Source organism: Anas platyrhynchos, chromosome Z (genome assembly GCF_047663525.1).
Source record: "Anas platyrhynchos isolate ZD024472 breed Pekin duck chromosome Z, IASCAAS_PekinDuck_T2T, whole genome shotgun sequence".
Taxonomy (NCBI): Eukaryota; Metazoa; Chordata; class Aves; order Anseriformes; family Anatidae; genus Anas; species Anas platyrhynchos.
Genome location: NC_092621.1, coordinates 76,119,629 through 76,362,831, shown reverse-complemented (window position 1 = coordinate 76,362,831; position 243,203 = coordinate 76,119,629). Strand labels below are relative to the sequence as shown.

Below are 243,203 nucleotides of genomic sequence, written 5' to 3'. Positions count from 1 at the left end.
ATACTACTTTTTTTTTTTTTCACTCCCACTTTTAAGCTTTCAAAAACACTTGCAAATGAAAAGCTCTACACGGACTACTTAATGCTGATAGCAGCAATACCCAGACCAATTAGCCCCATTAAGAGGAGCTCATACTCTACTCCCTGATCAGTCTTTGGCCTCTGCTTTTGGGCAGCAAGCGCGGCTGCTTCTTTCAATAGCCAGTTACCCAGAAAAGAGTGGATTAAGACATAAAACAGGAATGTGGGGCCAGGTGGATGTGACACCTGCACATCAAAGAGGTCTGAAACACCCAGGAGGTCCCTTCTTTCCCTGCACCTAAAAAACTGCATGACCTAGATCAAGTCACTCAATTTGCATTTGTTGCCTTCCCTTACCCTCCCTCACTCACTCGTTTAGATAACCAGCTTCTGAAGAGCCTTCTATCTGTACCTTCCAACCTCTGACTTCACTTGGTTAGAACAAATGAACACTATTTTTTTCATTATTACGAGGCAAACACTAGGAAAGAAATATTCCAAGCCAATTTTATTGGTAGGTTTATCGAGTTTGTTACTTCCGTATCTCTACATGTGTTATGAGTCCAAGGAAAGCTGATCAATATTAGCTTTAAAAGATGTGAAATTAAAAATCCTAACAAAATCTTAACTGTGCATGTTCTGGTTCAAAGCCCAATCCAAACATCCAATCTTTCAACAAACCACTCTTTAAAGACAGAAGCGCAAATGAAATGTCAGCCACCTAATAATTGATGGTAAACAAAAATCTGTGTTTCTACTGGGTGCCTTACAGGCTACTCACATGTCAAATGCAAAACGGGGACTGCTCTGAATTACCACAGTATTAACCAGAGGCCTTTTGGTTGAGGGTTGAAGTTTTTGCCCAGCAGAGACAGGTCTTGCCAAAAGGCAGCACTGAGTAAGGATGTTCCTTTAAACAAAAGCATTCTGTAACACTATCACAATGGTTTCAAATAGTCACGCAGCCACGAAACAAATCTGAAGGCTACCTCAGTTTAAGGTAATCTGAACTTAATTGCTAAAGGTGCACAGACTTGGGGATGTAGAGGAGGTCAGTTGGTCACACATCTGACCAGCTGTTTGGTCCTTAGATTCCTCAATTCTGTACCAAGACTAGTACCCAGAAAACAAAGAAAAACAAGGATTTTTCAATCAGTCCTGCTTTTCCATAGCAATGTTATTTTATTGTCTCTCATCTGAGAGAGAAGAACCCAGCCTGATCCCACAGGGAACAATGTTTGCCATGGCTTTCAGGATGTCTGCCCATCATAGGATGAGGAATATTGCACACAAACCAATGCCTGCAGGCTACATGGAGAGGTGGGGAATGGCTACATCAAGAGTCTGTACATGGTTCTGTCTTGTGCCTTAAGTTTTACTCCTCCCTCCTCAGACTGAGGGAGGAACTTGACCGCCTCAAGGATTTCATCCTGTCTGGATTCCACAAAGCCGTACACATATTTACAAAGGCCACAGAAGAGAAAGCAGAAGTAGATTACAGCCAATGGACTGGAAACACAGAGCTATCCTTAGGACTAACTTGATGTTATAGAAGAGCCAGGCAGATTTATAGGACAGCAGTTGGTTCAAACACTTTCTGAGCTTCAATTATCACAAGCAGAGTAACGTCAACAGATTTGAAGAATGGATGGCATCTGGATAGAGCAAGAACACAGATGATGGTTTTCCTGCTTGACACAGGGTCACATCACAGTGACCTGTGATGTGTCCTGACATTTTTACATTCTGTGTAAGGTTGGTGGAAGGAAGGAAAATCAAAGAAAATTTCCAGACTTTGCAGCTGTACTTCTTTCTGACCCCATCTATTTTGGATGGGATTTTTTGTTTTTAAATTGTAATACTTTCAGTTCATCATTCTATGCTGATTTATTTTGCCCATGATACACAACTGTCACCTTTATAGCCACCTTCTTGACGGCAATGCTCCTCAGAAACCATATCAAGAGCTCTTGCAAACTCTTTACACTCTCCCAAATCCACTCCACTCACACACACATCACCCTTTCCCACCTTGTTAATGCTAGAGAGGCTTTTTCTTTATTTACATTTGATTACTCTGGTTCAGTTACTGAATGTGGACAGACCTTATCTAAAGAATATTTGTACTCCTTTTTCAACAGAATTATTTTTAGCCTTGATGCACTTTTAAACCATTTTCACTCACTCAGGCAAGCCAAAACAGACCAAAACATTCACTGTTTCTCAGTGTTTAAACTATAAGCACAGAAAGATGTTTAATAGCGTCCACAATGATCTTCAAGGTCTTACTCAGCTTAAACTAAAATATTATTTTATACTAAGATATTTTTATGTTGGGAAAGAAAGGGAAAACGAGTGTCTCCAAACGCCATCTGTGAAACAAATCCAGAGTGCTTCAAATGTTTGTTTGCTACTGTGACCAGAGTAAGCCCAACACTGACAGTATATGCACAGAAGTTTCCAGCTTGACTTGAAGTAGAAATGCAGAGTGACTTCGTGACTTTAGGACTTTGTACACCTATAAAGGCTGTATAATTCAGGTTTTTCATAGCTGCAAAAAAGTGTGCTGTTACAGTAAAGCTGTTCAAAGATCCAGGCAATGTTTGCTGGTGACCCAAGTCCTGCTTCTGATGAGCAGGCATTTGTACCACGAAATCTCCTGTAAGTATTATTATTCCTAACACATCCTCTCCTTTCTCTGACATGAAGTCACGAACTGTAATCCAAACAGCAACTTCTAATGAAAGTGAAGGTTCTGCTTTCATTCCTTCTGAACACACTAAGACAGCATATAAGCCATAACACAAACTCTCAACACTCCAGCTTCCCCTTGCAAAGTCAGGGATGTGTTCCTTCTTAATTTTGAGGATTCACAGTAATTTACATGGTTCAGAGGGTTTAATTCATATTTTTGACTTTTTTGGACAGCTAAAGATAGCAATGCATACTACAAGATAGTGTGTGATTAATTACTTTCACTTCGCTATTGTTTTTGTTTGTTTTGGTATAAGCAAATACAAGAAGATTACTCAGATTTTATGATTCAGTGAAGGTGCATGGATGAGACAAACCTCTGGCAGTTCCAAGAGGAACTTCCAAGAAAATTAAGTTCACAGGAAAAACACCATATCTTATGAAAGAATGTCATAAATAAGTTACTTACCTTTCATTTTCAGCAGCAGATTTCAAACATAACCTTACAATACAGGGAGTAAAGAGATTACAATGTATGTTGTGTCTTTTCACGAGACTTCTAGCAACAATGACAGAACAGATGCATCCAGCATTTTGGTACTTCTGTTGTGTTAGGAATAAAGCTGTGAATGTATAGCCAAAAGGACAAAGGTTATTCCAGATAACTATTTTTGAAGAGAGAAGAAACTCACCACTCTGCTTTACAAGCTGAAGGCTTTGGACAATATGTTTCCAATAACCACGCAAAAGACAGAAGCATATCTAGATACTACCAAGTCAAGAAAAACATAGAAATAATCCAGACCACAACTTTTATTATAGCGTGTGCATTACAAGATTAATCTTTGTGGCAAAACTGCACCAAAAGTATACCCCTACAAAGTATTTTCTGGAACCTAAGGACAATGACAGCAATGTCTCAGCCTAGGAGAAGATGTTCACATCAAACAGGGTCATCAGCGGAATGCTATTTTCAAAGACTTACCAACAGCTTCTTTCTCCCCTTGTGAATATAAAGATGTGCATATGCTTTTGGGGACGGAGGACGTTTACTAATGCACCAGTCTTCACAGATTCTTGGCCTGACTCAGGAAGATACATGCCTAAAGAGTCACTCCACTGAGCTCTACAAACGTACCAGTTCATTGCTTGTTTGGCCTTTCATTGGGAATAGCTTCCTATTCACACCCAGTAATGCTCCCATACTTCTATGGGATTTAATACTTTGACAACCAGAGCAAATTCCTGAAATAAAGGAGGGCAGACTGAGTTGTACAGAGCACTAGTTGGCAGAGACCATTGGGAGGCAGTTCTGAAGGGCAGAGGAGTCCAGGAAGGCTGGGCACTCCTCAAGAAGGAAATCTTAATGGCTCGGGAGCTGTCTGTCCCCACGTGCCCAAAGACGAGCTGGCGTGGAAGACCAGCCTGGCTGAGAGAGTTGGGGGTAGAGCTTAGGGGGTGTATGATCTTTGGAAAAGAGAGCAGGCCACTCGGGAGGATTGTCAGGATGTTGTAAGGATGCGTAGGGACAAAATTAGAAAGGCCAAAGCTCATCTTGAGCTCAATCTGGCTACTGCTGTTAAAGACAACAGAAAATGTTTTTATAAATACATTAACACAAAAAAGAATACTAAAGAGAGTCTCCACACTTTACTGGATGCAGGGGGAAACTTTGTGAGGAGAGATGAGGAAAAGGCTGAGGTGCTTAATGCCTTCTTTTCCTCAGTCTTTAGTGGCAAAACCAGTTGCTCTCTGGATACCCAGCACCCTGAGCCAGTGGAAGGGGATGGGGAGCAGGACGTGGCCCTTGCTACCCATGAGGAAATGGTTGGCGACCTGCTGCAGCACTTGGATGTGCGCAAATCGATGGGGCCAGATGGGATCCGAGGATATTGAGAACCGGCAGAGGAGCTGTCCAAGCCGCTTTCCATCATTTATCAACAGTCCTGGCTATCGGGGGAGGTCCCAGTTGACTGGCGGCTAGCAAACGTGATGCCCATCTACAAGAAGGGCCGGAGGGCAGACCTGGGGAACTACAGGCCTGTCAGTTTGACCTCAGTACCAGGGAAGCTCATGGAGCAGATTCTCTTGAGAGTCATCATGCAGCACTTGCAGGGCAAGCAGGTGATCAGGCCCAGTCAAGATGGGTTTATGAAAGGCAGGTCCTGCTTGACGAACCTGATCTCCTTCTATGACAAAGTGACACGCTGGGTGGATGAGGGAAAGGCTGTGGATGTGGTCTGCCTTGATTTAAGCAAGGCTTTCGACACCGTCTCCCACAGCATTCTCCTCAAGAAACTGGCTGCTCTTGGCTTGGACTGGCGCACGCTTCATTGGGTTAGAAACTGGCTGGATAGCCAGGCCCAAAGAGTCGTGGTAAATGGAGTCAAATCCAGTTGGAGGCTGGTCACTAGTGGCGTTCCCCAGGGCTCGGTGCTGGGGCCGGTTCTCTTTAATATCTTCATCAATGATCTGGATGTGCCGGGTCCTGCACCTGGGCTGCAACAACCTCAAGCAGAGCTACAGGCCAGCAGAGGAGTGGTTGGAAAGCTGCCAGGCAGAGAAGGACCTGGGAGTGATGGTGGACAGTCGGCTGAATATGAGCCAGCAGTGTGCTCAGGTGGCCAAGAAGGCCAACGGCATCCTGGCTTGTATCAGAAACAGTGTGACCAGCAGGGCTAGGGAAGTGATCGCCCCCTGTACTCGGCTCTGGTGAGGCCGCACCTCAAGTACTGTGTTCAGTTTTGGGCCCCTCGCTACAAGAAGGACATGGAGGTGCTTGAGCAAGTCCAGAGAAGGGCGACGAAGCTGGTGAGGGGCCTGGAGAACAAGTCCTACGAGGAGCGGCTGAGGGAGCTGGGCTTGTTCAGCCTGGAGAAGAGGAGGCTCAGGGGCAACCTTATTGCTCTCTACAGATACCTTAAAGGAGGCTGCAGCGAGGTGGGGGTTGGTCTGTTCTCCCACGTGCCTGGTGACAGGACGAGGGGGAATGGGCTAAAGTTGCGCCAGGGGAGTTTTAGGTTGGATGTCAGGAAGAATTTCTTTACCGAAACGGTTGTTAGACATGGGAACAGGCTGCCCAGGGAAGTGGTGGAGTCACCATCCCTGGAGGTCTTTAAAAGACGTTTAGATGTAGAGCTCAGGGATATGGTTAGTGGAGGACTTGTCAGCATTGGGTCTGGACTGGGTGATCTTGGAGGTCTCTTCCAACCTAGAAATTCTGTGATTCTGTAAAGGCCTCATTTCTGTCTGTAGGAACACAGACAGCTCTCATTCCACCAACCCAGGACTTCACTTAGAAATTTTCCAACTTGACAGTGTGCAACTGATACATGGAAAACATCCTCTGGGGCAACAAAAACAAAAAAACACAAATAATGAAGACGAGAATAAAAGAATATCGACAAGAAAGGAACCAAAATCCGCAATCTATTTCTTTCCATTCCCTAATCACGCTGCCCAGAAGAGCCTGTAGATGAACAGACAGAAGCACCGACTGCCCCACAGGTAACAGTAAGAGAAAGTGAGGGAGGCTGGGTGGTCACCACAAACAGCAATGTCCTGCAACTCCAGTGGGAAGAATCAACCGATGTAGATCCTGTGGAAGTCATTGGCTCCGAAGGCGGCGTTGCACTTGGGGCACTTACGCTGCCGGGTGTCATAGCGTGTTTTCACACACTCAAAGCAGAAGACGTGAAAACACTTCGTGAGGACAGCATCCTTTTTGCGCATGTTACAGCACGGGCAGGTCAAGCGGGCCTGCAAGACAGGATCATTATAGAGAGGGCTCATTGCATTGCACTAGATACATTAAAATGTGACTAAAGATGAGGGTCTTTCCACTCCTCATATGGAAAGGGTGCTTTATTCTATGCAAAGTAGGTCTACAGTGCCAGAGTCTAAACAAATAATGTCATATACTGAAAGCATGACTACACAGCCTTTTGGTTAAAGCAGAGTTAAGAGGGAAGAGGGAGACAGCTACGCACCTTGTAATCCTTGATTTCTTCCATCAGTATCTCATCACAGTTGGGAACCATGTCAGGCTTCTTAGTGGTCTCCAGCTTCCTGCGTAACCTAGAAATGTCTTCCTGTATGAAAACAAGACGGTAAATAAGTGAGCAGTGTCTTCTGTCACAACTAATCCAAGGAAGAAACAGAGGTAGCACCTGCCCAACAGCACACCTAGGTAAGCCACTCTACCTGTACTTTTATTGCTGATAGACCAGAAGACTTACGAAAGATGACATCATCAGCTGGTGCCACTCGTATTGTCAATAATATCAAAACCTAAACAGCCAAGAGGCTATTTCAATAGATCAAGCTGAAATCCAAGTGAATGGACAACAACAAAAAAGTTTTAGCTAGGAAACAGTAAGGAAACTCACGTAGTTGTAATCTGCTCTGAGTTCAATGCAAAAGGAGACAGACACCAAAGGAGACAGATATGGAAGGATTGTGCACAAACTGTATACCTCAGCCCTTTTGAAGTTGAACATCTCTTTCTCTCTAGTTACTCTGTTTTCCACTATCTCATCCTGGAAGTCATGCAGCTTCTTCTGAGCCACCTCTAGCTGGGTTTTCAGGTCATCTGCAAGCTGGGCTGCATCCATGGCCTGAAAAAGTAAACCATTATAGAAGTAACAGACACGGAAAAAGTTCTAGTGACTTCTAGTCCCTCCACCTGACAATTCAAGACTGCCCACAGAATACTTCCAGGGCTGTGGGAAATTTACTTTTTTCAATCTGATTATGGTATTTTCAAATGGAAGAACTAAATTTATTCCCTAAACTTTACAAGAACAACAAATTATCTTATTGTCAACAAGCTCTAATCATTTAATTTGAACGCTCCTCTTTGTTAAAGATAAGCCCTATTACACTGTAATGCAACTCTATTAGAAAAGCATTAATGCTCCCACAATCCTGTTCTCACTCAAGTGTTTTCAGCCCTCAACTCCTACACTTTCTCAACTAAATTTATAGGCAGGCCTAAAGCTAAACTAGAGAGAACTGCAAGATGAATTCTGTTGCATTTTTGTTTGTTTTTAAACTGTTTTCTCTCTTCACCAGTTTCTTAGTGTTCTCTAACTGTCCCTGCACTAGTAAATCTATTAGCCAAGTTCTCTTAGTACTTCAGAACATGGTATTATGCACAAGCGTTTGCATGGAATTCCCCCATCTCCTCTTCAAAGTGCTGTTCCTGCCTTCCTTTCTGTCTGTCATTCCTGTATTTCTACTAAGGACTCAATAACAATGGCAGGATCAGCCATGACACTCAGTTTTATTCCACTCTACAGGCCTACTTTGTTTTATGAGCTTACACATTTAACAGATGTCTTAACGTTCCCCAACCATAATTTTCTTTCATTTTTCTCATATTTCCTATGAAAACTTTACACAATGCCAGTTAATCTGGCTGTTCTCTCTTTCACGATAACCTGAGCTAAGGTGCTTTTTACAGGAAACCTATCACAGAAACAACTACACCTTGCTCATCTTTACCAAAGGAAACATCAGCCTACCACACAATTAGAACTCTTTTTAGAGCTCCTCAGCATTCTGGTATACTAGCCCAAAAGGAGGGAATATCAGGTACCATAATACCAACGAAAGACAGGAGCTTTCTATGCTTCCCTCAAGACCACTCCATCTTATAATCTGAGAGGAAATCAAGCAACTGCTCACCTTGCGTTTGTTCATTTCCAGGGCTTGTGTTCGGAGACCTAGCTCTTTCTCCCCTGTTCCAATACTGCTTTGCAGTAAGTGTTCCTTCTCCTCCAGTTTACGTACAACTTGCAGCTGGGCATCAACCTTAGGAAGAGAGAGAGAAGATACAAAAGGGCTGAAATGCATGCTCTGCAGGTCTTCAGAGATGGAAGAATTTATATGTAGAACTGTTAACATAGGAAAATAACTACTGTGTTCAGCTCTGGGGCCCCCAGCACAAGAAGGACATGGACATATTAGAGTGAGTCCAGGGGGCCCTGAGGATGATCAGAGGGCTGGAGCACCTCTCCTGTGAAGACCAGCTGAGGGAGCTGGGGTTGTTCAGCCTGGAGGAGAGAAGGCTACAGGGAAGATGGGAAGGGACTCCTTGTCAGGCAGTATAGTGATAGGACAAGGGGTAATGGCTTTAAATCAAAAGATGGTAGATTTAGATTAGGTAGTGATTTCCAACCCAAACTGTTCTATGATTCTGTGATCCCGTTTTCTCCTTCATCTTGCTGTTCATAGCAATGAACCTGTATGAGTTTATACTCATACAGCAGTTCCTTACTAGGACAGACCCCTTCAAAGTCTGATATGGTGTATCTAGGATGATTAGGGGAAACATTCCTTCCTGTACTTGTTTTGGCTGAGATAGAGTTAATTGTTTCTATAGCAAGTTGCATGACACTATGTCTCAAATTTGTGACCAAAGCAGCATTGACAACACACTTCTGTTTTAGTTGCTGCTGAACAGTGCTGAAACAGCATCAAGACTTCTGTTGCTCACCAGCGTGTAGGCTGGGGTTGCACAAGAATTTGGGAAGGGACACAACTGGGACAACTGACCTGAGCTGGGTAAAGAGGTATTCCATAATACATCACATCTTGCTCAGCCATAAAAGCTGGGGAAAGAAGGAGGACCAGGGGCGTATGTTCAGAGTTATGGTGTTTGTCTTCCTAGGCAACCATTATGCGTGACCAATAGGAAGTAGTGAATGAATTCTTTATTTTGCTTCACTTTTACACGCAGGTTTTGTTTTACTTGGTAAACTGTCTTCATCCCAACCCATGGGACTTCTCACTTTTACCCTTCTCTCTCTCATGCCACAGGGGGTTGGTGGGGTAAGCAGTTGTGTGTGGCTTGGCTGTCTACCATGGCTAACAAACAACACCTCCACCTTCCTGTGAGTTTGTGTGTCCTCTCTACTTCTCCCAGGTTACCTGTGTCTTCAGTGTTAAAACTTGGTCTGCCAGCTCCTCTTTCTCCTCTTTCAGCAGCTTGTGGATCTGGTTGGACTTGATGCGCTCTGACATGAGCTTGAAGTTGGCATCATCCTTCTCCCGCAGCTGCTGCATCAGGCGGATATTCTGCTCCTGCATGTCTTCAAAGGCTTGGCCTGTGACATCCATTTCTGACAGCAGAGCCTCCTCCTCCTGCAAGAAGATTACAGGCTCTGGCAGAACTGTTTCCTGTACCCCAATGGTTACCCTGAAAATTGTACTCAGAGACACCAAAACTAGCACAGACCAAAGAAGACTGATGGTATCTTCCCAGCAACCAGACAAAAGTACACCCTAGAAGTCTGCATCACAGCAGAGATGCCCTGAACTAGAAGGCATACAAAAAACAAACAAACAACAAAAAAACAACAACTCATCTTGACAGGAATTCACAAACTCTAGCTTGTATCTGCTGGGGAAGAAAAAAAAAAAAAAATCAGACGTGGCACAGGCCACCTCTTAGCTTCTGGTAGCTAGCTAAATAGCTGCCATATAAACTAGGCCAATAAAACTATATATGGACAACTCAACAGTTTCCAGATAAAATGCTGACAAGGCCTTTATACTCAACTTAGGCTGCTTCAACATAAATGGAGTGAATGACAAGACAGTACAATTCTGTACAATAAGAAAAAAATAAATTCTAGAAGAGTACACATCAAATCATTGGCTTGCCTCTCCCCTGCTCAATGGGTCTCACCCTGTTAACATTATATTAAGCCTTTTTTTGTGGACGACAACTTAAAGGGAAGGTATGTCACAGCATCATGCACTTGCATTAATTGTATGAACTGTGCCAATAAAAATACTTCTAAAAAGAAATTACAACTTCCTCCTGCAGAGGGTGACCCAGACACTTCACCTAAGCCACATGGACAGCTAAGTTTCCCTACCACACCTGACATGAGCTTTGTGACAGCTGGTGTTGGGATTTTTTGTTTCTTTTTCACTTCAATAAACAGGGACAGAACTTGCACATCACTGGAATGAATACACAGAAACAGAAATTCATTCCCTCAGGTAATCTTCCTGTCTGTAAACTGAAGGCACCTACTTCCAATACAATCAAACTGTGACAGAACTCATCGGAAATTTCTCACCTGTTTAGCCATGGCGAGTTTCTTCTGTAAATACTCAATCTGTTCCTCTACTGCTCGGATCTTCCGGAGGGCATCCTCATCAGCCATCTTTTTACTCTCCTTTTTCTCCTTGTCTTCCAATTCTTTTACCCTTTGTCTTAGTTCTTCCAGCTAGAAGACAGACAAGACAGAAACGACACTGAACACAAGAATGTGGCCTGAACATTGTTAAGAGCTGGTTTTCCCCACAATTATTCAAAGCTGCTGAAAAACTGAAATCTTAATTACAAAACTTTTGAAAATTCCATAGCACCTCTTATCAGAGTACATCAGTTATCTCTTGCAGTTGTATATACAAGGCTAAGCAGAAGAATACCTGCTCCTTCAAGGCATCTGGTCAGGCATTGGTTTCAGTGCAAAAAAGGGATAATTAAAAAGGAAGAAGCCATACACAAAACATACAAAGACATAACCTGACTGACAAAACATAGGAGGCAGCAATAGTGTGACTGACCAGGTGTGGTTCCTTACTGATGTGAGAATGTAAGTGTGTTTATCCCAGGAAGGTTATCTGGCTGAGGATCTTGTCAACTAAGGCACCAAGGAGGGAGAAAAAAAAAAAAAAGTAGGGGAGAAACCAGAAACAAAACATGCAGAGGTGCAGACCTGACAAAACAGACATGGAGACAATAACAAGAAACAAACTGTCAGTCACACTAACTGTTGGGCTGTAAACAAACTACAGGTGTCACTTCCAGGAAGATCAACCTGGGCTTTGCAAACGAACAGACTAAACCAGAGGGGACTCCAAAATAGGAGGGATTAAAGAAATCAGTAGAGTTCTGCAAACCCATGAAAGGATGTGCACTGGGAAGGGGGAGCAAGGATCAACCAAGAGGTTTACAGACAGAAAGAGGGTACAAAAGGATCTGGTTGCAGGTGAAATACAGCTGGTCAGTATGGTCATCTGCCTTATCATGGCAGTCTGGCTTCTCTACTTAAACTTTCCTTGCAAATATTTTCTTAACCACCTCCGTGTAACCTCACACACATATACGTGTGCTGTGGGGACCAGGTGTCAGCTACTGATAAACTGGTTTGTGAGTTGGGTATGGGCCCCAGGACACAGTCAGAGGTACTGGGTGGTTTTGAGGGATCTGCAAATCTGTACACACTTGTGAAGGCATGCATGCACACATCCAGGTTCAATAGTGAACTTTCATCTCTACCAGTGGAAGAAGAGGAGACAGACTCAGCTATTCGTGTCTGGTTTTTTTATTTGAGTCCTATGTGTAGGTGCTGTTGAAGGCAATGGCTTCTCAGTGACAATCTGTCCGATAGGCTGTGTCAGTGTCCTGTATCCTCTGCATACATCTCTGGGATATGTGCTCAGCGTCACTACTGTTGAACCCACAAAAAAAGAAAGTAGCAGCCACACCCCCCAGCCTGGGCAGAGATCCTGAGTCCCAGGATGAGCTCCAGTGACTGGACAGGAGGAAGTCCTGAACCAGAGGGGCTGGAGAAGGCAGCCATGCTCATAACATCACTTAATATCACAGCGTAACTCTTCAGTGAATCTTCTGCACATTCACTCAGATGCAACATTTTAAAATTTTAATTCTCAAATCATTATTCAAGCCTCGTTTTAAATACATCAGGTGATGGTTCTTTACCACATCCACTGAGAAATCTGAGACCACACTGTCAAGATATTCCTAAAAGCATAGTTCAGTTTTTGTCTAATTGGCTGCCTATCCCTCCTTGTCTCCAGGTCTTTCTAAATCTTGTTAATGATGTAAAGCTAACAACCTACATGTTACAGCAATAGAGAGCTAAACACAGCTTTCAAAGAACCACTACCTTTAATACTGATGATGAAAATATTATCCCACAAAAGGGCATCCTGTAATCTCTCTTTTCATCTCCAGACTATTCCAATCTCTCTTGTAAGTAACAAACGCAGGAATAGAAACCACCTCCAGCCTGAAGACAAAAGCACCATAGCGCAGATGCAGAGTGCTTGGAATTTTAAGTAGTATGCAAACATAGAAGAGGGAAGAGAAGTGAAGTTTACCTCAGCTTTTGCTTTCTTCTCAGCTGCCATCAGCTGCACTTTGTCTCTCTGTTCTTTGGGGGCAGAGCGGTACATATCTAACAACAGCTTCATCTCCTTCTGGCTCTCCTGGGCCTTCCTGGAAACATAGAAAGACAACTGTGAGTACTTGGCAGAAAAGCTACGTTGCTGTATAACTAGCATGAGAGTCAGACCAGCATTTGCTCCACCTCCCACACTGCACATATACAGAGTTCTCTCTGGCTCTTCTCACTCTGGTAAAAGCAAAATAGTCAAGGAGTACAAGACGGAGACTGAGAAGAAACAGGTTCAGGCACATATGGGTTGAAAAACTTAGGGAAGGCAGAGGGTGACAGAAGTACGTACCCAATGGAACACAGATAGCAACAGCTACCCATCTCTGCTTTGGTACTATCTAAGACAGGGAAGACCACTGTGCCCTTCACTAATAATCTGCTGCTGTAAAGCTTTACACAGTTGTAATGACAGCAGCAAAGATTACCTGACCCACATTAAGAAGTACCCGATCTGGTATTCATGGTTTAGGCTATTGTAGAAGTGTTACTATGTTGTCCAAACCATTATCAGACAGAGAGGGTGCTAGAAACCTCTCATGTCAGTAGTCAATCTCTTAAGAGATGCAAGTTGTCTCATGCAATCACTCAAGCTAGCTCAACTCACACATGAAAGAAAGGATCAGCAACTCTTACTTGAGCTCTGCCTTCAGCTGCTTGATCACTTCAGCCTCCTTCTTTCTTCCATCTTCATGTTTCCCTTTCTCCTTCTCTTTGGACTCTCTTTCCTTCTCAGATTCCTTCTGCTTCTGTTTTTCCCGCTCCCGCTCCTTTTCCTTTTCTTTCTCTTTCTCTCGCTCCCTCTCTTTCTCCTTTTCCTTCTCTCGTTCCCTCTCCCTCTCACGTCTTTCCCGCTCCCGTTCCTCTTCATCTCGCCTGGCCTTAACTTCACTAGCATCTTCAGAAGCAGCCTTGGGCACAGGTACTTGGGCAGAAGGATCATCTGGCTCCTGTTTGATCTCTGGAGGCTCCTCCTTTGTGTCTTCAGTGCTGGACTGGGACTGTAAGATAGTACTGCCACTGCGAGAGCGGATCTGTCATGCAACAGAACAAGATAAGACACAGAAGGAAATTAACCATTAAGTATTTAGCCAGAAACCTGTATCACAGTTATCACCAAATCACAGAATATCTAAGTTAGAAGAGACCCACGAGGATTATCGAGTCAATCTCCTGCAACCCCCAAAGAACAGCCCAAAAATCAGACCCTGTGTCTGAGTGATGTCAAAATGCTTCTTGAACTCCGGCGTGCCTGGTGCCGTGACCACTGCCCTGGGGATCCTGCTCCAGTGCCCGACCACCCTCTCAGTGAAGAACCTGTTCCTGAAGGAACCTTATCCCTCTCCCCTCATTTTCCCAGATATCAGCTTGTGTGCTTTTTCTGAAATTGCTAATACTTTTCACAGAGCACTATATAACTACAAAAGGAGGACAATTAATTTGTCTAAGTGGAAAGCAGGAGACTGTGGATCTCCATCAGAAATTACACTACACACATACTGCATGCTGTAATAGAAAGGCTGATATTAAAAGCAAGAATGTGATATTACAAGTAAGGAAGTGATTAGTGACAGCCAACATGGCTTCACAAAGGACAGATTGTGCTAAACAAATCTGGTGGGTTTACAGGACTGGTAGATAGGGGAAGAGCAATGGACATCATCTACCTGGACTTGTGCAAAGCATTTGACACTGTCCCCCACGATATCCTTGTCTCTAAATTGGAGAGACATGGGTTTGGTGGATGGACCACTTGGAGGGTAAGGAGCTGGCTGGCTGGTTGCACTCAGAACGTTGCAGTCAGCGTTGTCCAAGTGTCCATTGCTCAACACTGAAGTGGAGATCAGGGACCAGTGGTGCTCCTCTGAGGTCAGTATTGGGATTGGTGCTGTTTAGTATCTTTCTGGGTGACATGGAACGTGGAATGGAGTGCACTGTGCATCAGCAAGTTTGCCAGTGACACCAAGCCATGTGGTGTGGTCGACACGCTGGAGGGAAGGGATGCCATCCAGAGGGATCTGACAGGCCTGAGAGGCGGGCCTGTGTGAATCTCATGAGGTTCAACACGGCCATGTGAAAGGTCCTGCATCTGGGCTGGGACAATCCCAAGCACACATACAGGCTGGGTAGAGAATGGATTGAGAGCAGCCCTGAGAAGAAGGCCCTGGGGTTGCTGGTGGATGAGAAGCTCAACATGAGCCAACAATGTGTGCTTGCAGCCCAGAAAGCCAACCACGTCCTGGGCTGCACCAAAAGTAGCGTGGACAGCAAGCAGGTCAAGGAAGGTTATTCTCCCCTTCTGCTCTGCTCTCGTGAGACCCCACCTGAAGTGCTGCATTCAGCTCTGGGGCCCCCAGCACCAGAACAACATGGAAGTATTAGAACAAGTCCAGAGGAGCACCCTTCCAGTACCTAAAGGGGGCCTACAAAAAAGCTAGGGAGGGACACTGTGTCAGGGTGTGCAGTGATAGGACAAGGAGTCATGGCTTTAAACCAAAAGATGGTAGATTTGGATTAGATCTAAGCACGACATTCTTAACTCAGAGGGTGGTGAGGCACTGGAACAGGTTGCCCAGAGAAACTGTGGATGCCCCATCCCTGGAAGTGTTCAACACCAGGTTGGATGGGGCTCTGGGCAATCTGGTCTGGTGGGTGGCATCCCTGCCCACAGCAGGGGGATTGGAACTAGATGATCTTTAAGGTCCCTTCCAACCCAAAATACTCTGTTATTCTACAGAGGACTGACAGTATTCACCATTCCACTAAGCATTCCCTGCTCCCCTCTGCCACTTCCCACTCCAGTACCTTGCTCAAGTCAGACTGGGCCTCTCTCAGTTTGCGCTTGTATCTCAACACCTCTCCCTTCAGCTGGTGGTTGTGATTTTGGAGGCTGCTGATGAGATGACGCATCTCTCGATTAATTGGACCTATGAAATCAGAGACACACAACTGTAACAACACACTTTTGCTGATCTTCTGTTAAGACTTTCATAGAGATGGAGAACAAGCTTAATGATGGTGACAAGGGATCAAAATAAGGTAATAATAATTATACCACACAACAGAGCATTTAGAGGAAAAAAAAAAATCAGACTAGCTTTACAAGCTACCATAAGTCCTTGCAAATTCCCAGCCCTGGTTTTCCTTTAATATTATTCTTCCCTTATGGAATGTGGGGGAAAAAATATAATTGTACTGGGTCTGACTGGGATGGAGCTAGTTTTCTTCATAGCAGCTCACTTGCTTCTGTTTTTAGATTTAGGACCAAAACAATGCTGGTAACACACTGATGTTTTGGTTATTGCTCAATAGTGCTTGCTGCGTCAAGGTCTTCTCTGTTTCTCACTCTGCCTCCACAGTGAGCAGAAAAGAGGTGCCCAAGAAGGTGAGAGGGGGCACAACCAAGGAGACCAAACAAACCAAAGAGATACTCTAAGCTATGTAACATCAGGCTTAGCAATGAACAAGTGAAAAAGAAGGAGACTGCCATCTTCTGCTTGGGAACTGGCTGAATATTAACTCACAGCAGTCATGCTATAAGAAATCTCTGTAATTTAAAGGCTACTTGAAGAACAGCTTATTTCTTTCTTTTGGATAGAATTTGAGCATTACCAGTGTTCTGGCTAGGCTGTTATCCCAGATTTGCAAATTAATCCTCCCCAAAATAATTTTTTAACAATGCAAAATGCTCTGTCATAACCTGAATTATTAGCAAAATGCAGTATTTTGCAACACCTCCAAGGAAGTGGCCTGCCCTGAAACATGAAAAGAGATTTGTTTTTGAAACCTGACAGAACAAGTATTTAATAGTGGAAAAGGAATGACATTGAAGTGTTGTGCTGCAACGCAGCCTTCTAATTTTTTTTTTTTTAAGGTAGCAGAAAAGTTCCATACCTGCTTGTTCATTGGCAGCAAGTGTCTGTTCAAACTCAATCCTCAACATCTCATACTCTTTGCGGACTTGTGCTAGAGTGTCCTCTAGCTGAATCACTTCTGTGCGCAGCTTCTTGTGAAGGCTGACCTCATCCCTCTGTGGAATAAGAAATGGACAGAACTTGGTGCAGTGACCCTGGAGTATCTCTCAACTCATCAGTAGAAGGTACAAGAACTGATAAATCATCACCAGTAAGAAATTTCCCAAACATCTTCAGAGCCACCAAAATCAGCAGTGATAGCTGATGGGCTCATAATGTTCCCCAGTCTGACAGAGCACAGGTGTTACCTCAATTAGTTCCACCTGGCGCTGGTGTGTGGTGCGGGTGCCATGAAGCAGAGTGCGGGCCTCATCAAGATGTGCCTTCAGCTGGAGACTCTCATTATACAAAACAGAAAATTGGGACTGCATGCAGCGGTATTCTGGAGTCTCCTTCACCGCCTCCTCCACTGCTCGTCGCAGCTCAACCTGGTCAGGACACAAGAAGATGCCAGAGAAAATGACATCACCTCCCTGTCTTCGGCATCCATTTTGCAAGGTAGAATAACAATGAATTAAGCTGCCACAAGCAACTTGACAGTGGCAACAGCGCAAGTATCTTAAAAAGCAGAACTTTAACAGCATTGCTGTGAAGCAGATCCATATGCTTAAGTATCAGCTAAAAAAAAAAAAGGTCTGTATTTGCTCTCTACTCATATATGCTACACTGTTTCTCTTACATATTTTTTCCTTTTTAGGTTTTGCAACAGTTTACCTCAAAGATTAAAATTTGGGAAATGCAAGTAAACTTTTAAACTGATTTTAAACTGTTTTACTATAAAACCATAATCACCTAAACCAATCAACACAGAAACACCAAGAAGTATAGCTGGGCACTCGAGAAACTAGGTGCAAATAGGCGTTGTTAACTTTCTAAGAAAAAGAGATATAATGACAGAAAGCCAAGGGAAGAAAGCATAGCATATGAATTTTACTATAGAAAAATTAGCAAATGAGTGATACAAAAGAGTTGTATACCAAATGGTCTCAAAGCAAACTCATGTGAATAAATATGATTTATGTGTGCCTCAAGACAGCTTTTGCAAACTCATCTCTGAAACCTGACTAATTAGCTCTGGTGATCGTTGCAACAAGCTATGTCAAGTATATGATATGTAGAATTAAGTGAATTTTATCTACTACAGATTCACCACTTTTTGTGTCACTACCACTAAGATAAGAAATTCATACGCTATTTCCTCTCTAACCACTCTAACATGTGGAAAAGATTTAAGTTCATCTATTCTTCTAAGAGTCTAGACTCTCCTATACAAGTTCCCTAGTTCTACTCACGTGGGGTGGAAGGAAAGTGAAAGGGGTCAATCCAGAGATGTGGAATTAAATAACCAGACGTCATTAAACTATACCAAAGAAATGCATCAGAATGAAGAATGGAAATAAGAAACTAGTATAATTTCCACTGATGACCACATGGTGTCACCAATGCATTGAAATGTAAGCTTAAGTCGCACAAATGTGCACAAGTCCAGCACACAACCCACCTAAATCACAGAATAGTTTGGGTTGGAAAGAACCCTTAAAGATCATTTAGTTCAATATCACTGCCATAGAAAAAACTTTCTTTCACTAGATCAGGCTCCTGAAAGCCCTGCCCTATGTGACTTTAAACACTTCCAGCGATGGGACATTTACAATTTATCTGGGCAACCTGTTCCAGTCATAAAAAATTCTTCCTTACATACAATCTAAATTTGCCCTCTTTCAGTTTAAATCCACTTCCCCTTGTCCTGTTACTACTAGTAAGAAGTATTTCTCCACCTTTTTTGTAAGCTCCTTTTGGGTACTGAAATGCTGCAATATCAACTCCCCTTGTCCTTATGGGGGATCTCAACTTGACAGACATCAGCTGGGATCACCACACTGCTGACACGATTCTGACACGATTCGTGGGGGACAAGGCAGTCATTGGTACCAGCCAACATGGGTTTATAAGGGATAGGTCCTGCCTAACTAGCATGATTTCCTTTTATAAGATCACCCACCTAGTCGACCAAGGGAAACCACCTGATGTGATCTTTTTGGACTTCAGCAAGGCTTTTGACACTGTTTCCCATAGGATCCTACTGGACAAAATGTCCAGCACACAGCTAAACAAAAACATCACACGATGGGTGAGCAATTGGCTAATGGGCAGGGCTCAAAGGGTTGTGGTAAATGGGGCCACATCTGGTTGGCAGATAGTCACTAGTGGGGTCCCTCAAGGCTCCATTTTAGAGCCAGTCCTCTTCAGTGTTTTTATAAATGATTTGGATGTAGGACTAGAAGGTGATTTGAGCAAATTTGCTGATGACACCAAACTTGGAGGAGTTGTGGACTCAGATGAGGGTGGAAAGGCCTTGCAGAGAGACCTGGGCAGATTGGAGAGCTGGGCAATCACCAACTGCATGAAGTTTAACAACAGCAAGTGCCGGGTCCTGCACCTGGGATGGGGCATCCCTGGCTATACGTACAGACTGGGCGACAAGATGCTGGAGAGCAGCCCCGCAGAGAGGGATCTGGAGGTTGTGGTTGACAGCAAGCTGAATATGAGCCAGCAGTGTGTCCTAGCCAGGAGGGCCAACCGTACCCTGGGATGCATCAAGCACGGCATTGCTGTCAAGGGAGGTGACTGTCCTGCTCTACTCTGCACTGGTCTGGCCTCACCTCGAATATCGTGTGCAGTTCTGGGCACCACAGTACAAGAAGGACATTAAACTGTTGGAGAGTGTCCAGATGAGGGCGATGAAGATGGTGAAGGGCCTACAGGAGAAGACACATGAGGAGCGGCTGAGGGCACTGGGCCTGTTCAGCCTAGAGAAGAGGAGGCTGAGGGGGAACCTCATTGTAGTCTACAACTTCCTCGCGAGGGGGAGTGGAGAGGCAGGTGATCTATTCTCTGTAATCACCAGTGATAGGACCCGTGGGAACGGTGTTCAGCTGAGGCAGGGGAAGTTTAGGCTGGACATTAGGAAGAGGTTCTTCACCAAGAGGGTGGTTGCACACCCGAACAGGCTCCCCAGGGACGCAGTCACTGCACCAAGCCTGTCTGAATTTAAGAAGTGATTGGACTGTGCGCTTAGTCACATGGTCTAAACTTTTGGGTAAACCTGTGTGGTGCCAGGAGTTGAAATTGAAGATCCTTAAGGGTCCCTTCAAACTTGGGATATTCTATGATAGTAATATGGTCTACTCAAAAACTTCTCTTCTCCAGCCCTAAACAACCCCAGCCACCTCAGCATTTTTTTATAGGAGAGGTATTCTAGCACTCTGGTCATTTTCTTGGCCCTCCTCTGGACCCACTCTTACAGGTTCCTTCCTGCCTTTCAGATGCTGGGGGCCCCAGAGCTGGATGTAGTTCTCCAAATGGTGATCACAATAGTGGAGTAGAGGCACAGAATCCCTCAACATGTTTTTCACGCATCCCAGGATGTGAAAAGGAAGCACAGAATAGAAGACTACAAATAAGGATTCCCAGAGACATGGTACAGCACAACAGACAGGACCTGACCACAGAGAACACCTCCAACATTACACAGGTACAGATATCACACCTTAAGTTTTTCATTCTGTGTTGTTACTTCTGCAAGATCCTGGCGCAGTTCCTCCAACTCATTGAGGCGGTTCCCAGCAAGCTCTTTATTCTCTTCCAGTTCTGCATTCATCTCCTCAAACTGTTGGGGATAAAATGCTTTTAAGTTCTGCCATTAATATATTTACTGATGGTACTAATTAAGTGACAATCAAAAATTAATCAAAAGTAATGGGCTGATAACACCAACTGAGACAGAGTCTATTTCCCTCAGGTCTGTTTCACAGCAGGAAACTTAGATACAAACAAAATGGTTTCCCAAGGTCACCCAGGAGATTTGTATTAAAGAAGGTGTTTAAATTCTGTTCCAACCTAAGATCCTATATACAATCTGTTCATGACTTTATCCTTCCCTCTGTACATGACCAAGTCCTTGAGATTACCTTGCGGGCATTAATGGTGATTGTGCCCCCGTAGAGACTACTCCCAGCTCCATACACCTTGTAGCCTTTGGAATTTACCTGCAAAAAAGGCAACAGGTTTCATATACACTCCATTAAACCCCAAGAATACGCTGCTACAGCATATTCAGAATCAAAGATGGTATAGTACAGATTCTAATTTCTCATAGCAAGGTACCCTTGGAAGATGATGTGCAGCTCAAAACCACACCCATTTATCTAGATTCCTGGTAAAGACGATAGTGCTTACCCGTTCAAGAACATCTGCTAAGTGCCGGTTAAGACGCTGCTCTCTCTTACGGATCTTGTCAATATTCCATTGAAGGTCATCAATCATAGTCTCCAGAACAGACACACGAGACTCTGCTGTCTCCACTCTCTCTTGCAGCTTGGAGAACTGCAATCAAAAGAGTAATTTGGATAGCAATATTAAATAGAATCAACAGTTTTTCAGAGTGCTAAATACTTATTTTTCTTCTGTTTTGATGTATGAATATATCATAGCCTGAATTCATGTCCTTTGCACCTTTTGCTATTGCCTTTTGCTACTGAGACAGATTAGTCTCAGTATCCAAATTTTGAACTATCCAAATTTTACACTGGCTAAAAACAGTAATAATAAAAAAAAAGACAAAAAAACAGTACCTAAAACAGTAATGAAAATAAGACAAAACTGATAATGGAAAAAGGGCAAGAAGTTGGGTATATCTGGCAGAGTGTATAAGCAGCCACTCACTTTATTCAAAGGCACTGTTTTTTTTTTAAATCTTTTAAATCCTTACGGTCAGCTACTCTACAAACCACTAAAGTGCCTTTGGATAAACACTGAACAAGGCCATGGTTAACAAAAAATGGATATTAAAGGAACTGATGCCTCTGAAGCAAATACTGCCAATAATCTGAATCCCTTAACTAATCCCTTAATTAATGACTGTGTTGATCTTGTAATTAAGGCTTTTACACTTTCATACATGACCCAAAGAAACCAACAAGATGAAAATGACAGGGAAATCCAGTCAAGTGTCTCATCTCAGATATTTACGCAGTCATCTTAACATCACCTTGCTATTTCCTCTGCTTTGCTTTCCAAAGTCACAACCACTCAATTCACTGATCCAGTTATTCTCGTTCCTTCAGCAGTGTAAAAAGCAAATGAATCTGAATCACAGAAAAACGTACATACAGCAACCTATTCCGTAACCTTTGTTCAGAACTTGTCTTTCAAATTCCATTACTCCTGCCCCTCTCCAGAGCAATAACCTGTCTTCCAAATAATTTTTACCACAAATTATTCTAAGTAGGAAATAATCAAGCACAGAACCCAAAACAAATTTTCTCTCTCCTTTTTATACCTCCTGAGACATGATTCGATGTTTTTCCTGAAGAAGATCAGCCAGCTCTTGCAGTCGTCCATTTTCATGTGACAGGTAGGAATTAAGCTCCAGGACTGCTTCTTCCATCAGCGTAATATCTGAGGGAGGCACAAGAAAAGGAAATGAACAGAAATCAATGAAGGCTGTTTTTAATTCTTAAACAGTAGAGAAAGGGGAAAAAAAAAAGTTTCTACTGTTAACTTGAGCTTACTGCATCCTTCCAGCAGGTGGTTCCTGAAGTCTGATCTCCATCCACACAGAGCACTCACTAAGCAAAAGGTTTTGCAGTTTAACGTACCACACATTCCCGACTGTCAGTTACTATCTCCTAATGCCAGAAATCATTCCAATCGTGTCAGCATCAGCAATACAGAACATGTCCTTGTATCCCACTGACACCTTACTGCAGCTCAAATTCATGTGCAAACCTCCTTCAACAGGTGGTTTAAGCTAATATACCAAATGACAAATTATAACAACTGAGTCCAGGCTCACATGATAGCACTGGCACTACTGCAACAGTGTCTGAGACTGCCAACTGCGGATAGTAATACTCTAGCACACCAATGCTAGATTTGCAGAGCTCTTTAATCAGACCATTTAAACACTCCAGAAACTAGGGAAAACAAAGATGACTTGGTACTTCCATGTAAATTTGCATTCACATCTCTAAAAGACTAGAATTCTAACCTTAAGCCAAGTTTTTCAAATATTCATCTGAGTGTAAAGTGAATCTTCTACACTAGTTTTCAGATGCTAGTCATTTAGGTTTCCTCTGCAAATCTCTGCTTTGTGTCCAAAAGACATTGGATGGGTACCATTTGGCTCAAAACCCAGAGGAAACAGAGTCAGTTATTCCTAAGCCTTTTACTCAGCTGCAAGCTCAGCATGAGTTTGAAATACTTGTTTGAATTCCTTACTTGAAACCTTTAACTTGGTGGCCAGGAATAACTGGGTGATAAGGTTCAATGGCAATCCGTAACCTCTCATGGTACAGAAGCACACTGCAGCCAGTAACAAACCTCTCCTTAGCCCAACACTGGGCAGAGCTCTCAGCATTCAAAGTTAGAGGCAATTATCATACGCTTCTAACATGCAGAACTTGGAGGTTTTGATTATTAGGAGTTTGGAAAGCTAGGCAAGCTTATTTTGGAAACTAAACGAGATTACAACCTAGTCATTCTTAACGCTTACAATGCAGTATCATGCCCATGCTGGAGGCAAATGATACTCCTTGAGTATCAGCCCCCTGGGTCATACCTCCACTATTCAGCTTGTGGGACAGCACATCCACTTTTTCCTGCAGCTTGTCATACATTGTGACAATTTGGGCAACAGCACGCCGGGAGGACTCTACACGCTCCTGCAGCTGAGTCTCTATCTCCTCACTAGTGCTGCTGGCTAGGGTGGCTAGGAAGGAGAATGCTGGCTCCAGTCCTTCACCTAGGAACAGAAAGAGATGCAAAAAGTAAATGCTCTGGCAGAATAATAATGCTAGTCTTCATAATCAGAAAGCCAGTGACAGCCTTTAGAAAGGGAAACCAACATTGTCCACAGCTGAAAAACATTTTTTCCACTGTTTCCAGCCAGGTGCCTCACCTCGCTCTCTCTCATCTTTACGCTCCTGATTACTGTCTGAGTCTGGTTCAGGTTCTGGTACCACCAGTGCTTTTCTTTCAGACAGGAGATCTCCAAGACCTTGGTCCAGGTCAAAGCGTTTTAGGATGATGCGGATGTTTTCATCAAACTGAATAAAACAGGCAAGACACGACAAAGTACGGATGTGAATTAATGGAGAACAGGGGAATAGAATAAAGTGCAAGAAAGCAGTATTAACCAAGCATGTTGCTAACCTGATTCCAGTAGCGATTGATGATCAGCAGAGAGGCATCATCAGTGGCCTGCCGACGCTCCAGCTTCTCTATGTGCTCCCGCAGCTCATCCTCAATGGCCTGCCGCTGGTCAAGCATCTCTGCTAGTTTCCGATTCTTGGTCTGCAGGGTCCGAATATCCATCTCCTCCTGTGCAGAAGTGCAAGTCAGTGGCACATTCCACAAAAGCCAGATCACTAGACCAGGCTCATCAGCAAGGAAGAGAGATGTTTTTGTTCCCAGATCAAAAAAAAAAAACCAAAACAATCAAACAAACAAAAATAAACAACAAGAGGTTGAGTGGCAACATACAAGAAAGACATACCGTTGAAGAAACACCTCCGAGTTTGATGGTCTCCACTGTGGTTCCCGAGTCTTCAACCCCAGCCTTCTTTTCTGGAGGTGCAGAAGGGCCAGGGTCCCCAGCTGCCCTTTTATTGCCAATTCCAGACATGGTGACTCAGATATACAAGGTCCCCTCTTCTCCAAATTCTGCCTGTTATAGAACACCATTAAAAAACAGCCAACACACCGACATAACCAGCACCATTTAGGGGTTTCTATGTACCGACCCATCATGGTTAACAAGATGCCCAACACAGTACATATTGTGTAACTCAGAAGGTTTGGGCAAATACTGATCAAAAATCTTAAAAGACACCACTGGGGTTAGCACAGTGAACAGCAATATGATGGAAAGAAATATCCATCATTATTACCACTGATCTATGATGTTCCAGCAGAGGCACTTTATTTTATCATGCTCTTCAGAAAGAAAACTTAATGCAGATTCAGTCTCTTTTTCTCTTGCTCTTTTATTAAAAGCAATTTGGGTTAGGATTCAGCAGGCTGCCATGTATGTCTGAGACTTCCTAAGACTGTGCGTACATGGCATCTGTTCACTTCACACCAACCAAACTGTTGTTACATCAACATTCATTCCATTAGAGTCCACAGCAGCAACACCTCAAAGATGATGAGCCCTAAGTTTGCAAAATGATCCTACGAATACTACTGAACTGAGCAGCAATTCCAAGTAAAGACTTGCAAAGACCCATTTGGAGAGTTTTCCTACATTTTAGCAGAGAGACAGGCACATCTGGAGTGGAGTTATGACCAAATTAATGCAATTTTAAAAGTTCAGAACTGCTGGTTAGAAAATCAGAGTAGCCGAGACTGTAAGGCACTTCTGGAGATCATCTGTTCAGTGGTCTTGAATAAATCAGGGTCAGCTACAGCAGGCTGCCAAGGGCCTTGTCCGGTTCAGTTTCTGGTATCTCCAGATTCTACAGTCACCCTGTGCAACCTGATCCAGTACTTGACAACCCACACTGTTAAAGCATTTTCTTCCCTCATATTTAAACGGTATTTCTTGCATTTTCCTAAGATGTTATTTAGCAATGAAACAATTGTTTCCTTGAAGGGTTTCCAAACAAATAATAGTGGTTAATGCTGGAAAACAAAACTTTTATTAGAGTCTTCATTAGACATAAGCAGCATTCTTTCCAACATTCACAGGCCTTGTGCCCTTTTAATCCACAGATCTCCCTACCTCTAAACTAAATGAAACCCAGAAGTAAATGAACTGCACAACGTGCAGATCTGCATTGTTCCATGTTATTCTATAGTAGCATTTACAGAACAACTATTTTTTTTTTGTAGAACAAACTAAACCAGCCAGTTCTCATGTACTTGCTTTCCTTGAGAAGTTCTACTAAAAGTAACAAGGTTATTGTATTTTTAAGATAAAGCTGGTATGCTGACTGCTTTGTCATAGCTTATTGTTCAACAAACATTTTAGCATGACAAACAGCTTCCACCATATCCAGAATGGGGGCTGTGTTCTAAACGAGCTGCTGAAATGTCACATATCTCATACAGCATTCCTGTGACCTGTCTCGAAACATAAACACGAAATGCATCTCAAGATTAAGAAATGAACAAAAATAACTTCCATTTAACTGTTTTTAGCAGTCACCTGCCGAAACCAACCCTCCCCACCCCGCCTAACGCTCAGCTCGGCCCGACCCCATCACGCCCATCCCCTCACAACTTCTCCTCGACCCCCGAAGTTAATTCGAGCACCCTCCATAACCTTTTTGTTTCTGTCACCACCCCCGGGGCCGCCCTCCCCCCCCCCCCCCCCCCCCCCCCCCCCCCCCCCCACCGACCCGCCGCCGCCCTCCCGCTCCCCCTCACCGCTCCTGTCCCGGATCTCCCTCACACAGCCCGGCCCCGAGGCCCGGCCCCGGCCCCCAAAGGCCTCCTCCACCTCCCTCCGGCCCGCAGGAAGCCGCCACCGCGACCCCAGGCGGGGCCGAGCAGCCGCCCCCCCTCCTTCCCCTTCCTTTCCTTTCCCTTCCCTTCCGGCGGCCATTTCGCCCTCACCCGTCATGGACGCTGCGCGGGAAGCCGCTTGCCCGCGCCTAAGATGGCCGCCGTTGCCATGGTGCTGCCGCCGCGCCTGAAGCCGGCGCCCGTGCCCTGAAGCAAAATGGCGTCCGCCGGCCCGCCCGCTGGTGGCGAGGGGGGGCGCTGGTCACCTTTTTTTTTTTTTCCACCCAAATGCTTCAAAGCTTGAAGTACTACCTTAAGCATGCTAAAATTAAGAGTTGGGGGTTAAAACGACGTCTTCGTGTCCGCTCGTTTTTGTAGGATGTGAAAAGCATGAGATGGAAGCCCCCTATAAATACCATCAGGCTGACAGCGTTCCTCTTTCAGGCAGCTTAAGGGTGTTATAAATGAAGATACAACTCAGTCTGAATTTAGTATTATTTATAAAAAGCAACTAAATTGCGCTGGGTGTGCAGGGAGTCTATGCTCTACCAACACGCACACACTAACATCGAACTTTCTAAATATACAGAGCACTCACTGCTTTTACATATTAAACCCGAGTACACCTATACATGTGTACAATCAGAAAAGGTATCAATTGAAACATAAACATGGCAAAGTTTTCCGAATTCTGGCAAGCGTTTAACAAACAATGCTTTAAGTCTATTACTATTAATATCCATGACTGGGGGAGCGTAGTTGGAGTTGGTAATCCTGGTTGAAGTGCTCCCATATCTTCCATGACTTCATTATTTTTTCTGAGAGCATATAACAATCTCCGTTTTCCATTCCTTTTCTTGATTACACACAGCTGGGAATTCCAGGGCTAGTCATGGGAACAATGTCTCACTTTAAGTTGTTAAGCAACTCGTTCTTCGGGCCTTATGTATCCTATTCTTCCCGGATCAAAGGAAAACATTTCCATCTCCTTTTCAAGGCCAATAGGCCCTGGGTCAAAAGGCACGCCCAGGTTACCAGGGGGAGTAACAGCAAAGGCCTGCGATGGCTGTAGCAGCAGAGGGGCCGATGGTGTAGTAGTCGGATCTGTAAACGAGCCTGCAGCTTCCTTGCTGTCTGGCAAACCACACATTTCTGACTGTGGTCCCACAAGGCTCTTTAAGGCCTCAGAGATTGCTCACCAGGTGCAGAACAATCCCACTACAACCTTGTCATTTTTAGTTGAAGAGTCCCACACCTTGACCTCAGTTTGGTCCCATGTTACAGGATCATAAACTGTCTGATTGTTAATAAGAAGAATAAGCTGTAAGGTTACCAGGACAGTCTTTGTTCCTAAGGATGTACGATTCCCCATAACTCGCAACTGCTGACCACCAAGGGGCAATTGTGTGCGCGGCTCCACTTCTTTCAGCTTGAGCTTCTTCCCAGCGACTTTCTGTACAACCTTCTTTGAGCAGTTTGCTGAGTTTGGCCAAACCTATCTTCATGAGGCAATCAGTGTCCCTGTTTCTGTCCTGGTCCCCATTCTGCTAGCCCGTCCTATTCATTCCTTCTTCCTACTTCTTTATTGGTGACATAACTTTGTTGTATCCTGTTGCCTTTCCATCTTGAGGACAGGTTCCCCTCTTATATACCCTTCACCCCACAGTAGTCCTTTTCAAACAACTTGTCATTGGTCAAACAATTTTGACCAGCAACAGCAACCCCCCAGCAACTTCCATGCCTTAATGGCTGGAGAACAAGCAACCTGAGACTGCATGGTGTCTCCTGAATCACCCTTCTTGGTTCCCTCTAAACTCTTTACACTCCTGATGGCCTCATCGTTAAGAGTCTGATGTTATCACCAACCATGGGGCTTGTCGACCCCCACGGCCACACTCCCATGTCTCCCCTTCTTTATTAATATCAACCATCTTCTTGACACAAATTATTACTCCATATATCACAAGGGTGATTTATATCTTCCAGAAATTTGGTTCTTTCATATTTTAACTGTTTCTACTGTGGGGTTCCTTGCTTGAAATACTGAAGATGAGATGATCACCACATTACAAAATATAATTGGCTGCTGTGCCCCCCTGACCCACAGGGGAGAAGACTTCAGCCACCATGGAATTCTGAGTGCCCGAATGAATTAAAGAATTTTTTGTTTGTTTGTTTGTTTGTTTGTTCATTTGTTTGTTTGTTTGTTTGTTTTTTAAACTTGCTTGCCAGCAACCAGCTTGGTGAGCACATTAGCTGTAGTGTTTTCCTGAGCAAATGCGAGACCAGCTGGGATAGGATGGACAGTATGCTACTTTAGTTGGAGTCTGTATTTAGATAGTACGGTGGCAGAAAATAAATGCCATGTAACAGAAATAGGAAGGTGAGTACCTACCTCAGGGAGTATTTTTAAAAATTGCATTCAAACCTCTTCTAATGTTAATAAATAAATAAATTTGCTGATGCATTTTCCTCTCACAGCATTTCCTTCCAACTGGAGGCCCTGCTGCAAATAAGAAAAGGTAGGGAATTCATTGATTCTCAGTGTAGCCAGTCCTTGACCAAGATGTAAAATGTTTGAAACAAAAAGGACCTTTTTTTTTTTTTTTTTTTGAATTATATGTACTTCAGATGTGGTCTTCAAGTCAGCATAGCTTTCAGTCTTTGTGTTTTCCTAGTCTTTGCTTTATGCTTTTTTTTTTTCTCTGTTTTTCCTCAACTGTGGACGAGAAAAAAACAGTAGTTTATATCATTTCAGCAAAACTGAAAAAAAAAAAAAAAAAAATCACAAACTTTTTTTTTTCTTTCATTTTGTCTCTCTCTTTTATCCATGTGTACTTTTGCATTTACTCCATAGGAAAAGAAAAACCAATTTCCTGCAAAGCAGCTTTTCACTCAGTACACTCCCTTCTGTGTTTCTGTTAATTATCATGTTTTAGATAGGCACTCAAACTGTTCTTTTAGCTGTTCTTTCATACAGCTCATTACCAGATACAATTTGGGGCGTGCCCTAAAATGGGATTTAAATGGGAAAATTATTTTAGCCAGCCATATTATTGTGCTAATAAGGGGATGCTGTCCTTCAAGATAGATGTATAATTTTGCACACAGCCTGCAAATTAGACAAAGATAGCCCTCCTCCCTTGTCCTCTTCCCCTCCATTTTCACTCTGATCTTAAACAACTCTTGAAAACTACATAACTTTCATCTGGGCACTCAGATACTTACCTCCTTTAGAAGAAATGTGCTATTTTCCTTAGTGGCATTTATAGATTAACTGTCACATCCTTGTGAATTGTTATGCGCAGACAGTACAGCAGATGTGGGTGAGAATGCAAGCTTAAGTACTGGTGCTAAGGAAAGAGGAAGAGAGGGTGACTTAATAAGTGAGAAACTTTTGTGAAGAAACTGGGAGAACTGAGCAATCCATTGTCAGTGAAGAGGAACAGCAGAGAGTGTTCTGCAGCAATTTGTAATTTTCAGTCTGTTAGAAAAGTTGGAGGTAGAGTTGCTCCTTCCTGGAACTGGCAAGTTCAGCCACTGTCCTACATTTGCAATTTCTGTAAGAGGGTTAAGCACATAATTCACTCAAAACTACAGCTGTGTAACAACTGGAGTGGCAGAGAGTTTCTTGGAAAGGGTGTGCTCTTGTGTTTATATGAGCAGAGGGGGAGACTGATATGAAGAAACATGCCAGAAACCCAGAGATTAACTGAATAAATAACACTGTGTAAGGAACAGCCTGCAGAGGGCAATTCTGAGCTCCTAGCGCCAGTGTGCTAAGGCTGTGACCACAAAAGAACTCCCAGAGTGACTGATTATCCCTGCATAAGCAAGAGCTGGAGTCCTGTGCCCAGGGTTATGCTGAGGATTCTCAAACCTGATGCCAGTTAATCTCTGTTCCAAATCAAAAGGACCCACAAAAGTCCCAATGTTGTCTCCCCCTCAAATTGCAATAGGAGTAGTGTATACCAAAACTTGGTATGAAAGTCTTAGAAATTAACTTAAAATACTTCTGCTTCAACCAGCCAAGATGCTGAGACAAAGTGTTGTGAATTATTCTAACATTACCCAGATGTGTCTAGACAGGCAGTAGATAGATAGGTAAAATAATAAGCCAGAAAGATGACATTTTAAGCAACTACTGTGAAAGAGATTAACTGCCCTAAAAGAGCTAACCAGAGGCTAAAACTAAATCAAGCAACGCCCATGGCATAAACCATTATGTGGAAAAAGTTTCTTTTTGTGCCAGCACACATCAGCTTTTCATCTGCTAGGTTGTAAACTGGAAGGACAGCAGTTACTTCATAACAACCCAGAGACGGTTACTGCTGAATAGAGGGTACGAAGCACAACACTTAGTGTGTCCTGTGGTGGTTTGTATGTGTGCTCAGAGCCTAACAGCTTGGGTCATACCACGTGCTCCAGAAAAGTAAGGGAAATCTCAAAAAGGAAAAGAAAAAAAGAAGAAAAAAAAAAAAAAAAGAGGAAGATGAACAGCAGTGGGACATACTTTCAAACAGAAGAGCCAGATCCTGTCTTATGTATGTGCAGATCTTAGGTTTCAAATGAAATGTAGTTCTTTTCTTGGAAAAAAAATGCAATCAATAAATAAATGGGATGCAGGGCTGATCTCATGGGATGTGGGGCAGACCTCACCAACAGCTGCTCATTTCCTCATACACTGATTATGCTCCAAGATTATTCCATTTTATTCAGCTATTTTGATCATTAGATTTTGAAGCAGAAATAGAAACATCAGCATATTAAAAGACATCCATTTCTGATTGGCTGATTTGTGTATCAGCTACTTTCATGCTACCAAAGTGTGATAAACAATAAGAAAATCACCGTCTTATGTTTTAAATATGACATTTAAAGCACAAAGTTTCGGTCAGTACTTGCTCAAAATTGTTCCAGCATCCTATCTTGTTGCATCTCTGTAAGGATGTGCTTTAAAAATAGGACATTTTTTTGTTTTTCTCTCACAAATGTTGCCAAGCAACTAACATTGTTGCTGTGGGCATGAAATGAAATGAAAAGGTAATGATGCAGTGTGCATACATGGGTATACAATTTTAGGGACAGCAGAAGTGTATTTAATAACATCATGGGTACTGTACCTGATATCCATCCAATGCAGAATGTGAATCAGATCACACAAAAATGTACCACTGTACAGCATCCTTGATATATGCAACAATTACTGTTTATATCATTTAAGATGCTACAATTTTTTTAGAAAAGCTGAACAGAGAAAGTTAACACAACTGCAACATGGTAGCCAATGCACTTGGACCTACTAAGTGGGTTCTTGCTTTACTGTAATAAGAATTTTTACTTAAAAATAAAAATAGTTACAATTTATCTAAGTCAATACTACAGCATACAGCTCTAACACTAGAATACTTATGATGTATCTGGGAAGGGATATACAAATGATATTTTACCTTGATTAAGGAATAAAATTCCATTTTCAGCTAACTAGAACTGATTTGGAGAGAAATGTAATTATACTCCACACAGAATTTCTTACTTTTGTCTTACAGACATTTTACTTCCCTAATCGTCTCCCTCCTGTTGAGAAGCACTTGGTGCTACAAGCTAAGTGGAGAATACAGGTATGAATACAGGAGGTGATTTGGTGGTTGTACTTGTGAAATACTGAGGTCTGTGAAACACGCCTTACTTACTTCCTGCTCCTGTTTAGTTACTCACAAGGATGGCCCTCTGTGTATTTTCCAGGCATGAGTTCTCCATACAATCTAACTATATAGTTACAGCAGTAGCTTCTACACCTCTCAGTAAGTCATAAATACAATCACCAATAGTAACACACACACTGGTTGCTCACACCACTCACTGGCAGTACCTGAAGTCCCGGACAACCCTGGAGCTACAAGGAGATAAATGCTGGAATCAGATCAATTAAAAGTCGGAAGAGAAGTGCACGTTGCTCTCCCTCTCCACCCAAAGCATCCTGGCAGGCGATCTGAAGAAATAAGTAATGACAAACTTCAGTCAGTAGCGTAGACTGAGCGGACTTGACAGAGATTACTAGCTATTGCCTTGCTGTCTCACTGCCTGGTTGCAGTAATGATAGTGAGAGAGAAATAAAAGGCCCAGCAAATGGACCAGGAGTGTGTTTTCTTTCTATTCTTGTTGCAGGCCAGCATACCCCACTTAATTTGCTGTCTGTGTGTGAAAGGATCCTATGTGAATATGATTTGGGAAACAGTGAACAGTTTCCTTAAAATAAACTTAGGTGTACTATCCATACTAACAGATGTGCTTAAATTTTAAAGAGCTGCTATTCAGAAATTGATTTGTAGCTTGATGAGTTCTATACCGTTGCCTTGTGAAATTGGGAAAAGAAAATAAGATTTATCTGAAAATACTGATCAGCAGAGAAATTTGCAGAATAAGCTCTAGAAAAATCAGTCATAGCTTTATACAAGCAGATGGAGCTCTGGTTAACGTGTTATCCTTCTTGGTCTACATGAGATGTTCATGTGTCATTCGTGGACTTTTATGTCCCTCTTCAAGCATGGCCAGTGCCCTAGTTGGGTTCCCAGGACTTGTCTAAACTTAAACATTCAAGAAAATCAATCTGGATTAATTAAAAATATGAGATAAATTTGAACCTTTTACTCTCTGTGCTTCATCCTGTACAGACACTATCATTTAGAATGGAAAAAGCATAAATTTTACTTTGCTGCTTTCACTTCTAAAAACCTTTCAGCTAAACTGAAATAAAACTGCTTACATTTCAGATAATGCTCTCTCTTAGAGATTTGACTCAGCTTAAAAGTAGCCATATTTCAATACAATTTGCCTCAGAGTCCTTACGTAGTTAAATCTGTGTGTCAGTGTTACCCAAATTTTCCAGCTACCCATGCAGTTTATCTCCCCCCGTAGCAGACCTTTGGTTCTAGAAATGCAAACCTAAACATTTGCCATGAATATATATATATATATATATATACTTGTGCTCAGTGCTTTCTCACACAGGCATAGAATTTGTTAGTGAAATATGCCCAGCGACCATTCAAAAAACAAACAAACAAAACAAAAACAAAACAAACACACACACACACACACACACACACACACAAATTGACTCCAGTTTGCAAGGGGAAATTAAAATCTTTCCAGAAGTCTGTGTGAGATAATTCCCATCTGATCTTCAGTTTGGAAATCTTGTGTCTTGCCACTTCACCCCATTCTTTCTGTATTGCATTCTGTATTTCTGTATTTCTTACTGTATTGCAAACAGTAACAATGTTCCAGACTGTTCTCCTGTGTTACAATGCAGGGCAAGTCAATGAAAGGCAGTGTGTTCTGACAGACAGCTTGGAGAGCTGCGTGGTTCCAATTCCAAGTTAAAAACCTCTGTCCCTGTCTTTTGAAATACTCAGTTTGTGGACTGCAAGAGGCAGAATGTTGGAGCAAGACAGCTAGGAAGTTGGATCACTAGAGCATTACACTTAAGCTGATAAGATCCATATCTCTAAGTGTAATCACACCTGTAGTCCTTCTGAAATTCTGCCATGTCATTACTTTTTTTTTTTTTTTTTTTTTTTTCTATAAGCAGCCCCGCCTAATGATTTGATCAAAGAAGCAAAGGAAGCATAGAAAAACTCTGTGTGTGTGTGTGTGATATGCAATAGCCTCTAAAAAGAAATGGGTTACGTTTAGCAATAATTGTGTTTCTGTCGTCTTCAGATGTGTACAGTGCAGGTACAAGAGCTTACAGTAATGGTATATTATATTATATCTTCAAGATGAGTTAGGTATAGAAATAAGCCTGAAAAGTCTGAAATGCACTTATGTATAAAAGGCTGAACAGAGTGAAGTCTTGGGAAGTGCTTGAAGTGTGCTTAGTCCTAAATAGATAACTGCATGTACAGTCCATGGTGAAAAGAAGATCAGAAGATTCCAGTCCTTTCAGAGAACATTAATGTTTCCTAGACAGCTAAGCCAGCATGAATTCATCCACATTGGAGCTGTATTTCATCTCACTACTGTTGTCTAAAGGCAAACACAATAGCCCAGACAATGTGAGCTCGCTGCCTCCAGTATCCAACAAAGGACTTTGAATTCTTTTTGTCCCCAGTCATCAATACTGGGTCTAAAAGGAAAACAGAGAAAGCCACTGTATGTAATTTGGTTTTCATCAATATTGCATTTCTATTGAAAACAGCGATCAAAAATGTTTGCTGCTTCCTGCGAAGCAGAATGTAAGTAGGAAATATTTATTGATTTACTTTGTGATTTTTTTTTTTTTTTTAAGTAAGAGTCAAAAGAAGAAAAAGATTTAAAAAGTTAGCTTGGGAAGCTAGCAGCAGATATGTACAAGAAGATACCTATTGTGAAGGTACAGGAATAGCTGGATAATTATTATCATCTGCAAACTAAATGTAAATGAATAACACAGTCACCACACTGCAGAAGCTCACAACGTTTACAGCTGACCAAGTTATACACATACTGGTACAACATGTAGTGCTAAACATACCATTCATTCCTTCTTTGGATGTTTTCCTGAGGACATTAGGCTTACAAAATCTCTCTCTCTCTCTCTCTCTCTCTTTCCTTTCCTTCCCACTTCCTTTCCTCCCTCCTTCCTTCCCTCCTTTTCTCCCTCCTTCCTGTCCTTCCTCTCTCTCTGTCCATCTGGTCCATCTCTCTTTTTCTTGTATTTTCACAGCTATCTCCCTGACCATAATAAATTTTGAATACATTTCTCGAATTTCGTTGCAGCTGGCTGAAGGAGGTTAGTTTCATGTGTAAGTTTGCTACTTTATACCTCACACAGTCCTGTGCAGAGCAGACTCACATCTCTGTCTTGCTGAACAAAAGCCTTCATCATACCCAGAAGAGGCGCCTGCAAGGATAATCAGCACATGAAGCTCAAAATCAACTGGAGCTAAGTGTGCACATACGTGCACACACGCCGTTGCCTATAGCAGAAACATGAACAAGCAGGGCTTGCTGTGTGGGAGGAAAGCTAAAGAATGCATGCTCAGGGGGGACAAGGAACATGAGACAGGAGCTAAGGGCATTGCTGAAAGTGACGCACAGAGCACAAATGACACATCCATCATAAACCAGGGCTCTCAATTCAACTGCCCCCCAAGGCCATGAATTTCTGCCCTTTTTCTGCACAATTATCAGTGAGACAATTCTCACTGCAGGCCTTTTTGCCAATTAAAACTTGAAGGCCTGTCCTGTTGCTGTAGCAGATGAGTGGTTTCAGAAGTAACTACTTGTGCACGTTTCAGGTTGCATTCAGGTTACTACTGTGGGAGCGTTCACGTCCCCAGAGGTTCATTTCTGCTCTCCAGGCCCCTCCCTGTTATGCTGACATAGTCATTTGGCAGGGTGGGCTGACAAGAAAAAGATACAGGTAAGAAATAATCCACCAGAACAAAAGGTGGATTTTATTATTTATTTTTCGGCCAGACCAGTCTCCCTTATGCTAGCAGGCAGCAGGGGACAGACAGCACTATGATAAGGATGAGCAGTCAGAGATGACAGACTTCATTAGAACATGCTACTGCCCCAAAATTAGTGGTGACTTTTATCCTTCAGTCTTTCAGATCTAACAGGAGCTGTTTTACAGGAATAAGCCTAAAGGGTGAATTTTTTTATTTTTATTTTTCCAAAAAGCAGGCAACTGAGCAAGCTAGCAGCAGAGAAGACTGTAAAGAAAGGCTCCATACACAAATACAATTACCTAAACATTTATCCATGAAGAAAAGGCCTTGTGGCCCATTCCTGTTAATTTGCTACTGCCAAATCATTCTGCCATCTGAAATGTAATGCTGGGTGCAATGTGACATGTGTTTCTGCTGATGTCACTCAATAGCTCTCCCACACACATGCTGTCACAGGAGGGAATAAATATTTTTTTGTTTCTCACAAATTCTGCAATTCTCATCCTGCTAAGAGCACATTAATGGCCTTCCCAGGGATGTAGAACTCTCTGTCTCACCCCCCTACTCTCGCGTGCCCTTTTGCCTCTGTTCTGTGCCAGGATCAGTCATGTTTGCAGTGCACCAACTGCAAACTGGCCTGATGACATTGAAGTGGAAGGTGAAGTATGAATCACTGTCATTGAAGAGTCACAGGCAAAGAAAGAGATGGGGATAAAAGAAGGATTTGGGAAAACAAATAATCTGAAAAATGTCTTCTATTGACCCTCCTTGCTATTTCATGTGTTAACATGCATCTGGGCAAGTGCCTCACATTTTGCTGGCAGAGCAAGTCACTACAGCAACCAAAGCCTGATGCTACAATGCTCGTAGTACGAGTGTTACTGCACCTTTGGCTTTTTGCCCCTTCACCCACATGGTCTGCACAATAAAAAGCCTTTCAGCTTTTGCCAGCAAATATAAAGTGAGGCACATAGGCACCCCTAACCAAACTGCTCATTAGGGGGAACGATAATAAGCTGATTAATTAAATAAAACTAACAAAAAAGTACATCGCGCTAGAAGCATCTGACCAGAGGACTGAGCTCCAGCAAAATGCAAGCTGTGCTTAACTGGGGAGCCAATATTACAGTGAAGGACAGAAAACTTCCTCAGTGGCACGTCTGAGGTGTCTGCAGCTATATCCAGCGTCACGGGCAGTGTAAAGGCTGTGCACAACGGGACTGCGAGGAGAAGCGGGGCACGATGCCGTGCTGCCTCCTCTCCCATCCATTTTTTAATTCTATTTTATTTTTTCTCCTTTTTTCTCCTCTCTCCCTCGAAGCCCGGCAGCCTGACTCTGCCAAAAGCCTGGGCGAGGGGCTCGAAGAACGAGGAGGAACCGAGATGGGGAGCGGGGCTGCGCCGCACGGGCGGCGGCCGTGCCGCAGAGGCGGGGTCCGAGCTCCGCACCCGGCTCCCCGGGGCAGGGCTCCGGGCAGGGTTTGGGCAGCCGCAGAGGACGACGCAGCTCCGGCAGCGGCCAGGGTAACATTTATTTCCCTTCTCCTTGCGAGAGCAGCAGGAGGAGGGGACCCCCGCCGCGGGGCAGCTCCCTCCCCCCCCCCCCGGCACTTCGGCTTTCCGTTCACACGCCTTGCCGCGCCGCTTCGCTTCGCCCCCCTGCCGTCCTTCCCCTCTTTCCGAGCATCTCTGTGCCGGCGCAGTCACATGTTTGGGCTCAGATGCCTTTAATCCCACCCTCACTTGCCCGAGAGGGAGGAGAAGAGGCAGGAAGGAATAAAAAAAAAAAAGAAAGAAAGAAAGAAATTGCGGGAGCGAAGTGAGCAACAAGCGGAGCGGCGGGGAGCGGGGCCGGACGGCTGCCCCAGGCGGGGGCAGGGTAATTAATGAATTAATTAATTGGTCGGTCCTCGTCACGATGCCTTTTGCTGCTGGAGAGCGGGTGGGGGGGGGGTGTCGCGGAGGTGTCGCCCCGCGCAAGTGCCGCGCATCCCGGGGGCAGCGCGCAGGGGGGTGCGCGGCCGGCGGGGAGGGCTCGGGGTGGCCGGAGACCCCCTGAAAAGTGTCCTTCCCCCCCCCCAGGGAAAGAGTGGGGGGTGGGAGGCACCAAAAACCGGCACCGTGTTACGGAAACAACAAGAAAAACAAAAAAAATAGCCAGCTTCCTTCCTGTGGTGGGTGTCAGCTAAAGGAGCCCTCGGCATTAAATTTATTTTGGGGCAAAAATTAGGGCGAGGGGGGGGGTCTGGACGGGGCGCGCTGGGATGCCGTCGGTGCGTTTTGGTGCTGAGGGCAGGGAGCTGAGGGGGACTCAGCTCCGCTTATCCAACGCCCCCTCCGTTGTGACCATCCCAGTAAGGTAACTGCGGTAATCCCAGTGCTTTGCGGGTGACCTTGTGCTGCTACCTGGCAGCTCTCCTTACAGGGAAGGGGGGCAGCTAGGAAAACTTAAGGGCTGAAGCCATGGGCACCTAAAAGCACAGGTTTTGGAAGAAATGTGCAGCCGAGCCGGCGGTGCTGCAAAACGTGAAGTCACACCGGTGTGAGCTGCAGGTTCACAGGCTTGCTTGATCTCATGCAGCTGCTGAGAAAACCGCTTCATGTACACCCAATGGCTGCCATAAAGACACACCAGGTTCAGCAAGCACAAAAACCAGAACTACCCTGCTGCCCATGTGAAATGTGCTGCTTTCTGGCCAGCCCAACAAGAGCACTGCTAATTATATAACAGAATGTTTTCCAACTTCTGTATTTAGCCCATTTTCTTCCTGTGGGGATCAGAAACAGCGCTTTTCCAGAACCGGGACATCACCCTTAGCGTGCCTTTCAGGAAAAGCAGTCTGGTTTATACATGGGGAGAGGAGGGGGATAATGCCAAATCCCTCGGTGTCAAGTGAATACAGAAGAAAAGGCTGTAGTATTTTTAACATTAGTAGATCGTGTCTTCCTGAAAAGAGAAGTGATGTTTATCAGAATGACTAAACAGTTTTGCTTTCAAACACCAGTCAGAATCAAAATGTCGTGGTAGTCACCTGGTACAGTTTTACATTTTCATTGTTACACAGACCTGTCCCAACAGGAAACCTACAGCCTTATCAGCAAAGGCCTTTGCACGCAAACGTAGTCTCACATTTCCTTATTACCGGGTTTTTATTCTTTGCAGTCATAAATGAGGAACAGCAAAGCTGCAGCGTTCTCTGAGTGGTGCAGCCACCGCCACATCCATTTGCTTTCCCCCCCCCCCCCCCCCCCCCCCCGTCTGTGTCCATACACCCACATCCCCAGCCCTGCCCAAATCCCAGGTATCAGGGATCTGTCTATCCATCTAACCGGCTCTTCCAGGCACTGTGAAATGTGGCTGGTTTCCTAGCAAGCCCCAGGGGCGCAACTGTGCATAGAAATTGCACAGAAAATCTGTGGGGGATGAGCTATTCCCCAGTGGTTGCGGTGGGGTATCTCATTCCTGCTCCTTCTGGACAGACTTCTCCAGGACTGAGAATTCTCCTTGCTGATCTGTTCAGGTTGTTTTCATTTGCAAGGAGTTGCTGTTACTTCAGAATGCCATATTTAGTGGCTGCTTTTTTAATAGTTATCTTAGATAGTTTACCTGTGTGGGTTACCAACGTGATTAAAATATAAAATACCATTTGTGCGCAACAACAAAACCAGACTGATCTCTTACATTTCTGGTAAAAACAGATTCCCTCCTGCCTTTTATATGTGTAGGCTGAGGATCCACTATGGTAGAAATTGCCTCTTGTTGTATTTGTGTTCAGTATCTTGCGTGCAGAGGCCCTCGTCTCATTTTAATAAAAGACTGCGACATACAACGAGTTAAAAATAAAAATACCTGTAGCACCTCTGGTGACTCAAATAATATTTAGCTTTGAGATTCCAAGAACTGATAGCAAAAGGTAATAGCTGGTGTCGTTATTAGCAGCAGCTTTGATACCATTTCTTTTTTAACAAGTAAGAATGTAAATTTTCTGATAAAGCACAAGTGGGCTGAAACCAAAAGCCATTTCTCAGATTTTGGAGGGCACCAGGCAGATCTCAAAATGCAACAGTTTTTATGCAGATTATCAAATCCTTTAACAATGTGGGGGTTTTTTTTGTTTGTTTTGTTTCATTTTGTTTTACCTCTGTCACAGAAGAAAATGTAAATTTAGATGGATATAGATTGCATAATTAATTTTAAAGCCACAGGAAAGTTTGGTGCCATCTTCTAAAATACAGTTCCTCACAAAACCCCTTGCCTTAAGCCTCTGTGTGAAGCTATTATTTTGCAGAACTCACTTCTCCAGGCTGCTTTTCACTCCCACTTGCTCTCAGTATTGACTGATGTTGCTGCTTAATAGCAACCGGGGAATACATTGCTTTCCAGTGACTTTGCACAGCACCAAGGTGGCCAGCTGAAAGTCAGCAGGTGTTGAAAATGGGCACTCTTCAGATTTGCGTGGCAAAGGAAAATTAATGTAACTAAGAAGGAAGAGAAGAGCTGGGGAAACAGTTAATTAAAATACATTCAGTTCATAGCCTGGTTCACTGATGTTCCACAGTTTTACTATCTTAATGCAAGGAATATGGAGAAAGTGTTTTCCAGCTGCCACACCCACGTACCTTGTCTTGTAGCTCAGTTGCTTCTAAACTGAAGTCCCTGGATTTCCAGGGATTTCTGAACAACTTGTGAAGTTAACTACAATTAGTAGAGAAGAGCTAGCCAGCTGATCAGCAAACATACCTTCAAGACAGAATTCCAGAGTTTTTGAGGTTTACCAACAGCATAGAGTTACAAACCACTGCCTGTAGATCAGTATATATATATATTTAATAATTTATAATAATAATACAATATAATAATAGATTATTCAATAATAATTTATATACGTAATAATTCCAGCTTTTTGGACCAAACAAGTTTTACTGTTCTTTGGCAGGCTGTGGGGAATGGCAGGTCAGAAAAGACTGCTGTGTCCTTGATTTCTACCTCTCATGCCATATAACTCCTGCATGGATTAAAACAAACAAACAAAAAGTTTTCAGAGAGAACAGAGAAGTCACGAGTAAGCATGCTCTTTGCCATAGCAAGGAACATTTTAGATGAAAGCTTAATGGAACAGCCTGGCTTATTTGACAACCATTGTGTTAAAGAAGAAACACAAGCAGAACCTTTAATGACTTCCACAGCAAACGGCTGCTTCATTATAAATTTGTGTTTTTTTTACTGGCTATTAGCCATTCTGGCCAACTGTTGGCACTAGCACGCTCTACGTTTGTCTACAAACAACATAATGGCAACTGCCTTAAGCAGTGCTTGATAGAAGACATAAGAGATATATTTGGTACCTGCCAATAAATACTAAGAACAACTGCTGAGCTCCTTGCATTAGCATTCTGCTCATGTTTTTAGTAGCACAGCTCTGGCCAAGTTAGATTGTAATTTCTAGGGAGCCCAGCTCCCAGTTTTGTATTTAAATACAATGGTCAGATCTGCAAACACTTGGCTTCTACTTGACACTGCTGTTTTCAATGCAAGCCTGAACACATTGAAGAAACATTATCTGGCAACTGACTTACTGAAAACTGTCAGAAAACAGGGAAAGAACTGTTGCATGATGAATTGCAGATGAGAAAAGCTGGCCATCTGGTCCAGCAATACTGATCAGCTGGTGGTAGGGACCTTGCTTTTCAGAAGATGCGGGTATCCATACAGCATTGTGAGCTGACAGCATAAATGTATGAAGCAGAAGAAAATTTCTGTGGCTCTTTATGGCTTTGCAGAGCTTGAATCAGCTTCCCTCAGATTCAAGTGGGACTGTTTGCTCATGCACTAACAATGCCATCCTCAAGACAAAGCTCTTGTCTCTCTGCCAGAGGAAGTCAATTGATAGAGTCTTGGTCATGAGGGTGTAGGGAGTCTGGGGAGTAGAGGCGTTTTTTTGCTCAAAGGTTTCATCTGGGAATGCCTCCATGGGAAGAACATAAAAACCAAAGCTACAGCTTTGTATGGACACTGCTCCTACTACCACAGTGGCCAAGGTGGGGACTTGAACCACGAACAACGTTACTGTCCCTGTTTCACACAGCAAGGACGCCGTGGCATCTGACAGCGTGATTTCTTTACAGCTGCTCCTTATGTTAGAAAAGCCCTGGCTTTTTCCATTGACAATGATCAGAACTTCAGTTAGGCAAAGGATCATTTAAGACGTAATCATGCGGGAGTAATTATGGCCTTATCTCACAGAGGAGGCAGCAGAGGACAGAGATGCCCTCTCTTGCCTCAGCAATCCAGGAGCCTCCTAGAATTTCTCAGCTCTGAGACACGTGGGAGGCTTTGTTCCAGGAATACCTGCCCTCAGGACACCTTGAAGAGGAGTTTGGAGTAGGCAGAAAATCAGCTTTCTCTTTTAAATCACCAGAACACATGACAGTATTCTGCGTCCCAAAGAGGAAATTGAGCATTTTTCTACTCTACCTCAGTGTATGCAAAGGTAGCATTTCCCTGAGCAGTACAATTCAGACAAGTAATTAGGAGGCTAATGAAGATGGGGATGTAGATTTTTGACCTGAATCAGGTGTTGCTGGAGGGAATCTGCATCATCAGGATCTAAATAAGAAAAAAACAAAAAACAAAAAACAAAGCTTTGTATCACCACAGCTGTATGTTTAAGTGATGGCTCAGTTCTACACAGAGCAGGTATAAAAATGTCTTCCCCTGCAAGCATTCACATGGCTGTGAAGTAACTATTCGTGAGTCATGCAGTTTGTTTTTAAAACACTGTGAAACCCCATTCCAATTTCTTTCTTTTCATCTCACACCTCATTTTGCTGTCTGAAATGCCACTTGAAAAAGAACAAGCCCTGTAAAATGGTGAAAAGAAAGGAAGTGACAGTACTGACAGCTTCCTGAAAACAGAATAGCTTTGGTAAACCTGGAACCATCCTAGTGGTTATAAAACAGCCTGATGAGAAACTCTGGTCTCAAGTCCTGCATGTAAGATCAAATGTTATCTCTGTGAAAGCAAGAGTTTGTTTTCTCAATCTGGAGCTCCTGGTTCCCAGTGTTACAGCCAAGAAGTGGAAAGGAGGCCAATGCAGTGTCCCCCTTCTTTTCTAAATCTTTCATCACATTTTTTTTTTGCATGAACTAGAGTACTTGGCCTGTCTTAATGTGATCTTGACCATCGTTAGGCTCCTTGGCCATTCTGCTACCTAGTGAAAGCACCCTTTTCCTCTTGAGGTCAGCTGCCATTTGGCATGGCAGCCGGTGTGCATGCTAACAGCCTAGGCGGCAGAGGAAGTTTGGAGGAGAGGCACAAGTGCTGTTAGATGGTTGCTTTCCTTGAGTTGCAAAACCAGTGCAAGTCCTTTAGCAAGATCATGAATTTTGTTGCTGTGGAGGCAAAGCAAAGCCAGGTTCAGTTGGGAAGGCCAGTGAATAGGGACAACCCAGCAAGGTACCTGGCTGCTTCACCTTGTGTCGGGAGCCCGGAGCTGGGCCGGGGGAGTCCCAGGGCTGGGGGACGACCAGCTGGAGCAGCAGACTTGGGGAGCCCTCCGGCACCTGGCCAGCACCATCCTGTGCTGCCACTGATCCTGCCCCTGGGGCAGCTGTGGAGGAGCAGGACCCCAGGCAAGTTGCTCTGTGGTTCATAGGAGAGGCTGAAGCCTGTGGAGCTCAGCCAGCTGCCAGGCAGCTGCTCCCAGTGCTGCAGTGAGGATGCAAGATCCTTTTTTCTGTGTGAGAAAAAAATAAAAATAATAATAATAAAATAATAAAAAAAGAGGGCTCCTGCTTGGGTGAGGGTTATTAATGGACGAATGTATATCCCAGAACCCACAGAGCTCACTGCAGGCTCACAGCTCCCATAGCGCAGATCGCCAGCAGAGCTGGCAGATGAAAAGTCAGTTTCTTTACCACCTGGGAACCAAACTATCTTTTAGCTCTTCTTCATCTCCTTTGTTATTTTCCCACTGTGGTCCTCACTTTCACATTTGGAGCCTGACTTAGTCACAGTGCCAACATTACTGCTTACATCGCGAGGAGGCTTAAAAGTGTGCCAGTGTGAGTTGGGACTTGTAGTTGTGTGTTCCCTTAGCATTTGCTATTGGTTAGCAGAAAAAGAGAACAGGAACAGCCCTGGGTTTTGGATGAATTAGTGAATTTAAATGTGAGATTTTACATCTGATGGATTTCAGGTTTGCATACTGTGGATCACGATGGCTTGGATCTGGTGGCTGAAATGCAACCATTACCTTTAAGGTGATGGCCTTTACAAGGTCCACTGGTGCGATACAATACACTGTGTATGAAACAGGATTGTGTAATCAGGAAGTAAAAAAAAACAAACCCTATGGGAACACAACTGTAGTTTCCCATGCATTGATGTGCAGATTTCTTATTTGGTATCTTTACTTACACGAATCTTTGAAATCTTGTGTTTTCATGACTCATGAGATAGCACAACACTGATGTCACAATCTATCCATTGACTATTTAAAGTGTCACAGTATGAAGGAGCTGGTCTCTGACAAAGATTTAGAGTAAATCTCATATATTATCCATTAATCTTTGTAAAAGGCCTTTGATATAAGATCACCAGATTGCCATAGAGCAATACGAAGTAGTTCTCTTAATAGTGAACGTGCCAAATCTGTGACTTCAGTAATGAAAGCAGTTCTGAAGTAGTCCCAGATTCAGACACCACGTACTGTTCTGAGTCATTCCTTCCTTAAGAAGCATTTGAACTATGCACCTAGTCATATGGCTTGAATTTTTGGGTAGACCTTTGTGGTGCCAGGAGTTGGACTCAATGATCCTTATGGGTCCCTTCCAACTCGGGATATTCTATGATTCTGTGATTCTATGTGGTGGCCCTTTTTTCTGAGATAGAGTAGAAATGTCATGGCACTGATTTCTATCCATCCACACATCATTCCTCAGGATGCTTCAGAAAACAGGATAGAAGGAAAATGGGTAACATTTTGGTCTGGGAGCACCATTTAATGGTTAGAACTTCATGAAGGCAGAAGGTTAAAAATGGGAGAAACTCTCCACTGAATGGGGGATGGAGTCAGTCAGCTGGGGAGCATGAATAACTCATTTCATAAGGGGAGGGAGTGGAAAGTAAAAAGGAAAGTCAAACGGCAGATTAAAAAGGGAAATTACTGGATAATTTATATGAACAGCCTAAATGCCATAGTTTTGTGTAAGCCTGGCAGTTAGTTGTCCATAGCAGCCCAAGGAAGCAGAACAGAAAAGCCGAAATGGCAAAATCTCATTTCTGTGAAGGTGGGTGCTTGCTTGAAGTGTGTGCGCATATGTGCATATAAACATATACAAATGCTGCAGATTCAAATGAAAGGCATAAGGTTTTAAGTTATAAATATGAGTAAATGGCTCAATTGCAAGTTGTTAATCCTGCTACCATGTATTTCACAGGGTCTAGGCAGGAGGAGACATCTGAGACACATTACACCTAGTGTACACATGCCTGTAGTGAAGTGAATTGGTATGTTTGTTATCTAACTTCACACTCTGTGGAGTACAGTATAAACACATGCACGCTTTTGGAAGGGTGTGAGCGACAGAAGGGAAGCATGTGTCACTCCACAGAGGTAAAAGTTTGTCTTTCAAATGTGTGCTAGGCAGAGATACCAGAGATCTGGCTTTGGTTATTGGCTGCGACCCAAATTTTACTGTGTCACTGTGACCAAAGAAGGGTATCTCTGCTTTTAACATGAAGTTCTCTGTCTTTAACAGAAAAGGATTTCCTTGTCCAAACCTCCTGCATCCCCGTTGCCTGTTTGTTATACATTTCAAGCACAGTAACAAACACAGCAAAGTCCTATCTCAGCTAACTCAGGCTGGAGCTCCTATGTGCTGAAAAGGCTGTGGGGCACATTGCAGGTAACCAAGTTTGGCCCATATTTCCTCAGCCTTCTGCAACATTTTTGTGATGCCCCCAGCGCAAAGGACTCCTCAGCAGTCTTTTCTTTTGGCCTACTTGGTGACTAGCCTCAGCTTTCCATTCTCTTGACTCGTGGTCTTCCCACTCTGACTGTTCCTATTTCACTAACCACCTTTTTTTTTTCCTCTGTAGGAAGAAAAACTTTGGCAGCCACTGCTGCAGTGATGTCTTGCAATCCAGAGAAGAGGCAGTGGAGGTGAAGGAGAGAGGGCATGAATAGACCAGGAGTGCCCCCCTTCTGCAGCAGCGATGTTACACCATGCCTGGCAGCTCTATGGGAGGTGGTGCCGCTGGTCCAGCCCTTTCGTCCACCTCCTCACGCTGACTGTAGTGACATTCGGTGTGCTGGCTCCTTTGATTTGCCACCGGCTCCTCCACTCGTATTTTTATTTGCGGCGCTGGCACCTGAATCCCATGAGCCAGGAGTTCCTGAAGCAGAACCAGCAGGAGGGCCAGGCTGCCCTCCATTACTTTGAGAAGCTGCAGATACCAAACATCTCCAAGACCTCTGCCAGCGAGCCCTTCCGGCCCTTGTTGCTGGTCACCATTATCACTGTGCAGAGGAGGAATGATTTCCACTATGTCTTGCAGGTGGCCTCCCGCTTCCACCACCTCCTCCAGCAATGTGGTGCACGCTGCCAGCGCCACCATGTCCTCCTCTGTAACGTGGAGTCAGACCCCAGCCGCCACCAGGACGTCAGGCTGCTGAGCAGCTTCTTTCCAATGGTCAGTCGTGACAGAACTGGGGAGGACCCTGATCCTGCACTGAACCAGTTTGAGAAGGAGAAGCAGGACTACGTCTTCTGCCTTGAGCAGTCGCTCTTGGCGTATAACCCAGAATACGTCCTGGTAGTGGAAGATGACGCTGTGCCAGAGGACGAGATATTCCCAGTCTTGCAGCACCTCTTGTTGGCCCGATTCTCCAAACCGTACCTCAGAGATGCACTCTACTTCAAGCTCTACCATCCTGAGAGGCTTCAGCACTATGTCAACCCCGAGCCCATGCGAATCCTCGAGTGGCTGGGCCTGGGCATGTTTCTGGGGCCTGTGCTGAACTGTGGGTACTCCTGGGCAACTGGTCGCCCAGGCCTGAGCTGGCCCATCGTCTTGTTCTTTGCTTTGTACAGCATGGCTTTGTCAGAGCTGGTGGGACGGCACTACTTGCTGGAGCTGCGTCGGCTGGCCCCCACGCTGTATAACGTCGTGCCCGTCACTGAGTGCTGCACGCCTGCCATGCTCTTCTCTGCTCCTTCTGCCCAACGTGCCTTAGGTTACCTGAAGGGGCTGCACTGCCGACAGGGTTTTGCGAAGGACATCGCCCTCTACTCGCTGCTGCGCACGAAGGGGGAGAATGCCTACGTGGTGGAACCCAACCTGGTCCGGCACGTGGGAATGTATTCCAGCCTTCGGCTAAATGACAACCCCAAACTGCTGTGATGGGTTCATGCCTGTTGTGACACAAAGCCCTGAGAGCCTTGCCTCTGGGCTGAGAGGTGCTGTGCAAGCTCAGATGCTGTGCCACTCACGACAAACATCAAGTGTCTCCAAGTGGCCAAAGAACACCTCTATTGCACAAAAAAAAAAAAAAAAAAATCATGTACACGGGGACCTTATTTAATATATAATTTGAACTAATCACCGTACACCTTGGGGAAGGAAGTAGAGGCTTTCAGCTGAGGGTGTGGATTATCTGCTCTCCATCATTCTTAGCAAAAAGCTCTCACAACAGTATAAACAACTATACTGCATACTCTCCACTGGTGACAGAAATCTTCAACTTAGGGCAGCAGCAATGTTGGACAAAGTGAATGTTTCAAATTCAACCTGGTGAGGAGGAAGAGCCTTTATTTGTCCATCCTCACTAAGGACTGACGTGTGACCTTTCTGCTTCAAAGCTGGGTTTTTGAGCAGACCTTTCAGAGGTAGTGTGGTTATAATGAGAACTTTCCCTGAAATTTCACGTAGATTCCAGAAGTTTTACTAAGCCTCTATTTCTTACTGTCTTACCCTACAGATTCTGTCCGTACCTCCACCATTCCTACTCCTTTTTCTTGGAACAGAGGCTCCTGAAAGTTTAAGTCTCTGCTTCTTTGTTAAAGGTCAACTCTGACGGTAGGAATAGGAAAACGTAATGATAGCCATTAGTCACAAATGCACACTCTCATGGTTACATTTCCAGATGTTATAAATAATACAGGGTGACTGACATGTTGCTTGGTATCACCGCTAGCTGTAGTGGATCCAGGTCATTAAAAGAGGCCTTATCAGTTGCTGATTGGACTTAGACATTCAACATGAATTTACCTTGACTTCCTATCAGCACAAAGTCAAAGGGGAGATTACATCAGCTGCCACGGTGCAGGATCCTTTATTTCATTTTGGAGCTATAATTCCCAGCTCTGCTCAAATCGTTCGTTCACTGTTCCTGCCAACAAACAAAATGTCCATAAGCAGCAAAGCTGGCTGCTCCTAAAACCAAGCAACAGTACCACAATGGATCAGGGTGCCACTCTGACACCAACCCACTAACTTACTGTGATTGTTGGGCATTCAGGATGGGTATTTTGTACCCCAGCTGTGAGCACAGTTAAATATAAAACTGTGGGGGTGGCAGAAATCTCATAAAAGATCAAAACTGTCACTTTAATGTTTCTGTCTGAAAATAACACACCTGGACTTCAGTGAGCTTTGAATCAAATTCACTTACTGGTGGAGTTCAGTTGAACTATATTTGAAACCATCTTCCTAGATTCAGAAGGAGGTACAATATTTTCACGGAGTTTTGATGGGATTATTTGTGTTAAGTATTGTTTGTTTCTTTATTTTTGGTGAAGGAAGAGCTCTACTTTGAATTTTACTTCCCCCAGTGTCTCTTGGGTGAGTTAAGCCTTTAGCTTTTAACAAGTCTCGTTGAAGGTTGGAAAGGCATACAGCTCCTGAAAGATGAAACTAAAGAAAATATTTGCAGACCTCCAGCCGTCAGTCCACGACGGGTGCTGAGCACACAAAACACGTGCATAATGCAAGCTAGCCAGTGAGGAACGGCCTCACCGCCCTGAGCAGTGCGTGCTCAGGCACGTGAACTTTGCTGTCTCAGTAGATCAGCTGGGACACTTTGATGACATCTTTGGAAATCAGACGGGAGTAAGGGTTGCTTGTGGATTTCATGTCATTCCAATGGCAAAACATTTCTTCTGTCAGAAGGCGAAGGAAAAATTGCACAGGCAGAACTAAGCCATTAATCTTTACGCACTGAAAACCCCAAAGATATCAAAGCGGTCACACAGAACCACCAGCGGCAGGTGGGCAAACCTGTTCTCAGGCTTCTCGATAACATGGCAGGATTTGATGGCAGGATTTGAGTGTCACTGTCTATTTATTCCACTAAGTGCCTGCACCTGCAAATACAAGTTGTTTGCTTATGCTCCTTCAGCTGTGAATGTTTCAGTGTGCTGTGCTTTGTCTTCACTCTTTTTTTATCTTTGTACTGTACAAATCCAGAACAATGCCCTGTTTTTTTTGTGAGGGCCCACTTGTTATCACAATGAAAATCTCACAGTAAGGTACAGTAAGTGGGATAGGGAAAGGAAAAAGAAGGGAAGGAAAAGGAAGAAAGGAACATTAGAACAGAAACCAAGTGACTATATGGAGTTAATAAATGTTTTGATGTGGGAAATGATTAATCTGTTTGTCTTCATGTTATTATTTTTTTATTTTTTTTTTCCAGTAATACATAATCTGTCCTCCAGAAGTCAATAACTTCACCGAGCCTCAAATCTGAAAATTGAGAACATGAACTTGAGGAATCCCTTCTAAATTAGGAAACAATTTTCAGGGCAAAAGAGCCATGGGAAGTTGGCTAGGAAAAACATTTGCAAACAACATTTAGAGGGGCTACAGCTTTACCTTGCCAATGAGAGAGTTCCTGATAAGCCTATCATCAGGAAAGAGACCCCTTCTGCAAGGAATGGGCTAACAGACTTTTCTGGTCTTTCTGAAGTTATTACCTTAAGTACTCAATTCACCTTTAAAACAGAGGTGGGTCTTCTCACTGAGCCAGATGGGAGCTTCTTCCGAGTCATTCAGGTACTTAGTGCCCACCATGATATGGTGACAGCTTGGACAAACATGCTCTCTGCTGCTTCTGAGCTCTGCAAAGTGTATATATAGTTTTTTTGTTAATGTTTTCTTTGCTACACGTTTTATTAAAAATGACAAGCCAGAGAATTATCCTTTGCCCTTGGAACAAAAATGGGTGGTTAGTTATTAATGTGGTTTTGTTCCATGGTTTGGGCTACAAATTCAATTTTGGCTACACATGCAGTTTCAAACACACAAATCTTTTACCTCTCTTTAGCATTAAGAGAGTGGAGCTGAGCTACCATATCTCACGCTATGTTAAGTTCAAGGGTTCATGGCTAGCATAAACTCCTTGAAACACAGCCTTGAGATTGTTCTTACATTCAAAAAAAAATCAGGCTGACAATTCTGAGACTATTTTTCAATGCAGCAGCTATTGTTTGCACAAGAGGATTCTTGCTTGACAGGACAGACAGCAGTACTCAAAACGCAGGGAAAATTATTCAATTAAACAAAAAAACTACCTCTGTTTCCAAAGCATATCCAACATAAGCATGATTCCAGGCAGAACATAAAGCATAAATTGGTAGGTCTTTCTTACACTAGAAGCACAAGCAGATTTTCTAACTATAACAGATATCAAAATGTTACTGAGAAGGCACTAAATTGAAGAGAGAAGGAAAAATACTTCCTCTCAGTTGTGAGGAATTGTGAATAGCCAGACTGGATATTTCAAGAACAGTATATCTGGATGCAGGGTGTTTTTGTTTAAAATCTAGGGTTTTTTTCTAAAGATATTTGCAAGCAAACTTTCTACAAAATAAACAATGTTTCTCTTAAAACTCCATTGTCTCTTCTTTCTCTATGTCATTGTTGGTTTTCCTGACTGGCAGGTCCATCTCCTTTCTTACTATATTTGATGGAAGAAAGATACTTCTCTGTTTGACCACTTCATGCATATGCACAGACATGAATAACTTGTCCCTGAATCCTAGGATAATTCAGGTTGAAAAGGACCTCTGAAGGTCTCTGATCCAACTCCCTACTCAAGAGATCTTGATCTACACCAGGTTGCTCATGCCCTTCTCCAATCAAGTACTGGGTGAATCTGAAATAAAATCTAAGGACCTGAGATAAAACCAAACTTGAAGTGTTGGTATTTAACTTTTGGTATAATTTTGTATAGTAAGGCTACATATTTCACAAAATAAAAAAGGGAATTTTGTGTGGGAGCAACTGTAGTTACAAATGCACTGGCAGTTTCTCCTGAGCAGTTGAATTTCTTTTCATGTATTTCCACACCAGCTTTATAGATGTTGTATCCAAATTCAGCAGATGCTAGGGTGCAGCATATGGTTCTGAATAATTTTCAGTATGACATACATCTGCCAAAACTGCATATGGAGTTAGGCACTCTGTTGTCTGTGCTTCTTTGCTTCATGTGTCTCTCCATTTCCCCAAACCGCCTCCTGTCCTGACAGCTCATGCTTTCAGTTCTCCCCACCAGTCAGTTTATTTGTGCATCTCCAGGCAAAGAGACAGGAAGGTCCATTTCCAAGGCTTTGTCCTGCAGGGAAAGCTATGAAAGCCACATTCCCAGCTGTGTAGCTACTCATGATTTTTAAGTGCGGATGAAGAAAAATAGTGTCGTATTTTCTTGCACTGTTACTGAGCCTCTGGCCAGCTATGCATTTTTCAGGGCCCATTTTCTCGTTTAATTTCAGTCATGGTGCGCAATGTGCCTCCTGCACTGTAGAAACCACAGTTAATTCTAATGGGCTTTTCAGCATATAAGTCCACTTCAGACATCTGGTGTACTTGCTGTGTTTTGCAAAATTTGTATCAACATGATCAAGCAGCACATTTAAGTGTGCTTTTTGGGGACTATGTGCCACTTAGATGAACTGTTAATAAACAGGTAAGTGTCCCACTCTAGCAGCCAGTTATTTACCTACTTTCTTTTAAAAAACAAAATGTCAGCAGAAAGGCACAGAGACCAGTGTCATTACTACATTTTTCTTCACATCCTGTGCTTTACAAGTGGAAGAAGACCTGCAACAGCTATTTTGCACAGTCCAGAAATGTCAGCGCTGACAGCCTGATTTGAAGTTGTATCCTCCTTTGCTGTCAGCAGCACTGGAATCGTTACAAACATTTGTGTTTTGATAATGATCACCATACGTGCTTGCCTGTATTTCACTCCGAGTCATGGTGTTTGCTGCAGCCCGGTTTTAAGCCAGAAGACCAAAGAGCGAGCAGACCCTCCCTGTGCAATCTTCTCAGTGCACATGTGGGTTCACGCCAGTCCTGCCCAGCACCCATGCACACGTGTCTGCAGACACGGCTGAATACTGCAGAGCTAGAAATACAGGTGGTTTCTCTCAGCGGGGCTAAAGGCCAGGCTCTCTGCATCGGGGGTTAGGAGGAGAGGTGAATGAGGAAAACAAACCACTTAATAAACAATACCTCTGATTAGATAGGGATGAACAAGCTGGACTTTGAGACAGTTAAGCAAGACTGCAGAGTACAGAAAACAGGAAACATCCAGCACGGTGCAGAGAGGTGAAGAGGAGGCAGAATCCACTCTGCCCAAGTCTGTCCTGATTAGACTTTAACCCCATCACGCAGGCAGCACTCACTTGGGGCGCACAGAGGCAGGTGTTTTTCATGTGGATGAATATCATGCTCAGACATTCTTCCAACTTTTTTCTACCCGTTGGTTTTTTCCATCTCATTTCAAATCTTTTCACAGGCCTGATCATGCACACAAGTTTTGATAAGATTAATACCACGTAATTTATTGAAGTGCAGAGGAAAGCTTTAACTTTGTTATGTTTTTGATTTTTCACTTGACGGTCAATTATGTAATCTCTGAAATTGCTTCATCCATTTCTTTCTTCTGTGTCTTTCTCAGGGGTACTAAAATTTGTCTTTCTTCTCTCTTCACATGTACTTTTTATTTCCATTTTGAAAGCATGTTAATATGAGGGCAAAATCAGTATCAGAATGATGCTGGTAGAAACACATTAGTAACCTGAAGAACTGTATGCAATTCTAATTTTTAATACCTGATGTCTTTAAACCAGGCTTTCCATTAAACCAGTCTTTCCCAGGACTTTAAAGTACTTCATCTATCAACATGCTTCACTTAAAACATCGATGCCGAACTGACAGATCCTTTGACAGCAAGGATAATACAGGCATATCACAAGGACATCTATTAAATTACCTTCTGCTACAAAAATCCAATACTTGCAGACAACATATCGGGCATAGTCAAACTCAAGAAAGCAAAATCACAAATTAAAACCCATGTAATAACCCAAGCCACCTGTAAAGATGGATTTTGATGGTCTTTAAAATTCTTTAATGTACTGAATAGTTCTGTAAACTTTTGCATTGGTAATTTCAGACTGAAAAATCAACATTAGCAAAACCTTCAAGCCATTCAAATATAAAATTCACTTATGTTATGCTGCATTTGAAAGGAAATGCTAGACACTTGTGTTTTAACATCATCCGTGGAGGCTGACAACACAACTGACAAACGATGCTAGAAAAGGGCACCTGTTTCAGTCCATTACCTAGCCACCTTGTCACAAAGTTGTTATCTGTACCCTCTTAACACTCACCTGCATGTCTGTCTTTGCCTCCTGCCTCCAGTTTTCCTGAAGCCCTCAGATCTTCCCAACCTATGTCCTTATGAAGACATTATGAAGACATCTCCCACCGGGGCTTCAGTTCTCCTCCCAGTCCCCATCCACCACTGGTCTCCCAGCCTTACTGTATTGCAATGAAAGTTTTGAAAGTCTTGCTGTCCATGGCCACAAATCCAATCTCTTTCGAAGCAGCTGTAGGCACCTCTACCATAGGTGTTCATGCCAGCAGACATCCATCTTGCTAGCCACAGTCCTATGGCAGCATTATGTTACTCTGAACAAAGCTAGAGCAAACAAACAAACAGAAATCCCAAACAAGTTAGGTGACTAGAAAGCTGAAAGAGATGGCAATACTATGAGTTCAAAAAAACAACTTAATGAAACACATTTACATCTTGGCTAATGCACTAATTTTGCTGTAGAAGCATTAGTGCAGGCAATAATATTGTTTATGGGGAAGGTTAGTTTCTGGTTTGAATGTAAGTATGCTGCATTCCCCTCACCATGCAAGCCTATTCCTCTTACTATCTATGGAGATACGATACCACTATAACTTAATCTTTGGTGTATCCCCAAACTATGATTACAGAGCTCTGATGATGACAGAACCTACTCTTTTCCAGTAAGTGTCTTTTAAATGTCATCCCACTATTAATTTCTGCAGACGGTTTCATGGTTCTGCATGTTAACAGTACTGAGTCTTACTTACAGGGACACTACCTAGAGTGATCACTCATTCCACATGAAAAGGCTCCCGTTCCTAAAATAAGGGAAGAAGTCAGCCATAATGTTCTCTCACTTCTTTCCCCCCTCAGTGCTCAAAATCTCTGCTAGGACCCGTGGTCCGAGTGCTACAAGGGCTGGATTTTCTCTCAGAAGAAATGGAAAGCCACAAACTGGTCACTTCCCATATGGAAATATATATACATATATATAGTTCTAAAAGAATTAAGAATGCAAAGTGAGTTGCATGGGATTACCTAAAGTGTTTTCCAAATATCAGAAAGTTTTTTTTTTTTTTTTTTTTTTTTTTTTTTTTTTTTTTTTTTTTTTTTTTTTTTCATGAAGACTTTACCCTAGCTTTTCTCTAAAAGACAGCCAGTTCATATCACAGACAGCACTGGGAAAGAAACACTTCCAAGCACTTTCCTACCTATGACAGTTTCTAACCAAACCAGAGATGGCAGGATTCATATTTGAATTTTCATTGGGGACCTGAAGAAGACGATCATTATAACACCTTCTTAGTCCCAAAAGGGTCTTAGGTAATATATTTCCATAAAAACACTTTTAATCCATACAAGACACCTCTATGTTTGTGATGGCGAAACTTTAATATGCCATTGGGTTTCCCTTTCTGCTAGGGTGGGAGAAATGGAATATAAAGCAAACACTATAAAGCAGCAACAGCTTTCTATCCGTGTCGTGTGCCGTGGCATCCTTCAGCAAAAAGGGATGATGGATGAGGGAGAAGAAAATTAAGGGAAACAAAACATTACGAGCACAAGGCCCTCAGAAGCAGTCAGGCTGTCCCTCAGCTTTCTGAGAGGCTTCTCTACTGACTGTCATGGAGGGCTAACCCTGGCAGTGTGTTCGCTGTTGAGATGTCCTGCAGGCACTGACCTTGGCATGCAGCTCTAGAACAGACGGGCTCAGGGAGGAAGAGACCCAGTGAAGATAGTGCTGCTCAGTGAGAGGAGAAATCAGTCATCTCACCGGGTCCGTGTAAAGGCTAAAGGTGTCACCACTCGAGCCAAACAAATGGAGAAACTACGTCATTCTTCGGGCAAACACTGGGTCTTCGGGGTAAAGACATACTAATGTCCAAGGTCACAAAGTGTACTCTTGCTGAGGGTATGATGTTTGCCTAAAAGTCCTCATGTTGTACTTCTCTCCAGGAATACACACCTGTGCTATGAACGAAACAACATGAAAAAAAGTAAAAAAGAGGTCTATGTACTTGGATTTGGTGAATAGCCGTGGTGTGATTTGATATAAAATGGAATGCTGATGTACCATATATAGAGCTTTTGTATTTTTCAAAGAAAAGCGGCACTAAGCAACTGAAAAGTCTGCATGTCATAGTAGCAAGGGAAGAAGGTGTTTCAATGGGATTTCGATGGAGAATTTGTCTTGCACTTGTGCATCTCTAAGTGGGCATATTTCTTCTGATAACCATCTTTCTCACACATACAGTATATGAATCACACACATTTAAGCAAATCAGAACTTGCTATTTCATTAACTCTGCTACCATAGGATTGCATTTACTCAATGTGTATACTAATTAGGAAGTGAAATATGTTGCTGTGCTAAATTTTCAACTCAATAAAATCAGTTTAATACCTATGAAGCTACAGGAATGATAGTAAGGATCAGTCAAGGATCTGCCCCAGAGGTTCGGCATTTGGTTTCCTACTCTTCCTTCCTAAGCAGTGAAGTTTCCTGAGTATAAGCTTCCAGAAGATCTAAACCTAAACTGAAAGCATTATCCCAGATCCCTGTAACCGATTGCCATGGTTTATCTTGTAAATATTTGCAGTATGTTTTAGAAAGAGGAATAATTTGAAAAAAAAAATTGGAAAAGTCTCAGTTTCACAGCATCATAAACGGTGCTATATATACGGGGGAGGAGAAGTGGGCGGAAAAGCAGGGAGAGCGAATAGGTGCAATAATTGGTGGTGTGTGTGTTGTCTGGCAGCCAATCAATGATCCTGTGCAGTGACATTCCCCAACCAGCCTGAGGAGGAGGGAGAAAAAAAGGAGTGAAAAAAAAGAAAAAAGAAAAAAAAAAAAAAACACCTGTCAAGAGTTTTATAAAAGTTAGCGACTGGAAGGACTGGGTCTCTTTGCCTGCAGCCACCTCACCAGAAGCTTGGAGCAGCGGAGGCACTGCCCACAAGCAAGTAAGTACAACCATTTCCTTTCTAACTTGTAAAGGTGGTAATGCAAATCAGCAGCTGTGACACAATGTGTTTATCTACAGAGGGTGGGGGGAGGGTTGTTTTTGTTTTTATTTTTATTTTATTTTCCAGGAAGAGTTTGCAAGGAATAAGCACGCAGCCATTCTGCAGTGATCTGCCAATGTGACCCATTTGCTGCTAACACTGGTTTCTAACTTAGTTTAGTAATTCAAAACTCATGGAGTAAGTGAATCCTTAGCCTACAAGAATAGAGCAGTAACATACCTGCATTGCTTTCTACCGCTTCATTTTCTTATCTGTTTATTTATGCTTGTGGAGTACATAAATTTTTGTTTTGCAAGGAGAAGAAAGAATCACTGGAGAATGCAGTTGGTCCTGACAAGTGCCAGTGCTGGCAAAAGTGTAATTATCTGTGTGCACTGTGTAGTTCTTCTGAAGCATTAGTGCTGATAAGATTCTTCAGCAGGGTATGTAAGATATAGTCTGCAACGTAGAAAACTAATAAATGGGGAAAGAGAGGCTTGGAAATATAATTTTTATGCCCTTGCAGCAGGCTGTAACCTTTCTAGATGTGAACAGCTGGCTTCAGGAAATTGCCTGTCAAGTAATTTAGATCACAGAGCCTGTGATCCTCCATCGCTTTCTCAACTATCCCATGTGCCTAGCACCCAAAACTAGGTAGCCTACCTGAAAATGTCACCTCCACTTCCCTCAACCTCCCCTGCTGCCAGGCAAGTTTTTCTCAGACAAGTATGACAGCAAGTTTTTACCTTCTCTAAGAAGAGCCCAGCCCTGAGAGATAAGAACCTTCACCCTAATCACCATGCTTACTTCCAACTAATCCGTGTCTGTGGCCACCTCATCTCTAGCCATCATGAGCTCTCCAGGAGTGCTCTACACCAAAAGCAGAGGCCAGGTCCCTGAAAACATATCTTCCTTTCTCAGTTGCTAGAGAGGGGAAACTGGGGGTACATTCACTCAGGTTCTCAACCTCTTAAGAGTCAGCAAAAATCTGCCAAGCAATTTGCCTTTATATATGCCCCCAAAGACCTGTCAAAATGGTGAAATCTGTTTGTTTTTTTTTTTTTTTCAGTTTTCCTAATATTTAATATGACAATCAAAAGCATCTGCTGTTTTTTCTAGGTGAAATAGGTCTGAGTATCTTTTTGTCCCATGCTCTTGTCTCACTTCTTAGCACCCAGAAGTGAAACATTTTGCTGTATTAAAACCTTCACTCCCACCACAGACACGAGGGGAGAAACATCCCATTCTTCCCTCACAGCTCCTTCACCATACATACAGAAGTAAACGCTTTCATTTCAGCTTCCAAAAACAAGTACTCCATGTGGAGTCTCAGGATAATTCAGTCTGAAAGGGACATTAGGAGGTCTGTAACCCAACCTCCTGCTCAAAGCAGGGTAAGACAAAAAGTCAGACCTGTCTGCTCATGATTTCAGTCAGGTCTTGACAACCTCCAAGGACGAAGACAGCACAGCCCCTCTGCCAACCTGCTCCACTGCTTGGTTGTCCCAGTAGGGAAGAAAATTCTTAAAATCCATTCTGAACCTCTCTACTTTCAGCTTATGCCTGCTGTCTCACCCTCCTGCCAGGCACTGCTGTGAAGAGCCTGGCTTTGTCTGCACATCACCTCTGTAGGTGCCAGTAGCTGGTGCAAGGTGCCCCTGAAGCTATCTCGAGGCTGGCCTAGTCCCAGCCTTGAGGCCTTCTTCTCTCAGGGCAAGTGCTCCAGCCACCAACCTTCTTGGTGGCACCTGCTGAACTCACTCCAGTTTGTTGGTGCCTTTCCTGTACCACAGGGGCACAAAAGTAGATGCAGTTGGACATGGTATAACCAGTCCTGGGCAGAGGGGGACAATCCCTGTCCGCCCATGGCTCCCCAGCCATAGCCCTGCTTGCACAGGATGCTGCTGGGCCTTGTTGCTGGTCCCTGCTCAACTCACTGCCTGATGGGCTCAGTCTGCCAGGAGCTGTTCCCCAGCCTCAGTGGCCCTGGTGGGATCGCTGCTGTCCCAGGACATGGCTGGGCATCTGTTCTGGCTGAACTTCACGGTGTTCCTGCTGGCACCCTCACGCCCTGACCTGGCTGCCCTGAATGGTCACACTGCAATGGAGTATATCAGCTGCTGCTGCCAGCTGGGTGTCTGCGGCAGGCTAGGTAGGAATGTGCTCCGTCAGCAAGACGGTGCCAGGGCTGTCCAACCATTTGTACCCCTGTTTTGCCCAGCGGCCATGGAACCAAACATACTTAGGCAAAGGTTTTTAACAGAGCTGCACAGGGGAGTGAGGCCAATAGATCTGCTGGCTGTACAGAGCGTATCAGGTGTGCACCACATCATGGGACTGACCCTCCCATGAATTCATACATCTATGAATGAGGAGCAAACCCAGTCAGGTTTACACTGTGCCCAAAGTGTCACAGCCTAAATTTTTGAACACATTTCATTCTCCCTGTCAACACCATGCATTTATCTGTACGTGCAACTTCTGCTTCTGCGAACCCTGTAACGTGCACTGGCCTGAAGCAGAATCTCCTGCATGCACAGCACAGTGATATGCACATGTGCTTTGTTTTGCTGACTGTCAGGGGTGATGTTGAAGGGCTGTGTTTCAGGATCAGTAGGGCTGTGTTTAAGGGCAGTAGCTGAGCAGCCAAAGCTACATGCGTTGGACACAAACAATATTTTGAGAGTTTGGTCCAGCACATTTGGAAACAGTTTTATAAAAGAAGGCAATGAAGAGACCCAAGAGAAAACAGATGCTGATCTGATCCCTTCCCACCTGCTAACCAAGACTCAGGTGAGATTTTCTGTAAGATTAGAAAATGCCAGTCACTTCAGGTGTCTGGAAATAAAAGAAGCTGAAGAATATTAATTTTTACAAGATGATCTGATGTGTAATTTAACAGTTTGTTCCTTCTGCTGTACAACTTGCCTCTGCCCTTTGGTTCTCACTATTAATATTAACAGGACACAGTGTTTGTGCTGATATCCATGAAGATATTTCCCCTGCAGTCCTCTGTTACAGTGGCTGAGAAAAACTTGAGACTTCAGCAACATGATATTTACTTTTACAACTGTGCCATTCTCTTTCTCCCCACTCCTGTCCCCTGCTGGTCACAGGTTGGGGACTGAACAAAGAACTTGATTTGTTTAAGTTGCTGAAGCCTGACAAAAACTCCAAGTAGACATTAAGCTGTTGTTACGTATTCTGTGCAGTCCCATTTCTTTGTTTGTTCTTCCACTTTTTAAAAATACATTACAGGAGTGGTTAATAAAAAGGGAATAATTGCTGTCCTATACTTACACAAATTAATGTGAAATGACTTGAGTTTATGATACTTAGGACACTAGTCCACAGCCTAAAATGGGTAAATAAAAATAAATCTTCTTGAAAATATTGGTGGGACATCTTCTAGATACTGTTACTCAGAACAAAGTTCCTTCCAGCTTTTCCCTGCTTGAAAAAGTGGAAAAATTAAATAAAGCAGAGGGATAGGGCAAAGAGTCTTCATTCATGGAAGAATGAAGTGAGCTGCCTGCCTGGCTGCAACTGTTTTTCCTCAGGACACGTGTGGTGACACATCCAGAGAGACTGCCTCTGTAAGAGTCATTAACGTTTCAGTGGATGTGCTGGGAGCTTAATCTTTAAAAGGCAGCTGTAAGAAGTGTTACTGAATTGTAAGTGTTCTCCAGCCCCCTCAATATGCCCCGAGCCGTACCTTACAGCAGGGTCACCCACTCCAGAATCCAGCAGGGAAGATCCTTAGTGATTATATTCCTCATGAGAGACTCACAGGAAAGTAAAAAACCCTAAACAAAGGGTCCTTGAAGATCTTGGACCTTGAGCTATCACTCCCCTGACAAGTGCTCTTTTGCACTCATTTATTCACCATTTCAGTTAGACACACTGTGTGTTTTATTGCTCCTTGTAGCTCGGCAGAGCAGCTGGGAACCACTCACCACAGCCTTACAGATCACAGGCTTTGGGGAGCCTTTTGTCAAGTCTCCATCTACTTCTTCACATTCTATGGGATACTTGCATGAAAACTGGAACAAACTTACTGTCTTCCAATTCATCTCTGACTTGTGGAACTACACTTTATTGTTTCAGTCTCCCTGAGCACACACTTGGACCAGTATTACCCACTAAAATCTCGTATTTCCATGTTTCAGCAATTTGCTTTGCAGGCTGGTTTTGGGTGATAACTGTCTCTGTTTCTCTTTCTGCAAGCACGAGGAACATGCAAAATACAAAAGACATTAGTATCATTGTTTAATGCACTACTGGAGAGAATGCATACCCGTAATAATGTAACTAGAGTGACTGATGATCTTGTAACTCAGCTAGATGGATTAAAGATTATCTGGATACACCTGCTTATGCTGTAACACACCTCCAAACTGCAGCTCTGAAATCCCCTTACTGGTTTAGCGATTCATTAATTCGACCTTGGACTAGGTCACATTCTCTAAAAATTTGGCAGTCTTTTCACTGAGACTGTGAACTACTAGAGCTGTTCCTTATCATTTTGCATAGCAATTTACAGGTTTGGCTGAAGTGCTTACAACATTAACTATTACAGTAATCACAGTAAAAAGGCAGTTACCTTTTTCTGTGAGTTCTGCAGGAGACATATCAGACACAGAAAGCAGGTGGTGAGGAAGGTTAGAGATCTGCTTTATAGCTATGTAGCATAAACCATAGTTGAAGTTTTTTTAGGTGGGCTAAACAGGATAAAAACCAGGAGTAATGAAGTTGCAGCCACCACTGTAGAAGGATGCTTCCCAAAGCTCTGGCCACAGAAAGTTCAGCAAAAGCTGCTTTGCAAGACCACAGCAATGCACTTCAGCACTTGGGAGAGGAAGAAACCCCCTTCATTTAATGGACTCTTCATCACTCTCTAGAAATTCTTCTAAACCTAGAATAACTCAGTGCTGCTAAGTCACATAGGATAAATTCTAGCCCCCAAAAAATCACAAAAAGATAAAAACAAAACATCTGGATACTGACCAGCCTCTACTGACAGACAATACCATTTAAACCTTGCACAGTAACAGTACAAACACCTTCAACTTTAAATGAGAGACACCAGAGCAGTCAGAGCAGTGTGATAGTATTGTTGCTAGAAAATTTGGGCAGCACTTTGCATGGCATGGTGCACAGAACTCCACCGATGTCGGCATCTACCACACCATTAGTAGCAGCCAGACCCCTGTTACTGTCTACTATGCCCTTCAATGGGGAAGGCTACACAGGGAGCCTGGCGATGTAGTGGCAGTGGGCAGGGAGAGAGGATGGAGGGCTTGGCTGCATGTATGCTTGTACATGTCCCCTGCCCCTGTAGGGCTGAATTAGGGAAACAGAAGGTGCAGATGCTACCCAGAGGCCTGTTCCTCTGGAATAAAACTTGTTAGTGGAGATATTTGGTCTTGTTTTTAATGATTCATCTCATGGATGTACCACTTGCTGATACTTTCACTGGTGGTCCTCTAGGTATAGAAGATGATGAACAGACAACAGAGAGCCTTCACGGCTCAAACTCACAGGTGCTTACCTGTAGTGAATTACTGTGGACTATTCAGATGATAGATTATATTTTAATCCAATTTAATGAGAACTTTAATAATACCAAACATTTTGTCAAAACAAGACAGAACCTGGATTTCAGGTGCAGGATATGTGCAGCTGGTAAACCTCTGCCAGAGGTGAGAAGACAGAAATGGATGGTAAATCCTTCTCAACTCCCACATCTTGTCCAGAGCAAGCAACATGGTACAGTTCTGAGAACAGCCATGTGGGAGGAGAGAACTACAGAGCAAGGCAGGACAGCAGAGGCGAAAAGGCAAGCAGACAAAGCAGCAAGTACTGCCAACACAGGGCAGGGAATGGGAGAAGGAGCACCGTTAGGAAGAGTGCAAAAGCAAGCTATGTGATAATTGGCAGTCTTCTGATTAGGACCAACAGGTCCGAAGTGCTTTGCAAAGAAGTTTGCAGTACCCACAATTAGCATACTTGTTAGTTTGGCACTTTTTTTTTTTTTTGACTCACTGACCTTCCTTTAGTCTCTGAGCAAATCCATGCGAAACGCAGTCTTTCCCACTTCTGCAGTAGAAGGATGTGTTGGGATGTGGCTCCTGCATTTCCCTCTTCTAGTTTTGCCAGACATACCAAACCAAGAACTCACACTGGATTTCTGGGCATGTGTCATGACAATGTGGACTGGACAAGCACCGAGAGGCCTCCAATAAGAATACTGATGCCTGGTGCCTCAGGCTCGTGGTTCGTGCATACAGTCTCCCTTCAGCTTGTAACTGTAATTGTCTCCCACAGATAAGTCACCATGACTCACCAGTTCCCAGCGCTGTCTCCAGAGCAGAAGAAAGCTCTTTCAGACATTGCTCAGCGGATTGTGGCTTCAGGAAAAGGGATCCTAGCTGCAGATGAATCAGTGGGTGAGTTCTGGATAGCAATCAATTAGCAATACCAAAACTTTTGTCCCCATTTTGCTTCATCTTTGAATTCAGTAGAGTAAAAAAAAAAAAAAAAAAAGTTAAGGTCCATTGATTGAGCAGGCACATCTCAGCCAACAGGGCTGCAAATGCTGACAAATTATGTGCTGCTGCACTGAAGCCCCAGTTCTTTCTAATTACTGTATTCTTGGACCAGGGCAGCAAGGCCTAACACATTTCTGTCTGGCCTTTGGCCACCTTTCTAGGTACCATGGGGAACAGGCTGCAGAGGATCAACGTGGAGAACACAGAGGAGAATCGCCGTGCTTTTCGAGAGATACTCTTCTCTTCTGATACTTCCATCAACCAGAGCATTGGGGGAGTGATACTTTTCCACGAGACTCTCTATCAGAAAGACAGCAGTGGAAAACCGTTTCCAGCTATCATCAAAGAAAAAGGCATTGTGGTGGGAATAAAAGTGAGTATCTGTACATGTGTGGGGTCTATACTCACTCCCAACAACAACTTTTGTTTGTTTTTTTTCGGTTTTGAAATCCCTAGAATGTCTCTGCTACCATTCTCTGCATTGCTTTTGTACAACTAAACAGTGAAACATTTGCAACCGATGCAGCACCCTTTTGTCCAACAGCACCCATATATTTACCATTCACTGCAGTTACATCCTTCCATGCAATAACCTAATTAAATCCTTTCTGCAGCTGACAGAGCTGTTGATCTACTCCCCACAGCCACCTGCATGTTGCCCCCATGACCCAATTCTCTCCTGTTCCTCCCCTTTACTGGAGCCCTTCCCTTCCTTCCACTAGCAGTCTGTTCAGCCCTATACTTTACTCACAGTTAATCTGCAAAGGTAGACTAGCTCTGGGGTGCAAGGCTCAGGCTGACCTCCCTCACTCTGTAACTCTTTCTGTTTCTGCTGTCTCTTCAGCTGGATAAAGGCACATCGCCCCTAGCAGGAACAAATGGAGAAACCACCATCGAAGGTAAGGAGAGATCTAAGAAGCCTTAGCTATGACTAGTGAAAGTCATGGGGTGACTCAACAGGAGTTGCAGCCTTGGCTGGTGTCATGGTACTTTTCAGAGTTATTTCTGAAAGAGCTGTTCTCACTGAAGCTCTGTTCTTTCACATGCAGGACTGGATGGACTGTCTGAGCGCTGCGCCCAGTACAAGAAAGATGGTGTTGACTTTGGCAAGTGGCGTGCAGTGTTGAAGATCACCAGCACAACACCCTCTCAACTTGCCATCCAAGAGAATGCCAACACACTGGCACGCTATGCCAGCATCTGCCAGCAGGTATCTACCCTTCTGCAGCCTTCCTTGAGATGTTTTCGTCCCTTTTTCACTGTTCCCTCTGATAATAGACTAGGTATTGTGAACAGTGGATCTCTGTGAGGGTCTTGGGAAATGTGGAGAAAGGGCAGTGCAGCAAGAAGGCATGTCACCAGAGACAATACAGACAGCCAGGACAGTTTTTCTTTCCCACCTCCAAAAACTTCCTTGTTTTTCCTTCCTTAGAATGGCTTGGTGCCCATTGTGGAGCCAGAAGTCTTACCTGATGGAGACCACGATCTCCAGCGCTGCCAGTATGTCACAGAAAAGGTAAGATTCTTGATCTCTGCACCCTCACAAATCAGTAGTTAATCTTATGCAGGGTTTGCATTGACAGATTTCAATGAGTTTTGACCAAAAAGGTCCTTCATAACTGTATCACAGAAATGGGTCACTCATAGTCAAATAATTAGCTAGTAGCAAATGTGAGAGCAGAATCCCTGTTTTTGGATTTCCAGTCAAACTGTCAATATAAGCATTCCTGAGCTGAAAAGGATACATTGGTTATAAAGGCATTTATTCCTTGTTCAGTATGTCAGTTTGTAAGGACAAATCCAATAAAAAAGGAAAATGTCCTAGTCATCACAAAAGCATCGGTGCCTCCAGGGCTGCAACCCCTGTGACAAATTTCAAGAAATTTAGTTTGATCTTCTCCCACTTCCAAGGAATGAGCTGTCTCTCCACAGTAGGCTGAGGTAAAGCATTGAGCACAGATGTGTATTCAATCCTCCTATTCGCTCCCCCAGGTTCTGGCTGCTGTCTACAAGGCCTTGAACGATCATCATGTCTACCTGGAGGGGACATTGCTGAAACCCAACATGGTGACAGCCGGGCATGCCTGCACCAAAAAATACACCCCTCAGGATGTAGCTGCAGCAACCGTCACTACTCTCCTCCGCACTGTTCCTGCTGCTGTTCCTGGTGATTCTTGATTTGTTCCCATATATCCCTTCACACTGTCACTCCTACTGGCCTTGCTCCTCCATCTGACATGCTCATTTCTCTGGCACACAGAGGTCAGAGATGGTGGCTTGGCAGCTGGAGCGCCCCAGTTTCTAAGTCCTGAGGTCTCTTTCTTTCAGGAATCTGCTTCCTGTCTGGAGGTCAAAGTGAAGAGGAGGCTTCTCTCAACCTGAATGCTATGAATCAGTCCTCTCTGCCTAAACCTTGGAAACTGACCTTTTCCTACGGAAGGGCTCTGCAGGCCTCTGCCCTGGCAGCATGGCTGGGCAAATCAGAGAACAAGAAGGCTGCACAGGAGGCTTTCCGTAAGCGGGCGCAGGTACGAGGCCTTCCCCTTGATGCCAAGAGGAGCTGCTCCCTCCTTTCTGTGTCAGAGAGGAGTCATACGTCTCTGTGTTATTTTGGAGACATATTGTCACGTTCCTAATGTTCCTCTTATTCCTGCCCTTTTTGGTGCTTCCTGTACACTAAGGATATTATTCTAGTTGGCGTGACAGAAATCTAATGCAAGAAACAGCAGAGGTTGTTGCTAGTCACAGCTGGATAATTTTCTTTTGTAATGTAGACTTACATCCGCGGAGTGTTTGTCTGAAGAAAAATGCTCCCCTTACTGTCAACCAGCTAGCGACCATCAAACAGTGTCACAAAACTAAGCTAGCTTATAAATATAATAAGTGAATTCAGCAGCTGACTCCTTTTTCCACAATTTTGCACTTTGTTCACTGCTAGTGTCTTTCTACAGTTGTCTTTCTTACTCCAAGCTAATCTGATCTCCTCCTTTTTTGTTTCTTTTTCAGATTAATAGTTTAGCTTGCAGAGGACAGTATGTTGTGTCTGGGAAGACTGATGCAGCTGCCACGCAGTCACTTTTCACTGCCAGCTACACCTATTGAAAGCACAGGAATCTGCCTTTGTCCTGTCCTGCTTCATGTGGTGAAAGGTGCTCAGAAAGGAAAGAAAAACAAAGAAACCTAATTTTCCTTACTCTGAACAAAACTGGAAATGGATTAGCTTACTCTTCTAGCCTTGACTTTCACAATTTACAGAGGGGATATTCTTTTTTCATCTACACATTCTAAAAATGAAGAATTATTTCCATATAATAAACAATAACTAACACTGAATCACGAATCCACTCTCCCTTTGGTTTAAACTTAGTCCCTAGAGTAGTAGGCATATTAAGTAGGTACCACTAGTCACCCTTGCCCCTTACCACATTTTTGCAGCCAAATTCTTAAAACCTGTCTTAATTGTGCAAATAAAACAGTAATTCAAAACCAGTCTCCGTCTCACAAATGTTTATTCTGTATAAACTTTTCAGTCTCTTTCACACCTCTGTGGTTCTCAGTCGCCTTTGCAAAAATTAAGTTGAAGTTCTATTGTTGGTGATCTTGGGAAATTCTGAGCAGATCTAAGTGAAATAATCCAACAGTGATAAAACTGGAGATGTTAATTCTGATAACTCAAGACAAAAACTGAGGAAAGTTCGGAGATGTATGTGACAAGCATTGCACTGGACTCCACACAGATCAGCAACATTACCACAAAAAACCTTTTGAGCCTCTGCAGAATCATGCACTTGGTTCAGCTCAGCAAGGTTGCCATACACTGACTTAGGGTTGCACAGGCTGAGTTAGTGCTGTCCGAAGCCTATTTATCTTGGTGCTTTTATTGTAGCATTTTCATGGTAATCAACATTAAACGTGCAGGGAAGGATCTTGGCCTATCCAATTGTCATAACTTGAATAATTAGGCTGATGCCAAATGCCCACAGTTTGACCTTTGATATGTTGCCAAGTAGTTGTTAGTGATGCTAAGCTCTGTTAAATAAAGCACTGCCAGACGGTTGTTATGAAAAAATGCAGCTCTGCCCTTTGCCATAAATGGCAGAAACAGCAGAACTAAAGTCATACCAGGATATCCACCAGCTGACACGCTACACCCATCACGTGGTAATGCCTTGGAGCAGCCCACCAAACAGTAAAGAGCATACAATCCAGAAAATGATATGATCTCTCTCTCAGAAACCTCATACGCCTCACCTGGAAGAGAGGCATATGACAACCTCGAGAGTCACCTGCACATGGAGGCCCTCTAGGGCCACCGAGGACTGTGCTTGTGCAGCCACAGCCACCAAGCTCAGCACTCAACTCCTTGCAGCCACTTATACCCACTGCTCTTGCCAGCAAGGAAATGGAAAGCAGAGAGAATAGGTTTCCCATAACTTTGTTGTTGTTGATTCTGTGTGTGTGTTAGTAACCATTGTGTTATACAGGCAATACGTAACAAAACTCTTTCACAAAGGTCCAGTCATTGAGTAATTAGTGTGTGTATTTAGTCTGTCCTGATGAAAACCGTGAAGGAAGATCAAGTGACTTGCCAAAAAGCACCCCAGGAGCTCACAGCAGAGTCGTGAACACCTTTTTTTTTTTTTTTTTTTTGTCTTGTTATTGTCCTGTAGGTCTCCATACACCTAAGTTCAAATAAACCTCTGCTCCCGCCAGGTATCTCATTGCTGTGCCATGTATCAGTGCAATGCTTCTCTGAAACGTGGAAAAGAGTTTTCCCCGAACCTCTCACTTTAGCAAGAGAAAGCTGTGCCTTGGCTAAAGCTTTCCTGCTCCTTCTCAGGACACCTGTCACCAACACTATGCTAGATGCGACTGGAGGCTGTGCCTGGCCCCAACATGTATTTTTCTTCTGTGGCCAGGGCAAAGTAGATGTGCACTAAACCAGAATCAAAGCACGGGTGTATCCTTCGGCTGAGCTTCGTGGCATCACCTCTCACTCTTTAAAACGAAATTACTTAAAATAAATACAAAAAAAAAAAAAAAAAAAAAAAAAAAAAAAAAAGGAAAACAGGTCTTATACTCTCGTGCCCAGCTTTTATTGTCAGCACTACAACTCCCGTCAGGCAGGGCGGGAGCGGGCAGAAGTGGCGTCATGGCGGGCTGCCGGGAGGCAAAGGGAAGGGGAAGGGGAGGGAGGAGGAGGAGAAAGGGAAGGGGAAGGGGAAGGGGAAGGACTTCCCGAAATGGCTGCCGCCGCTGTGGGGCTGATGGCGGCGGCGGGGCAGCGGCTGGGCTGCGGCTGGGGCCGGGGCCTCGTGTCGGCGCCGCGGCGGCTCCTCTGGGGAGCCCGCAGGTATCGGCTGGGGGAGGCGCCGGCCGCCGGGGGCTGCAGGGCCCGCGGGTGTGTCGTGGGCAATAGTTGGGGTTAGGCTTTATTTTCTGGTTGAAACCGATTTGGTTGCTTATTTCCTTCTTTATTTATAACCTGGTTAGGATTTTTGCTTGTATTAATAAAATAAAGGAGCCAGGTGATTTCTGTTTACAGAAGACCCACCTGCCAAGCAGCATCTGGGGCAAAATCAATAGTTTAGTTTAGGCAGTTTTGTTACAGAATCACAGAATTGTAGGGGTTGGAAGGGAACTTGGGCTCATCGGGTCCGACCTTTGTGGCACTTTGTTCATAGCGGACCTGCCGTGTCTGTAGGATGTGTAAACTCTTCTCAGACTGTCATTTTAAGTGACTAGGAATAGAAACATGCTCTGATTTCAGCTTAAGTAGCCAAGAGACTGAAAATACGTTTGTCTGATGTCAACAGGAAGGAGGAGAAAGAAGTAAAAGCAGGAGCAAACACAGTCATTGAAGAGAAGACTGAACCCACTGAACCCAGCGTGATCTGTCCTCCACCATGCAGCAGGAATTATGTTCCTCCGGAGGATATACAGAGCTTACTTGAGGCTCATGTCAGGAAGATTTTCGGACCTTCACTTCCTGATCAGTGGCAGCAGACGTCCCTAAAAGAAAACAAGCTAAAGTTTCGGCTCCTAGATCAGCTGGCATCAGAACTTGGTCATGCTGTCCCCAATTCACAGCTCCACCTGATGTGCAGTGCCCAGGATGTCTTGACTTTCTATAGCACTCCTGTGAAGGAGGGGTCAAAGTTTGATGAACTGTGTGCCTCAGAGCTACCCCCAAACCTGAAGATTTGTTGGGAACAGTGAGTGGTGCTGTGAAGCATCCCTTTGTTTTGGTTGTGCTTTTAAGGTAGAACTGCAGAGCTGAAACAGAGCCCTCTAACTGTGATATCAACCGAGTGTATGAGTATCACTAATAAAAGTTTCTCTAGTTGTCTTGAGATTTCATTGTTTCTATTTGTTATATACTGAAAAAAGAGCGGAAGTTCTTTATGAAACATTGACACAGTGTGGTCAGTAAAGGTAAAAATGCCTGCTTTATGGCCTCTGCCCTGCTGCCTAACAGCTACAGAGCCTACTGGGCATACATGGAGAGGACCAGCTCCTGCATTTCTTCTCTGCGCCTCATAAACGTCTTGCCTTTGGCTCTGAACTGAGTAATGGGTTTTTACAAAGTGTGTATTGCTGTGTTTTGCTGTGGTGTTCAACCCAGCCACCAAGTCTGGCAGACTGGTAGGGAAGGTGTGGGGAGGTATGCTAGCATTTTTCCCCCCTTTTGAAACTCAGAATCATGTCAGAAATGTTTCTAAAACCCATCACAGACATAGTCAAATAAAACTCCACATTTTCTACTCCAAATTACTACACAGCCATAGTGAGTACCAAGCAGAACTCTGAAATCTATGAGCTCATTAATGGTGAACTCTTTAACAGTCCTAGTAAGGTGGCTGCTATCAAGGCAGCTTGTAGCATTCTCTGGCTGCATTTTCATATTTTTAGGTTCTGTTGATCCTTGCAATAACTATTACTTCATGTTAGTTTTAATTCCTTTGGTTCTGATGGTGCAGGCTTGTAATCAGAGAAGACAGCAGTGAAATTAGGAGAAGTGTGCTGGATTATACTGTTCACTTCTCTGAACCCCAACTCCTTAGAAGCTGCAGCTTTTGTCTTACGGTGCTCAGTTTCTTTATTCAGCAAAGTTCTTGCACTGCTTCTTGCAGCTCTGAAGAAATTTAAGATAACCTGTTCTTGTGTCCTTTTGAGTCCAGTGGAATTGCAGAATGGTTTCAGTATGCTAAATGCTTGATGGCATGGTGAAAAGGGACAGGGTGTTTCCATTGGCACTGCAGAATGCTCTCTGTTAACTCCCTTCCTGTACCTTGTGGAAAAACACATATGAATAGATAAATCTGTGTGCAGAGAGGTAGTTCAGCACCAGTTGTGCCATAAAATCTGTGGCATGTATACCCTACACAAGGATGTTTTCTAATAAATTTAAGTATGCGTATGGCCCATGTTAGGAGAGAAGGGACCTCTTGAGAGAAAGATTATAAGGTGGGTGTGTATAACATCTCTAAATGTTTTTTAAGTACCACATAATTAAAATGAAGCAGGTGAGCAGCACAAAACTGGAAATTAGCTGTGGGCTTAGATGGACACACCAAAAGCAAATACGGGCTAAGAATCATGGCCTGTGCCATAAAATTGTCCATGGTCTGAGTTTTGGTTCTTGTAGAGTTTGGTTCTTGTAGATCCATTTGAGATAAAACTGAGGGGTTCAGCTGGTAAGGAAGTTTAAGATATTTGTGAGCTGAAGCATATTGCACTGCTATCTCTGGGCAGAGGGACACTTCTGCATGCCGTTTTATTTTTTTCCACCTTGATGGGTTTGGATGTGATAAGGTATGTAACACGCATCTGCTTCACGGGCTTGCTGGGAGCAATGCACTGGAAATTATAGTGAAATTATGTCTTTCCATCAAAGGAAATATACTGATGTCTCCTTATACATGCTTATCCTCTGAGGTCTAAGTCTCATGCTTCTATCAGCACACGTGTGGAATAAGCTGCAAGGACTAATAATACAAGAAGAAAAATGATTGGATGCGGGTATTTGAATTGAATACTTTAAGGGAGGATCTGGAAATAAGCCCATTTTGAAACAAACGAGCAAACAAACAAAACAAAAAACTATGTTCACTGGGGAAGAAGAGCCAGAAAATGAAAACATACAGCTGCCTTTTTGTGCCAAGCCATTGTAAACTAGTTACTGGCTTTATAGTAGTAGTTTTGTATTTTACAGGAAGGCTGAAACAACAAACATTTATAAAACATCAGGAAACTGAGGCAGACAACATGGTAAAAAATGAGGTACCAGAAGTTTCTTTCTGAAAGTATGCTTTAGGTCCAAATGTTGCTTGGCTGAGCTAATCCAAGCTGATGCTTTTAGCAAAAGTTGACTAACATATTTCAGACACCGAAGGTGTTTCACAATAACTGTGTACAGTTATTAGTACAAATAATTGTACTATTTGCCATCTCCCGCGGAGATAATGATTTTTTTTTTGTTCTAAAAAGCTTCAGTCACTGAATTGCCCAACTACTGCTATATTTCATGGTAAGAAGTCATTTTTTGTAAAACTAGTGTTAGTTCTGCTTAATGCATTCACAATAAACTCCCATTATTAAACACAACATACATCAGTATCTCGTCTTCCTTTTGGCAGCAGAGTCCTCTTCCATCGCTGAAACAAACTTGAACTTTTTTTTTTAAACCATGAATAATTCACATAAACTGTAGTTGATTTCACAATTTATTTAACTGTTCTGTATTTTGGAAGATCCTAAGCCCTTTCAAGCCTTTATTCAGTATTGCCTTCTTAATTCCTGCTGCGAAGTCTGAGCAAAACATAGAGTTGTCCTATGGAAATGCTCCCCATCCTGCACAGCTTCACTCAGCTGCTGCAATCTCTCTGTAGTACTGTGGTATGTTAGTAAATAGGCTGGCTACCTGATTCTATGAGGCTCTTTTATTCTGTTATTTTATTTTTATTATTTTTAATACAGGTTTTACTCCGTTCTATTTAAGCATTTCCTGTTACTCTTGTCCCTTTCTGCACTCTGTTTCACCTGACACAAAGTGTATTTCTGCAGTGGTCATGCTTGCATTCATCCCTAAATCTCTCTTCCTCACAGCTCTGTGACTGGTGGAGAAGGGATACTGAGTCCGTGCCTTCTGTAAGTACAGTGCTGCTGCCGCTGAGGAGCATGTGGAACCGGCTGCTGCCCTGAGGGGATGGAAATAAAAGGCTACACTGCTATGCAGGGAGTGTGCTTGTTCCATACCCTGAAACCAAGCTTTCGCCCTTAGAAAATAGCTGGCCTTACAGTAGCAGCATAAAGACAAGCTGACAGAATCCTACAGAAGAGAAACTACTCCACTGGCTGATAAAACAGGATGTGACTGTGAGTGCCTTGCACATCCATCTGGACTTGACTCTGCCACTTGCTCACTACACACCATTAGCCTGCGGCCACCCAAATCACAGAGAGGTAATAGGCAGCTCTGAAAACACAGGTTGGCGTAACCTGCTCCAGGGGCCCTCTGCTCACCTGTGAAAGTAGCATCAACGGGATGTCAAACATACTGACACCACGTCAAATGCAGTGACATGTTAAATACAGTGCCAGTGACTGACTTGAGTAAGTAGTGTCAATCCTTCATCCTCCTCCCAGGAAACATTTCCTTGCAAATGAAAACCTTTCCCTGTAACCCAGCTGGCAGTCAGTTCCTAAAGTTCCTAAATTAAAGCAGATCAACTGTTACGAGTTATGAGCGCATCGTGTAACTAGTGGTAGCTGATTCACATACACAACATGTAGAGCCTATTTTCCAAAACAGTGGAACCATCACTATCCAGAGGAAGAGTCTTTTCATGATTCTTCAGTGACAACATTAAAAGCCATTACATCAGGTGAATTAAATCTGAGGACTTCCTTCCTTAGGAATATTCAAATATGAATTTACTTTATTTAATAGTTAGAATATTATCTTATGCACAATTGGTACAAGCTCTTGAGGTCCAGCCCTTGCCCTAGAGTATTAAAGTTTGCATTTCTAGCTTCTGTAACAGTTTTGTGTTTTGTAGGTTGGTAGTAGATGGAGGAAAACAAATGGGACCTGATTGGATGGTAATGATTGCAGTCCATCACTGCATAGCACGTATCATTGATCTTCAAAGCTTTCATGTGATTATTCTCTTTGCTTTGGCTCAACATTCTGGGATCTGTCCTAAGCCTTGGGTTTGTGTCTCAAGTGAGCTTGGAAGAAATAATGAATTATGAATAATGAAGTGTTTACCAAGAAATGCAAGGTTGCAAACGAGATGGGGCTTGTTTGGATCCATGTGAAATATGGTCTGAGGTGTCTGTAGCATAAGATGCTGACCAGCACCTGAGGCTTTTGAATGAGGGCAGTTTTGTTGGACATGCCCATTCAAGACTGGGGGAGGACAAACACTTTATTTATACTGGTTTTGATGAAATGTACCAATTTCCCCTTCATACAGGTACTCAACCAAATCAGAGGAAGGTTGTTACTGATATCAGGTCATGATCCAGAGCCTTTGCCCTGCATGAGACACAACTTACATGCCAGGAGGAGCCTGAACAGTTGTGGGTACAGGAGAAGAGCTGCCTGGGGGACAGAGAACTCTCCAGAAAGGTCACTTCTGCCCAAACAGACAGTTCAGGCATTGCTGCCAGTATTTATTTTAGGTAATATGTCTTTACAGTAGACTGCAGAAGCCACTGTTGAGTCCCTGTATGGAAGCTGCATAAACTTCATGGCACACTGAGATAAGTCTGCATCAGAACAGGAACTGAAAAAAAAAAATAAATCCAAAGGCTTTTTAGAGTCTGATTTTTCACAGGGTCACAGATTCCAGGAGGTGGATACATTGTTCCTGAAGGGAGAAATAAAATGCACTGTTAGGTTTCAGCTGCCCATACAGGGGGGCATCTGTCAACTGGAAAAGGCTGAAGGCACTGTAAATCTGATGTAAGACAGGCCCAGCTTCATCTCTTCAGTCATCCAGAACATAGCTATAAGCATGCGTGTGCCTATGAATCTGCATCTACCTGCAGATTTCTCTAGGAGGAGGCATCTCTACGCATCAGGGCTCGTTTGTTTCACCGTGGAGAGAAGGGACCTTCTTACCACACTGCACGTTAACCGTAAGGATAAAGCACTCCTTCTGGAAGAGGAAAATCCTGATTCAAATACTTCTTCATCCTTGAGAATGGGGAGGAAACTCAAAAACATATTTTCCACCTTCAGGAAGACTGTCCATCCCATCGTGCTAAAGGCTAAACAGTGGGGAATAACGTCACTACCAATTTTGTTGATGCATTAACCAAGAATGCAAGATGCATGCTATGCTAACAGCACACTCAGGAGACCCATACTGCTGGGCACTACAGCTGTGAAAAGTACGCTAAAGAGTATAAGAGACTATGGAACAGAAAGAGTAGGCTACAGAATATAAAGAATATAAAAGATATAGTATATTCTTTATTTTAGAGTTTAATCCCACTGGTAGCCTCTTGCAGTATGAACGGACTAGGTGCTGCTGCTTGGACATATTAAACAGAGTGTTCATTGCTGATGAGCTTTCATAATGTCATTATCTTCCTAAAGCAGCAGGACAAGGACCAGCTCCAAGGCCAAGTTTATTCAGCAGCAGTCTTCCCCCAGTTTCAGTGGAATTTGGATCAAGGTTGTAGTGGGTGACCCAGCACACAATCAGTGATTCCTCATGGTTGCAGAAAGCCTGCATGGCCCAGGTCTGATCTTTATATTCCTAAGACTGAACCAGACATCAGTAGAGTTACAATACCAACCTAGAAGAATCACTGCATGTCAAGACACAGACATCCCACATTTTCTTTGTGTCACAGGCAAATAACTGAGACGAGGCTACACTTTTTTTTTTTTTTTGATTTTTTTTTTCATCTGTTTTGGAAAAAATATACAAAAAAAGCCAAGAAGAACCAAAATGGAAATGTGAGGTAAACATTCCAGTAAAAGTACAGACAGAAGCTCCATTCTTTAAAGGAGACACACAGCAGTTATCACCATGCTAGAAGAATGAGATGCAGGAAAAGCCTAGAAACAGTGAAAAGTCATGTAATGAAGCCTTTGCCCCAGTACAAGCCATGGCATATGGGCTCTTTTTTTTTTTTTTTTTTTTTTTCTCCTCTCCATGTGCCCTCCCACCCCCCATTATCTTTTTATTCCTTGAACAACATTTCTGAATTTTAAAATAGCAGTATTGATATAAATTCTGTATGGCAGGATTTACAAAATATGCAGACTGCTATTACAGACTGTGTCAGTTTTAGTATTTTTTGTTTGTTTGTTTTTATTTTTGATTTGCCAAAGCCCCTTGGTGAAAACTACAATGTTGGGGCAAAATTGGCTTCTTGGTTATGCCAATCTGACTGCCCGGTTATGCCACTTCGGCGAAGAAGTGGTGTCACTTTTCCTTTGCACCAGTGTTACCAGTTACCCCACAAATCTATGATGAAGTTATGAAACACTTAAAGCGCAGCCTCTGCTCCACAGTGATGGCTGTATATCCCCATAGTCAATTCCTGAAGCCAGGTTTCACTGGGAGCTTTAGCTGGGCCTCAGGGAGGAACAGAGATCTAGTGACATGATATAGTCAGCTCACATGCTATCAGCTACTACTATAAATTTTCACGTCCAGTCTGTCTATATTGCAGACTGAGTACGTCATTTTAGTTATTCTTCAATAACTAGCACAATCACCCACACCAGAACAATCAGGCTCTGATTCAGTAAGATGCTTAAGGATACACTTCCAATTCTGCCAATTAGTCTGGAAACTGCACGGCTAACAGAAGTTCATAATGCTAAGGGATGCTTAAGCAGCTCACTGAATCAAGGCTCGATGCTTATTACTTGTTGATAGTATCATTTTCATTTGGGTTAGATTCCTGATCACCATTATTTTCATCTGAATTAAATATACGCAATAACTTCAGATCTATGCTGAGCTTACTAAGATCAGAATCTGACCCACTTGTAGAAGCACTTTTTATGGTAAGAAAAGGTAAAAGTGATTTTTTTTTTTTCCTCAAGATATATAAATTCAAAAATGAAAAAAATCTGTGTACAAATATCACATAACAACACCAACAATTCCATAGATGTAGTTCCTCAGTGCACACTTGAAACAAGAAAAGTTTTTTTTTTTTTTTCTTTTTCTATTTTGCTTTTAAATTCTGGCATAATAATATTAAAGCTGACAAAAAATCAGGGCAAGCTACATCACTTCCTCATACAAAAAATGTACAAAACATTAGCCTCTAACTAGACATAACATAATACTGGTCATCACAGTTTGACATTTAGTAACTGTGTGTCTTGAAGTATTGTACTGGAGGGTAATAAAAAATAGCTTCTGTTGCCAGTTGTCCATCTCAGGTTACTTCAGTCATAGAGGCAGAGTGGTTCTGCAAAGAGGAAAATGTAAACACATGAACATTTGTACACATTTTGTCACTTACATATACTAGTGTGTGAAATGGATGCAAAAACCCTTTGCTAAATGCAAAGGTGTAAATCTGCTGCCCAACTAACAAAGCACCTTAAAAGCAAGAAATGACTGCAAATGTGATGTCTATTCTGAGCTCATGGTAGGAAAGGCTGAAGTTGAGCCCTGCTTCTGGGCTATGAACCCTCACTACCAGGCTTGAAAAAGGAGGTGCCACTTTTTCACTAGGGATTTTCACACCAGATTGGATTCTGTCCAGAGAAATGTGCCACTATAGGTTCAAAATACTACATAGTCACACAACTGACGCCATCTAGTGTGTGTCCTCAGTCACCAAGAGTCTAAAAATACCATGATGTAGCTTCACATAGTTCAGCTTCATGTGATGTGTGCATGTAGTTTGTAGTTCCTATGTTCCATGCCTACTAGGCAACATACAGAGCTTAAACTCATACATGGGTGGGGTGGGGAAGTATGCCAAAACACAGGCAGACACAGATATATTGCAACACAGAAGTCCTCTTTGGATGGAAACTGTGTTGATTCTTGGAAGCCAAAGGCGAAGACTTCAGTGGCAGCTCAGGGTCATCCCTGGATCATGCTGCACCTGCAGCGTGTGTGTGTACAAGGTAAAACAAGAGTGGGAACAGATGGATAAATCTGCACAAGAAGGACAGTGCATCCCCTATATCTGAAGAAACGCTAATTAGCAGCCACTCTGAAGGACTTTTTTATAATAACTTATTTATAACAGTAGGATCACTCTTTTCCTGATCTACTCCTGCATGTATGGCCATTTAGAAACCGATACCCTGAATCAGACAAAATCATCTTCTTGATTATAGAGGACATCAACAGTTAAGGCCTAGTCCCCACCTGTACCTCACAGTCCAGAAGCTATAAATAGCTGACGAGACAAAAAAATTCTCAGGGTGTAAATATTTGTATCTCTTCAGCTCTTTTGTCATACACAGTGCAATGTGAATGCATAAGTAGGACTTAGTTTCTGGACTGTAAGTCCACCTGCGATGTTAATGTTATGTTAAGAACTGTTAGTGTGCACAGTTAAGCAGGATCATTTAAAAATCTTCCAGTAAATCTTTGGTGAAAGTCAATCAAAACTGACTCTTCAATTAAGCATGGTATTTCCAGGTGTTAGAAACAGCATCTTCTCCATGTTTTTTTAAATGCCTATTTTCAGTTAACTTGCCAAAGGGTGTGACAAAAGTTTTAGTATTAACCCTGCCACACATCCAGTACATTGCAATGAAATGCCACCCAACACAGGAAGTATAACTTAAAGGAAAAACAAATTACACCAAGGCATTTCAGACAATTCCTCCTGGTTTCCAGAAATTCTTGGCAGGTGGCATTTGCTTAGGGTACAGTTCAGTTGTGCCAACACAAACCATTCAAAATTAGTAGTTTAACAGAAACATGATCAACGATGATGCCCATGGTAGCTTACTTTTTTGCAGACTTCAGAGAATGTTATTAGCATCTTCTCTGATGGCTTAGAGAGTAGTTAGTTATATGATTTCTTCTTATAGAACAATTACTGAACAGTAATAAGAATAAAAAACTAATTACTATTATTTTTTTGGGCGGCATAGTTTATCCTCAGGGTAACAAATGTTTCAGACCTCCTCAAAGCATTCTTAAGTGTAATTACAAAGAATTATCTTCACTTTTTTTCTCAATTATCTATTCTCCTAAGCAAAAATTTGTTATTGCACAGGACACCTGAAATTCCTTAGCTTTGGAAGTGCAGAGGGGCATGAGATCTACAGAATTTGTTGGTTTAAAAAGATAAATTAAAAAAAAAAATCTTCCCTTTGTATCACTTCTGTTCAATGGGTTTAATGTTGGGAATGAAACAAGCTCTCCATGTAATTACGTATACAACTAGTTTTTAGTTTTTAGCCTGTCATAACAGAAAATGTATTTTGGTGATGGCATGGGTGAGTGAATTTACAGCACCTGTGCACTCAGTGTCTCCAGCGGACTTTCCACCCTTGGAAAAGCCATGAGTGGCATTCCGCGTGGGTCTTCAGGCTTCGGTTTAGAAGGAGCTCCATGAGTGCCTTTAAAGTTATGGACAACACATATCCCCTGTGTAATGCAGAAGAAAAAAAAAAAATGAGGTCAGCATGTTCTGTCCACAGGAGTAACTCAAAGGAATTCCCACCAGGGTCTCTCAGCTGCCAATTTTTGCAAAGAACTTCAGCTGGGGTTTTGGTTAAAGGCATCACCTGTCTCAGCCTTGGGCAACAGGGCATTTAATGATACAGCTGGGTATGCCAGACCATCTCAGTAAAACGGCTCATCTTTCCTGGCTGAACCATCCCCAGCCTTCTTATGTTTTATACAGCACAGCATCCTACGCTGCTTGCTTTTGCATGCCAGAAACATGGACCATCCTTTTGCGCATGTTCTCAGCCAAATATCCCCTTGAGACTCTGACTAACATTTCCAAACAATGAAAAGAGCTCATTTGATGGCTTAATCTACCTCACATCTGGATGCCACCAAGATCCTTCAGCATCATTCCTTCATGTTACCAGCACAACTCTTGCAGAGTTTATCCCACAAGGCCTTTCCTCGTGCATGACCAGACTCACTGCACCCACCTGGTGATGCTGGCATGACCATATGCTGCACATACCTTCTTGGAGGCTGGGTACAAAGCGAAGACAAGGCATGCAGGAGCTCACACATCAGCCGTTAGAGCAATTCCTGCAGCCAGTTCCTCACTGGCTTTTCCTCTTTGTTGCTCTTCACACCTGAGCAAGGAGCAGGCTGCAGCCTGGGTGAGTTTTGTGCTGAGAGCAGGCATCTCACAGCAGTCCTCTCCTCTGTGCTCTGGGGAGACCCCTTCCTCTGCTTGGCCGTGGAGCCTTTGCCACTTGCTGGTGGCAGAAGGGTTGCAGGGCCAAGTTGTGGTTGGGAGCAGGCTGCTAGAAAGAGGTACTGGAAGCACGTGGACTGTCCTGACCAGATGTATGGGGTGACTGCCTATCATATTACGTGGGCTACTCTTAAATTGACTTTCCCAGTGGGAATCAGAAAAAACTGCTCATATTAAAGCCATGGAGATTCATATTACAGGTTGGAGACAAATTTTTATTTAAAGATAACATGGGGATCGGAGAGATTTTATCCTGATCTTCCTTTCTCCTGCTCATCTTTTATGGCTTGAAACAAAATGGAGAATGAGGACCATTGCTTAGAGCTCCATGCAACACCCTGTATTCTACATTTTTGTCCCCTACCAGGCAGCCAGTGGGGCTTTGCAATACAGTGATGTCAGAGAACAAGTCTCAAGCATTTCCTTCTTTTGACATTAATTAAAATCTACACCATCTTCAAAGCATTTTTCCAGGACCGATCAAGTAAGAGTATGTACAGTAATTAAAATAAAATAATCTTGAAATACTAATGATAGCAAAAATGTCATCATACTAGTATTATTAATTAATATCAACCTGATTTCATATTAGGATTTTCTCTGATGGTACATCGATTAGATGGGGCTAGAATTAGTTCTTAGCAACTGGGTTAATTAGCTGCAGCTGGACACAAGGGAGGAGTAATTTTTATTCTTTTTTTTTTTTTTTTAACATCTACTTTTAAAAGGAATGGGGAAGGACTGATAGGCTTACCAGAAACAAAGCTACTGCACTTCCCAAGATGAAGCCCGCAATCACGTCCGAACAGTGGTTCCGATACTCAGAAACTCGGTTTAGCCCAGTGAGGAAGGCAGCACACAGGGTACCCAGACACAGCACAGGTTTGGCTAGCCTGCTACTCTTTGTTTTAATTGTGCTTGTGATGTACATCTGAAAAAAAAAAAAAGGCAAACCAAAAATGAAGAGATCTGCCAGAAATTAATCTTTTGCTATCCAGACGTATCATAAGTCAACAAGGATGTGATTCACGGCTCATGAAAAAAAGAAATTGAGAAATGCAGGAAGAGGTTTAAGGTAACTCAGAGAACATTTTTAGGTGAATAAAACAGGTACTGGAAAGCGACATTTCAGGGTACCAAGTATCCAATCAATTGCACTTACACTGGACTTTCTGAGCTGCTATATATAGGCTCAGTTTTACTGATGTCCTAACTTGTGCAAGTGCTTGCTCATATGCCAGCAAACACACTGAATGTAAATGACTAAATGTTTGCAAAAGGGAGTCAAGTGTTTTACTCCTGCAGAAACTAATATACATATGATATATATATATGGACCTAGCGTCCATATGAACTACAGCTGCTCCAGCCTCCTAAGCAGTGTTCAGATTAAGAAACAGATTGTTGGCATTAAGAGAAACCACTACAGATGTCTTCTCTTCAAGGTAAAATGAAATACAGAACACAAGGAAGATTTCTTTCAAAACAAAGTTGATTATGAAAATGTCACTCTAAATCATGAATTTTCATGGTGCTTATAATACTGTTTAATGAACTTTACATGTTTTTGGCAGTTCATATTTTATTTTAAATGCATTTTGACAAAAAGAGTAAAACAATGTGGGTCACAATTAACAGCTATTAGTTTTTAATTCCAGAGTCAAAAATACTGAAGAGCAAGCAAACAAAGTCTGATGACAAAATAATACAATAAAATACTTTTCATCAAGTATAGATGCCTGTAAGTATTCCCAAGGTTTGATAAGCAAAGCAAATACATCAAAACACATAGTCTTTTTTTTTTTTTTTTTTCCCAATATTGTCTTCATCATGCACAAAGATGACACATCGCCTCCCATCTATGAATTTTCAGTTTTTTCTTGTCCATATTTATTTTCCCTTCTCAGTGACTGGGCCATCCAATTACCCCGTTGCTGGCCTCCTCTCTCTGGCTCAAGTTAGTAATGTCAGTCCCAAAATCATTGCAGTACATTAGCTCTGGAGAAAGGGATGGGATGCAGCAATAACCTCCTGGTAGGTGAAGTGGCAGGCCAGAGCAACCGACCAGGGGCCAGCAGGTAAGCTTGCCTCATGGCCTGTACCAAGGCAAAATTGCAAATTCACCTGCCACGCCACTGCAGCGCTACTCTTAGCAGCTAAATTTTCTAGGTCTTTGGGCAAGTGAAGTCTTCATCCCTAAATGTGCTGTAGAGCACACGAATTAAAGGTGAATTCAATGCATGAATTGGAATATTATGGTGTGTCATAGCACCGGGAATGGGACTCACATACTCCAGAGGTTCCTGCGTGCTCCTTTTCCTTTTCCTTTTTTTTTTTTTTTTTTCCCCAATATGTGAACACAGCGCAGGCTTTGAAAAGACACCTAGCAACTGAGCACTAGGCGGCAATGTTGCCCCAGTCATTGCTGCTAGCGTGGGCTGCGCCTACCACAAAAACTCGGCAAGGTTTTTTCTTCTCAAACAATAGGAAAAAATATTACTGAAGTGGGATGCCACTATGTGAATAACTACTGCCCATCCTTTCACCCTATACATTTATTCTCACAGGGGCCTATGGAGCTGAGCAATGCAGAGAAGGATTGCAGTCCCATTCCCCACAAAAGCACTGCTGTAATTTACAACACCCAAAGGAAAATCAAAATGTCCTTAAAGTAACAGCGCATCCGTGCTGTGACAGCTGCAAATCCGAGCTACAGAGCATGGCATCCAGTCATGCTTGTTTTCTTAAAGGTATAAGATGGAACTGGATCTTTGCGTTTCTCATGTGGGAGAGCTTTCTTTATTACAGATGGGATGTTACCTAATGCATTTGAAGTTTCACACATCTCGGCAGGCAAATGTAAACTTGTAGTAAAGAGAACATTTTTAGCAATGAGGGTAATTAACCATGAAAACAGATTGCCAAGGGAAGTGATACATTCTCTAGCATGAGGAGAGTTTAAAACAAGACAGGCTGTTTTTCCAGAATGTATGCTCCAGTTCATCCATAAATTACAAACTGAGCTCAGAAATAACTGGGTGAGATTCTTCTTTCAGGTCAGACCTCCTGGTCACTGCAGTTTTTGATCTTCATTACTGTAGCCCCTAAAGCAAAGACATTTTTGAACATTCTCACAATATGTTTGCCCCTGCACTTTGAGGACATTTACAAAGCCTTGTGTAAGAGCCCAAAATCTCAGTGGAAGTCACTTATATTTGACTTCCTATCCTCTGCAGATGTTTTTGGAAATTTCCTATGCTGCTATTCATGGGGTAAATTTATTTACAGAATTTTAAGTGTTAAAACCAGTTGTTTGATGGCTGAGAGAAGGAGGGAGGAAATGAATATTAAAAGATGTGAGAAACAGAGAATAAGTCATTACAAAAATAAACTACACAAGATTTATCTATATAAAAAATCTATTTGGCTTCTTTACTGCACTCTTATCAGTACACTCAAGCAGTGTGTTTAGCAATGTGCAATGTGTGATTGTAGCAAACATTCTCTGTGTAACTCCTCTTCCATCTATTCCAGACAAGCAAGGAGTCAAGGAAGCTTTTTTGTTCACAAGTTTAAAATAGACAGACATATATATATATATATATATATATATATATATCTCCTACATTTATATATGTGTGCAAACATACGCTTACATGTATTTATAATGTATACTATATCTATGTTGAGGAAGGCAGAGTGAAAGAAGTCTGTTCAGTCCTTTCAGTAGGAGGGGAAGATTTATTTTCACCAGAAAGATCACAATTTCAGCCCAGTACTGGAAAATTCAGTGTCCTACAATTTTTATAGATCTTTTCCTTTTCCATAGAGATTTCTACAGTAAGAGCCACTGACAACAATCTGTGTTGCGGAACATGATGCAGCCTCCTAGATGCTCAGTGAACCTGCCTGAGGTGCCAAAGCCTTGAATTTTGTCAATTAGTCTGGCAGGTGTTAACGCTGAAATGGAGGAAATTGACAGTGGGGTCACAGTGACCTGGGTTGCAGAAGGGCCTTGCTGTAGTGTTCTGTACTGTTCAGAATTTCCCATATGTTGAAAGTTTCATGTCTAGGTATATTGTAATGCTGTAATCCAGCCAAGAAGCAACCCAGGTGTAAACAACAGATGCCAGGTCGTGATCAACTGTCATGAGGCAGAGGCTTCTAGCCAGATGGAGGTGACAGAAAGCATTACTCGTGGACACAGCTAGGCTAGTGCTCAGCTTAACAATCCTAAAAACATTACTAAAATGTCAATGAGAGTGCCTAATCGTAGCTTTTAGCCATAGAGACCCTATTTTGACTGTACAAGAGTTCTCTTTGCTTTCAGCCCAGAGACAAGCAGGAGGATCAGCAAGGGTGTCTCCCTTCACTCTACAGTAAGAGATCATTTAGTTTTACTTAAGAAATACTTCAATTTGGTATGTTCAGGTTGAATATCACCACCTCTTAGATGCCCTTGTCATTGGCTTTTCTATGACCTTTCTCACAAGTGCACGATGTAAAAATTGTTTGAAGACATGTAACTAGGATACCCACATGTAACATAAGATTTTATCTTTTCTTTTTTTGACTGAAACGTTAATAAACTAAGGAATATTTCCAGCCTATCATCATCATCTCCCTTGGTCAATGTCTTAGCACGTTTTCTAACTGTACAGAAGCTTGTACTGTGTCCAGAGACTGTACTACTTCAGGAAGAGTAAAAAAACTGCATTAGATATCATTCTAATTTTGATGTAAGCATGGAACCAGGGTTGCTGGCCTTTTTTTTTTTTTTTTTTTTTTTCTTTCTCCTTCCCCTGTTTTAGGCATGTAAGTTTCATCACTGCCTGAAGAGATCAGAAAAGTCATGCTTTGGGTTCCCAGCGTATTTGGCAGGTGACAAGAAAAAGACTAACTGACTAAATTCCCCAGATTATAGGGAAAAAAATCTAATCAAATGAACAAACAAAAACAATCAAACAAACAAAACAATACAAAAACAAAGTGGCCAAGCCAACCACCGTGGGAGCACTGTCACTAGCAGAGTAATGAACAACGTACAGAGACATCTCTACAAGATACTTAAGGATCAGTGATTTGACAACATATTAGTGCCAGAGGGTGTTTTCAGGCAGAGACCTGGGCTAAAATTGTACTGCAGACTGAAAACTTGTGGCTCAAAAAGAACTCCATATCCTGGCTCCACCTGTTATTTTCCTCTGTGGCCCTCTACAATCTCCTGCATTGGCTGAGTTGCAGGGGCTACTGTAGCAGAGAGTGGAGATAAAGTGGGTGTAAGAGCTGTGCCTTAAACATCTGATGCAGTCCTCTGTTACTTTAAACATCTGTCCCACTGTGGCTCAGGAGTCTCATCTCTTTGTGTGCCATTCACTCTCCACCAGAGCCATGGAGAAAGCAGCAGAAGTACTCTTGAAAGCTTAGGGCTGAGCAACATCGAGCTACTAGGACCTTAAATCCAAGAAGTAAAAGTGCTATTCCCCTTCTGTAGGAATCAGCTGTTTGTAGAAGACGTGGCTTCCTAGGAACCAAAGGAGGTTGGGCAGGGGAATTCCTTGAAAAGCTTACCAAGCCCGGTCCTGGAGCAGTTATCTTAGAGTACATCATGATGGAAACAGCTTCTACAACAATGCTGACTTTATTAGAAACGTTATTTCACATATGGTTGCTTATTGTTCAGAAGTAATGCATGCAAAACGTGATGGGCTTTCCAAGCACTTCTGAACAATTCCTGATCAAAGGAGTTAACGGTTTATATCTCTATCATTATTCACACAAATTTCAATGCAAACAGATGGTAAAAGAAACAGCAGTGGGTGGCCTCTTCTTTTCATAGCAATAATATGGTGTTTTATCATCTGGTACCAAAATCAGGGTAAATACCCTGTCATTAATAAGTTTGAGGTTTTTCTCCAATTCTGATGACCTACAGAGAGAATCTGCCACTCATTCGAGTCAGGCTACTGAGGGAAAATATTCCTAGTTAAGCCATTTTAATGTTGATGAGACAGGGGAAGGGAGAAGAGGTGGTTAAATGCTTACTCCGTGGCCTCCGGGAAAATCAGCAGCAAAGACAAGATTAGGACCTCATTCTTCTACATTACATAGTGCTGCAAAAGCAACAAGAATTTGATTTCCTTATGCTGGGTTTGTGTGGCAAGGTTTTGGTAACAGGGGGCTGTAGGGGTGGTCTCTGTGGGAAGAATCAAGCAGCTGCCCCATGTTAGATAAGGGACAGTTTTAGCCAGCTCCAAAAAAAAAACCTGCTGTTGGCCAGAGCTGGGCCAATAAGCGATACTGTTTGTGCCTCCAGGAGAGCAGATTTAAGGAGGGGAGAGAAGAACTGCTGCAGGTGGATGCGGCCTGGAGGAGGCTGTGGCCCATGGAGAGCCCCCACAGGAGCAGGCCCCGGGCCAGAGCTGCAGCCTGTGGAGAGGAGCCCACGTGGAGCAGGGGGTCTGGAGGGAGCTGCCACCCGTGGGGGGGGACCCGTGCTGGAGCAGTTTGCTCCTGGGAGATGGACCCCGTGGGACAGAGCTGTGTGGGAGCAGTTCCTGAAGAGCTGCTGCCTGTGGGCAGCCCCCATGGGCTCAGTTTGGGAAGGACGGCATCCCATGGGAGGGACCCCACGGGGAGCAGGGGCAGAGAGGGACCCTGAAAGAGCGGTGGAGACAAAGTGTCAGGGACTGACTGCAGCCCCCATTCCCCTGTGCTGCTCAGGGGGAGGTAGCAAAGCGTGAATGGGGGGAAGGTGGTTTTAATTCGTTTTCTTTGTTTTTCACTTCTCTAGCTTGTTAGTAATAGGTAATAAATCTCTCTAATCTCCCTATGCTAAGTCTGTTTTGCCCGTGACAATAATTGTTGAGTGATCTCCCTGTCCTTATCCCAACCCTTGAGCCCTTTGCATCATAATTTCTCTCCCTTTCCCTTTGAGGAAGGGGAGTGAGAGAGTGGTTGTGGTGGAGCTCAGCTGCCCAGCCGAGTAAAACCACCACAACTAGCAGTGCTAAAACAGAGACAGAGCAAAGGGGATTTTCCATCATGGGAAGGAAAGAAAGCTGTTCCTGAAACAACCCTCTTTTTCTTAAAAAAAGACACTGTAAGACAAATAACCTCATCTAGATGTACAGGCAGAAACCAGTCATACATATCAGCAATTATCAGTGGTGCTCACCGTGGCGTATAAAGCTGAGTAGATGCTCAAAGCAGCATGTTTGGATGGAAAGGATCTCCTTGCCTTTTCAATCACCTCCACATCCCCGGTGCAGATGTTGCCATTGTTTATGAACTGGTGGTGGGTCCGACAGTCGTTTCCAGTGTAGTTGGGTTTACACACAGTCAGGAAGTATGGAGCCAAATTCCCAGTCACAACCTGGCCAGCATTTACAAATATGTCAGTAGCAAAAAGTCCAAACGCAAACACTCCTGTGAAGAAAGGTTAAAAATAAGTATTATTCAAAGACATTTAAAACAGTCTTGGTACCTGAAAGGAAGATAAATAATGAGAGATAAAGGAGAAAACTCTGCTGTCATTACCTGGAAAAAAACCCTGTTGACACCAGCAGAGCCCTGCATGGGATTTATGGCATGGAAGACTGCATGCTCAACTATGGCAGGTGCTTAACTCAGTGGCTCCAGAAGGACTCAGAAAAAAGGCTGAAAGTGGTAAGTAAATGCATAGGAATCTGTTTGATTCAAGCTCTGAACAGAACTGTGAGCTACATGTTTCACTGCAAACCCTGCATCTATACTATGCCTGCAACATTTTCACTATGACAAGGGCTTGCAGCCCGCAATCAAGTGTCATGCACATGAGCTGTTAAGGTGTTTATGAGTTTTTACTAGATGTGGGTGGAAAATGTTAATATAGTAGCTCTGAACTACAAAATAAAAACCAGAGGAGCAGTGTAGTGCTGAGACACAATTAACCTTCCCATTGCATGTCACATATCTCTTGGATTGTGACTATTCACTATTCTGATATTGCAAAATTAAGATTCTGATCCAGCAATATTTGCCAAATCCTTTGGGATACGTCTTCAATACTTTTGTCCAGAAGACCTTTCCATACAGTTGCAGTTCAGCTTATGCCAGTGGGAGCACATACCCTCATACACTACAGCTGAAAGTATGCACTTGAACCCAGAAGCTTTTGCAGGGTTGTGGAGCATCCCTTGCTTGAAACTGCAGTAGTCACATCCTCCAGGGACTCCCCATGAGCATTATCAGTATCTGCTATGGCTGCTATGAACATATAAGTTCATAGATCTTTGCGTGCAAGTGCTTCCTACATACCAAAGGACAGAAGAGCAGGTTTGCAGTAATGCCAAACCCAAATGTTTCAAAAGACTAAATCACCTCAATTTTCCTCCTACCCATCACTAAACGGGATTAAAGTATCATAGAAATTTAGAAAAAATAAATATTTTACTTATGGTCTGGGAATGCTGGCAGTCATATATTTTTGCCTTCTCTCTCCTACAGCTTTGTAGGCAAAAGTAATTTAAACTCTAACTGAACTGAGATTGACGTATATTTAAGTACAACCAAAAGCTGGAGCTTCAGGGATATCAACATATCTTAGGAGAGCTGTAAGGGTTACAGTATCTTCACTGCTTATCTGTACTGAGTTATAAAAGGAAAAAAAGATTGATGTAGTCTGAGAAACAAAAATATCAGGGAGTCAGGAATATAATGCAACTGAAAATGCCTTACCTCAAATTAAGAAGAATCAAAGATAGTTCTGCAGATACTGTAACCCTCCATGTAGATAACGAAAGCAGGAGGGCCATAACTAGCAAGAGTTAGGTCCTTTCAAACACGTAGGGCCTGTCTTTACAGAGGACAGTGACATGAAATAAAATCCTTATCTAGCAATGGATTAATTGTGCAAATGTGCAGTGGTACTTTCTACTGCTGCTCGCTCACGCTTTGTCCTCAGAATGCATCCACAAGGTCAGGAAGAAGTGTTACCACAGTGAAGAGGATTTTGAGGACCGAGTTTATTACCAAATCTCCAGGCCATGGGTTAGAACCGAGCACTCAAGAAAAGGCACATTAAATCCATGGTGCTGCCTCAAGGAACTGGTGTGTGATCATGGGTTTAAGGAGATGGTGGAGATCAAGGAAGGCAGTAGCCTTCCTTCGGTTCTAGACTGCAGGACTGTCATATCTTTTTACTGATGTGACATTCTTCCTCCCCTTTATCATGACTTGCTTTGAACAGTACTGTTTTGATGTGCTGTGCAAATCACGGGGAATGCAACGAGGATTATTACCCAGCTCTTTACAATGCTTAAGGGAAATCCAAGAGCCAAGCTGTTATCTGGCCCATGGTTTTTATTGCAAAGTTAGTACAAGTCAAAAACTGAAGTATTTCAGAAAATGCTCACAGGCTTCATAAAGTTATTTCAATCTCTATGCAGTGCACAGGTACAAAGGCAGTCTGGTGTTTTACTCTGAAAGAAAGAAATTTCAACACCTGTATTTTCTCAATATTCGGCAGCACTGAAAGTGCTTGCCCAGTGTCAGTGCTGATGGCTGTGTGCTCTGCAGAACAAGTCATGGTTGAAACCTTTATCATGTTCTCCATTGCGATGTACAGGGATCACTGTAATTCCCCTTCTGCAGCTCTGCCAAATTGTGCCTTATGAAAATTACAGCGATGTGCACCAACGAATTCAGCTAGCAGGAATTTAACCCTTGCAGACTGATTACATTACATATACTCTCTGGAGACTTTGAAACAGGGTTCGTTGTAATTAATTTAAAGGCTATAACACCAGCGAGCCTTGGCACCAGTGGAGAGTCAGTCCCCTGATAGCTTTTGTACCTCAGGAATCTGTATATGAAACTGATTTGCTCAATGGCCTACAGGAGCTAAGTTAACTAACCAGAGCATGGGAATGCCGTGAGGTAACTGACAGGTTTTTAGAGGCAGACAAGCCACTGCTGACAGGCTTCATGGGAAGGGTAGCTAGTCCTAGCTCTTTACAGTTATACAGCTGAAATTTGTGATATCATGCCACACAGAGAATGTGAGAATTTGTACCTCTTGCATACTTTGATGCTAGATTTAGTGGGAGGTGATACCGTCCTGCTAAACTGTGGCACGTTATCATGCTGTGCTCACTCTGGCCTAGAAAACCTGGGAGTGGACTTTAGTCCGGAACTTAACATATGTTGAATAAGGATGTACACAGCACTAGCCACATTGAAAGGAGACCTGTAAAAACACAGCCTGCACAGATGGTTGTCAACACAAAGGATGGATACAAGCTAATTTAAGTTGTATAAAGCCACTCCTTCCTCTCATCCACATGTATCACATAGTCTGGCTTCAGGAGATCTTAAGCAAGGAGCAGAAGGCGTACTATTTCTGATAAGGCATCCTGACTTTTCTTCACTGTCCTGGCTCTCTGCTGTTTTTGTGTGTGTAAGAAGCTGATAGAAAGAAGAGATTGAAAGCAAACCAGTAAGCGCAGTGTAGTTTGGAGACACTAATTTAGACCATGGATACAGGGTAGACTTTACTCCCTGCTACTCCCTTTAGCTGCCCCAGATCCCAAGAGGAAGAAATCAAGGCTCAGATCTGAACCTCTCTTCACCTCCAGTGAGAAAGACTAAACAGAACAAAACAAAAAACAAAGAATGACTTTTACAAAAAAAAAAAAAAAAGCTGAGGACAGACAAATGAACCCTAAGTCCTTCCAACTCCATCTCACCTGACCTAAAACTTGGCTTGGAGGAAGCATCTAAATCTTCAGCAGCTTCAATTTTTAATGCTTCAGTTTTATTTTCTCCATTTACATCCCCCATAAATTGCTGCCAAATAATCCTCCAAGCATGAATCCATAATTGTTGGGCTCTCACTGACACACAGCTCCAATGGTTTTTCTGGTACTAAACTCCTTGAGTGGCTGTTCGTCAGTGTTACCATCTCCAGCTAAGTCTATTGCTTCTGCTAACAGACATGCATGCCCTACAGAAGGGTCTAACTCTCCTCCCTCACCGTTAACATTAGCAGTAACTCGTTTTCTCCTGGCAACTCTTGCTCAAGCGCTCTTCTTCCAGCCTGAATCTCTCTGACATCAGTGACTGCAGCTGCCTGCTGACTCCATGGAAACTCTCACTATTACAGACATTTAAAATGCCACTGATCTGAAACAAAACAAATAAATAAACACACACAAAAGGAACCATGGGAGTTGTAGACAAGCTGCTGAAAAGACATTGGGAAGAGAGAAGTGAGAAGCCAGTGGGTGGAAATGAGAATGAGGAGGCAGAAGCCTTTATTAGAGGAAAACCATGAATCTGTTAAGTAAAGTGACAAAAGAAACAATGCATTGAAGTGCTTGTGGGACATCAGAAGCTGTGCTCTTGAGTAACTATCCTCATGTCTTCTGCAAAGTGAGTTTATTTAGGCACGCCTCCCTCTCCCAAGACAAATGCCCAGACAATTGTCTGAATTTGTCACACTCGACCTGATTTGCTGGGAAAACTTTCATATTACACATGCACGCTCACATTCTCACAACCTCTTTCCTACTCCTAAGAGTTGTAAAGAGGGTAAGAGTTTCAGTGGAGGAAGTCCTTGGAACAACTTCTGGTTCTACAGAAATGCTGATCTTCACACCATCTCTGCGGGTGTTCCCATAATTGCCTGGTGCAGCCAATTAAGCCATCCATTGTTAGTCTTGTGACCTAGAATCTGCTAAACCACCTTCCATCATTATATCTTCAAGGGTGTTGTTAAAGGAGATCTGTATCATTTGCCATTTTACAGCTGGAGAGATAGGCATTGCAGGAAAAGGTACTGCTTGTTGCTGTGGCATCAGTTACAGGCTCAAGAGCAAGCTGTTACTGAGCACTCACAATCTGATCACAGGATTGGTTTTAATCTCCCCACAAAGCCCACTGCTCCAGCTCTCTACTGCCTCTTACTTCTACCTGCTTCACCTGTGAGTGTCCTGCCTGGGTACTGTTTCTTCAAGACATAAGGAGCAAGATACGTGGTCTGAACACACAAGAAGAAATTCAGTTGCCAGTGCAAAACCACTCCAGAGCCTTGAGCCCCCTCCCCATAGGTGTCCATGATTTCTTCCTGCTTTGCTGCTTTATAACTATCAGTTTTCATCTAGGCAACAGTCATCTCAAAGCCCCGCATAAAAGGGAGCAGTAACATTTGATTTGTCCCCAGCACAGACACCTCTCATTGTGGAGGTTCCTCAGTGATAAGAAGTGAGACCTATGGTAGTTCAAGCCTCACCCAAACACAGCTTGAGCCCTCCTGAAAGGCAGCCAGTTAATTACAGAACGTGCATTGTTTCATTATGAAGGCAGACGGAAGGATAAGGTCAGGCAAACTATGTCCTGCAGCTGCACAGGGAATTGACATCAGAGCTCTGGGGTTTATCTATCCTATTACAATAAACTCAATGTGTGTGTAAATCTTGTAAACCTTTATTTGCTGAACTAAAGCCTTAATTTGCCGAAATAAAGCCTTAATTTCATTATTTAGCTGCCCACTGTGAGGTGCCCCCATGGTTTAAATTAAGCTGTCAGCAGAAGCTGATCTGTGCCATTCGTTAACTGCAAATTATGCAGCTCCAAAGTAAAAGCCACTGGTAACAAATTCACAAAGCACGTTGCATTTCTAAATATCTGGAGACAGGCTACTTGCATGTTATCAGAGCTTTGCAGGTATACAACTTAATCACAGGGATTAGAAACCTAATATATTGAAATGCAACAAAATACACACTCTGATCACACTGCCAGACTGTCAGTGAGGTCTGAATCCATGATCCTGGGGGTGGTGCAACTGCTGTATGTACGCGTACTAAATCCTTGACTAAGATCATTCTCAAAATAACACTAAAATAACGTATAACCTCTATTTGGAATACAAATGGTGAATAAGAGCAAATGCAAGATGTTAACAGGGGTACTGATTGGGAAATTGCCACAAGAAAAAGTGAATAAAAATACAAAAAGCTGTGTGTTTTCAGGCTGGGTGGCAGGGAGAAGTGGCAGAGGCCCAAGAAACAAACTTCTCTTCCTCACTGCTTTCTCAAAGGTTCAATACAAAACCTGTGAATTTAGGTAGCTTAAGTTCTTAATAAAACTCCTTTGAGGGATGGGGAGGGGAGGGAAGAGCGATGGTGGTACTAAAGAATAGCAGTGCAGCACCAATATTTTAGACAGAAAAAATTACTCCAAAGCAACTGCACACCTCTTGTTTGAACTGAAAATCTTTAAAATAAATGTCTGTGGAAGGAATATAAAAGATAAAGAGGAAGATGGAACAAATTGCAACATATATCAAAGTCTGATGTTTCCAAGCTAAGCCAGCTTTATTCCACTGATAAAGGAATTGATTTTCCAAATACAGGGAACACAGCAGATTTCTCCTATCTGGGATGCAGTAAAGGACTTGATATACACTGAAGTAAATTGAGAGACAGTTTTTTGCCACCGAAGGCAAAATGTGCAGAATTTATGTTTGGGCCAGGAAGAAAGAAAAATTTTGCTCCAGCTTTCTATGGATGCAGAAGCAGTGAAAAATTTAAGACAAAGCTCAACATTTAAGGACCCCACTAAACTTGCAAGGGGAGAACTCTAGAGACGGACAACTGCTGAGGACTTGAGGAAACAAAGGGCAAATAAGCAGGAAGCACAGCAGGCAAGGTACAAAAGTGAATGAAAAAAAACATGGGGCATTGTCAACATCCAGGAAAAGCTATAGGGTTTGATTTTGCTTAATTCTTTGCACAAGCACTAGAGTAATAAATAAATAAATAAATTAAAATGCCTCATTGTGAGGCACACAAAGAAAAAACATGAGGAGAAAAAGCTCAAGTCCAGCAACCAAATCCAAAAAGTCCCATGGTGATAATGTGACAAGCGTGATTATCTTTTACACCACCAAAGATAGTCTGAAGTTACGGAGTAAGGGACAAACAAAAAGTCTCTTTGCCTTTGTAAAATATGGAAATAACAACTCTCAGACGCTGTCAGTGATGTGCCTTTCAAGGTCAGAAAGTTGTGTTAATTTTTCCTTAGGCATAAACATCCAGATACACTGAATGGTATTTCTCACCCTTTTGAGTAATATGAACTGTGATGACATAAGAGATAAAGCATTGTTCCACAGAGCTCGATTGCTATTTTTTGGAGGTACTCATGGAAGGCTCTTGCTCACTAATCTGGGCTAAAAAGGGTTATCAGATGTGGATATTCAAATGAATTTGTACCACAACTAAACTGGTTTTCTTGCAACAAGCCAGTCCACTTGCTAGGATATCTTGGGAGAAAAACTATTTAATATCTCTGTAACCTATGGTCCTCATGTTTAGCATGCGAGGAAATCCATGTACGAGCAACCCGTTGGTCTCTCCATATCCAGGTATCCTCCTTCTGGAGTGAGTAGCTGTGTGAAGATAAATTCCCTTATCACCCAGCATGAGCTACAGCTGGTCAGTCCATTTCACATTTTCAGATGCATTTGGAATTTCAATGAAATAAGCGTGGTTATTTTTAGTTCCTTTTATAAATGATTTCAGTCACTTTTCAACAAGCTCTGCTTCCCTCACTTCACAGCAGAGACAGGGAGGTTTCTGACAAAAACTTGCAATCAGTGGAGTTTAAAATAAGACCAACACTTTAAGCCATTTCTAATAAGGTTAACTTCCTTTTTCTCTGCAAGATAAATAAAGCTGCAAAGCCAAGATTGATTTCTCTAGCAGGTTCATATCCTGCTACTCTCCAACAGTCCACAGTATCATCATTGCCTCCTCCACCAGAAGAAAAACTATAGCATGAATGCCTAAGAATAAAGATAATTAAAATGAAAGCAGGGCAGAAAAATATAATTACAAGAAAACATATAGAGCAAGTGCTTAGCCGCCATGGTTTAAGCTCTTTTAGTGCTGACCCCGCAGGCGAGAGTATTTGATTAGGACTTTGCAAAACGTGCTGAATGTGCTGCAACAGCCAAACAGCCCTGAGTGGCCCAGTGGACCTCAGTACCCTGCTTTTCTCCTAATGGCAGTTTACTATCCATCAATATATCCTAGAGGTTATCTGAAGTTCAAGGGTATTTTACTTTAATTACATTCTCACGTCTTTTGTTTTAATGAGCAGCACACAGGACAGGCCTGGGTAATGAACCACAGGTGGTTTGTGTCTCCACCCCCAATGTGGGAGAGGGTAAAAAACCTATTTCACTTCCTAATCTCCATGCAAAAAAGCAGGAGTTACAGAAAAAGGACAGGGAGAAAGAAAACCACAGTTTTTCATCCTATGCAGCATGTATTTTTTTCTGATGAAAACCTGAACAAATTGCAAGAATCCCTGCCTGCAGCCATGGCTACACTCCATGGAAGCCATCGTCACACCAGCCCTTTTGTTTTTTCACATATAAAGCTCAAAAATTTAGAAATGACAGGGAAGATGTGATTCAGATATTTTCATTTTTTTGTTCAGCTGTTTATTTTAACTCACACTGTGAATTCAGACCCAACCCTCCTAAAGGGGGTATATGTAAGGGTGATTTACCTCTGTGAGTACACAGGGAGGGAGGTGCAGAGATGGCCTGTGAATAAAAACTCATGGTCTGTGGAGAGTCATATTTACCACTGTTCTGTGCAGGCAGTGAGACAGCTCTCCCTACTTCTAAACGCTCAAAGGCACAGCTTGGGCAGCCTTAAGTAGCTTTGAACTGAGAAGCCTTCAGAGAGCAGTAAGATCCCCTGTCAGTGCCACAGCAGATATTCAGGCTGTGCTGCTGCTTCTACTCCTAAAGAACCATGAGACGGTCCCCTTGGTGAACGTCTCCTGGGCCTTTTTCCACTGATTAAGCTTTGTGAAAAGGGTGTAGAGGTCTTCAAGTACAACAGAAAGCAAACTCCAAATGGTTTTGTGACAGAATTTTTTCCTTTGTTTCTCAGCAATTAACTCAACAAAATCTCTAACAAAAACAACAGCAACAAAACCAAACACAAATACAATAAAAATAAGAATGTTATTTTAGTGGGCTTTGGGCTTTTTTATGCTGTGCTCAGCTGAACATTATGTGCCAGAGCTATAGATGTTAAAATTAAACTTGAATAAAAAAAATGCTGAAGAGATGGGCTGCTGAGAACCGATTTGTAAGTAAAATGGGTAGCTTACAGAGAATAGCAATGATGGAATTATTCATATAAGGATTTGATTGGCATAACCTTTCTTCAAGGGTTCAGATGAAGCATTAAGCTCAGCAGAACAGGATATAAACCAGGTCCAGACAGCATGACATGGCACATTTCAAACATTACCTTGCAAATCCCGAGGGGGACTATCCCTCTAAGGTGGAAAATGTCTGCAAAGATTTCACAGCTTAATTAATTTTGTGCTGTAGATGATTAGGATCTTTTGTTCTGTTTTAGTGCAAAGAGGGACTAAACTTGCAGTGCTAAACATGCTTACCTATAAAACGTATTATTCTTCGAAGCAGTGGGTTCAGGTAACAGCACTCTCCAGTCAAAATAGTTTTCTCTTGAATAATTAGGGTTTCTCTGGTTGACTTTATGAAATACATGGATATCTCACCAATAAAAATCTGTCAGGAAAAGGAAAGAAGTAGAAGGTTAATAATGACATAAGCAAACTTTAAAACACATGAGCCAGGTTCCAGCCCACAGAAACTACTACACACCATTGTGTCTGTGGGATGCTGAACTTCCACAGAGAAGCCACACCATTCAGTTGGGATGAACTGAGATAGACCCACCTGCCAGCCAAGAAAAGGATCTGCTGTTCTTACACTCAGTGGCATGACACATCAAGTACGAGGCCTCCTTATACTTACTTCTGGGATACAGGGAACAAACGGAGCTTTTACCTTTACCATGTATCACAAAAACTCCTATTTTTACTGCAATTAATTTACTGCAATTAATTTGTCATGTCCTTGGTTTAGCATATAAAATTTACTGACAGGATAGTTTTCATGGATGGAAGGCTTCTGCCCATGGAGGGAAGAGGAAGCTAACACTGCAGACTTCTACCCCACCATTTTAGCAGCAAGCGTTGGCAACACTGGATGCTTTTTACAGCCTTCACAGCTTCTCAAAAATATACTTGTCTGAATCTGCCACAAAGGCAACAGAGCTCCTGCCAACTTTGAAAAGAAATTTGGATGAAGGACATCCCTGCAGTGGAAACTTATCAGAAGTCACAAAACTTTTGAGGAGGTCATTGAAAATTTTGGAGGTCATATGCTGTTATTTGTAATAATGACGTAAAAAGTGCCAGGATATGGAGGCAGGACTGGCAATCACCCGTGCTGTTAGGTTGTTAGTATGGTCCTTGCCATAGCCTGTCCCAATTTCACAGTTTCTCTGAGCATGCCTGGGCCAATTCCCACGAGGAAATCTGGCTGCAGCCACTGCTCTTTATGACAGAGTTTGGCCACTGATTTCACATGCTGGACAGTCTGAAGGCCAGAGGATGATTTCTGAACTGTTTTGTTTAATAACTGTACAGTTTTATTTATTAAAACATCAAAATGTAAGTCTCCAGGGATTTACCTATCTTCATGTTAAATGTGCTTATGTAGTAAGTATTTAGTTTGCCATCAGACCATTTGTTCTTTTCATGAAATATGATAGATGTTCCCCACAGGGGCAGGATCACTATTTCCTAAATACTCGGAATTAGTTTAACCCTGTTGCACAGAAGTCTATCTGCCCTAGCTAAAGCTGGACAGAATTTGATCATCAGCTTTAGCAGCAGTGATGGTCCACTCACAGCAGGCACTTCTGCAAATCTCACCTACCATGTTCTGTCAGCAGGCTTTAGAAAATGAAACCGTGAAATTATGAAAGACAGAGTTTGTAATGGAAGTCTTTAGGAAAAAAAAATAAATAAAAAAGCCAGCCTGAAGTGGAAGAAATGAGCTTTTAAGGGAGCACCCAAAAGAATTAATTTAACTACATTTATAAGACACACAAGAGGAATCCATGATGTTAAGGAATGGTCAAAGAAATGCATTATAAAAGCATGCACATGCATGCAGGCGGATACGGAGTTGGCATAAACCTCAAGGAGCAAGCCCTAGCTCGCTTTGCTGTAATGGTATGTATGCTGTTTCAAGGGCAACAATTTATCCTTATTAAGCCAGATGAGCATCCTTATTGATTATTGACATTCAAGCCAAGTATGCTCAACCTTTTTATAATTCTAACCGCTGATGGCGAGAGATGTAGAGTTGTAAAATGTATGTCGATAATGGCATCTGTGGGTAGGAGCCGATGCATGGGAGCCACACTGAAACATTGCCTTTATCCCGTTTCACTCCATCTGCTCTTAACAGAATTGGCAAGCAGTTCAATAAGCTCAGCTCACTAACTATGGGGCTGGGAATTAAGAAACAGACCATCTGCACTAAAGCAGTTTAAAAGTGACACTCTGTTTCAAACCATTTATTATTTGAATTATGATAATGCTGAGAAGTTAGAGTTAATGCTTTGGCTCTTTGTCTGCCTGGGGCTGTACATACACATTGAGAGACAATTCATGCCCTGAGGAAATCCTAGTTTGTGAAGAAGATGAGTTAGTGGTGACAACACAAACTTTTCAAATAAGGGTTAGATATAAAACGTAGTAATAGCTCTTCTTTAAGAATACATCATTTTTAATTTCCTTTGCATCAGAAGTTGAATGAGCATTTTTCAGTTTTACTTCCCACCTTTGTTTCCATGAACTTATCTGTCTGGCACACTCCTAGAGACCCTCATGTGGACAGATTAATTCTACTTAGATTCCGTAGTAAATTTTGCCATGAAATGAATCTGTTCAATCTTGTTCCAGTGATGTAATCAACACTATCCTAGATTTCCTCTGACATAGCAAAATTTAACTTTTTAAGTGACCAGTTCCTTTGCTTTAATATAGACTTTAGATATATAGTTGTAACACTGTATTTGTGAGGTGACATAAGATGATTTAATATAACTGGACTTTCTCGTGGTTCTACCTCTTGTACTGAATTTAGTTGCCTGAATTTGAGGGTTTTGCTTCCTTGTATGCTTTATTTGGGCTCTAGAAAGTGGTTCAAGGCCAGGGCATGGTCTAAAAGCCCAAGGTGAGACTGGGAACTTAATTCTCATCTAGCTGTGCAAAATTGAATATGGTCTGAATATTCTCTCAAAAAAATGTTTATTTATTTTTTCCTCCAGGCATTTCTCAAATTGAATAACTCCACTGATTTTCATGATTTAAAGTGCATGATTCTGCATGAGCAGTGTCCACATGCAGCCAAGTTGTCCAGCTGGTCTCCCAAAATCAATCACTGACACTGTTAAGTGCCTTAGCATCTGCCAGAACAGAATCAGCAACCCGGGAACATGTACAATTCAGTCCTAAATACGAAATCTAAATATAGATACACATATATGGGTGGAAAAAGAAAAAAGAAAAAAAAAAAAGAAACAGCAAACTACTACGTTAATGTCCACTTGGGAAAACAATGCAAGGTTCACTAACTACTGTTTCATAGTGGTTTAATTATATAATAGAAATGGCAAGAAAATTGCAATGGAGGTCGGGTACTGAAAGCTCAGGTGCTCCACAGTCTGAGGCGATGTATATAACAGGGAAACTAAGGCAGTGTTACTGGATGTGATTTTATGCTCTATTTCATGAATGTAATAGCAGCTTAACACTGAGGTTGTCTGGCCTCTTTTGCTCACATTCTCTTTATATTATTGTTAGGCAAAAGTAATATGATGATGTCCCAACGTCCCCTCCCTAAATCAAAGATATTTACCCAGAGCAGTCATTTTTCCTTCACTGATTTCAAGCAATCCATTGAGAAAACTTCATTCAATTTTACATGCCTTTCCACTATTGGCAGTGTCCCCATGACCCTCAATAATCAGCTCTCAAAAAAACTCTGCTGTGTGTTTGCTTATTTCCTGGCTCCTACTTAGCAAACAGCTGAATAAAATGTTCCTCACCAACAGCCTTTTGTCCTTGACCGAGTTGATTTTTTTTCTAGCTGTAGCCTGGAAAAGATAGTCCACCAGCTTGTGAACTGACATATTCAGACAGTGAAATATCACATCTTCTCCCTTCAAGTTCTCAGCACAATAGGAGCATGTTATCCTCCTTGCACTCCTGAAGAGTTTTGCATTTGTTAATTTGTTTGATTATCTATTTAATTTATGTAACTATTGATTTTAAAGGGAAGTGTTTTTTTTTTTTTTTTTATCTTTTCTTTTAATCTTTGTTTCTTACAACACTTTATGTTGTGCTCACAGTCTCCTTGCCAAATGATTCTTTGCACAACTCCACAGCCACAGCTAGTTACCAAGCCTCCCTCCATCCAATTTGAAAAGCCTGTCCATCAGGTGAAGTCCCTGGTGGCTGGAAAAGGGAAACATCACTCGTGTTTTCAAAAAGGTTAGAAAGGAAGATGCAACTACAGTCTGGTGAGCCTCACCTCTGTGCCTGGCAACAGATGGAACAGATCCTCTTGGAAGCAATGTCAAGGCACGTGCAGGACAAGGAGGTGATCCAAGACATACAACTTCACCAAGGGGAAATCATGCCTGAGCAGTCTGGTGTCCTTCTGTGATGGAGTGACTGCATCAGTTGGCAAGGAAAGACAAACAGATGCCATCTACCTGTTCTTCTGTAAGGCCTTTAACACGGTCCCACATGACATCCCGATCTCCAAATTGGAGAGATATGGACTTAATGGCTGGATCATTCTGTGGATCAGGAGTTGGCTTGAAGATCACACGCAGGGTGGAGGTCGATGGCTCTAAGTCCAAGTGGAGGCTGGTGACAAGTGGTGTACCTCAGGGTTCTCTACTGGGACTGGGACTATATAATGTCTTTATCAATGACAGTGGGATTGGGTGCACCCTCAGCAGGTTTGCAGATGACACCTAGTTGAGTGGTGCAGTTGCTACAGTAGAAGAAAGGGATGCCATCCAGAGGGACCTGGACAAAGACAAGCTGGCAAAGTGGGCCAGTGAACCTAGTGAGATTCAGTAAGTCAGGAGCAAGGTGCTGCACCCACGTCGAGGCAATCTCAGACAAGAGCATAGACTGGGATTGATGTTTACCTCAATGAGAGCAGCCCTGCAGAGAAGAACTTGGGGATTCTGGTGGACAAAAAGGTTGACATGAGCCAGCAGTGGGTGCCTGCACCCCAGAAGGCCAACTGCAGCCTGGGCTGCATCGCCAGAGGGGTGGGCAGCAGGGGAGGGAGAGGATTGTGCCCCTCTGCTCTGCCCTTGTGAGGACCCACCTGGAGCCCTGCGTCCTCCTCTGGGGCCCCTAGCACAAGAAGGATGTGGGGCTGTTGGAGCAGGTCCAGAGGAGGGCACAAAGATTATCAGAGGGCTGGAGCACCTCTTCCATGAAGAAAAGCTGAGAGAGCTGGGGATGTTCAGCCTGGAGAAGAGAAGGCTCTGGGGAGACCTCATTGCAGCCTCTCAGTAATGAAGGGGTCTTATAAGAACAACTTTTTCCTCAATCAGATAATGACAAGACAAGGGGGAATGGTTTTAAACTAAAAGAGGGGAACTTTAGATTATACGTGGTGAGGAAATTCTTATATGTGGAGAGGCTCTGGCACAGGTTTCCCAGAGAGGCTGTGGATGTCCTGTCCGTGGAGGTGTTCAAGACCAGGTTAGATGAGACCCTGAGCTACCTAATGTAGTTGCTGGCATCACTGCCTATGGCAGGGGGCATGGAACTAGATGGTCTTTGAGGTCCCTTCCAATCTGAGCCATTCTATGATTCTGCGAAACATTCTATAACTAGATTAGGGGTAAACATCAAGAAGAGTTGTTTCTATAATCTGTCCATAAATGGATGTGGGATACAACCATGAGGTGGTTTCAGAAGAGTGGCATCCTGGAGCAACACTCCTGAAGGAACTATGCTGTGCAGTGACAGTGGGGAGCCTTGTGGAGTTGTATTCAATTTGGGAAATTAATTACTTGATGGTGCAGTTGGGACAGACAAGGATAGGATCACGATTTAAGACTTGTGTTCCTTTTCATTTGTTTCTCGCATTCAGTACATTAGCCTTGTACCTCACTTCAGATAAGTCTTCTAGTAAAGGTGAAGGCTCCATCCGTACCCTGAAGTTGTGTGACAGGGGCTATGCAGTTTTCATTTCAGCTGCAGTTCCACACAGATACAGGTGGAGAAGCATCAGCCAGGGCACACACGAGACACAGTGAGCAGAGTTGTGCCTGCAGTCTAGGGATGCCCCTGTGAAATGATAGCCTTTTGCTGCTTCCCATAAAAATTGTACAGCTAATGGCAATTCTGATCACAGCAAGCAGAGGCAGATCCCGTATTAGGAAGAATGATTTGAAATACAGACAGGATCTGTGTTTTCTAAGCACAAAGTTTACATCATTCTGATTTCCAGGAGTTTTAAAGTCTCACAGCTCGTTTGCTTTAACAACACTAACAGCAAAGTCAATCACTGTTAACACCATTTAATACATGAAAACCACATCCAGGGACATGCTATTCCACACAAATATCTCTGTCAGCAAGCAAATCTGTACTCGGCTCTCAGGACATCATCACTCATCTCTGGGCTGGCTTCAGCAAGCTGCATGACATTTCCTGAATCATCTACAAGAATGTGTGTGGCTGCATTTTTAATGTCACAAATAGAAAGAAAGAAATTAATCAAATCCACAGCATTCAAACAGCAGCCGAGGGGAGGAGCAGATATGCGAAGGGAATTGGCTGGGAGACAAACTATGTGCAGAGCACTCAAAAATGGAGAAAACAAGCAGCTGTGGGTTATGGGTACCCCAATCAGCAATTTTCAGAATGACTCCACACAACTCTCCCTGGGAAATGCAAGCCTGTCCACTGAAAGGTGACCTTTGCAAAGTGCTCCAGCAGGCATTTCATCAGCACTGCCCTGAGTCGGGCCCAAAGCAATTCTGCCCTTTTGCACTATGGTGTATCTGAGGACTGCATCATCACAGTTGCTGGTCAGTAGGGACACTCCCCAGGTGCTGCACGGAAGCTCTTCCTCCACTCTTCTGCCATCAGTTAAGCAGCAGAACATTTACACAAGCACCACAAACCGTAAAGGCTCAGGATCACACAGGGATTTAGCTGGGAAGGAGTGCCAGAGGTCTCCAAGCCTTACTCATAGCAGAGCCAGCACTGAGCAGGGCCTTGAGCAGTCAATTTTCTAATGTCTTTGAGACTGGAGATCTCACAGCCTATAGGGGGGCACTGTTTCAATGCCTGACTGCTGCCAGCATAGAAAGATTTTTCCCTAACAAGCACAGTTTCTCTTCTTGCAGCTTGAGTCCATTGCAGCGCTGCCTCTCGTCCTTCAAACAGTCTGGTGGCATCCTTGTAGGCCCCCACTAAGAACATGTCTCAGATCAGCTTTCACTTCGTGTTTCTAATTCCTTAATTCCTTTGATCTCCCTCACATTTAGCCATGGGACTTGTGGGTTATTGATCTGCCAACCTGCCTGCTGCCTACAGAGCTACATATTGATGCTGCACAGCTTATACTTCTTAGTCAAGCCTGGGCAGCAAATGGTAAGCAGCATTCATGCTGAGAAAGACACCTGGGGTGGCGAGCAATCACAGAAGCAGTCACAGCCTTGGCACCCTCTCCCGAAACAGCATTTCTACTGTCTGTGGCAGGACCCTGGCCCAATCCTGCCCAGGAGGGCAGAGGTTTTCCCTAATAATACTAGCACTGCTGCTGCTAATGAGGACCAGGGATCAGACAAGAGTTTTGTCAGATGCTCTCTCAACTTAAATTTGTGAATCTGTGTTCAGGTAATTATTACCTCATTCTTTTTTTTTTTTTTTTTTTTTTTTTTTCCCAATGAAAGCAACATCAAAGAACAGTTTTAAAATAAAAGTTATTTTGCAATAAAAATAAATTTGTTCCTTTCATTCCCCCGAAGTCGATAGGGCTGAGGTCCACAATTTGGATCCTGGTCTGCCCACAAAACACAATTCTTCAAAAAAGCAATTTGCTGTGGGAAAACTGCCTAAAATAATTAGATTCTGAAACTTCAGTATAATCAAGAGAAGAAATTTCCCACAGCTCTGTGGTATTCCTCAGAAACTGACACGTTGTGAGACCATTACCGAGTCCTGCGAGACACTGGCAAGACACTGGCAGCAGAAGTGCCTGCAAGTGCTAGAACAAACAAACAAGGTGTAATTATTACTTTCCAGAATGGGGTGTAAATACAAGGATACAAACTTTCACCCAGAGTAATGGGCACACCCTGGCCTGACTCCTACATATCCCAGCTTGCCAATGACAAGACTCAAAAAGAGAATGACAAGCCATGGCTTATGGATGACACCTGCCAAGCCATGAGGCTCTTTCTTTAGCCCAGCCCTGAGCAACCTCAGCTTTCCTACCCAACAGCAAGAGGAAGGAGCTGCAAATGCCCTCGAGTGGCGCTCTCCCTCTGCAGCTAAGCAGAAAGGGAGGACATCCCTGAAAACTGGGACCATTGGAACATGGTGTGGTACACCTTGCAAGAGGGACATGCCCTCCTTAACAAGCCGTGAGGGATGCTCCAGGCACTGACAGTGTCCCTTGCTCTCCACTGCTGCCCAGCCTTCTTGCCTAGCACAGGGCAACCTTCTTATTTCTGCCTGAAAAAGCCAGGAAGTGCTGCTGCAAGAGGGCTCTGAGCAGCAGTGGCTGCTCCTGGTTTTCACAGCATCAGCTGCTGAGCAGCCACAGGGGACTCAGCCAACACAGCATGAAATTCCATGGATTCCCTTCTAGAAATAAAAGATGGGAATAACATGGCTGCAATGAACCGAAGACAAGGAAGGGAAGTGGTAGTAAGAACAGGAAAAACATCTAAAATAATAATGTTTTTAAAATTTGGGAGGTAAGGGTAAACTCTAGAGAAAAGTTGGAACACTTCCTTTCTGCTTCACATCAGTTTGATCAACACTGTAATTCATCTTCTAATTAGTAACTGGACCACTAGTTTGGCTTGACTGATTCTGAAAACACTATCTTAAAACAAATACTCCTTTGCAGAACTAAATTGAACCAGACAGTTAAAAGCTACCATGTAGGCTGCCACTTCCCTCCTGGAAACAGAAAGAAAGAAACTGAAGAATTGCATGAAAACAGCAGAGGCACTTTCCATTCTGCTTTAAGAAAATGAAAAATAGTGCCCTTGAAGCTTTCTGCTGCTGTTCTGTATTCATTTCAGTGGGTTGCCTCCATTCCTAAGCCTCTCTGTTTCTCTCAAGTGGCCAGACAAATCACACTGGTATGGAGCAGTGCAAGAAGCAGCACTGAACTCTGGAATGATTGTTCAGTACCAGCAGGGCAATTGGCTGATTTGTACTAACCTTGTAATAGCAAAAAGCTAGGCTTGAGGGACACTAATGGATGTGGTTGAGTTGTACCAAAATATTTTTAAAGAAATGGCTTGAAATTTTTGTGTTTATGCAAAACATTTTCCCAATTGAAACATTATTTTAATAAAATTCTCATATTGGCAAAAATAAATTATTATTTCTCCTACAAATTGGAATTATTGTACCTGCTACCATTCCTATTTTGGAACTGGTGATGCATTGGAATATTACGCTTTTTCTCAGGCTTTGTGAAACATGATGGTGCTGGACAGACAACTTTTAAATTCACCAGACTTGTGATCATGGGACTCAGGTTTTGCTTTCAAGCTGCAGTTAATATTTACATTCCCAACCAACCAGGAAGTCAGACGAGTGAAGTGGATATGCTATGGTTATCTCCAGAAAAGGGTTTGCAGCCTAAGACCTCTTACTCGGAAAAAAAAATAATAAAAAAATCAATTATTTTCTTGCTAGTATCACCCTTCCTTAAGTACTTACGATCACCAAAAGAGGAGCTGTCCACCAACAGATCTGTAACACAGAAGTCAGCTGTTTGAATGTGTTGCTGTAGGCCACCCCAATGCCAAGACAAAAGCCATTTTCTGACTTTCAGGATCTTGAAATTGGCTGAGGCAAAGACCGAAAATCTGTGCTATTTTCCATGGAGGCCATGGTGAAAATGCTCCTTCTCACTCCCCTTCCCTTGTCCACACAGACTGGCTGGCTGCTACCCCACCCAAGTACTTGACACAACAGTCAAGGGACTGCCAGGGCCACTTGGGTTGCCCTGCCTGGAGATGAGGAGGCTGAGAGGCAGCCTCATTGCTCCCTGCAGCTCCTGAGGAGAGGAAAGGCAGAGGGAGGTGCTGGCCTCTGCCTCCTGGTCATCCATGGCAGGATGCAAGGGAGGGCACAGTGCTGGGACAGGGGAGGCTCAGGGAAGATTTCTGCTCCATGAGGGTGGTCAGGCACTGGGACAGGCTCCCTGGAGAGGTGGCTGGTGACCCAAGCCTGTCTGTGTTCAAGAGGCATTGGGACAATGCCCTTGGTAACATGTTTTAACTTTTGGTAGTCCTGAACTGGTCAGGCTGTTGGACTCACTGGTCTTGGCAGGGCTCTTCCAACTGACCTGTTCTGTTCTGTTCTGTTCCAAACCACTCCACTTTACTATGAGACGGGGTGAAGGCATCCTACACCCATCTTAGCATGTAAACAGGACAGCTGGAAGCAACAGTTTTTCAATAACCATCCTCCAATGTCAGCCTGCAAGAAGTGCAAAGTCTCCGGAGAAAAATATAGGTACTAGAAAAAAATGGTAAAAGTCATACAGTTTCACCTTCATCTCATGAAGCTCTTTTTGTCACCAGAACGCCCTGATAACCACAAGTTCAATCTAAAACAGACAGGACTGCAGTAATCCCATTTTTTTACCTATGCTGACAGCATTAATTTACTACTTGAGTTCGACTGGATGGATGAATGGATGAGGGTAGAACAGTAGATGTTGTCTACCTTGACTTCAGTAGGGCTTTTTACACTGTCTCCCATACCATCCTCCTGGAAAGCTCCAGAAGTGTGGGATCCCCTGGGGGTCAGTACTGGGTCCAGTCCTGTTCAATTTATCATCAGTGACCTGGATGAAGGGACTGAGTGCACCCTCAGCAAGTTTGTGGGAGAAACAAAGCATGGTAGAGTGGCTGACACACAGAGGCCTGTGCTGCCATTCAGAAGGACTGGACAGGCTGGAGAGGAACCTCATGAGGGTCAACAAGTGCTTACTCTTTTCCATAAGGAAAGACTAAGCGAACTGGACCTGTTTAGCCTAGAGAAAAGGAGATTGAGAAAGGATCTTAACCTCTCTAAATACCTGAGGGCACAGTATAAAGTGGATGGGGCCAAACCCTTCTCAGTGGTGACCAGTGGTAGGACAAGGGGTAATGCATCTAAATTGAACTGCAGGATGCTCCATCACCACATAAGGAAGAACTTCTTTATAGTTTGGGTGGCAGAGCACTGTAACAGGCTGCCCAGAGAGGTTGTGGAGTCTCCTTTGAAGATACTCAAAACCCACCTGGATGCAATCATCTATAACACGAACTAGGTGACCCTGCTTGAGCAGGGGCTTGGACTAGATGATCTCTATAGGTCCCTTCCAACCTCAACCATTCTGTACTTCTGTGAATGTGCATGTTTCAGGGGATAAACCACTAAATATGAAATAAAATGGCCAGATGTTTCTTTACAAATAAAAACAAGCTTGCCCTTTTTTTATGTGTTACTTATCACTAAAATGACCATTTCCCTACTGCTTTGCAGTGAAGATGCTAATACTGCCACACTCAGAGAATTAAAAATGAATAAGGTAGATGAAAGCATTTGACCTATTCTCAGTGAAACATTTGGGAGAAAAATGCTTTTCACAGAATGGAGTCAAGCATACATGATTTTAATTTATTTAACAGTATCATCATGAGATTCAGGAATCTGCCCTTGCAAGAAACTCTCATTATCAGAGACTAAAAGGTTATCAACAGGAGCAATAAAAGACTTTTGTAATTCTTAGGTATGATGATTAACTACCCAACCCAGCATAGCAAAAAAACAGGCTGGTCTAATTTATTTTGCTGCTACAGTGCAGGGAAATGCACATACCATGGTACCAAACAACAACAGCACTTCTGAGATGTGTTCTCAGGGAAAAAATAAAACACATATACTCATTTCCCCCCATGGCCACTGTCACAGCCAAATGACTGAGACACAGGGATATTGCAATACATTCACGAAGATGCTCCCATTTGGCTTTCAAACATTAAAACACTCATAGCTATGGTAAAATCAGGGCTTGGAGCCCAGTTCAGAGCTGTGTACACAGGACTGCACTTAAACATTGCTCATGACTAATCAGAGTGAGCTTGTACAGACTATTAGAGTACTTTCCATAGCTCCAGAAAAAAACTATTAACTAGAGCCGTGAGCTTTTCCCAGCTGCTGCTGGGCTCCTCCCCTTCTCCCTAGCAATAATCACTCCCCTCCTGCCATGAGGTGTCAGAGCAGTGGCAATATGCATGCAACAGGCAAATCAGACTCCCTGCCGTAAAACCTCTCAGGCAAACCAAGCAATTTGCTGTCAAAAAATGAAGCAGCAAGCGTCTTATAAAGGAGAAAAACACAATTGTAAAGAGGAATTGGTTGTTACCTTTGACTTAAGTCAGCCTTTCACACTGGAGCTGCAGGTTGTCAGTGATTATTCCTGACAGCAAAGTGCACAGAGCGAAAGTACTGCTTAGCCCACAGTGAATGCATGCAAACTTCCCTCCCACAAAGCACAGCTGTGTTTTCTTCTTTTGCTCTTTTTACTTATTTATTTATTTATTTATTTATTTATTTTTACTGGAGAGAGTACAATCATCACTGTATAAATAGAAATGGCTGCACTTGCTCCTTTCACTGAAATCTCTGGGACATTCAACTGTATCAAAAATCTTTGCCTAGATTGTGACTGTCTGAATAACAGTCAGCACCCATTTGGGTGCCGGATGACAGCTGTAAATACTCACACTCATACTCAGATTTGTAATGCAATGCAGGGACAGAGCTTATGGAATCTCTGAGCTCACTTGCTATCTCATTTGCTTTCTACTAATGACCATTGACAAGTCAGTCTGCAGGGGGAAGACAGGGTGAAAACAGGTACCAGCTAAAGCAGAAATTTTAAATTAGCCTGCAAGGAGGGGAAAGTTTCTGAGAAAATGATGGGTATGAGGAATATAGTGAAACTACTTGTATAAATACATTGTGCTGAATACCTGTAAGAAGGACAGAAAAAGACTCCTTTGACATATTCTCTAGTTGAAGATTAGCCCAATACTAAGTATACATGAAATAATTAAATGATGTAATAACAATACATCAAAATAATACAATCAACACATTAAATAATGTATTAATGCATAATATACTAAGAATGAAAAGAAGTATTTTCCCAAGAAGTCTGACCTACTGTCTCCTTGAGGCTCTACAAAGAGATCATAACCACACATGGTGAAAAGAGCCCCGCAACATCCCTGACCAAAGTTTTCTCTAGATGAAGCGGTAGATGGCCAGTTCAACAGCAGAGTGTAACCCAAACAGCACTGCTTATTACCTTAGATCCAGCACTGGATCCTGTCACTTAATGTGACTGCTGTACTTCTGGACCCTAGCTGGCATCTCCGTGCAGTTTGTATTGTACAAGATAGACCTACCAGCTCCACATAGCACTTAGCTGAAGGTCTCTGCACCCCAAAATTTTGTTTGATGTTCACTCCAGCCTTTCACTTCCTATGTTTAACATGGTCTAAGGATTTACAAAACCAATGTTGTTCATCTCCCAAAGAAGACTCTAATCCAGCTTTTCATAAATGACTAGGGAAAACTTCTTGGGCTTCTGAAGTGAAAGGAAATGTCGATCCAGTAGAGAAAAACCTGAAAAGTTTGCAACCCACTTTGCCAGAGGAAGGCTTTAAATAGAAGATCCGACTAAAGAGCAACATTCTCAATATTGCTTGCCCACCTAATGTCACATCACTAAAACAAGGGACAAGCCTCCCACTAACTCCAGTGTTACAGCATCTAGGCATGGATACATCACTCGATTTTGCTTTAAAAGCACAGCCTGTGAAAGTTACTGTAAATATCTCTATGGAGAAATGTAGTATTTATTTTTGTCTGTCATTGCAGCACAAAGCAAAGCAAGCAAGATTTAACATTAAACTGAGTTTCAATACAGAAAATAAGAGCGTTACTACAGAGGATTTTCATAAGCTCACGACATAATTCATTAAAAAATATTACTCATTTTCGTGAAGTGTCCTGTACAAAAACTGTAGACTCTTATGCAGATCCCTTTCACATTTCCTATCACATTCTGCGTTAAACTATTTCATGCATTAATATTCATACAGACCAAAAATTGAAACTGACTACGGTCCAGCATTTATCTTTCATGCACAGTTTTCATCAACTTTTGAAAAGGTTGCAAAGCAAAGTTAAGAAAGAAATACTAAAGATAAAGAAATAAGTATAAGAAAACAAAGCATGTAAAGACAGAGTCTGGTAGGAATTTATTAATGTAATTACATCGGTAGGAAAATTAGCTATTGGTGAAATTTGTAACTTTCTACACAGAAAATGGAAAAGGGCCAATGTTTTGCTAATCAGTGACTACAATAACCATCTTGGAATTGCATGTACTCAGCTAATTGTATATTTTCACCTTCTTCAAACAGGTACATTGTAGCTGCCTGGTTGGGTCAATTAAGAAAAAAAAAAAAAGTTGAGAGGATGTGGCTGCAAAAGATGAACAGATTCTAAATAATAAGGAAATATCAATCAAGCTTTTCTTCATATTGGTCATCTTTTTGCTCATCTAAGCCTTTTAAAACCCCTTAATAGTCCTCTTAAGATAGCGGCAAATAGTCCCAAATATGCTGCATGTCCAACCCAGGTTTTATTCCAACCTTATCCTGTTTTTTTTTTTTTTTAATTATTATTATTATTATTATTATTTATTTTCAGTAATACATCACTTTTGCATTCAGGACTCTCTGGAGCCCAAACAATTCACAGCTAATCACCGAACTGGGCAAGCTATTGTAACAGGCTTAACAAGCTCTACCTCTAAATCTTGCATTAAAATTACCTCAGAATAATTACACCTGGAGATAAGCAATGAAGATCATATTAGGCTAAGGCAAAACAGAGACCCAGCTAAGTGTAAATCAATTACAGCTGAAAATAGAGCAAAGGGGACAGAGCTATTACAAGACTGTTGCTGTTATTTATGGAGTGGTAGTGGAGAATTCAAACAATTTCTTATACTTACAATAGCTGTCGGAGTTGAAGCCAGCACACAGTAGAGCACAAGGGGTGAAATGAAGCTCTCATCCTCCGTTCCAGGGTAAGGTTTCATCAAATTGCCATCCTGACAGAAGAAACCTTGGATATGCACTTGAAAAGTATCGGTGCACTCGAAGTAGTAGGCAAGCAGAACAGTCCCAGCCATGATGACAAGCTGAAAATACAGCATGGTGACACAGAGGCATTAGTTGCTTTTTTTAACAGATGCAGCTATGCCTTCAAGCTACTCTAGTCCCGCAGACCATCCTCCCTTCATCATCACCCCGACAGTCCTTGCAATGCTGGTGTGTGTGTGTGTGTGTGTGTGTGTGTGTGTGTGTGTGTGTGCGTGTGCGTCTCTGCGTGCCCGCTTTGCAACATCTGTTACATAAACCTTTTGGCAAATGACACTAATGAATGTCTCAGATAGGAGCGGGTCCGTAACGCAGCTTGTAGAGGGGTGGGAGCTTTGACAGCTACTTCGTCAAAGGGCATGTGAGTGTCAACGGCAGCAGCGATCAATGGAAACTAGCAGGACAAGGGGCAGCATAGCAAGAGCTGACAGTGACAAGCTAAAACCTGTGCACAGCGGTAGGCAGCTGGAAAGGATTGTTGCACGGGATAAAGGAAGTTAAAGCCAAAATGCTTCCACGCTGCAGCTGCAAGCCGGCAACGGGGAATGTGCACCCTATTCTAATCCAGAAGAGCCCTCAGTGGGTCAGATGAAGCAGTCATGAGACCTGACAGATCCAGACGGAAATCTGACTCCTGCCACTCACCTTTCCTTTCAGCTGCAGCTTACCAGGAAAGCTGTAGAAATCCTCAGAAATCTGTTCCCCCAGACAACTGGCTGGGGCTACTTTGCGTTGTCTGGGGTACAACACTCCAACACAACCACTTTTGGAAAAGGCTCTGGCTCAAGTCTGAGTCTTCACCTTTACACATATAAACCACAAGGAGCCTTTCTTGTCTCTTTCTGGTAATTTACTGATGACTAACAGGGCTGCTTGGAAAACCTCAGCTATCAACATTTCCGTGCATATTCAGAGTTACTCAGTATAAGCTGTGTCAGTGTCTGTGTCAGCTTCCCAACATATCTCAAAACAACCTCTCCAAGGCTGTCACTAAACTAACCTCTGAAAATTAAGTGGATATGATAGTTCATTGCTCTTGTTCCCTCTCTGCCAGACTGCAAACGAAATCTTATGTCAAAATCTTCAACATTTACAAAAACAGCAATATTAACCTGGATATTATGACAATTCCAGGGTTGGATGCAGGATGGTCTTTATAGAGAGGTAATAAGCCACTTACCACTAGTACGAGAGCTGACACATATACAAGTTATTTTAACATGCCTTAGGGGAAAAAACAAAAACAAAAACAAAAAAGTGAAGGAAAAAAAAGTGTTTTTTTTTTTTTTTTTTTTTTTTGTACCATTTTGTCTCCAAGATACCTGCATCAAAACTGTGTTGCTCTGAGATTGTTATAAGAACATACCTTTAACAAATAATTTTGGCAACTTGTTCCCAAAGGCTTAAAAGCTATCCATGGACTCCTCAGACTTAACCTTGCATGTAACGCTGCTGCACAGGACAGCCGACCAAGTCGTGATATCTTTGGGCATGTGTTGGACCAAAATTAGGACAAAAACCAACCAACCAATCAACTGAACAGATAAATTATTCATGAAAGTAGATCCCAGAATATCAGAATGGTAGGAGGGCATTTCTGGAGGTCACCTGGTCCCACCTCCTGCTCAAGCAGGGCCACCTACAGCAGGCTGCCCAGGACCATGTCCAGGCAGATTTTGAAGACCTCCACCACCACTCTGAACAGCCTCTATGACAGATTTAAGAAGACCAAACTAAAGCCAAACCTGAAGACTTCTGAAACCTTCCCCATTCAAACTATTTTGTAACTAATACCATTTTGTAACTAGATTCTGAGGTCCACAGATTAATCTCACCCCTGTAAAATGCAACCTGGATTGTTTAACATTTTTAGCCCAATCAATTATCAGTATGGATTCAAACATCAGCTTCTGTGGGTTACAGAATTACGGTACCAACTGAAATTTGCTTAGACAAAGTACACAGCCTTTTTTAGAAGCTCAAACAAGTAGTAATCCACATAATTATTTCCCCCAAACATGTATATTCTTCCTTTCTCCCACACTGATTTAGAGAATGAATTTAATATATAAAATGTTAATCAAACACTAGTTTTCTCACAGTTTTTGCTTTCTTCTGACAATTCAGTAACTTTAAGATCCCAAACTCTGAAATCTACCACCCTGTAGTGAATTGCAGGTATGCTGACCCTGTACAGTCAGTACATGGTGGTTTCTGTTCCGCTCCTTCCCTCTCACACTTCTCCTGTGTCCTGATGGCTTGAACCGGCTGGAGAATCAAAAGATTTAGTCTGTGTATTCTTTCCTGTGCAACATCTACCTCTAAAGGTGTGTAAGCAAGTGCATTTTCTTACTTCATCAGGATTATATAATAATAGCTTTTAGAATGAACTGCTCTGAGTATTTCACATCTAAAATGTGTACCTGAAGAAGTCCTTCATTTGTTCAGCTTTCACTATTTATTCTTTTATTTTCAAGACACAAGAATTCCCTCAGTGGATTATTTTTATTTTTTATTTTTTTTACAAATGTAAAGCAATGTGCTGTTATTTATGTATTTCCCAGAGACCTTTACAGCATCCTGATTGAGTCAGTGGGATTCCCTATAAACAAACACATTTTGGTAATTAAGAGCCTAGAAGACATAAATTTGTGCAGCTACAGATTTCCTTATCAACCTTCGGCAACTCAGTTTTATAAATTAACACCAGAGGAAGGCAATGACACTATCACTACTCTGCCTGACATAGACATAAATGCAGATTACAGAATACCTGGACATAGAGGCACTGAAGCTCAGTTCCAGCAGTGTCAGTAATAAATTGACCCATCCCCCCTATTCTAAACACACCTCCAAACATGCTTTAGGTTGCCAGCTCCAGCCAGCTTGAAAGCAGTACTATAAGAGACAGGTCAACAAGAGCTGCTTTTCCCCTTGTCAATGGGAAAAGGAGAAAACATGCAAGTTATGCCCTTCTTTGGGTGTCACAGGAAAAAAAAAATCCTTTATTTATTTTATTTTATTTTATTTTATTTTATTTTATTTTATTTTATTTTATTTTATTTTATTTTATTTTATTTTATTTTATTTTATTTTATTTTATTTTATTTTATTTTATTTTATTTTATTTTATTTTTTATTTTATTTATCCCCAAAGAACTCTCTAGCCAGCAGTTGTACAACTCACTCTGACCTTCCCAGGGCCGAGTATTGCCTCAGTGCTGCATGAAAACACTGCTTGCATATAAAATGCAGCTCTAGTCTGACTTATGTCAATACTGACCTACCACACAGACAACTCAGTAATAAATCAAATCCTGGTCACACTTCAGTTTGTGAGTGTGTTTTGGCCTTTTGAGAAAAAGCAAACAAACAAACAAATTTTATCTATCTAATATTATTCAGATGTCTAATATTTTCTTGAAAAAAAAAAAAAAGAAAAAAAATGAAAAAAAAAGATTGTAATCCTGAGAACCGTAGATACTGGAGGTATTCCCAACGTTTTAGGGAAATAGCAACAGCAGAACAGCAGAAATTAGACCTCCAGTTCAATGGACCCCTCCACAGACCCACTATGACAAGGGATGATATGAGGTACAGAACGGACAGGTCAGTTATTACAACAAATGTGGGCAATCTTTTGCTGGTCAAAGAGTCAGTGAAGTCCTGACCATGTGTGTGGCATATTCCTGTGCTTCATGTTGAGCATTCACTGCTGTCAGCAGCTTCTCAGCCAAAGGCTCTTTCCCTTTCCCTTTCCCTTTCCCTTTCCCTTTCCCTTTCCCTTTCCCTTTCCCTTTCCCTTTCCCTTTCCCTTTCCCTTTCCCTTTCCCTTTCCCTTTCCCTTTCCCTTTCCCTTTCCCTTTCCCTTTCCCTTTCCCTTTCCCTTTCCCCTTCCCTTTCCCTTTCCCCTTCCCTTTCCCTTTCCCCTTCCCTTTCCCTTTCCCTTTCCCTTTCCCTTTCCCTTCCCCTTTCCCTTTCCCTTCCCCTTTCCCTTTTCCATTCTGCCTGGTGAAAATTTCATGTTTATTTCTAGTGGCAGGAGTGACTTTTATTTATTATTATTTTTTTTTAATTCTGTTTTACTAGTCACAGATGCCTAAATCAGCTTCAGTCACCTACTCTTTTTCAATTTTTAAAGCTACGACCTAAAATGACAAGTGCAGAAATCCCTGATTTTTGTAGTTACAGTCCGTTTGTAGCAGATAACTTTCCCTTTTCTCATTATTTTAAGGTTTAGAGTCTTTGAAAGAAGTGTTGAAGAAGAGCAGGTAGGCTGACAAGATAAAGATACAGAATGTCTAGTTACATAATTCAGAAAACTCAGTGCAGCTTAGCACTGACATTTTGTAGGGTTTGCTTATCAATCCCTATTGATACATTTCCTTGAATTTATTTGGAAAAAAAAAATGCTCAGCTTAGAAAAGCAGCCAATGAATAGAATTGTCTAAGGTGCTTAATGGCCTTCATTACCACGGTATTTAAGCACATCATAATCCTTAATGTTTATCATCACTACTTCATTGTAAGATAAGAAAATGCTCTTATCACCATTTTACAGAGAGGACACAAAAGCAGGAGGAGATAAAATGACTGCCCTTAGGTCACAGTAGAAGCTATGGCATAGTCAAGATTTATCTTTCTGCAGGACTAGATTTTTCTGGTTTAGTCAATAGTCTGCACATGAAAAAACTCGATGATGTATGCTCAGATCCTGATTCTGCAGAAGCTCACTCATGGTGCAGTTAACAATACACATCATGTGTCTGATACAGCCCCATTAAAAAACTCCAGTTTGACTTTAGATCAGGCTTGGCAATGTGGATTTACACAACTGCTTTGTGTTTCTTCCTCGAAGCCAGCTATTTAAATGGATTAATTCTGTAGTACTTCATTCAACACCTGTCCCTCACCACACCATTAAATTCTGTACCTCTACAAGCCTGCAATGATTCTGTCCTTGCAGACCTTCTCATCACAACACTTACTCCTCTTTAAATTGTGGGGGTTCTATGCAATCAAAACATTACATTCTTAAATGCCCCATAAATATGAAAGAAAGCTTGCAGTCTTCTTTGGGAAATCAGTAACTATTTGGTGCAGGTGCTAATCAGGTATTAGTGTAAGGGTGTGTCCTAAGTATAGGGGAACAGCATCTTCAATGTAAGAAGTGTGATTCAGGCACATTAATCCCAGGGATGTTGTGATACATTCAGAAATCCTCCCCTTCATCCTAATACTGTGACAGTACAACTCGGAGACCACTGCAAAAACAAAACAACTGCAATTCCAGACAGTAGGACTCAAGCCCCCGATTTGCACACTCTCTTCATTTACTGCTATCTCTTAATCACAACTGGAAACCTCCATAGGAGTAGCACCTCTTTCGTGCTGCTGTGAACACCAGAGAGGCCACTACTTTGCAAACAAGAAAGCAAGAGGCTAACTCCATTTGGGAAAGGGGCATAAAGCTATAAAAGACAGAGACTAATGGAAAGAGACAGTTGATGGCAGGAGGCAGAGCTTTTTGATCAGCCTACCCCGAAGACTCCCTAGAGCTCTTAATAAGGGACCAAGAAATTGAGTGAGAAAAGGAAGTAGCTGTAAAAATTTCTCATATACTTTCTAGCCATACAGTCCTGTAAGACAAGCATACAGCCACTGCTAAATCTACTTCTGTTGTGTGTACTGAGATAATTTGTCACTTGTATAAATCATCATGCAAAACCATATGAATGAACATAAAAAAATAAAAGCCCTATTGTTCATATCTGGATATGAATAGGTACATTCTTTCAGCTTATCAGTCTTCCCACATGTTACTGATAACATATCTTACAATGCCTTTAATGTGTATGACTGATAATTGGAAAATTGTTCTTGCACATAAATGACACATAAAAGACCACATTTTTATTCCTTCTGAAAGAAGCCTTTCAAACTTTGTATGTTCCTTAGTGGATAGTCAATCACATAACTATCAATACTCTTGCTCAGTTTATTTGTTTCTAGCAAGCTTCTGTGGTTGTCAGTTCATTAACCAAAACTCGCAATATTATGAACAGAGCACCACAAACATGCCTAAGTGCTTTCAACTCGGGACACATGCTGTGGCTCACCCACAGCAGGAAAAGGTTCCAGTCTTTTTAAGCAGATTTTCATCTCCCCTTCCAAACAAGCTCTAGTGACCAATTGCAACAGAAAGCCCAAAAAATCTTGTGCTCTTTTAAGCCACCTGGTAAGAGCACATAACTCCCAGAATAGACGCACTGGGGCATCTGGCAGACACGGTGTATGTATGTTGTGAAAACAGACAGGTTAACTATGCATAGCACTCCCGCGTTACTGCTGGAAGGAATTGTTAGGAGTGTTATTGCTCTCTACTGGACAGCATCAGTAAAGCTCAACTGTGTGTCCCAGAGCTGGGAGCTCTCGTCCTGCTGCTGCCGTAGAGGGGTGTTAGAAGCACAGACAATTGGAAGCAATCACATGCATCATGAAGCTTCAGGACACACTTTCACCCTTCTATAAAAACAGAGCAAGCCTCCATCTAAGAGTTACTGAGACCATTTCCTGAAGCATCCTTGTTAGAGTGAAGCCTCAGAAACTCAGGCTGGTGCAGGGGTCAAGAATTTTCTTTTAAGTGCTGGCTGTATTTATCTGCGGCCAATGGATATCCATTTACTAAATCGTCCTTCACCTGATGTAGATTTCTTACCTCTGGTGTCTGTGCCTGAAAAAAAACCACAGTATCTCATCACTATAATGTTGTTTTCTTAAATAATCTAGCATCCTTCAAACACTGTCAAAATAATTGTGTTTATGTTACTACATGACAATTTTACTTAAACAATTACTTTGACAAGTGTTTTCATAGTATGTCTCTGGATATTTTTGCAGGATTCATGAAACTGTCTGTAATCCTGACTGTAGCTTAAATAAACTTATATAAACCCTGTCTGTACCTGTAAATATATGGATCCAATTTTTCATGTTGTAGGTGGTAAAGTGGTAAGGAAAGAGTTAAACAGCTCCCCTCAGAAAAGCCTGTCCGTACACATAACAAAGAAGATGAAGACAACAATTAATTAGAAGTCCATCTGATCCAGATGTGCTAGCAGCTAAAAGGCCTATTCTCCCACTGAGGTGTGAGGGTAATAGGTACATATCTCCCATTAGCATTAATGGGAGTTAGCAGCCTGAATTCTTCAGGGATCAACAAGAGCCTCTACAGCAGTTTGTTAAGCATCTGTTCTATACCCTTTTATCACGAATGACATGCTTTAAAAGTTTTCACCTTGGTACTTCTACAGCACACCCAGGTCTGCAGAAAGAGGAAGAGTGTATCAGGACAGTAAAAGCTCTCATCATCTCTGACCACAGTGAATGGATGGCAAGGTCCTGGCTGACTGCGCAATCTTTTAGGCTGCAAAAGGGATTGACTGGATGCAGTAAATCATCTTTACTGTTCGTAAAAATATCACAAAGTAAAGTCACGGCTGCTAGAGGAATGCATCATGAACAAATACTTTACTTGGAGACAGAAAGAAGGATAACCTACATTGGAATTCCACCTAGTATTAAATATCTCCAAGTGAATGGTTTCATTATGCAGAATAGCCACATATTTTATGCAGTGTTGGAATAAATATGAAGCCAGTGATCTTTCAGAGCTGCCATTCCTCTGAAGTGTTCTCAGTCCCTCACCTGACATAACTGACTTCGCAGTCAGTTTTCTTAAGGAACTAGGGCACACAAGTCACAATGCTCTGAGAGCAGCCAATTTCAGGGCATAGCTTTGTTACAGGAGTTTTAATGTCCAGTCAGCATGGTGACACAAGCTGGGAAGCAGCTCAGAGAGAGTGCTAAAAGCACCCAAGCGCCTTAGAAGCTGGGTCTGTATAGAAAACAGACTGGTCTCTGCAGAGCTTCTTGTTAATTTCAAGAATTAATGGCATCATTATAACATTATGGTAATCAAGTTTGGACTAGCTATAACTTATAAGGCTGAAGAAGACACAGACAAAAAGGGCTTTACATGTTCCAAAGGCATTTGTCTCAGGACAAGAAGTATTGAGAGATTAGCATGGCTTCTAAAAACACTGACACATGGTTAAAAACAATTCCTGCTTCCTTTTTGTGGCAGAGTCCTTAAAAAATCTCTGTCCCTTTACACTACAGAAACTAGAACTTACCTAAGAGCTGATCTGCATATGGAAGTCAGATTACTCCAAACCTAGCTGTGTAGTTAAAGTGGTACGGAACTCTAATGGCAATGGAGACATAATGATGCTGTAAGTGGAATAACATTTTTGTTCACAGAAAATCAATTAAGCCTCAACATGAGGCAGCTTGATTATCAGGTGTAACTCGTTCCATTCTACACACTGCTCCAAGTCCCTGTTTAAAGCAAGCTTTCAGTCTTCTAATTTCTAGACCCTTATATTTTGCCAATGATTAAGCCTACTTTCTTTGTTAGGTGACCACAACCTATAGATCACAGGCTGAAACTGTCAGCTTAAAGGGAGGAGGAAAGCCTACCCACATGTTGTGCTGTGTATTTTAATAGTATAATCGCTTTTATGAGGCCAAGGTCTGAACATGAACATAAACTAAACCCACAGAACGAAATATTTGCTGAGGTAACAGGTAGGGCAGCAGTAAGTAGAGACACTGGGTCTAGTGTGTTAGAAGGCTGATGCAGTGCTGGCAGATTTCTGATCTCCAGTTACATGGGTCCACTACATCTATAATCTTCTGATGCTCCTATTGAAAAGAACATTATTCTCCCAACATTTTTATTTTCAGAGGTAATAATTCTCCATATTGACACAAAATTATAACCTGCATATGACTGCCAGTATTATTTTAAATTTCTACTAGAGATGAATTTGCTTGTACTGTTTAATACTTTTGGGACCACTAAGAAAACAGGAAGAAGATCACCTTAATATTCATGGCAATACTGAGAACTCCTATAGGTATTGCAGTAGTAGATGGAAACATGGGGGCTGTTGCAGGAACAGGGAGAAGAGCTTGGAATCCATCCCCACTCTTCTGAGGGAATAACAATAACATTCTGTGAACAACCACAGTGCCTCCTTGGCTACCTGCCCTGTCAGACTGCTAACAAGGACACAAGAGCATATTCTAACCTTTGGGATAATTCCTCTGATACCAGCTCTGAAGGTGTGTAACCTTTTGAGGAGACAAGGAGATTCATCAGATGAATGCATCACATGATACTGCCCTGTCAAAAAACTCAGAGTTGCCAAATTTTTGTAGATCCACTGAAATCTGACACTGTCTCTATCAACTAAGAAAGACAAGTAACATCAATAACAGTTTGCCCTCCTCTCTCTATCCTCCATACCTTACTTGTTCAGCACAATTCCTGTTAATGGTGGAGCAAATTCAAGAGATGGACATATCTTGTTTCAAATCCTGGGCCCCAGACTACTGGCCATTGAAAAATTACACGTGTAAACATTTGTCATCTCATGCTGTGGTTGTCCAAGAAACACCTACTGCTCCCAACCAAACAGTGGACAAATGATTCTGGCCTGTTGTTTTTTAATTCCTTTTATCGCTTGCAATTTTCAACCATTGTCTTTGCAAGGAAAAGGCCCAATGATTCATAAAATATTAAAAATGTTTTCTCTAACAATGAAGGATACTTCTTTATAGAACCACCATACTGTTTACTGAGGACCCTGGTGATGGTGATGCTAACTTTTCTGTTAAGAGCTGTTGAAGAGAAACACATATGTTGTAGGCCCAAAGTTCAGCTGCCCTATTTGTTTATATGTCAAGGTAAGTGTAATGTGGGTGCTTCCCAGACAGTCCTCCTTTCCTCTCAAATCTTTATGTTAATGACTGAGTGCAAGATGGTGTACACATCTATGTAACTCAAGGTCTGCACTTGCAGCTATTCTGTAGTAATTGAAGCCACAGATGTATGCAGCAAGGTTTTGGTAGTTAGATAGAAGCCAGATCCACCTGGTTCCAAAAAGGACATGCTTCTGATCAGGGCAGAGCCAGTGAGCAATGCTGGTTGGGCCTCTGAGAGAGTGGATTTAAGGAACGACCAGAGCTACAGCCTGTGGAGGAGGTGGAGCAGGTGGATGTGTCCTGAAGGAGGCTGCGGCCCATGGAGGGCCCCCGCAGGAGCAGGCCCCGGGCCGGAGCTGCAGCCCGTGGAGAGGAGCCCACGCAGGAGCAGGGGGTCTGGGGGGAGCTGCCGCCCACCCATGGGGGACCCGTGCTGGAGGAGTTTGCTCCTGGGGGATGGATGGACCCTGTGGGATGGAGCCATGTGGGTGCAGTTCCTGAAGAGCTGCTGCCTGTAGGCACCTCCTGCAGGCTCAGTTCGGGAAGGACGGCATCCCATGGGAGGGACCCCATGGGGAGCAGGGGCAGAGAGGGACCCTGAAAGAGCGGTGGAGATGAAGTGCTGTAGACTGACTGCAGCTCCCATTTCCCTTTCCCCTAGGCTTCTTGGGGGGAGGAAGTGGGAGAGGGTGACTGGGGGGAAGGTAGTTTTAGCTTGCTTTTAGTTCTCACTGCTGTAGTTTGTTATTAACTGTCAAGAATATACATTAATCTTGCCTGTGATGATAATTGGTGTTTGATTTCCTTTTCCTTATCTCAACCCACATGTATTTTTTTTTTCATTGTATTTTTTCCCCTTGTTCTTCAGAGGTGGGGAGATGAGACAGTGGCCTGATGGTGCAGAGCTACAGGTATTAAGCCACCACAACAGGCTGACACATGATATGCATCAGATCTGGTACCAGATCCACAGAAGTTTGGACTTGAATAACAATCCTAGTTCTGTTTTTGGTGGTAAGGTGGGGCACCATATAACAGTGCTTGTCAGTCTTCTCTCATTGATAAGAATCAGTGCTTTAATGCTACAAAATTTACTGGCCTTTTTCCACACATTCTTTATTAATGTCCCCATACTATACCACTCTAGCAAAAGCATACAACAGTGCTGCATGAAACACTGTGCACTGCAGCAGGCATTTCCCCATCACAATCTCCTGGAATTCCTTCTGGAAGAGAAAAATGCACAGACCTCTGCATTCATATGGCACGGTGTGTGTGTGAGCTGTTCGCCATGACCGGGAGAAGAGCTGGCATGGGCAGGTACCAGTTTCCCTGCAGGCTACCTGAGGGACAGGGGCAGGACAGGGGCACCAGGACTGCCTCAGCCCCATCCCAGCTCAGCTTTTAGTTGGGGGCTTGTGGGCACTTCATCTTGTAGCATCCCAACTGCTTTCACTGCATTCACCACACTCCTGATGAGCTGGGCTGCCTTTGAAAAGCCTCCTTACACAATTTCTACCTGTGAAAGGCTGCACTCACTCCTGTCTCATGCCTGAAAAGGACAGCAGAGGTTTCCTCACTCTCTTCAGAGGGAATGGCACAGAAGGGTGGATGTCCCTACAAACTTTAGGGGGTCAGCCGAAGAGACGGACACTTGCACAAGGTTTTATGCACCTCAGACAGGCAGTGAGATGAATGAGCCAACAGTTAAGGCTCAGCACCGCAGGCGTTGCTGCAAACTGGAAGAAACACAGTGGTGTTCTTTTAATCACTAACGGCCAAGGAAAAACACTTCCCCCTGTGGCTTAGAGAGGGAGGGAATGAATCCCCAGCTATTTTACGGAATCATGTAATGCCCGTGTTGCCAAATGCAACAGTCTGTAAAAATCAATACTAATGATATCTTTTCCTAGCTATAAGATAGATAATAAATGCCATGAAAAGAGCTATCATTTAGCTCCATGTAGTTTAACCCTGAATGGCAATACATCTGCCCAACCTCTTGCAATTTCTTGATTTTGGCAAGCTATATTTTGTTAAAATAATCAGCTTACTTTATGGAATTTTAAAGATACCTCCACTCCTTTAAGATTTATTTCATATGTAGCCATGCTACTTCACTATGTCTTTTTTATTAAACAAACAGTAGAAAAGGTTTGTGTATGTAAATTATAATGACATTCTTGTTACTGTTTTTCACAGCACAGGCTTCATTATAGAGCAGACTTAAAAGCAATGTGATTTATTTAAGCTGAATCCAGTTTTGGTGGGATATATGCTGGATTTCCTCTTTTTTTTTTTTTTTTTTTTTTTTTTTTTTAATTTAAGAAAGTATTGATGTACAGTACAGCAGTACAGTTAAATACTGAACATAATGTGCCCCTGCTTCTTCTTAAATCCAAAGTAGATTTTCAAAGGCTTATCAGCAGGGGGCATTAATGCGACATTAAATTCCAAATGCCAAACTAACAAACAACTCTTCAGCTTGTGTATTATGTTTTTAGTAAGTTAGGTTTCTTCCCTGTATTTTTCACAATATTATTTTATTATTATTGTTTAAAGTGTAGCTGCAATTCCAAGTCATTTGCTGACACTGGTAATCTGTTTACTAACCTACTGTAGGTTTTATCCTCATTCTAAAAAAAAAGACTTTGTCGCAGTTTTATGAAGTGTAGAGGAGGAGAACCTGATTTTAGGACCACTAAATGTATAGCCAGCATTTTCAAAGGGGATTATATCCAGTACAAAAAAGTGGTAGGTTTGACACATGCAGAGATTACATACTCATGAGCATTGGCTACTCATTGATATCCTTGACATGTGTTGTCATACACATTTGAGGAAATTACTGACAACAGCCCAGTTTCCTAGGCTTGCACTCTAACAGAAGCTACAGACCTGAAGAAGGGAGGTATTTCCATAAGGCAATTTTTAAGCAGCACCATTTTCCCCTTGGAGTGCCCATTTCACTCTCGACTGACTACAGAGGGAAAAGTAACCACTGACAATTTAAATGATCAGTTACAAAGAACAAATCTAGGTGCTCACGTTAGCAGGATTTTACCTTGCTTGTTTTCCCACACTAAGAAACAACACAAAGAATATACGTTTTTCCCCAAATCTTATGGGAGGTAATTCACAAAACTGCTCTGTCAGACAATCTCGCAGTGAACTGATGACTGAAGTGTCCAAAGCTAAAAAGGAAGAGAGAACTGGGGTATTGGCTCCATTCACTGGTCTTTCACTCCTGGTTGGTCCTTACTCCAGAGCACCGTGACTTAGTGCTTGCTTTGTTCACATTACCCACTGTTAGCATAAAGTTATTGAATCTTGGTTGATCTTCCTGTTTTAAGATCTATGTATCTTTTATAATAATCCCCAGTATGTCCATATACACAAACATTAGCTGATGTTTTTAAATGGAAGTTGAGATTGTCACATCATCACCTGAATATGAGTGGGAATTTTAAAGAAAAAATAATTAAGATATTTAAATACATAGTAACAGTGCAACATTTAAGCAACATTCAGATGATACCCACATCACCAATGCGTTCATGCAGGCTGCTTTCTTTGTTAGGGAAAACCTATTTTTTTAATAGTAAAAGTGTCCCTCATACCGTTGTAGTAACAAAGGCCCTCTGGACTGTGTGCAAATTAAGATTCCTCTCTTAGCAAAACCTGATGCTTATACTGTAGTTTTCCTTTAAAACCTCAGAAACGTGGAGTAATGTTAGGCCTGATAGCCCTCCTAATAAATGTCAAGAAATTTACAGAAGCAAAGAGACATGAGAATTAAACTTTCATCTGTCAAAAGGGATTAATGTATAAGATTTTTTATTTCTGTACATGTAGAAAGTTATCACTACTACTAAGTATTATACTACTATTAGTAAAATCTCTGAACCCCAAGTATGTAATATGTATTTTCCCTCAAGTAGGTCCCATGAGGCTTTTCAGCAGGTGGCATTACTGCTCCATCCAGTTCCAATGGCGCACAGCCAGAAAACTGCTGCTTCCAGCAATTAACACCTTAAAATGATCAACTATGGCAGAGAGTAAGTACTTGTCTTAGGAGAAAAAGCTTGTGTTAAAATGGCATCTGTTCTAAATTTCATTATTTATTTTTTTTAGCAGCAGAAGCAGAACATAGATGTATTTTGACAACTATGATGTTAAATTTGAAGAAGTCAAAGGCATCTCTTCTGTCCTGTCCTGTCCTGTCCTGTCCTGTCCTGTCCTGTCCTGTCCTCTCCTCTCCTCTCCTCTCCTCTCCTCTCCTCTCCTCTCCTCTCCTCTCCTCTCCTCTCCACAAGGCATCTGCAGAAACAGCATATTCAAATGAAGAGGTCATGACTAAACAATTTAGTGTTCAGCAGTGTACCAGTTTCAGTAATACCTACACAGTCCTCTCCCAAAGAAAACAAATGGCACAGTTTTTCAGGCATCCCCATACAGGTTTCCTTAAGTGTAAAGACTTGCTCTTGCAACTAAGAAGAGCAAGACGAGAGGTAAAGAAGATGTACTCCAGTGGCAGACATGTATGAGCACTTAGGGCTGAGTTACACTCCACGGATGATTATCCTACATATCCTTGTCCAAAGCAAACAGTAGGAAATCCTGGGATCATTTTCAGGACTGGAAGAAACTCTTAAGTGCTGCATGAAATCCAGCACCTAACACACTGCAAAAAGCTTTCACATTTCAAGCATCGTACAGCTGGCCACTGCTAGAAACAGACATTTGAAAGAGCCTTTTTGGTTGGAATACACAGAATATTTGTTACTTATTCTTCAAAATAAGAATTTAGGCCAAGTTCTGTCCATACCATGAAACTGCCCAGAGAAGGGTTAAGACAGTTAGGAAATAGAAAACAGTCAGAGCTCAGGTCAGAACTGACAAATGACTATGGCAAGATCCAGGCTGGTTCCTAGCAATTTAAGTTAAATTAAGTTTATATAAAAATATTTTTTTGTTGTTGTTAGAAACCAACAGAGAAAATCATCCTCAGTTTTCACTCTGTCTATAACATATAGTGTTATTGCTTTAAACACAGTAATTTAGATGTACAGCAAAGCTGTTAATTGTTAAAACCAGATCTTTGGTTATAATATGAAGTGTTAGCATTTTGGATTGGGTGAGCAACAATGAACAAGAGATATGATTCAGCATAGTTATGTCTTAAAGCATTCACACAGCGGTGGAACTGAAGAGCGAGCACCAAATGTAAGATACAATCAGCACCTGTTGCAAAGTTCCTCTAACTGCAATCTGAGGCAAGCTGATATTCTCAAAAGCCCCAGTCACTTGGTTGAAGTACTGTTTTTTAATGTAAGTCCTCACAAGATAAAAAAATGCCCCAGCACGTGCAACTCAAAAGATACTTTGGAAAAATATCTCATGAATCCCTATGCCCTCCCCAGAAAACATCTCATCCATCTTTCTCACTATCCACTTGAAATATACATAAGTAATTTATAAATCTCTTAGATAATAAAGTTTGGCTTTTACTAGTATGAAACTTTATTGCTTAATATGTTAGAGGCTTGGGGAGAGTGACTGCTACAATAACAAAAGTGCTTACGATTAGCTTAAATTCTAATTACATATATAAAAAAAGTCATAATAGGAAATACTCCTCTTAATAGGAAAAAAAAAAGTTTTCAGACCCAGGACAGATTCAGATCTGATCACATTCATAACTACTACTTAAAGCCATATAAAACTACTTCAAAGAGCAACTGAATAACTGATTTAGACCAATGGTTAAAAAGAATCAGATCTTGAAACTAGACTACCAGTATATCTCAGATTGAAAGGAACAGTTAACACAATTGCTTAACTTACTTTTACTTCTTCATAAAAAGAACCTGATTATAATTGTACTTTTGCAACAAAACCCACCTGTGAAAAGCAAAAGTTTTGATTATATTCTGTACTTCATTCAGTGCCTGAGAATTTCAGTGCTGGATCCAACAATAAAGTTATGTCCTTGATCACATGAGATAATCCAATCCATTTGGATCTTTTGTACGGTTTCTCTGCTATATTTTTGTGATATCAGTTCAAACTAGCACCAAAGTGTGCTTTAGGATATTATTAACCAAAATCTTACTCAACAAAACATTTAAATATATACTTAAAGTAAATAAGCACGTCTAAATTGATAGGTACTTTAGCGCTTTGTTAGCAGAGCCTATATTTGTATAAAATTATACCTTCTTTTTTCATATGTTAAGCAGAACTCCTCAACTCCCTTGTAAATTCACTCTCTATATCTAGAAAATCCACTAGTGGTTGTCTTAATCTTAACTGTTCATATTTCTTTTTTCTTAAATTGCCCTGTCCTTTTTCCTTTCATCTTCTACACGTCTGCTACAATTCCTTCTTCTTTACAAAATGTCTTTTTTTCTCTATATACTTTACAGTTCTACTTTTATTTATAATTAAATGTGACAAACTATCACTCACGTGCTTTCCACAATTTTGTATTGGTTTTCACTAATGAAATGCCTTTCTCCTCAGCCACGTCTGGCATCTACTCAAATGTAAATCATTTTTTTATATGCAAGTACTTACATGTGTAAATATTCCACATCTATTTTGATTAAGACAATACCTGTTTCACTGAACTGGGACTTTAAAAAGTATATATAATTCTGCATTTAATTCAAAAATTACCCCCATCATTGCAATGTAGATACTTATGAAACAATGATTACAGCTAACTAGAATACCCTTACCGTAGAGTTACCTCAGCCTCTGTATCTATCTTCTTTGACAACACTGAACTTAAAATTTTGCCACCTAACTGCCCATAGCATCAATAATGCTGATTAAAGAAGTCTGATCTAAAGTATAAAAAAAATAAAAAAATCCCTCTGCTTTCATAACCCAACACTTAAATATTCCAGTCTATCTCTGACAAAATGAAATTCCCCATTAAGCCTGTGGTTGTTACATACAAAGGCAAGATAGTCCCTCCAACATCCCTGAGAAAGCTTCACTACCTATTACCTAACATCTTAAAAATTCTTCAAAGAGAGACAAAAGTTGCACATGCCATTGCTGTAAGCCCTTCCTATGTCAACAAGATCACCAAGAAGAGGTCTTGTGAGATACAGAATTCCATTTTCCAAAACAAAGAGCTCTGAAGACAGCAACTTGTTGTGCATGGCACCTTAGGTTGCAGTGCAGCAAAGCCTAACAACACTCCTGTGACTACGAGGATCACCTACAGCTGCACCCAAATGAGGTATGCACGTGGTGGAGCATTGGGACAGTTGTCCTGTCATGCCGTCTTTGCGTTGTATGAGGTGTTTTTATGAAAGAGGTGCTTTAGTCATGAATGAGTCACTGTATTCAAAAAATGGGTTTCTGGGTAAAGCTCTGCCATTTGCTTTTCACTGGAGATCAGTCTGGATCTATCTGATGCTCTGTTCCAGCCTCAGAAATCTCTGAATTTATTAAACTTGTTGGAATACTTAAATATTACAATACAGCAACACAGTAAAACTCTTGTAGAATTCAGAGCAACTCCCAAAACATTTGATGAGAATCTGGTCTTGAATTTTGTCCTTCTAGCTTGAAGCAGGATTTGTCCTTTTGTGAAAAGGCTGTTTTATTTGATTATTTCTGACAGTAGACCCTAACCTGGACTATGCTAACGTGAATCATCCTGTGCATTAGAAATACTGGAAAATCTTGTCATAATTTATTGCCTACCTAATTTCAGTAACCCAACACAAAACTGTGGCTTACTTAGTTTTGAAGTAGCACATTCATACCACACAAAATAAATATTTGATTGGCACACACACATTATTTGCATAAGTCTGTGTGCTCCAGAATTGTCCAACACAAGGTCCCCCACTTGAAAGCTGAAACCCTGCCCTTGGCTAAAACTATTTCCAAGGTACCATACAAAACTGAGACTGGTTCACTGACTGATGGTATTTCACTGTACAAATGGCTCATAAAAGCTGTTAAATCCGTCATGTACTCTAAAGGCATTTTAGTCTAACGACTATTTTCACTTACAGAGGGGCTGTCGGGAAAATCCATTCCTCACATGACAAGAAGCATCAGATCCTGGCAAGACACAGCATTTTGGTACATCAGACTAATATATCTCTTCAGAAAGCTTTTCTTGGCTGCTCTGTGGTATCTTTAAGGTGAGCTTTTCACTGAGAGATGCAGAGGTGTATGCTGATTTTTGAAGTTTCCTTGCAAGTAGGGAAGCAAGTATCTTTCTGCAGATTGAAGGGACTGGCAGTGGGAGAATCAGGTAAAAAAGGAAAATTGGGATAAAGTAAAATACAAAGGGAATAGAGATCTGAAGGAAGTGAAAACCAAACCATACCAAAACACAGTTGTTTACCTTAACCACACCGAAACACAATCATATATCTTGTGTTTGCTTTCAGACCATAAAACTTAATGATGGATCCAGTGACATTCCAAAAACAAACAAACAAACAAAGAAAAAACAAACAAACAAAAAAACACCACATTTGAGTAAAGTTCAAGGGAAAACACAGTCACAAAGTGCCTTTTGCCAACCCTGACTTCTAGACAAATGCCAAGGTGCACTACAGCAGAACAGCCTTCTGCACTGGAGTATATATTCTCCTCCTGATGAATAAGAGGAGTTCATGTCCAATGTGCATCTTTCTTTTCCTGAAAATCATTCATAGCTTTTCTGCACTCAGAGGAAAGGGGCCATCTTCCTGCAGACAGCTGCCATAGGGTCGGTAGGCTGCTGCCTCATCCACATACCATTATTCTTCTAGTATTATTCTTCTTCCAGAGAAGGTTGAAAAAAATCTCCTCATTAGGCAGACAGACTGAAAAGCTGCTGGGAACATATCTGGTCAATGGAAAGGGAAGCTGTTTTTAACTCCCCAGCATTACTGCCTTGCATGTCCAGAGAAGTACGTGCCCAGGGAGGGAGGGAGACCTTACAGAAGAACCAGAGTAATTGTGCATGGTTAGGAAGAGCAGCTCTTTGGAGATCCCATTCCCTTGGCTTCCTCACACTGAGAACCCTCTCCAAATTTGCCTTCTCCTCAGATATTTTTCCCCATGCTTTCATCTCTTTTGTTCTGGAAATGCAGACGGGCCCCCTGTTCATCTCTATTCATCAATCTGCCTGTTAGGAGACAATCTCAAGTGCAGACTGATCCTGTGAGGTCCTAAACATGTACCCCTTTGGGCAATGCAAATTTGAATAGAAAGAAAGCCTAGCTCCAAAGCAAATCAGCACATATCCCCACTTTTATCTTTTAGTGAACACTGCAGGTAGAGCAGAAAGCTGAAGAGCTGAGAGGTTTTGAGGAGCAGCAATAACTTCTGCTTAGTTCTTAGACAGAATAGAATTAATGTTCCACTGTATTTCACAGCCCAGAAAACCTGAAGGTAAATGTAAAGCCTCAGGGAAACCAAAGACCTACACACTACGTATTTTTTGGCCTATTTCTACTGCCTTTGAAAGAAATGGTCATGCCGACTTTGATTTCAAGAGGTGTTAACAGCAGACCTTTTTCTCTGACAGTTTTATTAATCATAGAAGTGTTGTGGGCCAGTGTTTTTTGTTAGAAAGGAGTAAATTTCCCAGAAGTGAACATATGTGCAGTGACAAGAGTTGTCTTTCCACAGATGGGGCTTTCCCCCCAACACACTGGTGGCCACTACATAAGCCACCTTGGGACGATACCAAAAAGGAACACATTTTACTGCTTTTCACTAGGAATCAAGCTACGATGCACTGGCAGGAAGATTATGACAGGCATGCAGTTCTTTACACTCCTCGTCCTCAGAGTGCTTACTCCTGCCTGCCTGGACTGTTCCTTTCCTTCATAAATGAGGCTCTGGTAGTTTCATCAATTACAACAAATGACAGTTTTAAATTCTGTGCCCTGCTGTCAAGTTCTTCATTTATTATTATTAACTACTTGCAGCAGTCTAATATTCTCTCTCCTTTCTTTTCTACAGCAGCACGGTACTCTGACATTTTAAGCATCTACTTAATCCCCCTTCTTTACCATATACATAAAAACACTTTATCACATTTTTAAATGACTAATACTTCAATATTCCCGTTCTGCTACCTGCTGAGGAAAAGAAGAAAGGGAAAGGCTGAGTAACTGTGTTTCTGAGACAGCAGCCCTACAGATGACTGAATTTATTTATTACTAAAATATGTTTTAAAATATTGTACCAGTGTAATGGAGATATAGCTTGATAAATGTTTAGCTCTATGAGAAAACTGATTTCTTTACCTTTCAAAAATTCTGTTGATAGTGCAAGGCCATTAAAGAAAGGCTTATAAAGAAGGGAAGGAGTAAGTATTCGACTAGGAGCTACTGAAATGCACGTGACAAACCTGAGAGTCATGTCTCAAACAAAAGCAGAAATCACAATTAAAACTTCATATGTAGATGCTGGGATCCTAACACTAGCCTAAGGAATCACTGTAGGAAAGTGTCTCTGTCTCAGTTTTCCCAGCTTTAAACCTGAAATACAGCTATAACTGAAATATAATCCAGCTGTCACAGCATTTATTTCAGCACCAAGGAGAAAAAGCAAATGAGAGAATGAGTAAATGGAGCCACCACCAGCTACAAACAAGCCTGGGTGAGATGTCAGGCAGTGGGCCATGCTGGCCCAAAAAAGTGAATCATACAAACCCAGGGTCTCCAATTTCATCCTAAGTGAGCAAGTGGTACAACATGGGATCTATTAGAAGAGTGAATACACCAAATTAGAAAAGACAAGAAAAAGCTCAGTCCCAAACAATCAGTGTCTTTTGGTACAAGATTTCTGACGTGCTGTATTTAGTCATCTTGTGTTCCAATATCCTCATGCTGGACTGCTGTGCCTAGTAAAGTCACCAAGTCCCCCTGTATCATGGCAGGCTGGAATTTGTCATTCCAAAACTGTCTGCAGAAGATGGAAAATCAAATTTAGCCTTACTCTAACAACATTGACCTTATCACCTTCTTAGTTGCCAGTTCTGTTGCCTATTTCTTCCACGTATAAAGGTTTTCCCTGTAAGTTGACAACCTGGGAGGTGGCTGGAGCACTGAATCTTTGTCATTAATGGAACAGCTCTCATTAAAATTCATAGAACATGCCTGTGCTTCCAGATTGATGTTATTAAATAGAGCAATGCAGGTTTACAGTAGTTAGACATTGATGAATGCAGCAGTTGCTGCCAAAAGAAACTGTCTGCTGATACCAAGAGTGCAGCATGCTTAGATCAATCAGAAAAAACAAATGGAGACAATGTTTTAAATTAAGTAGGAAAATATCAAAGACACTTTACTTCACCTAAATGGACACAGTCTTATTAATATGTATACTGAATTATAAAATCCATTTTATTTGCTTCCAACATTTCTTCAGCTGATTGGGAAACTTTACAAAACAAAAACCAACCAAACAAAAAACATGCAAACAAAAAATTACCTTATCACTTTGAATGGCATTTGCTGCTTCCAAATCATTTTTTGTCTGAGCCAACCACTTAGTACCACTTTTAATCACAATTTATAATCTGATAGTAACGGTAATAAATAATCTGATAGTAGTGGTAATAAAAATAGCAAAAAAAGTAGTGGTAATAAAAGTAGTGGTAATAAAAATAGTATAAAAAAATTAACAGTGACCGCTTCTATTTTCAGAATCTGTAATCATCTTGCTACAGAATTGTGAATGCAGGGGATGGAAGAAGGGAAAACTTGGGTTTTGAAAACTTGCATAAAATCATGAGGTTCTGGTGCTCACTCATGTCTCTCTTAAATATCCCATTCTCTTTTCAGCTGTTAGCCCTGTCAAAATAAGTAGAAATATTCACTGCTATTTGCAATGGCCATTTATCATGAAGAAGATTGGGTTTACTCCAAGAATAGTCAGTCTGTTTGAACCTGAATTTAACAGTACTTATGTTCCTCTAGAGTCTCTTTTAACAAGTCTCCACATGAAAGAATGGCATGCCTTTATCTTCTTCAGAGTCTTTCTAAACCAGGGCAGACAGAGCATTAAGATGTACATTTGCTTTTTGTAAGAATCTGAGCAGTAGATAGTATGGAGAGTAGTCTGATGGAGACTACTTGGAGATGCAGAGGTTAGGAAGAAGCTGCACACTGCCACCACAGCTCATTGATTTACAAAGCAGACTGATGCAGTAAGGCTTGGAATAGGAAGTTTTATCTTCTGTTAGTGACTACAGTATGCAATTTGGATAAACAAATCAACAGATTGACTATCAATAAACAGTGTTTATTTTCATATCAGGCATGTAAATACCTAGAACAAGTCATTGCACTAAAAGTGGCTGTGCAGACAAAACTGTCTTGCACAACAATTGCACATACCTCTAAAATTCAGGACATTTTTTTAAATGGTTCATTCTTTTACTGCTTTCCTTTGCCTGTCCTCCATGTGCTGCATCCTACCTTTTCTTTTCACTGCCACTGGGCCTCTATTATTTTTCCTTCACATCAGGTTACCTCACTGTATTAGAAAGAACATTAGGACCTTTTTTTTTTTTTTTTTTCCCTGTGAGGATCGCCAAAACCCAAACAGGTCACCTAGTAAGGTAATAGGAAAGATCAACTGGACAAGGTCCAGAGGAACTTAACCAGCTGCTACTCCTCTGAACCATGCTGTGAATAGGGACCTCCAGAAATCTCTTCCAACCTGAATTTTCCTGTGAGTCTACGACCTTTCTTTTAACCCTCAGAAGTGTATACTCAGGTCTCTGACCCACTTGGTTGACCCTGGCTGCCTTCCTTATACGAATTACATCAACTTTGAGTACTTTCTTCCAAGTCCCTCAATGCTTTTTTCCTTTCATCTCTACATAAATATTTTGCAGTAAGAACGAAAAGACTGAAACTCATGATAAACCAGTTCTGGTATGAATTCATGTGAGACCAATGCTGTACAAAGTGCTCCTGTTCCCACAATTAGTCAGCCTTAGAGTTTCAATGTTTCACACCCTTTTAAAAGAACTGGAATGATTTTTGATTTGTGAGGTTTAAGTGGGCTCATAAAGATCACTGATGACTACTGATTTAACTGGCTCCAAGTCAAACGTTAGCAGAATCATAAAACTAATAAAAGTGTAATCTGCTACACAGTCTCTTTGAAAGGTTGATTCACTCCATCATAACTGGAGTTTCATATCAGGCTACCTAACAAGAAACTTGATTACATTTATGAGCTACATTTACTTTTCTTTTTTTTTTTTTTTTGCCATTGTTTTGTTAGAAGTGCAGTATTTGTTATAGACAATAAATCAAACAGAAATCTGAACAACAGTTCTACTAGGAAGGACAGAACATCACAATCTACTCTGATAAGATTTTAAATCTCACTAAATAAAAATAGTATTAAATCCATAACACTCTACTGATGCACAAAGTACTCACTCAATGAATTTCTCGTTTTAATAAGTTATATAAGAAGTATCAATGTATTATTACGCCAGAAAGCAGCTTCCAGGTAGGTAAAGTCCACCCTTCAGAAGCAAGCTGCTAAGTGGTGATGAACAATGGATTATTGACTTTTAGTATAGACATGCAGATTTTAATGTCAGATCTGGGAGAAGGAAATGCAGGAATAATTCAGTTAATACATGACCAAATTTAGACATCTTTTAAATTATTGAATTTACCCTATGAAAGTTCAAGGACAAACTGATAGCAACTCCAGTAATAATTTCACTATTATTTCCAAACTGTAATCTGATCTCAGCATGCCTTTGGTAGCCCCTGTCAATAATTACTGTAAATCGTAAAGAGTCATTAATTGATACGGAATTAGGAAAAGTTAATAAAAGATTCAAACTTATTTTAAATTCATTAGAGCCTATCCTCCCAAGTGTCCCATTACATGGGTTCTCCATTCATCAGCTCATGTGACTAGGTTGGATAGGGCAACAAGAGAAGGAGGCATATACCAGGGTTTTGTGGTGTGCATAAAGATTTTGAGCCTGGCTTCCAGCACCTCCACCACCTCTTTGCACCAGCCCCAGCCACCAACACAGCTGCTACTGACCTGCCACCTGATGGGGTGCAGAGGGGCTCCCAGCAGCAACAGTGCAAGCAAACATGCACAGACTGTGCTGCAAGGCTACTAGAGATCACAGACAGCCATGGGTCTCTAGGCAGGTCTGGCGTGATGCTGATGTTAATCCCACTGAGTACTATAAACACATCATCTGAAAGTAAGACTTACAGACCATTATGAACAACCACTTGGTTTCTTGGACTATGTAACAACTCTGTAACAATCGACTAACTGCTTAGTAAAGTATTGATTAATCATTTATCTAACAGTCCTGTCTAAAAATCTATCCACAATAGAAATCTGTTCCATTAAATCATTCTGCTTCAAGATGAAGATGAGTCTTCTTTTCTGACATTTAAGTTAGATCTGGAGTGCTAAAGGAAGAGCTAATACAATTTATCATTGTACATTTATACCAAAATCACAGATATCCAAAATTTTACCAAGTCTGAAATTGTTAAATTAATCCCAAGTATTAATCTAGGCATGGCATCAAGCTAAAAGAAAATTTGTTTAACTCTAAGCCTGTGGGTCAGCCTCTAATCACTGCTATAAGCAAACATCATCATGAGTAATGATTTCACGAGTAATGATATAATGTGTGTTAGATTTCAGCACCCATTTAGCATCATTTGCACAACACGTAAGAAATTCCTGAGCACCGACTCCCAGTAATACCACTCTTACAGATTTCCTGCAAATACATCTGCACATGAAAGATTTTTGTACAGTCTCTTGAATAGTTCCACACTGTTCACAGCTGGGAACAAATATAGAGCCAATGCAAAATTACCTATGAGAGAGAGTATATGTCCAGGCTTCAGCAAGTTATCTGAGAACTAGTTGTACTACAGCTTTACTGGAAGCTTTACTTCTTTTGTGAGTGTTATTTGCATGCTGGCAAACAGATTATCCCTTTGTGATTGGAAAGGAGAAGATAGCACACTTTACCAGAAGGTACCACATCTTGGGGAAATTTCATGTTGGTGACACATCTTAAGTTTGTAAAACTAAATACAAGACTTAGCAGGCTTATTCTTGAAACAGTTATTTAAACTCTGTTGGAATGTCTAAAGAACTGAAAATGCCAATAATTTTTAAAAGCTAAATTGTTTGTACTCATCTTTTGCTTTAAGATGAGTCTTAAAGTCTCATTTGGTCTTGCTGACTTCCTTCCCCGTAACACTGCTAAACAAGACAAAAAAAAGCTCTCCTTTCTGATGTCTGAAGTGGCTGGTCAAGAGACACAAGTGAATTTCTTTGCTAACCTGGTGAAATTGGACACGATGGTTAAAAAGATCTATTTCACTTTTGAAAAGTCTCCTGATGTCAAAACCATTCCCAGAAACTTTGAATGGGTTTCATATTGCAAAATATTCTTTAAGCATCTGTTTTACTCTGAGATTTCTCAGATCTTTCCTACTGACATGTACTGGGAAGGCTGGATGGTATTTAGGGTTACTTTCTGAGTCCCTATTCATTCTTTCCACTCTTTTTAATGCTTCATCTAACATGCCAAGTAAGTATCATGCTACCAGTGATATCCCCCCAAGATTAAAGAAAACAAATAGGCTCAGAGATACAGATCATTCGAAACAGTGCAAGGTTGTTATGGCAGAGTCAGTGATATGATATGTACGGCATCTACAATGGTTGCCAAATTTTCATACATCTGAGTTAAAAAATATTGTGTGCTTGGGAGAGAAAATACAAAAATATGAAAAAATCCTCAGGTCTCTGGAGTATGCAGAAAAACATACAACAACAATAACAAATTCTGCTCTGCCATAATCTGCAACAATCATTATAATCTAAGCATATTTCTGAAAAAAAGGGAAAAAATCAGCATTAATTTTCAATGACAGTAACTCTTTGTCCCCACATGTTACATCTGCCCATGTTACACACTCTGCTATATTTATTTTCATGTTGATATCTATTTTAACCTTAAAGTTTTCCAGTCATTACTAGAAATACCCTCTAACTTAGAATGCTTCAGCATTTGTTTGCAGAGGTCTGTACATGTAATACAGGAAACTGGATTTAATGAACCTTGGTTTTCTAACTCTTTTTCTCAAAATTTGTATACAAACTATTTTGATTAGTAGTTTTTCTACCACTAATCTCCCAACGCTGTGATTTCTAACTTATAAATTTGCAGTGTGTATCTCTATTTAAAAAGCAAAATAAATTCAATCTCCCTAGCTTCTGCATGATTGAAAAATAATTCCTTCTCTTAGGAACTTGGTTATATAGACCAACATAGTATAAACTGAAGTAGTTCTCAATAAACATTGGTGATTTTCAGGATGCAGTGAAACAGATAAAGCAGTGTGTCCACTACATTTTTATCTATTAATGAATATATATTTTTTAATCACCCATAAAGGGAAAGAATTTTTGGTATTTTTAATCTATTGCTTAGAAAGCACACCACATTAATTGGTGCAGACCCCAAGACATTACTCAGGCTGTCAAAGGAATTATTTGCAGTGGGAAAATTTCAGGATAAAGACACGGGGATATAAAATTGGGTTCACATGACTGTAAGCAACAATACAATCATTTTTTTTCATCTATGTTTTAAAGAAAAAAAGATGTAAAGCAGTTAATCCCTCTTAGGTTGGCTCTTAAGACTAATTTTAAAATGTCCTCAAGAAGCTAAAGAGAATCAAATAGCAATCTGCTTTGTTTTTTTTCCTGCCCATCTCAGCCATGAGTTTTCTGTCATAGAAGGTTTCATATTTTTTGCTTAATTGTTAAAGACCTGGAAGGAATATCTTTTCAGAAAATTAAATTTCATTTTGTAGCTAGCTAACATTAGATCTGCCTAGCAATTCAACAAAACTAATCCAACATTCAGTAGATACCTATTCACTGAGATTAAGCCAATTCTATGGACTCCAACACTATGGAGTTATCTTGTCGTCTGGAACAAAGAAGTATGTAGAAGAAAGTGAAAGAAAGTAGACAGTAAAGAATGACTGGCAAATGCGGAACATAAAGAGGCATTTAGGAAAAGCAGCAAAGAGAAATGGATATATATGCTGAGAGACTAAGAAAAGAAACAAGGAATCCCAAGAAACAGAAATGACTGAAGCATAGGGATTATGCTTCAGAAACATCACCCTGCTCCAAGAGACGTGCCTCCAATTTCACACAGCATCTGTCACCACCAATTCACACAGCCATCTAACTAGAGAATTTAATGATGGGGAGTTTATACAACACCAGCACATGACACGTCCCTTAGGATATTTTGTCCTCCTGGCATCCCAGCATAACAGACTACTATTTAATCCTTCTTGCAATGCGCAGATGGAGAAACAAGGCACTGGGATTGAAATAGCGATGTGTAAGACCATGACAGACACCGATTGCAAGGAGACACCTTGAACAAACATAGGTGAACCTATGGAACATCTTTCCTGGCTGCCTCAGTAGGAAACAAAACCAAAAAGCCCCACATGGTGAGTGAATACAGTTGCTGATCATTGAAACTATTTGGAGTTAATTAAATTCCAGATACCTCTTTAGATGGCCATCAAACATCTGCTTAGATTTTTTTGGTGCTTCCTATGAGAACTGGACATTACCTTGCCAAAACTGAAAACTGTATTTCGACTATCCAAAACTGTGATCCTATGATCATATGTCCTTTAAGCACTATATATCATATCATTAATGCTATGATTTATTAAAGATAAATCTGCATTAAAGATAAATCTTAACATAAAATCAGTAAGCTTTTCTTAGGGGAGAAATAAAAATTGTATTTTTATTTTTAAAAAACACATTATATCTGATGCCTCTTACAAATGTTGCCTCAAGGACCACAGCACATAGAACAAGACTCTTCACAGTGTACTGGTAAATTCTGGCAGAACTTCTTTATCGTCCCCAAACACTCTGCTCAAAAATAGAGAGCACCAGCTGGTACACCCAAATGGGCAAAAATTTTTTGAGTTTTCACAATACCTAAACAAAAAATTAGAATTAAAAAATGTGCCTCATATGTCATGACTGTTCTAATTTCAGTTATTTTTTTTTTATAGCTTCCAAATCCCTGATGTGATGCTGATGACAAACAGGAGTTCAAGAGGTACTTGTGTCACACAAATGATCTCAGTATTGAAGGCATTCTCCTGCTAAAGAGCAGTTCAGCTGTTGGCTTGACTACATGGAATAATGTCAGGAAAATGCAGAGGCAGAGAAAGAGAACATTTTTTTCCCTCTATGCCTCTGTAAATTAAAACTCCTTTTTTTTTAATAAATTAAGTTAGAACTGGTATTTGAACATGATTCAATCTGTCCAAAAATAAAATTAAAAAAAAAAAAAAAAGTAAAGGAAAATTTGCCCTACTGGCTGTGGAAACAAAGATCCTATGAGGCTGTAATACACTTACAGTTCAAGTAAAAGTTTGCCTCAGAATACGTATAAGACTAGAGCTTTGTATTTTGCAATATTTTTTCTTTTCTTTATGATGAGAGAGAGAGAGAGAGAGAAGGGATTTTTCTTACAAAATCTTCAGTTCTCTTCAATGCACCATATATTGAGTTGTCAAGAAGAAACAGTTTCTACTTTGTCTGTAAACGTTTTCCTGAGGGCAGAACAACAGATTTAGCATGAAAAAGCAGGATCTTCAGATTAGAGTCCAATGTTTCAAGTTTTGATGGTTTTGATTATTTGAGTCTGCCCTAACCTACCTTGTCAATGTCAGGATTACAATAATCCACAAAAAAGCACAATGTGACACACACATCAGTCATATTAAAGTCACTTGGTATTCTGTAACTCTTTGATCATTCTAAGACAATTTAATTAAATCTGGTGCTGCAAAATTGCTCTGTTTTCATGTGTGAAGGCACACCTCTGATGCACCCTTTAGAAGTAAAGGGTAATTTAGAAAAGTAATCCTCATATAACTCCCACCCTAAAACAACTCAAGCCCTCAAACCACTGAGAGAAGGAAGAGGAAAAAGGAAGTAGAAAGTGCCACATCAGCAGAAATTCCTGAATAAATTTCTTCTTTTATTATCTTGAGAGCAATTATAATCACAGCCACTGGTGAATCACAAGAGCTGAGAAGGTCTTATTTAAAGAAAACAACAACTAGGTGCTGCTTGCTTATTACTTCTTTAAAAACTACCAGTCACACAGACACAATGTCTGAAAAGTTTTTTGCATGCCTAGACACATAAAGTTGTGAGGATGCTGCTTACTCATGGTATCTAACTATATCCCTCCAATATCTACTAAGAGATACAATTGTCACACTGCATTATATTCCCCGTCTCTTATGATGACCATCAAATATGCTGTAGAAGTATAAAAAAGTCACTTTAACCTCACCAAATTCAAAGCCAGACTGTACTCAACTCTCCTATACCCATCTAGCATGAGTTTTGCCCTAGAAAGCTGACACCCAAAATGAGAAGGAAAAGAGAAGAACTAGAGAGCATGGAAAGCACTGCTAGATCAAGACCTCCTGGCAGCTCACCAACCCCCAGGAAGAGAACTGGGTTTTGCCAGGCCCTGCACTTTTCCCATCTCAACACCTTTTCTCTCTGCTTACTGATGTAACTGCCTACATCCAAGGATAGCTTGGCTGTTCTGATGATGCATTCCCTGCCTGCAGAGAATCGGGGCACTGAAAACAAACCCACCAGTTGTGATTTTACCTTTCTTCACCATCATCCACCTGTACCCAGGTGCACAAATGCCAGCTCTGAGCACCATGGAAGGCATGTAACAGCAATCTTTGGGCCAAGCCCTGCAAGGTGGGGTTGTGAAATGATGAGACAGCTATGCTGAAGCATCATTAGAGATGTTTCTGACACAACTTTTTCACTCATGTTCCAGAGGGTGAAGGAGGGAGGTACCCCACGAAGAGCTTTGGCAACAAATGCCCCTGTAAATTAAATGCATGTGAAAAAAGTATAGTGTGAAGGAGATTTTTTTTCCTTGCTTTCTGGATGCTGCCTCTCCTACTTTCTTTTTTTCACTTGTCTACAACTCTTAAGATCACTTCAGAGATTAGTTCTGGCCATCAATAAACCCTCAGATGAGCTGCTGTGCACTATTTGCACTTGCTAAAATAGATCCATGGCCTACAAACAGCTAAGAGCTCTCCAGCCTTTGCTGCATGCTCTGGGTCCATCATTGACCCCAAAGGGCTCTTGAAGCTACTGGAGTAGGGCACTGTGGAGTAGGGTACTTGTATTTAACAGCCTTCAGCAGCTACCAGCATCAGTCCTTGTGGAGCAGGTTCTCAGCAGTATGTACACCACTGAAAGCAGTGACTACCAGCTGAGGGATGAAATTGCTCCAATCTTGTTGCAGCATCTTACATGGGAGTCATGCCTGGATGAGGCCTTCCTGAAGTCTCCCTTCACCGCTTCTGACTGCAAAAAATGCTCCAAAGGCAGGGGAGAGCATCAGTCTCTTTCACTTCCTAATCATTTGCTTCCACATTTAAGAAAACATAGTATAGCAACTCATCATGGACATTTGGCAACAAATGTCAGACTGCAATGATACCTCTTACGGTACAATAAAGGACCATCTGGAAAACTGCATGCATTATTTGGGAGAGGGACTCAGATCTGCTAAGTGGCTAAAAATTAGTTTAATGATTCTGTATTTAGCCTTTAAATCTATACTTAATGTGACATTGTGTTTCTAATTAGGGACTGAGAATGTTCATTTACCATTTCTGTCATTACAGATTAGACTTCACAAGCTATTATTAAAAAGTTCATATTTTGAATATAAAAAGGAATTTGTAGACTCAGACATGGACTGTAAATTCTTATAATGAGCCATTCATCTTCAGGTCAGGTTTTATAATAACTAACTGCTACAAGTTAGTTAGGAGTGAGGAAAATGGAAAGGAAAAAAATGGAAATTATGGAATGGCTTGTGTCGGAAGGGACCTTGAAGATCACCTAGTTCCAACACCAATTTGAATAAACACTAGAATAGTAAGTGTTGCATTTAAACAGATTGAAGCCTAATTGTATTTAAAATGCCCAAACTGCTTGTGACACATTATTTCCACCTCTGCCACCACAATTTATTTAAAGGCACAATGCATATTGGGGAGCTAGCAAATATATACTAGCAGGGCATCTGACATGACAGCCAAGGCTCAGATAAGAAAATGCCACTCTTTTCTTAACAGCAAATACCTCAAAAATTTTAATTAAAGGAGCATGCTCTATGGGAGATGGTAGGGGAGGCCGCATATTCTGGGAAAAAGGCCTGTAAAAATATTTTCTGGCCACCTCCTTTCTTACTGATGATCACCTAAGAGGTCAATGCCAGATTGTTTTCACCATGGAAAAATGTTATGAGGAAAGCAGGGAACATATTTTTAGCTGTCCTCCATGCACCTTTAGCCACAGGAGCCAAGCAATATGCAGCTTATCAATTCTCATGTTGGCCTTCAAAGCAACAAAAATGGGGACTATCCTAGGTCAGGTAATACTGCACAGGGCTTTGTGTCTGGCATAGCCCGTCTCAAATGAATTCCTCAGTCCCAGGCATGTGGCAGAATGAAAAGTGCTCTCAGTGTGTTTTAAGATTTACAGGGGCTTTTCAGACAGAATGGCTACTATCAATCATCTCTGCATTCCCTGCAGGAAATTAGATTTCCTGTTGTTTAATGCTACAATGCCCGATAAAAGTCTATGAATGTGTAGTTCCAACAGTGCTACATTAAAAATCTATGCCGTGGACAAAAAGGCAGGGAAAACACATGTTTTCACCCAATATAGCAGAGAGAACATCTTTTTGGACACTACCTCTGTGATTCTGACTGATTTTTCATTTTAAATTACACTTTAATAACGAAGGCAAATATATGAAAGGACAAGGAAAGTATACTTGGAGGGTGAAGAAATCTTTTCCTCCTGTCAAATGATTTATTGTGTTCATGTCAGTCTTGTCTACAGGAAGGACAATTTATAGTTCTGTCACACACTGTCAACTGGGCTCATCATTCTTACATTTAGAGGATTAAAAATCTTCAGAACAGCTTGCTTCAGGCAATAAATTTGAGAGATCTTATTTCTGGTGGTGTTCATTGTGTTTCTTCTGAGCTTATTGCTGTTTGTTCACTATTTTTAACCTTTCTTCCTCTAGCTGATGGGATGAACTAGTGACCCGTTTCTCAATAAGAAGAGCCTTTCAGTTTCCTCAGGAAAGGGAGGCAGAGATTCCCCAGAAAGCTGGACATTATATCAATGACAAATCCTTATGAAGCACTGAAAGGCTCAGCTGGTGTGACTGGTACTCCCTATTCCTGACCCCTGGCAGTAGGGTCAGCACAACCAGCAATAAGGCAAATATCCACAATATGTAAGCGGGCTGTCAGTGAACACCTCTGCCCGCTTCTCTCTTCCCCTCTCTGGCACCCACTGTGTGTGGGGACACCCACAGTCATAGTGATAAAGAGATCAAGACCCAAGTGCTGAGCCACTGAGAGGGTAGGGGGAGCACTGATTGGCAGGGTGGTTAAACCCATCAGTGTTATCAATACACAGGTGCTGGGTGGCCAGAGGATGGTGACGCCCGTCCTGGAACAGGGAAGAGCAGTGGCACAGGGAGCACTGTCTGTAAAATCAAGCAGCTACAGACTGAGTGGGACTTAGACTGGAACTGCTGCTGGATGGCAAAACATGCGATTCCCCAGTGGCCAGGGACATCTCTACTGTTGTTTTCTTCCTCCGAGGAGTGAGTGACTGACTCACATCTTTTCTGTAAAGCCTTAATCTAGGTTATGATCATATTGTGTGCTGTGATTCTATGACTCTAATATGACCCAATCTGCAGAGGGTCTATCTAAGTGTAACTGAAAAGACTGTGTAACTATCTTGATATATATATATATATCAAGATATATATAAAATATATATATATAATATTATATATATATATTTATTTTTTTTTTTTGGTGCAATAATAAATCTGTAATTATAACTGCAAAGCCATGATCAGTCCTCATTCATCCAAGGATCCCTAAGGATCCTATGTAGTGTCGGGTAACAGCCACTTTTCGCAACAGCCACTGTGACAGCTGCATCTGGCAGTGCCAAGCTTTACCACTCTTTGTTATGCTTTTCCTTCATCCTCATCTTCCAATCGGTCAGATTCCTCCTGTAAGTGAGGACTAACCACAGCCCTTTCAGGTCAAAAAGAAAACCACTACTGACTTCCGACTAAGCACACATGGACTAAGCACACATGGATCTTCTGACTGCTTTTGGGGCTAAGCTGGTAGTAGAGAAAGTAGAGAATATGTGTAAGGAAACTTTATCTCCTGTCTGAAGAAGATCCTACAAGAAGGGGACTCCAGGTAGGTAAGGGTTAGAGAGGTCCTGGATATCAGTGCATGCTTCTTCCATCTCCCTGAGGTAAGATCAGCGTGCAGGAGCTCTGAAAAGCAGCCATTTTCAATGCCCATTGCACCTGCTGCAGCAGCACACCAGAACCTCTCCAAGATTTCAGCGGGAATGAAGCAAGTCTTACAGGACATCCAGCATTACAGTTAGTCTACTGACTGTTCTCAGTGGTTCTCTTGTCAATAAGCGTGAGTCACCCCATAATTAGGACCAAAAGGAGAGTATTGCATCAAATCTATGTCAGAGAGGTAGTTCTATGGACAGGCGGTCACAAGCAGGTATGTCAATCTCTATCAAAATCTGGTAGAAGTTTTCACCTTCCCTGCAAATCCAGAGGTACACCCTTGCTGAGAAAGCCCTCACTGCCTTTTATATACCAGTTGAATATTTATTGGTTTCAATATTGATTTTGGGCAGTCTGATAGTGTTAGGGTAATGAAAAGAAACACAAAAAAGTCGATTCTACAGAGTAAAATAATGAGCTAATTTAAAAAGAAAACACTTACACCTAACAAAGATGTAGAGCCATATTCCATTGTGGAAACATTCACTCCTGTAACTTCATTGATCATCAATTCACAGACCTTGTGCTAGCTGGCTCCTTCATCAAACTTGAAGGATTATTTTGCCTCACCTACATTTTATGTTGCAGCTGAACTGAAAATGGAGCTGAGCATTGCTTCCTAAGCGTACGAACCATTAGACTGTGAGATCTGACATTTATCTAAATGTCTAGTCCTTGTGCTACCTTAGGGTAGCAGGTCTGAAGAGAACAGGAGATTTGAGTAGTCACTTGCTGACCTACACCTGCGGCTATCTCCTTCTCCACCAAAAACCACAGGAGAAGCCAGCAAATTGGATAGAGGCAAGTTGAAAACATGGCATCTACTTCAGACCTAACCTCATCTTCATCTACGTAAGATCATACCTGTGTCATACCTATGTCATACAGGACAGTTTTCAGGGGGATTCGATGCTACTGAGCATGATGTTGGGTATTAAGGTTATCAAATAAGAAAGCATTCATCTTGACAAAAAATATGACCAACAAGCGGCTCAACTTCTGCAGGGCAGAGCTTCCTTCTGTGTAGGCCTTTCTCTGCCCAGTGCTTATTTTTTTAGTCAACTGAGTGCTGCACTCACCTCAACAAAGATGAAACAGGGGATGATGGAGTAACTTCTCTGGGTGTTGTTTCCTAAAGCCATTTCTCATCACACTTCTTGGGGAGGCACCGTTCAAAAATGTATTATTCTGAAAAAGAAAAGATGAAGGTATTTCAGTATGTTTTGTCTTTTTGCAAACTCCACATTTAACATAATAAGGTTCATAACATGGAGCACTGACACATCAGACCATAGATATAGACAAAACAGAGCATAAAGGTCTAGCTTGTGGCAGTACAAAATAATGTGAGAAAGCATTCCCTCTGCAGCAAAAAAAGCAAGTAACAGACAGATCACAAATACATTACCAACAGAGCAAAGAGCAACAAGGGATACAACTGTTTTCCTGAATAACAATCCTCCTTCAAGCAAAGGCTTCTTCACCAGAACATATTGTAAAATACATTTCCAGCCTACTAACCTGCCTACAGTGTATTTTGAATCCAGAGGTGGTGGTAATTGAGTTGAGAACTTGCACTTTAAAATACATGCTTATCATACATTCACTGTACACATGATCAATGTTTATCTGCGTGAAATGTAAACTACTTGAGAAGACAACATGGCTCATGTACCCAAAAGATAAGCATATACAACAAGAATACAGTGAAGGATTGGGCCAATACTATAAAGACTTTCTGGCCTGCTATAAATTAGCACATTAGCTCACAACCCCCCATCCATTTAGCATTACTGCAGGCTACTGGCTACGTTAATTAACATAGTCTTGTAGCACTCTGCGCCAAGACATTTAATCTCTGCAGCACAAAACGTAGGAAAGGAGAGAACAGAAGACTAACACAGAGAACCTTTACTGAGAATGTGTGTGCTTTCGTGCATACACGAGGTAACACACCAAGAAGCTGATGTAAACAATTTAAGAGAGAGGAACAGGTAGTGACCTAGGCTAGGAGGGAAGTAGGTCTGGAAAAGCAGCGTGTAGCTGCCAGGTATGTGAAACACACATGAAGATGCAAATCATTTGATATCAGTTTAAATGTGAGCACATCAAAAAAGCACAAATTTCACAGAATCATAGAATATCCTGAGCTGGAAGGGACCGACGGGGATCACTGAGTCCAGCTCCTGGTTCCACACAAGGCAACTTGAGTGTTGAACTACGTACAGGCAGGCCCAACCTCATTTCCAATAGAAACCAACTCCCTGACAATGAGAATCTCCCTGGGCCAGGGCCATGGGGCAAGAAGAAGGCAAAAAATGGTGTGTTTTCCAGAATATGCTTTGCATAGCATCTTGTTCCAGCTCTTTTGCCTCACTGGTGTCAGGGTGACAACAGGCCTTGGCATATGGAGCCTATGAGGTTCACAACGCCTGTCAGTGCTTTCCCACCAGCTCTCAGCAGGGGAACTGGGAAAAAAAACCAGCAATTAGCAGAGCATGCAGCTCAGCAGAGGCTATGAACTGTGGAGCTGGGTCAGCTGTCACCACGTTGCTACCAGCACCATGCTCCATGTCACTGTGATGCAGGCTCTAGTTTTGCTGCCTATGAACCACTTAGTATGTTTTTCATCTCAGCTTTCCATAACTTGACCTGGAGCTGTAAAATACATAACATATATGAAGGTTTTGGCAATGTGGTTCTAGGCTCAGCACAGCTATACTGTCTCCTATGAAGCCACACTGTGTGCTAAGATGGCTTCTTGAACTCTTAGCCATTAAAAAATGCAGTTCTGGATAACACATAATACTCAGGACATGTTACCTCTGCCGGGCTCCAGACTCCCATGCTACACTGTATCCCAGTTCTTAAAATACAAATATTCTGAATTTCAAAGTGCCTGTTTTTCGAAACACACTTCAGTTTTACTTAGGAGGTAAAATGGGTTTTATCTTAGAGATTTGTGTTATTATTATTATTATTATTTTTAATATATATATATTTTTAAGACAAGCTAATCCAACTCGATTTGAGTTGTAGAAAAGAAAATCCAATCACTATTTTTTTAACAGTTTTCACACTGATGGCTCTTGTGCCACATGCCTCTGCTTTTAACCCAGCAAACACATGGTGCTTGGTAGAATAGTAGGTTAAACAGTTAGAGCCGCTTACAGAGATTTACTGTACTAAACTCTTTTTGTGCCCTGGGGATAGACTTTCAGCACCTTTTTTGCAGATCCTGCTTTTCAAATGGCTTAGTGTAAAGATGTTAATGCCATAGCACCTTCATGAATGCCTTCCCCGATCAAGCTTTGAAATAAACAAGATTTTCCATAACATTGTTGATGACATAAAGCCCTGCCTTCAGTTCCAACAGCTGTGATTGCTGTGTGTTCCTAACAAAAGCAGAGGGCTGCAAGTAACCCAGGAATTTAAGAAATTTTCTCAACAGATGCATGAAGCAACTGCACAGACTGGCAGAGAAGCTCAAGGTTCTTAGTAGGCATATAAAATTGCCTAATTGAATGCTAGGGGGCTCCTGATGTCATAAATACGTACCACCATGTCTATTCTTTCTTTTTGTGAAAAACTGGTTTAAAAACTGCATTTCCTATGGGAAAGCCATTTTGCATGTCAGCTTCTCTGTGATGACACATTTGTGTCAGACATGAGCAACACGCAACCAAACAGTTGCTTGATCAGGCCAGTTAATTCCCACGTTGTGGGAAAACTCCCAGCCAGCCTGTGTTTGTCGTAGCAGGTCTTTTCATCAGCTCAGTCTCCAGAAGGGCAAGGGGGAGGAGCAGTGGCATCCTAGTGGGAGCACATTACCTTTTGTCTCTCTCCAGCTGGCAATGAGTCCTCTAGGGATGCAGAGGACTGTGAAACACAGACCACAGCAATCCCTTGCTGCTTCAGTCTGCAGGCAGTCAGAGATAATGTACTTTTGCTGAAAGAATGGGACAATTGTAGTAAGATGTAAAACAAGTGTTTAGGTGACTGCCCCATTTTATAATCCATGAGTATCTCTGCACTGGACACATTTTCACAGTACCTAGTGTCTTACCAAAGCAACAGGAAATAATAGCTATAATATCAGCATCAGGTATTGACTTCTTATTTTTACTTTTTTTTTTTTTTTTTTTTTTTAATCAATTTGACTCAATTGTTAAGGAAATCATGCTAACAAATCTATAGAAAGATTTTAGATCCCACACCCTGTGACCTTTTAACACCTGACACATGAGCACTGCAAAGAACTGGTTAAATCTAATCCAACTAATTAGGAACCCCAGTATAGGTAATATTAATAGTCTGGAGCTCTGGTATTATGAGACATAATAATGCCTCTTTAAACAATGTATTAGATATTACATTTGTGAATTAATTAGCATTAGGTAGTTCTCATCTTTCTCCATTTACCCTACACGCATTTTCAGAAAGCCCCTGAACTACAGCGCAGGAGGTTATTGTCTGACATTTCCTGGGAGAGCAAGCAGAGACATGGAATATACGTAAGTGAATTGAAAATTAACTAAAAAAGACAGCAAAGAAAGAAGAACTCATGCTGAAGAGATTTTGTAGCCTCTGGGATCCATCCAGGGAAAAAAAAAAAAAAAAAAAAAAAAAAAAAAAGAATGACAGTCAAACAGCAGAGGAAGGAAAAATGTTCTAAAAAAGGCCTTTTCTTACAGGTTACTAACCAGCAGAATTTCTAAAAACCCCATTCAGGTATGCTCTAAAGCTTTTTATTTGAGCATGTGGCACACAGCAAAAAGGATATATCTAGGGTAAATTAGCATTTGCTGAGTCTTTATGGTTTAGCTCCTGCAGCAGACATAGCACACCTCATCATTGTTCCGTGTTACCAGCACTCAAATCAACAAATTGTAAGTCCGTTTCTCAGAAGCCACCTGTAGGTTTTTTAAGCTTTGTCCGGTGTAGGTGAGAATTAATATTATGGCCTTATGTACTTTTACAGCATATAACGAGTACCTGGGCAACAGTGGAAAACACAAAAATCAGGAGAGCTAAATCCCAGAACAGGTACCATTTATTACAGTTTTCAACCTGTCTCATTTTATCAATACCAATTCATGTTTCTTTTGACATTAGCTGAGATTGCCAGCCTGAAATGCAGGATCTGCTCTGAAAACTAAGACACCAGTATAGCCACTGACAATGTGCTGGACATCACTTCACTGCAGAACCCCAAATCTGCTTGGACATGAGGTGAGGAGAGCTACCATTGATCCACTTTTCACTTGATCCCAGGATGTGACAATGCACAAAAAAATAGAGTGCATTTCCTGTCCTTCTTAATCTAGTCTGTTTCATGATCTTTCCAGCAGCAGCTAACGCTGTTTTAAAATAAAATTAAAATGTTATATAAGGAGAACACAGATCTGGTATTTCCATAACAAAATTAGAGACACTTAAAATGCAAGCATTTGGTGGTTTGTAAATTAGTTTAACCTTGCATTAACAATTAGCAGCCCTCTGTGGGTAATTGGATTCAAATTATAAACATCTTCATTCTCATTAAAATAAGGATTCTGTTTACAAGTAAAAAAAAAAATCACTAAAACTTCTGCGCCAGTCCATCAAGGATCAATCTGCACAACTGAAACATGAAACAGTGTATGTCAAACCCCCATTCAATTAAGAAAACAAATTCAAACTAATGCCACTGCTCAAGATGATTACCCAAGCCTTTGCGGAGCACTGTGTTGTTGTAAGCATTACTTATTACACTGACTCTTACAGAGAGTCTAAAGCAGAGTCCTCTGTTTCTTGTGGGGCAACAGAGCCAGAGAGAGTTGAAGCAGTTTCCCAGAAACACAGAATTATTTAGGTTGGAAAAGACCTCTGAGATCATCAAGTCCAACCATTAGCCCTGACATACCAACACTGGCACGTTTATCTCATGCCCACAGCACAGGTGGGCTTATGGACTTGAGGTAGCGGGTTCCCTCCTGGGCACCCAGACCCAAAGCATCCCGCAAGTCCCCTTGTCTAGGAAGGGGCGAGAAGTTACACAATGACTCAAAGTCTAAGTTGAAACAAGATATATGAATCTCAGGCTCCTGTCAAGCACTCCATCCACCTGACTGTGAACACTTCAAATGTATTTGACAATTCCTGCACAAAAACTTTGTAGTTCTGATTGGGCATTTAAGTAGTACAGGTTTCCCTTGGCTTGCTACTGAAACCAAACTGAGTTTTGAGACTCAAAACATGACAGAAAACACATCACAACTCTGCACAAGCACTGACCAAACATCAGTCTGTGGCAGCCTCACATCCACTCTACGCAGCTTCACCCCAGACATGTCCAAAGGCACCTCACTGTCCCCAGAAAAAACACAAAATGAACATGCATGTAATTTTAACCAGGTTGTAACAGGATAACAGAGGGTTAAAAAATCTTTCCCAAAGCTCTTTTCAACATAAACCTAATGAATGAATACAAAAGGGCTTAAGGAATTAAGAGTAAGATTTACCTTCAAAAGACAGTCATGGCTGTTCAATATTTTCTCGGCTAAAATATAGATATTTTTTGTATTTACTTACAACATTGTGTGGTGGCATGAACCATCCCAAAATCTAAACTCTGTGAGGATAGAGACTTGTTTGTGTTTTGGTTTGGATGCAAGGCAGACAAGCATACCACAAGACTGGTGGTTTGATATCAGGACATAAAAAATAGCAAAACTAAGGTAACAGCACCACCTCTGCAACTATTAGAAGGTACCAGACAACTGGCACTCAATTTGCTGTCTCAAAGAGCCAGAACACACTGATTTTGACCTACAAAGGGGAAAGCAATCACTGGGATCTGACTGCACTCAGTCTGTGGAAAAGTGTATGTAAACACTGGTGACGTGTGGAGCTTGGACAAAGGGGAAGACACCCACTGAGCTCCAGCTTCCCATCATCAATGAGCTCTTGAGAGGCAAAGAGCCACCAGAAGCAGTAATGTGCTGTCAGACTGCTGACAGTGTACGACCACAGCCTGACTAGCATGTCTGAGTCATGCTTAAATTTTACTTGCTAACAGAGAGATTGCCTACTAACTGATCATAAATGAACGTGTGTTTTAAGTTTCAAGACTTGCCAAGCATCTGCATCCCGTAGCACTCCCAATTTCCTAGTTTGCAAGAACACTGAGAAAATTGGATGAATAGATGAAACAGAAGCTCAGTGCATAGGATCTAAATCTCATCACAGAATAAAAAAAATACTTTAAATTTTCCTAAGAGAATAAATGTCTGGTTTATACTTAAGCTACAGCCATTCAAATAAAACGTCATGTTAGTGAAAGTGCTCTTACCTATTTCTCTACAGAATCAATGATAAGAAACAGATTCTATATCACTAAAGATAGCAGGTAAAAGAGCAAAAAAACTTGCTACCAATACACAAAATAAGCCCACACATGTTCACCATCACAGTAGACAATTTTGCAGCATTTGAGTATTAAACCAGAAGAACAGTTTCTCTGGTGTCCCTTTTATGCTTGCAGAGGTAACATTTTAAGATATGTGCACTCATTAGCAAACCATCTTACACCAAACAATATCACCTACATATTTAAACTGACAATATCTTGTTACAAAGACAGCTACAGGAACAGTCATCAGGATTCATAAACTACCAATCTCTTAAAAACATGCTGCTGAAACCCAAAGCAGGGTTTGATCTACAAAAGGAAGTAGTACCAGAAATTTTAAGAATTCCTTCAGGGGTATTTTTGCTTGCTACAAGGTTCATGTAGAAAATTGTCCAGTACCTAAGTGATAAGCAGCAGTATAAACTTGATATGCTTTTATCTGATAAGGGATCTGCACCACTTACATCTTCAAGAGAGTTCAAGTGGTATGTCAGCAAGCCAGAGCTCAAAACAACTTCCCACTGCAGGCAGGAAAGTGAAATCCCAGATAAGGACAAAATTTACATCCATGCCACAGGGCTGGAATTTCTTGCAGGGTTATGCTTCACCCCAGAACAGATGCTGCCTATGTAGAACCCAATACTTGTGTAAATCGCAGGTACATGCATGCTAATATCCAGAAGGCCAAACGAAATGACCATACACCTTATTTTCAACCATCATGCCTTTCCTTGCCCTCCAGGTCTGCAAGTATCACTACAGCTGATCTGTTTCATTTGGTGAATTCCTTGCCAAAATGCTTAGTGTATCATTATCTCGGTGTTACTTTGAATAATACTTACTAAAATGTGATATCACATCAGCAAACCACATGAATAAAACTTTTATCCTGCTACAGCTGATAACACTTCTGCCTTTCTTGTGGAAGGATTAGCAATGCATGATAAATGAAGTAGAAACCTGATGACGAGATTCATTAGGAATTTCTTTACAAATATTGAGCAGTCTGCAAAACAAACCTCACTGAATTTATCCATGCAATTAACAAGACTGATCCTACTCCTAACTTTCAATTAATTAAAAAATGCTAATTTTCTAGCTCTCACTTCATCCCTTCAGACTTTCAAGTGAATCTAAATGGAACAGCCATGCATTATCTTGGGCAAAATAAAAATATTATTTCTGGCCTTTACTCATTCTCCTGAAGGTACTTCATCTTGATTCACATTAACTGGGCTCATAAACTCCTCTGAATAAATGCAAAAAGTAATTGGTAATTTCTTGTACTTCTAACTGGCTAAAGCTCCATGAATTTCTAAGGACATTTATAGCAATAAAATGGCAGGTATTGTCAGCAATAAGATAACAGTTTGTAGACATAAGGAACTCTGAATTCCAAAGATAACTAACATGATTTGTTTAGTGAAAATATAGCAGTCTGTAGTTACGAAATTAACATATTAAAGACCCAGAACTGCAGTTGATTGATTTCATTAATAAAGGGCACAAGACGTGGGTTCTCTGCTTAGATCTGTGCTGATCACTGGTTTTAAAATGTTGTACGGAGTTCTAATTTCAGTGTCTCATTTGTACAGCCTACAAAAAAAAAAAATAGTCAAGAACACTTTTTGTCTACAGCTGACAATCTTACAAAGACTCAGGCTGGAAAGCAAATATTAAACTATGACCTCCCAGATCTTTGGGATAGTACATGAAGGGTTTGTGACTAAATTTCAGCCTACAGAAACAATTCCATTGCACTTGGTACCTCTCCTTGCAAAGCACTGAAAGGCACTTAGGAAATCCAGGACAGCTTCAATGGAAAAAAAGACAGATCTGCCTGCTCCTTAGGCTTTTGTCATAACAGGTGGAAAAAGAGGAAGAATTTGAAGAGAAAGAAGAAAGCAAAAGAAAACAAGGTTGTGGAATACAGAGGGTGACAATGCAAAAGTAGAGGACAATTGAATGTGTGACAGAAAACTGCTACAGGAAAGAGTGCATGCATGAAGCCAATCTCGAACTCTGTGGTGATGGGAAACCACAAGCCTGAAAATCCTGTCTACTATAATAAAGGGATATCAGAAAATAATTCTCATTTCCCCTCCCAGATTTCTCAGGATTTTGCAGAACACTTTTTAATATGAAGAAAAAATTGTCCAAAGAAACTTCCCTTATTCAGATAAATACACATTTTACTCCAGAAAACATCTACTGTTGTTTATTTTTGTTTTTTCCTTTCTGCAACACCATTTGTCAACAGTCCCATTGAAATTTATTTAGCTACTCAAAAAACAAAACAAAACAAAACAAAAAAACCACAAACATTGGTTGCTTATGTGTCAGCAAAACCACAAATAAATGGTCTTTATTTTGTAAGAGGGTTTCACAGCTATGCACAGAAGTAATTTGTGGAATCATAATATTAAAAATGTATTTCAAAAATAGATGCTCCCTAGTCCTTTTATATGCCAACCCTGCTGAGCCTAAGTCCAAGTAAGCCCCTGCTTAAAATCTTCATTGTATTTTAATTGGGTTGTTTTAGTATATGATGCAACTCATCCTCTTATTTGCAGGATTTCATGCTGTGCTGAACAAAGCAGGTCACCAAAGGTCACAGTGCCACCCACAACAGGAGGACCAGAACCATACTGAAACCATTACAAACTAAACCAAACCAAACCATACACACTTTCCTCAGTCCCAAATATGGACAGAAGTAATTAAAAATAACTACCCAGTGAAATTCAGGTAGAACACATAAATATCTCACTTCAAGCTCAACAGAAACATGTGTAAATTATACATGGGCAAGGGAATGAGGAGGATCAGGGTGAGGATGAGACTTAGAAGTCTGAACAGCTTCATTTTTTATTTATTTTTTAATCAAAGCTTATAAACATGGCCCATTGACAGAAAAACATGATGATGTCTAAAGAAGAGCTTCTCCCTCAAATATTTTTGGATCACTTCTGATTTTCTCAGTTCTGAATTTCTGTTTGAATGTAGGATAACAAGATATAATTTTATACAGAGGTGGTTTTATTCCCCAGTGTTAAGAAGTGCCTCTTTCCCCCTCTACTCTCACCTGCTCCACAACACACAGTCCAGCACACATTTGAGTGCAACCATGAACAGAGTTATGCCCTGTTTTTGCAGCTTTTCAACTGCAGGAGGAAGTGAACTGGTTAGCAGGGATTTCCCTGCTGCCACAAACAGATGCACTGGAACAGATCTAATGCAACCAGTCCCAGCACCGATCTGCCCATATCCCTGCTACCTGGCACCACTGCACACTGGCGTCCTTCCCAAGCAGTCCAACCAATCCAGCTGGCAAAGGTGAAAGAAGAGTCTATGGGATGCTCTGTCAGACACTTGAAGGGAGAAGAAACAAACGGCCCTTTCCCTTTTACACCTGCCAGTTGCAGAGCAAGTGATGGCATATCCATCCCCTTTGTTTGAAGAAGAGGCTTGTGAATGGTGTTAGCGACTCTCAGGCTTCAGATGGAGATCTCCAAGGAAATATCCAGATACCCCTCTCTCTCCTTCCACTTTCCTACTGCAAGAGTTGAGGAAACCAGTGCTTTTGGAGTGTTCACACAGGTCATAGCGTAAGCATGAAACAGTGGGAATATCAATGAGCACAGGAATGAACAGAATGAACAGAGGGCACCTAAGGCTGATAGTCTGGAGGGAAACAAAATCAGGTGAGTCACATGTTTTGATTGAATTCCAAACCTTTTTTTTTTTTTTTTTTTTTTTTTTTAAACTAGGTGAATGCTGCATTGAAAATTTCAAACCAAAATCGTGGTGAGCTAGTAGTAAACACCAGGCATTTAATAAGCACAAGAGAGTGCACTCTATGGGCAAAAAAAATGCATTAATTTTCACCCTTCAAGGCCAAGACAGCAAGACTAAGCAAGTATTGTAAAAACTCAATTCCTGTAGCTGAGACCACAATGTTACTTCTTAGAGTCTGGTGTGGTTCAAATTGCATTCAGTTAAACTATACACAGTAAATTAGCTGATTGTATACTTTGTAGACACTTACAAGCATATAAATTGGTATGCACTCGAAAACAACATGAACCTACGAAGTGTATCACAGATGATGACTGGAAATAAGCAGAACAGATTCACAATTGCACGTGGTCAAATTATGATTAAACAGTCATCTGAACACTAAAAGCTGACAATTGCACATAAACATGCCTATCTTGCCTTCTGCTGTTTGCTGGCATCCCTTTAAAAACACTATGAAGAACACGGTGTCTTCTTTAATAGCTTTTCATTGTTGATGTACCTCTAAAATACTACTATTCTAATTTACTAGAATTACTTCATCAGCCCTTTAAAAATGAAAAAATCCTCTCCAGCAAATTGGAACACTGCATATAGAGCGTTTTGCATCGCAGGGGAACTAGTTTCCACCATCTGTTATTTTTTGCCCAAGAGCCATTGACTTATGCATTCCTGTTTTGAAAAATCCCCAATATATCATAAAAAGATGTAGTCACCCCAATCACAATGTTGTAAAGCTATATTTACACAATCCATTTAAAAATCAAGTTTACTATAGGAAACACTCTAGACTTAGCTGATTTACTATTGCTGCTTGCAGTGATATAAACTTTGTGTTTTATAAACGTACAAAATTTCTTTTCTTTATAGATATGTATACACAAGGACTTTCAAACTTTTTTTTTTTTTTTTTTTTTTTAGATTACATGTGATACATTGCGTTCATATCATAATAAACCGGTATTAATGATCACTATTAACAATAGAATATTTATTCTCACAAAAAGAAGCTTTTCTCCTGGTTTTGAGATCAACTTGCATTTAAATTATACCCACTTTTCTGTCTCCCCTTAGTTTGTTCATGTTTCTCTCTTGCTGTCATATCAGCAATGACAACTGACCTATCCAAAAAACTATTGCACGACTCTCTTCAAATATATTTATATATGATAATACAAACAAAAGAAAAACAGTCAAAGCAAAGCTAAGAAGTGACAAGTTAATATCCACAGCGTTGGAGTGGGTTATATATTCTTCTGTGCTATGGAAGACAGAAATAGCAAAGATTGTAAAGAACATAAACTACTTCCACACTTGTATCATTTACACTTGCTCCACTTGATTCCTTTGTTTTAGTCTAGCTGATTCCCCTCTGAAAACAAACAGATATTCTTTGCAGACATTTCTACCTTTTCTTCCAAAACCTTCCAGAAGACATGCTGGGGATGTTACAGGGGCACAGACGCTATGCTTCTATTCCTTGTTTCCCTGCCCTGGGGCTCATGCCAGGCTAGAAACTCCTTTCACGCCGTGCTTCACACACCCTCTCTGCAGCAGCCCACTCTGCTGCAAACTGCTGGTTATGGCTAAAGCACTTCCAGTGTACATGTATATTGCCCACTGCCTACTCTGCAGCTGCTCCCAGGCTGTTCCTCATAGCCTGTGAGATCAGCCCTGGCAGCACCTCCTTATTCACAGCACCCTGGCTTCTGCTCCTTGTATGAGCACCTCTTCTTTCTCTGTTTGCTCCTGCCGTAGTCAAGTCTTTACCTCTCATCCTGTTTCACTATTTGTTTCCCTGGAAGAGCTGTTCTAATTGCAGATAGCACGGTCTGCACCTTGCTAACCAGTATTTTCTGGTGTATCAATGGCCACAGCAGTACACATCACCTTCTAAGAACTTAACTCTCGCCAATGTTTACTTTGATCAGAACTGCAGGCTTTCCCCGGTGTCCAGAGACTAATTTTGCACGAGCCCCAGAAAGATCAGAGATGGCCGTAGGATGAGACCAAAAGGCTGGGTGCACTTGATGTTACTTCTTTTCATGCATAAATCTCTGCCAAAACGCCCACTTTGACACTTACTGAGGCACTACCCCAGTGAGACAGTTCAGCCCACAAGCACCATGTTGAGCACAGGCACCGTGCTGTACTGACATGTTGCACCCCTCTGACTATCACGTGCATTTATTTGTAAATTATATGCTTGGACTACTGCAATGATACATGCATGTTATGCAGGAAAACAAATTAAAAAATAATGAGGTAAAGATGAAATAAGCATTCTTTTTTTTTCTCCAAAGTTTTATGTACAAGCGGTAGAAAATATTTTCTTCCTACAACCCAGGAGACTTCCTTATGCATCCCCTGGGGTGCCTACACCCTGCTTTAGAGACCCCTGACAATCTTTTCTGACCCAAATACACTTTCATTTGGCATACTCTTTCTTCCTGCATAACTTCTCAGCTTTTTGTATTTCTTTTTAAGCTTGCACAAGCCAATGCACCTCCTCAGAACGATGATTTGTGGCTGCAGGGGCACATCTGACCCAGCTCTTACAGCCACCCACAGAGAAGCTGCAGTGGAAGCTTGCACAACATTTTCTCATGCAGAAATAGTAAAGTAAAATAGTTCATTTTTATTTAAGAAGTCATTCAGTGCACTTATTTTTTTATTTAAAAGACTTAATTTTGGGGTCAAGCCTGTTTACAGTCCTGGGATCACAGTGATAATTTTGTGACAACTTCGTCTGATTCCCTTTCATCCCTTCTTCTTCAGCTTTCAATTTTACACAGCAAAAGGTGCTCCAAAATTCACTTTAAAGATTCCCAATAACTCATTAACAGGAGCTCTGTGGCTTGTGAAGATCTGGGTAGAGGATGGGGTAGACCTAAGTCAGACTACAGGCCTCTGTCCAACCCCTCATCCTCCAAAAAACCCTTTTCAAAGAGATTATGCATTATATCACCCAAGTGCTGCTTTTGACATTTTCATGTCAGTTTCACTATTTGAGCAGACTACACCCTTCTCTCTCAGGACTTGCAACACCCAGACCAGTATTGAGACTGCTGCAGGAAGGTGTGCTCAGTCCTTACTTTTCCATCCTAACTGCCTTGTCTCCTGTCAGGCAGCCTTTAGAGCCTCATTCTCTTCCTGCATTTCCAATGAAAACCAAGGAAGGGAACATTTAGGGAGCTCAGTGAGCAAGCTTCCAAATTCAAGGTACAGAGGTCTTCTTAGAGCTGCCAGTGCGGCCAGGCAGTGTTGCACCATCCTAGATATAAATCTAGGCATCAATCAAGATACGGCCATTGCTCTGCTTACAAGCCACTGTTATCTACATGTATCTGCTTATATCTTTATATGTTACCTGTCTGCTTGAGAAAGCAGCAACTACCATCCACGCGAAGGCTGGCAGCTTGGCCAACAGACCAGGCACTGACCCTCATTCCTCCAAAACCTGCTTTGCTTTAGCTCACATCCACTTCTCCACAGCAGCGTTGCAAAAACACTCTCAAGCCCTGCAGATCAGGCACAGAAGAGGCCTGTGACCCGTTCCTTTCACAGCTGGTCCCAACAGCTCATCATTTAAAAGCAGCCAGACACAGATCAACTCCTTGCCCTCCACTGCCCATGACAGGTACATCCACAGGGAGATGATTCTGCTCCTCTTGCAGCCAGAGGCATTAATGAGCTCTGCAGAGAGCACAGCTGCCATAAAAATGGTCAGGGATGAATTTTTGAAAGCACTACTGAGCTAACTGATCAGTTACTGAAGGCAGGGGCAAAGCTCCCATAAAGAACAGAGTTCATCAGCAGCTAGGACTGTGTCTTGGTGTCACTACAAATTCAGATTTCAGTGTGACAATTCCTGGATCAGAGCTCTGTGTCTTGATGCATTGTTCAGGTATTAAGCATGGCTATAATTGGAAATTATTCAAAAGAGCATCACTGTTTAACTCCACGTTTGCAAGCCGTGTGCTGAATTGAGTCTTGTCTGACCTCTTGCAGCTTCCAACAAAACAGGTAAAAGCCAGACTGTGCATGCAGCAAATTCAGCAGAATCACAGTCACAGGCCCACCATCCCACCCTGATGAATTTACCACTGCTTGGCAGCACAAGGTGCACTGATCTGGCATTAACGAGTGTGCAACCATGCTCTCAGTGCTGACAAATAAGAAATGGACCCCGAGGAAGCCTGCTTGTATGAAGCAGTTGAGCTTTTTTACCTGTACCTCTTAGTAAAACTGGAACGTCTCCAAACCCCACCTCCCTGCACATCCTGGCACAAAGGAAATAAATCAGCAGGAAATTGACACAGAGATGGATGACAGTAGGGAGGATGAGATCCGCTGTAATGAGTTTGGTCCCATGGAGCAAAGCTCACAATAATACTGATTGGCATAAAAGAGTCCCAAGATAAGCAATACAACGATTATCACAACAGGAGGTATTTGCTCAGAAGAGAATGACTGCGACGGCTAAATATAGCCGGCTTCCCCAAGCAGTGAGGAACATATGATACTGCTATTCGAGTACCTCGAAAGTATAAATTGCTTTAGAGCTCCACTCTCTTGAGAGTTACTTGCAAAAGGATCTTTTCATTTCAGGACTCGTTTGCAAAGACGGATTTGAGCCCCAAGATGCAAAACGACGATGAGCCTCCTCACAAAACAAGGAAGTATTTAGCGTGCTGCTGATGATGACAGGTAGCAGGACGGAATGCAAGGCAGAGACGTTGTATGAAGTATCAGATTTAATATACCATGGATTTCTAGCAAGTAGAGCTTTAGAAAGACTTTAGCACACTTGCAGGCACTGCATCTAGCCAACCAGACTAAACTTACTGCACCAAGTCAATGGCTGCTTATATGTACAAGCTAATACCTTTTCCCATCTTTAACTTGAGTGGTGTGGTGTGTGTGGACATCTCTTCAACTCTCAGTGTACATACCAATAAACAGATGAAAAGTAACCATGTTCTCATCAATCTTAGAAAGCTGAAAGGGCTGTAAGAGATATCATCTTACCTAACCCAAAGGTGAAGGGCTTACCCTGCCCCAAACGCTCCACATAATATGTTATAGCATTGCAGATTTTTGGAAAGGTGGCTAAATAGATATATGGTGGTTAAGAATCCAGAGTTAATGCAGATGATGATAAAAAATTTAAGATGGTGGGTAAGCCTCCTGCTTCGGGATTTTAGCTGTTTCTTGCAACTGGATATCAGGATGAGAGCCAGTGGCAGAAAAACAGAAAAAGGGACACACAGATTACCCCACATTTGCCTGTTAAGGATTCTTTCACCTTTCTTGAGCATCTCTTGCTGGCAGCTGTTCAACATGGGACACCAGACAAACAAACCTTTCTGAGTAATACTTTCACCATGGCAGTATCCACATAAACTGCAAGATAAAATGAGCACCACGACCATTACAAGCCATCTAGAGATTCACTGTCCAAATCTAACACTTGAGACTGCTTTTGAAAATGATCCTCTCCCTATCAGTTGTGGATATAGTAGGACTTAGAGAAACCCAGAAAAACTTTTGAGATGTTGGAAGAAGGAGTTCCACAACTTCTGCATCTGTTGTGCGGACAGTCTGGCCACTACCAGTGGCTGCCTGAGACTTCAGGTGTGGGGGATTTCTTATTTGTTTTTTGTCAAGTCATTGCTGTCAGAGGATTAAATTCATTCCACTGTTAAATTGGCATGCTCTCTATCACCAGGCAAGCATTTATAAGAGATAGAAAAAGGCAACTAAAAAGTCAACTGGATTTATATTTCTTTCTGTTCAGAACTCTTCTTGTAGGAAGTTCCTACTCTGTACAGTCTAAAAAGCAATAGTTTAGGGAAAATATTTGCTTACATATAGCTGCCTTAGATGACCTCCTAAGAGCGCTATCACAATTTTAGCTGAGCATTCTCATGTGAAAATACCATAAAAAAAAATCAACACAAATGATACCAGCAGGCTGTCTTCCTTTGAACAAAGCCTCAGACTCTAAGTTTGCAGTCTGAACCTGCCAGACACAAAACATATGCACAACTTCACTCTTAGACCATGTCTAAATTGTCCTTCATGGTACCATCCATACTGTCACAGCAATGAAAGTGAAATTTTACTGATACAAACATGCCAGAATAGTTACACAGCATATTCAGTTGTGTACATTGCCATATCTATGTTTCTGCCAGCACACTTGAATTTGCACATGGGCCATAGAAATGAACTATAACTAACAGAAGTCTGGATTTCTCCATGTACCTTGTGTAGCTTGAATTAATCTAGCAGACTGTTGCAGTCGAGGTAATCTGCCAAAATAATTCACTACCACTAACCCAAATCAAATTAAGGGCACTCAGGGCAGCACAGGAAACAACTGCACATTTTTACTGAAGACAGAAGTGAGTCTTGTAGCCAAACCACGAGTGAACTCCAGGTTAACACACTGACTAATGGATTTAACAAAGTTAGTCTGAGTGCTTGGATTGGTTTGACTCTTGTGACATTGATTTCATCTCTGCAGGCATCAAGGTCAAGCAGAGACCTGTCAGCAGAGAATATTTACTAAGAGCTAGAGATTTGCAACAGAACTTTTAAGATTTGCATGAAGAAAGTATGAATGGAAGCAAGTGGGGTGTGGAAGAGGCAGGCAGGGAAAGCACTGGAAGAAATAACAGAACAAGGGTTGAAAAGAAAAGTACGCATTAACTGCCACAGAGCACTGAAAGCATGGTTTCATTCAAATAGAAAATGTAAGCTGATTAGAAAGTGAAGAATCTATCTGGAGACACAAAATACCCAGAAAAGGAAACGAAAGAACTGTGAACTTCACTAACTTTTCCCAAGACTTAAAAGAAGGTTTAGAAGGGTGAAAAAAAATCTTGAGGTGGAAAATCTAAAACTGCGACCTGCTCCAAAAAATTATAGAAGAAAAGCAGGTCCAAAACCCATTCACCATTGCCAGTCAAGCAGAGCCCCAAAAACGCAATGGGACTCAGCAGCCAGTGTCCCAGCTGGGCTCCGTGCCTGGCTGACACTGACCCATGCTGCTTAACGCATCCATCAACATAACACAAACGTGTCAGCCATCACAGAGAAAGGGCTCTCCCATTAAACAGGGTGAAAACATTCACAGTTCTAATAAACACTGCTGATTCTGGTATGAGTTATAACATGCATGAAATGCACCTGAAGAATTTTTCAATAAATCTGTGAGTTTTGAGGGATCCGGTGAATACAGGACTATAAACCTAACAGGCAGATTGAAGAATAAATTCAGTGAGGTAGAATTACAGAACTGAAGGGAGAAGCATAGCCTTATAAATCTGATATTGACATCACCAGTGACTGGCCATGGGCTTTGTATGAACAGTGCAAAGGCCTCAAGCCCTGTTCTGTTGTCTTGACTGGCCTGCAGTTTTGATTTAGATCATATAGCTGTTGCAGTACTTGTCTGACAACCAGGTAACTGTTCCCCTGATCCACTTCAGCTCAGCTTTGTGCACTTGTGAGATGAAATGCTTATTGCTACAATACTTTTTATATATTTCTGCAACTAAGAGTCACACTATAGAACTATCTGTGACCCTGGGATACAACCACTACACAGTATTGATCCAAAATTATATTGGAGGTGTCAGGACTGTGAACAATGCACTAATAATCATGTATTGGCCACAAACGCAATACTGTGGGAAAAAAAAAAAAAAAAAAAAAAAAAAAAAAAAAAAAAAGTTTACCAGAAATACAAGGGAACAAAGAAAAAACATACCACAGACTGAAATAAGATGTAATGAGAAATTGTGGACCAATAAAGACCATAACTATTTGCCTGTCTCTGGACAAATATGAAAACAAACACAAGTAAACCCAAGACAAAAGAGAAAGAAAACCCCACCATCAATATCAGTGTCTTCCTTTCAGCAGAGACCTGAGATGTGGGTGGCTTACCATCACCTCCCTTCTTCTTGATGAAGACCAGTACCATTGACCAAAGGATTCAAAGGCAGCATTGGATGGGCTAGTATAACACAGGGGAAGGGACAGGAACCGGGATGTGTATACACAACAGTTCAACAGTTTTACCTCTGTTATTAAAGGGAATTTCTTTAAAAAACAAAAACAAAACAAAACACACACATACACAAAACAAAGGAAAAAACAACAACAACAAAAGTAACTTGGCCTGCTAGTATAATTTCAACCAGAGCAATAACAGTTTGCTGCATGGTGACTAAACAGGACACCGATTAGAAAATAAATTATTGTCTCTGCATAGAAGTTACATTTCTTTAACCTACAAACTACAGACTAACATAAGAAAGCATCCAATATCTGATGAATTAAAAAAAGGAAAATCCTATCAGCCTGATACAGTTATTTCTTTTAAATCTTTTTTCCTAGTTACAAGTCACAGAATATTTCACTAAGAGGTGCTAGGGTTTGGTACTATCCAGTGCTCTGTATTTTTTTCCCAAGATACTTAAACATTTTCTCACCCCAGTAATTTCCATCTTTGATTTAATTTTTTCTACTCTCCAATACATTTTCCACACCACTTTCTGTATTATTTCTTGATTTTTGTTTGTAAGTTATGAAGCCTAACCACTATCCAGAAATCAAAATATTTGAGAACAATTTTGAAATGGAATAAAGGAAAATGGGTCCAATTTCAGAACCCTTAGGTAAGAAATGACAAATTACAAACAAGCATTCTAAAATCACAAGTCAGGTACTCACGATTTACTATACTTACTTGAAAATCTCTCTCTCTCTCTTTTTTTTTTTTTTTTTTTTACTATAATAACCTTTTATTTTTCTTCTGGTTTTGGAGCTTTTGGAAGCTTTGTCTCTAGGACTTAAAAAACAAGGGAGAGAGAGAGATAAAAAACAAGGGGGAGAGAGAGATTATGTAACCACTGGATGCTGGCATCGAAGACTTAAGACAAGCATGAAGTATAACTCTGCAAACTCATGGTGTATAACCTTATCATCAATACATATGTTACACACACAGCTGTCAGAGGCTGAAGGATGACTGGAAATGCCTGTATTTTCTTGTGGAGGCTAGTAGATCTCTTTCAGTGGATGTGACGGGGGAAGGCATTTCATTTTCCAGGCACAGTAATACAATCAGAAGTATTTCTGTTGGAGCTCATCGGCTTTGACCAGACCCACAGGTTCGGTGGGGGTGCACACACAGACGAATAGCTTTGTTTAACATCACTCTTTCACAAATGACATTTTTTTTCTGAGACACGGCAGAAGACAGCTCAGGATATGAGCTGGCAAGAAGAGGCTGCCTAGCTGATTTAAAACCAATGGAGTGAAAAATGATTATTTTGTTTATCCCTATACAAATCAAATTCCACCATTCTTTCATCCACATTTACCAAAAATGAATCTCACTAATAAAACCTGCTGTCCTCTAGTTAGGATGATAATCAGGAAGGTCTAGCTGGTGTGTGTATGTTTGGGAGGTGCAAAATGTCAGTCCAACCTGCCAGTACAATATTGCAGCAGAAAGAAAGATGGAAAATAAGTTTCATTATCTGGACAATATTATAAAATTATCCTTTTTTTTTTTTTTTTTTTTTTTTTTCACACACAGACCCACAAATCTAAGGTGTGAAGGGAAATGTATTTTGTTAAAATCAGTACAATTTCTATGTACTTGTTGCCTTTATTTCATCTTCAGGTTAGATAAACTTAATACAATTTCAAAAGTCCTATTTTCTAAGCCGAAAGAAACAAAAGACATGTAGAAGTGTGTCACTGTCATAACCTCCACTGCTCTATAAGAAAGGGACATCTCAGGCTGAAGGCACTGACCTCTGTTCCTTCAGATAACGAGCTAAAGGGTGCAGGGTCAAACAGTTAATTGCCTCCCGCACCAGCAGAGTTGAAAAAAGGTGACACAAACTGGTTGTCAACCTCAAACTTCCACCAGCTACATTTTCTTGACATGTTTTTTTTGTCCTTTTAGGTGTGAGCACAGGATATGTGCAAGTGTAGGCTTGTACACTGTAGGCTGTGAAACATCCTCCCAGAGGCCACAAGAAACCTTGCCTAACATTAGAGGGGGTAAAACTGTAGAGAAATGTACAACAGTGCCACTAAGGTCAGCCAGAATTTAACTCTGAAAAAGCATTATTTTCAAAAACATAACTTTTCAGCAGAAAGCTATTTGGGCTTTTAAAACCCTTTTTACTATCCTGAGTTGAGGGACAGTGTGTCATATATATGCTTGCCAGAGAAAATAGAGGAAAGAGTCGCAAGGAACACAAGCCCCTGGAAGTGTTTGTTTTCAAGATAGAACAGACACTTCTAATTTTCAGTTTGAACATTTTGTAAGTTTACTATGGATAAAAAGCTTTTTTATTATTTATTTATTTATTTATTTTTATTAACACACAAAAAAAAGGCTGAACAAGCTCTAACTTTCAAAATGCCAGATTAAACAAATAAGCACAGTTTTCCTCTCCATTCCCTGTTCTCACACATTCCTGTCGAGAGTTTATGCATTTTATTTGTGGATCAACAGTGTTTTCTGAGTCAAGCAGCATTTTTTTCACATTTCCCTTTGTTACTTTTGTTTTAAATATTTATGACTCTGTATATTCTAAATGATAGGCATAAGCTTAGGAATCCTTTAGTTGGGTTGGTGAATGTGCCTTCTGCCTAACTTTAGTGTGAAGATTTTACCATTCCTTCAGTTCTGTGAAGCAGAGGGAGGGCTGTAAAACACAAAACCAAAACAAGCACAAATAAGCCTTAGGATAACTTTTTAGAAGGGAAGGGTAAGTTGCTCTGCAAAGTAGGTTTGACTAATGGAGGTGTTTTCTTGGCTGGTGTTTGCAAGTATACCACAGTGCCCCAGAAGTCAGTGAAAAGGACCGACTGTTGAGCTGCTGTGCATCATGGCAAACAAAACAACTCACTTCTCCCCACACATCCTGTATTTCCCCATGCTACTCCCTAATGAGTGAGATGGAGGCTTTGTACCTCTGGGACCAGATTTTAATTCTCTGCTTGTTCTACTCCTGTTACAGTTCTCCTCTGGGAATTCGATGGGTAAATCCAGCAAGAGAAATGTTTTAACAAAAACAAAACCAAAACAGAAAAAAAAAAAAAATTCCACTTTCCATATAGCCTGGTCTTCCTAAATACTGTTTGCATTGCATCTTATATTAATTCCTATTAATGTGAATCCTGTCTCACTTGGAAATATGTATCCTGTCTTCTGGCTTTTCCTCTCTCCTTCTGTCCCTCCCTTCTCTCCATCCTTCTTTCATTCAGACCGAACAAGCAAGGCACCAGCCTGCCCCACCCACAGGGATATCCAACTTTAGGACAGTTTGTAGATTTTGCCTGTGGAGAAAGAAACAATAAAAGCCCAGCTCCCTTTATCCATCCACACTCTCTCACAGAAGCATAACCTCAGATGACTGCTAACCCTGCCTTGTAGAAATGTTTTTTGAGCGTAATGATGAACCAGAATCCAGATCAGACCTTCTCCAGCATAACGCATGCAGGTGATTTCTCCACTCAGAAAATGACATTACCTTCCTTCCCAGGCTACCTTCCAATGTCCTGCCTGCTTTGTTCTCTGTTGTAAGCTACCATGTTGCTCCAAATATCTACTTACTAGAAAACAGACCACTAAATACAGCATGTCTTCACTGAAGCTATCACATACACAGCAATCTTTAGCAATTTACTGTTGCAGCCTCTGGAGCTGGAGAAGAGTGAAAGATGAGGTGCTTTTTGCTTTCTATATAAGATTTGTGGTCCTCACAGCTGGACAGAGACACATCCCTCAAATATACATGTCCAAAAGTGAGTAAAAGGTGTCTTTTGGAACAAGTGGAGAATAAAGTTGTTTCCCACATTTTTTCAGTCCTGCAGTTAGTTAACATTCTGATTTCAGATTTTTGAATCATGGAGACTGATACCTGTTATGGTCATATTTTGGAGAATGTTCTCAGTCTCTGGAAACCAAAAATCTTTTAAAAGAACTTGCTGCCCATTCATGGTGATTAACTGTCAGGAACTACATTTTGGATAGCATATCTATCCTAGGATCCAGGTTTAGTTTCAGACTCAAATGGAACAACAGACTATACCTAATTCTACCCTAGTTACACTAAAAACAAATTACCATCAGAGTTAGTATCGGCCAAGCTTTATGCCCTTTTCTAACTTAGAGGTGTGTAGAGACCTTCTTGACTTCAGAAGTTCATGTAGTCAGAAGTTAATTTAGCCAATGTGGCATAAAACAAATGATGGGCCATGTGGTGTGAAAAGACAGACATTGAGACAATGTCAGGAGGACCTGCAAGAGCTCAGCATTATTTCATCTCTGATCCTCAAAATGAAATTCAATCTCCTTCCAAGTGAAGAAAGAACCTCCTCTACTGGCTCTTCCTCCAGAGCAGACCTGTAATCAATGAATAATCTTAAAAATAGAGCTCTGTAATAGAGAAAATTGCCAAAATTTCAGGATAATGAAATTGCAACCTGCAAGTCTTTAACTTCCTCAGGTTCTCCTTGTAATTATCACTAACAAATTCCAAGAAGAATTATTTACAGACAGAAAGGTTGGACTCTTTAGGCTCAATGGCTTGCATCATATCTGATTTGGTCTAAACCAGATACGACATCTTTGATGAATTACTGACAATGGACTGTTTTAGAAGGAATAATAGGTAAAACTTGAAACACCTGAAGCTAACTGAGAAAAATGATTTGATGTTAGCAGTGTTTGCTCAGTCCCAGGAGTGGCTGAAAGGGCAAAAGCAACAAGAAACAGGAGAATATTAAAACATGTTTTACAGCAGATTTGAGAAAATCAGTACAGAGGCTTACTTGTCTTATGAACTGTCTAACGTCACATACTACTAAGCAATGGAAATGAGATTAAAGATACTGCTGATAGACTCTAGAGTCTTCAGTTTTGCATGTAACAACTGCTGCATACATACGAGCTCCTGTATGCTTCTTTGGATAACTTAAATGGTCTTACTTTTGCTCCATTTTCCCTCATGTACCCAAGCAAAACTTCTGAACTGAAAAGTACTTAAAAACACAACAAAGTCCTTATTCTAAAAAGACTTTTTGTTCAAGTGTTTGTCATTACAGTCAAGAATTAAAGAACAGTAATCCAAGATTCTGTTGGAGTGCAATTTCTAAATGATGTTCATTTGCCTGCCATCAGCAATGGCATTCTTTCTACTAGTTTCTTTTCCTTACCCTGTAATCATTTCTTCAAACTTCATGCCCTCAGTACTATTTCTGCATCTACCGTATTCAGACTGAGCAACATTATTTGCCCGAAGAAGGCAGAAAGGCAGTGAGGTAACAAAAAAAAAGCAGAGACTGCATCCCAGAAACATCCTCAGCCCTACCTGTTTTAAACAACCAGGCAAAGTCTCACACTCTTGGAAAATACAAAACTTGCTCCCAAATTATATTTTCACTTTAATTCATCAGATTGTTCATTGAAGCCAAAACCACAACTTCGTCTTTCTGTGTGAACTGTAGCACCATTGTAGCCTCTGTTCTATAGATGTCATTCAGACCTGCACCACATCACTATGATGCCAGCCAGCTGACACCTGCAGTTACTCTGTGTTTACACCAATGCGTTGAAGGGACAGGATGTGATGTTTCATGAGCAATTGCACCTCTAATGCCATAAATGGTACAAAAAGATTACATACTACCTAGGATAAAGCAGGCCTTTATACACCCTGTGGCATATTAATGAAAGCAATGTGGACTTCTCTTTAGCTGCCACCCCAAGTTTTACAGCATGCTGTAAGAGTCTAATAAAAGTAATTTCAAGTATCACTAACTTTTCCTTGCCTTTTTTTTTTTTTTTTTTTTTTTTGCTGTGAGTATGCTAAACACTGCCTACGGCATTGCTGTTTTCTGACACTCATGAGGACAGTGAAGGCACCAGCTGACTTCAGACTTCAGATGGTCTTCAAACAGCAAAGGATTTCCATGTGTGGGAGATATTTTTTACATCTGTATGAAGATGGACTTTTCACATGAGACACAAAAACTCATTTGAATCAGAGGCTTCATCACCCCGAAGTTTTTCACAATGAAATCCAGCATGGGAGTTAGTGGATAAGGTTCAATAAGATTAGCTCTTACCCATATGTTTCAAGCATTTAGCCTGCAATAAACTGAAAAAAAAAAAGTACTTCTGAAAGTCAGCATTACAACTTTATTTTCAGCATTTGACATATTTTTCTGCATTCAATTTAGTAGAGGAAGGAGAAAAACAGCCCATAAAATTTTCTTTTTGAAATTGAAAAAATCCCCTGAAACAATGACCCAAAGCAGAAATAATGCACCTCCCCGGGAGGGTCAAACTGCAGAACAGCTCTGCCTCAAGATTTGGTTAGAAACTTGCAAGGACCATGATGAAGAAGAAGCCACTTTACAATTAAAAAGCAAGCGAACAAAAAAAGTGCCAGAGTAGATGAAGTATCTCAGATGAAGTATTTCTCTCCTAATTTTACAGGTTTATAGGCTCTAGAGAAACTCATCAAATCACAACAGTAGCAACTACAAGTCTTCATTTTTGAATAACAGCCCCCAGTAGGACACCTCTAAAGGCCTTACAATATTGTTATCCTTATTTTAGCAAAGAGGACATCAGGAGGCTGTCAGGAGGTGAAAAGACCTGCAAATGGTCACTCACAGCTGCACTGAGCTGCATGGTGAGTAGAAGCCTTGCCTACTACATCCTAGTCCAGTACTCTTCTGCTACACTAACTGGAAAATCAGACCAGAAAAAATATCATAAACCTGTTTCTAGATGTATTCATCTTTTTTTGGTTCTGCTGACATAGCTGAAAGTGCAGCACACAGTCTTGTAAATGAAGATGTGGAGACTTCGGAAATCAAAGCTGTAAAATGCTTTCAGAGCTTCAGGCATAGCACACTGTTAAGTTACCATGCTCTGCAAAACTCTTGCTGGGAGAGGGTTATGCCATGAGAAATACCACAAGAAAGTGCGAGATGAAGGAGGGGAGAACAACTGGGTCATTTTCCCAAGGTTCTGATTTAGAAAAATTGAGAAATGGAGCAGTAATTGATGAGCTGACATAGCTGTGGGACAGCCAGCTAGACTGTGCAGATTGAGCTGTGCAACAGCAACATTAAGATTGATATAAATGGCATAAAAGTGTAAATGTGGGAGTCTGAAAGGGCAGAAATAAACAAAAGACGACCCTCCCCTAGTCACAGCAGACACAAATCCCTGGAGTAAGACGGGGGATGGCATACTTTTGACGAGTCCAGAAGGCTGCACCCTGACACAACCACATCAACCACCTCCATCCTCACATCAGGAAGGTGGCAACAGATCTGAAGAACATTGCCTCTGCCATTAATTATTCCAGTAACTGAAGAATTTCCTTCCAACAGCCTACTACAGAAGCAGAAAAGTATTCCAAACAAACAAGGTTCCACACAATGAGCAGCAACCTCGCTTGACATAATGAAACCAAAGGAAGCAAGACCCTGACGCACAGCATGATTCTATGGTACCCACTGCCTCCTAAATGTTATCACAGACCTGACAGGTTGCTCTCCCCAACCCAAAAGGATAGAAGGATCCCAGGGACACAGCAAGCCTCTGACATTTGGAACAGGTTTTCATTGAACATACCTAATTTTTCCACCTGAAATTTTCCTGGTATGAAAAGAAATTACACACTGGGCAATTTTACCTAACAGTTCTGAGAAAAATGCATTCCACTTGCCAACATTTTGTTTAATCTTTTCCACCTTTATTGTGGATTCTTTCTTTCAGTTGCAGCTGTCTAGTAAAGCAAAAAAGACAACAATGGAAAATATACAATAAATACAGTGGCTGGGAAAAAAACAGCAACTGAAAATACATTGAATGTCATTCAAAATTTGTTCTTATTTCAGGTGAAATTATGAATTTTTCAAACAAGAGACAAGTTGAGATTTTTGGTATTCATTCCTGTAACAGTGAATATGCGACCTACCATTCCACCCCATGCGTTCTTACCATCAATTTTGCTTCTGACAGATGTAATTAAGTAGATTTCAGCAAATAATAAATGTTTTGTACAGATTTCATTACAGCAATGGAGACATAAGAGTTTTCATCCTAATGATTCACTCATCAACTTAAGTTACCATCTGTAAATTCCAAGAATCAACTTCAGAGGTAGTTGTTAGGCAACCAAGTGACAAATGCTATCCCAGTTCTTTCAAATTACTACCTTCATTTGTAAGCCACATAGCTACTGTCCTCTCTTCCCACCCAGGACATAGAAGGTGCAATAAACAAACTTATATTAATCAGGCAGTAGGAAAACTGAAGGGGGGAAAAGAGAAAAATGAATTTTGACTTCTACCAGCTACACTTTCAGTCATCTCACCACCACAGAAATCACTGGACACACTTAAATAGATGCAGTGGAGTCCATAAACGTGTGTTAGTTTTCTACAAAATTCAGAGAAGTTGCACAAGTATGTTCACACACCTGATGAATTCTCTTCTCAATATGGCAACATGCTGTTCCTTTTATGGCTTTAAGCCATTTCATTTAGAAAAGTCAGATAATCATTTCTAAGTGGAATTTCTGAACAATAAATCTACTCTTTTCCATTAGTTAAGCAACCGTATACTGAATACAAACAAAGGTCTGAAACAGACCCTGGCATTTTGAAAAGGATGCCATTGATTGTACAGGTCATTACACAGCAGATATTTCCTGAGCCTGCTGAACTCAGTTGGAAAAATATCCATAACAACAGTTCTGTATTCAGTACAACAATACGATGGCATGAGGTTCTTTCCTCTGTATAAAATGCGTGTAACCTGATGAGATTATTCTTGATCTAGGTATCAGCCACATCCAGTCAGATCCTAAATACATAGTTCCAGAAAAAAATGCTTCCAGTGGTGTGGAGCTTCCCAGAAATGTTTCTTTCTCACATCACAAGAAACACAGCAGAAAGCATGGAAATTTGATAGTTTACAATTTTAAAATACAGATTTTAAAATAATATGTTACTATATTCTTCACCTGGAATCTATGCTTTCCAGTTTCACTAGACAGCTCAAGCCTCAGGAGTAGGATGATATGAAAGGTTCATTACTTTGAATTAACTGTAACCCCTTAACCACTCCAACACAAAACTGAACTCAGATGGCACAATCCTATATGAAAATATGTACACTAAGCAAATCTTACTCTTATTTCTTCTGACTAATTACAGGATTTTCATATCATTAAGAAAGTCAGGATGGATGATACTTCTGAAATTTTAAGCTGTCCTGAAAACCAAAAAGGTCTGAAAATACAGAGTTACGTTAGTAATCCCAACAAGAAGCTGTCAGTTTGAGATCTCTACATATTTTTATTTCATTTATATTTACTTCTGAATTACTCATGGCAGTTTCTTCACAGAATGAAGACTGCATAGAACTTTTGTATTATATTTCACATCTTTTCTCTACTGGCAGATTTTCTATGTCAAATCCAGATTCTCCTTCCCTCTCATCAATACAGCAAAGAAGGATGGCTAGGATTCTCTAATATCTATGCACTAGATCAAGAAATAGCTGCCGAAAGCATAGAATCTGTCCTGGCAAACAATAGATTTGTGGACACATAAATTTGTGGTTTTATTCTGCACTGGAAAGAAAAATAAGCCTTTCACAAGACAGAAATACATATGTTTCTTGAAATAGACCATATTCAGGTCCAGAAGAAGTTCAGGATCATGTTTTTACTTAGCGTTTTTTTTTTTTTTTTTTCCTGGATCCCTACTTGGAAGTGACCATCTGTAAAACATACCACAATAACAGCTTAATTGGTGCTAATGTAGATCCTGAAACATTTCAGATTTAATATAGCAGGATACTTATTAGCTCACTGGAATCTGTTTGTTTCCATAAGCAGAGAGACAGTATGCCTGTGCTTTCTTTAGAAGAAATGTCTTCTCCATGTGTGAAAGAAACACCAAAGGAAATATGTTAAATATCACACTCTTCAGTTTTGTGTTGTTCCTTGCAACACAAACAAGAGGGTATATATTTAGAAAAACAGCTCTACACCTCATGAAAGAAAAGGAGTACAGGAGTACATCAGCCGTACACATTTGACCCCTGATGAAGAAACTCCTGATTGCATTTATTTACCACTCCTTTGTTACTCTCAAGGCCTCTGTCTTCTGACATAGTCTGGCATTCCACAGAAGCAGTTGAGATGGCACATACTTTAAAAAACTTCCATTAAAAACTCACTTAATTAATGAATGTGACCAAATATCTCCACACTTAGATTATTTTGTTGTTTTTCCAGCAACAGTAGCCTCTGCTACATGCTGCCTGCCCTGAATCCTCCTGTCTTTGCATATGCAGGACACCTGATACAAAAAAATGAATACAACAGGCTTTCACCACTGCAGGGAGAGGTCAATACTCTCAAGATCTATGCTATGTACTCCTTCTAAAAAACCTACTTATTCCACATATTTGGGACACCAGACTGGGACTCTAGAGACACAGAACCTGGCATTACACAGGCAGGGAACTTCATGCAAGTGAAATGAATTCATCTCTGAGCTTCATAACTTTTTTGTTTTCCACAATTCAGCATTTATAAGTCTAAAGAAATTTGTACAAAGAACTCTGTGAGCTAGATACTACACAACTATCCCTCAGCGCAAATGAGAAAGCGTGTTACAACTGCTAGGCTGTAGGAACTCAACACTCAGCAAAGCGCAGCGATGCATTTCTTTGTGTTGTGTCACCCTAAAAAGCTACCAAACTCTTTTTCTTCACTACAAACCTCTTAGAGAATGGCAAGATATTTTTTCCCCTCCAAGTTATTTTAGTAGCAAATGTCAACAATGCTATTGCACCACATGGCTTCTTGTGACCTGGGGTGACACTGCTGAAACAAAAACAGCAGAGGAAGCAAGTCCTTTGCAGCCCTGCTTATGTGACTGCTTCTATCTTGTCTGACACGCTGGAGACAACCGCCAAAGTTAAAAGGCTAAGTTGTGACAGCATGAAGAGAAACTCTCACTCAACCGAGAGTTCATACCACACTGAGAAAAAAACATGGATGTGCAGCATACACTTTGTACTGCTCTAGCCTCTTAAGTTGCAGTCAGATTTTTTATGTAAACGCACAGACTAGCTTCTATCCAACACCCTTGAAAAAGACCCTCAAAACCACCTTCTGAGGGAGGAAGGAAAGGGATGGAAAAGAAGGAATCCCAAATAAAAGCCCACCCCACACAGATACTTGCACTTCCCTGGAACAGCTAAATTTACCCCTCTATTTGTGTCAGTAATGTATTGTTCAGCTCACGGAACAGCACTCTTTTCTCTGTGTTTCTCCTCAGAGTTACATGACCAGGACTCATCTTGCTCCTTATCTGAGCCACTGAACTACAGGCGAGCAACAGTGCAGGGTAGGTTACACTGGCATCCAGGTGCAAATGCAAATTTCACTGTACTCTAAAATTATTGTAAATATTCAGGTCAAACCAGGTAATGGCCAGATTGTGACATCCTCCACAGAAGATCTTGATGGAACCTCTCCTTGAGTAAGATACTGCCAAAAGTGACTAAGAGACATAATGTCAATAGGTTTGCTTAAATCACTTTGGATTATTTTTTTCCAAAGACACCTTCGCATATATTAGAACAAAACCTAATTTCTTCCTGCTCTGTTACAGTTACATTGTTGCATCCTCCAACAAATGAAGGACAACAAATCTTCACAAAGTGTACAGTACATAAGGGCACTGCCACAGTAACAGTTTATTTTTCATCCAGACAAGAGTTCAGATTAAATGTGACCGACGGTTGCTGTTAATTGTTAAAGGTCAGCAACTTTCTGCACTCTAAAAAAAAGTAATCCTGTAATTAATGAAGAACATAAAGCTCGATTCTAGTTAAGAACAAGAACAAAACACAGAGACTCATAGCTATCGTATTAACTGAGTGAAACTGCTGGATTTCAATTGATGTATTCTAATCTGTTCTCTTCGAAATCATGGCCTTATTAAAACACCTGATAGTTCACTGGTGTGAGATGCTTTTTGTGTTTCTTTTTTACTTCTTCTATACAGACCCACTGCTAATAATAGACTTTTTCTTTTTTTTTAAAAAAAATTTCTTTCCATTATGGCATTACAAAGAAAGTCTGCAATAACACCATCATCTGCTAGTGTTTTTGCACAATTTAATACCATGAACCATACTACTACATTCAAATAACAACACATACTAAATTTCATTTGGCATGTGGGAAAATAAAATGAAAGGATGAGTTCTGAAACATAAACAGGATCAATAGATAGGACTCTACTTCATCATACTGAATAATTACATCCTGGCATGGTGCCCAAAGCATATTCATCGTGAAGAGACTACAGTGTACAGTGCACTGCTGAAGTCTGACTTCCTCAGACAAAGGCTGTAAGACTGACAAATCAGCAGGTCTTACAGATTTTCTTGCTATTGCTGCATCTAAGGTTCCTGGAAATCGTTAAACCAAAGCACTGCAGTTCATTAGCAAGGTCCATAAATGCAAGAGCTTTTAATTACACATTGTGTAAGAGCTCACGTTGCACTGACTGCATTCCCCACATCTCACAGCTTGCAGTGGGTTGTTTCCCTTTCGGGGATGCTCCTCAGCCTGGGTGAAGGGTTGAGGAAGGCTATCCCTGGCATCTGCACCATAATGAAACACCATATTGTTCCCACCCTGCTGCTGATGTGAGGCTGGGCCATATGCTCATCTCAAAATAAAAAAAATTACACTAGGAGACCTATGTTTTCTGTTGCTTTTTTACTTTGGAAATATGCTTTACTTCTTGCATTGCCTAAACAACTTTATTTTGGTCTACAGGAAAAATTTTCAACACTTTACCTTATTAAAAACAAAACAAAACACACAAACAACAAAAAAAAAACATAAAAGCAGCAAACACCCAATGCATAAACCACGAAAGAGAAGGTTTCACTTCCTGGTTGTGAGAGCTGCTTTGTCAGTCCTGCAGCAGATGTCATTGTTGTCTGCATTTGCTTGCCTTTCAGAGGTTGCCAAAGAGGAAATAAAATTTGTATCATTTGCAAAATGCAAAATTTTTGCTTTTCTCAGAACCGTCACCCTGCTGTACGTTATCCTCCTGCCATAACACCATTTATCCACCCTGTCAAAGGTATTTTACCCAACTGCCAAGGTTAATTCCCATGGAGTACCAACCACAAGCTCTACTGTACAATGTCCATACTAATTATACATAACTATACAAAATACTATTTTCACCACTTTTTTTTTTTTCAGTATAACAGTCATGGCTTAGAATGACTCTGCTTAAACCTGAGCATGACAGCCAAACCCACAGAAAAATCCCTCATTTCTCTAAAGCAGGAGCAAGACCGAAACGTGCTCATGGCATTACCCCAGGCAGTTAACCGAGGTACTGCACTGACCAGCCCCCAAACAGGGGACAAGAGCCACCAAGGAGTTCACAAGAGAGCAAGGGGCTTGCATTACCTTTCCTATGGAACAAGGTTAGCACAGAGGAGTGCATTTTGAGATGTCCTTTCTCCTTGTGGCACTTTAGCCGGGGGTGGCACTCATGACAAGCTGTACAGGATATGAGAGGGAGCCATGGGGCAATTGGCTCTGAATCAAAGAATGGTGGAATGCCATGAAATGGGATTTCCTGTGCCAGTAGTGAGGACAAACCTCATGCCTATGCGTTTCTTAGTAGACCTTGGAGAGATTTCTTATCCACGGTCTTCCCAACAGGCAGCAAGCAGAGCTGATCCGCTGCCCAGTTGTTGCACTTCCAAAGGGAAGATGAAAAAAATTTTCGGTCTAGTGCCATACCATCACAGAATCATTAAGGTTGGAAAAGACCTCCAGGATCATCTGGTCCAACCATTCCCCTACCACCAATGTCACCCACTCAACCATGTCCCCAAGCACCACATCCAACTTTTCCTTAACATCCCCAGGGACAGTGACTCCACCACCTCCCTGGGCAACTCGTTCCAGTGCCTGACTGCTCTTTCTGAGAAGAAATGTCTCCTCATTTCCAACCTCAAGCTCCACTGGTGCAACTTGAGGCCATTCCCTCTAGTCCTATCACTATTTACCTGTGAGAAGAGATAAACCCACTCCTTCTCTATCAAAAACAATTTATTCTTCATGGAAGACCACAAAGCATGTAGCTTTACTCTTTCTTTCTACTGATACTCAAGGACTTTTCCGATGTGATTGTCTGTTCTGAAGTTTAGCAATGTAAGCATTTCTGAAAATTAAGTAGACAGCTTGGACAAAATGAGTGTTTCTTTCCTGACAACACATAGACACAAACAGAGCAGCTCAAAACTGCTCATTCATATTACAGGAACTGCATACTGAGAAAACACAAAGACCAAATGGTCAGTCAAAGATCTCACTCTTTCTTGCCTCATCTAGGTACTTGACTGGAAAAATATTTAAACTACAAGTGCAACCCTATGCTAGTTGCTAGTTGCTAGTTGCACTGTATCTCTTTCATGATAAGAAGGCTTTGGTTTTATGTAAGAGGAAGAGACTCATCAAAGGCATGGCACTCTGAAGACTAGAAGGCATACCTTCATTATTTCATAGATCCATTCTTTCATAACTGAGATTTTTAAGTTCAAAAGCTTGTCCCCATTACTAATTCTTTATGTGACAGACCTGAACAAGAAGAAAACGTTCCGCCTATTTAAGGCAACGTGAAGAAAAAGGCAAATTTCTCTTGTCCAAAGAACAGGAACTAAGTGGTTATTTACATTACTTTGGTTTACTTTGATGGGACAGTAACTTGAACTAATCATAGTCAGTTACTGTTCTGACACAGGACAAGATTAACAGGACCGGTACAGGGCTTTTTGTAGGCAGTCACCTACACCTCCACATAGCACGACTATAAACTCACTCTTCTCAGGTCAGATATCTATCAGTTACTGTATAAAACACCCACTAAAATCAGTGACAGCTTCACAGAAATAACCAGGGTTATACCTGGATCTCTTAACACATATAGTAAAGGTCGAAGCTCTGTTTGCTCTGGTTTAGCACATATCCTATATGTACCACTGTTCACTGAAAGGAAAAGAAAATGTTAAAGATAATACAGAATTTTTAAAAAGCTTTTGGCAAGGGCAACTGTTTTTATATTTATGCTCTAATGGAGGATTTGAAAGTTTTTTTTTTTTTTTTTTTTTTTTCAAAGTTTGAACAAAAGCAATGCAACAGGAGTACTATTCTGTGGACACTATGTGAATGGACTCACAAATTCCTCAAAGCTTGAAACATCTCTTTTGAATGCAAACAAAACTACAAAGAAGAAAGGCTAATACTCTAGTTACGAATGTGCTGAAGTACTATTAATGATAAGAACAAAAATATTCAGTTCCCTAGCCCTTTGGAAACATAATAATGTTTTGTTACTAACCTGGCATTATGCATTACTCCTTCCCAATAGAAACAAACAAAACAAACAATCAAACAAAAAATAGTATAAAATTGCATATCTATTTATAATGGCAGTTGACTATAACTATTTCCTGTTGCCATTTAGAAATCATGGCAATTTTAAAAGACATCATACTTTCATAGAAATTCTGAACTTCGCTGCAGCATTGTTGAAAAAAATGGAATATGAACACAAAGAGACTTTTTAAGGTGCTCTGCTGGTCTCCCAAATATAAAGCTAAAAAAAAAAAATACATAATTTTACATCCCTCTCTGATTCTACCTTCTCAAACAGGCAAAAGCCACATGGAACCAAACTTTCCTTTAACAACAGAAGGATAGGGTAGGGACAGGTGCCTTGGCATTTGAAGGCAAGCAAAATCTGAAGATGAAGAGTGACCCATTTAAAGCATGTTCCATTTTAGGTCTGAGAAAGCATTACCCCAATCTGACAGCAGGGGATCTGTTTTGAAATTTGAAATGGCTTCATCTTTAGCTCAGCAAGGGTGATGAGATGAAAGGGATTAGAAACCTGAACTGCGATTGAGACTAGAATCAGTTTCTATTTTCTAGCAACTTAAGAAGACAGCTTTGTCCTATTGCTATTCCTTTACAACATCTGCAATTTACAGCAGTGCTGCTCTTCTTTTTGTCTCTCAGTGAAAACACTTCTATCATTATTGTGTTTAAAGAGCATTTGCTGAGAGATGTTTAACAGTCGCATTTGAACTCTCTGGATTGAAACACTCTATTATTGTCATCAGCTATCAAGAAACTTTGTACCTCTTCTGGAAATTCACACTTTGATAGAGGCTGTCAGCAGATTTGTGTGTATATGTGCAATGTGAGGAATGAGGTATTTCACAGGGTTACACAAAAGCAATGCAGAGTATGACAGCAGCTTGTAGATGACTATACAAGCAGGCAGACTGGCAGAGAACCCACACCTCTCACTAGGATTATGTACTGCATCAAATTCCACCTGCAAGCCCTGAGACTGCCTGTAATTGACATTGCAAAAGGACACTCCATGCAGCCAAAGGGTAAATGGGAGAGACCGCAAAGCCTGCATTTAGACATGCATCACTGCCTAAATCAAGATCTATTTACAGGCCTCCTATGGGTGCAGAGTAACACTATAGTGTCTGTCTGTTGTTCTCTAGCACAGATAAGAGGTTGACCTCTAACCAGGACATAGCCCCAATGACAGATCCAGGTAGGCAAGAATTAATTACTCTGAGCAAGTATATCTTTAAAAAGTCACTGCTCACTTTGTGTCTCACAATGTATTGTAAAAAGAAAAAATCCACATTTAAAAGTCTCTTCTGATTTCAGTGTGTTTTTATTATTAGTTGGGATATTAAATAAACACATAGAAAAGTGTTCTTTTTCAAAAAAAAAGAAGATCAGTAGCAACTATACTATGAATCAGTTACACAAGTGTTACTCTCCAGGTGTTAGCAGAGTGCTGAAAGAGATCATACAGGGTTGCATGGGGCCATGGCCAACATGGTCTAGTGGGTGGCATCCCTGACCATGGCAGGGGGGTTGGATCTGGGTGATGTTTAAGGTCCCTTCCAACCCAAACCATTCTGTGATTCTATAATTGGGATGCACCTGGTCAGAAAGTACAGCCTGTTCCTGGAAGTTATGACCTTATGACCAGAAGAATTTAGGAATTGCTGTGAGATCATGAACTGTTTCAGAAAAGAAAACATATCTGTCCCTCTAGCTCCAAAACTTGCAGTGTCTTTAAACACTTTTGAAGAACAGGTTCACAGAAATCAATAAAAACAAGTCTTTTTCGCACAGAGACATGGTCAACCTCTAGTCACATGCATTTTTCACAGCAGTTACTTGTTTTGTAGTTGTTTTTTTTTTTTTTTTTTTTTTTTTTTTTTCTCAAAGACCAGGCTAGATTACTGAGATCAGCTACTCTGACTTTCCTCATTCAGCTGATGAGAAAACTATATTCTCTGGGTCTTGAGTAATGACTGAGCAGTGTTATGCTTTGTTAAATTAGTATGTGTTTTTCCCATTAAAGAGCATTAGAAATCATATTTTTGTAGTACCCTAACAGAGCCCAGACTAATGGAAGAGGTTTTTAAATATTATTTATTTATTTTAAGAGAATAAGCTACTTCCTTTGTAGAATATGGTGGAGAGTTAACCTTGGCTCAAGGGGCAGACTCCTGCCCAGCTCCTCAATCACTCCTGGAGAGCGGGAGAAAATCAGACAAGAAAGAGTTGAGACAAAGGGAGATTACTTAGCAATTACTGTCACAGGCAAAATGCCCTCAATTTAGGGAAAATTAATTTCATTGACAGGTAAAAGAAACCTAGATAGTAAGAAACAAACAAACCACCACCTGCCCTCCTTTGCCAAGGCCTAGATCCATGCCTTCACTCCAGAGCCTGCTGTGCCTGGATTGGTGAGGAGGTCGGTCAGGTCCGTGGTGGACTGCACTCCTTCCCTCTCTACCTGTTCCCCTCTGGTTCTCCCCACCACTGTAGCTCCTGTCAGGAAGGCTCTGAGCCCACCTAGGCTCTCCATACAGACTGCAACGGGTGCCAGCTCCAGGGCCATGCAGCTGCTGCTACTCCTCTGGCTCCCTCCATGCTCTTCCCTCTGCCGTGTCACACACTTTTCTCCTCACTCCTCCACCTGTCCAACATTTCTGCCATATCCTTAGTATGCTTTGACAGAGGCTCCGCAGCTGTGGCTGACTGGCCTGAACCATCTGGCACCAGCCATGACCAGCACAGGGCTGCCCCTGGCCACTGCTCATGGAGCTCTGCGGCCTGCAGCCAGGGTACGAACATTTTGTTGGTCCCAATTCAGGTTTCACACACGGCTGACACAGAGAAGCCACTTTGAAACCTGTAATTTGTTTAGGATGGGATGTGTGTGGAGAGAAAAAAATAAATCAAACTGACTGTTGCAAGTCTTGTTTGCAAGGGATTTAAACGATTTATTATTATTATTTTTTTTTTTTTTTCAGCTACAACACACAATGCTTTGTGCTTAGGTCTGGTCCCAACAGGAACAGAGGAAGCAACAGTCTCATATGTATGTATTTCAGTCTTACATTTCAAGAGCAGCAGAGTGAATAGACCCATTTTGTCTTTGCCCATCCAGGCAAGGGAAGGACAGACAGAAACCTGGGCTGGGGAGCTGGCCTGACACAGCTACCTTCACCTCTGCCAGTGAGCAAGGACCTCTAGAAGCATAGATATTTATTATTATTATTATTATTATTATTATTATTATTATTATTATTATTATTATTATCATCATTTCAGAAAGGAAACTGCAGTAAAACACGGCATTCATATTGTTTCACTGTAAATTTCCTTCTCCTGTTTCCCCCATCAGCTGTGCTCTAGAAATCCCTGGAAATCTTCCCCCAAACTGAAGATTTTACAGTTTGACAGCCTTGCTCTTCTGGAGCTCAGCAAAGTGAGAGAAAAGGTGAATTGTCTGGAAAGCACAGAGATAGCAATAATTTTCTGTTTACACTGAAGATGCAATGCGTTAAATTTCATCTGTATTTGACAAGAAAACAAAACCAAAGAAAAATATTGAAAAGTTATGTCTCTGTTAGTTAAAGAAGAAACATTTCCTCAAATCATTGCACTGCTGTCGGATTTGACAAAGGGATTCCAGCATAAGCAGGCTGGTAAACAAAAGCTACAGATACACAAAAGAAGGTAGAAGTGGCCAAAGTAAGGGCTGCAGTGACAAGGTAGCTGCTGCATCTGACTCCTATAATGCCTGTGCTGCCCCACTGAGCACTGCAAAGGCACCTGGAAGTTTTGCCCTTGATTTCATTCACTGCCATCAAGCGAATAGGGGTCTCCTATTCAGGATTCACACTGGAGCAGTGTGCCTTCTTCACCTTCTAACAAGCACTTACTTTAAAAGCCAAGGAATAGATTAACACTGTGGCTTTATTCACAAAAGACTCTTGTGCAGTATTAAAGAGAAAGATGATTTATAATATAATCTTATGGAGCACCTGGATTGATCCCAATAGCAAGGCTCTCCCTACACTAGTGAGTGGGGGTTGACCTGAAGAACTCTTCATTCAAACCACATCCAGTTTTCAGCCAGAGCTACAGAAGATTAATATAAATAAAGTATCTCAACGTTACTCTCATAAACAAAAGGCATCTAAAACTAACAGAAAGTGATAGCACTGTCCTGGGGTTTTGCTAACACTCCGTTAACAAATTGGGATTTGTTATTCAAGAAACTAACATTCTTTTGTTCCACTTACTTGAATTCATTCTTTTGTTGTACTTAAGTTCTGTGACACTATCACAAAGCCTAAAGTTAGGATGTGTTAAAGTAGTTTGTTAAAATTCATATACCATTTGCATCTCAATATGCTGTACTCCAAACACCACAGTATTTATGCTATTACTTGACAGCGTATAGCTTTTGCTGAAGGTCTTCTGACAATACCGTGTTGCTATTGCATTTATCATGCAGGGATTTCGGGTCTCTCTCTCCGCTCATTATTGTGATGTCTGAGTGCATGGTTCAGTCTTCCTTTACAAATGGTAAAGAATCAGACAGTCTAATATGACAGTGACAACACTCCACTATTGTGGCAATACTTCACTGTATAGGATTTTCTGCAGCACTCAGCTTATACTCAGACTCTTCATTCACTGTCATCCATAGTTTTACCATTGGTTGCTATGGGAGGAAGGTTAGGCCAAGGCTGAATGCTTCAGAAAACCTTGCCCACAAAGCACCGGCCCATGTTCAAGTGACATCGTCATAAGTAGCAGCAAGTACTCCAAAGCATTTTTTTTTGCTACTGTACAGTTGAGGTGAAACACTGTTTCTGATGCTATAGGCCAGCTTCTGCATTCTCATGTGGCTGTTAATCTGCAATAAACAGCGCTTCTAAATAGATTTTGGTTCTTATCATTTATCTGAAAAGATTGGCTTTATACACGCGTGGCTTACTAAGTCTTTCAGACATACTGGTGTTTGAATAAAAGACAAAAAACATTTTTTGTCAACCCATTACTACTGCCAACACAAACCAGAAACTGGTTAGACATAAAAACAGAATAAATGGTGCTCTATTATGGGGCTTTGGTCTTGGGCTATAAATCAGGCTGGTGCCAAATAATTTGGGATTTGTTTCTGAGACTATCACATTAGAGGTGCTTATATACTCCTGGCTTACAATGACAGGCATCTTCTGATCAGGAGAGCAAGGGGAGTACAGCAATTAGATCTACGTTGAACTCAAGCTCCAGGTATAAGCACACAAAACCCATGAAAATAAAACCACCCTCATACATGCAATTGTATTTCCACAAAGCATTATGGATCACCCCACCTAAGGAACAATTCATCCCGCCTTGCATCTACATAAACCCATAATGGATATTTTGGTCTCCCTGTGCTTCCTGGACAGTGCTGTCCTCCTCCACGTCTGGTATACCAGAGGGGTAAGCAGCATGCTCTGTGACACGAGGCAAAGGACATCCAATTACTGTTGGTCTTGCTGTACCATACAGCCACCACATGAAGCCACAGTTCTAATTCTTGGATTTTCACACAGGGCTTCTCTTCTTTAACCTAGTTTCTAACTAAGAGCATGGTCAAGTCCTTTGGCCACATGCTGGGACATTTGCAACATGTCTGCCTCTTCTGCCACTGGAAATATTAGCTGCTGCCAATCTCATGCTTAACAGCAAGGGAATATAAATATCTTGTGAGCTGGAGATGGTCTCCTCCTCTCCAGGGTTAAAACCCTCTGCTGACAGTTTTCCTTCCCAAGCTGCAGCAAGCATACCCTTTGAAGAGAGAGAAAACATTAAGTCCACATCCTTATTAGTATTTCTTAACACAGAGCAAAAGGTTTCCCACAGAACCTTTTAGTTGTGATTAATGCTGTGAAGACATTGGTAGGCAAAGCCTGGCCAGACGAAAAAGAACAGATCATTTTTCATGGATGTCACCTCCAATTCTAAGATATATTTGCTTCAGCTGTCTCCCTGTCTCTCCCTGCTCATATGGCTCTCTCTCTAGTGAATTTAAGCCTAGTAAAAATATTCTTGCTTTTTTCCTCTGAGCTAAGTACACAAAAATTGCATTCAACTCAGGAAGTCCATGGACTGAAATGGTTGGAGGTGAAAGATTATTATAAAGAAGTACTGTATATGTGCCATTCCAAGGCAGTGTGGTACCCCTTCTTGGATGCCTGACTGGATTAAGTGAATGTGGTCTGACTAAAAACCTGGACCACCAAAGAAAATAAATTCAGCTCCAGATGGAAATAATTTGTTCAGATGGTCAGTCTTTAAACAATAGAATACTTTTAAAAGAAAGCAAAAAAAAACAAAAACAAACAAACAAAAACAAACAAACAAACAACAAAAAAACAAACAAACAAAAAAAAACATTTTTTCCCTAAAAGCCAGTAAACAAAAAAATCTGTGTATTGAAAAGACCTACTTAGTACTTTTGAACAATCCTAGAATATTCATCAGTGTTCATCAAAAAAACAACAAACAAAACCCCCAAGCCCCAAACAAATAAGCAAACAAAACCAAAACAAAACAAATCTTGCATATAGCATTCTCACAACAGCAGACTGTGTGAGTTTTGTATATGTACTTCCCTGAAGACAGACACAGAGGGAAGAAGGCAAAATAGTACAGTGCAGAATGATCAACAGAAACAATCCTTGGGAGATGAGCCAGCAGAAGGAGTTAGAGAGCTCTTATTTGAATCTTTTGCATCTGTTTGCTAGGATAGAAGAAAATGATCAACCAGGAGAAAATCCAACGTCCAACACGTGCCTTCCAGTCTGTGCAAGTTTCCATCAGTGACACTTGGGCTGATTAGACTGCTAACCTCACCTTCTACCACTACTGTTGCAATTACCTTACAATTTCATATGCTCTACCCTACTTAACAACCTGGTTTCTTTTTAAACCCACAGGTGTTGGACTCATATTAGGATGATCAAATTAAGTACAGTTTTTAACTCATAGTTACAGGGAAAACGCTCAGTAACAGAAACCTTGGAGAATTTGAAACAGAAAGGCAAAGAAAAGACAGCCTAGAAGAACAGATCTCCTTTCTAACTTTTTTCCCAGTGCAGTATCAAGCAGATATGAGTGACAGCTAACAAGTGTACCCAGATAAAGTCAATAACCTCATCTTCCTTGTTGTCCATTGAGTGTGATGACTTCCGTTTGTCCTCATGATTCCTTGCAAGGGAACAGTATCAACTCTTTTTTTCACAGACCAACATGCATGAAGATAGTTCTCAACTAGCACTGAAGGACTGGGACAGCAATGACTTACCAAGGTCAGAGGCAGAGTTAGGAGCTGAGCATGTACTTCTGATGTTGTAGGGCAATATTTTGATCCCCACACCTATCCTTCCTTCCCTGCAGACAGATACAGAGTACCATTCCCTGAGATCTTTCTGTTCAGTGAAGCCATGAGTGGGACAAGTATGGATGAGAGAATGAAAGGGCACTAGAAAAAGTGCTGTTTCAAAGGTCTACCTGCACACAACTGGAACAGGAAGGACAGCTTATGTGCTCTCTGTGCTACGCAGATCAGCAAAGCTTTTTGCTTTCTCTTTTTACACATCTCAATTTCTTCACAACTAGGAATACAGTCTTAAGAGTTAAAGGAGATAACAGCAGGGAAAAAGCCCCCCACTGTTTATATACATATTTATGTTTTGTTTTGATAAATCCATGCAGTCAGGAGTCACAGCATGTGCGTGGAAGCCTATGGGAGTTCACCTGTGAGAGGCATCAACAGATTAACATGGCATGTTACAGACTTAAAAATTTTATATACTTCATCACTGGCATAATGCAGAATACATAATTTAGATGAAATTCAGCCCAGCTGGAAAAAAGATGCAGCCCAAATCCAGCCAATATAAAACAAATTTCAGCAGCACAGATCTGGAATGAAAACTATAAACTAGCTGGACCAGAGAACAAGACAGTTCAGTGGATCTAATGAGTCTGGTGGATACCTGGAAGAATAAAGAGGACAACAGGACAAGCAGCAAAATACTGAAGCTCAGAAATGGAATAGACCAAGTGCATCCACCTGAGTGAAGAAATCAATGGATGAAATATTAGGTACCAAGTGTCACCCTGTACTCTGCGAGTGAACAGCCTAATCTCAAATCACCTTAGATCTTCATGAATCAAATCCTTGCTTTCCTCTCCATTTGGTTCCCTACTGCATCTTCTTATACACCAGAACACTTCTTATAACACAAATGTTCACACTTAGTATTGAAACAGGAGCTTTTCTTTCACCTCTTGCCAACTGGACTTACAAAACATGCTACTCATTCAACAGCAAACAACAGTTTTGTTTTAAACCACACCACTCCTTTATCCCATGAGCTGCAGGAAATGGCTGAATATGGGGCAGCAGCTTGCAGAAAGTCACCACAAATTTCTGACAAGCACAGTGCTAAGTGACATTCAAAGGCAATATTCAGATAAAGGTTTTATTCTCTATATACAACTTAGCAACATGCTGCATGCAAAACTTCCAAAATAATTAGCCAAATGAACAGCCTCTTGCAAGAAATAAAACATTTAAAGAACTGATTAAATTAGTTATCCCTTGGAGACTGCTGAGAAACTGGATAGTAAGTAATTTACCCTATACTATGAGCATTCCCTGAAAACTCCTCCCACCAAACTATTATCACACCTGCTTTCTTCTTTACATACTGATTATGGCCAAATACAGCTCCAGGTTACTCAGGGCTTTGCTCTCCACTAATTAAAATAGCAGAACTTAGCAAAGCCAGGACTTTGTTCCAGACTGAGATTTGGGTGCTTATCAATTAAAAATAAATTTTTGAGTCCACCCCAAGGCAAAAAGTAGCTACATTTCCTTTAGCAGCAAGCTACCTGCTTTCCTATTTGCTAGCTTGCAAAACAATGCTAGTCATGAAGCTTGCCAAAAGGGAGGAAACATTTATTTTAAAGTTAAACAAACATAATTAGGCTTCAAGGCTTTGCCAGAGTCCAAGGTGAGCTCTGTAGTGGTCTCTGACATCCAGTGGTGCCAGCAAACAAGGAAGCAAGCAAACTTCAGATGAAGAAGTTGACCAGAAGTGGTATTCAGATGACCTGCTAATACCACTGTACCCTGTTGCCAATTGCTTAAATCATGATAGGGAGTGACAGATTTCAGCATCAGGTGATTGCCTTCAGTGCTCACTGTACTTTTAGTCTCTTGCTCCCTCCCTTTGAGTCTCTGGGGTCTAATTCTTCACTTTGACACTTCAGAAATTCTGCTCAGCTATCACCCTGCCTGGTGGGCTTTGTTTCATACAAACATCTCCATTTCCCAGGTGGATGTGTTTACAGCTGCTGTACGCTTGGGGCTGTTTCAAGCAGAGCTAATTATCTGTTCTCCTGCATGATGAGGGGCATGTTCACAGCACCCCACGGCCACAAGGAGGGCTGAGGCACTGTTCAGGAGATGTGTCTGCTCTGCATTTCCACCTCAAATCCATGCAGCAACATGCAGGTGAAATTAAACTCAGTGCTTCCACCTTCCAGACAAAGGCTCCCACCACTGTCGTATATGGGTGTTGAATAGCAGTGATGGAAAAAGGCCACTGACAGAGGTCAGCCATCAGTGTTATCATCTGTCCAGGGAAACGTAACTACAGCGGCCTTCTGCTACTATTGTAAGTGGCTGCTTCCACCTGAGCTAGGTGGATGGAAGCTGGGGTGAAGCAGGAGGCTTTGTATCCTTAGAGACTTTGCCTGGACAGCAGTCACAAAGGAACAGAGTTCAGCAATATTAAAGAAAAGGAAGAGGAGTAAAAGCACTGCCCTTATATATTACTCTTTGTGCATGCTTAGCATAACCAAGCACACAGAAATGAAGAGAAACTGGATCTGAGAAATTTGGACTCTGAAAAACTGCATTTCTAAAATAATAAATCTAAAAAAAATTAAAAAAAAAAACAAAACACTCTAAGGTCCTTGCTGGCTGCAGCACTATTTCCTGTGAAATGTGCATCACCAGAAGACTCATTGCTGGCTCCACTTCCCTGTTTTAAGTTTTAGGTAAGCCATGGGCACCCAGACTCTGCCTTGCCTGGCTCCTATAGATCACCCCACTGGGACTCTGGTGAAATACAAATATTCCACAGTTTAAGTGGCTGCTCTGGAGATAAGTTGTAGATGTTAGTTTTGTCTCTTAAAAGAGTGCAATGCAAATAAATTTATATGGTGAAGCAAGAAGAACAGAAAAGATTATTTTTTTCTGCATTTTCAGGGGGAGTCAAAGTAAGAAGGTAGCAGGTAAGAGCAGTAAGAGGGTTCAGGGTGAGGCTGCAACAAAGACAAAACAAATCCCATGGCACAGACAAATGAAATCCATTAGAGAATGCAAAGGTCTAAGTTCTGCTCTTCTTTACAAGCCTTCAAATAGATTACACAGATGCAAGTGTCAGCAGAGCATGGCCTTGTGCATCCAGCTGGCCTTGCATGCAGCTATGGTTGTAGAAGGTAGTAAGATTGGCAGCAGAAAACAACACTGACAGAGCTAACCCTCGTGGGGCTGCCAGAGAAAGGTCAAAGGGCAGGCATTCAGACTAAAAGGAAAACACATCCTCACAAGGAATAGCAGCGATGATAAAAAAAAATAAATAAAAATTGAGTGTCAAGATGATCTCCCACATTTTATTCAAAGATCACAGGCCCTCAAAAGGAGAAGCAATTTAACTGCCACTGGTTAATACTTTCACTTGAAGTATTTGTTCATGTGAAGAGCGGTGTGACAATCATGTCCTCTATTATAACAGTCTTATGATAAAAAAGGAAATCTGCTACTTAGAAACACACCCTTATGTTAGGGAAAAATATATATATAAAACAAACAAACAAACAAACAACTGTAAAATATGGCATATCATCAAATTTCATGTAATGCCAATTATTTCCTAAAATTTCAAAGTCTTAGCCTTTTTCCTTTACATCAGGCTCAGAAGTGAACTGCATTTCAGCTTAATGTTTGGAGTTTAAAAATACATGTATTAAATGAATCTTAGAGTAGATTTAAAAATACACACATTAAAAGAATCTTAGAGTTGGCCTTTTTCCCCTCTCATTTTGACCATAGGAATTGTCTTTTCCTTATAACCTATTTTTCAAAACCATTTTAAACAGGAGTACAGCTTCTCTTAAATAAAAGAGAAAATGATTGACCTTGAAAATCTTTTCCTTTTCTACTTTTTTTTTTTTTGAGAAAGAAAACATCTATAATTGGCATATCTCATTACCAAACTCAGCTACGCTATCATAGTAATAAGTGGTTAGTGAAGTGAGACTAACATTTTAATTAAGTCCTTTTAATTTCTAGGCTAATCTTCATTGTATTATGTGAACATTTTAGGGTTACAGAAGCCTGTCCTATGCTCAAAGTCATGCTAAAAACACCATTCCTCAACAAAATCTTTCATTTGCATGCCCGCTTCTTTTGCTCAGAGCATTTTAAATTTTTAATTATTATTATTATTATTTTTAATCCAGTCTCTCACTTTATGTATATATCTAGTCAAAACAGCTCTCTTTTAGCAACCCATCTCAAGGTCCTGACTTCTTAAAGCTCAGAAAGACTACATTATGGTTGACCTTTCCAGGTACCCTCTTCAGGATGACACTTATTAGGCAGGGAGTTATTTGAAATTGTAGTAGCTGATCTGTATTCACTCAGCAGTGGATTCCAACCACAGATACTGGTGCTGGTATGAAGGAATCAGAGCAGTCTCATGCTCAACACCCTGCCTGGCAGAGGCAGCCTCCAGGTGTTCAGTGGATAGTTGCAGACTGCAAGGTAACAAACCTACACACCTCTTCTTCCTAGTCCCTGGACAGACAGATGACATAATGCATGACTCGTGATCCAAATGCATCAGAGCATCCATCCCTTCCACATCTGCCAAGCTATTTTATACCTACTCATTTTCCGTTCTGGCCAAATCACCACGATGTGTAACTTCCTGAAGAAGTGGAAGAAGTGTGTCAGTGTTACAAGTTCTTCCATAGCAGACTAAACATTTGAGCAAGCACCAGGGTCTTTTTGTTGTCAGAGGGGCTAATTTGATTTGATTGTTTTCCAGCTAGGTTGTGAGACCAATATACAAAGGCAGCCAAACAGAGTAGATAGTGGCAGGAAAAGAAAAAAAAAAAAAAAAAAAAAAAAAAAAGGGCACATGCTGAAGGCTGAGTTTATGGAGCTAAACACGTTTGGCTGGAAAAGGAAGACCTTAATAAACTGGTGTTTATTGCACATCAGTGTGTGCAGCATGAATGCTTATAAACACATACAAGAACTATTCTGTCCCCTGGAAAGCATATGAAATCCAGGTGAGATATCCGATTTATTTAATTTTTTTTTATTTTTTTTTTGTTAACCAAGATTAAACTTCAGTTCTTTTTCACCAGCAAACACTGAATCAAGTCTTGATCCCACTGAATCTGTAAAAGCTGTGCCATTAAATTCAAGACAATCAAAGATCTGTCAAATTCCATCAAAAAAAAACTTCAACAGTAGGGGGAAAGTTGTTATGAGAAATCTCTGGCAGCATAACTTCTCTAGAACATGAAAGAGTTGACATCAAAAGGTCCAGCATATATCTTGAAACATGGACACCCACAGTTTTCAGTTTGCAATTTATTTTTGGTTCTGTTTCATTTTAGAGCTGTAAGAGTGACCAAGATGGGAGCTGAGACTTCAGCAGCAGAATGTAGATTTCTAAAAAAATAAAAACTTTACATTAATACTGCAATTTGAAGAAGATTGAACACATGCATTACTTTCTACTTAACTTGAGCAAGCTGGAAATGAAAGCAAAACTCAAGGAGTGTTTGACTTGATTTCACCTAATGCTGTATAGTACATAGAGCTAGGCTGCCTGACCATGGTTGCATTACACTTTCACAAAGCACAGGCCATCTTCTATAAATTTGTATAACTCTACTGGCTGCACCATGCTCAGCTATTATCAAAGGATCAACATTGTAAACTTTAATTCATGTATAGATGGAAAGAAAGGGGAAATGAATGTTGTTTTGAAGGTACTTGCCCAGCTTAGTTGCCTTCTCAGAGGATACACCTAAGACAAACATTCAGTAAAGTGATTAAAAGATCAGCAAATGAAACTAACTGAAACTGCCCTCCTATTTGCACAGGATGTCAAACCACACGCATATTCCAAGGGCAAAAGTAGAGAATAGGAGAGCTAAGAGGGCTCCTGACACACTAATAAGAACAGCAGCTCTGCAGTATACGACGGGTCTGGAGAAGTGAAGGTTTGTATATATGTGAGCACATGTACGTGAGCACAGACCCCTGAACCGGCTGTGAGGACCCTATCTTCTAGTAAGCACGTACAGAAGATGGAAAAGAAACAGTGACAAAGCCTCATTCCTACAACACTCTTCAACAACTCCTGATGCTCATACTTACACCACTTCATTCCCTTCTTTCTCCACCCCACTTTTGTTTATCAACTGCCTTCTGCCCTTTCCCTCACTGAAAGTCCATCTATATCTACAGTAACTCACATTTGTTGTATATGGATGCATTGTGCACACATCACATGTGAATTTTTGTGTGACTTTCAAGATAACAGCTACACCCTCCCAGCACCCCAGCATTTCTTTGCAAGCTGTCACTGCTTGACTGTTCAGCTACTGTTTACAGCAAACTGATAAACAGGGCACGAACTCTTTCTGCTACATTAAGGCAGAGGGAGAGAGAAGTTCTGAAAATTAGTTTCTAATTTCCATCTGTCACTCACCTGAACTGAAGTATTTCAATTACCTCCTGCACTCCACAATTCATCAGCAAAACCTTCCAGCAGCAGAATTGTTTGAAGGCTTAAAAGCAAATCATTTTTAAAAGTATCAATCCTGAATCACTGATGATTTGACTGAAACTTGTAGTGTCTCACTAAGGCTATTCATATCTGTTCAGACTTAAAACACATGCAGTGTTGCAATTACTACCAAGAATGCCTTAATCAATTCTTGCATGTAATCCCAGTTTATACTTCTGACATAATGCAGTTACTGAGGAAACATCAGTTTCCTCTTGCTGTCATCATCACATGAAGTCCAAACGAAGCTATAAGACACAAAAATAAATGAGGATTGGGAAGACCAGTAAAGGAAGGAACGTCAACTGGATGTGCAAGCAAGGTCAAAGAACACCATGTTCCTCTGGAAGCCAAGCTGGGGACCAACCTGAAAAGAATCTGACTCCTGACAGTCAGGGTGTCAGAGGCTTTATTACTGAATACACACACATAAACAAAACCCAGAACAGTTGTGTGGCTTGGACAGTCACACCAAACCAGTCACAGAAAGCAGAAGAAGCTTGCAGGTATGGAATTACAAAGTTTACACTTTGTAATCCTGAGGAGACAAAGGTTTTTGTTTGTTTGCCTTTTTTTTTTTTTTTTTGGTGGCAGAGAGGATGGAGGAGGTGGTAAGGCATAAAGCACCGAGTAAAGGAAATGCCCTGGGCCAAGGTCTAGGATGATGTGGGTATCCTGACCTCACATCACCCCTCTTTCTCTCTGACCACAGAGCCAATCAGTGCCAGTGAAAACACACTTCAGTGTTGACAACACCTCCAACAAGGCAGAGTGCAAAATCTCAAAATGTGCTTTTCTGTCCTGTGGTTTGATATGAGCTGTACTCTAAACTTGCATTGTGCTCTCTCTGCTCTCATTAGCATACCATTTACTGCCTGACTCACCTCTCCTTCACAAAACACTGTAGATTTTGCTCCTGTCCTTCTGTTTTCCTTGTTGAATATTTTATTATAAACACTTTCCCCTTTTCCCTTTTGTTTATTACCTGCATCATTGACTGGTTTCTGCTGAAGATCACACAACTAAATGAAACTCTACAAGCATAAATACTTAGTATTTTGCTATGGCTACCTATCCCTATCTTAAACAACAAGTAAGAGGAATGGGAGTTTTAAGATAATTATTCTCACTTGTAATGTAGGACTTTTAAAAAGTCTTTCTACCTCACATCATTGCAAGTAACTAGCATGATCTGCATGCACTCCATGGTAAAATTCAGTGTGAAACATAGTCCCCTAAACCAGGGCAAACTTCCTGGAATCAGGAACTACTGTGTTCTGAAAAAAAATTTAGGAGCTAGACAAGTAAATATCAAAAGAATAACAAAAAGTTGCTTCGACTCAATGAACCTTTTCTTTTTTTTTTTTTTTTAATGATTACATCTTTCAAAGTCATCTTGTCTTTGGAATTTATGTTGCTCACACTTAAAAGTATATTTTCCTGCCCAGTAAAAGCAATAATGCAGCCAAACATTAACTTTTTTGAACTCTATGTGAAGTCATTTAATTGAGTTCAGCTAAGAACTCCATGATTACTTAGGACCAGATTAAGTCATGTTTAAGGGCTGTGAGATGCATTCATCCAACCAAGTCACTGACAGCAGCAATAGCAATCACAACTGTATAAATGAAGATGGGGGAGGAATACCTCTAAAGATAAAGGAAGACTTATCATTATAAAAAGACGGCAACATTGATAATGTAAGAAAGTACATGTATTATGAAGATGTTTGTTTTCCAGGAAGACATGATCGAGGGAAGACAGAGTTATATGCTAACCAGAGTAAGTTCTGGTAATCAAATGAAGGCTTGCAAAAAAAAAAAAAAAAAAAAAAAATCAAATTCCAAATTTAGTCAGAAATTTCCTTTCTGATAATGCCAAACTGCAGCCCACAGTTCAGTTAAAAACGTCTGTCACTGAGGGCACTGACATTACAAACAAACATCTTCATATCCTGCCAGGAGTGCAGCAACATACAATTCCAACACTTGGCACAAGCACTTTTAAGCAGGAATCTCACAGAGCACAGCTCAGCAGCTTAAGTTAAATTAATGATAATATATATAATAAATAATGATAATGATAATGCCTGGATGGTGGCACAGATGATTAATACAAATTTCAAAGTCATACGTTGAAGGAACAGCATACACCACCTTTTGTCCTGACTCCAGATAACCAGGAAATGTAATAACATCCACCTCTAAGTTAACTTTGTCTTGAGACAGAATACAGTTTACATCAAATATTATTCAACACTATTGATGTTAATTACTTTCAAACAACATTCATTGTTTGACAATAATTATGATTTTTCTGATTGCAGACAGAATTCTTCTGGGGCTGCTGGGCTGAAAGTCATTGCAGGGTGAGCTCCTTCTTGAAATGGATTAGTTGATCTTAAAAGAGCTGTGTTTTTCCTTTGAACACCCTTGTGGTGTTGATTCCAAAGACATGAGCATTAGGTTGGATAAACAACTACAGACTAATTGCAAAGCTTTATAGACTGGAAAAGTCACTGAGACTGTCAGGAGAGGAAGTGCAGATCTATTGGTATTGAAAAAATGTCAGCAAGTTCATTTACCATTTCCTTGACCCATATCTTCATATTTAGCGAATAAAGTCAACCGGAGCAAAGAAAGGTCAACAATGTTTACTCATTTTTTGGGGTTCCGGGTAGGACCTCTTCCTACTATTCTTTGTTTATCCCAACATTAATATTTCTTCACACAAGTTGCTTACTGATGACTCGTGGTGAAAGGAAACAATGTCTGATGTTACTCCTAGGCAATGAGAGTGTTACAGGTTAGGAAAAAAAAAAAAGAGCATCACAAACTTTTAGATGAAGAGCTGTTACACTGAGGCAGGAAAAATCTGTCTTTGGTGTTTCCTTTTCTGTATGGACAACCACAGTGACTTGTGAGGAACAGAAGTAATATTAAATAAATGCAATGAATCCTATTTATACAACTGCTACTCTGTTGAACACCAGCTGCTTGCCCTCACTTCTTTTAAGAGAACTGAAAAATCTGAAGAAAAGAACAGGCAAGCTGAAAGTCAGCTCAGTGTAGGGGCTTGAGGACATACTTTTAGTTAATAACTCCACCATTTGGTTTCAAAATTGAAATCACTTTTTTTCTTAATTTTTTTTTTAAACAAAACAAAAAAACTACATACCATAAAGATATAGCACAAAGCAAACAAAATACTTCTTTCTATCTTCAGATATATATATATATATATACACATTTCATTCTATCTGAAATTACACCACATTTTCTTCATGTTAGCAATCAAAAAAAGCCAAAAACAGCTTATGTTTTCAGTCACCCCAAAACAATTTCCTCCGTGGTTCCCTGCTCTCCTACTTTACCTCTTATGTCCACCATACATCCACAAACCGAAGAAAATCTCTGTAAAAATCCAGTTTATGAAAAGAAATATGTACACAAGCAGAATTATGGTGGTAGGGTTCATTGACTGCATCCTTAATCTCTTTTTGTTCCTTCAAGCCACAACCCTTCTCTTATTCTAGTTAAGTACTGGTAAGTACAAAAGTTGTATTGTCTCTACCAAACTGAAGACAGTTGCATAAAATTGAGAAAAGGATAAATCCTCACATGCTTCTTTGGAAATAAACGAAGAAATAAAAACAAACAAACAAACAAACAAACAAACAAAAAACAAACCAACCAAACAACCCAAACCCAACACTACTGCAACTCAAAGTGGTTGTTCATTTTATTTTTGCAAATTAATTTAAAAGAAAACAAAACCTCCAAAAATCAGTTTTTGTTTGTTTGTTTGTTTGTTTGTTTGTTTTTTCCTGTACATTGTATTTCTTCTCACTGTTTTGGGTCAAAACTTTTCCATTGCAAGTAATTTTTGGCAGAATTCTGTGTTCCAGAATTTTATTTTGCTATGGAAACTGCCTGCATAAGAGAAGCAAAGTCATAAACCAGCCAGTTCTAGTCACAATTTCCTCCGCTTTTGTACAAATCATACAAGTGAATGATTGGCATGTAGTCTTTGAACAGCTTCTCTTGGAAGATCTTTTCCTGTAGCAAAGACAGTAGTTTTCCTGCTAAACACCTGCCAATTATGTTCTGCACCTACCTTGCATAATAAGCTGTTAGCTGATGCAAGCTGCATGCAGTCCAGCTCCAATACTCTCTAGGTGAGCAGAACTCAGTGACAGTCCATGGGTGGTTGGCCAGGTGCTGTTGTGCTTACATGAACTGCATATTCCCTAGGAGGGGGTGGCATGACAGGTTGATGTGGCATTATGCTATCTCTGCATTGTCATTACAGTTTCCATGTAAAGTCCAAGTTGAGTTGCACCAAGCCACTCATTGTCTTTCCTTTCAGTTGCCTCTGTCCTTATCTAACATCACATACTTGAATATTTCCAAGTTGTTTCTCAGATTCGTGGGCTTGCACAAGAGCAGAAGCAAATGTATTTGGCACCCCCACATAAACAATGTCCTCTCTCTATTCACTGCTGCAGTGGTGCCTGAAATGATGATATACCAATGATTTTCTTGATATGGTTTTGTCAGTCTTATCGTAGCAATGTGATTGCAGTGCATAACCCCATGACCTGTCTCTAGTTTTCCCAATACCACAGGCTGCTACAAAAGGCTGACCTCTGTTCTGTTCCTGTCTCAATAAAAGTTTCAGGCATCTGGATATTTCTTGAGTGGTATTTAATTTTACTGGTATTTTATTTGTTGAAAGACATTGCCTGCTCCTAATGGTTTTCATGACTGACAAATTGTGGTATATCATCTCATGTCTTTCCAAATAACATTCTCTGTATTCTCAAGATAACAGAGATTAATTTGCCTAAGTGATGCAAGGATGTGAAACCTCTGTAGGTTTCTGGCTTACATTTGCACAAGGGAGACCTGAAATTCCCTTGACTCAGCCTAGTGTTAGAAACATACCACTGGAGACTGGTGTCTTCTGACTGACCTTGTCCTGCTGTTGAGAAACATACCAGCTATCACCGTATAGTTCACTGGGTGAATCCCTTTCTATTAACAGCTCAAATATCAAAATACCCCACTTGCAATGGTGATCCACCATCAGGTTTTCACACCCATTTCCTTAAAATCTGTTCCACTTTCAGCTTGGTAGGTTACAGCCAACAATTCTGCAGCCTATTAAAGATTTTGAGCTACCTGATGTATCTCTAAGTCACACTGAGTGTAAACACTCCTGCTTGACCCACACATCTATTTTCCCTCCACCGTTGATGCTCGTAAGACACCTCCCCACTGCTTCACGAGAAGCACAGTAGTGCTCAGAGCTGCCAGTAAACATGGTCCTTACAAAGACACAAATGGCGTCAGGGGTCACATTTCATTCTATTAGGGCAATAGTATCACATCCCTGCACTATGTAGGCTGTCCTCCTTTGCTTACCCTCAGGTCTGCTTGCTGAAGCTGGCGTGGTGATTTCTCAGCACAGCTAAGGGCAGTCTGACAAGTGGTAAAGATTTTTAGAATATATGAAATTGAGTATGTACAGAAGGTCTGCTCTGTGAGAGGGTGAGATTCCTGCAGGAGGCTGTGTAAACAGTTCTTCTGACTTCATTTACCCACATACAGTATTGCCATCAGAACGGCATTATTCTCACAGGTTACTGAATGTTTCATTGGTATTGTCAGCAAGCTTCTAGCACAAAGGAGTGTGATTTAGATGCTACAGGGAAGAAAATACACAGTTTTATGATGACTTTTCATTCTTCCAGCACTTTTCCTTTCTCCTTTAAATTGTTCTCATGGGATTCTCCAGAAATCCCAGCTGTGTTTTGCAAAATATATTTTTCAAGTTTCTCGCTGAGTGTCTCAGTCAATTTAAAAACAAATAGCTAATACAAACTGACTTGCTTTTCAGTTCATGAGTTGTTAACCCTCCCATGCACAATGAATGGAAGAAGTAGAAAAATAAGTTACTGTATAACAGACTCCAGTAATTACTCAGCAAATACAATAAATTATTGTATGTGGGGAAATTAAATGTACTTCATCTTGTTTCCAGTGAGTATTTTACAAGCGTGGGTGATAGAAGCATGCAGCAGAATATAAATGTGATACAACTGCCTTTTTCAGTATGTGTGTTTCCATCAAAGTTGGATTTTTTTCCTCCTCCTCTTCTTTTGATTGATTTAAACTGATGGGTTGTGAAGCAGGATTCTGAACTCACTGGTGCCTCATCAAAGCACAAAAAAAAAAAGAGGCATGAGAAACATCTATGAAAATGCACATTGAAATCTCATGTTCCTGTTTGAGTTACTGAAGAGGCAGCTACTTCAGGGGGGTGAGACCCCAAGCTTCTCTAGAAACCCATTAGCTTTGACAAACTCCAAGCAGGCACTGAAGTTAGCTCAGATGAATCTGTATGTAGAGGACATTAGGCATGAGATTCAGATATGTTGAGACTTGTACAAAATCTGTCCTCAGAGAGGATTAGGAATGAGGTTCAGTTTTGCAGTTGTGCAGAGCTCAACACTGGTTTTAAAATCAGTGTGAGTCTTGAAACTGAAATAGTGGACTTGGCTTGGCAGTCAGTGTCTCATGGATATTTACTGTTTTTACCCCATGAATTCAGCAAACTCTTTATCATCAATAAGAGACATTCACTTTAAATGTTACTATTCCACTTTTTTGAGCAAAGAATCAGCCCTTCACTTAGGAGAGTATAACAAAGAGAAAATGAAAATCAAAGGAAGGGCATATCTTAAAGACTATTTAAACAACTAGATTAAATGGATTGAAGAGATGTGGTAACACAACCACCCTATCTTATCGCGAATAAAAGCGACACCATTAAAAAAGAAAAGAAGAAACCTTACTCTAAATACAAAGAATGGCCAAATCCATGAATGACTTTAAACCAAGATCTTGCACATACAAACCTGTTAGTTGGCAACAAGCAGCATACCTTTACATTCTTCCAGGTCCTTAGATCCCTAGGGGATGTGTTAAATCAATGATTAGCACATCTGTGCACATGGATCTGCCTTGGAGCTGATTCTAGTTGTGGTTAAGATATGAGGATAACGCAGCATGAAGCTTTCAGAAAAATGGATCAAAATACTATCTTATACATGTAAGCCCATTCTGTTCCCACTCTGCTGCCTGTGGCCACCCCTCTCCAACTAATTATATCCTCATGCACTCGTGTGTGATTTTCAATATAATTAGAAAGATGGCAGCTACAAAAGACAAACCAGACATTGTAACAGGATGGCTTGCACCTGGCACTAGCAAAGCTCTACACTTCGCAAATAAAAGCATGTGCACCCACCTAGGGAAGGGAAGTTACTCTGTATTTCAAGAGGATGGACAGACTACAATATTTAGGAAAAAAGATCATGACAACAAAGATTACCACATGCATACCACGGCTACCCTCCATTCCCCACAGCAGTGGAATTGCCTATGAGTATTTCAGGTAATCAAGGGAAAGACAAACGGAGAAGCCTAAATTTACACTCTTCACTCAGGACTTAACGTGAGAGGGCCAGGGAGAGATCCAGGCAGTGATCCTAAGGAGCTCTGACTACTAACAGCACAGGAAGGGTGTTTAGCTCTATTTTGGCAATGCATAGGTAGGGTACAGACTGCCAAAAGAACAGATATCCCCAAAAAACGGAGGAATGGGTGAATGCTGACATCCAATCTAACAAACAAATGATTGCTCAGAGTATCTACTGATTGTCACCTCTGTTTTTCATCCCTAGTTTATGTCATCGAGTAGGCACTAGTGGTAACGTGACTTTAACAAAAGCATGGGATCTTCAGAATCAGTGCATGCATAGCAACAACAGTGCCACTCAGACTGCTATCTCAGCTGCTGCCATGCAAGCGTTTCTGAAAAGCACCGCTGAAGAGCAAGTTTTCACCCTGGATATGCAAAAAACAGCAAATGGTGCCTAAATAGGTATGAGTAAGGGAAACATAAATTAGTTGCAACACCAATTTCACACAGTAGTAGCAATAAACACGTTGGTCTTTCAGTTTATATTTATGCCCTATCCAAGTATCTACCTAACAAAAACACCAAAAGCTTTGGGTGTTCCCTAGAGAACTGGGTTTTCAGATGTGATGTCTGCACATTGTCTTTTCTACCTGTGACCAGTTAATTTTTATTTATTCCTTTTTTTTTTTTTTTTTAATTCACTCAGCAGCCCAAGAAATCATGGCCCATTAATAGTACCACTGTAAATCTGCAGAACTCAGTCTGACATCAAGACAGGGTATCAGAAAATACTGAATTTCCTCCAAAGCTTAAAAATTCAAAGCAGAGTATCACAGACCCCCATTTACACCCACAACAGACATTATGTGGCAACTTCTGGAGAATAAGCTCTGGGCTGCCAGTGAAGTTAACAGAGCAAATCTGAATCTGATTAATTCAAATGGGATTTTCACCCAGAAAAGAATAGCTATAAACAAGCAAGGGACCAAAAACAAGCAAAGGCTTCTACATAAAGACTTTTTACCATGCCTTGTAGTGGCAGAACAAGAGGCCATGGTTTTAAATTGAAACAAGGTGGATCTTGACTGGATATAAAGCTGGACAATTGCTGAAGGATTCAAAGTCAGGTTGGACAGGGCTTTGTGCAACCTGAGCTAGTGAAAGATTTCCATGTTTGGGGCAACTGGATTAGACGATCTTTAAATCTGTTCTCTCCAACCCAAGCCATTCTATGAATCTGTGATTTAAGCAATAGTAAGTAAGGGGGTTTTCACTTCCTATGGAACAACCATTTGATTTTCAGCCACTCAGATCACACAGTCGATTTCAGTAAGCTTGTTTGAAAACTTACACAGAACTGACCGTGTATCACAGACTTCTTTGGCAGAAACCAGAAGAAAGAGAAGAAAGAGGCCAACAAGGGCTTCTGTCATTGGAACCAACCTTGTCTGACCTTCATTTTCAGCAGTGAAGGGGAAAAATAATCTCAGCAACGAAGGGGAAAAATAATCTCAAAGGCATATTTTTGGGGAGATCTTAAGAAAATAAAAAAAATATTTCTTTGTTTTCCCACAGAAAGCAATAGAAGCCTTTAGAAGTGGTTTGCATTTTCTACCCCTTTTTAAAAGTTAAACTATGTCTGGACTTTTGCTGATATACCTGCTGATATACCTATTTAGCTAAGATTCCATCAGGAATTTCAGATCCTTTATGGATGAGTCACCAACTTCAAAAAGTTAGTCTTCTGGTACCAATTCAACCAGCACAAGATGTTGTTGGAGTATTTTCTGTAGACAAGCATTAGTGGATTAATTAAAAAACAAAACAAACAAAACTAACAACAACAACAAAAAAACTCTTTTGTGCATTAATGATATGTAGCTGTTTTTCATTAGGTCAGCTTAAACACCTTGAATGCCCAGTTCTATGATTAAATGACAATCCCACAATGAAATCTCAATCAAAATGATATTCAGAATAGATTCAGTTGAACAGAATTGGACAAACACACTTCTTCCATGCTGTTGTATTATCTGCAGAGCAGTGGCTGCAGACAGTATTAAGAGGAAAATTAGAGCACTATGAAGTGGGCTAATCAGTTCAACTTACTATCTGATGAAATAACAATTACAGAAACGTTTTTAAATTAAAAAAAAAAAAAATCCTTCAAAGCAACAAAGTGTATCTAGACTTCTACCATTGAACAATGAGGAAAAGAAAAGTAAGAAAAGAAATGAAAAAAATTACATGATTATCAAAACTGTCAGAGAAAAGGAAGATATAATATTAAAAGAACAAAACAAAACTGGCAGCTAGAATCCAACTGATAATCCAAAAATCTCCTTCTTCTGCTGCTGAACTTTCTCAATTCAGTGAAAATACATCCAATTACTACAAAAGGCCCACCAAAAGGTTCTGTAACTGAGCAGAGGTTGTTGCACGCATAAGGAATTATGGGTACAGCTCCCCACCAGTTCTTTCTCTCCTCTGCTGTCTCATGAAGCAGAAAGAAAAAACGTGGTCTTTGGTGTTTTTAACCTGTTTCAATGCACACAATAACAATGGGCACTATTTTTGCCCAGTTAAGTAAGCACATTCTGAAACAAGCTCACATCCACCACCAAAGGAGAAACAGCACTGATTATCATTCTTATTTAAAAAAATGTGGTTTAGCAGGTTTTTCATCATCACTGTTTTTCCACCCAGGATGGCCATAGCGTACTACTGAAATATGCCATGAAAGCTGAAAAGGAGAGGAAGGAATATAAGTAAATAAAGGGAGGTAGTAGGAATTTGTTGTCATGGCTCCCAGTACTTGACAGATCCCCAGCTGATGTAAATTTTGTCCGTTTCTTCCCGGGTCAAATCTCCTAATCAGGTTCTTGTCCTGTACAGTACCTTCAAACTTATCTACAGATAAATGCAGGAAAGGTGCAGGCTTTCAAAGCTCACTCTTTTCTATTTTTAGAAATAGCCAAAAATATCGCACATGAAAGGAATGGAATGACTTTAAAGAAAGAGGGAGCTCCACAGGAATGTCCTCAGACTAAACTGAACCTTCAAGTTCAGTGGCTGAGAGCAGCCACACAGAGCAGCCTCTGGCTTAGAAGTAACCCATCCTGGAGTAACTCCCATGGGAGCATCTATCCCAGCTCAAGCACAAGAGCACGTTGTACAAACCGTAAAATGCTAGAAACAAACGAACAAGCAGACAGGCAGCCTTCCTTTTGCCCAGGTAGAAACACAGGCAGAAATCTGAGCTTGGAGCCATGAATGCCTCCTTTTCCTCACCATACACATCTCACTTCCAGCAGGGACAACGCCGCCTGAAGTCCCTGCTCTGCCCCTGGGGGCTTCACGCATCCACTCCCAGAAAGCCTGCGATGAGCACATTATGCTGCTGTGCTTACCAATATATTTCTTAAAAACTCACCCGGAGGCACCACGAGAACTATTGTATAACCTCACACACCAGCTATCAATCCTCGCCTCGCCACCTGCAAGCTTTAAACGACACCCAACCCAAACCCCGCCACCTTTTCCCTGTTGCACCATTCAGGTTTTCCACACACTCAGACAGACTCGGGACCGGCTTTCCCCAAACACCGCGGCATTTTCACATCGCAGCGCCGCAGCCTATTTTCCCGCACCCAAGTCAACACGGCAGCACGCAGCTTTACCCCCAAACTACCCAACACACAACTCCGTCGCTCTGCGGGAGAGGGGACGTAGTAGCGGCGACATGGCGCGACACGGTGCGATATGGCGCGATATGGTGCCCGCCTGCGCTCACAACCCGACGGCTCCCCGGGGACGAGATGCGGGGCTCCGACCCCCCTCCGGGAGTGACCCCCACATTGTGCCCAAGGGGGGCAGCGGGGTCGGGGGGGATGCGGGAGTCCCGGGGGACCCCAGCCGGTGACAAGCGGGGGGGAAAGGGGGAAGCGGGGGAAACCTCCCTTCCCAGCGGGGAGGATGCGGAGTGGTGGGTCTCCCCTCCCGGCAGGGGGGTTTCTGCGGGGAACCGGCGGCGGGGCAAGGGCAAGGGGAAGCCCGGAGACCTGCTGCTGGAATCGCGCCTCTCCATAAAGCACCCGCGGTCCGCAACGGCGCCTTCTGCGAGCACGCTCCTGGCCCCGAGCCCGTTACACCTCCTCCTCCTCTTCCTCCTTCTCCTCCTCCTCCTTCTCCTCCCTCCTTCTCCTCCGTTCGCCATGTGGAGACCACCAAGCACCGGCCCCGCAGCGCTCCCCTTAACGCTCTCCGGGCACCCCCCGCTCCTCCACCTCTCCGCTGCTTTTGGCGCACGTAAGTGAATCACAGGTGCGGAAAAATAATAATAATAAATAATAATAATAAAAACCACCAAGAAACCCGCAACCTCTCGCGCCGAACCCCGCATCGCCTCGCAGACAGCAGCGGGAGTGCTCATCCTCCCGGCTCCCACCGCCGAAACGCGGCTCCCCCGATCCCCCCCCTGGTCCCCTCCGGTCCCCCTCGGTCCCCTCCCGGTCCACCCGACCCCCACGGCCCCGCTCACCCCGCGGTGCGGTGCAGAAGCTCCGCTACGGGCTGCGGTGTCCATGCGGGCGGGCGGGCAGCGCCCGCAAGCCGGGCATCGTGGTCCGCCCCTGCCTCCTCTGCGCCGCTGGAGGGGCGGGGGACACACACACACGCACGGGGTTGTCTTCCCTATAAATATTTATTTATTTATTTATTTATTTATTTATTTATTTTGCTTCTTCTTGCACCACTCCTCCTGGCCTGCTTTATTTATTTATTTATCCGTTTATTTATTTATTTTAATGATGCCAAGAGGATAATCGGCGTGGCTCCTTCCCCGTCTCCCGCCTCTCCACCTCTGCCTCCCCGTGCTCCGGAGCCGGGGAGGAGGAGGGAGGGGAAAGGGGCCGGCTGCGGAGGGGCGGGCGGAGGGGAGGGCAGGGAGCGAGGGCTCCCCCCCTCCCCAGCTCCCCCTTTCCCAGCCGTGGGACCCGGCGCCCTCTTTTGTGCCGGATCCGCTCGTCCTCCGGGGTTCCCTGGTCCCACAGGGTCGCAGGAGGGTGGGGAAGGGGTGAAGGGGAGACAAAACGCCCCCCGTCGCAGGGACGGAAATTCCTACCTCCCATTTGCAGCTGGCGGCCAGAGGCTGGATGTGGCCAGGCTATTCCTCCCCTAGCCCCAGCTGCTGGGAGCTTACAGCTCCACTATCTTCATCCAACATTACCGTAGGCTGGACTGCCCCCTCCCCTCAAAAAGAAGGGGGGAGAAAAAGGATGGGCACAGGGAGCAAAGCAAACAGACAGGGGGCTGGGATCCGGGTGACCTGTAACTGTGGGTGCCCCTGAGCTCCAGAGGTGCTTGGGTTAGGCAGCAGGCACAGCATAGAGCATGGCCTCAAAAGACATGGCCATGGCAGGAGGCTGGGATCCAGGACCTTATTCAGGCTCTGGCATCAGTGTTGTGCCTTGGGCCCCTATACCTCACCTGCAGGTGCCAGGCAGTGGGCAGGATGGCTGACCATCACTGCTGTGCACCCTTAGAGGTCACACTCCAAAAATGTGCATTTCCCTCACCTGAGCAGCCTTGCTCTCATGCTGAAGCTGCTGGGCCACTCTGAATTACTGGAACCGAAAATAAACTTTCCTCAGCAAACTATCACTAATGAGGCTCAGTGAGGACACAAACAGTGGCTCGCATCTTCTCCATGTTAAACTCCAGTTTGACACCAAGTCACAGATGTGTTATAATAAGTGAGAATGTTACCACCCCAACCGCTTGTATGTGAGCCAAATTCATAATTGTCAGGCCAAAGATGAGGCAACCCAGTAGTTATTCTACTGAAAATGAGCACAGAGTCCCAGCTTCCCACAAGTGTGTGAAGTCCTCCTGCCAATATGGTTTAACAGAAAATTGGGGGAAACAAACAAACAAACAAACAAACAAAAAAAAAAAGAAATAGAATCCAGAATCATGAAAACAAAATTTGTATCTGTGGAGAAATGGAGCTTCATTTCTCAGTTACCAAGGTATCTGCAAAAGCCTTTCTGGATGCTTCTTTGTCCCCTCACCTCACAGAGAGGGAGCACAGTGTCACAGGACTGTGACTTGCCCAAGATCACTAGAAGCCCTACACTGTGTCTGGCCTGCATGCACACTGACTGAGAAAAGCAATATAAAGTTGCCTGCTCAGGGCTGAGAAGTGTTAATTTTTTGTCTGCTGCAATGCAGAGAAAAACATATTTGTGCATCTAGAGCCTTTTTCCCTTGTAAGAGTTCAGGAGCACAGTCACAGCCTGATGAACATACCTCAGTCGAGGTATTCCTGCTTGTTTAAGCAGTGTGACAGCATGGGAAGCATTCACCTGATCACACCCAAACACCAACACCCAACAGATTTATCAAAGTTAAAGTGAAGAACAACTGCTCGGAAACTAAACATGAAACTCTCCAATTTGCAGTTTGACATCACTGCAGTTTCACCTTTTCTTTCACTTTTCTCCATGAAAGAATGGCATTTACAGACCTTGGCTGGATGTGAGAGGGGGCAGAGGGAAACCAAAACAATAAGATGCCTTTCTGCTGTTTTCCCACTTTGCGCCACCAGCAAGCCCTGTGGAAAAAGAATAGAAAGGTGGGATTTTTCTCCTGCTTTTTGGTGCTTGGCTTTCTGACCTGCTTGTCATTTCAGGAAAGCTCAGCAGGGCATGAGGTTGTCCTTCCTAGTGTGGGGGTTGTGTGGCTTGAATGGAGCTACAGCAGCAGCAGCAATGGCTATTTTTAGCCTAAAGTTGGCCAAGCAGTTCCAGAAAGCTTATTAACAGGAGAAACATTTGATAACAAAGCAAGTAAACAAAAGTGAAAACAAACTGAGAAACGTAAACAATAATGATCTTTTACCAGAGGCACTTACTGAATGACAAAAATGTAGAAAACTGCATGCTGCATCTCAGGCAACAAGACTCAACACCACAAAAAAAAACAAACAAACAAACAAAAAAAAAAAACACAAAAAACCAAAGGCAACATTTCAACAGTACCTGTTGCATTTAGGACAATTAGAGCATCTTCTTTTAGCACTGTACATCTGGACTAGGATTTTTAGAGATGCCTGATTCAGCAGATCTCATTAAATATGCATATTCCAGATAAAGCATACCCGACCTGGTAGTTTAAATAGATATTAATCACCTTCCTAGGTACATCTGTGTTTTGAATGAAAGCATAGCTGGTACCCAAAATGTAATGAGATTCACTGAGAACTGCCTGCCTAATTTGCTTGGAGAATAGCTGCCCACCTTTGCTAGTGAAATCATGTGGGCAAGGTGCTGCTCTCTATGTGCTACTCTCTAAAGTAGGCAGGAGAAAGATATAAGGATATATATTATAGAAGAAAGATTCATTTTTTACTGCTAAAAGCAACAAATTTTAGTTTCAGATCAATGGTAATTCAGTGGGGGCATGGATATCTGTCAGCTCCTTCATCTGGTATTGGATTTGGAGGAATCGATTGCAATAATTCAGCAGTCTGTAAATCTTCACGGAAGAATGAATGCAACAACATTCACCACAGCCAATTCAGGTACTTCCCTTAGCAGTTTTTTTACTGGTATTAGCTCCTGGCAGCAGTTTCTTCTCTTTCCAGAAGAAATCCTAATAGGGTATCTCATGCTCTGACTCATATCCAGGCGTGAATAATTCCATTGAAGCCCGTTGCAGCACACATTCAAAATTGTTTGCTAGCATGAGTGTTTGGCTAGATCCAATCCAGAAATTCGGAACAATTTGTGTTACCACCAGCCATTAAGAGCTTGTGTAGTGCAGTGTATAGGCTGGAACCAGTTTGCTCTTCACACAGGGGAACATCACAGTGAAGCTCCATGTTCTGATATCTCTATCAGGAAAGAGATGATACTGAAGTCCTATATTCATACATTATTCTGTCATGTCTTGTAGCAAGGTGATCATGACAACAAAAGTATTCACGACTTTTAACATGCTTTCTCTTGCAGCTAATTTCATGAGTGGATTTCCTCAAAAAGAAGGATTAGCACTTGCTGCTTTGTCCCTCTCATCCGTAAACACCTCATTGTTGACCCAATCTCACTTTTTTCCACATCATTAATAAAAAGTTTCAAATTAAGTAACCTCGGAGTTTAGTGCATAAGAATTCAGCATAAGGCCTCACTAGTAACATCTGTTGAAAGATTTACCCCAATACTTTCTTCAGCATGCAAAAGGGTAGACTTTCAGCAGATATTTTTTATTCTCCTATTGACCAGAACATCTGCATTTGATTCATGCACCCACCTATCTCTGCACAGAGTAAGATGACAACAATCGTACACACAGAAAAAGCTGCATCTGTAGGATTTATGTGTAAAGCATGGAGATGAAATATTTGCGAACAATACTGCATAAATAACTTTAGGATTTATTTGGGGATTTTGTTTAAGCTAAGTATCTTCTACCTAAGAATATTGCATTTATTTAACTATCTTTGATGAAATGACGTTACACAGCCCTCTACACTAGCAAGAGGTTTGACCATACCATTTATTATGGTGTCAGAAGCTTTTCATTGAAAATTCAGCGCATTTGTCTATGTCAGTCTTAGTAGTCTCAATACCAGGGCAACTGTTGTGGTATTACTATCTGTTACAATCTAGATTAACACATCTTCTTGAGATCACAGATTAAAGACTCAACTTCTCTAAATCTGAGAGGCCTCAATAGGCAGTCATTTTATCGAAGGATTTTCTGGTGGGGCAGAAAATGAACTGTCCTGACCACACAGCATGCACTGTAGAGGTGCCATAAGCCCATCTTCACAGCATTCAACCTGAGACACCATCCACCTCAGATGTGCTGAGCTGTGCTGTGGCCAAAGTAAGCCCCTTGCTTGAGTATAATCATGAGTGATGCACCAGAGTATCGGAGTCCTGCAATAAATCAGGACTGATTTGCACTGTTTGTTGTCTCACCAACAGTCCCTTGGCCACTGAGGTGTGCAGAGGTGTGCTGTGCAGACAGAAGGCCTGGGGAGGAAGAGAAAGCAGCAAAGAGGTATCAAGGATTTCCTATCTCTCTTTGCAGACTGTACACTGCATGGCTAATTAGTCACAGGAAAACGTACCATCTGTGTACCCAACGTAAGATAGCAGTATTCCACTTCAGTTTCAGGGGAAACAAGTTTCATAAACAATCCCAGTACTTGAGTCTCTTGTGGATGAAGGATATTTCTGTCCACAGGGAAATATGATAGAAATTGCTATTTCTTATTACACACTAAAGACAAAGTCCAGTTTCCTATCCAACAACAAAGGATTCAAGTGTAAAGCTCGCACAAGTTAAAGCCCATGGAGAAGGAGTAAATGGATTTTTAACATCTTACCTTGCTACTTACAGGTACAAAAATCTTTCAGCTGCCAACAATACAGAAGAAGTCTTCACTGTGGAAGAAGACTGACAGGGAAGGGCAACAAAACAACCTGGAAGGAGGGTTGTGAATGCAGCGAGCAACCTGCCTTGCAACACTGCCACCAAAATTATTCAGTCTTCAGGGAGTGGGGAACCATTTCTCTGCTTTGCAACAGCAGATTGATGCTTTCTAACAAAAACACCTCTATACGCAGACATACACACACACAAAGCTGTTGATAGGAGGTGATACAACTAAGATTGCGAAAATCACCTCCTAGCTTTACATATGTTGTGATAACAAATTACATTTACATAATGAAGTGTACTGGCAGTCAAGCCCATGCTAAGTGGGTGTAAGCAGGTAGCATGTCTCAGCCATAACTCAGAAGGCTGTCTTTGACACACGGGGGAGTTGCATGTACCACACGTTCTGTTTGTTGTTTGTTTGTTTGTTTTGTTTATTTTTCTGGCATCTCTCTACTGAGAAGAGAGAAGATTCCCTCTCCATATTGTTAACAGCAAGTTCCTAATTACTGTAGAACAAGAGCTGAGCAAACCAGAATTTGCACCTGAGCAAGAGGTGCTGTGTATTTTTTTTTTCTTGTATATGCATAAGATCAGCACACCAGACAAACAATCCACAGAGAACAATACTCATACCACAGCCCAGTTCTCTAAATTGCCCTTTTTCTGTTGGCTTAAAGCTTCGGATCAGGAAACACCCTCTATTTGGACGGTATTTGAAATCTTACTTTAGATTGCTTAAACCAATTTTTGGCCTCTGTGCCCATCTAGATTTTTTTTTTTTTCCTGTCTTCTTTTTATCTTTGAACTTGTTAATCACAGAATCACGGAATTTCTAGGTTGGAAGAAACCTCAAGATCATCGAGTCCAACCTCTGACCTAACGCTAACAGTCCCCACTAAACCATATCCCTAAGCTCTACATCTAAACGTCTTTTGAAGACTTCCAGGGATGGTGACTCCACCACCTCCCTGGGCAGCCTGTTCCAGTGCCCAACAACCCTCTCGGTAAAGAAGTTCTTCCTAACATCCAACCTAAAACTCCCCTGGTGCAACTTAAGCCCATTCCCCCTCGTCCTGTCACCAGGCACGTGGGAGAACAGGCCAACCCCCACCTCTCTACAGCTTCCTTTAAGGTATCTGTAGAGAGCAATAAGGTCGCCCCTGAGCCTCCTCTTCTCCAGGCTGAACAAGCCCAGCTCCCTCAGCCGCTCCTCGTAGGACTTGTTCTCCAGGCCCCTCACCAGCTTCGTCGCCCTTCTTTGGACTCGCTCGAGCACCTCCATGTCCTTCTTGTAGCGAGGGGTCCAAAACTGAACACAGTACTCGAGGTGCAGCCTCACCAGAGCCGAGTACAGGGGGACAACCACTTCCCTAGCCCTGCTGGTCACACTGTTTCTTATGCAAGCCAGGATGCAGTTGGCCTTCTTGGCCACCTGAGCACACTGCTGGCTCATATTCAGCTGACTGTCCACCATCACTCCCAGGTCCTTCTGTGCCTGGCAGCTCTCCAACCACTCATCTCCCAGCCTGTAGCTCTGCTTGGGGTTATTGCACCCCATGTGCAGGACCCGGCACTTGGCCTTGTTGAACTTCATGCAGTTTAATGGCACTGGGTAAGTCCTACCTTGAAAACAAAATCCTGTCATAAATAGGATTCCTCCTGTGAGATTTTCTAGCAGCATTCACATTTGGAAAACAGATATAGCAATGGGAAAAAGTTATCCACATCTTGCGTAGTTATCCTTATCTTGTGTAAGATATAAACAAGTACAAATTCCTGTCATTAGCTCCCCTTTCCCATCATTTTGTGAACCTTTCCAAACATTGATGTTCTATGCCTGAACAGCTGGGCTAGCTTTTTCACAAAAGTATGACATTATTCATATGGGCTGGGATGCTCCACCCAAGACCAGGTCTTTTCTGTACACTTCAGAAGGCACCTACCCCTTGCTCATCAGCGAACAGAGAAAGACCAGAAAAGGCAGAAGGAGTGATCCACAAATACTGGCTTTCAGTTTTAGAGCTAGAACTATTTAAGGTGCAGCTACTCAAGTATCGTAAGAATAAATTCTGCTTTTCCCCACAGGCTTTGAAAGACTCAATAAAATTTGCATTCAGTTTTAGAAATTTATAGTGCTTACATCTTAGAGGGAAGCAGGAAAAAGCCAGCAGCCATAGTCCTCAAACCGTTGCTGAGTACTTCACTTGCTACCTGCCTGAGACCACTTGATGAATAGACAAATTTTTTTTTTGACAAGAATAAAGGCAAGAAATCCATGTATATGACAGCAGTGAAGACTAAGACTATTCCAGTATACTTTGACAATTTATGCAATTAATTGCTCAAGGCATTAGTTAAAATGTAGTGAACTTTTAGTTTTGTTGAGATGGAGTCTCAACTTTAAGCTTTCTGAACACCATCCATCGTACTAGACAGTGGTGATTTTAATCTCGTAAGTGGGATGGCTCCTGCTAGACCTAATGCCAAGAACAGCTGGCTGGGCAGGAGAAAGCATTTTGGGCTTTTCATATTCTTGGGTATGAGCATTTAGGGAGGTTCAAATAAGCAAATATGTAATTTCTCTACACACAAGAGAAAAGGTGTTAGCAAAATTAGTAGATTTATGCTTTCAGAACATCCAGACCAAGTCTGTAGAGACTACATCTACAGCCCATCTCACAAGTAAGCAAATGAGTCAGTGTAGCATGCAGCATTTTGCTCTCCAGTTTAGTGTTTAAATTTCAGAAACAAGGACAACTCCATAAAAGTTTCAGGTTCTGGTGAAGGTTTTTGTGATGTTTGAATAAGCAATCTCAAAACACAAGCAAGTCTCAGCACTCCTAAAAAAGAAGCTCCTCCTAATTTTCTGTGAGTAATAGTTCATATGTGTCTGAGTAGCAGATCTCAGAAATATGAAGGTCTGACCTATAGAAAGATGTACTAATTTACCTACGTTGGTAACCCAGATGTTTATATATTTTTGTATCAACTCACAGCAACTTAGCTTGTCTGCCTTATCTTGCTGAACTGGACTTTACCTTCTAGTTTCTAACCAAGCTATGCAAGATTTGCCTTGGTGTAACTTCATGTATTTCCACTTTTCATTAGGTTTTGTCATTATAGTACAAACATGTCAAGCTGCACTTTCTCTTCATATAACATCCACACTCAACAGGAACCCATCTTAGCACTTAAAGCCAGGCACACCTTTTCCATCACTGTGATTATTTTTGAATATTGTTTTAAAAAGTACATTTCCATTTTGGGGGTTTGAACATCTCCTGTGCCAAACAGTAGCCAACTGTGTTCAAAGTATGAATGGAGTTTTAAAACAAAGGGCCTTAATCTTGTGGCTTACCCCATACACTGCTTGGTATTTTTTACTTGATTGGATTTGTGCTGCAATTACACCTTGAGTCACAGTCCAGCAGCAGTCGTGTCTAGCAAGTCTTTCTTATTATGAAATCCACAGATGTATCCTTAGATCTCTTCATTCTTGAGGAGAGGCAAAACCAGCAGTTCTTCTAAGTGCATTTGGGTCTGATCTCCCAGGGCAAGCCTTTGAGCACACTTACTAAGCTGTTTTGACTTGTGCATTAAGATCTGCACTGAAATTCACTGGTAGAGCTGCAGGCAAATGACTGGAGCACTGGCTTGGCTCTGGCCTGAAGTTAACCAGGATGAACAGGGCATAGAAAAATACCAGATGTGACACAAGAATATTGCTGAACATAACAAATAATAGGAGGTGGTGATGATGGAAGTTACAGCAAGTGTCAGGAAGAACGGCTATGAATCACAGGTGGCTAAGGGCGAGTTGGATGATGCATGGCCAAACTGCAGAGGTAACTGGGGGAGGACTAGGGGCCTTTGGGGGTGTGCAGTCTTGAAGAAAACAAACAAAATACAAAAACAAACAAAAAAAACCACTGTACCCAGGTAACTGTATTGGGAATAGCACTTCAGATGAAGATTGCCTAGGTAACAGTATCAGAAATGACAGGTTTAGTGTCTGTGGGTAAAAAACAAGTAGATATGGTCTTAGAGGAGATGGAGGGTGGCAAAAGGAAGTGCCAGGATGGGAAAAAAGAGAGACAAGAAATGGGGAAAGAGATAACAAGGTATGCAGGCCATGTGAATGCAGCTGTCCGGAGGCAGTCCATCACTTGATCCCTGAAGCTGGAGCAGGACAGTGAACAAAACCCCATAGTTTCATCTGCACCATATGAGCAGGGTCAGCCCACAGCCTTGGGAGAAGTGCGTGGGAGCAGGGCAGTGTGCTTTTCCTGTACAGGGATGGACCACACTGAGAATCCTTTTAACACCTCATTGGTGCATGTTCCTGGTGCAGCAGCATCAGTGGCTATGCACCACCTCCTAGCAGAGGTCCCACCCGTCTGTCTTTGCTCTCTGAAGCTGCTCCAGGGAACAGCCAGGAGATGAATGTCACTTCTGTTGCACTAACCATGTCCTCGCTTTCTAAATGTTTCCAGCTCCTGCTGCCTCATTGTGCCACATCCCAGCTGTCAGTTGTTTGCAGCACTAATGAACAAGAGAATTTTAAGGACCAGGAACAGATTTTGGAAGCCTGACTTGCCAACATTATGGTCAAGAAGAGTTGTTAGATATATCAGCCAGTACCTATTGTTACTTCCTTTTTCTTCACTGTAAGAGTGATTTTAAAGGATTTTAGTGGGGAGATCCCTTACCATCAGTTTAAACAGCGTTGTCTTTATATCAACAGAGAATATAATCTCCCTCTGTCCTCTTTTCCAAAAAGGAACCAACCTTCTGTGCCAATTTTTCTACTCACGGGTCCCCATCAGATCTCAAAGGCAAGTGTGGTGCCTCTGTGCAACCAGTTTTGCATCATATCAAATGCCAGTGTGAATTTATTTCCATGTGCTCAGCCTAACAGCAAGATTAGCATGCAATGTCACAGAGCCTGAAGATCAAAACAAATCTGAAGTTTGCAGAACAGCTCTAGAGAAAGGAAGTTATTAAGAAGGAAAGCAGCTATTGAGTTTAATTATATTGTCATCTGATAGTTTTGTTAAGTCCAACTACATCTGTATGCAGCAGCTGAGAACCAAGTTCTCAAGTTGTAACAACTGTTTTGGTGGATCAGAAAGCTGGGACCTGAAGTAAGCTGTTAGTTGGACAGTGCTTACATTGAAGAGGTTGCGTAGCTCTGCTGGGATACCTGGCGTAACACACACAAGTAAATTCAGAGTTACTGCTTCATTTTATAAGGCTTGATATTAACTTGCTCATACTTCTGGTAAAGCAGATTTTCCATTGTGCTTGAGAAATGAAACTCCAGAAAGGCTGCTTGTGAAATCTGTATGCAGCCTGAACAACAACTTCTTTAAAGGTACTTCTCGAGAATAACCTCATTCTGTCAGCCTGGGCTCATCATGACACGAGAGCAGAAAAGACAGCCTCTATGTTTCTTTCCCACTTCATGAAGTTATCTATGACTGAGCTGGCACTGACTCTTTTTATTTATTTATTAATTTTCATTAAAAACATTTCAAAAAAGGAAAGGGCGAGAACAGGAGTTCCTACAGGCCATTACAGATATACCAATAAGTGTGTTGCTGCTGGCAGTTGTGATTTAGGAGGATTCTGTTCAACACTTTGCATTATGTCAGTGCAATCCGGTCACACAAACCAAGCACTCCAGCTCTATAGCCAGCCATGGTCAGGCTAAGATACAGGCACACATATATTTTCTGGATGGACAGAACAACATTTTGGGTCCTCACAATGCAGGGTTCCCACGGGACTGCACACAGTCATGACAGACATGTAAGTGACATACTGGGTATCTCTAGCTGGTGCTTTCTCTTCCCTTCAAATAAAATTGTGCATCTTTTGGGGAAAAAAAGTCATACTGTATTTTTTGCTTTTTTTTTTCATCAGTAATAAATTTTCTGTAGAAACAAAAGGCAACAGAAAGTACTGTCTTAGAAGATGGATGCCTGCTTTCTTTTGTATGTACAAGAAAGGAGGACAGGTAGTGACTTTTGACTCTGATATGATTCAGCAGCTCGTTAAATAAGGGATATGCATTTGACTGTCTCAATTTTTGGGAAAAAAAGTGGACTAGTCCTCTAATTACCACACAAAGATTGTGTGGCATCAAAAATAAGATAATTAATGAAATCTTAAAAAAAATATAAATCCTTATATACTCATGCTATTTGTATTGAGGTGACAAGCCATCACAAAGTCAAATCAAAGCCTAAGCAGAGTAAGAAATGCCATTGCAGCTGCAGAGTACTTTGGACAGCAGCCAACAACCACTTACTACCCTGTGAAGGTGGCTACTGCAGTCTAAGTACCAAGAAGAGGGTAAATTGTAAAGGTTTGACTGGTTTGTTCAGCTATCCCTTTTTTTTTATCCTGGTAAAATCATGGAGAAGATGGTTCTCGAACGTATTGAGGCGCACCTGGGGGACAAAGCAGTCATTGGTCCCAGCCAGCATGGGTTTGTGAAGGGTAGGTCCTGCCTAACTAACCTGATTTCCTTTTATGATAAGATCACCCGTATGGTGGACCAAGGGAAACCAGCTGATGTGATTTTTTTGGACTTCAGCAAGGCTTTTGACACGGTTTCCCATAGGATCCTACTGGACAAAATGTCCACCATACAGCTAAATAAAAACATCATACGATGGGTGAGCAATTGGCTAACGGGCAGGGCCCAAAGGGTTATGGTGAATGGGGCTGCGTCAGGCTGGCGGGCGGTCACCAGTGGGGTCCCTCAAGGCTCCATTTTAGGGCCGGTACTTTTCAATATTTTTATAAACCATCTGGATGTAGGAATAGAAGGCATTTTGAGCAAGTTTGCTGATGACACCAAACTTGGAGGAGTTGTGGACTCGAATGAGGGTGGAAAGGCCTTGCAGAGGGATCTGGATAGGTTGGAGAGCTGGGCGATCGCCAACCGCATGAAGTTCAATAAGAGCAAGTGCCGCGTCCTGCACCTGGGACGGGGAAACCCTGGCTGCACGTACAGACTGGGCGATGAGACGCTGGAGAGCAGCCTAGAAGAGAGGGATCTGGGGGTCGTGGTAGACAACAAGTTGAATATGAGCCGGCAGTGTGCCCTGGCAGCCAGGAGGGCCAACCGTGTCCTGGGGTGCATCAAGCACGGCATCGCTAGTAGGTCGAGGGAGGTGATTGTCCCGCTCTACTCTGCGCTGGTGCGGCCTCACCTCGAGTACTGTGTGCAGTTCTGGGCACCACAGTATAAAAAGGACATGAAACTGTTGGAGAGTGTCCAGAGGAGGGCTACGAAGATGGTGAAAGGCCTGGAGGGGAAGACGTACGAGGAACGGCTGAGGGCACTGGGCCTGTTCAGCCTGGAGAAGAGGAGGCTGAGGGGAGACCTCATCGCAGTCTACAACTTCCTCGTAAGGGGGTGTCGAGAGGCAGGAGACCTTTTCTCCATTAACACCAGCGACAGGACCCGCGGGAACGGGGTTAAGCTGAGGCAGGGGAAGTTTAGGCTGGACATCAGGAAGGGGTTCTTCACAGAGAGAGTGGTTGCACACTGGAACAGGCTCCCCAGGGAAGTGGTCACTGCACCGAGCCTGTCTGAATTTAAGAAGAGATTGGACTGTGCACTTAGTCACATGGTCTGAACTTGGATAGACCTGTGCGGTGTCAAGAGTTGGACTTGATGATCCTTGGGGGTCCCTTCCAACTTGGGATATTCTATGATTCTATGATTCTATCAACCAACCAAAAAAATATTCTATTTCGTAGCAGACCCAAGGTACTAACATGAAGCAGGAAGACATTTCTCCTTTGAGAACAGTTTCACAAGAACAAGGAGGATGCACAATTAACTTGACCAGAGAGATTTCCAGGGCTGTTTCTGAATTGTGACCAGCCCTTTCTGCTTTATTCACTGCAGTAATTCAGTTGATTTAAGGTGGTCATCCACAATGTTTGGAGGTAGAGGGGAGGAAACAAAGAGAATTTGGCTCCTCTGAAGTTTGGTTTCTCAGTTTAAAAATGCTTCCTTTGTGAAAAAAAAAACAAACAAAACAAAACAAAACAAAAAAACAACATAGTAATTTATGTCCTGCAATGTCTCTTTGATAAGCGAGGTGGTAGAAGACAGCAGAAGGTGTGGAAGAACCTATGGGTCTTTTATCTCCACCTTGTGCCCTGCTAGGTTTAATACAAGGTATAGGAGAGTTGAGTAGCACAGAATATCTTTTTTTTTTTTTTTTTTTTTTTTTTTTTTTATCAGGTACAAACACTTCTACTTTGAATTGACTGCATTACATTTAGAATTTCTAAAGCATTTCAGAAATATTAGCAAAAATATTTATTTTATGTAATTTTTATACTGGTGTTATTCCTTTCTTTATTTTCAAGAGGCTCGTGTATCTGTCAAAGCACCATGTACTTACTTATATGTCAAAGTCAGTCACAGCCTGTTTTGAGATCAAAGACTACTGTGCTCCTGAAGGTGTAGATGCACAGTCTGGTCCAGAGGAATTTTTTCCCTGTACACAGGCAGGTGTGTTATAAGGGTGTGAAAAATCTCCTGTAATAGCTTGGAGTTGCATACACTGCTTATCCTGGAAGCAGGGCCCTGCAGACCTGTCACAAATGGGGCTGATTCAGTCTTAATGATCAGAAATTCAACATCCTCTACTTATCAGTCTGGGCATAGTGACTTTCAGAACACAGATGCTTACAGCTCTTTTAGGATATGCACCAAAACTTTATACCCTAATGCTTTATAATACACTAGGGTTTTCAAAGACATTGTCTTCTTTAAGTCATTGCAATCAGATCTATCTGTGGATCTTCTGGAGACCTCAGCCATGACTAGGTATCTCATGACCCTAGGAACAAGAGACACCAAACCAGTAGAGGGCTCAAGATTATTAGGTCAACATAAGCTCTACGGCAACTATGTATAAAACCATTTACATAGAAATTGTTCTCTGCCACTAAAAGAACAACAAGTCAAATCAAGAGTTGGTTCTATATTTTAAACCTTGAAAAGCCTAGAGATCTTTTACTGTTTCTGACTGGGAGAGGAAAGCCAGAGTCTTGGGAGGTTTAAAGGAAAGTTGCAGTTAGACATACAATAGTGGTATTTCTGGTCAATAACAGTGGGGATAAGAAGTTAAGCTGTGCATTTTGGCCCTGAATTCATTGCTGTCCTAAATAGAATCTATATTAAATGTCAGTTAAAAGTAAATAAAAAGAAAAAAAAAAAAGGAACACAAAATAAAAGTTAATACACAGTATCCACTGAGTAATGTCCCCTCAGATATAGATTCCCAGAAGCAGGGCTTGCTTTGAAAGAGCACTAAAACCTAATTTGTGTAATGGCAAGTTCAATTCATGTAGCTCTTCCAGCATAAGGAGATCAATTTAGAAATGATGAATATAAAGAATGTGGATGCTGAGCTGTTGCATATGATCTTAGCCCAAGTAGTTATTGGATTTATTCACCCACAGTAAAGATACTCCAATTTCCGATAAAAGAAGGGGAAATTAAGATAGGGAATGAAACATAAAACACAGAGCTCTCTGCTAAGGGAGCAGGCAGAATAGAAGTAGGTAGTACAGCTCCAGCCCATCTGCCCTTCCCAGACCTCACTTGATGAGCAAACTTTGAGCTTTTACCATGAGTTAGAATAGCCTTGTATTTGTATGAGATGCAGGAGCTCTCTAGATGTTGGTCAGCTCACTGACACCTGAAGGCGTTCTCCAGCTTTCTATTGTGCAGCAACAGGAATCCCTTAGGAGCACCAAATTCCTACCAAGCACCTGGCTTGTTAAACCTGAGAACAGGATGAGGAAGGAAAGTGGACAGGCAGTAACACACCACCTGACCTGCTTCAGGACTGGTGGAGCAGATTTTCTCCTAGGGTATCATTAGTTCCTGTCACTGGGGCAAGTCCTTAACACTGGCTTGACAGAACTGATTAGTTTTTGAAAACAGGCTATACTATAGCTCAGAGACCTCTGTGAAGCCAACTCCTTTCTTTATCTCTATTTTCCCCTGTAACAGCAACATCAGGGACCACCATATTAGAAGGGGCAGAGACATTGCCATGCAACCTTTCCACATCTCCACTTAGCCTCTATCCAAAACTAAAATTCACCATTGTTTAAAAAAACATGGAAGTTGAGAACAGCACAAGCACACACACTGCTTGTTTTGGAAAGGTGAAGACTACAGCTATTGCAGAAGAGTCCTGCTTAAACTAAACTGTGGCTCTGCCTCCCAGAAAGTCAAAAGGATGCCTCTCTCATCCTCTTGCAGCTCAGATGAAAATGTAAACCTCTCCCAGAGAGGAAGACAGCTTAATAGCAAAGAAGCAACTGTATAACAAATGAGATGTTTCTAACATTTACTTTTTAAATGTGCCCCTAGGTAATAAGCACCACCTTCTTCTGATACCAAAGGGAAACAGGGCGGGCAGGAAAGAAAGGTTCATTGAAACAGTTTCTTGTCAGATGAATAAATAAATAAATAAATAAATAAATAAATAAATAAATAAATAAATAAATAAATAGCACTAGCACGATTGCACCTTAATTTTCTTAAAGAAAACAAAGACTGTAATCATCTAATCTAGTGCTTTCAGAGGAGGATAAAATGGATTGAAACAATTATTTTTTTCTCCTAGAATACCCTGTCACTTTCCTAGAACCTTTTTTATTGGGAAGGAATAGAAAAGATCTTCCTGTTTCTCTGCTTTTAATGACTGTCACTGCAAGCTGAGATACTGAGTACAATGAACCCACCAAGTTAGATCTATTATTAGGGCATGAATCCTGGGTGCATTTTCACTATAAAAATGCACTGTTATTAAATAATTAGACCTGTTAGGCATGTGGTCTGTTTCTGCAGGGTCTCCAGGACACTTGCGAGGCACCATTGCTTTCCCTGCATTAAAATCTGGGGAGAAAGTAAAGAGTTTACTTTTTATCAGTGGCAGAAAATGAGGTAAATGTATTAATCTGGACTTCAGGCACTCTGTATCTGCTTCTCTTCAAACATTCAGAATTTGAGTTTAACACTCACCACAAAATAGAGTTATTTGCAAGATTCAGACTTAGAGTTTGTTAAAAATGCAGGGAATTAAATTTTTCTCCACAAAATCAGATTTTGGAGAAATGAGATTTCAGTTAAGAGAAAAAAGTCACTACTCAGGGTGGTGGGAATCTATTTTCTTTTCTGCTTGTCAGCGAACAATCCTAGCTAATATCTATCTAAACAAACATGGAATATAAATCATAGCAAAAGATCTATTTTCTTTGTAAATTCTTACATTGAAACTATTTCAAATGCTAGGGCCTTGTCAGGTCCTTGTAACATCATTTGTCATGTCCTTAAATCTAGATACCTTAAATATTATTTGAACTTCCTTAGTAAGGAAAGATGCTCCGGAGAAAATAGAATTATTATTGTATCATTCATTTGGACTGTGCATGTGAACTCATTGATAAAAGCAGATACAGCCTGTAACATATGCTGTTAAAATATGAAATAAATCCATAACATTGTTCTGAATTCAGCAAAGCCCTGGCTTTTTTTTTTTTTTTTTTTTTTTTTTTTTTTTTTTTTTAGTTCTGCTTTGGCAGTTATGATTGTATATTTATTTGCTTGAACCATGAAGTGAATGATATATTATTAAATTTGTTCTTTCTACTATAAATGCTTTGCACTTTCTTGAATATATGCCATTAACAGGTCTTAACATTTATTACAGTTATCAGTATTATTCCCATTCTTCAATTACAGGGGAAAAATAAAATGCCACCACACACACACATGCACCAAAATAACAGTAATAATGACAACAAAACACCAAAAAACAAAGAGAGGTGCAGAAATATGCTTAACATATCTACTATGAGCATAGTAGATATGTTTCCCTGTCCCAGGCAATACTTACAGCCCCCAGAATATGGGAATCATTACTGAACATTTAGTTTGATGTCCCTGAAAGAGACAGATACAGGAAAGAAAATTTATCTTTGATAATTTATTTCCATTAAACGATCTATGGTGGAAGGGACCCTGAAAGCTGTTATGAAGCTGTTCTTGTGAAGTGCCTTGGGGATTCAAATAATGCCAAGCACAGTATGCAAACCAGGATCCACCTGTCATAGAAAAAAATCAAATGCCAAATAGAGTTCATACAAAGCCCATGTCTTAATTGTTACTGTTTACGGATATGCAGATAGATTTATGTAGGCAAAAAAACATTTACAATAGATGTGTGCACAAAAGGCACTAGCAGAGGACTGTTTTCCACCTCATCCTGTTCTTCTTTCCCCTACATGCCCAACAGGGATTCAGTCTAGATGGGTGATGAATTGACTACCTTTGATGTGAATGGTAAATACTTCATCGCCTACTCTACAAAGTCTGTTGGTTAATATTTATAGGAATTTAGGAATATTAAGTTATTTGAGAAGGATCATATATATTCCAACATATACAGGGGAGGAAGGGAAAAGATTGTCAAAGTTTACAAAGACATCAGATCATGAAGTGCCTTGTGAAGACATTAGCTGCTGAAGGAGCTAGTTATTTAAGAGGAACTCAGTCATTTTAATGAACACATTTCATGAAAGTTTAATGTTGTCTTATGTTGTGAATCTTAAATCCTGGGCTCCTGAAACAAGGTGATTATATGTGAATCCCCACTTTCATTTTTCTTACACCATTGTTAAAAGCATTAACCCTAATGAATCAAGTTAAAGGGAGAGTGGGGAATTTTCAGATGTATTGTTTCCAAACTTTATTTATTAAAATTTCTTGAATTTAGAAAGTTTTTCTGCATCTTTGAAAGTGCTGACATGGGTCCTCTGTTGCAGCTCTGACTGTGATATGTTAAATAGTGAAGCTTATTATAATTCTGTGATTTTTTTCCTACAAAAAGTTATGTAAGAAGCATGAAGAGAGTGGAATTATTAAAGTGCCTAAGCCTGTCTGATGAAGCAAACTGAAAAGTCTTTTGGGTCCATTTACTTTGACTACAAAGCAGAGATCAGGAACCAGGAGCTCTACGTTCACCAGAGGATGAAAGCCCTAAATCTTGTATCCTTCCTCTCGTCCTCAGTTCTTTGCTACTCCACAACCCCACACCTATCCCTTGTATTTCTGATCTACTATGCACAGGGGTCTTTGGTGTTACTCTTCACCTTTCAATTTTTTACTCATTGTTCTTGCACAGGGTTTGTTTTTGTCTGTTCTCTGACATGTCAAGAAGACATGTTATTCATCCATATTATTAATGCTCCTCCTGTCATATCTTACTGCTTAACGCTACATTACACCCTAGTTGGAGTAATTTTTATTTCAGCAACTTGGAAGATTTTCATTTTCTTTCCACTGCCAAATTACTGTTTTCCATTTGCCATCACCTTTGGTCTCAGCCCTCCTCGGTTGTGCAGATGGAGATGGGGAAGAGTTGTATAATTAAATGCTAACGTGACAGCATATACATTTGTCAATTGCTGAGGTGTGCCGTAGGCTTATGCTTTAGCACACAGCCTGTTCTCAGCACCAGCTGCTGAGTACAAGTCTAACATTAACAGTACTACAGACTACTTTGAAAGATAATAGTAAACACTGAAATGATAGTAAAAGTGATTTGATTTATGGGAAGGTATACGTAATCCAATGGATATGCTTTCTTCAGTTCCCTCATTTGCCCTCAATTCATACAAATACTTTTGTTGCTCTAGTTCAGTGTGCCTATAACCTACCTACTTTTGGACAAAAGGAGCTATCTGCTAACACTCACAAAGAGCAGTCAGGCATAGGAACAGGTTTCCCAGGGAGGTGGTGAAGTTACCGTCACTGGCAGTGTTTGAGGAAAGGCTGGACATGGTGCTTAGGGACATGGTTTAATGGGTAATATTGGTGGTATGGGGATGGTTGGATCAGAAGATCTTGAAGATCTTTTCTAACCTGAATGATTCTATGACTCCATGATTTATAGTAGATTTAACCCTTGAAACAATTTGAGTGAGAAATTCCTCCAATGTTACCATTTTCCTGCTATATGAAACTGTTTGCTTTGATTTCTACCAGCACCATGTTAATCACTTCATTCTCATAAGCAGCACTGGCCGCAAAATTAAGCAAGTGGTAACTTCATTTCTACAGAAAAGAAAATGTTTAAATGGTCCTTACTATCCTCTTACACCACAAGTTCAGAGCCATAACTTGTTGGCCAGCTCAGGGTCACAGAGTCTCTTAAACATTGTTCAGATGACTCCAAAATCAGGGATGTCCTTAGTGCTGGAGTGGATCTTCAGCATCCCATAGTGGGGTGATGTGTTTATGAATACTAGGAGGGTATATTACAGGTCACACAGCAGCACCTAGGAAATCTAAATATCTTGGCTTCCTCCTTCCTGCCCATGTTCCTGAAGAATGTGATTAAGTATTTGTACTCACTTTCAAAATAAGAGGGAAAAAAGAGCTATTTTCTTATAGCTTCTCTCCTCCCCCACCTTCACTAAATACCTACAGCCTTAAGGTCAGCAAGGCTGCAAAGAAGCTTGGATCTTTTCCTTCTTCTTTGCTAAGGAGGTCTGAACCTGGGGGATATGTTGTAAAGAAGTTCAGAAAGTTTTTCATTGGAACTGCTCCCTATGGCACAAGGCAATTAATCTTGCACTAGAGGGGCCAATGCTCACTAACCTTATGATCAGGTCCTCAGGGATGATGTGCAGGACATAGGAGCCCAGGAGCCCTTCCTGGGGCTGGACACCAGCTGCATTTTGGTCAGGTGCATGCTCAAGCCCTCCCCATATTCTAATTTCTGTAACAAGGAAGATAATCCAACAAGGTCAGCAGGGAGCTTTAACTCCAAAGGGCCCCAAGATTTTCTTTTTTCCCCAGAAATCACCCTTGTGCATGCCCAATTTTTGTTGTTGTTGTTGTTGTTGTTGTTGTTCTTGTTCTTGTTCTTGTTGATGTCCCTACAGATTTTAATTTCTTCCATGCCTCATTCACAGTTGGGTTTACAGCATTCTTACACAGCTATTCATCCTGAAAGGCTTCAAATGCAGATGAAGTCACATCCTCTTTTAACTAAATACAACCATATTTTCAATCACACCTTTTCAAACCATACACAGACCTCTGTGGGAAATCACTCTATGGAAATGCCTTATGGTGATGTGACCACAGTTCTAGATTGTTGAACCTTTTCTCCAACTGGCTGCTCATCAGTAGAATTTTTTTTCTAGGCAAGTGCTACTTCATCTGTGCTTTATCAGTAGAGAGGAGAAAGGAATATCAGTTTGGTACCCTCTCTGCTGATGATGCTCATTCAGTTTCCAAGGTTGTCTTTAAGACTAAGAGTCACATTACTGTTTTCTTTGTCATTGTTGCCATCATTGTTGCTGTTTTTTCTTTTTTGTTTTCTCTTCCACCCAAGGCCTTGTTAACTTTATGAAATCTCATAGCCTGGTACTAATGGAGTCTGACACCCAAGGCCGCATGCAAAGCCTGTGTTGCTGCTGACCCTCATCCATCAGAGAGCTGACTGAAAGGGGCAGTGCAGCTTCTCTGAGACAATCAAGAAATACATGCTTTGTTCTGTTAGTGACTATTTTTTTTCTAGCTAATACAGAAAAATCTGTACATTATGCAAGATTTATATTAAGGCATCAAAGGAAAAAAAATAATTTATGTTGAAGACTAATAAGATAAAATGAAAATTCTTATAGCACCATAAAATAAAAATTCCAGAATCAGAAGGGTTTAAAGTAATAAGGATATGCAGAAGAAAAGCTAAGAAATAGATGAAGAAGCTCTGGTGATGAAACTCTTCCCAGCTGCCTACATATCTTTAAGAATCAGATGTGAGAGGAAAACAGTTACTTTATTCACAGGAAGCATAAGAAGAAAGTAGCTGACAATGTTACATGTTTAAAGGCTCTCTCCAGCTCAGCACATACTCTTCCCTTTAAATACTCAGCATCATTTCTTCAAGGAAATGTAATCACCGTATCAAATCCCTTTCATCAGCACCCTCAGTGGAAACCTGCCTTCTCAACTACCACCCGCTCCACAGGAGATGTCACATTGACCAACATCTCTATTTTTCAGAATTCCCTCTGTGAAAGACCCTCCAAGCAACTCCCCTGACTGGCTCCCGGAAGACAAAATGATCTTCTCCCCATCATTTGGCTGTTCACACCAGATGGAAGAGAAGTAGTTGCTCTCTGACTGAGCAAAACACAGTGGATCTGCCTGGGCCAGTTGTTTTGTGATGGGTTTTGTCTAAACACCACACGTCTTCCCAGATATCAGATCACCTCTAGTCAGAAAGGGGAATGAGGTATTTTGAATAAAAGATTTTAGGCTACAAACTTAAGTCTTCAAATAGTCACATAAAACAAACAAACAATAACAACAAAACCAAGACGCATCATAAATACATCTAATCTGTAAGGACAATGTTTAGTGATTACAAGACAGACAAGAAAAAGTGCAGATGTTATTTTCAAGTAATATTTTCCCATTGTTTTCCAACTACTGATAGAAAATCAGTTGCTAATTTTTTTCGTATATTTTGTCACCCCTACAGCAGAACCATCTTTCTGTTGTCAAATGGATGTTTCTGATTTGCTGAATGGACATTTTCTTATATGTTTGCCTTTTTCTGCCTTCATAATTAATTTGTTGCCACAGGCTAGATTGAATAGAGACGGGTTTTGAATATTTGTACTTGGTTCTGACCTAGCAAGCTACTAAAAATATGCATAGTGTGAAATCTCTGAACAGTGCCTCTGAATTAGAGTTACCTGGCTATAGTGAAGCAAAAATGTCATATCCTTGTTGACAGTAAGAATATGGTTATTCCAGTCAGTGTTAGCTATTCTATTTAAGGAACGAGGTGTTGACATGAATATGAGTATCTTATTATACAGATTAAAGTGACTGAAGATTCTTGTTGGAGAGCATGAAACAATTGAAGGGGACTGATTTCTTTTTATTTTAATTAAATAATAAAATGCCAGCCTCTGGAAAACCAGAGACTTTGAAATTAAAAGCCTGATGTAATGAATTACTTCTAGAAAAGATGATCTGACCATGCTAAAAATACTAGACCTGGAATCTGAAGCAGTTTATACCAACATTATCTGTTTTATTATGCAGCTCACATTTATAAAGTCCAGTTTTATTGACTATGTACAAATTGTCAATCAGCAAATGGAATCATTCTATAATTCCATACTAGACAAACAGCTCTCATAAATATATTTATAAATTACTTTTATATGCAATTACTTATTTCTGCAGACAAACAAGAAAAAATGCCACAGTAATTCAGCATCTGCAGAGCAGATTATAAAGGTTGTTTCCAGCACAGAAGATGCCAAGATTGAGAGCAAGGCAAGGGAATATACTTTCAGAGCTTGTTCTCTTCCTCTGATATGTCCCATTACAAGTGAGAACTTGAGTCTAACTCTGTGAGCAGCAAGCGTGTCAGCTTCATGCTAGGAGTAAGAGTACCATTGAGCCAAGGTGGGTTTGTAAGCCCAGCACAAACATTTTTAACACTGCTTATTGCACCACAGAAGCTAATCAATGCTGTGTGAACATATCTAGGCCATAGGACAAATGATAAATTACATTGTTGTTTAGAAAGCTGCAGAAGGGGACCAAAGTGAATAGCTGTTTCTGGGTCAGTCTTGGAGCTGACTCCCAAAGTGAATAGCTGTTTCTGGGTCAGTCTTGGAGCTGACTCCCCAGGAAGCTGTCTGACACTAGGGATGGAATGACAATTTCCCTCCAGGTTGGGCTTGGAAAAACACATGAAGGACAAGGAACAATTGGCATGGAAAAGGCAAATATCCTCCTCTGCCTGTAGAGGAAAATGTCTTTTCCAGACTGCCCAGGCAGGCCAGGCAGCACACCTGGGAGCTGAGTCAGGTTTTGTAGGGCCCTCGGAGGCATCTTGCAGACCATGGTAGATCAGAAGAGCTCAGGGATCTGTAAATGCTTATCATAGCCACTGCACAATGCTGCTACTAAATGCAATGATTTTATGCCTCTAAGCTTATTATACCTAACTACTGCCAATTATTGTAGTTAATCATATCATTGTTATATTGTACCAGTACACTGGTAAAATTAAAAACAAAACTACCACCACCACCAATAAAAAACATAGCTAACATAATTATATCTGTTATTGCCATGTGTAATCTATTCTACTTGCGGGCTACAGCCCATATAAGCTATTAAAGACCACTCTGTATATACTTCACACAGTTGCAGTTTTATCTGTGGCTGGATAACACCACTACACAATTTTCCCTCCTTTAACACTGACATTGCATTGCTTGGTGATCCCTTGCTATCACCATGTGATCACTACTGCAAAAGATAGCAGCTAGATGACTTCAGTAATTTACTTCCTATCCCCATGCAAAGAGAAAGAAGAAAAATACACACTTTTCTTGGATTTTTGTCCACTGGTGTGCAGTTGTGCAATATTCTCCAAGTGCAAGAGGAAAGTGGCAACTCATGAATGTGTCTTAACAGAAGGAATGTCAAAGAGTGAACTTTGGGTGGGGGAGGAGAGTGTGTACGGCTGCTTGTTGCTGGTTTCTGAGCTGAGCACAATGATAAGTTTTAACTATGTAAGTAACTGGGTATATTAGAAATTTCATGTACAACTGCTATCACTTTTTTGATCTCAGAACCTGTCATAAAACAGAGGGATCTGCACTGCTTTATAGCAGCTAAAATTTTGCCCTAGGAATGCAGTCTTACTGGTAACTTTCTATTGATCATGTTTCAGAGAAAGGCCTAGAAATCAAAGACAAATCACTCTAAGTTGTTTGAACTTGTATTTTCTAGCCTTCTCAAACTTGTCATTATAAGGCTTTTTTGTTGTTGTTGTTGACATAACTGTAACTGGGAAGTTTAACATGCTTCCTTTTGCTTTTAAACTAAAACATACTCAAATCTCCATCAATTTTCCTTATTAACTTCTTGTTATGCTTTGTACATGAGGGAGAAGGCTCAAACATTTTTCATCAGTATGTTTTTCCATTTTTCAATGACCTGTGAATGTACTTTTTAAACACTTTTTAATCAAGATGCAGAAATATCAGTAGTCTAAGACTTTGTGCATGTTTTTTTCTAACTTTTTTTTTTTTTTTTTTCTCCCCTAAAAAGTGTTCATACATCAGTGATCAGTTACATATCCTGGACTACCAATTTATTAATGAATATGCTATTGGTTTCTCACTCACCAGGTTAGAAATAACTATTTTTGGAAATGAGACAGGGCATCTGAATAGTAAATATCTGGACTCTTCATTTTAATGAATAGGACTACACAGCAGCATAGCTACAGTAGAAAAGATAGACTGAAATTAGATTTGGGTTTTAGTGATATATTATTTGAATGATACCAAAATAAAAGGTTCACTTATTTTGATTTAAAAACCGTAACAAAATAAATCAGTAATCTTTCATCTAGGTGATTACTGATTCTTATTGCCAGGATTTTATCAGCCAGTTTTTGTGTAACAGCATGGAAGTGTGTCCATGAAAATAGCGTACCTCTACAGCTCAGGCTTACACCCAGAGGTGAGCAAGTATGTATTGCTTTACCCAGGAAGAGACAGTTTTGGATAAGAAGAGTTAATCTTCTGTCTACCGAAGTCAGCAAATGGCATATACTTAATTTAAAAAGTCAGGTAGTAGTAAAAATGCCTGACTGTATAGCAAAAGTCACTTGAACTCATACTACATGTGTTTGTGGTGAGAAAATGACTATTTTGTTAAAACTGTGATTACAGCAATATATCATTTTTATCCATGCTTTATTTATTTATTTATTTGTTGTGTGATCATTTGTCTATTCTGATTACCTGTCATCTTTCTGTCTGATACCAGATTATCAACTATTTTGAAAAGAAAATGTCTGTACCATCTGTCTGATCAGCATTCAGCACAATGAAACCCTGCTTGAGTGGGGACTCCTACATATGTCTAGTCAAATACTTGACCTTGAAACCAGACGGTAAAAGGGCATTATCAATTAAGACAGGGATGATATGCACACTTTGAATTAGTAAATACAGCGATCTAGTTTCCCTCAAGAGAACTTACAACAGGAGAGAGGCAAAGTGTAGACGAAATCCATAACAGATGTGAATTTTCCAGAGGTGAGTTGGAATGCCTTAAAATATCTCAGCAATAGGACAAGAGCACTGCTGGTGTCTGTGCTTTGTTAACAAATGCTACGCCAGATCTAAACTTGTGGCAAAGAAGGACAATGAAGTTGTTAAGCTAAATTGCTTTTGACCAAGAACCATTTGCTAGCTTCATAACCTGAGTTCCCTAGTTGCGGTGTGATCAGCAATGCCAATGCCACGTACACTCCTTGCTTTTTGTAGGAAGCGATGAAGACCACTAAACTGATATCAAGCAGTTGACAATGTAAGCTCAGATGCTGGTGTAACTGAAAGAGGGAAGTTTCAATGTTGATGTGACTTTTTACCTTGCCACACATTACCAAAACAAAGCTCATACATTATAAACTGATGATTTTCTTTGACTGTCTTTTCCCTAGCTGACCTTTCCCCAGCTAATGGTGTAATTCCAATCTGCTAAAGGCTTGTCCTTTTTTTCACATCCTGCTCTGGCACTTGAAAGCTCAAAGTTGCAAGGGATGTGTAGACATAGAGGTGGGTCCAAAGCTCTGTGAAATCAGTGAAGTGTCACTCAGCCTCATTGTTGCTGTTGGATCAAGCTGTAAGCTCAGCATTTCTTTGCCTGCAAGATGTGCTTTACCATCTAAAACATCAATGAAAAAGTCCTCTGCTTATAACATGTTTTAATTTCTCCAGGTTGGGTATTCTTTTGTCCAACATCAAAATTTGGTCTCAACACAGGGTATCTGGATGAGTCTGATATTTAGAAGTCAAGTCTGGTAGTACCTTCTGGCTTGAAACTCTGTGAAACTGAGATAATGAAGCTTTGGTCTGCTTGGCACTACAGAGTCAGATATTGCCCTGGTGGAGAGATTGAGGAAGCTTCTGCACAAGCTCACTGCTGCCAGTCCTACTTACACTTTCCACAACCCATCTGGAACCTTGTCACTAGAGATTTGTGTTTCTATTGGAGTATGACTCAGGCGATACAAAATGGCTGAGACGTGTATAGGTATATTCCTGGTGCAATATCTGCAACCTAAACTCTGTCTTTTATTAATTTTCTAGAATGGCCAAACACAGGACACCTGAGAGTCCCAAAGCGCCTAAATTTTTTCTTATGTGCAATTCTATTTCTGATTATTAGCCAGTTAAGAAGTCCCAGATAACAACACAGAAGTGTAGGAAAAATTTTGATGAAGCCATATGACCGATGTTTTTGGCCTGCATGGTAGAGCTTCAGAGACTTTTAACGCAGTCCAGAAGAGGCACAGAATAGGTACTGCGATACTTTGTAAAGCCACTGTGCTCCCATGGCACTAAAATCAGATTGTCTATATTAGGAGAGGCAGAATATCAACAGACCTATTAAAAGAGAAAGCTAGGTCCCAGCAGTTGGCAAAGTCCCTACCTCTTTCAGATACCTCTTGTTTCAGAAACAGTACCGACAGCTTGTGAGCAAAGAGTAAAACGTCAAGGCAGTCTGTTCCTGTTACTCTTGCTGCTGTCACACTATGTTGGTAGGATGTGACTTCCAGCTCCAATTCAGGAGAGCACTGCCTCAGCCAAGTCACTTAGTCTTCTCTGAGAATGATTTGGCTGGAAAACAGCTATGCTTTAGAGATTAAATACAGGTTTAATATCATTTACATTTGGGTGGAAATGTCATCTCTCATGCGTTTCACCTGTGTGAGGAATAGTTCCCTGGGAACCCTTGAGAGATGAAGTGGAGAAACCAGGGTCTAGCAGGAATGGGGTTTGTCCTGGCCCCACACAGAGAAAATGTGCTCCACTTAGATGAAGCAGGACAGGTATCTTTCTGAAGGATTGGTTGATATTGCAGCATGGCATTGTTAGCTTTGCCGTAAATGTAATTGCATAGAGCGTTAATTGTCTGAGAAACATTTTCTGAGATGATATGTAACATTCCTACTGGCGGTTTGTTGTTTGCCCTGTACAATTCCCTGTACGCTGAACTGTGTTTGGAGAAGAGTTACTAAATTCACTCATTTGTTTATATTGTCAGTGTGATGACTTTTTTTTATTTCCTGGAGTGTTGGGGGTAAATGCAAAACACAAACAAAACAATCCTCCTATCAACAAAATACACAAACTGCACAGCTGGCGTGGTGGCTTGAAGACTTCAGAATGGTATTCAGTGATGCTGAAACAGGAAAGATATCTCCATTTTCTAGGGAATATTAATTACATATTCTGTAACTGTATATTTTTTGTGCATCTTCTATGTATCAGCACAGAGAATGAAGCCCCACTGTAATTGATCCTTCTCAAATGGAATGGTCCTTGTAACAATAATTTTACCACCCCAGAAAAGAGCTGAGAAATATTGTTATATTTTATTTTTGAAATTGTGATTACATTTTACTAGTAACAAGCAAAGCAAAACCTTTTTGCTTTTTCTAGAATCACTCTAGAACAAAGAATAAAACATGTTTCTCCAGTAATGTGTTTATGTATACATGGAAAGATGGAAAGGCTTGACAAGCATATAAAAGCTACCAGGAAATGTCAAGGGTTGTGCTACAAAAGACAAACCTAAAAACTGATTGATAATTATAGACATTATATCTTTGAAATTAATAAATTGAACAGAATAGACATCGGTGGCTCACCATAATCAATTTATTTATTTATTTATTTATTTCTTGCATTGAACATGCTTGCGTTTGTTAAAAGTAAAAATAAAATAAAAGATCTCCATAAATTTTTCACCAATGCCAAAGGCTCAGGATCCCAAAAGAAACTAAGATTTTTCAAGTTGAAGTTGCTTTGCAATGAATGCTCTTAAACATTGCTTTCAAGCTTTCACCCAAATGTCACATGTAAATTCTCTACACTTTTTTTTTTTTTCTCCTGAACACCAGTGGAGTTTGTAAGTAAGGCAGAAAGAAGCAATTAAAAATCTTTCTCTGATGTACGTACACTTATGCAAACTAATCTAAGTCTTGAATTTTACACTCTGTAGTGGCAAAAGCAAGCTGTAATAAGAAATAAAAGCTCCAGACCAGAATCTTCTATTTCCTCAAATCTCATGTTGTTAGAACTTGGTGTAGTGAGGATGGGAGAGATCTATAGCCATTAACAGCGTATTAAATTATCCCATTAGGTGAAAGTGTAGAAACGTGACCTGTTACGTTTCTATTTTTATTATGTCCTTCCTTACGCCTGAGAGGATGATATGTGAGCTGTAGAAATACCAGTGTATGAGCTGCAACAAATTATGGCAAATTAAGGGGCTTCTGTAGACCTAAGAAAGCTCTTAATGACAGCTTCTTCTCTAAATGGGAATCAGGCTGCTGTTGGGTGTCATTGGTATGACTGAACAGCAGCTTTTTGGTGTTGATCTACAGACAGCTTTAGAAACATCCTGCGATCTCAGTGTCAAGGCTGCTATTTTTGTATAGCATTGATCAATAATCATGATCAACAGTCCTCTCTACTACAATTTATGAAAAAGTCACAAAAAGGCTGAAGTACAGCTCCTGCTTTCTGCCAAGATGCAAAGGCACAAAAACTTGGCATCAGCTGTATATGCCAGCATAAATGCCTTCCATTAGTCCTAATGTGAAAAGAAAGGGAGACTCCTAAAGCTTTCTAGGCCATTCTCCTGCCCAGTTCCCATTATTATTAACGGAAGAAAGGGTACTTGAATGCTTTTTTTTTTTTTTTTTTTTTTTTTTTTTGGCACTGAAAATCTTAACAGATAAACATTTCAACCTTATGAGGCATATCTGAACATCTTTAAATTATACCATGATGTTACATCTGATTAATAGCTATTATTCTGTGTTGTCTTTTTTGTAAGGACAGGTCACATATACCTTTTATATCGGTACTTCTGAAGCACTGCTTTTCAAGGATCTTGGAAACTGAAAAGAAAAACTGAACCTTCCTAAAGCTATTAATCAAAATATTATTTTATATTCTGTATATACAGTAGCAATATCAAATGGTGCAGCCTGTCTTACGTTGTTGTTACTGAAGTACGCTTATTCTTGGGAAAAAACACAAAGCATTCCTACAGTTGAAGACAGCTTGTTCATTTTTTTTTGTAGCATTAAAATAGCACCTAAGGGCTCCAAACAGATCTCACTGCCCCATTTGTTCTGATCTGTGTTGCTGTAAGTAGGATTGGAAATAATTTTTCTAGTTTGTGAACATTTCTGAGATTACAAACATCTTTCCTGTTCTGCATTGGGTTCTAATTGAGTTATTTGTCATTTCCATTTTTTTTTTTTATTTGGGTTGGACATTAACTTTCAGAAATTGATTCATTTTAATACATTTCTCTGCTATGTAAAAGACAAGGTCTCTACACAGAAATTACTTACGAAGGCACTCTTCCATAGCAATCATAACACATATCAGTTTCCTTTTAGGTAAGTGAAACAGGCAGAGTCCTGTAAATATGTCATCTCAATAGATTTTTTGCAACCCCTAAATTATATCTGATGGGTCCTTGACATGACCTGTCCAACTCCTCTACAAAGTTTTTAATTAAAATATAGATACCAGGAAAGCAGAATCATCTCACAGCACCACATGCAGGAGGAAAGCAACGTATGTCCAAAGAGTCAGAATGACCCTGTCTGATCAATGAACACATTTCACATCTGCTTTACTGCAGAGACTGATGGAGAACAACACACTCATGAAAGAAAGTAGAGACTGGTGTTATTTGTTAATATCAGTGGATCATAACTTCTGCCCACCAAAATCAAGGCAAAAAAAAATATTTTAAAATATTTTAATACAATATGATCTTTGTGATGGCATGGAGTTGGGCTGCAGTATGCACTTGCTGAAGAAGTATAAGAAAAGGAGGCCCCTGTGAACTGCAAGATCTCCACCAGAACAAGGGCTTAGCATGGGCAAGACTTTGCCCTGGCTAGTCATGTCCAACAATGCAACACAAAGCAGAAATTCTCCATTCTTCTTCCTGTCACGTTCTACTACAGCTTTGAGATATGGATCCTTCTTGAGGATTTACAAGTGTCATCTGTGGCTTTAAGTCTTATAGGATGGGGACACAAATCTTCCAACAATGCTGGAAAAGGCTGGTGAGAAGAAAATGTGGCAGCACCCATGAATGGCAGAGTGATGAAGTGATAAAATGAACCAGTGATAAAAGGAAGACTAGGGAAACTGTGGACGTCTCTAGGAGGAAACAGGAGAACTAGTCACCTGGGATATGGAGAAGGCTGATGTCCTCAATTACTTTTTTGCATGTCTTCAATGATAAGAGCTCTAGCCACACAGCCAAAGCCCCAGAATGCAAAGGCAGGGACTGGGAGAATAAAGAACTGCCCACTGTAGGAGATGATCAGGTTCAAGCCCCTAGGAAGAACGTAAAGGTACAGAAGTACATGGGACCTGAAAAGACGAGTCCAGGAGTCCTGAGGGAACTGGTGGAGGTAGTTGCTAAGCCATTGTCCATCATATGTGAGAAGCTGTGGCAGTCTGGTGAAGCACCCACTGTCCAGAAGAGGGTAAACATAACCCCTATTTTTAAAAAGAGAAAAAAGGAAGACTGAAAGACTGGGGGAACTGAAGGCCAGTTGGTCTCACCTTTGTCTGTGCCTGGCAAGATCCTGGAGCAGATGCTCCTGGAAACTCTCCTAAGATACATAGTAAATAAGGAGGTGACTGGGGACAGACAAGATGGTTTCATTAAGGGCAGATTGTGCCTGGCAAATCTGGTGGCCTTCTAAAATGGGATTACAGCACTGGTGGTTAAGGGAAGAGCAACTAATGTCACATAGCTGGAATTGTGCAAAGCATATGACACTGTCCCCCATGATATCCTTGTCTCTAAATTGGAGAGACATGGATTTGATGGATGTACCACTTGGTGGGTAAGAAACTGACTGGATGGTTGCACTCAAAGCATTGCAGTCAATAGCTCCATATCCAGGGGAAGATCAGTGACCAGTGGTGTTCCTCTGGGGTCAGTACTGGGTCGCGTGCTGTTTAACATCTTTGTTGGTGACATGAACAGTGGGACTGAGAGCACCCTCAGCAAGTTTGCCAATGACACCAAGCTCTGTGGTGTGGTTAACATGCTGGAGGGAAGGGATGCCATCCAGAGGGACCTGGACAGTCCTGATGGGTGGGCCTGTGTGAATCTCATGGAGTTCAACTAAGCCAAGTGCAAGGTCCTGCATCTGGGCTGGGGCAATCCCAAGCATAGATACAGGTTGGTTTGAGATTGAGATTGCATTGGATTGAGAGCAGCCTAGAGGAGAAGGACCTGGGGCTGTCGGTGGATGAGAAGCTCAACATGAGCCAGCAATGTGTGCCTGCGGCCCAGAAAGCCAACTGTATCCTGGGCTGCACCAAAAAAAGTGTGACCAGTAGGCTGAGGGAGGTGATTGTCCCTCACCACTCTGCTTTTGTGAGAGTTCACCTGGAGCCCTGCGTTCAGCTTTGGGACCCCCAGCACAAGAGGTACATGGACATTTTAGAACACTTCCAGAGGAGGGCCATGAGGATGACCAGAGGGATGGAGCACCTTTCCTATGAAGACAGGTTGCTCAGCCTGGAGAAAAGAAGGCTCTGGAGAGACCTTCCAGTGGTCTTCCAGTACCTAAAGGGGTTCTATGGGAAAGATGAGGAGGGACTCTGTCAGGAAGTGTAGTGATAGGACAAGCAGTAATGGCTTTAAATTTAAAAGGGTAGATTTAGATTAGATACAAGGAAGAAATTCTTCACTCAGAGGATGGTGAAGCACTGGCACAGGCTGCCCAGAGAAGCTGTGGATGCCCCATCCCCGAAAGTGTTCAAGGCCAGGCTGGATGGGGCTTTGGGCAACCTGGGCTGGTTGGTGGGAGGTGTCCCTGCCCAGGGCAGGGGCGTTGGAATTAAATTATCTTTAAGTCTCCTCTAATCCAAACCATTCTGTAATTATATGATTCTATAAATTAACTCACCCTGTTCTGTGGGAAAGCATCTAGAGCTGAAAACAGGAGATCTCTAGTACAGCTAAAGCACATTCCAAGTGCTGTGGGGGCCTACAGTTATGTCCATCATGACCTACAAAATTGCTGCTCTGTATTGCTGGCTGGCAATTTTCAAATACTTTTTTTTTTTTTTTTCTTTTAAACTTGAAAGCACAACCTGCCAAAAATCAAAACTTTCTAAGAAAAATGGCTTTGATGCACCTTCCAGTTCCCCTGCAGCTGAAAGAGGTTTTTCAGTTCCTAAAATACATATATATATTTGTTTCAGTTGAATAAGGCTTGTCATTACAGATAGTAAATAAATTTGTACAGAAAGATTTTGGTTTTGTTTGGAGGTTTAAAAGGTCAAAATCAAAGCCAAATTTTCAACTGATTAATACTTTTTTTTTTTTTTTCCTTTGGTAATCCATTTAAGAAAACAAAACAAAACACCAAAGAGAAACCAAAATAAAAATAAAAAAAAAAATCAAGACTGAATTTTAAAAATGATTTGGAAAGAACATTTCAAATTCTTTGGTACAGTACGTTCAGTGAACATCAAGTGTCCAGTTCTAATTTCTGCTCTCTCATTCTTTCCACCGTTTTCCCCTGCATTTTACATTTTTTTTTCAATATATGTCTTCATATTACATTAATTATATCTCATGACCAGGGGTTATACGTCCCTGGGTTTCTGGTATAACAAAAGTAAAAGAAGAGTATCCATCACCCTGGTGTTTGTCAGGTAGCCTGAAGCAGGGGGCACCTAGGTTTGCATCTTTCCTCAGCCACTGGGCAAATCATTTATCCTCTGTGCAGAGCATAGCAGTGGCACATGGATATCAGACACACTGCAGTACTGCACTTAAACTTTACTATAAATCTCAGACACCTGTCCATACATCTTTCATTGGTGACAGATGAGGAGGAACAAGGCATGATGCTTCATTCACTGAAATCAGCTGCAAAACTCTAATTAGTTTCAGTGGAGTTACGAGGATACTAGGACAGACCACACATTGCAGGTATGGGTATATAACAGTGATGACTAGTCAACTTACCATGCAAAAAAAGAAATGGGGAAATACTTTCTTGGAATTACACCTCCTATGATTCATTTGAAGAATACGCGTAGGCGTATGGGCAGAGTTAAAAAGAGAAACATAGCACAGTGATTCCCAAACTTCATTAGACTTCAGAAGTCATCCTTAACTATGTAGCACACTGCAGCAGCAAGCAGTTTGATTCCTTTTCACATCAGTTTTAACTTCTTCAATTCTGTGACAAAACAAGATTTGATAGTTACCCCCAGGAAGCATGCCATGAAGATGAGTCTCTGGAGGAGAGAGAGAGCAGAAAGAACAGATCTTCAGGTATAACCTCAAATTCTTAATTCTCTTAATCAAAATAGACTATTTCAATGTCATTTTTAAAAAAACTTGGCATACACTAGTCATCAAGTATACAATGATAAATCTAAATTCATAGACATATGCCTTTGGTTTGGGCATTGCTTCTTCAGTTATAATGATAAATGAATTGTAGCTGCAGTTCCAGGTGACAGAAATCTGAGTATTCCTCTCCTTATCTTACTGAACTACGGTATGCATACTGGTGTTGAATGTTAAAATGCACACTTTCCTATACTTGCTTCCTGAAAACATAAATTCTGCAAACTGCAGCATAAGCATTCTTCCTACTTCTCCTGATAATTGGTTTAATGGATACTAAGAGCTGGAGAAGCAATGTAGCATGTACAATTTATTGCTATAGCTAATTACTGAGAGTGTACACGTGCAGCATGTTACAAAGAACGTAATATATACAACTGCATGCATGTACAAAGCATCTATAAATCCACCTTGTAATGAAAGCTCCAAATGAAATTTCCTTAAGAACTTCTAATCAAAGTCTTTGGAAAAGCAATCTAATCTTAATATAATTAGTACACTCACAGAGTAACCCCTTATGGCCGATTTAAAGATATTTAGATAGATGTCAGCATTTGTTTTTAAATACTCTGAACATTTTGAACCACAAATTATAAAATCCTTTAAACAAGATGGAAGATTAATATTGTAATTGCTTGCTGTTGGAAAGAGAAGAACTTCACCAACTACTTGACAAAAAAGAATTGGCATTAGTTGTCAATCACATTGTTTTTGTCTCTATTGTTCCTTGCTCATACACAGTATCTATTTATTAAGGTTACAAAGCTTAACTTCTTCCATGGAAATTGACGAAACCTCAGTGACCAGCAAACACATATTTCATCCTGATACATTTTTTGACCACTGCCTGATATTCCTTAATTAGCTTTTAGATTAAACACTTCCTTCCCCAATATTAATAGTTCTACAATAAGCAAAATTACACAAATTATTTAGTCAAATTGACAACACACAAAATGATCATGCTAAGATTTAGACACTATTTGCAGGTCCAATCCAAAGCTGAATTAATTTAATTACCGCCCTAGTATTTACTTCAATGTGTGTCAGTCTGTCCCCGTGTTCGGTTTAGGATCATTTTTCTCCCTGGGTTTTGTCACTGCTTTGCATGCCCAACAGTTGTTGGGCATCTAAGGGGATGACAAGGAGGGTCCTAGCCCTTGGGGTGTTTGTGCTGAGGAGCTCTAAGATGTAGCCCTGGTGTCTGCAGCATTCATGGACCTCCCAGTGAAGGTCCATGTGGATGCTGTGGGCCCTCTGCTCCCTGGTGAGGCCTGCTGGCCACCGTGCCATTGCAGTCACTTGCTGGGCTCAGCAGTGTGCTGGCAAGGGGGCAATCAGCCAGGTGGGTGAGGTTTCATGTGGAAAGGCCACTAGTGTTGCTACATGGGTCCAGCAGAGCTGGTGGCCATGGTGTTTTCCCCACAGGCCTGGTAGGAGTTCTTGGGCTCACCCCAGCACTTGCAGCTGGGCCCTAACAGCTCCATACTGCCCTAGTCCCTCTAGGTTGTGATGTAGTTGTGAGAGGTCATGAGGGGGGAGAGCTCTGATTATAGCAGTCTGTTAGCTTCAGAGCACTACTTTGGATCCTCTCTGTGCCAAATTCTGCTCAGCCTGCCAGGTGAATGCCCCATGACGTCCCTTCTTCTGCTGTGAAACGTTCCCTCAGCCAAGAGCCATGTGTGAAATCCACTGGGCATCATCCAGCCTCATCCGTCTGCTGAGATAAGCCCTGCCCACTTCAAACTGTTCTTGATGTGAGACAGAAGTAATAGAATCTGCTCAAGAGATAAAGCATTTATGTGACCATTGTTTGAGCTCCCCCAAAAAGAGAATCAAGAGATTGATTCAGTTCAGTCTCTTAGAGCTTCAGAGGGACTTGAGCCTAGGAAGGGAATACTCTTGTATCCACATGGCTTACCAACCTCCTGGGGCAAAGAAAAATGACATATGTTCATATTTTCCAATTAACAGTCTCAGTATGGCTAAAAACAGCAAGTTATGTCTTCCAATATCTGAATTTCCACCCGAATGTGTGTTGGTTTTTGGTTGCATAGCTGGAAAGTTTTTTGGCAGTGGCTTTCCTTTGCACAGGTAAGCTATAGAGCCTATCTCAGAATGCTTTGGGGACTGCATCACAGGGGAGCAAATCTGAAAGTTGCCTATCACGAGTAGAAACATTACAAATATGAGCAGGAAAAGTAAAACACAGACTGGGAAAAAAGGAGGGGATCAATACATTTACTCTAAACTAATGAATTTCATCCACCATCTGCTTTCTCCCCCCTTCCAAACTATTCATCTGTGTGCCCTTTTTTATTTCTCTTCTCACTTTCCCTTCCATCTGTTTTCCTAAATCAAGTCAGTTTATTACGAAGATAATTGTTATCATCAATAAAGAAGCACTACGTCACCTACTAATCCTCTGAAAGAGAATGAAACAGAAAGTAAAGAAGGAAAGGTGAAAGGTGCTGTGTGTGAATCACATGACAAAATTGAGCCCTGCCAGAAATTTCTTACAGCACTGAAGATCAGTCTTAGTGGAATAATGGCAAGGATTAAGATGATGAGGGGCAGGTGTTGGGTCGAACAAATTTAATAGGATGTGTCCCAAATCCATCAGATCAGGCCTCCTGCCCCTTAGCAATGCCATACACTGCACTGATCTATATGAGCAGCTCATTAACATCAAAGGGAACATTTTGCTTTTTTGTGTAGCTGGACAACCTGGTTAGCAAACTGTGGAGCAAGCTCTGTGTCCAAAACTACAGAAACTGCTGCTCTTTTTCTGAACTCTTTATGCTGAAATGTAAGAAACAAAATTTGCTGTAAAAGATAAGCTTTGAAAGCTGCTTGCCTCTGATGGTCTGCTCTTTGTAAACCTATTGCAAATATAAAATATATGCATACAGAAGCCATTTTAGACAGGCAGGCTGCTAGACAGTTTTTTATATAGTTTACAGCCAGTTGCACAATGAAGCAGGAGCTGAAGGAACTGTGGATGAACCCAAGTTTCCACTCAGAGTCTCTGGGAAGGAAAAGAAAGATGTCATGAATAATTATAATGCCTGACTGGAACCATAGAAATTGGGAGAGTAGAAGAAAAGATGCTCCACAACTGTTTTCTTATCTTTCCCCTGCTATTTGCAGCTTCTTTAACCTCAGCTAATGTAAATTAGTGTCTTCTATTGTCTTCGATGGAGCTCGGTCAGTTTAAAGAAAGCAGGAAACCTGGTTTGTTACTTAAGAAAAGAGAAAGGGAAAGTGGCTGCCTGAAGTCACTTGGAAATGATTGTGTCCATCTTTGTCCAGAGGCTGCTTGCAGCACAAAACAGCTCTCTGCTTTTGTCTGGAAGCAGGATTCAAAACGAATGATGGCATTACCACTCTAGCAGACAGGTTATTCTGGCAAAATCTGTGTTATAAAATTCAAGGACTTACTAGCATTTTCTCATAGATAACAAACTTCACCAATTTGGGGAAGCGTTACTTGCATCAGAATGAAAAAACAAATGTGAGTCTGACAGTTCAGTGCTAGCAACAGGTTTGACGGCTATCTGTCAAATAAGGTAATTAAGGATATATTTTATTGATATTTTAAGTCTAAACCCAGCAAGAGGCTCTGAATTCTTGACCAGCAAACACAGGGGCTGATACTGCAGACAAAGAGCCTTCCTTGCCTCAGAAATCCCGCTGGAGTGAATGGGAAAATGGATGCATGTAATGCTACCCCGTGGCTGCTTGCGAGATCAAGGCTTACCATCTGCACAGTGCAGCCTTAAAACCCCTATTGATCTGCTGTGTCCTTGCCACCTTTCTGTGCCCTTGCCTGCAAAGGGGAGCGCAGCCATTTTAACACCCCAGTGCACTCTCACTGAAAATCTATGGCTATTGCCATGGGTCACTACGCTGATAAAGCAGGTGTCTCGCTTTGCGCTGTGAATCTCACCGGTGGCACTTCTGTCAGCTCAAGTGCTCACTGGTGGCAGATGGAGTGCAGGTGCCTGAGGTGGGCACTGCTGAGCCTGCCTCATGCTAAGACAGCAAAAATGGCAAAAGCAACGGCTTTGTTAGAGGCAGCAAGCATGCCTTGTGTGCTGCTGGATGAGACAAACATTTCTGCATTGTGTTTGCACATACCTTTGGCGAGTCAGACCTTTGGCAAGAATAGAACGAGTGGAATGAAGTGGTCTGACTCATATTTCTTCCCCCCAGTGCTGCACATTTCACACACAAACATGCTAAATCACTTATGTGCAATCAACATTTTCTAATTGGCCTGCATTTATTTCCAATCACACACACACACACAAAAAAAAAAAAAAATAAAAAATGGTGACAATGTGGCCTTATAGTAGAAAAACAGTACAGAGGCTCAGGACTGACTCCAAACTACCTATCACATCACTGCAGAAGGGCTTTCTGAAGTCCACTGGAGTTAGGGTCACCTTTCAGTCGCTTCTACTGACATGTAGATTGAAAGGAATCAGCATTTCACAGAAATTTCCTTTTCCTGCAAAGTCATTTTTAAAAACAGACAAAGCATCTATACACTGCACATTGTTGTTTCATTCCCCAAACCCACCTCCAACTAGTGGCCAGAAACCCCGAAACCACCAGAGATGGATGCATTACTTTTTTCCAAGATGCTGCTCCCAAGCCCTTCTGCAGACAGCCACCCCATGTTGCAGGACACGTCTTCTAAACTGTTCAAGCTGAATGA

The 243,203-nt window shown here is 41.3% G+C and overlaps 5 protein-coding genes and 1 long non-coding RNA gene across 13 annotated transcripts; 3 read left to right on the top strand and 3 right to left on the bottom strand.

The window, feature by feature from the left end:
• Window positions 1-6,126: 6,126 nt before the first annotated feature.
• Window positions 6,127-26,552, bottom strand: RNF20 (ring finger protein 20). 4 transcript variants are annotated; one of them, XM_072030745.1, is made up of 20 exons: window positions 26,530-26,552; window positions 24,467-24,637; window positions 24,124-24,291; window positions 23,870-24,017; window positions 23,531-23,713; window positions 22,250-22,368; window positions 21,148-21,294; window positions 20,880-20,957; window positions 20,459-20,578; window positions 17,157-17,336; window positions 16,829-16,964; window positions 15,740-15,861; window positions 13,571-13,968; window positions 12,861-12,978; window positions 10,808-10,957; window positions 9,648-9,860; window positions 8,403-8,528; window positions 7,190-7,330; window positions 6,704-6,805; window positions 6,127-6,473 (listed from the first exon to the last, which is right to left on the bottom strand). In XM_072030745.1, exons 2-20 carry the CDS (start codon window positions 24,593-24,595, stop codon window positions 6,297-6,299), a joined length of 2,955 nt encoding a protein of 984 aa, XP_071886846.1. In that variant the 5' UTR covers window positions 24,596-24,637; window positions 26,530-26,552; the 3' UTR covers window positions 6,127-6,296. The 4 variants fall into 4 exon arrangements, with proteins under 4 accessions (XP_071886846.1, XP_038026236.2, XP_038026237.2 ...); XM_038170308.2 differs by lacking the exon at window positions 26,530-26,552 and adding an exon at window positions 26,341-26,499; XM_038170309.2 differs by lacking the exon at window positions 26,530-26,552 and adding an exon at window positions 26,341-26,491 and having other exon boundaries at window positions 24,467-24,633.
• A 10,313-nt stretch (window positions 26,553-36,865) lies between these two features.
• PGAP4 (post-GPI attachment to proteins GalNAc transferase 4) lies at window positions 36,866-49,512 on the top strand. 3 transcript variants are annotated; one of them, XM_038170396.2, is made up of 2 exons: window positions 36,866-37,382; window positions 45,962-49,512. In XM_038170396.2, the coding sequence occupies exon 2, from the start codon at window positions 46,079-46,081 to the stop codon at window positions 47,264-47,266; it is 1,188 nt and encodes a 395-aa protein (XP_038026324.1). In that variant the 5' UTR covers window positions 36,866-37,382; window positions 45,962-46,078; the 3' UTR covers window positions 47,267-49,512. The 3 variants fall into 3 exon arrangements, with proteins under 3 accessions (XP_038026324.1, XP_038026323.1, XP_038026325.1); XM_038170395.2 differs by lacking the exon at window positions 36,866-37,382 and adding an exon at window positions 37,454-37,737; XM_038170397.2 differs by lacking the exon at window positions 36,866-37,382 and adding an exon at window positions 37,454-37,760.
• On the bottom strand, window positions 42,342-62,837 carry LOC113840104 (uncharacterized). 2 transcript variants are annotated; one of them, XR_005261624.2, is made up of 5 exons: window positions 62,566-62,837; window positions 55,192-55,481; window positions 53,542-53,852; window positions 49,855-49,980; window positions 42,342-42,465 (listed from the first exon to the last, which is right to left on the bottom strand). It is a non-coding gene; the product is annotated as an uncharacterized lncRNA (long non-coding RNA). The 2 variants fall into 2 exon arrangements; XR_005261625.2 differs by lacking the exon at window positions 55,192-55,481.
• Window positions 56,313-66,556, top strand: ALDOB (aldolase, fructose-bisphosphate B). Its single transcript, XM_005015381.6, has 9 exons — window positions 56,313-56,474; window positions 62,844-62,965; window positions 63,229-63,440; window positions 63,912-63,966; window positions 64,117-64,277; window positions 64,500-64,583; window positions 65,060-65,234; window positions 65,396-65,595; window positions 66,074-66,556. Exons 2-9 carry the CDS (start codon window positions 62,854-62,856, stop codon window positions 66,167-66,169), a joined length of 1,095 nt encoding a protein of 364 aa, XP_005015438.2. The 5' UTR covers window positions 56,313-56,474; window positions 62,844-62,853; the 3' UTR covers window positions 66,170-66,556.
• Window positions 66,557-68,262: 1,706 nt separating this feature from the next.
• On the top strand, window positions 68,263-69,420 carry MRPL50 (mitochondrial ribosomal protein L50). Its single transcript, XM_027446152.3, has 2 exons — window positions 68,263-68,420; window positions 68,884-69,420. Exons 1-2 carry the CDS (start codon window positions 68,311-68,313, stop codon window positions 69,284-69,286), a joined length of 513 nt encoding a protein of 170 aa, XP_027301953.1. The 5' UTR covers window positions 68,263-68,310; the 3' UTR covers window positions 69,287-69,420.
• A 5,817-nt stretch (window positions 69,421-75,237) lies between these two features.
• Window positions 75,238-205,289, bottom strand: PLPPR1 (phospholipid phosphatase related 1). 2 transcript variants are annotated; one of them, XM_038170960.2, is made up of 8 exons: window positions 204,962-205,289; window positions 145,345-145,453; window positions 110,742-110,930; window positions 95,939-96,071; window positions 86,646-86,896; window positions 80,223-80,399; window positions 78,541-78,672; window positions 75,238-76,519 (listed from the first exon to the last, which is right to left on the bottom strand). In XM_038170960.2, the coding sequence occupies exons 2-8, from the start codon at window positions 145,405-145,407 to the stop codon at window positions 76,487-76,489; spliced, it is 978 nt and encodes a 325-aa protein (XP_038026888.1). In that variant the 5' UTR covers window positions 145,408-145,453; window positions 204,962-205,289; the 3' UTR covers window positions 75,238-76,486. The 2 variants fall into 2 exon arrangements, with proteins under 2 accessions (XP_038026888.1, XP_038026889.1); XM_038170961.2 differs by lacking the exon at window positions 204,962-205,289 and adding an exon at window positions 204,483-204,578.
• Between the last annotated feature and the right edge of the window lie 37,914 nt (window positions 205,290-243,203).

What these genes read in the sequence shown, in the direction of transcription:
- PLPPR1 (XM_038170960.2), bottom strand. Translation starts at nt 145,407, where the DNA reads ATGGCTTTAGGAAACAACACCCAGAGAAGTTACTCCATCATCCCCTGT. An exon ending in ACTCAGCTTTATACGCCACG is followed by an intron (nt 80,400 to 86,645) that starts GTGAGCACCACT and finishes TTTTTTTTTCAG; the next exon opens with ATGTACATCACAAGCACAAT. An exon ending in TGGAGACACTGAGTGCACAG is followed by an intron (nt 76,520 to 78,540) that starts GTGCTGTAAATT and finishes TCCTCTTTGCAG; the next exon opens with AACCACTCTGCCTCTATGAC.
- MRPL50 (XM_027446152.3), top strand. Translation starts at nt 68,311, where the DNA reads ATGGCTGCCGCCGCTGTGGGGCTGATGGCGGCGGCGGGGCAGCGGCTG. An exon ending in CTCCTCTGGGGAGCCCGCAG is followed by an intron (nt 68,421 to 68,883) that starts GTATCGGCTGGG and finishes TGATGTCAACAG; the next exon opens with GAAGGAGGAGAAAGAAGTAA.
- PGAP4 (XM_038170396.2), top strand. Translation starts at nt 46,079, where the DNA reads ATGTTACACCATGCCTGGCAGCTCTATGGGAGGTGGTGCCGCTGGTCC.
- RNF20 (XM_072030745.1), bottom strand. Translation starts at nt 24,595, where the DNA reads ATGTCTGGAATTGGCAATAAAAGGGCAGCTGGGGACCCTGGCCCTTCT. An exon ending in ATCGAATCATGTCTCAGGAG is followed by an intron (nt 21,295 to 22,249) that starts GTATAAAAAGGA and finishes TTTTGATTGCAG; the next exon opens with TTCTCCAAGCTGCAAGAGAG. An exon ending in TCAACTTCAAAAGGGCTGAG is followed by an intron (nt 6,806 to 7,189) that starts GTATACAGTTTG and finishes GTTTTCATACAG; the next exon opens with GAAGACATTTCTAGGTTACG.
- ALDOB (XM_005015381.6), top strand. Translation starts at nt 62,854, where the DNA reads ATGACTCACCAGTTCCCAGCGCTGTCTCCAGAGCAGAAGAAAGCTCTT. An exon ending in AGCTGCAGATGAATCAGTGG is followed by an intron (nt 62,966 to 63,228) that starts GTGAGTTCTGGA and finishes CCACCTTTCTAG; the next exon opens with GTACCATGGGGAACAGGCTG. An exon ending in CTTTCCGTAAGCGGGCGCAG is followed by an intron (nt 65,596 to 66,073) that starts GTACGAGGCCTT and finishes TTTCTTTTTCAG; the next exon opens with ATTAATAGTTTAGCTTGCAG.